The sequence below is a fragment of the Balearica regulorum genome, chromosome 9 (genome assembly GCF_011004875.1).
Source record: "Balearica regulorum gibbericeps isolate bBalReg1 chromosome 9, bBalReg1.pri, whole genome shotgun sequence".
NCBI classification, from domain to species: domain Eukaryota; kingdom Metazoa; phylum Chordata; class Aves; order Gruiformes; family Gruidae; genus Balearica; species Balearica regulorum.
In genome coordinates, this window is record NC_046192.1 from 20,857,466 (window position 1) to 21,145,823 (window position 288,358).

General features: G+C 44.3%; 1 protein-coding gene across 9 annotated transcripts; it reads right to left on the reverse strand.

Annotated features, from left to right (window-relative positions):
• Positions 1 to 25,132: 25,132 nt before the first annotated feature.
• Positions 25,133 to 179,345, reverse strand: LOC104641379 (calcium-activated potassium channel subunit beta-2). 9 transcript variants are annotated; one of them, XM_075761501.1, is made up of 6 exons: positions 179,158 to 179,345; positions 108,800 to 108,925; positions 43,025 to 43,135; positions 36,375 to 36,524; positions 33,713 to 33,908; positions 25,133 to 27,280 (listed from the first exon to the last, which is right to left on the reverse strand). In XM_075761501.1, the coding sequence occupies exons 1-6, from the start codon at positions 179,193 to 179,195 to the stop codon at positions 26,996 to 26,998; spliced, it is 906 nt and encodes a 301-aa protein (XP_075617616.1). In that variant the 5' UTR covers positions 179,196 to 179,345; the 3' UTR covers positions 25,133 to 26,995. The 9 variants fall into 9 exon arrangements, with proteins under 9 accessions (XP_075617616.1, XP_075617614.1, XP_075617623.1 ...); XM_075761499.1 differs by having other exon boundaries at positions 36,375 to 36,545; positions 179,158 to 179,344; XM_075761508.1 differs by lacking the exon at positions 108,800 to 108,925 and adding an exon at positions 78,058 to 78,932 and having other exon boundaries at positions 36,375 to 36,545; positions 179,158 to 179,334.
• Between the last annotated feature and the right edge of the window lie 109,013 nt (positions 179,346 to 288,358).

Consider the following 288,358-nt stretch of genomic DNA (forward strand, 5'->3'; position numbering starts at 1 on the left):
CATTGCTTCTGGAGAAGACTCTTAACTTATTAACCTCTTTGCTGCATGTTGAAGGACAAACCCCAGTCACCTCAGGACTGTCCAGTGTGGAAAACATCAGTAAATATTGATGGAACCAGGACTTTTCCTGCAGGACGGAGAACATCAGCTGGTACAAAATAGTAGCACGGTGTCCAGGCACTGCTTCACCTGGACATTTAGTCGAAGCAGAGATGGGAATTCGGGGGCAGGAAGGAGGAGCAAGGCCCCCTCCCATCTCCACCTCTCTGCCGTCTTCTTTATTCATTTACATCTCACAGCCAGGTTTAATTTATCTAGATGTGCCAGCTCATCGAAACTTCAGTTTCTTCTCTTAACTGCTGCGATAATCTCACCTCTGCTGCCTTTTGAAACTAGAAAAAGCCGTGCTGCTAAAAAGGACCATTTTGATGAGTATCTCCGTGCTTTTTCAGCTCTTTCTTTGCTTCACATCATACAAAACTTCAGAACTTCACCTCAGAACCTGAAGCGCTGATTTCAATTTACATTAATTTCAGACACCACAAAGTGATTCCCTAATAGCTGAGAGCATTGTTAATGCTTCTCTTCTTTTTTTTTTTTTTGTTTATTTATGTTTTTGAGATAAAGAATGAAGGAAAAGGTCTAAAAGAAATCCATATATTGTACATAATAACAATTCACAGCGAAGCAAATACCCTTAATGTCCCAATGAAAGTTCTTGCAATAAAATATATACGGTTCCCTCTTTGGCTGTTAATTCTTATTTCACACATTTTATCTGCTGAGCTTTTCAATTTTCTAAGCAAGATGAGAAAACCAAAATCTCGGTGCTCTGGAGCAGTTTCATCGAAGAGAAGAGAGTTTCCTCTCTAACCCTGTGTAATTCACCCGCCTTTCGCAGGTGAAGTGGGGGAGAGGGAAATCCCCTCCCTGAACAGGGTTTTCCAGTTACGTCGCAAGGTCTAGTGGAGACTCTCCAGAGGAGAACTTCAAAGAGTGGTCACTTAAAAACTAAAATTGTAATACATATTCTGGCAAAAAGGTCATAACTCTCTTTTTTAGCTTGGAAAACTGAAAAATGGCTTTGTTGAACAGCAATGTACTCATCCCCCCTTGGAATGTGAATGAAGATTAATCCCCAGTCACACATGGAAAGACTTAGCTTTGAAATGACTGTTACAGTGATTTTAAATTAACGTATACAGCATGCAGAGTGAATTCTTTTCCTCTGAGTGTGTCCACTCTGGGCACTTTTTACCACAATTTAATTGACTGCCAATTAATGTAAAGTAGTCACACATTTTTAGGGCTAGTGTAGACACTTTCCCACGTTAGTCTCTGAGTTGGCTGATAATTAATCTGAGATATCTATTCTCACCAACCCAGAGATAGTTTTAGCTATCAGACATGAGGCACTTGTTACTAAAAAACCAATTATATCTTCATTTAAAACAGCTTGACAGCAGTGTTCAATTAGAGTTACATGCTATATATTGTGGACAACTGACTTCCATATAGACAGGGACTTGAGTGGTCTGAGTTATCTGTTTAGCTTTGCTATCAGGTTTGCAGATCATCTCAGGAAATCATTTGCTCACTTGTGCTTCTTTTTTGACCTCCTCCCTAGCACCAACAAAAGAGAATGAAAAAAGTTATATCAAGGTTAAGTGGTATTTTTTTTCTTAAATACTGAGTTTGTGGTTTTTTTTTCTAGTAAAGGAAATCTCAAAAAATGAAGAAAAATATTCCTCTCCAAAGATTTATTCAAACTGAAGTTATTTGTGACTTTCTTTGAAAAAAAAAGAAAGCATTTTGAGAAGAGCCAGTCTTCTGCAAAGCATGCTGCTGTTCTTGCCTGCATCTGGTTCATGTGTTATCATTTGAAGCTGGATGAAGTGAATATACAGGTGCTTTTGCTTTTACATGACATTTTCCATTCACTCTGTACACACAGACACATGATAATGTCAGGCTCACTACAAGCAAAGACTCTGTTCAGTACTTTCACAATTTCTCCCCTTGTCTTGGAGAGATACCCTACCACCCACAGAAAAAGCATTGTCTCACGGTACAATTGTTCAGCATCTTCATATAGCAGAGCCCTTTACACGGAGCCATGCTCTGTATGGTGGTACATACAGGGGAACGAGCAGCTTCATATAAATGCCAGAAACACGCATTTCGTGTCTTATCTCATTTCTGAGTGAGCACAGCCACCTGCTCACAGCTGCCTAATGATGAAAACCATCCACTCTGCTAGCTAATAACTATGGTTGAGCCAAGCTAGTCCTTGAAAGAGATAAAAAGGAGCTGGCAGAGCCTTCTGCTGGTAACCACCCCACCTCCCAAAGCGCCAGTGACTCATGCTTAGATCTTGAACAACAGACGTGTTGCCCAGCGCTGTTGTGACAGATGCTGCGGAAACCATTGGGGCCTCTTTTCTTTGCCTAATCAAAGCAAAATATTTAAGCAAGACAGACCAAGTGGATTATTCTGCTCCCAGGACCCTTGTTGAATTCATTGCCTCAGGACTTGCACCAACACTTCAGTGACTAGGTCTGCTGGGCCCACAAAAGCCCTAAACCCTAGCAAATGTCTCAAAATCGGAGTGTTGCAGGCATGCTCAGCAGGCTCTGGCAACCACAGGCTGGACTGGGCTGGCCAATCTTCCCAGTTCAGCCACACCAATTATATATTGGCCATACCGGGGGGAGTACAGCTGGAGATGGTGCTGCAATACAGCTAACAAGGACATTCACAAACACACTCTCACACCCCCCCCCCAAATAACCCCAACGAAAGAGCTGTCACCCTTCACTTGCAAAGATGAGCTTCAGCTTTGTGACTTCCCTCCCCACCCCCTGCCAAAGTCCCTGCAGGTCTGTAGATCCCCCTGTGGCTTAAGGAACAGAAACTCCTGCCAGGCTGACTGAAGAAAAGCCCCTGTACAAACATTGAAAGTGTCTTAATCAAGGTCAGTAAGTGCCAGAGCAAAATGAATTGAACTTTAGGGGGAAAAATGGCTTTTCTTTTTAAGAAAGGTAGATACTTTCTATTGATTTATTTTTCTTTACTCAGTATTTTGCAGTGAATCTGTACAGCAACTTTCACTGCAATGTTCTTGGAAATAAATGGACCACATATTATGCACATTCATTTAAACCCAGCAGATCTATTTAAAAAGAATAGGAGCTGATTGAGTTAGCTTTCTGTAATTGAAAAGGAACTTGGCTGTACCAGTCTTTTTGCACAGTAATTTATCTGCTTGAAAGTTGGATCATCAGCTGTAGTTAAACCTCATTCTAAACCTCATTCTGCTTTCAAGTTGCTTGTTTTGTGTCTCCAGTCCAGGATTTTCCTAAACCATCCCGAGTTTAACTTTTAGCTTAAGCTTGCACAAACTTCAGTGAATTACATCAGAGCTAGGGATGAGCCCTGCTGCTAGTCCGGCCTAACCGCTGCATCAACCCCTGACCCATGGCAGTGCATGGGGGGGGGGTGTCACCAGGGCAGCTCCTGGAAAATTGGTCCTTGGTAAACAAGTGACACTAATGCAAAGTATAAACTAGAGGAATTCTGCTTTTTTTTAGTGAGGAGGCTGATTTAATATTCAATGATGTGAAGTCCTGGTATGCTTCTTGAACTTGCAGGCTCCCACATCCTATTGCCCTTTTTGTTTCCTGTCTAGGCAGCCGCAGAAACTATGCAAAGAGGTTGGTAAAACCACTCTCTCCTTTCTCCATCATATTCTTATAGACAGTACAGCACCCAAATCTTTCACTACCACTACTCACCTCTGTCTCCTTGCTGAGCTTTTTTCTTCACCACCACATGTCTTGGATATTAGCTATCCTACTGCGCCCTTGCTTCCCTTTGATATCCTCCCTCTCAGATAGAGGTTAATCCTGAGAAAAAACCTCCCAAAGGAGTCTCTTTCCTTTCTGCCTACTCACATGAATCAGCCCTGTGAGCGGGGCTGGGAAGAGCAGGTCAGTGCTCGGGGCACATCCCCAAGCCCCCATGCAATGGTGATGGGGGGAGCTGAGAGCTCAGCACGCAAGAGATGCTTTGATGTCAGGAGAGCATCAGCTTTTCATTTTCACATTAGCTTGGGCTGGCTCTGAGGGATGTGGCGCATTGCTCCCCTCTTGCATTAGCCAGATCTGACCCTTGGTGAGAGCAAAGCTCAGTGAGGGTCCCGGGCTGTAACACCAGAGGAAGATCGGGGTATCCCAGCAGTGTGCAGGCACAACTCATCCACAGTCACTCCAGCAGAGAGTAGATGTCACCTACCCAAGCAAGGAGCTGAGATGTGCATGCCCTCAAAAGCTTGAGCAGCAACATCATTTTGCAAGTGAGGAAGCAGCTGATATAACATCCTCAGCCCCAGTGACTCACAGCAGTCCTTCAACTTTGAGCGAAGTTGATGCAATCCATATCTATGGATCAGGACAAACAGAGCCAAAACGGCAGCTGCTTTGTTGGTTGTTCCCTTACCTGCAGAGAGGACTGCAAAGCCTGGGTGGAAGGCGCAGGAGAGCTGCCCAGCCCACAGCACCACACTGGGTGCACAGGCTCTCCCCAGAGCTGCCAGATCCTGGCTGAGGTCTGGAAGAGATGCTGATGACATGGGTGTGCTGCCAGACCATGACAGCATTTTTCCTGACTTGTAACCTTGAGGAGGGAAAACCGTTCAGAAATAAATGTTAGTGGGTTTTAAATAAAGTACTAACTTATCTCACCTTCAGTCATAGTGGATTTACTCCAGAATGATTCCTGCAAAATCTTACTGGTTTTTGATGCAAAGAAATATGTGGTGAGTGCAGCATTATGTATTCCACTTCCTGACCAGAAAAAAATTGAGGAAACAGTAACAATTCCCTCTTCCTCCCCAAATCTATGTAAAGACCTCCAGATTTACCTCACAGAGAGTTATTGGTGAATATAGAATCGTAGAATTGTTTAGCTTGGAAAAGACCTTTAAGATCATCAAGTCCAACTGCTAACCTAGCACTGCCAAGTCCGCCACCAAACCATGTCCCTAAGCACCACATCTGCATGTCTTTTAAATACCTCCAGGGATGATGACTCAACCACTTCCCTGAGCAGCCTGTTCCAATGCTCGATAATATTTTTGGTGAAGAAGTTTTTCCTAATATCCAATCTAAACCTCCCCTGGTGCAATTTGAGGCCATTTCTTCTTGTTCTGTCACTTGTTACTTGGTAGAAGAGACCAACACCCACCCGGCTACAACCTCCTTTCAGGTAGTTGTAAAGAGCAACAAGGTCTCCCCTCAGCCTCCTTTTCTCCAGGCTAAACAACCCCAGTTCCCTCAGCCACTCCTCACAGGACTTGCTCTCTAGAGCCGTCACCAGCTTTTTGTTGCCCTTCTTTGGACACACTCCAGCACCTTAATGTCCTTCTTGTAGCGAGGGTCTCAAACTGAACACGGTATTCAAGGTGCAGCCCCACCAGTGCTGAGTACGGGGGGATGATCACTTCCCTGGTCCTGCTGGCCACGCTATTTCTGATACAAGCCAGGATGCTGTTGGCCTTCTTGGCCACCTGGGCACACTGCTGGCTCATATTCAGCCAGCTGTTGACCAACACCCCCAGGTCAACAGGTCAAGTGGCATCTTTCCAGCCACTTTCCAGCCACAAGCGCAGGACCCACAACTGAGCCTTTTTGAATCTCATGCAGTTGGCCTTGGCCCATCCATCCAGCCTGTCCAGATCCCTCTGCAGAGCCTTCCCACGCTCCAGTAGATAAATAGTCCCGCACAACTTGGTGTTGCTTGTAAAGTTACTGAGGGTGCACCCCTCATCTAGATCATTGATGAAGACATGAAACAGAACTTGCCCCAGTAGTGAGCCCTGGGGAACACCACTTGTGACTGGCTGCAAACTGGATTTAACTCCATTCACCACAACTCTTTGGGCCTGGCCATCCAGACAGTTTTTTACCCAGTGAAGAGTACACCTGTCCAAGCCATGAGCAGCCAGTTTCTCCAGGAGAATGCTGTGGGAAAAGCTTTACTAAAGCCCAAGTACACAACATATGTAGCCTGTCCCTCATCCACTAAGTGCATCACCTTGTCATAGAAGGAAATCAGCTTGGTCAAGCAGGACCTGCCTTTCATAAAGCCATGCTGACTGGCCCTGATCAGCTGGTTGTCCTATATGTGCCATATGATGGCACTCAAGATGATCTGCTCCATACTCTTCCCCAGCACCAAGGTCAGACTGAGAGGCCTGTAGTTCCCCAGATCCTCCTTCCAGCCCTTCTTGTAGATGGGTGTCACATTTGCTAACAATATCATGATGTAACATTATTTGTGGAATAAACCCCTCTGCATTACTGCTGCACGTGGCATAGATACAGTGATGATATCATACATCAATTATGGTGAGTTTATAAATATACAAATAGAGAACAAACTGCAATTTGTTTTTCCTCTTGGCTGTTGGACCAGGTGTCAATAGCTTTAATCAATGTTCACTTACATATTAGTGTAATGCAAGCAAATATTTTTTTTTATACAAGGAGAAAAACACCTGTGATAGAAAAACAGCAATATAAATACTTCATCATTTCAGCCACAGCTGCTCCATGGCTCTTGTGCTGAATTCTAAGAGATAGTAAACCCCATAATCATTTCCCTCTTTTGCAGCTTGTAGCCAAAACATAATTATAGTGAACCACCAAGCTTTACAAAACAAAAGAGGTGATATCACAACCCCTAGCATCCCCATGGTGGGATGGGGACAGGGATGAGCTTGAGGATGGTACTGCACCCCACAGAGGTGAATGCCCCAGAAGAAACAGCACCTGGACCACAGGGGCAGTAATATTATGCTATAGAAGGTCCATGGTAAGACCATAAGAACCCACCCACCCACTCATTAGGACCAGAAACAAACACACACAGACCCAAGGACAGAGCTTAAATGGAGCAGCTGGGCCGATGGTCAGGGGTGTGTGGGTGGGAGCCCAGGTGAGGATGATTAGGGTGGTTAAGGCCCATTGGTGCACTCAGGGTCCCACACTTTAAAAGTAGCAGAGGTAGTAGCAGTCCTTCATTTGGAAGGTTTTAGTCTTTTCTGCAGTATGTGCTTTGGTTCCTGGGACTGCTCCTCAGGTATGTACCATGCTTTAGCAAGCTTAGAATCCTAAATGTACTTTATCTGATGTTTTTGATGCTGCTATGCTATGACTGTGGTCAGAGGGGGGGGGGCTGTTGATGGTGCTTTAAGAAAGGTATGAATTTCTTCACAGGTTGTTGTAGCTATAGGCTCTTGGTTTGACTTAATCAGCAATTGTTAAAGGCTCTAGGTAAGGATGGTGTATCTAGTCTGGCAAGTGGTTAGACAGTCCAGAAAGTCCTTGGAAGGCTGAATTTACTAATGCAGAAGACTGTGGATAGGTCACAACTTGTCTAGTGCCTTTTGTAGGGTGTGTTTGGCTGTATTCATCTGTTATGAGGAGGATATGGTCCTGCTAGAGTCATGGGGGTGGACTGGCAGCTCTAGGTGTGTAGGCAGTAGCTCTTGTCTCTGGATGACACTAGGGGTGTAGGTGAATGTTGTGAAGAATGGGGAGCTGTAGGTGCGTGGAGATGCTAACAGATGGCCAGCTTGTCCTAGTGACAGTGTCTGTAATGCTGGAGGTAGTGCCCCAGTGTTGGTCTTGCTCTCTCCATCTGCACATGGGTCTGGATGGTGTGAGGAATCACATTTGCACTTGGAGAACTATGAGTTCTTGCCAAAATCTGGCTGTGAAATGGGTCCTCTGGTCAGTACTGGGAGGCCAGGGCACTAACAAACATGCTGTGGCAAATACTGGGCTGTCTTGTGGGGCTGTGGGCAGCTTCTTGTGGGAAACCACTGGCCCCATCCCAGCTTGGCCTTGGCCAGATGCTCAGCCCTTGGACCTGCTGTCTTGCATTCCCCAACTTTTGTGAGGCAAATGGCTCCCACCAGCAAATGTCAGAAACTTTTGGTCATGAGCACAGTTATACCCCAGTGCTTTCTTCCTTAAAGAAACTTAAAAAGAGTCAAACTCCATATACTGATGTGCGCATTTTATCTAGTAATTAAAGGCTCTTATCGCACCAAGCTCTGGTTTAAAAATAGTTCACAGTTCCCCCTGGACTACAGAGGAAAAAAGTGATTTTTAAGCAACATAGGGTGGTGAAGCTTATGAATTCTCGATTCTTTCTGAAACCTGGGTGGAAAGCCCTTTTCTGAGGAGAGAATCTGGAGAGACAAAGTCAGTGGGAGCAAAGGGAGAGGAAGAGAATCACAGCAATGAAACATTCATCCCTTTCTAAAAAAAAAAAGTCTAAGCTCATTTATTATCCCAAGTGGCTGGGTGTAGAAAGATACCCCTGGTGAGGAGACACGTGGAAGGATAGAAGGAACAGGGGATGAAGCTTCACTCTGGCTTGAAGCAACTCCCTGTGAAGGGCAGAGGAAGGCTGGCAGTGCCACTAGGGCTTGTCCCTGTCCCTCTGGGCTTGGTGGTGGTGTTTCTGGAGCTCTTTGCTACATGGGCCACCAGCCTCCCTGGCTAACATTTTAAGCTTAAAAAAAAAAAGCTTGTGTGCTGAATGAGAAATTGAGGATGGCTTTTGCAACAAGAGAAACTTGCCTTTCACCTTACTGTCCATAGCCTGGAGCATCCTCTGAGGGCTCTCCCAATGGTCTCTTGCCCAGTATCTGAAAAATACCAGCATCTCTGTAGAGTATCCGTAATGCTCTGGTGAGAAGCCTGATCCAAGAAGATAATCAAAGAACAGAAATGAGCATTTATTTTTCTACTCTTCTATTAATTCAGCTTGACAATATAATAAGGGGAAAGTCACCCCATGTGCTGGTGGTGTCAGTGTGATGCATGGCTGGGGTGGACCACAAGCAAAGAGGGATTGCTCCTCCAGCTCCGGCATGAAGCCCCCTCCTCCCTGCTGTGCTGCAGGAGCCTGTGACACATGCCACACACATCACCCAAATTACATGCACAGCTGTTCCAGCACCAATTAGTCATGTGATATTTGAAACATCAAATATTCTTTCCCTGCTTATCAACACTGTAATTATGGCCTGTCAGGGTTTTATGCTCTTCTTAAAATAAACACCCAAATGTTCAAGTTAACCCTTCAGTTCTCTGCTGCTGCAGGCTTTCACAGCAGCTTGTGGGGTGAGCAGGGACTGCAGGGCTCCTGTTGTGAGCAAAACGGGGCAGAAAGGCAGTGACTTGCTCAAGGCGTGGGCTGCCAAGGCCAGGATTAGGACCTAAGCTCTCAACTGTCCACTTCAAGGCCATCCCTGTATGTCACCTGTCCGCCTTTCTCAGTGTGTGTGTGATGTTATGAATGTACTGAAGCTACTTTGGCTATAGAAAAGTTTTGGAGCATCCTTGGCAGAATTGATAATTTTTTTCATGCTGCCTTTTTTTCCCCTGTGAGACGTGTTTTTACTGTGTAATTGAAGTTTTACAGGAAAGAGCCACATTTTGAGGGAGGTTTTTTCATTTTGTTTATTAAAAGCCAGATTACTTCTGATCCATCAGCCAAATATGTTCTTGCTTTCAGTTTACAGAACAGAGATGAAAACCAAAAGTTTTGCTTTAAGTATCCTTTTGAGAAAAAGAATTTCTACAGTTTCATGTAGGAAAACAGAGGTTTGCTTTGTTTTCTGAGCTGCCTGAGCCTGCATTAGTGTCAGCTGATGTCGGGTATGCAGTGCTGGGCACACTGCAAAATCTTTTGCCTCGGCAGGGACTATGAAGGTTTTGCAGGCTTTGTTTTGGTGGCCAGACTGGTTCTGTGTGCTGGGCTGTGGAAACTTGCAGCTGCTGCCACCCTCCTTGAGCCGTCACCCTGCTGTGACAAGTGCTGTGAAGGCAAGGAAGGCTCATGGTGCTTTGGGATCGCAGTGGGGAGAGGTCAAGCTTTGCTGAAGTACGTGCACTAGCTTACCACTGCTGCAGGCTGAATTTTTCAGATACAAATGATTTGCGTCATCTCTCCCAGGCCACCTCTGCTTTTCTGTGGGATAAGCCTGGCAGCCTGTGCTCAAGAAATACCCCTGGCTATGCTGGGTCAGGAGCAAGGGGCACTGGCGCAGCCAGCCCTGGGAAACCTGCCCTGCTCCCACCTCTGGGTGTGCTGGGATCTCCGGCTGCTGTTTGGGCTTTGGATTCCCCAGCACTAAGTTCACCCCAAACCACTGAAGTAAATGAGCAGAGTGAGGCTGCAGGAGAGGTCGTGTACATGCATTGGCTCTGAGTGATGGACCCGGATCTGTTCTTGCCTTCTCGGTGACCTTACTCTCTCTGCTTTTCATGCCTCTGGCTTTGCTATGCAGCATTTTGTGTGGAAACTTGAAACTATACAGCGCACTGCAGTTAATAGTAATGACGTGCAAGCTTGGGTTTTTTTCATTATTCTCTATTGCTGCTTAATGACCTAAACATCTTGAACACTTTTGATAAGTTGGCTGAGGTGTATAGATTAAGTTCCTGGAGTTTCTGCTGTGAAGGGCTCTTAGTGATGAGCAATGACACAGCTAATCTGCAGCTCTCAGGGCATGGGATGCTCTGTAGCAATGTGGGGGGGACGGCAGCACACCTCATGTAGGAGTCCTGCTTTATGGGTGCAGCTCCAACATCTGTGTCTGCAGCAAATCTCAGTGTAAAGCAGAGAAAGGTGGTGGGATTGGCTTGGAGTAAGAGAAGCTCAGCTGTGGCCCAGCCTGATCTTTCTGGTTTCAGCTGAGAGGGTTAATTTTCTTCACAGTAGCTAGTATGGGGCTATGTTTTGGATTTGTGCTGGGAACAGCGTTTATAATATAGAGATGTCTTTGTTCTATGGACCTATTCTTGAGTAGTGCTTACACGGGGCCAAGGCCTTCTCTGCTTCTTGCACTGCCCTGCCAGCGGGATGGCTGGGGGTGCACAAGAAGTTGGGAGGAGACACAGACAGGACAGGTGACCCAAACTGACCAAAGGGATATTCCATGCCGTATGACATCATGCTCAGTTTATAAGGAGCTTCGGGGAAGAGAGGGGGGGCAGTGGTGGTGTTCGGAGTGATGGTGTTTGTCTTCCCAAGTAACTGTTATGTGTGACAGAGCCCTGCTTTCCTGGGGATGGCTGAACACCTGCCTGCCCATGGGAAGTGGGGAATGAATTCCTTGCTTTGCTTGTGTGCGCAGCTTTTGCTTTACCTATTAAACTGTCTTTATCTCAACCCATGAGTTTTCTCACTTTAACTTTTCCAATTCTCTCCCCTACCCTGATGGGGGTGGTGAGCAAGCAGCTGTGTGGGGTTCAGCTGCAAGCTGGGGTAAAACCATGACAGTGTCCCATAGGCCTTTCATTACCCAATTTTATCTCAGCCTTGTGGCTACTCATTTCTTGAAGGGCAGAGCTTGCTGCTGGTTTGCATCTTGAATGGCAGCACTAATCCAGTGCAGCATTGAACTGTGTAGGGACAGCTACCCAACTTGTGCTTTTACATTCATTCTTTAAAGGGGAAAAAAAAGCAGCAGTTTCCTTATTTATAAGGAAATTTTAAGAATTGATATTTTCAAACAACCCTTTTGCTGCTATCTATTATTTTGCTGTTAGAGGATGGTGTTTTGAAACCTTGCTTTTCCTCCGGGAGCTGTGTTGAGTGCTGTCTTTCACTGGCTGCTGATCAGATCTGGAAGATGAACTCTTGCATAGGTCTTGGTGCTGTGCTGACCGGGTCAGCCAGATGGAAACCTCTGCAGGTCCCTCACAGCCTGCCCTGCTCTGCTCAGTGGCTCCTCAGCAGCAATGTGGCAGATGCAAAACCAGCTGGAGTCCAGAAACTCTGTGTGTGTGTGTGGATGCTGCTAATGAGGAGTATCAGCCCAGAGTGGTGCCTCAGCGCAGGCTGGTGGGTGCAGCCCAGGTGACTCGGCTGTTTAGCAAATGTTTCTCTGCTTCCGAAGGGCTATCAGCCAGTCAGGGCCTGGATTAGCAAATGGCTCTAGTGCGGCCTCTGCAATGTGTTCCTGTTCTTCTGGGCTCTTTGAAAAAAAACTGAGTTTTGTATGTGGTATTTCAAAGGAGTTTCAGTGAGGTAGAATGGGTCTGTAGCTGCCCAGTTGCCTAAATCTGCACTGTAGTATAAGCTGGGCATGGCAGCCTGTACTTAGGAATATTCACAAAAGTCACATCTTCAAAAAGACATGGGCAAATTGTGACTCCAAGGACACAAACTCAGCATCTGGTTTTGAAAATATGCCTCTGAGAAATGCATATTACCTATTGACTGAGTGCGCCTCAGTTTCCCCTCTTGCATGGGCCAGCTCGGCTGTCTGCCATGCCCTGGGACAGGCCGTTCTGCCTCTGCAGAGGTTGTCCTGGATTTGTGATGGTGACAGAAGAGGAGCAACAGAGGTTGTGCTCACAGCACCCAGCTCTAGCCCTTGCCTGCTCCCTGGGACCCACGGGCAATTGAAACAACCCAATTCAGCTTCAGCTTTCAAACCCAAAACATAACCCAGCTTTCGAGCGCTTTCCCTGCTGAGCTGTTATTGCTGCAGGCTTTGCTCCATGCCAAAGCCAACTGCCCTTGACAAAGCTGAGTGCAAGTCCTTCAGGTCTCAAACTCTCCCAGACTGAACACAGTGGGCATTTCCCTGGGCTCTCCACCATGCCTTTGCTCTAATTCCCCCATCCCCAGAGGCTGCAACTTTCCAAATTCTTCTGTTGTGCCTGACAGCAGAGTTGTGTGTGCTGGGGTGTTCAGAGCATGAAATACCTGCTCTGAGTGTAGGCGGTAGAGCCTGGAATGTATTGCTTTGCACAACAGTCTGGTTTGTGGTGTCTCTCAATGTGACAGTTCAGGTTAGTGCAAACACCACAGTTGGGTGCTGTCTTGTTTTGATACTAAAATGACACTTGATTTGTTTATAACAAAATAAATGAAAGTAAGAAAAATGTTACTTTGGACTACAAACAGAAAATCCTTACCTCAACAGCTCAAATTCTCTTTTTTGTGTCTTTTAAAGTAAAATGTTATTGATACTGTCACAATCCCCTTTGGAAGTTTTGGGACAAGAAATACTATATCTGATAGAAAAATATTTTTCTATTATCCTGCTTCTGAGAATAAAATTTCAGATGCCTGTAGGAGGGGATGTTAAGGGGGAAGCCTTTCAGTGGTTGCATATGAGGACACTGCTGCTCCTGACCTGAGTGGTCCAGGCCAAGGTGAAGGGTGCAGTCCTGTGCAGGCAGCGTGTGGCACCTGGAGGAGGCAGGGGATGGCATCTCTGGGTTTCTTGCTGCCATGCTCTGGTGGTGGCTGCTGTCACCTTGCTCATTCTTCGGCCCTTTCTCTGGGCCCGAGCTTTTAGAACGCTGTGATTCAACACAGGAGAACTTTGCCTGCCAAATCCCTGCTCAGAGCACTAAATTTGGACAGTGATTTTTCTATAACTGTCCAAGAGCCATGTAAGTATAAATATGCAGAAGCTTGGCTTCACCTAGTATAAAGCACTTGACATCTTCGTGCTCAGTAGTGCTGTCCTTGCTGGTGCCCAGGGCAGAGGCACTGGTGTGGTTCAGATATGCACTGAGTTGCCTGACCTCACCTTCAGATCTTCTTGCTCACAGATTGCCAGGCCAGTGGCAGGACTGGAGCTATAGCTGCTGGCGTGTGCTTAGATACCCATGGACAGCGAGGATGCTGTTATCAGTGCTTGTCCCTTACAAGGCATGGGCAAACTTGCGCTGACTGCTGTTGGCAGGTACACAATTAACCTTGCTAATCAGCAGCTCTCTGAGGGAGGAGCTGTACTGCTTCTCCAGGGAATTCGTTTTTTACTTCAGGTTGATTGAGATTTGTGTACTTCAATATTTTAGCATTCCCCTGCTAAGAGTATCAGGTCTGGCTGGAGCAGGAGGGATTTTTGCTCTGCCAGAGCAAGGCAGAATATCTCTGTGGGAGCTGGTGTCTCCCTGCAAATCTGGGCTGGGAGCTGGTGGATGCTTAATACCACTTAAGGATGTAGAAGAAAAGGAAGAGAAGGGATCAAAATCTATGGGGGGGGGGTAGCATCAAGTGAACTAAAGTAGCAGAGGAAAAAAATAGGATTCAAAGTGGGATTTTTGTGGAATCCTGGAGGTGGGCTGTGTTGTACTGTCAGCTGGTCCCACAGGCCCCAGTCTAATGTGGGTCCTGCCAACTCACGTGGTAATTTAAAACTCAAAGATAAACTGAGCTGGAGAGTGTTAGGGTCTGTCTCAAATGCACAGAACATGCTTGGTTGGCAGAGCAGGCTGGAAAAGCCTGGACTTCAGTTGTTCACCACTAAAGATAGTGTGTGAAGTAGTGGCTGCTGCCTGGTGAGCCTCTTGGCTGGACCCAGTCCTGGGGTATATCCGCTGGCTGCAGGAGAGTGGTTGGACTTTGGTGAATGTTGTAGCAGGCTTTAAAAGCAAAATTTGGCCCAGAATGTGGATACATTGTACTTGAACTTCTCTATACTTGTTTTTCCAGAAAATGCCCTGCAGAAGAAACTTTATCTGCATCACGATTAGCAGCAAACCCCTTCTGCAAACGACCTGCATTTTGCTGCCTTGAGCCACCTTTCAGAACCAAAAGTGAGTCCCCAAACTTGTGCAGGAAGGACATTCTACCCATAAGCACAAGCGTGAGCATTTAGAGGCTATATTTATGCAAGGAAACACACTGCAATTTTTAAAGGCTGTCCTTGTGCCAGCCCATCTTAGAAAAGACCATCTGAACATGCAGATGTGGTCCTCTGTCTCTAGAGTGCTGGCTCAAAGCATCGCTGATGGCCCCCATTACTTTCACCAGCCTTAGCACTGCAGAAATGCAGTTGGAGAAGAGTGACTCTGTGTCCCTGCACTTGCTCCTTCAGATTGGCTGTAGCCTGAGACATCCTCTGTATTTAATAAATTCATTACTCTCTAAAGTATTTTTCCCTAGCTGAATTTATCAGTTTTAAACAGCTCAATTAAAAGGCCAGCAAAAAGTCCTTAAGGGCACTGTCTTTCATCACTGATGAGAAGATGAATGCTATACAAACAGGTTGCAGATATGACAAATAGCATTGAAAACAGATCCCAGAAATAAAAAGGAAAAGAAAAATTTCCCGAGGAAATACCTGCCTCTTCTCTACATGTTAGCCCAACCAAGCCTGGCACACCACCACAGCCCTGTGTACTGTGGATGTACCCTTGGTTGATGGGTTGAAATGCCTTCCTTCCTAAACCTAAAGAGGTTTCCTGGTTGTACCCTGTGCAATTCCCACCCTGCAGGGATTCAGCCCAGGGGAAAAGTGTTTAGAGACCCAACCAGCCCTGTGCTTCAGGCTGCAGAGAGGTATTTCACTAAAAAAAACAGGTTCTGGGGCTCATGCTTACTTTGGTAACTGTAAGGTAGCTCCAGCTCTGTATATCAAGGCTCAGCCATACTCAGCACTGTAAAAGCAGAGCAGAAGATGGCTTCATGGCCAAAGAGCTCGTGGTCTGCAATGGGAGATCCCAGATGGACATGGCTGGGCATGGGGAGCAAACAGCTGATATTGGTTAGCATGGGAGAGACTAAAACCTTACTGTAGGACAATTTTCTGTATCACCTGTTCTATGAAAGGGAACTCCTGGGCTCCCATCAAATTTTGCTGGTTTTAGTCTTTTCAGTGTCCTGCTTCCTTCTCTTTGCAACAGCCCCCTGAACCATGAAGCTAGCAGCAGGACTTGTACTTCTGAGTCACCCCGAGCCCAATTGCAATTACATGTGGAAGGTGAGGCTCAAGTACAGCTTGAAACCCATGGTCAGGAGGATGTATAGAAGTGTCTTGAACTGCCACACAGTCCCTGTCTTAGTGCGCTGCTAGACTGTCTCATCTTGTGTAGAACTGTGTAATATTGACAATGTAAATGTAATTCATTATTTTTTCAGTTCAAAAAGCTTAGTGTTTTGCAGCTTGAGTATGCTTATTTGCTTCTCAAGAAACAGGAGATGCCACACTGTGCAAATGTGTTATGTGTTGAGATTGCATTAATTCCTTATATTTTATATGCTGGAGGTACCCTAGAGTGACTGAGCAGGAACTCTGCCAGATTCAAACCAAATGTTGAGAGAGAGAAAAAAAAAAAAGGGTGGAGACACTGAAAACAAGGACTGGTGAGGAAAGTCTGTTACACTGTCTCCACTGTCTGTGAAGCAGTTAGTTGCCAGGGGAAAAAAGTTTTGAAACAATCCAGGTAGGTCAATTAGTTTTACTTCATTTCTTCCTGATTGTTGCTTTGCCTTATCACGTTTCACCACATTTTGCTAGAATATGGTGATGTGTGCCATGGCTGCTGCTGGCTGACACCCGACAGTAAATCCAGGTGGATGCTCATGGGTTATTGTGGGGATTTTCTGGGAAGAATCCTCTGTGAGGGGAATAGGACTCAGTCTACCTGGGGGGCTGATGGCTCCTTTTGACCAGTTCCACTTTAAGTGCACAAACACCCTGATCTTTGGCCTGACATATGGGTAAGGCCAGGATGAACTGGAGGAAGTTGATCTATGGTGGCTGTAAAGTCTGTGTCAATAGATTTTTATTTTATTTGGGGAATGGCCAGAGATAGGGGTTTCTGGGGAAAGTCTGTTTGCTGGTCTCATTCTTGTCTGTCTGCTCTGCCTTGAAACAAGCCTGCAGACCTCTCTGAGGAGAGGTGGTGGGGTTCCTGAGTGGGGCTGGTGGAGGGGACCGGCCCTTCGCTGGGGACCCCTTTGGCTGCGGGGTGTGCTGGGTGGTTTGGCAACACGCTGCCCAGCTGGCAGCAGGCATCCAGAGCCAAGGGGTAAATGCAGCCCTGGCGTGGGGAGCTGATGGGGGGCTTCTGTCCTGCAGCACTTCCCTAGGGCTTTAACTCTATGGAGCTAAAAACTACAGGTAAACTGGCCATGCTTACCAGGGTCAGAAATGTCTGAAAACAATGAATCTGGAGCTGTCAAAATGTTTCCTTCAGGTTGTTTGTGGCAGGGAGCTGACGTGCCTGGGCTGTGTCCCGCTGGGAGCAGAGCCCACCGTTTGCATTCCACCAGCCCTGTGGTTTCACTGGTGCTTGGTGGAGTTGAGCAGGTAAAGGATCTGCGGGATTCTGGGGAAAGGAAGGCTCTCCATCAGCCTCGAACTTAATCCTCACCACCCCGACAGGCATCACAGCAGTGTCGTCTGAAGGACATCAGATGTGTCTGTTTTCCATCCTTGCTCTGACTCGTAGCTAACTTTGCATGATGCACGGAAAGCCAGCTTAATCTGAGTGTGTGTGGGTGTCCATCTCTGAGCCAGGCTGCTTGGGGGCTGCGTGGCCATCCCTGACGGAGCTGCTTTGTGCCCTGGAGAAGGAGTCAAACGGTTCTGCTGGCAGTGCAGCATTTGGCGGGAGTGCAGCATTTGGCATTAAGGGCACACACTGAACAACGAGGGTTAAAAAAGATGTTGAAGAATGACTCATTAACTAAACATCATTTGTCTGGGGCAGGGCCGGGGTCCTGTGGAAAATGGTATATCGCTGTAGAGTTGGAGCCTGTATCGCAATGTGTATATGCAAGCGGCACTGCATGGAGGCTGTTCAGGCAGCTCTGTTCCTGGCACTTTGTAACTTTTTGAGTGCTTGCTTTTGTCACCCGAATAATGTTCTTTTAAGTGTAGAGTTTGGGTTTTTTAGGATGTAATTATAATCTTGTTCTACATAATTTAACAGCATTGGGACAGGAGATTTTTAACCAAGGCTCGAAGTAATTGTCAGGCTGTTAAACAGCTGAGGCGATGCAAGGGAAGGACAGAGGTATTTCCAGTCACATAATGGAAAGGACAAGCCCACCCATGGGTGTGCGTGCACAGCCTCTGCAGCGAGTGGGGTGACTGGTGAGCTCGGGGCAATGGTTATAGCATTGCCATGCTCTAGCCAGCTCCTGCAAACCATGGTAGGTAAGGGAACACCACCAAGATATCTGCACCCCAGATGCAGAAGAAATGAAGTGGCTATTTGGGACTTAGTGCTGTGTGCCTGATGGCATGCCCAGGGTGGACTGTCACCTCCTGTCCTGCTCTTGGCATGAGAGCTTTGAGGGTTACCTCAAGCGTGGGGCAGCAGGGTTTGGGGGCTGGGGATGTGGTTCAGTCCAGCAGAAGGGTGAGTGGCCAACGGCTGCATGACAGGGCCCTGGATGCTCCTTCCTCACACTCCCCTTTGGGGACACTTGAGTCATTTGTGATAAAGGGTCCATAGCAAGCTGATGGTAGTGATGACCAGCACCAAAATCAAAGGGCTGGTGACACCAAGGCCTCCTTGCCCAAATGTCTTAATTTGGGTCAGCACGGACCCAGTTTATGCGGCTCTGGGAAGTGGATGGTATTTTGGCTTTCCTTCTCCGGCTTTCCTGCATGTGCTGACCAGCATGGCCAAGTCATCACCTGGAGAGGGGCCAGAAGGGGTGGGAGGGGACTCTGAAAGGGTATGAGAGAACAACAAATTTCCTAGATCATTAATTTGCTATTTGTGAACAGAATGTTATTGGCTTGTGATGAAGGACTGCCAGAGACAGCAGCAGAAACCTGGGACTGCAGATGTTTTTCCTCCTTAAGGTGACTGCTCAGCAGCACAGAGCTAATGGCGGGACACCAGAACATCAGGAGCAGCGAGTGCCTCCCAAAGTCCTGCTAGCAGACCTGCAAGGGGCTCAGGAGCAGGGGCTTTCAGAGCTGCCCAAGCTTCCCTGTGCCCCTCTGGCTCCTGTCTCAGGATTAACCTGCTGGTCAGAGATACCATGTAAAGACCTGGTTTTGTCGGGAGAGGATCTGAATTCCCTCCAATGCTGGTTCTAATTTTGGTGCTCCTTATCACAGGGAAAGCCTCCTGGATATAGCTCTGCCTGGTGTCTTCCATATGATGCTTTAAGAGTGAAAAATGGAGTGTGGTGGAATATTAGCAGAAAATTAGGGGTTTTTTAGATGAGATTGAACAAATCCTTCACCCACAGCCAACTCATCACAGCTTCTTACTTGGTTCTCATTCATTAGACAAGACCTGTACTAAGGGCATTTACTTACCAGGTGCTGGGGTGTCCTTTCCCTGATGCCACCAGGTGCTGCTGTCCCCAGGGCCCAGTCCAGCATTTCTGCTGCCCTCTGCATGGGGTTTGCAGTCCCTCCTCGCCCAGCTGGTGGGACCTGGGTCTGACTGTTTGTCAAGGTGCCTCTGGTGATTGCCATGGGGATGTACTGTGAGAGGTCCTGAGCAGTTAAATATTCATCCCCAAAGCAGCTGAATATATCAGTGCTCAGTAATGTAGTGTGTCTCAAAGGTGGCTGATCCTGTGTGTCTGCTCTGTGCCATGGTGGAGGTCTGTCTTCAACTTCTCTTTGATAAACAGGAGTAAAAACCACCAGTGACTCTGCAGAAGGTGGATCTTTCAGGTCAGTAGAATCATGCTGGAAATGTTTCCATTGCAACTTTCTGCAATGTTTTTTGAGGTTTACCTGACACAAACCCCTTTGACATGGAGATTGCTGGTAAGTTAATGATGGTGTCCTAGCCTGGGTATGAGTGAATGTGAGTGAGCAGTTCCAGAGAGCACAAGTGTGGACAGGTTTGCTGCTGGAAAAAGTACTTGCTTTCTACATTGACTCACTCATTGGGCTGCTCTTGAATCCCGATTTGTTTGAAATCGGCTGAGGTTTGGCCGCTGATTTCAGCGGACCAAGGTCAAATGTCCAGACTGGAGGTTATCTTTCCTTGGAATTTTTTCTTTGTTTTTTGGGTTTGATACTGAATACTCTAAACTTTTAGCATCTGATGTGGTGGGACTAAGAGCAGCTACTCCCTGGGAAGCAGAGATTTGTGAAGGGCCATGCATTGTGCCCATGAAATGAAATCCTGGGCAAATGTCAAAGAGGGCATGCCACCTGCATGAGAGTTCTGTGGCCTCAGACCTGCCTTTGGGCATACCTCCAGGGACAGGTCTGTGGGCAGGAGAGGCAGTGATAGCTAGACCAGGGGTTGTCTGGTGTGTCCCAGCTCATCAGACTGCAACACCCAGTGCAGAGCGAGGCCCCCAAACAGCTTGTGCCCTGGGAAACCCCCATGTGGAAGCAGACAATCCTCGTTTCTCCTGAGCAAAGCAGAACATCTCGTTTATTCATGTCTGCTATTTTTTTCCCTGTCTACTGTCCCACTCTTTCCTGGAGGCTGTTTAACAGCAACATTGGGCTCATGGAACTTGCCTGTGATGGATCACATATGACAAAACAGCACCTCTAGGACAGACTGCCTGGCCCGTGTTTCACTGCTGGGTGGGAGGTAATGTTCAATACTTGGAGGCTGAGTCCCAGCAACTCCTCTGTGCAGGGACAGGAGCATGTGCTGGGGAGGGAAGAGAGCAGCCGGTGGTGGGAAGTGTGCTGCTGTGGGTACTGACTTGCTTTTCCACCTGTCTTTAAGCATATGGTAAAGTGGCACAGAGGAAGTGACAACTAATTACACCAGGACTTTGTGTTGGGTTTTGCAGCTTTCTGCAGTTTTAACAAATTCCTGTTTGTATTGTTCAGCTGTCTTGCTGTATTAATGGCTTTGAACTCTTGCTTGTAAGGGGAGTGACTAAGGTGTTGCTGCTTAGTCATCACACTTTGCTTCCTACTTAATCTGTGATGAATAGAACAGAGCTGATGTGCATGGTGATTAAAACCATAAGTGCCTTCCACATGGAAGGGTTTCAAGCTGCTCTTCCTTCTTGCCCACCTGATTTTGGGCCCGGAGCTGCCCGGCAGCCTTTGGCACAGGAGAACTTTTGCTTGTGATCTGGAGTTAAGTGTGTGGGTGACTGGGTATTAAAAAGTGCTTTTATAATTAAATATAGAATAGTAATTGCAGTTATGCAAAAAATAGCCAGATTGGAGACTTTAAGGAGAGAGACAGTGATGAAACCTCCCACCTTGCTCATATAGTTTATCACATGATATATTAGAAATTCTATCCTAGAAGAACTTTTGAACGTTTTAGCTTAAATTGTGTGGAAAGGATGTTTTCAGTTCCACAACATTTTAGCTGTGTTTTTTCTATCCTGTGTATGGGATGAAAAATAAGTCCTCAAAAATATTCTGCTAACTGAAAAACCTGAAAAAAACTCCAGTTGGGTCAATATGAAGAGCTCAGTGGTATAGTGGCAGATCACTCCATTTCAGGTATAAATTTTATTTGTGTATTTTTTCCAAACCAAATTAATCTAACAAAATGGTGTATTTAAAAATGAGGCTAGCTTGGGGTGAACTGAGTGGCAAAAAGAATGTTTCAGCAGTTTTCTAACTTTTTTCCCTATAATGCATTAGAAATGGAGGACACTGCTGAAAAAAAATAACCATAACACTTTTTTGCAACCTGTAGCAGGGGCTGATCTTGCTGTGCTGTACCAGAGGGGGTGAACATATCTGCTCCCCTAAATCTGACCTGCCTGACTCCTCCTGGAGATGCTTCTACTTCTCACCTTGAACTTCCAAAGTAAACAAACTTTTTGTGTGTTGGATGAGAAAGCCAATTCCCCATCTCTGCTTGTCTTTTTTTTGAGTAATTTGTTGCTCTTCTGCCTGGAGATGACCATCCGTTAGTATCGGTGGGCATGTGGAGTTTACAGAGCTTTTTAGATGAGCATCTCTTACCCTCTATATCACAATAAAATCATCAAGGCAATGAAATATGCTAAATTCTCACCTGAATAAAGGTAGTTCAGTTAAAATATTCACCTATCAGCTCCCTGTATGAAAATGGAGAACTATAAAAAGTAGACAGGCTTGTATGGAGGGTTCTGCTAATGTTAACATATTTTTCAGTGTTTGGAGAAATTTGATTTGTTTAAAGCCTGGTGTGAATTCACCTGGCAGCAATTCCAATATTTTTCAAATAATTTCTGAAGGACAAAAATGTTCTTTGTGTGAAATGAGATTTATTTTACAGGCCAGGGCCAAAAATGGGTTTGTCAGGGGACCAGCATGTGGCCAGAGGCATTGTGGCTTTGCTGGGCAGCGTGTGAGGCATCCACCCCTCCTGGTTAACTGTGATTTCTCAAAACAGAACACAGCTTGGGAAAGCCAACTCAAATGGGCCAAGTGCTGGGCTGGCTGTGCTCCTGGGGCTACCATGGCATGCAGAGTCCACCCACCCAGGTGTATGGGCCATGGACCCATTTGCAACAGCTTGGACAACTGAATTGCATGTCCTGACTGCTCCATTTTGTGTGTAAAAAAAAAAAAAAAGCTGGTTTGGTTTAAAGTGCACAGAGTAACTGCACACAAACTGCTCCCTGGAGCAGCAACATCTTCTACCTGTGGTAGAGGAGCTGATGTCTGGTGGCTGCTGCCCCACCCAGGTGATGATAATGAATAAATGCTCTGTTCTTCCTTCCCTGTGCCTCCTGACTTAGCAGCTGTTACACTCTGAGATGGGTGCTGTGCTTTATTTGGAGAACATCACTGATGGTAACCATGAGGTGATGATCACCCGAGCCCAGCTGGGGCTGCTGGTGGTTACATTAGTGTGCCTGATTCTGCACTTCACTGGTGGGTGAGAAAAATGGAACAAAGGAAATGTGGTGCTAGTCAGCCTCAAAAAAAAAAGTTCAAAATGTTTGGTGAACCAAACAATTGCTGATAGTTTTGTTTCACATCACAAGAACTATTACATTTATTTTTTCAGGCTTGTCCAATAAAAAATCTACCTCACCCCATGATTTTAAAAGGCAACATCAGTTCAAACAAAAATGGAAACATCTTGTTTTCAAAACCATGAAACAAAATAATTAATATTTATGTCTGCTTTTCACTTTTTCCTGCATAACAAAAACAATTTGGCAAAGTTTGTATTGAGTTGTGAGCTGTTTGGGTACACCACAAACTGTGTGGTTTCTTTCTGAAAAAATAGTGCTGGGAAGTGACAAGTGTTCAGTGGAGCAGAAAAGTGTGGCTTTTTCCCCAAATCTTTGATAGATGATGAGCAGTACAGCAGCTAATGGAGAGCTGATGCTACTGTGCTCAGATGTTGAGTCTATAGAAAAAAAAAAATTGTATTGCTGCAAAGATATTGGTTCAATCCACTTGAATGGCTGCAGCTATTTTAATAAGGGCATGACTGTATGAGAAGGGAAATCACCTAACCAATTTAAGGTGGTATTACCTTGAAATTGCCATTCCCTCTAGAGGTTGTACTAGTACAGTTGTATTGCTGTAAGGTCGCAGCTTTTGTAGTCACAGATGCAGGAGTCTGGACCAGGCTTGCACCAGCAGTTCTTTCTCAGCAGCTTCTTCTATTTAACTCTGGCTGGTGATGAGGGTGTGAAGCCAGCAGCATCCCCAGCCCTGCCTTTGGACTTCATTCCTTTTTTTGTCCCTCAGATTTGAAATCACTGCACTTGCATCTTCTAGAGAGGTGCAGGCTCCTGTGTTTCCTGAGCACTCTCTTCTTTCTGTACTCACCTCCAACTCATGCTGGAGTTGGGCACGCTTGCGCTCTGCAAGCATTTTGTGAGATAAGATGATGTCTCCTCAATTAGAAAAGCTAAACCAAAATAAGCTCTCTGTTGTCCTAGCTGGTGACATTTAGTAAGTCTGCAAGGTGCCAAGTTTCAGCGTATTACAGCAGGGATGTTCACATTTCAGATTCAGATGTTCCAGAATAGAAATAAGACCTGACATAAATAATCTCATTAAGAAAATGACAACTATTAAAAGGCCATGTGAATTTGGCACCTGGAATACTTGTGTGCTTTAAATCCCACAAGGGTGCCTCTCATAGGCTCGTAATGCCTGTGAATGCTGAGCTGCCATTTTCATCTTGCACCTTTCCATTCCAGGGTGGGTTTTTTTGCAGCACTGGTTGTTAGCTGCTGTCCTGAATGCCCAGCTGGGGCATCAAGAGAAATGTTTGTGCCAGGAAGAGTCAGGACTAGTCCCAATTTCACTACCATGTATTTTTCATTAATTTGTGCTGCCTACAGGAACATAAGTTCCTTTTGCAGGGGATAAGCATGATATTAAAATGGAAATAGAGAAAGAAATAGCACAGGGTAATATCCCTTCTGAAACATGACCTCTCTTTGGGGCAGCAGCCATTGTCAAAATTGTTTGCAATGCTAATGCTTCAGTAGGGGGTTAACTGTGCTGCTGATCAGATGGATAATTCCCTTTAAAATTATTGTTTTACCTCACTCCATAGAATTACTCAAGTTGTTTTGCTATCCTACAGATCTCTCTGTTAATGTCAACAGAATGATTATAGACTGCAACAGCGTCAAGATGTTTCACCCACAGGAGCGCTGGTGAAATGTTTATGGCGCAACATGTTGAAAGCAGCGTTTGATGTGTAAATGTCAGGAACAATCAGCTTTCCTGGCACCAGAAACAACATACAAATAACAGGCATCAAAACTGTCACATGCACAACCAAAGAGCTTCATCACAGGTCCTGTAAATTGACACTGATGTTGGCCATTTACATGACAGCAGCAGTGTGGAAAAGGCACCACAGCTCTCTGGTGATGCCATGCATGTGAATCAGTGGCGTGGTCCTTCCCTGGGCGTTGGTGGCCCAGTGGGGAAATGGATGGAGGACATCCATGAGGATGGCAACGTGGGACATGGACCAAACCTCTCTGCTTGAAGGGAAAACTTTGTAAAGGATGGAGATGTGCTGTGGGAGCTGTCTTTGGTTTTGTCATAATGATGAGCATCTGGAGGTGGGGTGGGGGGTTGTGGCGGGGGGCTGGGGGCAGACCAGAGGGTCCCCCATCTCTCTTCCCCATCCATGCTGGCACTGGGAGTGTCATGCTTTCTGCTGGTGGACAGGTGGTAGAATAAAGGTTGTTATCAGTCCACCAAAGATATTGCGACACCAGTTCCCACTGATGTTGAGGGTGCCCAGATCTGCTGCTGATGGTTTCTGCAAATCCCATGAAATGATCAAAACCACATTTTTGCAAACAAACCTTTATGAATTCCCTGTTGCATCAGCCCTGCTCATTTCTTGGTAATAGAAACCACAAAGAAAATTCTGATGAAACAAGCCAGACCTGAAGGCAGAAGATATTGAAATCTGGAAGATTTAATTTAATATTTTTATTACATATTTTTGGAGCCCTGATTATACCCCCACCCTCCAGGAATTTATTTACCTAAAGAAAATTATACTACTGATTACAAGATTGCAGGTTCATTTTCACAGCTGAGAACTCATTTTTTTACAGCTCACATTACACTTGCATGTCTTGTAAAGTTTTGTAACATCTCGAAATTTTTAACGCTACATTGCAGAAAGGTACTTGTATATAGATGAACTAGGCAGAATGCTTGCTTTGCAGTCTTTTTTTTTTGGGGGAAGTTAGTTTCTTGGTTTGAATAGGCCTGTAAATGGTTTGTTTGAGCTATTGGATCACTAGTGAGTTTGCAGGGTGCTCACAGGAGCTGCCTTGTGTTTGTCCTTCAGGCTGAGAAACTGAGAGGGGTGTCTTTGAAATATAAGAAGGAATGCTTTCTGTGGGGGAATAAAAACAAATTATGCAGAAATCGTGACTGTAGTGTGCATGAAATTATACTGGCAAGATCCCTGTGGTAAATATTTGACAGATAGGACAACATCTTAGTCAGAATCTCAGTTTTTCCAATAAATCATTGCACCTGGGCCTCTTAAATCATAATTCACATCAGCCAGCACTGAATACTGAGTTAAGGTCGGGAGAGATTTCCAGATGTATTATTATGATTATCTAACAATTCAGTTAATAGAGCCATAGAATCGGATGAGATTTTTGTCAATTCCGATGTCACAGTAACAGAGACCTTTGACTGAAACAACATCATGAATATTGGATAAGATCCTGCAGTGCTGCTCCTCTGTGTTATGATATTATCCAAGGATGAAGGTTATAAATACATGAGTTATACTGTTTACTTTCCAGTTGGTAAAAACAAAGAAAAAAACTCCCATAATCAAGTTCCAATACACAACTAGATATAATATAGCTTTTTCTTTATATATATATCTGTATATATATCAAGTAAAAAAATCTAAAATAGTTGGAAGTAAAAAATGAAAAAATAGCTGATTGTGTTATTTTTTTTCTTTACAGTGATATGGTAGCAAATACAAGACAAATGAGTAATAAATCTTTACATAAGGTGTTCTGGTCCCATCTCCATCAATAGGGCTCAGACTAGAATAGAAAAATGGAACAAGGTGATTTTTGTTTTTTTGGCTACAGCTTATGCAAGTGACAAAGATGATGCTGATAAGATAGAAGGAAATTATAGCGCTAAATAAAATAAAACTCCAATGTGTTTTCCAAAAGACCTTAAACACCAGAGTAAAATTTACTTCTGAACTGGGGGAGCAAACACAAAGCATCACCAACTCCTACTTAGGCTAAAAACACCGTATGCTTATCCTGGCCTCAAAATAATGTCCCTTTTGTGCCATCTTACCATAACAAAACCCCTATCAATGCTTTCGCCCCGACCCGTGCAGACAATAATAAAAAAGCAACACCCCAAATCCTTCGAATGGGGTGAGACCTCAGTGATGCGCAAGTGGTTGGCTTCCCTTTGTCTAGCAGTGAATTTTCCCCAGAATCCTTTACACTGAAAATGTCAATTGACTAAGCTTGGCAAATGGTCACACTGAGCCCTATCTTGGCTGTAGAAAAGAAAGACGTACTAGTCTCAGCAAAAACCAAGATCATATAGACGGTCAACACAAAACAGTATTTTTTTCAGTTGTCTGCATAATAATAACATCATGTTTGCATATAGAACAGCTTTTGCATTATTGCTCTACTTATAAGAATATAGTAAGGAACTTATAACAGACTTGCACATTACAAACTTAAGGTTCTTTGGTGAAGAATGAGAAAACAGTATTTTAGCTGTAATTAAATCTCAGAGAAGTTTTTGTATTTATCTGTTGATCCTTTGGATTCTCTCACAGAGGAGGGAAAGGTATTGAGTCAGCTTTACCATCGCGACAATGGCGACCCCGCCGATCATCATGCAGGTGGGCCAGAAGAGGGAGTGGAACAGCACGTTGGAGCTGTACAGTTTGGTTAGTATCACGTTCTTCTGAACACCTTCGGGGTCATAGAAGCAGGAGAAGCGTTGGTACTTTCTGAAGTTTTCCATCACAACGTTCACCAGCGACATGGATTCCTCGTAATTCTTGCCGCACTTGGGTATGTACGAACACTGGGAAGAAATTAGAGGGAGAAAAATGCGTCTCCAAACCAGATACAGTGTCTGTTTTCAGGTGGCGAGCAGGAAAATCTCAAGATGATTATGCTTTTCATAATAAGAGTGGAATACTATTAAGCTAATAATAAATTTATCACAGATAAAACTCAATATTTTGCACTTCTACAGAATTTCCCATTGGAGAATCTCCAAGTGCTGTACAAACATTAATGCTTTAATCTGCACAGCGGCCTCGTGAGATAGGTGAATATATTATTATTGCTAATTTACACATGCAAAAATGGAACTGATGAAGTATCTCTTCATCTTAAGTGGCATGCATATGCTCGCAGTTAGATGGGTAATTGACTCTCTGTAAATACAAATCTGGTAGTTCAGATCTCACTTGGATCGAATCAAAGTGATTATAGTGGGCACAGGAGTTCACCCACAGAGGAGAAGGCTGATGAGAGACCTTTATACAAATTTTCCCTTGGGGCTAATGCCTAAATAGATAGTCTAGGAGAAAACGCAGTTCCTACTGACAACCCCAGAAGACTTTCATTCAACCTCTAGCTGAAGATCAGCCTGGCCACCAGGATGGCTCTTAGTCTTGTTTTTGCTCTTGACCCCAACGTAAGTCCAACAGTTCCTTCTCTCTGAAGATGCTGCTTGAATTTCAGCTTCCGTCACATAAAAAAGAAGATTTGGGAGTGGCTCTAATGCAGTTTCAACCTAGCATTCCCAAAGAACACTAAAGGCAAGTGAATTAAAAAAATAGCTTATGGAGTCCATGCATTGAAGACATTCTATGGAAAATGCAGGACAGTGGCCCTGGGCTGTGTTGACCATTCCCTGCAAAGAGCTAGCGTGGGCTGGTGAGGTGGTGGGCACACGCACAAGGATTGAAGCTGCATCTGGATTTTGACCTAAAGCAGAAATGCCTGAATTTGCTGTTGCTGCTGCTGGCCTGGAAGAGGATTGATGGGAACAGCCCTGCTCTCTTCTAGACACTCACACCCCTCCGCACCTGAAGGATTTCTACACCTGCACAGGATTTGGATTAAATTCCCTACCCAGGCAAGAAAGGCTTCAGAGCAGGGGAAAATCTGTTGCTTAGCTTCTCATTGAACATGCATGGGGAAACCTAGCAGGTCATCGTTCCCTGGCAGTTATGGGGTGATCGTGGGTCCCTGCCATGCTCCCTGCGCTGCTGAACCTGCTTGTCTTGGGTGAGCATGTGAAGTAGTTACAGATAATTTAATGAGAGAAAGTGAGTTTTGCAAAGGAAAAAAGATGTTTTGATTAAAATAATGTGACCCGTGGCTTTTGATTATTACTGTTTTAATGTATATATTTTATAAATGTCCCTTGGTTCTTTTTCATGACTATGCTGTGACTTTTTGTAATGTATGTGACAAATCTCTAGTCCTAATAATGATCAAAGGATTAACCTCATAACAGGATTTGATTGATTCATTGGCAAGTTTATTAGCCAGAATATGATTTGAACTGCAGCAGAAAGATCCTCTGGTGTTAGCAGACCGGAGCGTTAAGGGTAGAGCGTGGCAGCACTGCCATTATGAATATTTCATAGAGCTCTAGAAATTAGAGATGGAAAATATCAGACGCTAATATCTCATCCATCTTCCTGCTGGTGCAGGTCTGCTCCCTCCAGGATATTTTCTTGCGCTCTGCCCAGCTTTGTCTTAAATATCCAGAGCTGCAAGCCCTCTTCCAGTGCCTATAACTCTTTAATAGGTCATAATCTAGTAAATAGGGAAAACTTCTCAGTGAAGCATACCTCATTGTCTTTTACTAAATTATGTGCTATCACTGTTGTAACAGCAGTATTTCCAGCTCAGATTTTTTTTTTCTTGTAAGTTTGGTGCTATACACTTTTGTCTCTCAAAGTCCCAGGTGTTACTATCCTGAGCAAGGAGACTAAATGAGGACTTCCCCACTCTTGCCAAAGTCCATTCCTCCCCCCTTGACAGAAAAGAGCAGGCACATAAAAGCCCAAATGGACTCAATGTTTGTGGAAATGTCCCAAGCGTGCAGCAGGAGGAGGTCTGACTTCCTCCAAGACTGAGCAAAGCAGGACCGAGCATTCTCAAAGGAAACCTGATGCTGAAGCAGAACCTGAGGTGTTGCCTCCTACACCTGGTGGCACAGAGCCACCAGCCATGTTGGGCTGGTTGGGCTGCCTGTGCCAAGAGGACCTGGGAGCGTGAAGCTGTGAAACGCAGTTGTGCAAGGGAGGTTGATTTACTTTGCCTCTCAGCCAGGCTCCTTGTACTGAAACTCTTTCTCCAGGCTATGGTCTCCCATGCACTCTCCAAGACATGGGTGCCTTTCACTCCATATGCCATCTGCCTTGTCCAGTTCTCCTGAGCTCCTGGAGGCATCTTGGCCTCAGCCTTGAGGAGCTCCTCAGCATAAGGAATCCCTGTGTGCATTAAGTTGTGTTTGTGGGGTGCTCCTGGTGTCCTCCCACTCCTTGGCTTTCCCAGTGATATCCCAAGGATAGCACAGGGCTGGCTCTGTCGTGCTGCTGTCTACCATGTTGCGCAGGTCACTGGCGAGCAAGTAGGTAGACATGGATAATGGGATGTTTTGAGTGTTTTCTTTGGTTTGATCTTCATCAAATTTCTAGTTTTCTCCAATGCCTGGCAGGGATTTTTATATCCACAATTGTTATGCTGTACCTGTGAAGGTAGACTGCTAAATCTATGCTGTCCTGTTACACCTCTGCATTGTCAAACACTTGGAAATCTGCAAATCTGAAAGCAAACAATGTCTGGCTCTCTACCTCAAGTTAGGATTCTGTGATACAATGTGAGAAAAGTGGTTCTTGTGTTGCTTGCAATCTGATTGCAAGAAGGACATACTAGACAGTTATGGAGAGAACTTGTTATTGCATTTCCAGCTCAGCTTTTCTAATTTAAAGGACTGGATAGATAGCCTGTATGAGCCACCTCTGGACACGTCCAGCCCAATGCCCTGCTCAGTGCGGAGTTGCTCAGGGACCTGTACAGTCAAGTTATGAATATCTCCAAGGATTGAGATCACACAACATCTCCGGGAAAGCTGGGGGCAATTTCATTTAATACAACGAAGTTACACCGACAACCCTATTGCCAGAGAGGGCCCCTCTTCAGGCTGGGCAGTGGAATACACAGCTCTCGTCATGTATCTGTGGTTGGGGTCTATGTCCCTGTCACGCTGAGCTTGGAAACTTTGATAAGATGTGCTGTGGCAATCTTTGTGAGACAGTGGTCAGGACGTCAATTTACACCTCTTTTGGAAAGTGCAACAGGTCTGAACTGAGGGCCGAAGGGGGAACTTTGTGTCTGTGTTGACCTGATATTGATTCCTGACTGAACGCTCCAGCAACAGCCCAGAAACGGGTCTGCTGGGAACTGCAGCCAAACATCGCTGCTCCCCCCGCACCAGGCAAACTCCTCCCCGGGTTATAAATACCTGAACCTTCAGCGGGGAACCATGAGATTCCCCCATCATTTCTGAGTCTCAGGCAGTTATAGCTGGCATAACGGTGATTCTGGTGATTAAAGCCTGCTTGTTATCTCACTTATGGAGCACGGGTATAAATCAGCAGCAGCTCCGATGACACAAAAAGAATCAAAATGATATAGTATGAGATTGAAACGGGGTGTCTAGAACTGCTTTAACTACAGCAGCCCTTCCTCAGGGTGACAGCCTGCCTCCGTGGTCCAGGCACAAGGGGACACCGGCCGATTACCTCTCCCAGAGGCTGTTACAGCTTCTGACGGCTGAGAAAGGAAAGTGTAGCTGTGAAAGCATTTAAGCCACTACGGTTGTACCATTGACGAGGGGCTGGGCTTGTCTTTAAGGCTAGAGATAAAGTATGCACGGTAGGAGCAATGAAAAGCAATAAAAAAATCTCATGCGCCTTTCTGGGAAAGACTCAAGCAGCTCGACTAGTATCCATTTACTTCCCACTGATTCCCACCGGAGACTGGCAGCAGCACGCTGTAGATCTCAATATAAATTGTACCTACTCCTTACTGCACCTTGTGGGATGACAGCTAGGTTAGACAGCAAGTCTCCTAGATTAATCATTATTTAAAATCAAAGTGCATTTTTATTTTTGCTCCATTTGTGCTAGCTAGTGGGGAGAGGAGAGAGGGGCTCCAGATGCTGCTCTGCGTGCGTGGCAGTGCTCAGCGAGGCAGAGAGGTTAGCGGGGGGATGCTGACCTTTTGAAGGTCACTGGTGTTGGCCTTGGGAGGGTAAGCACCGTGCTCTGCAATATCCCCAGTAATGTCAGGGCTCAGTGAGGGAGGGCTGGTTTTTGGTTTTTTTTTTTTTTTTTTATTTGGCAAAGAGAACGATAGGAAACGCAGACCTGAGTAGGTGGATGGAGAGAGACAGCTAGCACCCAGCTGGAGCATCACAAAACCAGCTGTGCTCAGGGCTGCTCATCTCGCTGCAGGGGGTTGCTCTCCAGCCGGGGGAGAGGGAGCACAGATCCAGGGACCTGGGGTGGGTTGTGCTGATCTGAGCTTGGAGTTTCTGCTGATCCCAGACAGGCCCAAGAAGCCAGGTATTTCATAGACATTGCAAACTTCCATTCAAAACTGCATTTGGATTCAGGTCACATAGCCAGCAGCATGTCAGAAAAACCTAGGAATCCTCCCGAGAGCAGAGCTTAACCTGTAAAACAACCTTGGGCTGGAGAAGTATTAACTGTGCCTACCTTAAATTAAGAGGAGGCGGCATCTGCGAGAATTTCAAAGTCCATTTCAGCAAGCAAAAATCATCAATAACAGAACGTGGAGATTTATGCTGAACCTCATGATTTATTTGAATCCAGTGGAGCACAGAGACCTATCTGATCTGTTTTAATCAAATTGCGGCACAAGCATCAATGGAATTTGCTTCTGCCCCAACAGAAAGTGGGGTCTGTCCTGCCGCAGGCTTCACGGATGGCGAGTGCCCCCTTTCTGCACTGATGCCGAAGCAGAGGGGAAGCTGGGGGCACTGTTCTGCATTTCGCACCTCAGATCCAGGGGACTTCATCTCTCAGCCACAGGAGCTAATTATCCAGCAGAATAACCGGCCCAGTGCAACCACACCGTGCTTTGACTAATTTTAATATCGCTTCATCTTAATATGCAGAAGTAATTTGGTCTACTGAACTGCTGCCATAAATAGAAACACAATAGGTTACGTTGTCAGCAGCCTGAACCGGGGCTCTGCTGTTACGGGCTGTGCTTTGCCAAGTACCCACAGTTTGGGGTTCAGTGACCTTGGATAACTAAGTAGTTAATGCAAATCTGGCATTTGTAAGTCTAATGACTTAGCCACATCCCGGCTCACTGCCGCTTGCAGTCTTAGGTACCCAGGTGCTGTAGGTACAAAGAAGGGAAGGGGGGCACAGGGACATTTCCTAGTCCAATTCTGCCTTGCTACGCGGAGGCAGCAAACAGCCACCTGCGAAGAGGCAGTCACTTGCCTGGGTGTGATGCACAGCACTGCGTCAGCCGCACAGCTGTGGCTGCGGGCCGGCGAGGAGATGCCTTCTGTGCATCCGCTGCGTTCGTTATAGCCTCCAGACAGGAGCTGTCTCCATCCCACCTGGATGGAGTTACGCTGGATTTTGTACTTGCTGAAGCAGAGAGGAATTCTTCTGCAGATTTGTTAAAAATAATTTTTTTGGTTCAACATCTGGAGTAAGGAAAGTTGTGCAAGAAAGATGGGCTGACTCCTTAGCTTACCTGTGTCCAAAAGCCAGGTTTTTTATTTTTATGCTGCTGCTTTTATCTTGGCAGTCCCTGCTTAGCAAACCTTCAGCATCTTTGCACCATCCGCAGGGGTAAGTGCTGTGCCTTGACCCCAGCAGCAGAGCTGACCTCAGTGGAGATGCTCAGGGCGCAGAGTTTCTCACCGGAGACCGAGATGGAGACATGTCTGCTGTTAGACACAGGGCTCTCGTCTGCCCCCATCGCCTTGCCTGGTCCTGCAGTAATAAGGCCATTCCTATTCTCACCGCTGCGGACACTCGTGCACATGGCTAGGGGTGTTTGCTCTCATGCAGAGCCATACCTGGGTGGGAAGTGGCTTGTCCACATCTCCACGAGAGTATCAATGTGACAAGGGCTCAGCGCTAGCCTGTGCCTGTGAAGCACTGCTCGAGCTGGTGAAGGACGAGGGAGGCTCCAGCCTCCAGGACCACTGCCCCACGTGGGACTGGCTGTGCTCCCTGCATGGGATGGCGGCGAAAAACTGCCCCCTTCAGAGATGTGAGCTCAGTTTGTGTGCTGATTTCTGCTTTCTGTGCTGTATTTACCAGGGAAGCAGGAGCTGGAAGCCTTATAGTGCTCTAATGCAAGGAATGAGTATAACAAGGTGAGCAGCTCTCCAGAAACCCATTTAGGAAGAAATTTTATTCCATGCTCCTACCTCAGAATTAATTTTCATTGTCTCCTCAGTGTGGTAGAGCAGAAGCTTCTGGCCAGAAGAGGTGAGATTAACGTACACCTGAAGGCAGGGGTACTGAGAGATTTTCCAGCAGTCTGGACCGCAGCTAAATGAGCAGTTGAAGGTTTCTGTGATGGATGCGTTGAGAAGCGAGCACTGAGCCTCTTCTGTCCAGACACTAAGCAGGAAAAGAAGAGACATTAGAGCATGGCAAAAATGGGCAATAAGCACTAAACACAGCTCAGGCTTTTCATCAGAGATATACCAGGGGGCATCTTGTAGGAGATGGTGCATATTGCAGGGCTTTGAGCAAAGGCTGGACTTTCTCACGTCACACATCACAGACAGTGTGCATTATTCTGTAGTACCCAAAGTTTGTCCTTTGGGCACAAAAATACCTAATTCACTTATGTCTATGTACGAGTGAAAAGGGAACTGGAACTTTTAGTCTAGAGAAGGTATATTTGAAATCAAAGGGAATTAGCAGAGAAATAGGAGAAGAAAACCGAGCAGCCTGCCCTGGGGAGAGCACAACACACGTGATGCTGCATGACGGGACACCCTGGACCAAGACGTGATGGTTAACCACAAAGTCCAATTCGGCTAAAGTGGAGGCAGGGAGGACAACTTTGCATTATCAGGGTATGGATGAAGAGACAGTCACACAGAAGTGGAACCGCATGCAGCTCCACCTATGGAAAGGCTTTTTCTAGTGGCAGCTTGCTCAGTTTCCCATAAGTTAAGTCAACTGATGTAATTGTTCTGGAGGATTTCAGCTTATCTCCAATTCACCTGAGGCTAAAACTGTAATGATGGGAACTGGGTGTGCACTGGCAATGTTCGCTTGGGATTCTTGCATGTATTTAAAAATCTACAGCTGTATTTTCCTTAGGGATGAGAGCAGCGGGAAGGGCACGCTGAGGGCTCTGTGAAAAGTCCTTCACGGGCTCGGGGAAAGGTTTCACCCCTTTAGCCCCGCTCAGCCCCTCAGCTCACACCCAGTGCGGCTGTCCTACCCCTCGCCGTGAATGGGCTGAGGGTCTGCTTGCCCCTTGCCAAACCTACACAAGGCTTTATACGGCAACTGATATCAAAGATTTCTGACTAATTCCTTTGGTATTTTACTTTGGCAGTAATTCTGCTTGTATATTCTGTTTTACATTTATATTAAATTATGCTACGATTTCTGTGGGGAAATCAAGTGAAAGAATTTTTTTTCCCCTCCCAGGCAGTACTGTGTTGGAGGGGTATTGCTGTCTGTAAAGGAGAAAAACCCCTAAGGAGATCTGGCTGTGCGAAGAGAAGTGACAGCAAAGACTCCTGAGTTGTCTTCTCCTCACTTTCACCTTTCTGGCTGCTGTTTTATTCATGCATGGGGGTAATAAAGTAACACCTACCTACAACAGACTGGTGAAGATGGAATATTTGATACTTCATAGGTGCTTTGATATCTTCTGGCAATTTTTCAGTTTCCACATGAGAAATTTTGACCTTAGCAGCCTCTGCAATTGACCCTGACATTGCTGAAAGGTCTGTGAGAGCAATTTGGAAAAGCAAATACACTTGGATACTTAACAGGTCTTGATCTCTGTTTTCAAAATCTAAACTTTGCCTGGATTTAAAAAGGGACAAATACCTTTACTGCACAAATAAGATGCTGCAAATCAGTACAGTTCATCCTCAGGCATTGTACTTTTTCCCTATCATTGCAGGGTCAAGAAGGAATATTTTCCTGCAGGTGCACCCATATAATTGAGGATGTTCATACCAGTTAATTGTAGGTACTTACTGGACATGCCGAAAGAAGCAGCCTGTGGTGGATAAGCCAAAAAGTGCCAAGTACTGGCCGCTGCCTCAGGCTGGTTTCGGGCATGACAGACCAATGTTTTGATCCCCGATTACACATTTTTTCATTCTCCTAACTCCTCTGATCAGGGCAGAAAAAACATTGCTGACAGTCTTATTACAGTCTGGGCTGGATTTTAAATAGGGCTGGTGCTTGAAAACTGATTTCAAATGCTGCTAATGAATCACAGGCCAAACTTTCTGCTCCGTGGCAGAGAAGGAAGCCAGAGAAGGCCTCAGAAAAATTAAGTGCGGTGCAATAATGATGAAAGATGATCTTTCGCTTTCAGCAAATTACTGTATTTCAGGTGCATTTCACTTGTTAAAATGAAAATAATAACCTACATGGAAAACTACATGCTACAAAGCAGCTTGATTTCCTTCCAAAATTAATTCTCCATTCTTCATTTGAAAGTGCGTTGTTTCTCGAGGTTGCTGAATATTTTTGCTGTTTTCTCCTGAGTTTGGGCTTTGCAGCAACAGCCCCTGAGAGGCTTACAGGGTTCAGCAGACTGCCGACCAGCTGGTATGGATATTATAAACTGTGGCAATTCTAAAGCCTATGGATCAAGATTTCGTCAAAGAGGGACCTAATTCTTCCCTCATTTATGCCAGTATTGCTCAACTTGCTTTCACTGCAGTTATGCCTAATTTATACTTGGGTAAGGAAGTGCAGAATCAGGCCTATGTTGACCAAAGGAAAAATTATAAAACTTTAATAAAAAGAGTCAAAAGAATGAGTCACATGAAATCAGCTGAAGCAGAGAGTGTGAGATCAGGGTAACCATCATGCAATTACCTTTGCATGTAAGACCGCAGCAGGGTGATTCCCAGGAGAAAGTACATCATGATAGAGCACACCATCATGGCCAGCCCGAGGAGTATGGCTCGGTCTTCTCCAGCTTTTAGGGCTGTGACTGTTTTCCTTTTGTCCAGTAGATCGTGATCCCTGATTTTTTGGTAAATATTTCTGAGGTTGAAAATAATACATTCTTATGTGAAGTTCATGTTTAATCAATGAAGCTTCTACAGGGTGGGTAGTTCCACCTCCATACCCATCTCGTGGGAGAGAAAGGCTTAAGGGTCCTCAGGTGTCCTTTTTCATCGGATTCACTCTGACCTGCTGGAAACTTACTCATCTCCAAAATAATTTACAGCCATTTCTAAAAAGGCAAAAAAATCTTATAGCAAATATAAAGATTAGACCCTTGTGCGAGCTTGGTAAATCCTTCTTTGGTACAGCTTCATTGGCTCAGTTGAATTATGCCACAGGTGAATTTGACCTGTCAATGCCAACTTAGGCCACTAGAAGGAGTTTAGGTACATGAGGTGTCTTTTCTTCAGTTGAATATGGTAACAGGTCTTATGTAGAAAACAGCCTGAAGAAAGTCATCACTAAAATTATCTGAAAGGACCACGTTCTTTTTTGATTCCCTACAGGCCTAGTGGTTTGGGGAATTTTCTGCCTTGAGTGTGACTCAAAGCTCATGAAACACTATGGGGATTTTGCAATTGATTTCTGTGGGTTTTTTGATTGGGAGCTTATGTACTTTATTTATAAAATAGCTTTCTAGAAGCCCAGTTACTCATTACAGTGAAAACCCTCGCAGAAAATTATCCACCAAAGCTATTTGTTCTGGGATTAAAAAAAAAAAAAAAAGATACAACAAACCATTCCCCCTTCAGCAGAGAGTCCTTTGCATTTTCTAACCGTAAGTCCTTCTTTCATCTCTGAGCCTTTGATGATTCAATGGGTCATGAGGACACAATGGTGAAGAAGGAAATATTTGAGTACATTTCAAACACACTCAAACTTTGTGGGTTTAAAATGTACTTACAGACCTGAGGCTGGTCAAAATCTCCTGTGTTTTCTGTTACGGTTCTTTTGAATCATCCAGGCAGCACCCGAAGCATGTGAACCGCACACCTCTGAGCCCTGGCACCACCATAACATGGACATAGTAGTACACGTGGAAGAAGTTCCTCTTCTACTGTCTGCAAAATGGCAGGTGAGCAACATCAACATCACTTTGGGCCCTAGCAAACCCACCACTCATTTCAACTGAAACCACCAAGCTTCACTCAACCTTGGAAAAAAAGCACTGTGTGTCAGACCAAACATATAACTTACATTTACCAATAGGGACAAAGAAATAGAGTTAAGACAGATGTAAAATCATACATAAACAGAGCAGAAACAGGAAAATAGATTTAAACATAAACTCCCTGAAAGTGAAATCGAATTTGTATTTAGATGATGAGTCATAGCCAGGAAAAATACATATGGTATGGGGTTTTATAGCAAAAATCTTGCTTAGATGATGCTGCAGTCAATAGTCTCCCATACTTAAGACCCTTTGAGGTTTCTTCATCCTACTGTAATTTACATCTTTGGATGTCCGTGGTTTCTCTTCAAAACCATCCTTGAAAGCTTGACAATGTTTTCCTAGCTGGAAATGAAATGGTAATTCAGTCTGTCAAATTTTTCTCTGGTGTTGGGGAGAAAAAATATATTGTGAACTGGCAGATGCAATTGCCTTCAAAGAAGTAATGTAGAGTAATAATCTAATGTTACTTTTCTATTATTATTTATCAAACTGTATTTAACTCTGAGAGCTGCTATTAGGATTTGCATTGGTCCCAAATGGAAGCAGGCAGGAAGGCAGAGATTGTCATGCAGTTCCAGCACATTAACCGATCACCCAGCATAACTTATGTCAGCGTGTAGACATAAAACAGACACAGTGCAATCGCTCACTACTGTCACCAGAGCAGCTAGGACATAAAAGGGATACAAATGGACAATTTAAAAACAAATAGCTAATTGAAAATGGTTACAAATACTTCCCATGTGGCCCTGAGCCAAGAAACGTGCAATGAGAGGTAAAAAAGGAAGGACTGAAGGATATGTTGTAAAAATGATCTATCTGGCAGGTGACTGGCAAAGGGCACGGTGTGCAGTGACCGCCTGCCAGGCGGATGTCCCGCACTCGCCCGCCATGGTAAATAAAGTTAAATAAAGCTCTGCCTTGGGCATCATGCTCGGAGCAGTTGTTGGGTTGTTCTTTTGCAAATATTTGTTATTTAAAGCCCTAAACAACAGAAAAGTGGTAGCCTGGTGCACCCACTGAGGGCTTTTTTCTCCTGAATCCCTGCCAGGAGTCAGTCTGGTAACACACGCCGAGGTGTGCGGTGACATGGCACGTGCCAGCGCGTGACGCACCGGTCCTGACGCAGCCCAGGAGACACACTGAGCAACCGTCCCTCCTCCTCCTCCCTGCCCATGTCTGTGCCGGGGAGGTGCCAATTTGCTCTGTATGATACTGGGAACACCTGCTATTGCCAGAATTCACGTTTTTGCCCCTGAGTGCCCTGGTTTCGGGAGACACAATACAGCACGCAGAGTATTTTGCCACTAATGAAGCAGCCTCGGCATCTCCTAAGCTGGAGCGGCAGCGGTGGCCTGCACACCTGCGTGTGCTGCTCCGTGGGGGGGATTTTGTGTACGTGTGAACTTTTGGCACAGCCCAGGGACCTCTTTCTGCTCAGTGAGCTGGAAGAGAGCCGTGCTTAGCTGGCTGATTTTGGATCCCAGGGCTCCACAGCCACAATTAGCTGACTGCTGCTGTGTATTTAAGTACAGATCACCGCATCCCAGACACTACTCATCTAGGTGACTCCATCTAACACTTATGATTATCTGTAATAACTCCCCAAATATGACACCGATGGGGGCTGTTTGTTTTTAAAGAAGTCCCAGCTGTCAAAACATGAGATCTCTCTGCCCTGTGCAAAGACACGTAATAGAAAGCAAGCCTCCAAGGACAAATGGTCTTTGCTCTCCTGATTGTTTCCAAACTGAAGTTCTCCCCTGCTAAATCTCTGCGTCCCTTTTGCGAAATTGCTCAGAGGATACAGGCTGGCTGCTCTACCTGGGCTCAGCTGCCAGAGAGGAAATCTCGGCTGTGACCGTGCCTGCTGAGGACAGAGCAGAGATTTCCCTCTCCGTATCTCTCTGCACAGCAGCGGTGTGGGGATCCCTCTGCAATGTGGTCAGCAGCTCCTTATGTGATCTCCAGAGGAAGGCTTAGGGAGGACCTGTGTTATGACATTAGGCAGCCCAGGTTACGTTAGTCAGCCTGAACACGAGACAGTTAAGGAGAATCAGAGTGCTGGTTTAAGCCTACTGGCCTTAATAAGAATTTCTACGTCTTCTGTAGAGTTGCTCCTATCTGCTGCAGCCAAGACCTTTCTTTGCCATTGTGAGGGACATGGCCTTTTAGCACTCGGTTATGTGAAGGACGAGGCTTGCCACATGCATCCTATGTGCTCTGTGCTCTGCAGGCACAGGACTGCTCCACAGCTGTAAGATGTAGAGCTCCAGCTGCTCATCCAAATAAACATTTTAGAGGGTTGGTATGTATTAGAATGGTCTGATATGCCAAAGTCTTGCAACTGGGCACTGCCACAAAGAGCAGGAGGGGCTAAAATAATGCTTTTTCTCACCTAGTACAATAGTTCTTGTTTTATTCCAAAATGGGTAGATGTAGGAGCGCTGCAAAGGGGGTCAAGTTTCCTCCCTGAAAATCTAGAACAACCAGGCACCTGCAATTACTTTTTTTTTTTTTCTTTAAATAAACACAAATTACCTATCCTCAAATCCCTTCCCTTGCCAATGGACCATGGTATGGCATTGAGGGAGATGCTGCCTCCTCCAGCACTGCGCGGTCACGGGGCTCGTCAGATGGGGATACCTGCCTGCCTGAATTATTCAGAGTGACTTTGAATTCACATTCATTTCTCTGATAGCACGGTTGTTATGCAGATGTCACTCAAATTACCTTATGTTGAGGTGTTTACTGATATCAGAAATCCTTGAATGCAGGGGTCAAAAACCCCTCCTGTAGAAACCCGCAGAATTCCCAACTCAGGAACTTTTCTGCTCACAAGCCAATTTCTTTACATTTTTCTTTACAGGGTATATTTAGCTGCAACAGTTTGTGTTATTAGAGCTATGGCAACAGGAAATCTCTCTGGAGCTCTCACAGAAGTCTCAGTGATGGTTGTAGAAGGATTCCTATTGATACGAGCAGATTTCATTCACTCCATTCCTTCCCTCTTCCCCACCAAACTGAACCAAACCAAACCAGTGCTTTAGTTTTCCAAGCTTACAATGTTGTGGAAAGCCTAACTGACAGCTGAGAAAGACCGAGGGCTTGGCTAGGTTTCTGAAGTATAAAAAGTGGCAGTTGGGGAACAGTAGATGTCTAAAACAGTAATGAAATACATACATTTTGGGCTTGATCCTGCAAAAAGACATGTCTGACAGATACCTTCCACCCAGGAGGAGGTGATTCCTCCACAGAAAGTGACCCACTGCTGCACAGGTTATTATTACGGTGCAGTCCCTCAAAGGCTGTGGTCATAGCATGTGTTAGGTGACAAGTTTGCTGCTCCATATGGCAATCTTCCTGCCTGAAGTTTAAAGAACAAAAATTCCTAGGAAAGGGTCATTTGGGGGAAGCCGTTTCTCTAAAATGCACTAGTGCTTGATATAGTGATGCTGCTGGTGACCTTACATGTGTTAAAATCACTGCCAGACACTGGTGGATGAGTTTCTCCCAGTAGCAACACGTGCTCTCTGTTCACACCTCTCTTCTGCAGTCCTGAGGCTGTGGTCAGCACTCTTCTATTTCCATTTTCTCTTCCTCCTTTTCCCTCCTGCATTTTATTAATCACTCACAGGTTATGAACAATTCCTTCTGTATGGCTCTATAGGACCACCTGGGAAATAAACCCACCCGAAGGCTTGAAAAGGCACCTGAAGTTATTATGGTGTGTAAGTACAAATTGCTCCCTACCTCCTTATTTCTGCAGGTGGACAGGGCAAGCTCTGCCCTGGATTTAAGTGGACCAGATGCTGGTGAGCCTGGTTTAGCACAGCGCTCAGCCCAAGTCAATAAGTCCCACTGAAAGGCATGGTGTGAGCTGAAGGCCATGCTAATCAGGAGCAGATGGCTTCCAGCCAGCCCAATGTGTGGGCAGATATCTCCTGCAAGTGTCTAACCTTGTGCCATCCTGTCCATGACAGTGTTTTAATGCAGAACATTAGCCTGGGGATAATTCAATTAAGGAGGGAGACTTACAAAAGTACACGAGGCAGCTAGATAACCAGCTCCAAATGAAAGTCCATGGAAATCTGCTGCCAAGATGGCCTTTGTGTCTTCAAAATATCTGCTTGGGATCAGATTATCAAAAGAGCTGAACACCTATGCAGCCTTTGCAGAAAAGTTCAGCAAATGGGCCAATTCTCCAAAGAAACTTGGCGTCCTGAGGGCAGCTCTCCTGCCTGAACTCATGGGTGCATTTTCCCAAGCAGATGCCAGCAGTAATGTCTCATTAGATAACTGAAGGGTGTGTTTTGCTAATTGGCACTGTAGATACATTGACCTCTGTTTTTGTTTCACTGGAGTATGATTTTTTGTGATTACATTTAATAGTGACTGCAAGGGGAACTGAAGGAGAGGAGGCAAGGGAGGGAAGGGGGAAAGAAAGGAAAGGGAAAGGAAAAGGTGTCTGGTTGTGACAAGACAAGTTGTTCAGCAAATCTCACTACAAAGGAGAGAGATTTAGGAAGGATGAGTCTGACCATTACTGACAATTTTTCTTTCATCAGTGATATTTAACTTCTTTCATTCCCATCTGAGTGCTACGGAGTTAAAACCTCTCCTTCCCTTTCCTTCTCTTGTGTGTAACTCCCTGCTCCCCTGGGACATCCAGTAACTCATTTCTTCCTCCATCTCCTTCAGCCTGTTCCCTCCAGCAACACCACTTAAGTGGGCTGGTGGGCTGCTTGTCATCCCCCAGACACTGTGCAATGCATTGCGCAAACGCTCATCCTCACACACGCGTGCATACAAACAGAAAACATCTCTGGCAGCTGGATGCATCATCCGGATGAGTTAAAGTTATACAGGGCAATGATCTGGCTGGGGGAGAGGAGGCACCATGTGTGCTGTCTGGAGGGGACTGCAGGAGACGTGAGGGCTGATGGCTGGAAGCAGGACACCTGCAAAAGGCATAAAGGCTTCACAGGCATTGGAGCTGGGGCTGCAAGCCTTTGGCTGGGGATTAGTGTGCTTTTAGATGTGCGATGTGTGTGTGCTGACCTCAGGGATGGTCATGGTGTGCTGCTGATGTCCTGGGAACAGGGAAGACTTTGGCCATGGCTCTGGCATTGTGCCTCCGCTCTGTTTTGTCTTGGCACGTTAACCCTGGCACTCATCGGCTAGTCTTGCTGGTGGAGCAGTAGCTGGTGGGATGAGAGGCAAGGGGGGGACACCCCTTGCATCCCTCCTCCCCCCTCAGTGCCACCACTGAAGGGAAGCTACAGGCCACACTCCTAAAGATTCAAACCCATAAGAGACAGTCAGCGTAGATGTCATTTACCTTTTCTCATCATGTCTGTAAGATGTGGAGCTCCGGCCACTGGTCCAAATAAACATTTTAGAGGGTTGCCCAGAGTTGGCTTTGCTCGCTGCAGTGGGACGATGGAAGGACCTAGGGGAAGAGGGATAATTTTTGTCACTGCCCATCCAGCGCGGCAGAACACATTATAGCCAGTGTGCCAAATCCCCTGTGGCCGTGCCCAGTGTGCTCTGAAGGTGGACCATTTGTTAACTCAAGGTGAGATGTAAAATAATGGGGATGACAGATCAGTGCGTGGGAATGAAGAATAAATTTCATTAGGCCCACTGGTAAAATGTGATCCTGGCTAATCAGGCTTAGCTATGCTCCACACTGCAAAGGATTTGCACCATGGACAAGAAATCATCGGTAGTTTAAGAAAAAGTAATAGCTGCAGCCAATGATCTTATGGCAGTATTTTGGGGGTAGAAAGCGGCTGTTGTTTAAGCACACACACGTTCATTACAGCTTATTGGTTGTACGGCAGCTCTCAGTGCGATGAGGCTCTCAAGGAAGGTGTCTGAATGAGACACAAGTATGAGACGTAAATGAGGCATTTTGTGGAAATGTAACTGATGTGACGAAAATGTCTTTTCCCACAGAGAAATTACTGTTCCAAGGCCATTTGGCCAGACCAGTTAGATTCCTGCCCAGGGGCTTCTTTGTTTCACAGCAGGGAATGAGACCTGCTGCCTTCTCTCAGGCTCTTAGGGTCTTCTGAACAGGGTAAAAGTGTGAGGGGTTTCATTTTAAGGACTGAATTTGAGCCCTATACTTCAATTACATCTCATAGAATCAGAAATAGAGAGTTGAAAGGATCTCAAGAAGTGTTGCTGCTCTCTTGCCCTAATTCAAGGCACATTGGCTGTATCTATGTTATTCCTACCACATCTTGGTTACCCTAGATCAACTAAATGTGAACAACCATCTTTCCAGATGGTAACTTCATTGCGAAGCTGGAAGCATATGCTGTAGTGGACCTGCTAGTGGGCCTACAAGTCTCCTAGTAGCTTCTCCTAATCTGCTCCTGGTTTTAGTGAGGCTCAGTTAAAATCTCGATCTCTTATAACTGGGCCCTTCTTGGTGAGGACTGTATTTTGCATTATTTCATGGCACAGCACTTTGTGCTTTTACTGCATTCAGAGAAAAGCTTAAGAAAAAAAGAAATATTCCAGATACCAAATACTTTAATGCTGAAGTTTTACATATGCTGGGGGCCATTCTTTAGCCCACTGAAAAATAAACCTGGCTGTTGATATTGTCAGCAGAGAAGGCACATGAATTCCTCAGTGCTCCTCACCTGAAAAAGTCTGTAATGTCACTATCTACATAATCATGCAAGGGGCTAATTTCAATATTTGCATAGTGGTGAACCTGAGAGAATACTTAAATCCTGTAGAGGTGGATGCAGGGGAAGACTGACAAGGATGGGAGCCAAAATCCATCTGTATGCAGACAGGCTGATGGGCGCCAAGGGACCGGGCTCTCCATCCGGAGTCAGCCCAGAGCCCCACCACAGGGTCCATGGCACAGACCCAGGCCAAACTCCAAACTGGGCAAACTGGCCAAATTGGTGACCCCGTCACCTCCTCCCTGCTGGGGTCCTGCTGCTCCCTGTCGCTGCAATGCTGAGAGACGCTGGCCCAGGACTGGGGCTTCCAGGCAGGGACCTTGCTTGAAATGGCAGACGGTAATATCCAACAAAGCTTTTGTGCTGCATTCATGCACAGCGAATTGGACAAGAAGGTGGCCCAAGAGAAGGGGGGCAGAAGGAGGGCAATCTCCCCCAGCCCTTTCCCTGACTCTGTGGTCATCGCTGCAGCTCTGAGAGCCAAAAAGTATTTTCTTTCCTTACAACCACTGTAGTTAAGATTGGGGATTATCAATAAGAAGTGGCACTTCCTCCCTGAAATAACTATAGTTTAGGATCTAATCAATATAGCCACCGACTAAGTAGTGTTTTTATAGTGATCGTGGCCAGAAATTTGGGTTGCAGGGCCTTGGGTGTAATCCTCGCTCTGATATGTAAGATTGTGCCGACACTACCCCAGAGAGCACAACAGCGACTCCAAGCCTGTGCCGAACGTGCTGGTGTTTCTGCATCGAGCAATGCAGGAGGGCTTGGAGTGATGATCTGAGGGCCTGGAGGCCACATTGGATATTGGACTGAGACCTGTCCCAGGCTGAGCCCCTTAATGCTGGAAAATAAAATTTTATATATATATATATATCCATATATCTGCCACCACACCCTTTAGGATGTCACAGGTGAGCTGCACAGCAAGAAAGCCTGGCTGGCTGCGCTGCCACAGCCTAAGCAGTCCCAGAGAAGTCAGGAGATGGTGGTGAATGCTATTAGAGAGTCTGTTCTTAATTAAGCAAAACTTGGGCATGCATTAGAGGTGATCAGCAGCTTCTGCTGCTTGTCTGAGTCAACAGGGACACCTGGCCAGGACTGCCTGGGCAGGGAGGCAGGTTCACAAGCTCCAGAGCAAATTGCAGGAGCACTGCTGGGGCAAGAGCTGGGAGAGAGGGGTCAGTCCCAGCAAGTGGGTGCCAGAAGAGGAAAAGGGGTGTCTTTCTTCCCCCCAGAGTCAGAGTGATTTCAGACTCCCTTATAGTGCCAGTGCCCTGGAGCAGTCCATATGTGACAGCATTAATGCTTCATTAGTTGGGCAATCCAAGCTAACCATCACTATTTAACACACAATTACACACCTAATTTTGTGTAAAATTGTTACACTGATGACATCACAGCAGAGGTCAGACATAAACAACTAAAGTTCATGTTCCCTTTAGGTGCAGGTTAGCTGTAAGGTAAGAGCCTTTTGTAGAACAGTAACAACACAAACTGCCCCAGACCCTCCTTTGGCGGCCTTTGGAGGACTTGTAACCTAGAAGGGTTACAACCTACATGACCACGTCCTGCTCCACCAGGTCAGTCAGTAAACTTCCATGCCTTTCTCCTCTCTGGAGTTAATCCAAAGGCAGGACTGAACCCTGTTCCTTCCCTGTCCCTTCCCTCTTTTCTGAGAAGACAAGAAGCACTAATTTTTTTTTGCCCATTGCCTTTCTGAGTCAGCTGCTGGCAATGTATTTTTATCATGCAACAAGTAATCAGCCTGCAAAACTCATTACTGTAGGATGTCCGCCTAGCATTTAGAGTAAAAGTGGAATGTGCTATTGCTTGAACAGATGGAGCACCTAAAGTCATGACAATACCTGTTAAAAACAGTTTAGTAGAGGTGCTTCAAGCTGCTTTTTGACTATCAGGAGTCTGTAGGGGATATTCCTGTAGGGCAGGTTACTAGCAAACTGCTGTTCTTGATGGGACTTTTGCTGGAGTCAGGATGCTGGGTTGGAATCTGCACTTTCTGCTTGACTTTGCCTGAACATCGCTGCCTCCTTCATTATTTACCCAGTGTGGCATCAACACACTGTTTCTCAGCATGGTTGCCACAGAGACAGGCAAGGAGGCCACGCTCTGGTTTTTACAAAACACACCTCATTCTTGGCGTTTGGGTCTATTCTGAATAAATGCAGAGTAAAAAGTGTACAATCTCCTACGAATACATGTATGCCTGTGCTCAGGGCACTTTGCTGCTCTGAGGGCCCATGATGCTGACATGGTGGGTCTGCCCAGGGCTGACACGCTCACCTCATCTTCCCCTGTTCTCAATCCTCCTCTTGAACATTACCTTCTGGTGAATTTTATGGGACGCACTAGAAAACCTGACAAGGTTTCCACTTTTTCAGCCATTGCAAGATGAAGACTTGAGATAGTTTTTATAAGATTTGAACTACTTTGCCCCACCCTAAAGAGCGTCAACATGTCCACCCAACAGCAACCACCTGAGAGAGGAGTGCAGTGTGAAGAAAACACAATGGGGCAGCATTTGCTTCAAATTGCCCCAAAAAGGATGTAATTCTGAGGGTGAATCTCAAAATCCTTAACTGGTACCTTGGTACCTATATTACATGATCTGTTGTCCTCACTTTTACCTTGGTCTGGCTGCTTTCCTTCCTCAGGCTTTGGTTTATGTCATGAATGATATGAGATGTCCCTTACCTCTAGGTCACCACATTTGTGAAAGAGGGATATTGCGGACCATGTTTTTAGATGGAAAGCTGGGTTTAATATGTGTGTTTATTTCTAATTGCTTCTGTCTATGTTTATGTTAATCATAGGGTTTCTGGGACCTTGGAGAACCATTTATGGCACCAAACTAATGAGCTCTGCTCCCCTTATGGCATTTCATTTCCTGGGCAATGTGGCCACTGTAAAAAGAGTAGCACTTGCATTAATTTTGTCTCGTAAAAGACACCCTGAGTCATCAAAAGCCAACAAAAACTAAACATTCACCTGAAGATACAATAACCCACGTCTTAAGCTTTGTCTGAATATACCCACATCCTGCACTGTCCACACTGCCAAGCACTCTGGATGATTCATCCCAGTATTTCCCAGCTAGAGGATTCATTTGAACCCCAAGGCAGTTCCCTGTGAGCCCTGGAGTTTTCCTGCCAGTCCACATTTTAACATCTCTCCCTGTCACAACACAGTGGTCAGTGCCAGTTCTTGGGCAGACAGGGTGGCTGCTGTAGAGTGATGGGACATATTTGGTCTCTCTCATGGCTGGAGTGGGTTTTTTTGGGGTGGTCCCACCCACCATCGCCCACGGGAGAAGGAAGAGACTGAAACCAGGCATCCAAGGCAGCCTGCAAGGGGATGGTGGTACACTTTGGGGTGAATTTACTGAATGTGGACAGTTAGGCTTTATGCCCCAAGAGGTCTTACCCATGCCTATGGTTGATGACAGTATGTTTTCCTATGGCTTTTCTGAACCAGAAAACAGGGAGAAATATTGTGTGATGAAGGATGGAAGAATAAATAAAATGGCCTGTGGAATTCCTGATGTAAAGTGCAGCCTGACTGCTGGGTAGTCTGGCATTCAGGTGCCTTAGTGCATGGAAGAGTTTTCCAGGCAGAGTGGCGGAGGTAACTACTAAATTAAGATGTTCCTGTTTGATTCAGGAGATGATCCAGGGGAGTTTTCTAGAGCTGGTATTGAAAGAATGGAAGAGCTGGAGCCAGGACTAAAACCAGTGCCTGAAATTTCTGACTCCTAGGTATGGTCCATGACAGCAAGAAGGGGTAGATGAAAATAGAGCTACACCAGGGAAAGGGTGAGGAGAAACCCAACTAGGTGGTAAAAACTGTGCAGGTGTCTGCCTGGGGTATCTGAGTGAGACCCACTGCGGCCATGGCCGTGGTGTGACATGAAAGCCCCAATACCCATGTACCAAGGGAGGTTTCACACACAAGCACTGACGATGCAAATCAGAAACCAAGTGAACACCTAGCTGGTAATTCCCCTGTTCTGACACAATTCACAGTGCACTATTTCTTGTGTAGTCAAAATATGTTTTCTCTGCAGATATCCATCTGAGCACAGTATCTGCTTGCCCTAATTCCACTTGTCTGCAGCCGTAACGGAAGACCAGCAAGCATGGACCAAGAAGAACAGCAATAAGCTAACTCAGAAAAGAAATGCATGTGCATTAGTAGAAGACAGTTACCACTTAGGGAACATTTAATGCTCTGGCAGCAGCAACGTTAAATTGTGAAGCAGCAACAGCAATATCAAATGGCGTATTTCTGCCTTGTGACCGGACTTTGCTGTACTGCATGAAAGCTAATGGGCATGGTGCAGGACAGAGTGACATAAATAACTGTTCTCGTTGGAGCGTCTCAGGAGCTCTGGCTGTACTAACTGACTAATCCAATTGGCAGATGACCTTGAATTTGGGGTTCCTCATGATGGCAAGGGAAAAATGGGCAATGGGCAGCTGGTGTTAATGTACTGACAAGAGTTTAGAAAGACTGATGGCTAATGAGGCTTCATTAATGAACTCACCTCTATTACTGGCCCTTCTCCTAAATCTCTCCAGAGCTCAGAGCTGAGCTCTCCATCTAGTTTTTGAGATGAATGAGGGAGACACCCTGGACCCAGAGCAGTCTTGCTGGGCTCCCATGATGCAGGCATGTCTAAGACATTCCATGTCCAAAGAGGAGGAGAAGGAGGCTGTCAGTGACAACTGAAGCCATCATATGGGGATACAGCTTAGCTGAGTGTGGAACAGAATGGCATTTAGTTTTGTTTTCAAAGGCAAAATTTCTTTTAACTTGAAGACATCTTTATGATAGTTAATCCCTCTCCCCAGTATGTACCGGAGTAAGAGATATATTCAGAAAGGCTGAAGTATCCATACCTCTTTGCTACATGACAACATGCAATATGTTCACACTTCGAAATGAAATATTCCAATGTAACCTCTAAATCTTCCAGGTTTTCATCTCATGATGTTTTTTTTTCCAGTGCTGGCTTTCTGTGTTTTGAAAAAAACTTTCAAGCTTTGCCATTTGATGATGCCTGTCACCCCTAGGCTTCCTCTTTCCCAAGAGGTACCTGCCTGGTACGAATCTAAGTAGCCCACACAGCACGGCTATAGACTTTATAGTCTTTATTCTTCCTGATCTTTTTAACTTTAACTTCCTTCTCCACTTTCCCTTTTCTTTTTTTTTCTCCCAATGCCTCTTCCTATACATTAGTATCCTCACGACAACTTATTTCCCTCACCATGGCTGCACTGTGTTAGTCTTAATTATTCTGTCTTAGCTGATTGAAATGGCAAGTTTTTAAAGAAATTCTTGTGTCCCCAGGTCAACTACAAAGGAGGGAGCGACTGTTTGTCATTGCAAGCAAGAGAGTCACAACTTCTCTTCTATGGTGACCTTCTGGTCACCTCGAAGCAGTCTGACACTATGGTATCAGCTTCCTCATCTGTGCAAGGGATGTGCTAGTCCCATCACTGTACCTGGCAGAGGACACTTTCAGGCCATCTCCAGGTAGCAGAGCATCTAGTGAAGAGCCAGCCCTTATTATCATCCTCATGTTTTGGTGCTGGTGAGTTTGCAATCCAAGCACGAGGCAATGTCTTTCTTGGCACGTTGCAGTTGCTGGGGATCAACATTTGTGAGGAACAGCTGAGGATAATTGTCCCCTTTGCCTGTCAGGACTCTGCAAACATTTTTAGCTTTCTGTGCTGAATTTGAATTTACGTAGCAAGTGACACACTGGACAAGCACTATATTCATCGTCTCAGCTGCTCTTTGGCTTTGGAGAAGGGCACAATCTGCCTGTGAAATGGGCTGGCTTTGGGAAGGGTTGCAGCAGTGGCAAGTGCTGTGTCACCCCCCCTACAACATGCCCCTAGTCGGTTGATACAAGAGGGTTTTATGGGGAGATCTGCTCTGCCAAAGACCAGGTAGCATTACACTGATGAGGAAGGATCTGGGGGTGAGAATGAAGGCAATGAAAGTGCTGCACTACTTCACTTGATGCTCTTTTAAATCTTAGCACAATTCTCTGTAATTGCAGCAGGATATATCACCTTGAGTGCTGCACTGCACCAGAAGAGCTATATGGCCATGGACCAGGCTCGCTGGCTACAAGCATGTGGGTGGCAGTGAAGATGCTCTGTATCTTGCCACCATGCCATGATAAACCCAGTGGGAAATGGAGAGAGGGTGAGGGAAAGGAGGTGAAGCGGAGGCTCACTGCTGCATTGCTCCTCCACTCCCAGGGCTGGGAGGTGTTTCCAGCTCTAGCTCCATGCTAAAGTCAGTCTCTTTAATGGTCATTAATAGGGAGTGACCTACTCCCTAGCTGAGATTTCATGGGCACCCACTTGACCAGATCTTAGAGAAGGCTCTTTTGGATACTAAAAAGACTATTTTTAAGAATAATTGGTTGCACAGTGGGAGCCGGACATCTCTGACTATGCTGAAGTGAAGTGGCTTCTGAGTCAACTCATCCGTCCACACACCACTGTCATCTCAGGGCCCTGGGATTTACACCCCAAACTGTAAAGCAACACGGTGTTGCCATTGCTATTTTACAAGTGATGAACAGGGACAGAGAGGCTGCTGAGACTTGACCAAAGTCTCCCAGGAAGTCTGTGGTGGATGTAGCAGAGAAAATAGCCTAAGAGATGGTGAACAACCACCTTCGACTCAGCAAGGAGGGAGGATAGCCAAGATACATGCAGATTCCCATGTCAGAGAGAAAAGGCGGAGCCTTGCTTTGGGGAAGCACCAAGTCCCATCCGCAGGGACATCCTCTCCAGCTCCAGCTTTGTGCAGCTGTGCCTCAGCTTTACACCCCTCCAGAGAAGACCCGATCTAGAAATACACAGTTTTTAAATATCCCTGAAGAGACTGTTTCATTTCAGGAAAGTAGTGCTAAAACCCTGACGGTGTGTTTGCAAGCAGAGCACAGGGAGGAGAAGGGTGATGCACTGCTGGGGACAGGGAGGGCACCAGCAGCCCTTAGGGAAGCCACGAAGGAGAAGCAGATCACACTAGCAATGCGGTGTGCTGGGGGGGAGAGGTGAGGACAGAGAAAGATAAACAAATGCAAAGCAGCACCCAGAGGAAAAGCACAAACAGGCAGGGCAGATATGGCAGGAGCGGTTTTTCTCCTCCCCTAATTCCTTGAGTGGGTCAATCATCTTTTATCTCCTTTGAGTCAGTCCCTGTGCCATCGAGAGCACCAGCCGGAACAAAGCAAAGGCAGAGGCGAGCTAAAACTACTGCCCAGCGGGAAGTGAATGCTCTGGCACTATTTATTTTTGAGTCCACATTTGGATTAGCTGTAAAGAGCTGTGTGGATAAGCAAGCAGGCAATTACAGCTGGGACGTGCTGCTCATGAATGGAAACAGCTCCAATCTGCTCAGGACATATTGAAATTCTAATTCAGTTAGATTCCTTTAGTTACAGCGCTCATCACAGACACTAAAAGAGATGGGATTAAAAAATAAATAGAACTTATGTTTCCTTTGGTCTGCCTTCTCTGCTCCCCTTTCCCTCCTCCCTTCCCCAAATTTAGCTGTTGTTTGACTTTATGTGGCAAAATACAGCAGTCTACATTTAGTCTGCTTGTTAATTTTTACGAGAATCTAGCAGACTGCAGCTGGACGAATGTTTGCACTGCTAACGGGTGGGCAGTCAGCATGAATACTAGACCACTGCTGAGGTTTCACATGTCACATCTTACTAAAGCCCATTACCCAGAGATGTCTGTTATTACTGCAAAAGTGCAGGTGTGACACTGGGGCACAGAGCAAGGAGGTGATTTGCACAAGCTTTTCAGTGGCTTCATCTGTGGTTCAGACCAGTGCTCAAGTCCACCAGACTGCACTGCTCTACCAGTATACAGGTTGGCTTCCTGCTTTGGGTGTTGGTGTGAAGCTACTTCGCCATTGCAGGCAACCGCTTTTGCACTGGGTTGTGCAGGTAAGTTAGGAAAAGATCTGATCCAAAACACTGGCCAGAAAAGATGACCAGGAGTGCTGGATCAGCCCTGCCAGTGTGACCTGGCAGTTCAAGCAAGTTGTTTAACTATGTGCTGGTTGAGTTGCCCTGGCTGTCAATGAAAGATGTCGTGTTAAACCTGCTGGTATATGCAAGGAACAGTTAGATGAAATCTAAATGTCTGAGATCGCCAGATGGGAGGAACGATAGGAGCATGAGCTTAGGTCTCCACCTGCCAAGTAGTCATGCTCCCTTCATGACCAGTCTCTTGGATCTGCTGGAGGACCTCCAAACACAGAAGGATGTCTACAGACAGGTTGTGAATAGTACCGACCATATCAGCTCAGAAACCTGGTTATGACAGGCACTGGGTAGAGATCAATTGCCTCCCTCAAAACTAAGAAATGGGCTTGATGGGGAAAGACAGATAGAATAGCTCCATTCTATTGATATGACTGAGGCATGGAGCTGTGAAATAAGCACCTCTGTGGTAAAAACAAACACCCAGCTCAGATCTCATGAGCATTTTTACTCTTTGTGTTATTACAAAAGAGGAAATTTTGCAGCATAAACACTCTGCAGTGGCTCCTCATCCTTTCGGGACGCACTTCACCATCTGTAGCCCTCTTAGTTGAATATGATCAATTGTCATGTCAAATTCATGAAACAGAATTTTGTACCCAAGTGCTGTAGAAAAGCACTGGAAATACTTTTTTCATGCATAAATTTCATGTAATTTTCACAGAACTGAATATTTTAAGTGTCCTTATTTTTTTTAAATGCAATTCTGTAAAGGCAGCCGCCTATTGGCTACTGAATCTAAAGTGTGTATAATGTGGCTACGTCCCTGTGGACCACTGATCTCATGCATGTGGTCTCTGGAGCTCCCTGTTTGCTTTGCTTATTGGTAAGGATTTCCAAGTCACATATTAGAGATAGAAATCTACTGCCTGATTGGAAAAACAACGCAAAATCCTAATTCCTACAGGGAAGGTGCATGCCCCAGAGAACAATTACCAGCATAAGAAGAAGGAAGCATTTCTAATGGATTCTTTCATAGTTAGGGGACAGATCAAATTCAACCTGATGAGCAGGACTAGGAGAAAGTTAGAAATGAAGTGGGTTACAATAAGGCAGAGTATTAGAAAGACAGGGAACACAACATAAAAGATAATAGTGACGTGCACACATGAGAGAGAAGAGGAATGTCTGCATATTGCAGAAAGTAGTAATGAAATCTACAGAAGTAGTGGTATGAAGTGGATGGGAAATCTGGTGGAGTCAATGAGTCAAATGACTACTGAGACGAGCCTGATGAGTTGGGCTTAGTACAGTGCTCCACCAGTCTATTAGGTCAAAAATCAGTGTAAACACTAAATCACCTGCTTTGTGGATGCGTTCAGTCGATGGTACAGATGCAGATTTAGCCTCCTTAGAAAACCAATAGCTTGAGAGCTTGTGAATGTCTTTATAGATGTGTTCTTGTAATATACTTTTTAGCATAAAACCAATTTTTCTTGAGAGTCAGGAAAAAAGATAATGAGAAAGAACAAAAGCAAAGTCTTTATAAGAGAGAACAGTGTACATATGCCCTCTACGCAGATTTGAACCAACAAAAGAGAACAAAATCTCTGCAGTCCTCTGAGGCCAGCAGAGCACTCTGAACAGTGAAGGGAGCATGTCCATGAAACAAAAACCCAATGTATTTTGGTCTCATAACTGGTCTCGAAATGAAAACAGTGGTAGGAGCAGGCACAGAAGCTTCCATTCCTCATATGGCAATAATCTATATTAATTACAGCAAGCGTCCAGCTTCGAACAATGTCACTGCAGTGTTATTACTGTTGAAGAGTATTGAGTTTCCAAGGAGGTGAATGTCTTTTTCTCTCCCTAATCATGATTACTTGGCTTAGTACTTGGGCTAAGCTTTCACTTAACCAAGATAAATGGATATTTCCAAAACCAGCGAGTTAACACTATGCATCACATTATTACTCTCTTCTCAGATTTCTTGCCTCGTGTGCTATTTTACTGGGCTGCTAAACACAAATAACAATAAGAATAGGAAGGAGGAGCTGTGCAGGATCCCATATGGATTAAAGATCAAAAAAATAAATAAATCTGGTTTTGACCCATTACTTCGTCTTATTCTGTGCTAGCATTTCCCCTCAATCCACATAACAACATTATTTTGTCCTATAATTTCCCTCTCTTGAAATATGAGTGCCTACACCACATTTTTGCAGACACCACCAGCCTATCTGACTAATATTTTGTTGTTTTCTATTTGGAATCCCTATTTATCATTTAAGCCAATACTGTAGGTTACCATTCAGATGAGCAGATGGGGAATTAGAGGCAAAACTTCTGTCAGTGATAACGGGACTTCCACGCTTCATTTCCCTCAGGGCACAATGAATGTTTTTCTTTTCAACAGTGCTGGGCAAAACTGCCTTAAGGAACCGGTGGCAGCAAAACTGCTCTGGCAACACACTGAAGTTGTCAGGATGCTCGAATAGATTTTTGGTTGCTGGGCCATTGGCGAGAAGTTATTTTGTAGTAGCTCCTGGAAAATACCCATCTCAGTACAGAATTTCAAGTGCAAAATAGCCAGTAAGAATTGCCTTTCTAGCAAAGTCAGTGAGAGGTCTGGTCCTGAACAGCTTCTCTGACACAGGTGGGTTCACCTGACCACACTGCTGCCCCACGCTCCGGCTCTAGATAACCAGGCAGGCTGCAGATCCAGGAGAGGTCCTAACTCACGTCCCTAAACTCTGCAAATCCCATTCTTTCAGCAGTCATCCTGCTCTCCACTCCTCTGCCCCACTGGAGTGGTGGGAGGTGGGAACTGCAAGACTGTGCATGGGCATATAGGGTGGGTGAGTGGCTTCCTACCCGCCTCCCACAACTCCTTACACAGTGGTGGTGTCCAGGACACGCCACGTGTCCACGTGTGTGGATGTGCAAGGTCCACACCTGTTGTACCCTTTGTCAGGGAAAAAGCTCTCACTTTTCTTGGGCAGCTCTGTGCACCATCCCCTTTCACACGCTCAAGGGGAGGTAGATGGTGCTTTGGGGACTGGCACTTGCAATGCAAAGGACTTCACAAAGCAGGAAGCTGTTCCTCTGCAGCAGGCACACATCGTCAAGGAGTGACAGTCAGCCGAACATCCCATCTCTGTCTTGGGGACACTCCCAAGCTGGAGAGTGGCACCTCACTGGGATCGATCATCTCCATACTCTGCAGCTTCGCTCTGGGCAGCAGGGCTGTGCTGCTGATGCCGACCAGCTGCCACCAGCAGTTGCTGTATGACAGGAACTATCAGGATCAGGACAAAATTCAGCATCCTAACACATCAAATGTCACATGGGCAATTAAAATCAGATTCTGACTGCTAAAATGTGCGTTGAAGAGATGCTAGAGGCCTGCCCAGAGAGGAAGAGTTTGCCCCTATCCTTCAGTGCCACGCAGATGGATTTGTTCAAATAATTACCACCAGATACAGCCTGCACCATCTTACCTGCTCTGGTCTTTTTCTATAAGGTATCCATCACTTGGCCAGTCTCTACCCACTTTCTTCCCAACAACAAAAGGCTTTTACTAAGCATTTGGTACTGCTGTTAACAAAATAAGGAAATAGATATTGAAAATCAGGACACGTGAGCTATGTCTGTATTCTCTACTTTTTAGGGCAGTTAAACAATTGCCTGTTAATTTTCACCCTTTTTGATGCTTTTATGAAAGCTCTCCCTGCCTCCGTCTCTCCAAAGAATCCCTGAGCCCCAGTAATCATGTGAATTACATTCAAATCAAAATGCAGAAAAGCTGTGTTTTCACATTGACCTTGAAATCTTGAAGGCCATTTCCACCTCCCACAGGATACAGCGCGTGTGTATCTCATTATAAAGGTGCTTTACAGCATAGCTTGTGGCTGAGAAGGCTGTAAAGGTTAGTTTAACAAAAAAACCCAAAAAACCCCCAAACATGTTTCTCTTATACAGATATTCTCAAGATCCTATCTTGCAACTAAAAGCTGGCATTTGAATTCTTCGATTTATTTAGATCAATTTAAACGAACATACCTGTGGGAAAACTTGTTAAGGTACCTGCTAACACCAGGCAGGTGACTTGAGCTGGCCCTGCTGTAACACTTGTGTGCCTCTTGCTGTAACACAGTGCAGTAAGTAAATAAAAGCTAGTAGTCTTCCTCCTAATGTGTTCAGAGGGCTTTTCTCCATATTAATGTGATAGTAGTAATTAAATTACAGAAAATGTTATCAGAGGCTGCTGTAATATGGACTGCATTTTTGCTTCAGAGGGTGTAAAATGTAACTTTCCCCCCACCTGCTCCTCTTCCTTGCACTGGAAAAGCTGTCGTGAGTTCTACAGCTCAGCTTTTTTTTTTTTTTTTTTTTTCATTCTTTTAAAGCTAATGTACAAGTTAATGAAGTCTACCATTTCAATGCTCTTTGATATGTACTTCAGAAGAGACCGGGTACTTGATTCTCTTCTTATTTACATCAGCGAGGTCAGGAGCTGAATGCAGAAGGAAGCGAAGGGGTAGAGCAATGCCACCGAACCTGTCTGCACCACAGCAAAGGCATTTCTGTGGTCCCTTGGGAAATCCTCACAGCTGGACTGATGTTGGAAGAAACACTGTCTGTAAACTGGCTGGAGGTTCAGTATCTAAATATAATCCCTGCTGAAAGAATGCTCAAAAACTGAGTTTTGACCTTTATGCAAGCTAAAAAAGAGATGTTTCAGTATCTGTAAAGATTTTTTAAAAAAATTATGTGGAACATTTTGTCCAATAGTAGCTTTTTTATTTCTTCATACTGTTTGTATTTATTTTTATCTTTTGCCACAATGAAAATTCAAGTCCAATATTCAATTGAAGTGAAGCATTTTATCACCTTTCCACTCAAATGCCTGAGTCAGATGCTTTAAATGTAACACCAGCAGCACTGCGAGCAGTGGATATATAAGTACATAGAAAATCAACTTTTTGCACTATAGCCCAGAGAAGTGCCCTTTTCTTTTTTATTTATCATGGTGGAGTCAATTGCTATAAGAACATGTTGCCATCAAAAGTGGTCTACAGCTATTGGAAAATGTCGCTGCCGGAGTATTTCAGTCGCCGGAGTGCTCCCCAGTCAGACCAGTTTGCCAGTGCAAAGTTCTGAGCTCGTGGTGGGAGCCCTGCTATCAAACACATTTGCCAACTGGGAATCGGCAATTCGTTTCCTCTCTCGGGTGCAGATAAAAGCAAAGTTTATTTAATCTGGAAAGTGGAAGGCTAGAGCAGAAGAAGAATTACTATCACTCTCCACCTTTCCAGTTTCCCTTTATGGCCCCAGGAATTTTACTTTTCTTTTACCACCGCCTCAAAAGCTCTTGGTTCCTTCACCACTGCTGGAGCAACAGTGCTTTCAGCAGCCAGCTGCTTCTGGGGCTTTCTAGTCCCAGGCTTGGCCTGATGTGAAGGTGACCGCAGGGTGACAGAAGTTGCTCATTCAACCCATTTGTACCGTCAATCCTACCACAGGATGCCCACACTGGCGTTAAGGTGGTGGGAGAGGAAGGACTGACCAGGGCACAGCACACTCAGTTCTTTCTGCAGGTTTTGATGCACAAAACAAATACCTGTGGGGTATGCAAGTATTGAGCTTTGGCCACTGAGCAAAGATATCCGCGTGCGGGTTCTTACTCCATGTACCTTGCAGTAAATACAAACCAGTCAGCTGAGCTGGAAAGTCAGGGTGGCTCCAGGAGTGCCCTGGCCTCCCCTTTCTGCTCGTCCCTGAATGGGCATTGCCCCAAGTGTTAGCTTGGCAGTACTTGGAAGAGAACCAGCAATTGCAATAAGTAACTGACAATATTTCCTAAGCATCTGTATTTTCACTTCTATGGAAAACACGGAGTTGGATCTAGGAATACTTAATTTGGGAGCTGTAACATAAGCGCAGTGGAAAGCAGCGCTGGAAGACCACCCGTGGATTTCAGCAGATCAGATCCCCCGTAGTTAAACTAAATGTCATCACACTGTACACGGCTGCTGATTTCAGGTTTGCTAATTTGTAAAACAATGTGAAGAAGATGCTGCAGTTGTGAGTGGAGCAGCTGAATTATAGGTACTTAGGCAGCACTGTAGGGATATGAATTCTGTTTATTGCACAAACCTGCCTCTATAATTAATAGAAATAGTAATGTTTCCTTGCTCTGTTTTCATTAATTCAAACTGATAGCTTTGGAAGATCAGAATGGATTAGAAAAGACATTTTCTGAAGAACAGGAGAGAACCAGAGGACTTTTTTGGCTCTTCAGCATCAGTCAAGATCTCCTTCTTCACTGTGCAAGGAGCAAAATTACTAGCAATGCTCTGTGAGTAACAGACCATCTGTCACCGTAATTGTAGCTTTGTTTTATTTTTCCCTGCTTCTGGGAGAATAGATCCAAACTTCCCTAGCTGCGTGCCTCAACTGAACATTATGGAATGTATTTTAAAACCTTGAGAAACAGCCGCAGTCGGTCCAAAGCCTGCTTAAACCCCAGCAGCTCTCTAACACCAACACACGCACCTCCCCATAGAAAGTGGCTCCAGGGTTTACCTAACAAGCTGCAAATGATCCGAACAACCACGTCTCCTTTAGCAGGAGTTTTATAGGCCTTTCCCCCTCTCTTAGGAGGCATAAACATATCAAGGTTTAAAATCGTGCTTTATTTATCTCAGTGGTACAGTATGATATTGTTTCCACAGCAGCACAGGTGATACTTTATCGTGGTGGAGAGGAGGGCACTGCACAAAGCAGAGCTGATGCATGCTTAGCCGTGGCTGGTGACAACCAAAATATGGCACAGGCTTCGGTCTTATTTTATTATTTTGGATACTTTGGGGACTGGAAGCAAGAGGTTTCCAGAAGTGAGCATGGGGCTCATTTTTTCTGTCATTTCCAGACAGCCGCGCGAGGGGTTTTTCCCCCCCCAGCACTGTTCCTCTCGGGGTCTGAGGCACAGAATAGGTATGTCAGAGGTGACTTATCTTCCCAATGATTCACTGAAAAAATATTAATCTTAATAGCTTTCTAACATGAAGTACGTACCGATCACTGAACCGCTCTAAGGAGGGACTTTTATTGATATGACTCCTTAGCCAAATGTAATGCAATTAAATGATTGGATTTCATTACGTATATTGACATGGTGTCAGTGACAATTTCCATTCTCCCTATTATTTCTATAAATAAAGGCATCTGCCATAATTAGAAAATATGAACGTGCTAAGACCTCCATTAATTCCTCCCTATATTAATCTAAGAGCTGGGCAGATGTTTATTAATACCTTGTTACACTGCGTTCATCAGCTGTTACCAAGAATAGAAAGGCTGAGACCTGATCTCGTGCTGAAGGTTAAATAAGAGCAGATCTGGCTAAATCTTGGCTTCTGCTTAACTTTTTGACAATATCTTGTTTTTTTTAATCAAAATTCTTTTTAAATCTTTAATGTCCCTCTTTCTTCACCCCAGTGTGCTTTGGACCATGTATGAAACTCAGCGGCGTTCCTCTCCCTCCAGCATTGAGTTCAGCAGTCCTTTAGCTGCATCCTGATGACCGTTTTTATTTCAGTGAGCTGAATTACATCAGCCCATGACCTGACCTTTGCTTCTCTCTCCTGGAAGGTATTTAAGGAGCAGCAGTGATGGGTGAGAGCCCAGGTACACCCCATTTGGTGCTGGGCACCTGCAGAGGGGTGTTTGGGATGGATGTGAGGACCTGCACCAAGCCACGATGTGGGCTGCAACCAGCCTGTGAGACCTCACGCTCCCTCCTGGGATCTTGTGGTTGTCAGGTTTCAGAGCTGGTCTAACCTCTGTCCCAAGCCATCTCCCATTGTCACCTTCACTGAGTCTTCTGCCAAGAAGCTCCACAATTTACTTATGTTTTCTAGGAAAGTGTTTTTTCCTGTTTCTTTTAAATCTTGTGCTCAATCACCTAAGGTTGCTTCCTGATCTTCTCTTTTCCTATTTGTCTGGCATTTTCTGTCTCTTCCCACTCTCTGTTCTTTCTCACCATCACCTGGATCTTTTCTCTCGGCACTTACTGCCCGGGTTCGGTGCCCATCAGGGCACCTCTGCTGACTTAGCAGTGCTGCATTGACTTGTACCAGCAAAGCAACTGTCCTGTGACCTCTGCAGTCACAGCAGATGCTTGGCTTTGTCTGTGTCTATCTGGCTGTACCAAGGAGCTCTGAGGGTCAGGCTGGTGTCAAACTCCTGCTCGCTCATGTTCCTGGTGTGCTCAGGCTGCCTACGGGGAGAGGAGACGCTTGATTTCTGGGATGAGTCAACTGAAGTACAAACAGTGCTGATTCACATCAGATGTTCACCAAAACAGTGCGTAAGATGTATGTCTGTTTTACTGCATTGGGACTGCAATGGAGCCTATTTCCTTATTTTAGGAAAAGTTTAAATCTTGCTGGCAAAACTTAAACTTCTCATGAAGCACTCAGCCTTCCAGGCTAAACTGATTTTTTTATCATAATATTTTACAAGCTCTTAATATTTTCATGTACACTGAAGTGGATGAGATGAAATCGTACGTCTTGTGACCTTTTCTCCCCAGAATACTGGGCTGTTGCCATTCCTCATTTAAAGCCAAGCAAAACATGGCTGTTCACAACTGGGATTTACTTTGTAGGGTAAGATGTAATGCACTGAAGTGGGCGAGGCAGCACTTGGTCTGAACTTGCCTTTATGTTTTTGGCTGGGACACACCTAGAACGAAACTAGAGCATGTCGCGAGTTGTCCAGGGCTGGACCTGTATCCAGCACTGAGCAGCTGGGCCTCCTGGACTTCATCAGGCCTTGAAGAAGAATTTAAATAATATTTTCAAGATAGGCTGTCCACACTACAGTGTAGGATAGGCATGACCCAAAGCCTACCATATGGTCATCAGCCTAAATCCTGAACTGATGAACTGGTTGATCTGTGCTTTGAAAGACTGGTGGTGACAGCTAGCCCAGCCTCATCCCACCCCATCCCGTGACACCTTCAGAAGCCACCAAGGTAGATGAAAAATGGCTCGGCAAATCCAACAAACAGGATTCATGTCAAAACTTCTCTTAACCTCAGAAAAAGAAGGTGGGTGCAAAATTAGACATGGCATGGAAATTTCCAGGCATGGAAAACACGTGTATTGGGATACCCATGCTGCTCTGGTACTCTCCCCCAGGTTGATTTCAATAACAGTGCTCAGACCTGAGCTGGTTGCTTCCACCACTTTCTAGCCCTTGCTCATCTTTGAGATGGATGCTGCTTGTCTGTCCTCTTGTCTGCCATCTCTGAAATTATCCACTTACCTTTGCACTCTCTTTCCCTTTCTCGGAACTGCCTTTGCAGAAATGCACATAAGCAGCTATTCTTTGGGTCAGCATTTCAATTAGTTTTGAATTGTACACTTCTATTTCCTGGGTATTTACTTATTTATCATTATTTATATTGAATCTTTTTTCTGAGGGTTTGCATTGATTCTGATAACTCTGTTGGGTGCTTTTCTGTATAAATAGATCAATAGCTTTTGGACTGTGCTTTCTGAAGCGATAGACTGAGAGGCTTGCTTCGAACTTGAAAGCTTCTGTAATGAATTTGTTAATACAGCAAATTATTACAAATGTATGATCCATAAAATTACTTCATTCCCACAGTAAAGTAACTGGATTTTGTACCTTTTTTTCTGGGCCAGTTGTATTTAAGGAGTTGCCAGTCTTACACCTCATTTTCCATTACAGACATCCTCAGTTCATCAGGGGAAAGGACACTATTGATGTCATGGTGACACTTTCCAGGGTTGACAGGTTTGGGTTAATTACCGGTCCCAGCAGAGAAGGGGTGTGTGGATCATCCTGGGCTCCTCCAAGGGACTAATGTAAAGGGAGGATCTAAGAGGAATCAATCTCCCATCTCAAATGAGAGATGTTCCCTGCTCTTAAAGTGCAGTAAAGCAAACCTTCCTCTAAACCTATCTGAGTTAAAATCAGGCACAAAATTAGACTGTCATTTCTATTTCTAGCTTGGTCAAGGAAAGACCTTTTTGCACTCTCTTCCTCCAAGCCAATTTTGGACTAAGTGAAAAACACTGTTCCACAAAAATCTCTGTGTGAAGCCACCAGGAACACAGCAAGATAATAGTGTAGCAAGATAAGGGGGATTAAGATTACTTCTAGGCTTTTTAAGAAATAAGGGGTGAAAAAGTTAATGGAACGCTCAACTAGCAGACATTGCTGGGACCTGCAAAAAGTGATAGACCGACATAGCTGGGTGCACAGCAGTTGTGTTGCACGAAATACCATTGCATGGCCAGCCTTTTCCATGTACATTGAAGCCTGCTGAATTCCACAAGGATTATGACATGGAGCCTTTAGGAGCTATGGGTAATGAAGCTGATCATTTCCTCTGATGTGTGCAATAAAGAAGTAGCTGAAGTACAATGAACTGGCCATTAGCGAAATGGGAAATACAACGGCTGGCAACGCAATGGCAGAGTCAGTGCAAGACGGGTGGCGTATCTCTTGTTGACAATTCATGGATGAGCCTAAGATTCTTGTGTGGGGTCTGCCTATTGATCACACCTCATTTAACAAGGTCTGACATTTGCCTCTCACCCACTTGTGATTTTTCGAGGCCAGTTTGGTTCTTGTTTAATGCGGGAAACGGCTCTGGGTAGACAGCGGTGCCTGCTGCGCTCCATGTTCAAAAGCAGCGCATATTGAGAATTTGCTTATATTGTTGTGGAAATTAGATGTTACTTTAATCACCATGGCAAGTTTGAGTGGACTATTCTGTAGAGACAATAACAGCCAACAATTCAAATCCAGTGGAGGCCTGATCCAGCTTGTATTGAAGCTGATGAAGTATTTCTATTGTACTTAATGGACAGTGGCCTCAGCCTCAAAAGAGTGCACTTCAGATTGAACTTCTCTGCTTTTGCAGAGATCTTATTAGATTTGCAGAGCTGGTATTAGATTTGCTCAGTGGTATGAGAACATTACTATACTGTTAAATTACTTTTTCAGTTAATAATATATTCTTTTCTACAAGGATTTTTCCTTCTTAAGTCCTTTTTACCTGTTTGCCTTCAGACCGTTAGGGAACTCATTCTCGCTTTCTGCCTTGAACTAGCACATACCATTATCTTGCAGGATTAAACAGCTCTTGTCCACTTCTCAGATGACTGCTCTGTATGCTAAACTTTATTTTTGTTCCTTGGGCAGGGTGCCCCATTTTACTGGTGGAATCAAAACAACAAGAGCCTCGTGAATTACGAGGAAACCTAAATCAAAATAGGTTCTTGACCCAAAGCTCTTCTAGGGCAAGGCTCAGCACTAACTTCTGGGGAAGTTCTCCTTATTCCTGAGCCTTTTCTACCACGACAGACAGACACACTTCGTGAGCCCATTCCTAATGAAACAGATCTCTGAGATCCAAACTGCATTATATTATTTGTAGTATTTACACCTGTAATACCAGTGGCACGCTAAGTGCTTTGAAGAGATGTTAGAAGACAAAGTCCCTGCCTAAAAAGCTTAATATTAATATTTCATTCAAAATAAAACATATCCATACTTTGAGTCTGTAAGATACCAGATTAAAAAGGCTTTTCTCCTTAAATTAGCTCACAGAAATATAACCCCCTGAAGGGAGAGGAGGAGACAGCTGTGGAGGGAAGGGAGCCAGCACTACCGAGTACAAAGCGACTTTCAGCCACCTCATCCGGAGATGCACTTTCAGCCCCAGCCTGGGGTCCTTACAGACACTTTTATCCCTGGGAGCCCAGCTGGGATCAGAGAGGGTCGGATCCGCCGTGGTCCCCTGCACAGCATTCCCTGTGCAGAAGTGAGACCCGGCCCCGCTCCATCCAGGATGGGGGAACCAGGGGCGGTGAGATGGGGATGTTGCCTTCTTATCTGCCTGTTCAAATGGCAGCCCTCGCTATCAGAGCAAAATCAGATAGCTCTTTTGTCGGAAGTAAAGCGTGTATAACACACAGTTTCTCAGTTCCGATTGCTGTGCACAGATAGCACTGTTCCCAATATTTTGTCACAGTACAATCATTTCCTATTTCTATGCGCAGCTCATCACATTCTTTATAAAAATATATTAAATTATTTAAAACCAAAGGAAAACTAAATAACAGCATATGAAGAAATCTTTGGGAAAAGGTTATATTTCTGCATCAGGTATACTTGAAGTTTAGCGGAAGTAGGGTACTTTTGCCATAACGGACAGCGGCGAGAGTGAAATGGAGCACGGTGCTCAGGGAGGGAACAGTGAACGCGACTCGTATGTTTTTGAGGAGAGGAAGCAGACCCACCATTACATGTTGACGGTTGAGAAGCAAAGCTGACAAGAGTTTTGAAGCCGTAAGTTCCAGCTTGTTGCAGAAGTTTAATGTGTTTCCACATGAGTGATATTCGGTTAGATATTGTAAGCACAGTACTGCAAATTAGGATTAGCAAATGAGTAAATTAAACTGAAAATTGGACAAAGAGATTTGAAAGTAGACATAAGTGCTTCAGTCATGATAGGCTTTGCCCTCCAAGGAATTTTTTTTTTTTTTTAAATAGCCTATAAATTCTTACAGGATTTGAAATTGTTTCCATTACAGACGCTAGAGATTTTGCAAGAAAATCTGCTAGGGTTATAGAAGAACAGAAACAGAACAACAACAGAAGAAATGTAGGTTGAAAGTGATTCAGTTTTGACTTAACGATCTCTCTTTTGTGAAGTGCTTGTCACAGATAAAATTTCTGGGCTTTGTTCCTGGCCACAACACAACGACAAAAACACTTAACACAAACCTCACTGAGCCACTCCTGGTTCTTAAGAACCACGGCCAAAGTCTTTACAGGGTTAATTATTTCTGAAACCCAAGTGAGACACAGAGAAAACTGCACAGATAGACGCAGGATATAAATAACTCTGGCTATTAGCTGCACAGTGGGGAAATCACCCCCAGGCAGCGGTCCCCAAGCACCTGGACCGGAGCACCCCGCCAATGCACTAAGCTAAATCCACTTCCGAACAATGGCACTTTGATTAACGCAGGAGTCGGGATGCTGTGCAAACCAGCCTTGTGCTGACACTGAAATGAAGCAGACAGCTCAAATGTGAGAAAGGGAAAAAGCAATAAGCATTAGTAAAAAAACCCCAGCAGGTTGTATGTAGCCCCAGTGACTTTGTCAGTATATTGTCTTTTCCACAAAGATCTGGAAGATCTGACATTTTTGTATTGGTTCTCAAGGAACATTGCAAGAATATTAGAGGAACAGAGATTCAGAGCAGTCCAATAACTTACCATGATAGTACCTACCGAATCAAAATTACATCCAACGCTTCCCTCTCCAATTTGTAAGGTTAGATCATGCTGATTTTATCAGCAAGGTCATTTTAGCACCCATGCTTAATCCAAAATCTAGTCTGATATTTGTTTAGGAGATTTGAGTAATCTCCTTAAGAGAATTAACAAGTGCCGAAGTCCTAAGGAACAATCCTCTCTCAGCCCTGTCTGGAGCAGAAGGATTTGAGGTCAAAGCTAGGTGAAGGGTTTTTTAAGGCAGTGTGGAAACAAATGAAATTCTCTTTAGAGCCAGCTGGGTTATGGTGAACAGAGGCACAAAGACTGCAAATAATTTTAGGTTGGTTTTTGGGTTTAGTTGTCTGGCTGCCCTGGAGGCGATCCATGATGAGCTGCATGATACTACAGTATCGATAATGCGATATGCCGAGGGGCTTACTCCAACAGGTTACTCCTCTGAGCCACGTACACCTGCAGTCAGTGGCCAAACAACATGTGAACATTTTGCTGCCTTTTCCAACATCACCATACGCTGCTTCTTGGTCCTTCATGATACAGCCCTGGCCCTGGAGCTGTGTGACGGGAGCTAACTTCTAGTTAAGGGAGCGGATGGGAAAACTCAGGGAAACAGAGTCACTGATGCTCGAATGCCAAGCTGTTAAATCTTCAGTAAGTCTTAGTTCAGAAATCAGCTATCTTTTTTTACAAATAATTAGAAAGCTAATCAGTGGATATGAAGTCAAATGTTCACTTGAGGCTCTTGGGTTAAATTTTGGGAAGGGCTTTGAGGAATTGGCTTTGAACCCTTGGATCCAAAGCTACTCTGTGTGTTCAGGTTGTTGGATGGATCTAAAATCAACCACTTCTACATGTTCTTGTCTGAGAATACATGGCTGACACCACATAAGATCAGCCCTTCTCTTGCAGATAGGCCCAAGAAAATAACGAAAATCCCACAAAAACAGTGTTTCTACAAGACTCCTATCATGTCAGAAAGAACAGTCACCTAGCAGCCTGTGACATTGTTGTAGTATTAACCCTTACACCCTTTTCCTTCCCAAAAGGCTGATGAATTTTTATCTAGATCCAGAAACAAAGAACAACATCCTGTCCCACAGGGGTGGATGCTGGGGATGCTTATCGCAGGCACCCCGCTGTTTTACAGCTGGCAGCAACAGATAAATTTATCAGTTGTCTGAGCCAAGGTTCACCAGATGGAATCACATCCCATTTAGAGGTAGTGTTGGACTATTGCAGCCTCAAGAGTAGAGCTAGGTTTGGGTATTAACTCATCTCAGCTTCCAAGTTTTGGACTAAAAGAAAACTTGGAACACAACTGGGAATCCTGAGGCTAAATGCCCCAAACTAAAGAGCACACAATGCAGCAGCTACACCTAGAAGGGGTACTACAACTCACCAACCAGTGCAGTTTGCTATACAAGCCATAAGAAGGTTTTTACCTTTGTGTGGCTGATAAATTGCAACAGCAATGATTTTACTGTAAAAACAACCTGACCTCCAATTAGACAGTGAGAAGCAATATTAAATCTCATTCTCCTACATTTGAGAGATATTTATATAGAGGCCTATGGATATTTTGATATTTGGAGAAATGGCATCTTATACGAGCAAATGGAAGCACCTAACGTAGCATATAGGCAATCTCCTCGGCAAGGCCTATAAAATCAAAAGTAAAAGACATATGGTGGGTGTTGGCTAAAGTAACAATATTTGCACAAAAGACAATAGGGGAGATGGGAAGAGGACACCATGAGACTGCCCGGCCTTGGGGCCCAGAAGGTGCTAAAAGCCCGACTATAATGCAGGTCCTGACATGTCTCCTTTAAGATGAATGATGAGGACTTGCTGCAAGGCAGCCTGCATGAAGGAAACAGTCAGACATATATCAAAAAGCCCATGAAAGCGTGGTCCACCAAACCACTTTTTAAAGTCACTCAAAGATATGGCGAGCTGCCAAGCTGACCCGTTGGGGTAGGTGCTCTGGTGCGAGCGGTGGGGCTTCCACAGATGGTCTGATGGGGCGCCCGTGCTGGTGCAAGCCCTCAAGGGTTAAATACTTATCTCGGCACTTGAAAACTTCCATAATAAGAAAGCTTTAAAAGAAAGAAGCCATCTGCTTCCGGAAAGGCATCATGCAACAATCAGCCTGCCTTGCTTACCGAAGCAGCGAGACGGGGAATCAAACAAGATGGGACCAGGCAGCCAAAATCCTGACTGTTTTCAAGCTCCGTGGCAGGAACTCAGCCCTTCCCATGCTTTCACAGTGATTTAAAATCACAGAAGAAAACCTGCCAGGCATCCTTATGAGGGTCCTCCAAATCTCCCAACAGGAGGCTGGAGCCCGAGTTCACAGCACTGAAAATGCTCACGCGTCGGGTCCCTGGCTGGGGGCTCCGGCAGGCACCGACCAGCAGCTCCCTCCACTTGGATGACTGCCGGCGGTGCCTCAGACTTTTTCTGACATTTACAAAAAAGTCTGACAGCAAAGTGGAGAAATGGGCAGTCCAGCCCCTCCTGCGTGGGAAAACGAAATGAGCCCCCAGCAGGGTAATAGGGGAGGAAAGAGGCATGTGGCATTTCCAGCTTTCTCGGTGCTGTGTGGTAGCAGACATGAGAAATGACCCCCATTGCTTAAGCCCTTAACCCTTAGATAGTTTCTTCTATTAACACCAGATGGAAAATCTTAAAGTCTGAAAGTGTAGTGGAAATACATTACAGGAAGGCATGCAGAGTTAATGTCATTGAATGCTCATTTCTTCAGTTCAGTACATCGTGATGTACCATTCACTTCAGCAGAAGTGCTACCAGCTCCCTGGGATCCATTCCGGATTTAGCCCGGAGCAACGCTGAACAGGTATTGCCCAAACTAAGGGACCTGTGAGGTTGCCAAAGAAAAACACTGGGGTAAGAAATACCGTCTGCCACTGGCCAGCTCAAAGGTTTGGCCTGAATTTCAAGAAGGAGTAGAATTGGGCCCGATTCAGACTCCTGGTCTGAAGATATGGTCACCATATCTTCCTGTGATCAGTCAGAAGAGCTCCAGGCCATGCTGGAGACCTGTGAGGCTCTGCAAGCTCACATAAGGTTTTGGATTATTAACCAAATACAAATGTATAATGTCTGTCAGTGTTAATGAAAACTTTGTAATGGGCCTCTCTGTAATATTCACACTTTATGATAGCCTAAACTCACCTAGTCCTACATCGACCTCATCACTATTTACAGAAGCAGAAACAAAATCAAAACCTAAAAACCCTAAAATAAACAGAAAGAAATGAAAGAAAAGCTACTTCTTTGGTGGCTTCTCACAGACAAGGTACACAAAGGTGTAGAGGGACCACATAATTTACAGGTGGAGAGTATATGTAACTATCATATGGGTATTGCATTCATATACCAGCACCTTTTGGTATGTGAGCACACTTAACTGGTTTGGTAAAAGTTAATAACCATGCTTTTCTTCTTTTTCAACCACCACATCTGCAAATTAAAGCTTACTGTTACCACTAGGACAATGCACTACACACATAAACACCTGTTTCTGGTGATAGTTTCAGAAATGACTGGGTGGTTTAGTAACTCAGGCTTTGGTTGTATCATGTGAGGAGAACTAGAAAGCACTGATATTCAGAGTGTATCATCATCAAGATGTTTTTGGCATGACATATCCTAATGTTAAACTCTAACATTGCCAGGAGGTGTAGCAGTGCATGGAAAAAAATAGCATTTTTCTTTTTCCTGTGTCTATTTGAAGGGTTAGACATAATTGTTAATACACAGCATGTGACTACTAGCAAGAGTATGAATATAGATCTCCTACTGCTACTGTTTGTTGTTATTAACTACTAACATATACTTTCACACGTGAGCGGAAGTACGCGGTAAAGGCTTTCCTTAGCAAGTTTGTGCAGTTTATTCTCCAGCCATAACTCACCCCTTACTCTGAGCAGCAAAGCCCAAGTGACCCAGCTGTGGTGAGTGCACAGCCATCACGGAGGCAGTTTCCGTAGCAACACGAGCCACACAAAAACATCCAAAACATCTCCTGCTCGCTGTCCCTTGAAGCTGTTGCTAAACAAGTGGATACTAAAGCTTTTACCTGAATTTCAGAGGTACAATCAATGTATCATGAAGCAAGCCCTTTTGCTTGTGAGCAGGTTAACTTTTGCTACTGCCCTGCCTTCAGGCGTAATAGGAAAAATAACTTTTTTTTTTTTTTTTTTTTTTTTCCCTAGTGTGTTTTCTCCAAACACTGCCTGGCCTCATAAACAAATAAAGGAAGCAGCTCCTAGGTCCTCAGCTAATACCAATTATCGTTAGGGATCTGTTAAAACTATGGCAATTTAGAGCAATCAGCCCAGGATCTGCTGGGTGTTTGCTGGTTCCAGGTGCTCACCATCACAGCTAGATTAAGAGCAGATAAATAGTTCACCCAGCAACAGCCCTGGCTGGTTTGTTGGGGACAGTTCTGTGGAGTTTTGGGTTTGGTTTTTTTTTTTTTTTTTTTGCTGAGACATGTTGAAGAAAACATCTTCTTGGAGGTGCTGGACCAGAGAATTGCAAGCTGCTTGAAATGGGGAAAGATGTTTTCAAGGAAGAGCAAGAGTGCTATTGGTACATCCAAGGTATTTTGTCCAGTAGTCTGAAGTATTTCCTTTTTATTTGTGTGATGTTTCTTAAAGTCTCTTTACTCCTTGTATTGCAGCCTTCTGGGGTAAAGTATGTATATTGTACTGCATGAAGATACTACCTTTTTGTGCTTATCGTAATCCAAACTACAGTTTGGTAAGGCTGAATGTACGGCTTTCCTCCTTATGTAGGCATGCAGCCATGGAAGCACTGTGCAGAAATGAGTATTGATTTACACCTCTCACTGCTTGACAAGAGCAGAAGGGGGTCTCGGAGTTTTAGTTTAGCTGATGGACCGTGCTAAACACAGCCTGGTTCTGCTGCTGTTATGTGTGAGTTATCCTTGATGCAGCCAAGTCATTTCTGAAGTATTGTAGAAGGTGAAACAGAGCCAGCTTTATAGGCAATAATAACAGAATGATATTATTTAGGCTAAAATGAGTCAATATTTGGAAAATTCCACTCTTAGTAATAAGACCTTGCCTGAGGGAGGCTGGTTGGTGCTGCCTGTAAGGAGACAGCCTGTACCAGATGGGAGAGTGAGTGAGCAGCAGGAGACAGAGCCTGAGTGCTCCTGTGGCCACCAAGAGGCAATGCTGGGGGTGCAGCTTGGGGGGAACACAAGCGTGCAGCCAGGAGAAGAGGAATGTGGCCACCAAGTCATCTGAAATTGGAAAAATAAGATATGGGAAATAGAGCTTTCATCGCAATGTTGCACAGGGGATGAGTGCTGGTTATAACCTGCTTGGTGGTGGGAGGGGATGCAAACCTGATTGTCGAGGCACAGGGTGAGCATGTCCTAGCCACAGGCTGCAGTTAAAGGTGGAGGAAGAAAAGGCAAATTTGGATAAGGTGTAAAATGGTAGAGGCTTGTCCCTGGTGGCCCTTGATGGTGATCCTGTCCCCAGCTGGAGCCTAGCACAAGGCTGTCTGACCTGCTTTTCCAGGGCTGCTGGCTCCTGCTGGCATCAGAAGCACGGGGCCCTGGCTGTGTTATGCTGACACTTGTCCTATAAAACTGACAGCAATAACGAATGGTACTCCATATTTCTGTAATATCTTCTTCCTTGGAAAACCTAACAACATGCCACTGACAACATTTTTGAGGGCTGGACTGCAGCCAGTTTCTTGAATAGTTTGGCCATGGCCCTACAACAGGGAGCTTGAGTCTGTAATACTTATGATCAGAGGTGAAGGACTTGCTTTCCCTTCTCCCAGATAAACATCCTGTCCTTACATATACATCTAGGACTGTCTATACAAGTACTATACATCCAGGACTGTCTAGAGGGGCTGTAAGGGTGTTAACTGCTCAACCTGAGCAGCTGGTTGGTCTCAGCTGGATGCTCAAACTCTGAAGCCACCTCCCTTAGTTGAACAAGTGTATGTGCTCTAACTGGTGTTATTGGATGGGAGCAGCTGTCTGTAGTACCGGACAGCAGATCTATTGATATATCGCTGGAGGAGTTCTGGGCTAGACTATAGCAATAACTTATTAAATACAACTCTGAGGGAGTCAATTTTGCTAGTTTTGGGGAGATTATAAACAATTGACAAATGAATCTTCTTTCTATCCTTGGTATGTTGCACATGTCAGGACTTCTAGTTGTTTGTTGGCTGAATCTGTTATTGACCATTGTATTCCTTGGCATGAACTGAAATTTCAGTCTCCAGGTTCATGGCCATTAACCATGGTGAAAATGTGACGCATTTGTCTTGCATGATGAGTTTGCCTGTGGAAGTTGATGGACTTATGACTCTGGCTGGGTACTTGGATCAGGTGCCTACAAAGATGTCCAGTCTGGAAAGGCTGTTTGCTTGTGTGACATGATGGTCCCTCCTGCAGATGCTGGGTGCTTGGCTAGGAGCAGTGCTCCAAAGCAGCCCTGGCTTTCTGGTGCCCTGATGGAATTTGCTGCTTCTGGGTTGAGAATGTGGTTGTAAGGATAAAAAGGGGATGGATTAAACTCTCCTGATGCTTTATGGTGGATTCTAGTAGAGCTTTTCTGCTCAAAGTTTTTGCCTTGCTTTCTCTGACCCCTCTGACATTAGTCACTTGAAGATTCTTTTGATTCAACTGCATCAAATTAAACAGTCATGATTTGGACTACAGGAGTAAGGATGGGAGCTGCAGCTTTCAAGCACCTTGTGTGTATGCAAAGGAGACTGTTGCACTTGAGGCGGTGACTATGCTAAAGACTACTCGAAATGCTTGAGTGTGGACCCGAGCGTGGTTTCAACAAGCTGTGTGCTTATGCAATTAAGGCGAAGTTGTGCTGCTGCTTGAGCACTTACAGCATGTGGTAGGGATACAGACAGGTCAGCCAACTGCTATGTGGTCATCTATTTAATCCCCAAATGGAGGGAAATCGGCACCTGTGCTGCCTGGAGGAGGCAGTGGGTTTCTGCCTCAGGCTGTGTAACTGCAGGCTCAGATCCTGAGGAGAGATTGTCATTTCGGCAGCACTTGTGCTCCTGTTTGCTGGTAGTGTTGCTTATTTTTATGGATCAGGAGGCTGCAATCAATTGCAAAAATACCAAGAGTACAGTTTGAACCCATGAGATCAGGAGTGGATGTGTACTTTGAAGAAAGCACTGAAGAAAAAACATTTTGAAGTATCAGTTTTATAATCACTGTAAAGGATTGACACAAGAAGGGACTGTTTTTTCACTGAGTGAAACAGAAAACACGGAATCTAAATTTCCAGATTCTGTTTTTAGCTTTTCCATCAACTTGTATTTGGAGGCAAACAAGCACCTTCCTTCCCTGCTTTTGCCACCTGTAGACAAGGCAGAGCTGTCACTGGGAACGGAGCTGTCCTGTGGCTTTAAGATTGTACACTGATGGAAAGCTTTGGTGAATGGTCCCATGGAGATACAAAATGATTAATCTGCAGGCGTCTAAGAACACTTGTGACATAGCTTTTGGTCTTGTATCTGTTATTTCACTTATGGAGCTGTTAATATCTCGCGATGCACATCAAGCCATATCTTAATGATTAAAAAGGGTCTGTTTTATCTGTAGCTAGTGAGAAATGCAATTATTTCAAGTAGTGCAAGTTCTGTACCAGTCAGAAGTGGTATTTAAATGGTTTTAATAACTTGGCTGGAGGCTTGTTTTGAGGTGCTGAAAGCACACCATCCCTCCGATTAGCACATTGCTACAGCTCCGGATTTGGTGTGGGGGCACTGCAGAGGGGCAGGAGCGCGGGAAGCCACGAGATGGAGAGCTGGGGCAGTAAGGCAGTTTGCAGTGTCAGTGTAGTGTCTCAGCCTGAGGACAGCTGAGGAGGTAGAATAAGACCTGGGTGGGAGATCTAATAAGGATGACGGAGCTGGGAGACACTGAAGGATGAACGTATGCGGAGTGGGAGAGGGGGCTGGAGACAGGGTGAGGGGGAAGGAAAGGTCTTTTCCTTCCACACCAAGACCTTGTGTTGACAGCAAATCCCATCCAGGAGCAACCTTTGCCTCCTAATGCTGACCTGGCAGTTGCTGGGAGGCAGCCTGCAGTGCTGAGCCCTGACAGGTCTGCCGGCAGCAGTGGGATGCTTTCCATCATGCTCCCCTGCCTCTGAAACTTCCAGTGCTTCTCAAAACCACGCAGCTTCACTCAGAGCTAATGAACTGTGTGTTGGGGAGACAGACTTCAGTTTTAAGCAGAATAAACCTGACTGTGAGCATGTGGGTAGGACATGGATCGACTTAAGCTATTTCTGGGATTTTTCATTTGTTCTTCCCTCATATGAGACACTTAGTCTCCCCACCAGCACATCAGCAGCAGAGTGAAGAATTAGAAGCAGAGTAAAAAAATGAACAGTTTTCCAAGCCTGTCACATCTCTAGCATGGAGGGCTAATGTTCAATTCAAATAAGCCCAGTACAGAAGCTAATTGCTGAGAAACAGTGGGATATTTCAAAGCTCTAATTAAAGGCAATTTAAAATCTCCACTGATAATAGCAAGAGCAAAAAAACCCCTGCTGCTGGACACATACCAGTTAGCAAGACCAGCTTACAACTGAGGGGTGCAGCTGACCTGTTTTAGGAATGGGCATGGCTCTGCTGAGCAAATAGGGAGTTAAACTAATGACACTGCACAGAAATTTGGCCTGTTATCGCTCCTGCACACCCCTGGCAGTGCAGCTGGGAAATGATATTTCTGAGCACTAAGTGGCAGGTGTGTGTCTGTGCTGAAGGGCGAGCATGGTGCAAGTGGAGTCAACTCGATTGGGACCCAGCCCAGCAAAGGATCTTGCTGTGTGCCTGAAGCACGAGGGCTGCAAGTGTCTGTGGGGCTGCATCAGGGGTGCAGATTTTCAATTCTGTACTGAAGTAAAAGCTTTACCAAAATGACAATTAAGTCACTATCTGACTAACTCCATGCTTTCCATCTTGCTTCATTTCTGGTGAAACATCTATTGAAATCACACTGCCTCATACTTCTGTAAACAACCAAATATTCCACCCAGCAGCATTTACCTGGACGTGGGCACACAGAAATGAGTCCCCGGCCATGTGGGAGCCGGAGGGAGTTTTGCCACTGAGTTCAACTGATACTAAAACTATTCCTGTAAAAGTGCATTTTTACAGTTGCACTGCGATCTCTGCTGTAGACCTCTAGTTAAATGCATGTTAAAGTTGAGGGTCAAGCCACCTGGTAGTAAATTAATGGTCTGTAGTGTAGCTACTGCTGTGATGCCTCTCTTCCATTACAAGAGGCAACACTGCTGCAAGTGGCTTGTATGACCAGAATAATGGTGCTTGTGGCTTGCATCTGCATAGGGGAGGATGCTTGTTGCATTTAAAGAAGATTGTGAGCCCGAAGGCATTGCTCAGCCCACGAGGCACTGCAGAGCTGCAGTGTCCCAAAGGGAGACTCATGGGAGTGGGGACTTCAGGCATGTCCCCCCATGCATCATTTTGGGGTGTTCACATGGACCCCTTCCCTGATTGGGTTTTGCTGCATCTGCCCTTCACCTGGAGGGGTCTTATGAGCATCAATACTTCTGTGTTTGTAGCCTCTGAACAAGCATGCAAAAACCAGGAGGCTCCTCTGCTACCACTGTCCCTCTGCTGACACAACATGCAGCACCTGGTTACCGGTGCGCTTATCTACCAAATGATCCTTAAACTGAAAGGTGAGAAATGTTGGGTCACTCTGGACACATGCAATACTCCAGTCTGCTAGGTTGCCTCTGGGTTTTTGAATAGTTTGCCTGTAAGGCGAGGTTCAGTCAACAGCATCAGGGTCCCTCCAACACCCTGCCGCTTGGCATGCAAAGTGGCACAGAGAGGGGGTGACTTCTCTGGCTTGTTTAAAAGAAAGGAGTAGAAAGCAAAATAAGAGACATTTACCAGCTTTGAAGGTGGGAAGGGTGCTGAGGCCTTCTGCTTTCCTTTCCCATTGCGATGCTCCTTGTCTCTCTTGGGCCCCATGTTGCAAATCCTATGCTCCCATCTGAAGAGCACTGGCTGCGGGCTCCCTCCAGAGCCCGTTGACGCAATCTGGGTCATTTGGAGAAGCTCATCAGGAAGGATCCTGCGCCTCCCTGCTGTGCTGGCGCTGAGCTTTGCCTTCCAGGGTGTGCGAGGGCACAGGCTGGTCCTCAGTCCTGCTCCCAAACCTGGCTCGCTCGACCCACTGTAGCCTTGGGACTCCCTGTGTGCCCCTGGGGTGACTGGCTGAGGTAATGCAATGTGCGGACAGGGGAGAAATGCCCCGTGGGATCCATCTGACCACTTTTCTGGGTGGGGAGAAGTCAATGGCTGAAGCTAGCACAGAGTATCCCCGAGAGCCAAACCCCACCTGCCCTCCCAAGGGGCTGCTGGTGAATAAGGGGATTTCTAGCAAGGCAACAGAGCCCTCCCGGGGAGAGATGGGATTTCTTAAAGTGGGTCTGAGTGGATTACGACAGAGATAATCTGGATGGCTGTTTCATAAGTTTCCCCAGTGCCTGGACTCCCTGCTCAGCAACAGACGCTATGTGTGCCGAGAATAACTGATTTCTCAGAAACACCATGTAAGAATATAAGCATGCAGATGTCTGGAGCAAACTGTTTCTCTGTATCTTAGCTTTATCTGTAACAAAATCTCTTCCCCATTCCAACACCAGTTTAGTACCAAGGGACCAGACATGCTGTCAAGCACCACAGCTTGGTGGAGGCCACCTTTCCCTGGCAGCTCATATTCCTCATGAATCCCCACCTTTTTCCTTGATCTTATTCCAGATATTTACACAGACAAATGCTAGCGGCAACGAACCTGACTCCAAAGCCAGTGTTTAGACCATTCTCAACATCCTACTCATTTACAGCAGTCAATTCAGAAGCAAAGGCAGCATGCAGGTACTCCTCCAGCCCAGGGACCGCACCATACTGGGGCTATGCTACTGTTAGACCCATCTTCAGAGCAGCTTTGCTGCACAGCGCAAGTCACATGAGCAATGAATTTCCAAGGCTTTGCAGACTAATAGTTACTGCAGAGCAGTGGAAGTGAAGACTTAAGTTTCTATCTGGAAACTCAGTTCAGCTGCAAGTTTTTATCTAAATTATTTAAATGCTCACTGCCTCAGTTTCTCCATTTGTAAATCCCTAACCTGTCTGTTTGCTATTCTTGGATTAAAAGCACTGTGTAAGATATGTTCTAGCAGCTGCTGCTTGTACACATTTGGAAAAACAAATTCTGAATGCTTTCTGGGGAATACGGATATCCCAAATCAGTGCAAGGCTGGAATAACGGCACTGTTGTGACATAGCATGATGTTCCTAAGCTGGGGAGTGCCTGGAAGTTTGTGCTCTGCCTGTGGGAAGCTTGTGTGCAGTTACTGCTTCCTCAGCCCTTCTGTTTCAAATGTGAATATGATAAATTATTTCAACTTCACCTGAACGTGGCTAAAGATCATAAATATGAAGTCAAATAAGACCCAAGTGCATGAAAGCTGGCAGCCTGTTTTAATGTGCTGCTGCTACACCTTTAATTTGCCCGGCACAGCTGGGCAGCGCAGCAAGCGAAGGCTGTGCGAGCCCCTGCGCGTGGAGTTGGAGGGGGATGCAGACAGCGAGTTACCCACTGGCTGTGAGCTGAGCTTGGAATTTCCTGACAATTTTTTTGCAGTGCTGAAAGCAGCTTGCTGTCAGGAAATGTCTCTGGTGCTCCCTCCCTACCCCGTTTCAGTCTCTATTGCAGCATTCCGGAATGTTTTGCTTTCCAAACACAGGCCCATAGTCTATTCAAGTTAGGTGTCCCCCCTGTAACAACATTACAATATGCATTGCTAAAACATTACTGCAAGCCTCCAGCTTCAGCCCACAAGTGCTACCAACAGCTAATTCATTCCTTAGATTAGCAAGTGTAATTTATATCATAAAACAGCACTTGAAACTGTCTGCCTGTGAAATGTCCTTCACTGGAATCCTCAGTCAAAGCCTGGCTCGTGCCAGCCTCTTGTCAGGCGTAACTGCTCTAGGAAATACTTCTCCAGGGTGCGCTTAGCAGAAAAGCCTGAATTTGCTCTAACGCATGCTTTAATCTTCGCTCCCCAATGCTTCATGACAGCCCGTCTAAGCTCTCAGCACCGTCCCTGTCCCGAACGCCTCGGCGCATCCTGCAGCTTCCCCCGGTAAGGATCAGGTTTACCTTAGCAGCAGCGGAGCAGCAGTGCCCAAAATGGAGATTTCAATGGGATCTGACAGGGAGATTTTTCCCTCTCATCTACATACTTCTGTAGTTTCCACCTTTGGGAAAACAGCCTATCTACAAGCAGGAGGTTTCTGTATAGCTTGTCTCTCGATGTCTCCAAATATTTCTCACTGTTCTCACAGTTCCCAGGCAGTTTTAATTACTCTGTTTTTAAACAGAGATGAAGCACAAGTGTTCAGTAATTATTCAGAAACAAGTCACCAGAAGGAAATGGGTGCAAAGACCCTCTGAATAAACTCAGCCCCAAAAAGTTGAACTTTCTTTCTCCAAACTTTATTTTGTGATGCTCCTTGTTATCCCCACCTTTATAAAAACTCCTCTTCCCATCCGTTCTGCCTGGGCTCCTCCGGGGCATGATGGCCATCCCCGCAAGGGCAGGATGCTTGCCACGGGGCCGGTGCCTTTGCTGTCACTTGGCAAAATTCATCCTTCTCGCCTGCTCTTCAGAAGAAAGCTGCAGGACTCAGGCAGGAAAGCGGGCTCGGGGTTGGGGCAGTCCCGCTATTGTGCCGAGCCCGCAGCCGGCATACGGCTAGGCAGCACCCGGCCGTGCAACCGTTACTTTCCGAAATGCCAGCGCTGTGGGGAAGCAGGCGTGCAGCTCTTTCTCCAGTGCTTGCTCGACCCTGTGTATCCTTGCTTGTGCTGGTGTGAAATCGGGGGCTTCCCAGCCTTTCCCTCAGTCACCTCCATCAGACTGCTCTGTCCTTGGGTGCTATTTGCTTTTCTGAGTCAGGAGCGTGTCGGAGAGACGCTCCCGTTCGTCTCGGGCTGCTCACTGATTTCCCACGCTGTGTGCTTGCTATTTGCTCCTATGGCAAAAATAAAAGCTGCTTTCACTGGCGTGGTCCACAGTTGGTTGTGATAGGATCTTCCCCCCCCCCGCCCTGTTTAAAATGTAAGGTCTCATGAATTAAGAAGCTACAGCCTGTCTAGATCTTGTACCAGGCAGTCTCTGATTCATCAGAGAATCTCCTTGGTAACTAGCTGTTCTTCTCTGATGATTTGTTACAAAAAAGCTCTCCCAGTTTAAAGATAAAATACAGTGAAAGCAGAAAGAGGAGCTATACCACATAGATACCTTATACAGGGATATATGCCTTGTGTGCATGCAGCTATACTGGATATTTTATGATGCGTGTGGGAAGCAGCTTCTGGGATACAGCGTGGTATCACCACATGGGTGGGAACCGTGTCCTGGCTGCCCCATTTCTGCTAAAAATCCTTTTTGCTGCTCTGGGCCAGTAACCCCACCTGCAGGGCAAACAATCCCACAGGAGATGATGTTGGCCTCTAACGAGGGGCTCAGCTGTTCCTGCTTTAATAAGCCAGGTTCCTGGCCTTGTGTGGGACTGATGGCCAATTACAAAGATTCAGAGAGGATGACTTCTGTGGGAGGTGTGCCTGCTGCCTTTGATGCTGCCTTGTAGCCCTCCTGTTCTGGAAATGAGCCCCCGCTGCCTGACCCCCTCAGCGTGCAGCAAAGCCCTGCCTGTGCTCCGGTGGCCGCTCAAGTCGGAGGGAAGGTGCTCGCTGAAGATTTGTGGTTGTGTTTTTGTTTTTTCTTAGAACCAGCATTGCTGGAGAAGTCGGTCCAAGGTGAGGCTAAGAATGCTTTGTGTTTGAAATAGCTGGTAACTGTGTTCAAAAAGTCGGTGTAAGTAAAGAGTTTCACCTGTGAATGCCCAAGGCTGGGAAGCCCCGAGAGCTGCTCGGAATCAGAGGGATGAGGCAACGGTACGGGGCTGGGAACAAGTGTTCACATTGCATATGTCATCATCCCCTCCGTATGTTCTCACTTGCCTTATGCCCTTTCTGTCCCACGGCACTAATTCCTCTGAATCGATACAACAAACAGCAACAGGTCTATGAGGGGTCTTTTATCTCTGCAAGAGGCTTTTGAGCTCAGCGCGGAAGCTTGCCTGGCAGCCGGAGGAAGGCTCCCGCAGGCGGCTCTGGCAGTTGGGCTATAGCGTGCTGCAGGTGTCGGCGTTTGGGGACAAAATCTGTGTTCCCACAAGGTGCTGTGGTATCTCTCATGTCTGGGCAGGAGAGACCCAGGATCGTGTGCTCTGCGTGGGGAGGCCTGATCCAGCCCTACTCAGATTCAGACCTGTGGTTTCAGGGTGTTTAAATCTTTGCAGGCAAAGATTTGTAGGCTGCCCCTTTGCTGCTGCACACCAGCAAAGCCTAAAGTGCTCAAACGTCTATTTAGCAATTAATATGGGCAATGATGAACTGGCTCTGATAAATGAGGGTTAAGATAATCAAGCTCATTTTTGATGCAATTTACCCATGTCAGGAACATGACCTCATTCTGGATAAGGGATGGGGTTTTAGATAATCAAAGTTGTGATAAGCAAGGCCTGACTGTCCCCCCCTCAGTCGGGGGAGAGAGGTGCTTGTCCTTCCCCCGTCCCGCTCTCCCTTTGTGGGTGCCGAGCCATGGGAGGGCAGGTGAGCCCCTGCCGTGGCCCCGACGTGCCACGTGGCTGGGGGCTGCTGTTTCAGGCCCCAAGGGAAATACAAGGGGAAGCCTCTCCTCCGCCTCTTTCCTGCCTTTTAGTTTTCTTTCTAAAGCTTGAAAGGAAGAGCAAAGCCTTTGCAGCTATCAGATCTCTGTGCCTCTTGGTGGGAGGGAAGTGGAGGAGCAGACGGAGGCCCTGAGGGGAGGGATGTCCGCGGGGCACGTCCTGCGTGGCTTTGTGGCTTTGTCTCCAGGCTCCCTCGATGGAGAGAAGGATGGAGGGAGGTCAGGTCCAGCAATGCTGGTGCCTGGTGTTGGGATCTCTGAGATCCGGTGCCGTTCTGTGACTGCACTGTGGCTGAAGCCACCAGGCTGGGAAAAGCAGGCTCTTTTTTGTTTTGCCCAGGGGTAGCAGGAGCTGCATCTCCCCCAAGAAGAGTGTCAGGGCAAGGCCTGGGTGCCATGTCCCACCGCATGACTCTCCTGGAGCAGGGGATGCTCCCTCAGAGCCTGTCCTGCCCTGTGGAGGTGACAGGCAGACCTGAAGACTGTTTACTCTTCCTGAAGCTCTGGAGCTGCCAGAGGGGCAGAGCTCAATTTTTATGTTATACATTTTAATCATGCTATTTTAAGTTGGAGCTTGGCATGGAGAAAAGTGGAAAAGTATCAAAACTTGCTTGTTCCTCACCCCCCACCTGGTGCCTGCAGCTTTCCGTCGGTTCCTCCGCAGGTGCCTGCAGACAGCATCTCCTCAGCTGCATTATTGCCTCTCGGCTGGTTTTGGTTACAAATTCATATTTATTAAAAAAAAAGCTTATGTACAGTGTTTTGCTGTTTCTATCTCCTTCGCAATGCGTTGCTATTTTGGGAAGTGGAGCAAAGGTTGCTGCAGCTATTTTTATAGCAGGGGAAGGTGCGTGGATCCAGGCGCCCGCAGCCTGGGGTGGGCATGGGGCTGCCTGCCGATGGGTGGCAAGAGTGTGCCCTGCAAGCAGATGTGGGTGTTGTGGGTTGGGGGTTTTTTGGCTTTTTTGTGGCTCTTCCATTTTATTTCAATCGCTGGCTTAATCCTGAATCAGATTTGAACTTAAAGGAATGTCAGTGGCAGTAAAAAAAAAAAAGAAGCCTTGGTGGGTATTTTTTATGAATTGGATCTCTTCAGATGAAAGCTTCATTACTGTGAAACAATGAGCCTGCTACACTCTCAGCAGTACAAATGGGTTTCATTTGTATTAGGAAGATACGAGCTTATTATTTTTAGTCTGTTCCTGTAGCACCAGGAATGTTTAATGTGATAATCAATGTAATTGAGGAACTGAAAGTACAGAAAATTGCAACACTCTCGGGGGTGATAATGACTACAACTGGAGCACTGCTGAAAGGGCCGGGGGACGGGTACAGGTGTAGGAAAAATAGACTCGCATCCCGAGTGTGGATGATCCCATATCACGTGGGGGTCCGTGAGAGCAGCTCCCGGGAGGGTGCTGGGCAGCTCCAGCGCAGCCCTTGCACCAGGGGCCAGACCCTCCCCGGTGCCAGCGGGACAGACCTGGCCCTGAGCACCCAGCAAGAGGCTCAGGGCGTGGGATGCACCCAGGAACGGCCCTGCTGGAAGGACATGGGGAGAAGGAGCTGCTGCCTTCTTCCCCGAAGCCCGAGGGCTTGGGAGGAGCAGTGTCCCCTCCTGGGGTCTGGTGGGAAGAGGGACATCCAGGAGAAAAGCTGGCTGCAGAGTTTGGCAGCTACGTTTGTTTAAGCAGGTCTTTACCGAGTGTTTGCAAACGTTGATAGGTTCAAAATTTGGCTGGTTCGGCTGCTTCCCCCCTGCCCCCCACCCCGAAATAGCAAAAGGCATATTTTTGACACCAAAACCCTCCTGCCAAATTCCCTGCTCCTCCTCCTAAGTACAGGGTTGCTAAAGCTTTTCAATTAAATGCTTCGGAGCATTGAACATGGACAAAACACAGCATTTCCTCTCCAGCCCGGTGCTTGGAAACTGTGATGTTGTTTCATGAAGCCTTCCCTCTCTACACCTCAGCCTGCGGCAGGCACCCGCCATGAACGTTTTCAGCCTGAATTCTATGGAAAGTGTAAGCAGCAAGCTCACTGGAGGACCTGCCAGCTATAGGTGGGTCACCTATAGTACTCTGGCTGCCACTCGCACGAGCCTGGCCACATGTGGCTCCTGCTCTGGGTTTGGGGAGCTGCTGGTCGCCATGTACCAAATTCACTGGTGTACCTCCAGGCAATTTCACTGCTAATTTTAGTCCCTCCATGACACAGTGTTTCGGGTTTTTTTTCTGTTTGCTGGTGATTTACTGTGTGCATTAGTTCGTAGAGGCGGCGGGAGGGAGGAAGGCGGCTCGTTGGCTCAGCCCTGGCCGCTGCTCCCGGCGCAGAAGAGGAGCCTGGGGCAGAGCGGCAGGACAGGGTGGGTGGTCATGGGTGAGAAGAAATGTCTGCAACCCAGGGGAGATTGAATATATTTTAGATGTAGACTCCAAAACTACTAAATTCAGAGTAAGCCTGAAAGAAACGACAGCCTGCAAGGGTGCAGTCAGGTTTGTTTTCAGCCCTCTCTGTTTTAATTTGTTTCACTTAGAGGAGGGAGATTTTCTCTCTTAGAAAAGTTGCCTTGTTCTAGTGGTTCTTCTAATAAATCCTGGTTTTAGACACCAAAAGCTGTTTGGTGCCCTTCCTTTTGGGGAGCACTGCTGGAGCTCCCCTCCCACGCGAGGACGGGCTCCCGGCTGGCAGCGTGAGAAAACAGGAGCCAGGAAAGCCAGATCTGATCGTTAAATGAACTCAGTTTAGCATATGCAATCAGTTGTGCCATGAGTTACATTTAAGCCTACTGCAATCAGAGGGTACTTTGCTGAGGGAAATGACTGAAGCCAGAGCTGAAGGTATGGCTTTGGTGATGCATTGGCTGCGGCGTTCACGCTCATAATGCAATTGCTTACACTACAAAGCAATTATCAGGGTTTAAAATTCCAATAGCGTTTTGAAGGTGTATAAGCCCTGAGGGTTTTCCATTTGCAGAGATGTTTCTTTTATTGTACCTACTTGCCTAATAACTTTACTGTTTTAAACGGATCGAGGTGTTTTAGAAAGCTATTTGTGATCTTTGTTGAAAAACAAAGGCAAACCCGCCAGCTCCTTGCAGAATACTTGCTCCATCGCAAGCTGCTCCTAAGGCCCCATTTAGGTTTTGTGCAGGTTTAATGAGGTAAAGCCCCTGTGCAGTGTTTCCTGCTCCCTTTCTTAATTTTTGGCAGCACATCCTTAAGCTGGGGCAGAGCACTTTGGTGCTCGCTCTCTCACTGTGAAACCATCAGCTTTCCCCTATCCGTCCAACCCCTCCGGGAGCAGCAGTCATGCTTGCAGTAAATTTTCCCCCCAAATAACACATACATCATTCTCGCAGCCGGTTCCTGGTGCTCTGCAGACAGGCAGGCTGAGGGGGTGGGAAGGGTGAACTTTCTCCATCAGCTGCTAAAGAGGAAATTTGCTGCTGGTGTTTTGGGGAGGTGCAGTGTTGGAGTGCGGGGTGCTGGGGCAGGGCTCTGGGCAGCTCCAGTCCAGCCCAGAAGGGCCAGGAACTGAACTGGGACCTGCTGGAGGAGATAATTCAGACAACCCTTGTCGCTTAGCAAGGGAGAGACTTTCTGCAGAGAGGGGATGTCCAGACCTGACAATTCCACACCTCCCAGGAGTGCTACAGTTCCCTTAAACAATATAATCAGACTCATTATCACACAACCGTTTATCACATGCAAAATGCATATGAAACAGCATGAGTAATTTCCATAGTAACCATAATCATAACCTCCCTATGTAGGGATTCAAATGCCGGATTGACGCATACTTGACAGTACCACGTACATACGTGTCCTTGCACATAGGCTTCTGGCAGCCAGTGTTTTTTTTCCGGGCTTCCACTGCTTGGCTTATAAGTGCTTACAAAACCTTGATTACTCATGTGTAATACTTTTGCACTAGACGCGTGCTTCTGTAATGTCTTTAAGGTTTTATGGTATTCTGTTGGCAACCCCTTTTATAAATAGTAATACAAAACACTTGCTGGTAAATCTGGCTTTCAGCAAGCAAATGCCAGGAAACAAAATGATTATTACTATTATTTGCACCATTCCAAAATCCATTAATTTGCTTATTGTGGTGCTAGGTAATGAACATTCCTGCAGCAAGGTCACAATTCCGTTTTACATCAAATAACTATCTTTTCTCATGTATGATACATGAAGCATATTTCTTGCTTAGGGCATAATGTTTTATTAAAATTATTTTCCTTTGTTCTTTCTTACAGATTGTCTGTTATGACTCTAAAGATTGCCTGCATGACATCTCTTTTTAAATTCAATGCATAATTTTATAAAACAGAAATTAATCTGATGCTACATTAATAAACCTCTCATGATTTTCTTTGAACAGGGGGACACGCTGCTATTATTTACCAGACAATGTGGATTTAGCTAAGCTTCGTGGAATTTCACAGTTGCTGACACACGTATCAGATGCAATGATGGAAATAATGTCAAGACAAACTGTTCAGTTCAACCCAAAAAGACTAATGGAAGTAGTAAAAATAGTAAAGATGTGAAAGCAAGAAGTACTGAAACAAATATCTGAGATGGAACTTTGTGGGAAAGGTTCACTGCAGCTGCAGACATGCCTAGCTGAGTGTCAGCCTGGGTTAATTTGCAAGGTGGCAGATGTCTTGGGAACAGGCAAATGCTGAAGAAAAGAGCTGGTGTCCCTGGGCCAGGTCTGCTCATGGAGCTGAGCTGCTCTCAGGTGTCTTTGGAGCATCACTGATTTACTGCAGCTCTGAGCTCTGGTGCTTGTGTTTAAGGATGATTATGCAATCTTACACCTTTTTTTTTTTTAAAACTTTGGTAATGCAAATAGCCTCAACCTCCTCCTAGCAGCACAAATACAATTTTGATTGGTGGGACCCTATATGGCTTGAACTGCTTCATCCACTTCAGCTGGTCTTGTCTCACCTCTGGCTCTTCCTTTGAGCCCAATGTTCCCTGGATTGGCTGAAACCACCTCTTGCTGGGCTTCTCAGCACTCCTGCTGGCCACCATGCCCAGGTGTCTCTGGTTGCCCCTTGGCTCCTAAATACCCACCCATGCTGCCCTGAGAGGTGCTTTCACTGCATCCTTGCTGTGGCCAGAGGAGTCTCAAGGATGTCCATAACCTTTGTAGTATCCACAGCGCAAGGACAGAGCAGCAAAGTGGTCCCCGCATCCCAAACTTGACTCTGAATTTGCTGGAGGTAAGTGCTGCTGTTCCTGTGTTGTAGATAGAAGACCTGCTGGGTGGCAGATGTTAAGCGTTTGGCTCAAGGTCACAGCACATATCTTTGAAATCACTTGGTAAACACTTCATTCTCAGCAAAGGATGTGCTTTGGGCTGTGATCTTATCCTGTAACAAAAGCTGAGATATGTTCCTCCTTTTTCATTCTAGTCCAGTGGTATATTTTGCTCACATTTAATAAGTGGAAAATCATTAACTTTGCCTTCTGATATATGTTTTTAATTTCTTTATTCATAACGAGTTCATTGCTGTAGCGGCAGGAGTAAAATATGTGCAAATGCAATTCAGCATTAATTAATGTCCACTTCTTACACAGTGTTAACAATAACGTGCCTAATCTTTCAGAGGCTGTTGTGGGAAACTCTTTGTTCTTTTCTAGCCAGCAAGAAGTGAGAGTTGCATTTTAGCCTTTTGCTTAAAGCTGCCTCTTAAGGGTTTTGAAGTGTTGTAAGCGAATTGAACGTAGCACCCTTGTTGTCTGACCCTGCGCCACGTAATTGGGATTCCAGTCAATCTACTTGCCTTGTCTCTTCGTGTTTGCCAGTCGGTGCGGGGAAGGACACCCCATTTCCACGGAGACCATGATAAACTTTTTGTTAGAACAACAGGTCTGTCAGCTGTTATTTCTCTTTTAACAGCAGAGTTTTAGTTAAATGCACTGTGTCACTTGCTACCATCGAGACTCTTTGCCTCCCCTCGTGTGGGATGGATTCCCAGGTCTGTGAGGTGCTGTTCCTCACCTGTCCACTGCAATAACAATGTACTGCAAGTTTTGTTGGTCTTGGGCTCTCTGAAGGATTAGACATGCAGTTTAGCAAAACTGGCCATCCACAGGTAAAAATATGACACTAAAATCAAGTTGCTATTTTTCTATATTGTGAGACTTGCCTTAATGCCGTCTCTGGGTTATGCCCATTTCTTCACTGGTCAAAGGGGATGGATTTACTGGTCTGAAACGCTGATTTTTGGCCCACCTCACTGCTGCTTTGGGTGTGCACTGTGCATGCACGCACCCTCAGCCCTGCCTGGGGGAAAGGAGGGGCTGGGGTTGGGAAATCCCTGCTTGTGGCTCTACAGGCTGATGGTTCATGGCTTATAAATGTTGTACAGCCCTCTGCATTTAATAATTTCTCCAGGTCAGCAGCAGGATTTAGGTAGACTTTAGGGCTTCAGCACTGTACTGAATGCCTCTGTTGTGAGGATTAAAGGAGTAACTTGCTGCCAGAAGTCAAAGGCTGTTGCACTCTCTCTTCTGACCCTTTAAAGCATGATGTAGTGTGTCCTTCAATATAGATGGAGAGCTGAGAACTTCATTACTGCACTGAGATGCACAGATTTAAATGAGAGATGCTGCTTGCTTCTCTGTGAGCCCTGTAAGGCTGTGTGGGAGTGGGATGATGTTGCATGGGAAACTTGGGAATTTCTGTGTGACCTTGCTGCTAAAAGCTCCGTCTTGCTGCACCAGGGGATACCACTGAACTTGTGCGTGAACTCTTAATTTTTGCTGTTCTTAGGCTGCTGAACGAGCAGCTGTGGAAACTAATGGGTTTGAGTGCAGTGATTCACTCTTAGGTGCAATTTGCTACTGGGTTGTTATGAAGGTAGGAAATTTGGTGATCTGTGCAGGGATCTATGTGGGGACTAGATCCTCCTCTCCAAGGCCATGTGGGAGTTGGAAACCCACCTTTTCTGGGGTCTGTGTGCTGCCTGAGTGCTTCCCCTGTCTGGCTGGGGCTGCCTGGGCTCTGTGCACTGCGGGCAGCGCCTGGCTGCCTGGGCAGCGTGAATTGCCCGGGTGGCTCTGACCCCTCTCCAAAAGGGGCAGCTGGATATTGCTGCCAGCTGGAACACACTGGCACACGCATTGCAGGGGGTTGAACTAGTTTCATGTAATAAGTCCCTTCTGTCCTAAAAACACCCCTCTAGCTAAACCATTTCCCATCGCTGGCGAAAGGGCATGATTTAGCAGGAGAGCACTGAGGGAGCTTAGGGGCTTCACCAGCTCCCTCTCCTGCTGGCACCACGCTGTCCTCCCTTAGCAGCTCAGTGGCTCCTTGGACCCTACTTAAAGAACAGGAGAAAGCTGTGTCGCTGTGCTGAGACTACGAACGGTGCCAGCGTTAGGGCAGATTGTAGGAGGCAGGGGATTTGTGGGAGAGTCCAAAGCTATCCCTGGCTGGAGTCTGCTCCTGCCTGAGACTCATGATTTTGTACGCCGCAAAGGGAGCGCTCTCAGACATCCCTGGATCAGGCAATGGGAGAGAATCAGGTGCCTACCAGCCTGCGTGAAGGCAGCGTGGGTTGCTTGGTCACTGCACAGTGCTTCATGTCACAGCTTACGCTCTGCATGCTTAGGATGGCATTCCTAAAGGCTCCTGCCATGGCCCAGGTCAGAAATGACCTCTGCCCAGAGACAGCTGGGGGATGACCAGCAAGCTGTGCCCTGGGAAAGGGACAGCCTCGTGGCTTGGAGGCTGTGCTGAAGGGGACCTGCTTCTCACCCTGTCCCTTGGCCATCCCCGATGCCTCACTGCATGCGTCATGTGTCTGGGCTCAAGCAGCGGCTTTGCTGGCTGCGATAGATGCAGCTGGGGAATCCCTCAGCCCAGCAAGAGCCATCTCTTTGCTGCTTTTCAGCCTTCCAGCCCTGCTTTGCTCCAGGTTGGAGCTTGCCCAGTGCTTGTGCAAAGCAGCAGTTGCAAAGCCAAAGTCTGGGGAAGTTGCAGGTTGGGAGCGTGGAGGCACTTCGAGGTTTTGTGTGCTAGGGATCTCCGAGAGGTGCTGCAGCTCACCGCTCTGCCCTGGGAGAGCAGCCGGGGCAAACTGCTCCGTTCATACCTCTGCACCGTCACATCGGGAAGAAAATTGGAAGTGATGGTTATTGCTGTTTCCCATCCTTGCTCGGCAGGGGGACGGTGCTCGTTGTTACAGCCAAGCCTGCCACCTCCTGACCCAGCAGCTTGGGTGGGAAAACTTGGAGGGAGGGATGTTGGATCCTGCTCCATCCTGCCTTGCTAACTTTCCATTAGTAAAGTTTCTTGCTTTTGTTTTTGTGTCTAATTTGGGATGTGTGTAGATTTTGGTCAAGAAAAATGAACAGTGGAGGACACTAATTACTGCACCCTGAGGGCGATGGCATCAGCCTCCCCATACTGCATCTAATTTATTGGGACTATGGGGGGCTAAATACAAACTCCAGTGGTAACACAAGCACTTCAGTAGTATACCAACTCACATAGAAATGTGCTTTGCAGAAAAATCCCTACTTTAAACCTTCCCCTTTGCTACACCCCCAGACAAATGTAGCCCTGTTTTAGTAAGATGATGTTTTCCCAAAGCTCCCATTGCATCTGTCTGTGCTGAATTCATATACAGAAGTTTACAGGAAGAAATGAATTGCTAAAATTCCTATCGAATTTGGTTATCGGAGAGGCCTTTCTAATAAAGGCAGCAGAGCTGGCAGGGTTTTTACTGGGGCAATTTTTCATTGAGTCCAGAGTAGATGTTCTTTGATAAATCTTGTCAGTGCTGTCACCTTTGGTCTTAATGGCATGAATAGCCGTTTAGCTTGCAAAACAGCACAGCCATTCAGTGGCTCGTGGGTTTTGGCATCACGCTCAAGTATTCTCCAGTCTTTTCTGTCTTTTGCTAATCTCTCTATGACTAATTCACTAACTTTTTTATAATGCAAGAGAGGCTCCTGCAATGCATCTTTTAACCTCTGCTGTTCAGACTCTTGTGATGGATGCTGCCTACTTTCACTGGAGGACGTGATCAACGCTGCGGTTTACCTGGCTGCATTATCAGAGAAGTGTAGATGGAGTTACCATTTTGTTCTTAGAGCAACTGTACAGTTTGGTTTTTATCTTTCCCTTTCAAAAGCTTTTGAATCAGACTTCCTCTCTAGCTTTTACAGCCAGTTGTAGCTCTGGACCAAACTGAAGTCTTGGAGATAAACCACGCTCTGTATTTTTTGCGCGTAGTCTCATAAGGCAAGTTCATTCATTACTGGGGATGTTGCTGTTTGCTGAGCCACCGCCAGCTAGTTGTGTATCTCTGGAGCATCACAGTCTGTCTCATCAAGACACCCACAGCCTGAGGCTGCGAGTCCACAGCTGCAACGTTTGCTTGCTGTCACGATAACAATGACCTTGTTTCCCTGGCTGGGCCTGAAGTCACCACTGTGTAATGCAGGGTGCATGCCCTGCAAACGGGGACAAGCAGGGAATTTGGAAACAGCTGTCCTGTGCCTGGTACCCGGGACTAGTGCTCAGGTTCCTTCCTTGCTGTGTGCTGCGCAGGACCAGTGGATCTTAGTCTCACTGTGTCAGTCTCACGGCAGGAAGTGGTGGGAGATTTTTTTCCTTTATTTCTTCTTTTAAAGTGTCTCTTGCTGATCTTATCTCTGCTGTAGACCCTGGAATTTGTTGACATATGATATCTTAATGAGTTGGTTAGCATCTGTGGGGATCTCAGCAGAAACAGAAAAATGAGTAAATGCCATACAGTTTAGTGAGACCTGTGTATCAGCTTTATCTAATACTGACCTTGCAAGAAGTCCTTGGATGATGTGAACTGGCTCTTATTGCTAGCAGAGAAAATAAAGTTGAAGCAGTTTATACCAGCTGAGCACCTGGTCATTACATCTAATGTTGTAAAAGCTGCTGTGGAAGCATGGGCTAAAATGGCTATTCATCTTTGATCCCTCAGCAATATGAGAGCCCCTAGTAATCTCTAAGATTAGGGTTATAGAGCGCTCAAATTTTATCTACAGCCTGCTAAACCCTGTTTACAAAATGTTTTAGTTCAAAGAGGAAAGCACTACATGTGCAGCGTTGCGTGGGTCTCCCCTCCTTCACTGTGCCTCTTTTGGGCTTTGAAATGCATGTACGTGGTACCTTGAAAGTCTGACTTTGCAAGGCTCTGGGTGCTCTGAGCTGAAGGTCAGCGCTGCTGGCCCCAGCACCTGGTATTGCCAGGGGAGACAGCAGAGCTGGGGACGGGGTACGGCACATTTATGGAATTGCCATCCTTGGGGAGCAGAGACAGAGCCAGACTGGGTTTGAGGGATGTAAGACTGAGTTAGAGGAATATATTGTCCTGCAAGACTGGGGTTAGTGGCTTTGCTGTCAGCTGGCTGGGTGGTGAAAGGCACTTCACGTTTCCAGGTGGCTTTAATTATTCCTCCTCTGCAGGGGAGGCTGTGAAATACAACTGCACACACAACCAATGCAATCCAGCTGGTAGGAGGCACAGTTGCAGGCTCTTAGCTTCCTAACCAACATATGCCCCAGCCATTGTTTCTAGGTTCCCTGTGTATAAATACATGTCTTATAAAAAGCAATTAATGAGCAGACTTTCAAATGCCAAAGCAGAAAGCCACCGAGGGCAGGAGCCAGCTTGTCTTTGGCTGTCTTGGGCCAAGCCTGGGATTGCTCCCCAGGCTTCGGTGGAGTGACAGTGGGTTTGCTCTGGGAGAACAACAGTGTGCCTGACCATCCAGAGAAAATATAGTTCAGACTGCAAAGCAGAAGAGGATGAATTTTGTGGTTTGCTTGCAAAAGCCTTGTTCTTTGAGAGTCTACTCTGGTCTCGCATAGGATAATGGAATAGGATGGATATGGTAAAGGTTGGGGTGCTTCAGTGATGGATGGAAAACTGTTTTCTTCTCTCTCAACTTGTAGTAGTAACACCATGTAGCTATTCAGGAGTTTCTTAGGAAACTATTTGCATCCCTCCTGCAATACTCTGTACCCTGGGTATCTCGGAGACTGCAGGAAATGTTTACCCTGTCTTGTTTGCCCTTTTCCCAACAATGTATGCACATAAAAGATAATTTGGAAACGATGTGCCTTTTGGTTGAAAACAGAATTTTTTGCTTTGAGTTTTGGCAAATGGTTCATGGTCCCCAGAATGTTTTTCAGTTGACTCTCTTTTCATTTGCATGACTGAACAGTGGTTCTGCATCGCTTCATTACAAAAGATTTGTAGAGCTCCAAATAAGTTTCATTGCTAGAAAAAAAAATCCAGTAGTAAATCAAACTTCTGTGTATGGTTAAATTGTTTTAATATAAAAATCTCGATAGCAACAATTTCTTTTGTCCCTTCAAATGTAGTCTTAGGCAATGTGACATTGAGGCTTCAAACTCCAGAAGAATCTGGGTGTGGATAGTGGAAATAATGAGATGCCTTCATTTAAGAAATAATCCTAGTTACTGTCAGTGCAATAATGTGAAACACTGATGATTCACTGCTAGAACTTGCTACCATATCAAATGTCTTGCCATGAATTATTTAGCAAATCTAATTGAATTTTAATTTTGCTAGTGGAGATAAGTAGCCATTGAGCTTAGTCTGAAAAAATCAATTTATAGATGTCATAGTTCTGATATCCCTTAGAACTTGTTTGGAATCACCCACAGTGCTGCCTCCTTTATGCTGTGGTTTTATGCTCTTCTCTTGGTATTAGTTTGGCCTGGGATGTCCAACAGCTCTGAGTTCTCTGAAATTTTATGTGCAGGACGATGTAAATCTCCTTTGATATCCAGGGTGGGGGACATCTCTAATGCTTCTTTGTCCTTTCTGGAGCATTTACAACATTTTTGGGTGGTATGACAGAAAGACCTGATTGACCTGAGTGGTGCAGGAGGGCTTGGGTTTGCTCCCTGCTGCTGGCAGGACTTGCAGTGGAGATGATGTGGATCTGCTGAGCCACAGTGGAAGTGAGCCAGGATGTAACAGAGCTGGAAAGTAGCTCTGCAATGGAATCTAGGAAACAGTGTAAAGAGGTTGTGTAGGCTAAGAAACCTAGATTTGGTCTATCGAGGTCAACATCATCTACTGGGGATTTGGTAGGATCAAGTAATTAATGAAAAGGATAATTTATACCAGTTTTCTAATCCCTGCAGACAGAGTAGGTGACACACTTCTGCTGTCGACTCTTCTACATATGGGTTTTTTTGTGAAGAAGTACAGGGAGGGAATGGATGGGCAACTGGCTGCAGAAGTTGTCATTAACGCTTCCTCAGTGCTCTTCTGTCAGTCCAGCAGCCCCTCTTCCTCTCGGCAGATACTTGCTATGCTGAACTCAATGCCCATCCTGGCAGCCACACTATGAGGCTATGCCAACTCCCTCTGAGTCCCCTAAAACATCAGGTAGTGCAACCTGTGCCTGCTCCAGCGCACCGCTGCTATGCCATGGGGAGGATGGCGATGCTGCCGAGCCAACTCATTGCTGAAATTATTCCTGGAGATGACAATGTGATACAAGCCTCCATTGCTGTAGTTCATTAATTTGGAAGTAGCAGAAAAAGCAGCATCCTTGGGGATGCCCAAGCTCTGGTCTTAACGATGTGGTTTGGCCTAATTGTCTCTGTGGCTCACACAGCTGAAGTATTTGCATGGGCACTGGTGTGTGACACGGCTGGAGCTGCGGGCTGGTGGGTCATGCTGCTCTGCAGGAAGGGCTGAATTCTTAATAAGCTGATATCCCTGTTCCTAGTTTTTCTTGGCGGTTATAACTAGGAACATGGGGAGAGGTATCTTTCTCTTAGGATATACATCTGAATGACAAAAAATACAGTTGCAGTCAAAGGTAAATTGACTGACCAAGGATTATTTACTGCAAAATTATCCACTTGGTCCATAAACAAATGGATTTGCTACCTTCTGAAAGCTGCCTCACATCAGGTGGATGTGTGCAGGTCTTGGCAAACTACAGCTCCATTTGACATCTCCAGCAGCAGGGTTGAATGAGCTTGGAGGAATTTTTCTGCTTCAAAGTACTTAAACTTTTCACAAAAACAGCCTAAATCAGAGGGATAGTTTTGGCTGTGGATAGGAGGGGGATGACTTCTGAAATGGTCACTCTTTGTTTCAAAGCTCATAAAATGCTGTTTCAGTACTTTCCAAAGGAAACTTTTGGAGTCTGTTTCAAAATAGCTTTCTAGTTTAAAAATGTCCCTTGATTTTTAAAAAGTTAGATTTTAAAATATTTAAAGTTGGCTTGAAATGAAATGTGGGTTTTATTATTTAAATGAAAAAGTCTTGTTGAGATCAACAGATCAATTGATGGACCTGGTTTGTCCATCAAACTGGAAACTCCATTATTTGCCCACCTCTACAAGAGATAGTAGACACTCAGCAAGTGGAAACACTGATCTCCTAAAACAGGTGCTTCTTCTGCCAGTGTCTAACCTGGACCATGAGATGGGAGAGCACACACCTGGGTTGGCCACAGGAAGAGTTTGCACTGGGGAATGCCCTGCTGAGTTTTGGGGTACGCAGGTGTGATGTTTCAGTACATAACTGCATTGCTCCTCCTGACATAGCAGCTTTGATGCCAAATAAGTAGAGCCCGAGTGCTCTGATGCTTGCAGTTTCAATATGGATACCAAAGGTTGTTTCCCAGAATGTTCTCACTTTTATTGCTGAAACATGACACTCCAAATTACTCGACTGCGGCGTCTGGAGCCGTTCAGCTGTGTGCGAGAGCGTGTTCCTGGGCGTTTGTTGCAGGGCTGTGCCCGCTGCCACTCTCCTGGTCCCCTGCTGCAAGGGTGTCCATCTGCCCTCTCTGGCTCTCTGTTGTGGGGAACCTTAATGCTAAATTAAAGGTGATGTAGTTGTAGAATCAGTCATTCTTCTGGTGCCAGTTTTCCTGCTTTGGCTGGTGTCTGCCAACGCAGGAACAGGCAGAGAGCAGGAGCTGGGCTGCAGCCGCTGTGCCAGAGCTGCACGGCTCAGGAGGGAGTGGGGTGCTGCCACCAACAGCTATGGGGATGCAGGGGGCAGCCGGTGCCAAAAGCCATTTAAACTGCTCCAGCCTTCAAGGAGAGGTGGTCAGATTTGGAGGCAGCTTTGGTCCTGCCAGGAGAGGTTTTGGTATGCTTTCCTTCCTGCTCCCATACTCGTTTTGTACCACACAAGGCACGTGCTATCTCCCCTGCTGTATGTGTATTGTCTCTTTTGAAACTTTTCTGGAAGTTTGAATTTTGCTTTGCCTCTGACATCAGAGAAATGGTGCACTTGCACCCTTTGAAAGCAGTGTCTGAAATACAAAAGCAGCATATTTGATTACACTGGATTTGGCCTCTGCTGCAGCAACTTGCTCAGAAATAATGTTATCAGATTAGCATAACCAGAGTGCGAAGGGCTTCTAAAACACTGGTAGAGATAAAGCAGCATAATCAGATGCAACATGTATGTCTTTTGTGGCACATGAAGAGAGATGTGATAGATGGTCACCCTGGCAAAGGAAGATAAGAAACGCCTTGAGGTAGAGGGAAGAAAATAGGAACCTCTTTCCCACTGCCTGTTTGTAATAGTTTGCAGAGCACCACAAATTAAACTCTATTATTTTTAGCCTGCATTATAGTCAGCCTATAGCATTTGGGAGCATTTATGACTCAGAACAGGTTTTATGTGCACCCTTTTTTGTCTTTTATGTCACTTCACAGCTATGTAACACACCACTGAGGCTGCATCCAGGTGAGGAAGCTGCCAACAGGGCTGTGGTGGAGTATGGAAAACACAATGGGATCTTTTCCTTCAAAGGTGGATTTCCATTTCAAATGTTTCTCCAGCAAGACTAAGTCCTTTCCTCCACTGTCCTCTTCACCTTATCCACCTCAGAGTAGAGTGAGCCTGAGTCCTGGGGAGCCTCATGTTCCCAGCAAGACCTTTGCATCATTATGACCCTGGTCCTCTGAAGCCTTGTGCATGTATTTTGTGCCATATACCAAGAGCAGTCCCACCCCTATAGCACTAACAATGTACATGAAGGGGTATGAGGGATGGTGTGCAGGGCGTTTCCCAAGGAGGGAGGAAGTTTTGCTCCCTGCTTGTGGGTTGTGCTCCCTGTGAGCATCGTGCACAGCCTGGGCTGGGGGGCTGCTGCTGCGCTTGTAGGCTTGAGCGCAGGCAGAGAACAGAGCCCAACAAGCACCACCATAGCCCAGCAGCGGCTGTTTCACTGCATGGCTGTCTTCCTAATTGGCAATTTGTCCTGCCCTCCTCTCCATTTGGAGAAGATGTTAATTTTGTTGTAGGAATAACCCCAAGAGACACTTTGATCCCAGCGTTTAAAGTCAGTGAATTGGTGCAGTGCCTTACGGGCTGTTACAGCACTCTGTTGTATAGGACCTTCTTTACAGATGAACAGGGCAGTCAGGGGCAAGTTCACTTTGCTCTTGCTACATTTTGTATGGTCAAGTACTGACTTGGAGAGGATGGTGGTAAAGCTAATGTCAAAGTGAGAAGAGTAGACCTAGAGAGTGTAAAACATGAACAGGTCAAAAGCTGTGGGAGTTGCAAGAGAGCATCCAAAAGCAGAATAAAATGCAGAGGTTTTGCCAGCTGAAGTGGCACCTGTTAAATTTGCAAAGACCTGTTAGGAGAAAGGCCAAATTCAGTGGCATGCTGTCAATGGCTGGTGCCTGGGTCCCCGTGCTGTAAGCCAGCAGCCACGCTGTTTTCTGTGGTCCTTGGGATGGGCCACTTCCCTCATCCCCACCTGGGAGGAGGGTGATGGTATGAAGTGTCTCTGCTCCAGGAGGCTTTGCAGGCAGGAATCCTGCCCCAGTGAGGCTACACTGTGCTGTGGCCACCCAGGGCTTCACTGCCAGCTGCAGGTGAAACTGAAGTCACTTAAAAATCACCACCATCATCCCCAAAACATGCATTTAAAGCTGCTTTATTTCTCTTTATTGTTGCGTTCTCTGGGCTGTAGTTTCCCCCCATAGCACTGGATATTGGAGGTAAACTTTACGTGTAAGTAAATGTGATGGTTATTGAGCTGCAGACTGAGTGTCTTTGCACCCATTAATGGCACAATCAGTGTAAGGCGGCTTGGCTGCCCTGCAGTTAGAACTGATTGAGCAAGGCAATGATGTTTTGACTGGCAAAAGGGCCCTTTTGGGATGTGATTTAAAAGGTTATCAGTGAAAGAAGGAGGGATGGATCCCATAAAAGTGAGGGCACAGTTGGATTGAGTTTTTTCCACCACCCATTTGCATGGTATGATACAGCAGAAATGCTAAAATGAGCAAGTAGGCTGTGTCTGCCTCACAGCTGGGTGGGGAAAGGGGATTTTTTTTTGTGCATCTGGAATTCACTGAGCCTCCCCTGGCAGCTGTTTTGGCCCTTGGGAAGGCTGTCCTGGGCTTGCCTGGAGGGGGAGTGGGCAAGCACCCAGAGTCTGGGGGGAATAGAAAGGAGAATAATTAGAGAAGGAGGGGCAAGAAACTGTAATAGCCCCATTCCCTGGTTTCATAGATCCATGGTGGATTAGGATTGTTCTGAAGAGCTAATGTGGAGTTGGAGCTCCAGGAAATCAATCCACAGGAGTTTGTGCATTGATCTGTTTGGAAGCATTAACCTGAGGAATTTCTCCATCTACACTTGTTTTCATTTGGGTGCATGTTCATAGGGATTGATTTTCTTAAGATCTGGGCATTGAATTAGATGTTTTTCTGGATGCACTGGTTCAACCTCAGCTTTTGTAAGGAGGCACCAGCTGGGATTTCACCTAATTTGACTTTGTTATTGAGATTCACTGACAGTAAGCAGTAGGTTTGTGACTGCTTTTGCCTCAGCAGCCCTTGAAAGGGTAGAGAATGCTTTTATCTTTAAGGCTTAACTGTGTTTTCACCCAAGTGCTGCAGGAAAGGGAGGCAAAACCCAGTTATCACTGTGCAACAGGGTCGTGAGGCTGAATTCCTACACCTACAAAATATGATGGCCTCTTGACAGGTAAAGAGGACACTGAAGTGTCATCTTTTCTTAGGAAAAGTAATGTGTATAGATACATATGATGTGCATGTAAATATATGTGTGTGTGTATATACTTTCTTCCCAAATTTCTTTGTTGTCCTTTGGCCATAGAAGAATGAGAGTGGAGCCTTAAGTAAAATGAAATCCAGCTGGCCCTAGGCTGTGGAATTCTGGTGAAAAACATTTTTGGGGAGTGAAGAAAGTCTCAGAATATACCACAGTGCTACAGGAGAGGCACCCCCATTACATCTGCTTGGTGATGGTACTGCCCATCTTCTAGCTGATCTCAATTGGGGTAACCATGCCTGCCCCATGCTGGGGGCAAGTGCCAAGCCATTTTAATGAAAGGAGTGGATATCTGTGCCCAAATTGCTGAAACAGGCATTCATACAGTCTTGCTTCCCCTGTCTTCACCTCCCCCAAGGACTCCCTGCATACTCCTGCCCACCGCTTGTCGCTTAGCCCTTGGTGGTCCCAGGACAGACTGCCCTGAATCACAGGGAGACTGGTCCAAAACCAGCTGAAAATGGAGCCACTGAGTATTTACAGAAATTAGAGTGACTTTGTCCTCTGTAGGCTTAGCACCTCTTTACCTTGAACCCGTGGAGAGCTCAACATGCAGGGGTCAAGCCGGAGTGAGATAAAGTACAGTTCATTTCCGTGGTGTTTTGTATGCAGGGTCTGAGCTCAGGCGCACTGTGTTACCGAAAGCTGATAACAAATAGATACAAAACACACCTTTGAAATGTTAACTCATCCTGAAAAGCCCACTTCTTGACTACTTCTAAGCAACACAAAGCTTCTTCCTAGACAATCTGCTCCCTTCTCTCTATTTTAATAAGCACGAAGCATAGCATATGGCTGGAAAGGATGAGACAAATATTTTCACATTCACACAGCTCAGGAAAGAATGGATGCTGTAAAACTTCAAGAAATTCCATTTTCAAAGTACAGAGATGAACAGACAGAAGAGAAAGCCGGGAGCAGCGAGGTCTCAGGCAGGAGCGTGCCTCTCCCTCGCAGCGGTGCTGCCCCATCTTTTCCCTATGGGCCCTGTAAGTGGCTGCGTAGGCTGTGCCCTTCCAGGGGATGTTTTAGTTTTTGACCTGCATTGCAAGAGCAGCCAGAAGACCAGGCTTCTATCGTGCCAGATTCTGTTTAATGCAATACGTGCCCACTCTCCCTATCTGCATTTTCCCTGTGCTCCTTCTGAAGTCGGGTTTGCTGCTGAACTCCTTGTGTGGGTACACTGTGACCCATTTCAGTTCAAATGAACTAGGTTAGCTAAAGCACAGTAAAATGTAGGTCTCTTGCTATTTTGCCTTGCTTTGAGTGAAAACCATTGGATGCAGAAGACCGGTCCCTCGGCTGATGTAAATCAATGTAACTCCTTTGACTTTGATGGTGGCTCGCCTCTTCTTTCCAGCTGCAGAACTCGCCTGGCATCTGGTACAATCTACCCTGTCTGGTGTTTATTTCAATAGCCTGATAAAAGTACTGTTCTCAAAGGGAGATAGCGGCTCATAGCTGTGTGTTTAGCAAAATCTGCACCCATACAGATTCCATAAGTATTTGCTTCAAAGATGTAAACATCACATTACCCAATTAAAGGAGTGTCCTTAATAATTTATCAGGCAATTAAAGTATTCATTGCCCTTTATCCCAGAGAGCTCCACCAGTGATATATAATCTGAACCTAAGTTAAAATGCTATAATAAATGAACAGTGATGCAATGTTTCAAACATAATGAGAACATTAAGGCAATGAAGGGTGGTTTGTCAAGAATGGAGGGTATAACACAGTTAGTGGAGCTAACTTAATTTCTGGAAATACCACTGCTCTTGAAGTGGGGCATGGAGGAGGGATGTCTGGGGAAGAAATCTCAGTACTACGTTTCAGGGAAAACTTACCCATTACAAAGTTAGAGATGGAAAAGATCTGTCTCCCCAGTTGTTATTAATAAGCCTCTTGAGAATGTCATGAGAAAGGGAAATGAGCAACTGTGAAAGAGAGGGATTATAGCAGAAGCGGCATTTCAGCTTGGCTCTGACTGCTTGCCATAGCACAACATTGCTTTATACACGTGTAATGAAAAATGGAAAAGCAAAGTGTATGTGTGGGGGGAGGGCAAATGCTTTTGTTACTGATTCTGGCTTGGATGTTTAAAAAATGACCCAAGAGCTTAGCAGTCTGATTCACACTGAATTGTAATCAGATTTGGACAGTTCATTTCCCTTTTTAAAATCTCAGTCACTACTGTAAAAATGCCAGAGCCTCGGTGGTACCAAGTCTTCTGTCCGTGTGTTACCTCTGCTGCTGGGAGCTGCTTCTGGTAGTATTCTGTGGTGTAAGCGTGTACCCAAAGATGTGTGCATAATGTAAACATACAGCTCGGATGTGTTGACCTACGGCTGAAAGAGGAATGATGATTTCATCTTCCCTTTTTTACATAGTATCTTGAAGTGCAGGGACAATTAAAGGCCATTATTACTGCTTTTGATGAACTGTTCTTGAGCCATTCAATTCCAGATATGAAAAAGGGTGGGATGGAAGTGAATGGAGATACAAAAATAATGGTCCCACAGTTCTCCTTTCCAAGCTCTGAGGCTCAAATGTGTTGGCAAGTGATTTGCTTTAATGGAAAAAAACCCAAATGAGACTTGTTCTCTGACCAGAGTTTGAGATGAGCTTCACAAATATTCGCAGCTACTTTGAGCGTGGGCATGAAGGTGGCATGCTTTGAAAACAGCCTCCTGCAAGAGTCCTTTAGAGGGTAAATCCATGATCGTTTTATGGTGACGCCCGTTATCTGCAAAGTTAGGAAAGAACTTCCCTGTTCAAGGCACTATTATTTGTCAGCTTGTATAGACCTGTATGATGCCTACGGAAACTGTGGTCATTAATACCAGAGTCTTAGCAGAGCATCTTACATCAAAAGAAGCTGACTGACCAAAAGCCATGCTTTGGAGTCCACTGCATGCAGCAAGGACAAGAAGGACTTGGTCTCCATTCCTGCCTCAGTTACTGACTTCTTTCCTAACCTTGGACGCTTTGTGCTATTATTATTTTTCCTTTGCTTATTTGTTCTGTTGTGAAGTCTTTGGAGAGTGAACAGCTGCTTGCTGCAGGATTGCGTGGTGCTTAGTGCTGTTACTATATGGCAACTCGTAACAATAGCAGGGAGGGCTATTGGATAGTGAGCTTTATATTAACTAATTTGGAGGGGATTATATGGGCTAGAACAGTGTAATTGAATGCAGGGCTCATCTTTTCCCCACCACTTGCATTATACATTAACACCATTTATTTATACTGCTATGCATTCTCATTCATGTGATGCAAAGGAGAGTCAGCCTCCTATTACAAACTCCCCAAAAACTTTTGGGGCTAGGGTCTGCTCTTTACTACATATTGGAAAGCTTTTGTAGTTGTTGCTCGTCTCTGGAAGAAGCTACTTTCCAGACGTACATGCAGCTCTGCCATCCTAGCCTGTACAGCAGCGTCCGTGCTGCTGCACTGCGCTACCTGCCCTCCCTGGAGTAATAGGCTGGGGAGCTGGACACTTCTTAGCAATCCCCTGTCCTAGTTTAAAGAATAACCACATCTACAGGGATAAAATATTTTGGTTTGTCAGGTCACTTCAGAATCAACTTTTTCACTGGACAAAATACATTTACGTAAAAGCATGAGCCACAAAAGCAATAGCAAAATATGCTTTTAATGTGATACTTAATACAAACAACTTTTGGTTTAAACCAGCCAGCTTTTAGTTCTTTGTTGTAGGTTAAAGCAGGCATCTCCCTCTCTTAGTTTCAGAAAGGCACAGAGAAAAAGCAGTATCCCTGTTTTTGCAGTTAGGAGCCTGCACGTCCTTGTCTTTCCCTCTTGCGTTTTGCACTTGGTTCCCTTCTTTTTGCAAATGAGCACTTGGAAGCCGTTCAGCCCGATGGGAGACTACAGCTGTTCTTTCCCTCCTCATCATTCTGGTCATTTGGCTGACATTTCTACTGTGTACCTAAACTTTCCCATTCCTGGATTCAGTCTGGTTTTCTTTGCACCCTTTTGAAGGCAGAGCAGTAAGACCTTTTGTATTCTTATGAGATTAAAAAAAAATACCTAGGCTTTTTAGGACAGTCATAACTATTTTCACTTAAGATGCTTAAATGAGATAGGGTTTGTGTGGTTTACTGATGATCCACCTCACTGTAGGGTTATAGGGACTGCTGAAGGTCTCTCTGCAGCTAGATGCTGCCGTTATTTCCTTTGTATAACAGCTATTGCTTGGCATGAAACTTAGAAGATGACCTGAAACAAAGCCAAAGATTCAATATCCCATCCTCAGAAAATCAGGAAAGTCTCAGCTCTAAATTTGCTGTGAAAATATTTGACTTGTGATGAATTTCTAGGGAAAAAAAATAATAAAAATTGCCGCCTTGCAGAAACCACAAGAATTTCAGTAGCTTACGAGAGAAGTGTTCTTTTTGATGACTGCCTGAATGTTCCTCGTGTCATATAATTTATGTTAATTAAATGCTGATGGAATCTGAATAAGCATATTGATGGAAGATGTATTTGAGATACTGTTATTAATTCATCATTCAGTAGCTAGTGCGTGAAATAATACATTCCTAGGCTCTGATTTAGGATATTTCATTTTCAACATTACCAAGATGTCTCTTTCCTACAGAAATAACCCTTTAATCTGCTATTAAAAAAACAAAAAATACAACACCACAAAACAAACAGGAAAACCTCACCTAAAACTCACTGGAGGCAGCCTGGTTGAACAGCTCTGAAGTAGTAACTATTTAAGCGCTTTCAGAGCTACAGCACATACTGAACACAATTCTCCAGGCAAATGGACAACAAAGCATTAATTCAAAAAATAGTTATAGCCTTTAAGTATGAAGGAGAACCTCGAAACTCAGCAGCACGTCCTCTATTGCATCCCAAGCTTACATTTTGGCAAGTGTAAGGACATGGCAGCCTTCCTGGAACTATGCTTTGTGCCTAAATCCTCACTGGTAGTGAGCTGAGGCCAGAACTCAGCATCCTCCATCCAGCCTGGTGGGACCTGAGGCTGGCCGCAAACTTGACCTTATGATAAGGTGATGTTGGGACACTGGTGGTGTCCGCTCGATGTGGATGGCCTGGTACTGTTCCAGCAGGCAGCCGGTGGCCTCGGGGATGGTCTCTGCCCCTGCTGAGCCTCTGCTTCTGCCAAGGTTTCCACTAGCACCAGTGCTTGGGGGTTAGCATTAGCTGACCCTGACCTGCCACCAAAGGGACTTCAGCTGCTGAAAGCATGGAAAAGGGGCAACCTTGCCTCAGCTGTTGGCTCATTGTCTCTCTTGCACAATGATGTAATTATAGGCAGTTAGGCCAGGTGGGTCTGTAGAGCATCCCAGACAGTGCATCGCTGCTGTGACTGCTGCAGGTGTCTGACAAAGCCGAGCAAAGTGAAGATGCTCTGGATACCCCAGACCCTCAGCTAGAGCTGAACTAGCAAGCAAACTCTACAAAACAGTCGAGTGGGACATTTTGGAGTACAAAAGGCTTAGGAACAGTGGTAATGGTACTCTAATACAAACCTGAAAGTTTGCCTTCACTTAAGGGGGACCGTTTCTATTGGCTTCTCTGTGTTTTGGATGTGGTCCCTGGTGACCAGGGTGCTTATAAATGTTCCTGAATAGTTGGAGGGAGGGGATAAAAGCATGAGAGCCAGTTCATGATGTTTGCTGGTACTGGAGTTGGTTTCATAGGTCATCTGTAAATGTTCAATGAGTATTTCATAAGCTCATTTAGGGAATCAACGGTGCCCAGAAACATAACTGCTTCCATTATCCTGATCGTTACTGAAGAAGGGAGACTTCTTAGCTAATGGTTGGCTCCATAACCTGCACCACGTGTTATTCTTAGTGTCACCGAGAGGAAGGACTGACACATGCTGAGATTCCCTCAGCTGAGGGACAGGGGAGGTCTAACCCCAAATCCAAGAAGAGGCTGGTGGGAGGCTGTGACATGTAACTCCCACTGCCTCTACAGTGTCTCTCAAAGGGCTTTGCTGCTTTTGTGTGACCGTGTGAAACTGGGTCCTGATTTGTCTGCAAAGGTTTTAATGTGTTCACCCAAGGCTTACAGCTTTCTCCCCTCTATGAAAGCATCATTGCTTCAGGAGGTGGGGAAGCATTGATGCTGACAAGTGTTGCGTTAATACATGAGGATGTTCACGCTTTCCCCATCACTGCATTGAGCCCTGGGGATGAGTTCAGAAACGATGAGGAAACCTAATGATAGCTTCTCTGAGACAATTACAAATGTAATAGGGAAAGGAATGAAGTAAGCCATGAAAATCAAGGTGAAATTTCCTGACTGACTGAAGCTGAACTAAGTGCGAGCACTACTGGAGGAAGCTGTCCCATCCTCTGCTCCTAGGGGTGCAGGTTTTGCTACTGTCTTCACCCAATACCATCACTGAGTGGCAAGCTGAGTTGTCTTTAGAGCTATGGGGTTAGTTTTCAGGTGGATCACTGAGCTTAAGGCAGTGGGAGATTTCAGCTCTTGCTTCAGATGGAGTAAAGTTGCAGTATTGCCAAACTGTGCTGTACAATTGAAAGTATAATGTAGTAATTGGTAATGCTGTAGGTTGGATAGATGGGTATAGGTGACAACTATGCTCTTTCTCTGCGGTGGGGAAATGTTGGCTTTGCAGTGCTCATGAGTAACTGGAAGTATTTAATATTAGGTTTTAGCCTCCAGGGACACTTATATTGCACTATCGAGGGAGATATTAAGATCTGGGAAGAGGTTTCTTTGAGCATCTGCATGGAAAAGACAGAGGTGCTCCAGATTGCAAACAGCCACTTTAGCCTTCTGCTCTCCGAGACAACGTCACCAGCGTCATTCTGCGTTTTGCTCACAACTGTTCAGACTGGTGAATTATTTTATTTAAATGTAGTTCCTGCAGCTTCTCAAATGGTAGCTGGAAACCTTTCCTTGTGTATTGGGTTTGCATGGCCAGGTTTTGGTACTGGGGCGGGGGGGGGGTGGCTTCTGCGAGAAGCTGCTGGAAGCTTCCCCCATGTCCGACAGCGCCAATGCCAGCTGGCTCCAAGATGGACCCGCCGCTGGCCATGGCCAAGCCCATCAGTGACAGCGGTAGCACCTCTGGATTAATGTGTGTAAGAAGGAGGGGAAAAAAACCACCAGGAGTAATTGCAGCCAGAGGGAGAAGTGAGAATAGATGAGAGGAACAGCCCTCCAGACACCAAGGTCAGTGAAGAAGGAGGGGGAGGAGGTGCTCCAGGCGCCGGAGCAGAGATCCCCCTGCAGCCCGTGGTGAAGACCATGGTGAAGCAGGCTGTCCCCCTGCAGCCCATGGAGGGAGGATGAGGGGGTGTAGCGATTCCACCTGCACCCTGTGGAGGACCCCACGCTGGAGCAGGTGGAGGCACCTGAAGGAGGCTGTGACCTTGTGGGAAGCCTGTGCTGGAGCAAGCTCCTGGCAGGACCTGTGAAGAGAGGAGCCCACGCCAGAGCAGGTTTGCTGACAGGACTTGTGACCCCGTGGGGGACCCACGCTGGAGCAGTCTGCTCCTGAAGGTCTGCACCCCGTGGGAGAAGTATGGTAGCCTGTGGGAAGGACTCATGTTGGAGAAGTTGGTGGAGGACTGTCTCCTGTGGGAGGGACCCCATGCTGGAGCAGGGGAATGATGAGAGGAGTCCTCCCCCTGAGCAGGATGGAGCAGCAGAGACACCATGTGAGGAACTGACCACAACCCCCATTCCCCGTCCCCCTGTGCCGCTGGGGGGGGAGGAGGGAGAGAAATGGGCAGTGAAGTTGGGCCTGGGAAGATGGGAGGGGTGGGGGGGAGGTGGTTTAAGATTTGGTTTTATTTCTCATTACTCGACTCTGATTTGATTGGTAATAAATTAAAATAATTTCCCCAAGTTGAGTCTGTTTTTCCTGTGACAATAATTGGTGAGTGATCTCTCCCTGTCCTTATCTCGACCCATGAGCCTTTCGTTATACTTTCTCTCCCCTGCCCAGCTGAGGAGGGCAGTGACAGAGCAGCTTTGGTGGGACCCAGCCTGGGTCACCTTCTGACTCCACCAGGTTCCTCAGGAAAAAGCACTTTTAGCCCATTGTGTTTTGCTCAGGAGAAAGTGTTATTCAGGCAAGTATGAGAGGGGTTTGAAAACTGTGCACTTGTATAGAGCAGGAGAGGAGGCTGCTCACTTTAATTCCCAGTTAAAGCTGTGCTGGGGGAAGGCTCTGACTATCCCAAAGATCAAAGGTGTCTGTGTGTGTGTGTATATATATATAACCTGCTTCTTGGCTGCTTTCTGCTAATGATTGTGTCTGGCCCAGCTCTTAGCAGCTGTAATACGTGGACAGGTCTGTGTAAGAGGCGCAAAGCTGGAAATACTCAGGAATTGTTCTCTGTGCCTCAAACCATTTGAATTGCTGGAGGATTGACTGGAAATAGGCTCTCAGAGGACACATGGCCAGAGGCCACCTGCATGTCATGCTGGTTGCATTCATGGATTGGGCCATCTCTATAGCCTGCAAACCTGTGTTCTTCCTCCCTGGCTATCATTCTTTAGTGTTAGGATGTTTTCATGATCGTAAGGCTTGTCAATATGGCTTGCTGGGGCTGGTATTTGCCTTCAGTTTTTGTTTCTTCACATCCTAGAGTTGGGGCATGGTGCACGATCTGCTGTGCAGTCTGTACAGCAAAGCACAAGAACTTTTTAGCTTCTGCATCACATTCACATCCTTTGTTTTTGCATTGCTGTGGTTTTATGTACATCCACTTGCCTGGGGACTTGTCATCTTATTTGTAATCTATTGTTTTAATTATTTTCTGTGAAGGTGCCCAAAGACCTTGGGGTATTGAGACACAAATACATTATTTATTCATTAATTATTCATTATTGCTAACTACTTGCTACAATATAGTTGTCTGCAGTTACGTGTCTCGGTGAACCATCTCCCATGGATAAGAGGGTAGCTACTTTATTTGCCAACTATTCCTTGGTCGGGGTAATATTGCTAAAAGAACTGGGGGGAAAATAGCTACCTCTGGCCAATAACTTTTTCTGATGTGAATCTCTAAGATTTGATCTAAAAACCATCAGATGGAACAATGGCTCCCTAATCAACATCTGGGGGTCATAACCTATCGCTGATTTGTCCCAGAATTACCAGGAGAGGGATTTACCAGGTAGGCAAAAGGGCTTTAATTGCCCTGGTTATCACTGACTTTTCCCACTTAAGAAATGTCACCTCCTTCCTCTGCAGCTTCACCTAGGTCTGAAACTACTCCAGCTACCTCTGTAATTCAGTGCACACGTAGTTGCCTTCCCTGCATTTCGTTTGAAATGCAGAAATAAACACAGAAATGTTAAAAATAAAAATAACCCTGAGCTGAAATAATTTCCCCCTCCTGGCTGACTGCCTCATGCACCAGACTTCAGTCACATTTCAGCTGAGATTGTTGAGGCTGGAGCTACCAAGTGCTAATCTTGGCAATGGTTTTCTCAGAGAGATACTTGGTTCCCGTTCTTCATGGGCTTTTACTCATTTCTTGTCCCTCTGTGATCTGATTTCCATGATCTCCCTGCACCGATTGCTACAAAAGAGGGGCCTGCAGCAAACCTCCAGATGCCATCCTGCCTGATTTCCCCAGCAGGAGATGCATGTTCTTGGCCAAAACGCGATGACTTCAGCCTGCCTTCCTCCCTAACGCTGCAGTTCATCGCACCCCTTGGTACCGGGGAGTAATTGTGTGGTTTAAAACTCAGGTAGAGGTCCCGCCGCACGTGCAGCTGTGGTTCAAGTGGAAGGACACCTGGTGCAGCTGCTGCTGGAGGACGTGATGCTTTGGAGCTGCTTAGATAGAACTCTGTTGAGCGACAGCTTTAAACAAGGTCCTTTGCAACCTCAGGGAACTTCTAACAGATTGTAGGAGATCTGTTCTGGTGTTTTGTTTAAAATAACCAATAATTGCTGAAGTTTTGATTTTTAGCTTGAGGGGGAAACCTCTTAATTAGTTAATTTATTGGTAATGGGTCAGAGGGGTTGAAATACATCAGGTGGATTGATGAGACCAGAATTTCTGGGGATGGGAAGACAGACTGGAGGGGTCAGAGGTGGAGGAGAGTGGTCTGTAATATCTAGTGACAGCTTTTTGTCCTCCCAAGAGCGTCTCTTCAGGGACTGTTGCAGCAACCTGCATTTGTGTGTGCACTTCTGGAAATAAAGCTCCCCCATGCAGGAAAATCAATGCAGGCTGCTGGGCACTGTTGTGACTAGCAGGTCCAGTGAGACTGTCGGGAGAATTTTTTAGTGTCTTGAGATCATTTCTGGGAGCTCTGAAACTGAGAGGAAAACCTCTTTGGCTTCATAGTCTCATCAAAAATCCCCCTGGGACACTGTGGTTACCATCACTGTCTGCTTAAGAAGTTTTTGCATCTGCTTGATTAGTGTGTTGGATTGCTACAATTATCAAGGAAATTAAGTCGTTAACGATATGGACAGATTTTCTGACAGTCCTGGAGAGGGCACAGAGGAAGTTTGGATAAAAAAAATCCTGGCACTGGAAGGGTAAATCGAGCACCCAGCATTGCCATCAGCTGTTTAATGGAAGACAGCTCAATCACTGGCAGGATCAATCCCTATAGATTGAGCCCATGGCTATTATCAACTTTTCCTATGTCCTTGTGGCTTGTAAATTTAACTCTACCTCTCAACAATTTTAAATGAAAGGCACAGCAGTGCTGCAGAGAAAGGAAACAAAATGCTTCCCTACAACATTGCTTTTAGAGTACACCACTTCTCTGTATGAAACTCAGTTTCTGCCTGTTGTCCTTGCAGGTTTTTAGCTTGAATTTGTACCTCTCTTCGCTCTCTGCTGTGCTTGAGTGCAGTCACAGTGCGATACAGCTGGGATGTACCTGCCTCTGCCCCTCCATAGTTACGAAATCCACTTTGTAAACACTTTAAAGAAAATGTTCTTGGGAGAGCACAGCCCATTACACACAGTTGTGAGTCTCTAGCAGAATTGCATATATTAAATGGTTAGCATCTTACATGTTTTGCAGGGTAATTCTCCCTCTGTTGCTCTCTCCAGTGGTCCTAGTGCTCCTACCTTCTTGCGGTTGTGTGAAAGTGGGACTTGAGTGTTTTTCAGTCTCCTGCTGATCTACCTGGAGAGGTCTAGAAAGCAAGGTGGGAAAACGCTGGAAAAGTGACTATCAGCACTCTTGCTTGCGCTTGCCAAAAGCTTTGGAGCCGTGCTGCTTGGCTGCCACCTCCATTTGAGGTGCTGCTGAGTGCTGCTGGCTCTGCTGCTGGAAGGAGATGGCCTGGAGCTGGGTTGAGGAACGACAGAAAAAGCCTGTCTAATGCAAGCTCCAAATTTGGCTGTAGGCGCACAGCGAGTATTTTTAGCTTTCACGCTCTCCCCGACACTTAGGTGTTAATTTTATAGCACCCTGATCTGTTTGCTTACAACTGTCTGTCTCGCACAGCCCTGCTGTCCGCTTCGCGTCAAACCCAGGCACCAAGCCAATGACTGGAGGCATTGGATATGGCAGCAACAGGAGCATCTGATGCCAAAACCACCTCCTAGGCCTGGGTTAATGGAATACTGCTCAAATGCTTGCTCAGTTTAACCAAAAAAAAAAAAAAAAAAAAAAATCAAAACTCCGAGAGTGTCTCAGCAGTTATGGGAACAAATACACCATACGTTATCATCGGACATTATCATATAAATTGTCACTTTTTCTGAACCTCTCAACTGTACTATAATCTTTCATAGTGTTGCTCCTCACCATGCAAGAAGCATTGAGGACCCCGGTGCTTCAAGCCACTCTTCATACAATAAAAGTGCAACATTATTCTGACAGCCGTTCTGTTTGGTGCCCGGGTGCCTGGAGCACATCCAAAGCCATCTACCCTGCACCTGAGAGACAGGCAGTGCTAATCTGATGCTGCATCTGCCTACCCCGTCCGATGCCCCTCGTAAATAAAGAAACAGTTCAGACCGACATCTGTAGAAACTGGATTTTACGAGCCTCGCTGCCACATATATTTCAGTCTTTGCTCAAGGAGAGAGAGAAACAGAAGTCTGAAAGCATCCTACCTTTGACGCATGGTTGCCATAGTAAAACCAAACTTCTTCCATGCAAAGGGTGTGAAAAGGTAGAAGTTTGTACTTAACGCAAGTAGGTTCATTACAGGAAAAAAAAAATAATAGAGGGAAGAACCACAGGGAAGGAAAACACTTCTTCAGAAATTTCATCATGGATCACGTGAGACAAAGGAGCCATTGAAAAAGGCTTTAACACATTTCAATTATGTTGCTTTCAACAGGTCTTGCCAAAGTCTAAAACCATAAGCTTTCAGGCAGAATGTGATAATGATGGAGATGGAGCTCAGAAATGCAAATGAAGGAGACTGGATCTGCTGCAGGGGGTTTGCTTGAGGTTGTTTTGAAAAACAGCGTTTCTCTCCAAATCCTACCTGTCTTAGTCTGTCAAGAAGATATATACACGTATATAGGATGTGCTCAACACCAGAAGTAGGAGCAGAAAGATGTATCACTGATGAATAAAGAACTTTGTAGATGGATACCTGCAGGTTTAACACATAAACCCTCTTTGCTGTAGCACGTTGCTGCCCGTTGCAATCTAGTGAGCAAAAATATGGTACGGAAAGTTAACAGCTTTTTGCCAGCAGGTTGTCTTCAAATGCATAATTGGTACCAAGTTGTGACACTACAAAAGCTAGCAAATATTGTAACTGATGATCAGAAAGTAGCATTAGCTGGAGAGAGAGCATTTTCTCCCTGGTTTTATAGACCCTGTTAAGTTAATTTTGCTGATCATGTAGGGTAAACAAGTGCTGCAGCAGCTTACAGCTCTCCTGCTAAGTGCATACAGCTGCTCTCCACATTCCCTTCCTGTCCACTCCTCGTGGCTATTTTGACCCCAGGCATATTTTGCAAGCACCTGAGAAGGTCTGCAAAGTGGCATTACCCCATCTCCAGCCAGGAGGGCTGTTTGCCTTCTCTGCTCTGCATGGGAGCACAGGATGCCCACTGTCTGGAGAGGTTTGGGCATCCTTCTATTAGAAAAGCAAAATGGGACCTACCCTCAAGCCTTTTCCCTGTATGAAGGCAGTTTTTATTCAGTCTTTCTACTTGTCATAATATGCATACAAAGCCGCCCTCCCTTGACCTGTGATGATGGGTCTGTGAAGATCATGTGCCGCTCGCCGTGATCACAAGGTTGCTTTATCCAGCATGGGGCAGATCCTGGGGCTTTTACTCTGATTTTTTCTCAGCCATTATTTCAAGCCAAAGATCTCCTTTACGCAAACTATCTGTAATTATAGCTGAGCTAATGTTTACACCATCCCCTCGGCAACCATCTCATTTCCAGGTCCTCCGCTTTGGCCTTGCAGAGCGCGCCTGGCTGGAGACCTCGTTGTGCCTTGGAGGAGGCCAAGGTGAGATGCTGTGATTTGACCTGACGCTAGCTGAAGTCAATGCGACTTTTCTTCCTCTCATTCCTGTTCATCTAATATGCATCAGGGCAGGGTTTTCCAGATGGTGATGAAGTTTACAGTAGTGCTATCACACAGTAAATAAACATCTAAGCCCACTGCGCCTATTGAAAATAAATTTGCCCCAGTGAGCTCATCGTGCGGGGCAAAGGTAGCTGTAGTATGTTGAAAAAAAGACACTGAACCTGAGGACCTGAAAGTAAGAATAATAATTAAGAAACTCAGCTCCACATGTGCATAGGAAGTTTCTGATCAAAAGCAACACATTTTTTTAGATTATGGAAATTATTTATGAAACGTATGCGGGGATTTTTAACTAACTGGTACAAATGAAAGGAGCTCATCTTCCTCTCCCTGCAATTTGTCAGTCTCCAACTTCTTACCTCCTGGTTGCACAACTCAAAACTGGACTTTTATCTGAGGAAATGAAACTTAGTCAAAAGTATTTTTATAAAAGTGATCTGATCCCTGAGACTGGGGGGAAAACATTACAGCTGCAGTATTTAATATAATTTAAAAGCTGATTACCCTGCATGTGGAATAAGTACTCTTCATAAGGCTTTCTACTATGTATGGTATGCACCCTAATTCGTATTAACGGCTCCTAAGGAACCATCATAGTTTATCAAGAAAGTAATATGCATTTTAAAAGCACTCAAATAGAGATTTACACGATAAACCTTAATGACTCCAGAATGCATTATTAGCTATCGTACACTCCCAGAAGCAGTCGCTCACTTCTGGCAAATTAGATAATTCAAGAAACCATGAAAAACTTCAGCTCAGAATTCAGCTGTTGTTCAGCCACTCTCTAGGATTTATTTCACGCATTAAGGGGCACTTTCCACTCAGCCTTTGTATGGCAAGTGGCTATTTTGTGCATAGGAACATCACTATGATCCCTTCTAAAGAAAACAACCTGTTAAGCTTTAAAGCTCATTATTTATCTTATAATGGCCTTATATCTCTGGCAATATTTTGCTGCAATTGTCCTGTCAGCCAGATGCTAAGTAAGATATCAGTATAAACCGGTTTCACAATATCTGTGAAATATGGCTGGAAGATAACAATGTTACCGAGATGATGTTTTTAAATCATGACAAAAGCCAGCCAGTAAATTGATAGCTTCCGTAAAGCCAAGGGAAAAATGAATGTTGTGGAGAAGTGGGGCTAGCAACTGCATTTCCCCCCGCAAGATTAGATCAAAGCGACTGTGAAAATGAAAATTCAGTAATTCTTAATTGTGCTGAAGATTAAGACCCCCATGATATAAAGACTCGCATGGAACAAGAAAAAATACATCCTAGGGAATAACTATGTGCTCCAGGTAAAAGGATTAACTGACCTTTCTCTGCCCTAGTCCAGATAATTTTACTTTAAACGTACTTCTTAGTGAGACTTAGTCATGTCCTTAAAGATGACTGATTTACACTTTTTTTTTTCCACCTGAATTCTGAACTGACATTTTCATGCTGTCAGCTCTCCATTTTCTGGCTATTCTGTATTTGCAATTATTCTTACGTGGACAGCCTCAGCACTAGGGACTGGCTTTGTGCTGTGGCCGCTGCTGCTAGCGGTCAGCCTCACGGTGCTGTCTGGGCATGAAAGGTTGCCTGTCCAAAAAAAGGGAGGAAAGATTTAATGGCCCAGACCCATCGTCCGCATCAGCATGCAGCCAGTGTGCTGCCACAGCACTGCCTAGAAGAAATTCTTTTTTTTTCTTTTTTTTTTTTTTTCCCTTGCATCCTTAGACTTGCTTCCCCTATGGGCTGCTTGTGCTGTCTGGTTTTACACCTTCTCTGTAACTTTGGAGAAAAGCTCTCTGGAGCATGGCTTTGGGGGGCTACAAACATTTGCATATTCCACTGCTGTCTCGAGAGAATTAATGAGAGCAGAAGATCAGGTTTTAAATGCACTATACTTTTTAGATACTTAAATACCAGAGGGTCTTAGTCAGCTGGAGCAAACTCAGGTATCTAACAGCTGGTGAGGCAAATTGTTTTGAAAGATTAAAAGCCTTAACTTGAGCGGCACTATAAATGTCTACCTGCCTTTGCGAGGCATGTGCTGCAAAAGATCAGCTGCTCGCTGTGGTCAAGGGAAGGATGTAACGAGGGAAAATGGGATTGAAGAGGAGAAGGATAATTTTACCTAAGTGATCTGCTCTTTACCCATGTCTCTGCATGACAGGACGGTGCAGAAAAGCGCTTGCAAAGGTGAATTATAGCTGAGCGGGGCGACGCGGGAGCTGGCAGAAGACTGGGCTGGCTGTGTCAGGGCGATGACCAGCAAGTGCCCAGCAGTAGGTGTATGGCTTGCGTTACCCAAAAGTCGTTATCTGCTGGACTGCAGAGCAATTACTATGGCAAAAAATTGCATAGAGCTGGTTAGTGCAGAAGCAATTAGTGTAGTGCACTGATTGCTCCTCACCTGGGCTCAATCACAAACGGACCAGCCCGAGTGTGAGCGGTGGCCAGCCCAGCGCTGCGGGCACCGGCTCCGTGGTGGGCGAAAGCTCAGCCAGCCGTCGCTGGCAGCAGGAGCGTCCTGCCCGGATGCCCAACAGTGAAAGAGAAGCTGGAAAAGGCTGTCCGTGGCTTTTCTGGGGATTTGCTTGAATGGTTTGTTGTTTTTAAAGGGCTGCATAGCAGGGGCTGACGGCACAGGGTCAGGCTGCTGCCTGTGAAGAAGGGGATTGTGCCATCTTTGTTCTTTCAAAGAAAAAAAGCAACTTCTGGGGAGTTCTGTGTATCTTGTAGGGCAGTGATAACTGAATTACTGTCTTCGTAGCCCCTCTGCCTGGGCTGCTTTCAGGCCACACATGAGTTCATTGCAGTGGGAGCTTTGCTGCTGGGGAGGAAGGAGCCCCAGCTTATCCCCAGCTGACCTAAACTCATTACCTGTTTATAAAAAAGCTACATCTCCATGAATGCAAGTGCAAATCTGAAAAACTGGGCTGCCTCCAATCGAGCTGCAGCTGCCATTTGGGTAAATGACACACAGCTCTGTCTCACACTGGGAAGTGGAAAAGAGGAGGTTTGGGAGGTGCCGCGCTCTCTGAGGTCTGTGCAACCTGGCTGGGAGCAGCGCTCGCCTTGCCTTGGACTGGGTGGCCCTGAAACACCACGGTCCTGCCTCAGTCCTGGCTTTATCACCCCTTTCATCAGTTCGTCAGAAGCAGACAGGGTCAAAGGCCACTTTTAATTTACATCTGGTCCCTTCAAGGTATGTGTCTAATGAGGTACTTAAAAGAAAGCATGTTCATCATCTCAGCTGAACCTGTCTCCTTTCTCGTCCGGTGAGCACTGTGGCAGCCTGGGCTTGGGGTGGAGGAAGCCTTCTCCTAGGGAGACCATGGGAGGCAGCAGAGAGGGCAAAGGATGATCTGGGATATTTGGAGGTAGCTGGAGAGGGAGGGGTAGAGACAGGTAAGGGCTGAGTGCAAACGAGGTGGATGACTCGCACCCTGGAGTACACACATGAGAGAGGGAGGGGATGCAAGTCCCCCACTGACACTTCTCTGTTGAGTAGCTGCTCAAGAAAGTGAAAAACAGAGAATCTGGACTCATCTTCCTGTCCCTTCCCCTGAGTGTCTCACTAATAGCTGCCTGGGATGGATTCCCAGCTGTGTTAATTACCTCTAATTGGCTGTAGCTTTCTGGCCAGCCTCACCTGTCCCCAGGAGGTGATGGCCTTGTTGGGGGAACAGGGGTGACCTGATCTGAGGCCAGGAGTGGTCCTGCTGCTTGTGCCCAGAGACCCCCTGCACACATCTGCCCCCAGTGCTCAGCACTGAGCCTCTTTGGGCATCTTAGCATCTTTAGGTACTCAAGAGAAAAGAAATGTTTTAGCTCCTGTTAGTTTGATAATAACTTTAGAAATATGCATATAAAAAGAATGGTTTTTCCACGTGGGTTTCTTGTCACAGATTTCCTTCAGTTGCCTGATTCTGCTGATCTCAGCTGGAGCATTGTATGAGTTTCTGGGAGCTGTAAGGGGAAAATGAACCTTGAAAAGGAAGTTTAAAGTGTTCTTATAAAGACACAATGAAGTTTTCCTGCCCTTCTACCCCAAAGCTAGACTTTGCTTTGTGTGCTTGAAAAAAAAACCACCACAAACATGGTTAAGAGTTTTAGGTGCGTTTGGTATCTGTTTATGCAAAATCTAGGGCTTAGCTGTGATGAGATAAAAGTAAATCTGTCTTTATTGTTTCTCTTTCTCATTTCAGTGATCACAGAAAGAGCAGCCGTAGCCCTAATGCTCAGATATACTCCTTTCATGTTTGGTTTTTGCTTGTATTAGCGTAAGTCAGACTTTGAAATGAATTTTCTGCAAATTTGTTCGTATGAAGTTTGGCACAGAGTGAATTTGAAACTTGGCACGGCAACAGTGAAGGGGAAACCATTCAGAAATCCAGAGAAACAAGTCTGGCAGTGTTTCAGTGTTATTTACCTTGATCTAAAGTCTCACTTGTGAATACTAGAACTAGTAAAAAATATGCCATGCTCCTCTCTCCTCTCCTCCTTCATTAACGTGGTAGTACTCATTAACCGACAGGCCAGTGGGTCTCGTATTATCCCCTAATGTCTGTCACAAAAAAATTGTGCTAATTAAATAGGTAACTGAACGGTTCAGTGTGGGAGTGCGATTCCTGAGATGGAGTGGACACGTCTATGGGTAGTGTGAGTGCTTTGAGTCACAATATTTAGCACTAATAAATTAGATTTTGGAACGGCCATAAAAATTCATACTTCAAGGCTTAAAGTTAATCTCTGTCAGGATAAGACCTTCATTGGCATAGATTATCCTGCATTTACCAATTAAGGAATTTCTTGTAGCTTCCTCAGCAGACTGTTGCTGGCTGGCTTTGACGACAGGATTGTGTCTCGGCAGAGCATTTGTCTTACTGAGGTGGCAGCTCTCACACCAGGGGTGCTGACTGGGGGGGATAAGGCAAAAATGGGTGCAATTCCATGAATGTAGGAGTAGGAGACATTAACTGGGATTTAGTCATTGTGCTGGGATTTGGGAGACTGCTAACTTTATTTTAGGCTTCCTTTGGACAACATACATTAAGTTTTCTGCGCCTTTGCTCATCTGCTTTAAAAGAAGAAAATTCCATCCCTCTTCCCACACCTTTTAGTTGAAACATTAACCCTTTCCTGAGTAGGGATCAGTTCTTGCTATGGGCTGGTGCAGTAAGTACCTGGCACCGTACAGTCATGGAACATTGATTGAATTTGCGGATTTTCATTTCGAGCTGTGATGCTGTTTCCACCCTTGATGATAAGGATGACAGCTGCAGCTTCGCATTTTCTGAAGTTTATTGGTTTTAGCATTTGTTTTTATGTTTCATTTTCTTGTGTTAAAAACTACTTTTCAGGCATAATAGCCTGTTTGTTCGATTTTTCAGTTGTGAGGATGGATAGTAAAGACAATCAGGAGTTAGCAGAAGGTGAAGTAATTTGACAATATCACTAGAATCTGAATGAAGAAATCAGGGTTAATTTATGATAAAACACTTCTTTCACATCACGTGTTCTGTCCTATTCACATGGATTTAGCAAGGAAGATAGCATGGAGCAAGACACATCTGAAACCTCAGGAGCTGGGGAGATGCTGTCAGATATAATTTGTAACTGTTTTTTCATGTCTGGAAATAAAATAAGTAATAGATGAAAAAGATAAGTTAGAGAGGAAAAGAAACTCTGTTTAGATAAGCAATGTTTCCTATTCATGTGCGTGTGAAATCTAGAAATATAACATATAAAATAACACATAAGGAGGAATGGAAAAAAAATACTATCCTCAGAAATGCGCGTCTGAGAATCTGAAAGGCAGATACTGCTTCAGAGAGGGGAAGATTTGTTTCTGTAGTTACTATGAAACCTCATGAATGAAAACATCGTTCTTCTGGATTTATGATATTACACAGCACAATTTAATGGCAGGCAAGAAGCTCTTTGAAAGAAGACCTGATGGTCCGGTTCCTGTGATACTGTAAATATACACACACACCCCCACACCCAGAAAAGAAATAGTCAGAGAGAAATAGCTAGAAAACAGCACGATCTCTACCTTTCACTTCCCCAGCCAGACCACTACTGCTCTGCTTCTCTCCTCCCCAGGATATTGGTTATCGTGCAAGCAGCCTCAGCTAGCTGTAAAAGAATTGTTCAGTACCTGCGATACGGCAATTCATTTGCAGCCGCTACTGTCCCAATCCTTCATCCCTCTCTGCTGCTCACACCAAACGGTTTAGAAATATGAATAAGGCTCTCCAGGAAAGCGAAGCAGCCGGAGAGAACTTGTGTGTGTGTGTGTTTAGTTGCTGGGGTCTGTGCAACCTTCCCTGTGCAGGACGCAATGCCGGCGGCTTTGCTCTTGGGCTACACCCGGCGCTGGGTCAACGCGCTTGGCTCTGCAGGACGGCCAACAGCCTGCAAGAGCAAAGGTGGCCGGAGGTTACGGCTATCGTGACAGCGTACAGTATGTCATCTGGAGCTGCTGTGGTTTCGCTCGCTGCACATGGCCGGTTTGGCACAGGAGGTATCTCCGTGTTTAAGGAACACAGAGTGGCCAGCAGGATAATGCCAGTGGTATGACAAACATGGCCAGATAATTGCTGCCCTGCCCCTCTGAGACACTGCAAAAACACGTGTCTAGGTGCAAAACCTTCACAGCAAATATGCATACACTTGGGGTTTAATTTCTTCTGTAAAAGAAATACTCAGACCTGCCAGACTGCAGTTGATTTGCAGTCTTGCTTGGGGGGCAAGAAATGGAGCAAGAAGGACCTGGGTGAGGCTGCGGGGGGGCTCTGGCTGCAGCGAGGGCTTCAGTCCTGCCGAAATCGAGCCTGTGACTTGCTGAGGGTTACCGTGTCGTGTCACGTTCGTGGGCTCCATCCCTGCCGAGCTCGTTTTCCCAGCAGGTTCCCCTCCGTGCAGGACCCTCCCCAGTACCACTCTGATACACCTCTCCAAAGCCCACTGGTGCATTCACAGGGGTGAGAGAAATGGGGTGCTGCCTCTCCTCCCACCGCTGGAGCAACCCCCCGGGGTTGTCCAATGCCTTTCACAAGTGTTGCATTCACATGCAACATCTAAATACATTTAATTGCTCTTTATGGCTACATGTTTGTCTTCCACCTGGCATAACCTGAGGCTTTAATCGGCTACCATGTCACACACATCAATAATAAATATGCCAATTAGATAAAATTATGCTTATTAGTTCAGTAACTACTTTGTGTTATGTATCATGCATGAAGGTACACAAACATTGCTGTACGCTAGCTGTGCAGTCTCACGAACCAAATGCAGAGATATGCATTCAGATCTCATGCCAGGGACTTGCGCCCGTGTGTCCGCTTGAAGCAGCTAACAACGTGAGTGCTTCATCGCAAAAAAAAGAGGCTTTCGATATTAGGTGACACTGTTATAAACCAGGTTTATGTGACCATTTGTGACCTTGAAATCGGTTAACATAAAATCACTTGCCCACATCACGCCTGTTTTCTAACCCGTAGGAAAGGTGTGATGTCTGCTGGTTGGTTTGTAGGGGCAGGCTGAAAATGAAAGACCAATGCCCCTGCTCTCAGTTCTCAGTTTTCCAGGGAAGTTGGAAGGCACTCTTGATGCCAAGCTGCTTTAAAAATCTAGCCCTTAATTTTGGCAACTCTTTGAAGATAAAGTTGTTATTGTTCGTGTTTCCAGCTTTCGGCACATCCCGAATTTGTGATATTGTATTTCTGTCTCCCACCAGCCAAAATGAGGGAGTGCGCAGCCACCTGGTAATCAACAGAAGAAAGGCAAGTGGCTTTGTCACACCTCTGATGAAATACTTGTATTGGATTTCGTATCAACTTTGAGACAAGAATCAGCCTGGGTTTTGTTCAAAACAGTTTGTCCATCTTTAGCTGACAAACAGGACTAAAAAAAGGTCTTTATAGTCAGTCTCTGGCTATCATTGGCGCCGTGCTGTATAATCTCTTCTGTTGTGTTATCAAACACTGTCATAAAAACGGTCGGGGGTTTTTCTCCTCCATTGCTGAGGGATACCTTTCACATTCTAATCTCTTTGGGGTAAGGCGATTTGACACCTGATATAGTTTTCAAGGCAGAATATATCATGAAGGCAAAATTAAGCAATAACATTTATTCTCTGATTGCCTTTATAAACTCCTAATGCATCTTGGCACACTTAGCTTTTTTTATATCTCTGACATATGCATAAAAGATGAAAGTTATCAGTGTAAAGAAATGCAAAAATCGTTAAGGATGCTGTCACAGGTGACTGATATTTATTCATGCACATCTGGGGGGCTTCCAAGGCTTATAGTGTGGTTCAATAGAAATTACAGGGTTGGGGGTTTTTTGGTATTAACAGTCGTTAAATGTGTCAAAGCTAGTGAAGTCAGAGGAGCTTTACAAAGACAAATGTATGAACAGCATGACAGCTGGTGAAACTCATTGATGAATTTTAGTAAGATTGATTGGAAAGAATCACACCAACTTATCGTGTGTTGGTGGATTTTAAATTAATTATATTTTAACTGCTTTGGAGACAGACCGGAGAATAAATTTCTGGAGCCCAATGTAAGTGGCTGTTCAATAAATGAGAGAGGAATAGAAAAGTAATCAACATTTTAGCTGTGTACAGAATGAAAAAGAAATCAAACACTGAAAATATTATTACAATGCCATTAACATAAATCAATTGCATGCTCTATCGTCAGAATCTTTTTTCGTTTCTGGTCATCCTATCTCATAAAGTCTTTAATGGATATAAAAAGAGTGCAGAGATTGACAGTGAAAATGATTAGAGACGTGCAGAGATTTTTGTAAGAGGGGAAGCAATGAACTGGTACTGCTTAGAAAAAAGCTTTAGCTCCAGTAAGAGACTTCAACACCTCAGCTGGACGAAGGCAGGTTCTAGGTGCAAAATGTAGTCCCTTGACCACCTAACTCCCCTCCTCCCTAGCCTTTGGGCTCCCTAAACTCCAGAAGCATGTTGGGGTTTTAATTCGAGGCCCCAGAGGGTCATGGTCGTGCGTCCGAGCGGCAGCGCTGCTCCTGCTGTGGCTGCGGCACTGAGGTACGGGGCAGGCGGGAGCAGCTCCCTGCTTACGGGACTGGCGTGACTGACCATAGCCCAGCCTGCGGCTCTTCCCGAGACCTGCAGTTGTAGAAACAGCTGAAACGGCCCAAAACACTGTTTAAAAAGACACAGTTCTCTGAAAGTCTGATCGAAGGTCTCTCGGCCCTGAGAGCTGGTTCTGTGGGACATACTCCTTGGTGGAGGTGGGATTTTGGTGCCTCGTCCAGGTACCTTGGTTTGGGGAGCATCCAGCACAGCACACCGGCTGACTCGGGGGATTTTAACTCCCTGCCCCCTCCAGAGCCAATTGCTAAAATGAAGCTGCTGGTACTTCTTTACCATGCTGAAATATTTGCCACAAGATACACACCAATTGCTTAATAGGATTTAAAAAAAAAAAAAAATCTGGAAATTTATGTAGGTAAAGAGAGCGTATCTCCATTTTACTGAGCAAGCTAAGTATTTTGAAGGGTATGTTGTCTCATGCTTTAAGGTATATATTGAACATGCAGCCACAGCAGGTTTGGGCAATGGTTCCCTTCCTGGCAGATTCCTCTGCAGTTTTGTGCCGCCCATGAGGACGCGCGCAGGCTGGTGGGATCCCCAGGCGTGATGCAAACTGGGGTTCCCACGGGCAGGCTTCTCGAGGCGTTTCAGCAAAGGGGAAGGAGACTCGTGTTCCCTGCCATTGCATTTGGTGCACACAGGTGTTCCCAACACCTCATCCTTTCTACCTTTCTCTTTGGCAAATGGAAGAGAGGAAAGAAACTATTTCGGGGTGAGATGTAAATAATGTTTAACAAGTGGGCCTTGGGGTTGTAAAGGAACTCATGCTCTTATGCTTAAATCATTTTGATGGTTGATTTAGAGCCAAATCCTGCTGGCCTTACTTGAGACAATTAGCCTGATTATCGCCAGAGGGATGCTCACATAATTAAGGTGGGCAGTGTTTGTTCTAGCAGCTGACACGGTGTAGTGGTGCTGAGGCAGTGCGGTGACGGGCACTGAGAGAAACATTCAAACCCAGATGAAAACCTGGTGTCTTTCAAAGAAGAGGTATGGATAGATGGACCATCGGCCTGGCACCGCTCTGAGTGGAAAGCTAAAACCCGACAGCGAGAGACGCGTCCTCCCGTGTTTGCTCTGTGGGACTGCAACTGTCCTCCCGTGTTTGCTCTGTGGGACTGCAACTGTCCTCCCGTGTTTGCTCTGTGGGACCGCAACTGTTGCTTCCCCAGCCTTTCCAAAGGAGGAAACTGCCTAATTAGATCTACAATTGCCATTTATCAAAAAGAGCATCTGAAGTCTTCCAGTGCTGTTTTTCCCTCTCTCCCTGCTATTTCTAAGGCACCTATCAATGTGGTACATAAGTACCATCTGGATATCTGGCTAGTGACCAGCAGGCTGTGATATGTGAGGCTTTTAAATAGAGACAAGTGAGTGGAAAGAGTAGACAAACAGCCTGTTTTAACGGAGGCTGAAGAGGGTATAAGCGAACTTAGAAACAAACAGGGCCAGAGAAATCCTTTTGTCCAAGATTTCCTGCTCAAAGAAGAGGTGGAGTACATGAAATCTTCTAGGAACCTCCCTAGGTATACTTAAATTGCCTGGGAAACGTGCTTGCACACTAGCAGGGCTGCTGCATTGACTCTGTAGATGAACGCTCACCACAGAGCAGGAACGGTTCTGCAGAGGAAACTTTGCTCTGCCAGGAGAACCTCTGTACCCTGCGCTGGATGCCAGCACGTATTTGCATTCACAGACAGGTGTGCTGGAGTTTTATTAACACACGGCTTTGAGATCAAGAGTCCTGACATCCTTCTCCCTCATGCTGAATTCAAGGAAATTTAGAGTTTTTATTTGGTTCATAAGAAATCAAAGAAGCTTTACAAAATGGGAATTTGCCTTTTTGATTGACCTAAGGAGTTTATGAATAGCCTAGTCCAAGGTTTTAGTGTGAAGACACTCGTGCCTTCTTGCTGATGATAAATTCACTCGTGTCAATAGCGTTTACTGTTTGTGTTAGTACTGTCCCCCATGCGGGTGCCTGTGTGTGCAGAAAATAATGTCTCAGTCTGGAGTCTGGCAGAATATCATTGCTAAGAAAACTTCTGTTGTCAATTACTGGGAATTTTCCCTGAACTCTGATGATTCTGGAGCAGAGTTAGAGCTTCTGGTGCTGTGACAGAATTTTGCAAGTTCTTTGATGGCTTTTGACAGTCCAGGTCCCAGCAGGGAAAGACTCCTCACTTGAAATCAATCAACTTCTTCATCACTCAGGAAAAAAGAAAAAAGAAGCCCGCCTAGAAACTCAAACCTAGTTTAAAAGGGGATCCTGTCTGACTGGGCTGAATTACTGCAGACGTCTCTACACGACAAGCATGTTCATGTAGGGAACCATCTAAAGGCGGGCGCACCTAACAAAGACATCCTGTTCATGCTTAATGCACCAGATAAATTGTTTTAAAATGCAGAGTTATTTTGTAAGCTCTTAGTGAATAAGCGCATCCACATATGCATCTCTGAAGAGATTTTTAATTAATTGCTTTCAGTCATTTTCTTTTTGTAAAATTAGAACAATGATGGAATAGACTGGCTGTGGAGTTTGGCTGAGGAAAGATTACACTAATCCACTTGAAATATAGCTAAAACAGAAAGTAAGAAGAGATAAAAGCAATTTTTTTTCAAAGCTTGTTTACCTGTGACAAAATCCTTCCAAATCAGCTGCACACAAATTACTGGATCATCTTAATTAAACTCTACCAAAAAAGATTTTGCTGTGGACTTCTTGGGATATTTCACACCCAGACAGTATGTCCTGTGATGCTTTTTGTAAGATGGGGGAATACACATTTCATGCAATTAATAATTAGGAGAGTAGCAGATCTTTCAAAGAGTAGTGTGGCAGCAAGATCGATGTGTTATATGGAAGCAAATGAAGAGGGGGAAATTGTCAGAAGCTTATGGTATACCCTGACGCATCATTAACATGGGTTTTCAAAAGTCAGGGGACTTTGCATTTGCAGGTCCTCCACAAAATGCTATGGTTACAAATGAACTTCCTTTGTTCGCTGCTTGGATTATTGTTCCCCTGCCTTGAAGTATATCCACTTTGTTGAAGAAGTTGAAAGATGTCCTAGTTGCATTGATGTTTTCCACTCAGGCTTTCTTTTTGAAATTCTTATTTCCTGGATCAGTAAACTTTGCCAAATCACAACAGTCCTCCTTACACCTGCTCTGCAAGGACTGTTTTTCACAGCCGAATCAATTCCTTCCCTATCAACACAACAGCAGCTCTGGAATTCTACATATAAGCTTAAAAACTGCTCATCAATAGCTAGATGGGCCCTGACGATCGAAGACCAAAGAGTGCGTACAAGCTGTTGTCCTGTTTTGCCCTTCAGTTCTTTTACAGCTCTTGGGATCTGCAGCATGTTGCTGTGGTCAAGATGTGGTTATCTGAAGCCTGTTTCTGCAGTAGTCTCACGGGGTCATTAGGACACAGGAATTTAGGGGTGTTTAGCTGTGCCAGGACTGCGACTGCTCCTTGCTCCCCATACCTCAGCCCTGGCTATGCTCTTCTGCTTTCTTGCACCAGCTTTGGTACCCGTTGGCTCCCTGCTGGGCTCCCTCAGCTGGCCAAAACAAAAGCACGGTGTCCTGGAGGTTTTGTGAGCTGAACTGGCTGCCCAGAGGGCCAGGAAAGCCTGGGAAGGTGCAGGAGGGGGTGGTTGGATGGGAATGGGAAAGCAACGGGAGGACAAGGGGCAATGCTAGCCCTGGGGCAATGCAAGCTGCCAGGGCAGCCTGGCTGCTGGGTCCCCTGGGCTGTCCCCCCAAAAGAACATACACTCCTAACTGAGGTCAGAGAGCCGGTCTATTTGGCCAGTTGCACTGAGGAGCACACCCGTTCTTGTGGATGGAGAGGGACACAAGTCTCCAGAAAGATTTAATATTCCTTTGTTTCCTCTGACTTTGATTTAACCATGGGCTGTTATGCTTTAAGTACCAGATATTAATTAGAAGTGGTAGGGAATGTGTCCCAAAGGGACCATACTCCTGGTCTTCTCACCATTCCTAGTTTGACTTATTTCAAGTTATTGCTCTGAAACATTATTTATTCACTCAGGAGCCTGACGTTTATAAGGCCTATCTAAATTTGCAAATAACTAATGGTTGTCAGTAAGGAGTACCACTCTGCTGAGGTGGAAAATAGCTTGGCCGCAATTAAAATACAGCCAAGTATACTGAATGTTTTCTGCAACAATCCTTTAAGGCAGGCAATGTTATCTTGTCCCTTCTTTGGTGCCGTGCCTCAGCAGGCACGCAAGGACAGTGTCGTACAGAGGGCTGCTGCCAGGATGGTGACCTTGGGCAGATGAACCACTTTGGGCTTCAGCAGAAACTTCAGTCCCACTCTGATCTCTGATCCACTGAAAGGGAAGTGGGAAAATGGGACAAACGCGCTTTTGTCTCTTCTGGTGTTCAAAACTTTTCTGGCGGTGGTTCATTTAGGACAGTGCAGTGGCACACAGTGCAAGAGGAACACTGAATTCAGACAAAATTGCTGGGTACCTGGGGATGGCTGGGGTACAGGTCCTGGCTGCTTACGCCCATCATGTCGGCAGTCTGGACACACACCCCCTTTCAGTGTTTCGGAGACACTTAACATCTACAGATAGTTTGACACGTTTCTCCTTTCCTCTGAAGGACACCTTCCCTGTTGCTTTTGGATCTACCAGATCCCTGTTATGGGGAGTAGATCAGTGCCAAGGGTTCAGCAGGCAAGATGGGCTGGTGCCGGCTTTGATGAGGTTTTGTCCAGTTGTATGATGTAAAGGGTTACCTAAAGAGCTTGTGCATTTACTGGAGTAGTTTTGAAAGACTGTTGAGGACCTCAGAGCTGCCAGGTCACTCCTCCTGTGGAGTTATAGAAGTAGATGATAAATAAACAGTAGGGATGCCCATGTGCACTTGTGATGGTATTGCTGCCTCCAACCTTTGAAGGATCTTAGAAGAAGATGCTACAGCTCTGGGATGTTGCTGTGCATCCCTGCAGGGCTTATCAGTGGGAGCTCTCTGGTCTCAACCAAGCATCAGCAGCACCAAAGCACGGACCAGAGGGGCAACCAGCAATGCGGGCAGAGCAAGCTGGCATTTGACTTCTTCTGTTGTCCCTTTAAAAATTAACTACTTATTTAAAAGTGGTCCATGCAAAATTATCCCACTTGGCACAAGCAGAGATGTGGGTTAATTATGGTCTGTAGGACAGCTTTATATTAAGAAAGAAAGAGTATTTGAAGACCTAATAGGAGGTTTAGTAGTATCCTGTGGGAGGTTCAAGTTGGGATTTCATTCCAGACTACACTGAGTCAATTTTTGTCCTAGCAAAGATCCTCTGTGTTTGCTTTGATTTTAGTTCCTCTAATTCTTCTTGTTCTCTCATTCTCCCCAAGCAGTATTAATCTGCGTTACACGTGCCCTGACAGAATGTGAATGCACCTGTATTGCCCATAGCGACTCTCGCTGCGTGGCTCACACACAGTGCTTGCTGCGTGTGATTTAGGCACATTTCTACTTCTAGAATAAATAAGGATATCTAGGGTCATTGGACTTTAAAATCATTGAAAAGGTAAAAAAAGGCCATCTAGTGGGGGTGTAACACTTCTGGTTGGCTCTGTGCAGTCGCAGCAACCCTGTTGATTCAGCACACACCTGACTTGTTCTACATACGCTGGGAAGTAGTTGGACAGTACAGCTCACTCAGGAGGAGACCTGAGGTTTCCTCATATACGACATAAGTACAGTGCAAAAATAATCCAAAAGGTAAATATATTAATGCTTTATAAACTTTTCCTCCTCGTTTGTTTCTGAGTCAAAAGAGCTTGGTGTTTTGACAGCTGAATATTTTTTTGTCTCTGAGAAAAAAGAGTTGACAGAAATTCTTTGCTCAGCTGATTTTCACTGCTTTCAAACCATGCACCAGATGTTTGTTAGTTAGTTAGTTTTCTTCTTGTCTATTATTTTCACAACTCTTCCATACCTCCATGGCATGTCATCAGAACCCTGCCTGAAAAAGCTAGACCACGTCACCTCCTTGCTTGACTGCACCCATGGCGAGCCCTCACGTAGCGCCTGCACTGGGAAGGACTGGGAGGCAGCGGCTCCAGGGCTTGCCATGGACTGGGTCAGGTAAGACCATAAACTTGGAGGTTAATGACCCAAATTCACCAGATTAATTGTTAAAAATTGTACTGGTGTATTTATGTGTTCATGCTGTGTGAATCCCTATTTCCCAACGTACACGCTGTGTGTGGCTGATCCCCCCCTCTGCCAGTGGTTGCCCTTATTTTTCCCCTCTTTCAATGTTTTCTCTCCTGCACTCACTGTATCGTCGCTGATGCTCTCTTGCTGTCCTCTCTTCATGCCATGCCATGTGCAAGAGGGGCACAACAGGAGAGGCTACAATATGGAAAATTTAGACATTTCCATGATAGTGTTTCTTCCCTTTATTTTGGCTGTACAAACAGTTTCCACAGGCATCGTGGACTTCTACGGAAGAGTTAGGGAGAACGTGGGGACTTGGAAAACACTGAAAGAATGGCCCATGCAGTGAATGAGGCTCAGTATTCATTTTAACAGAGCTGCAAGAATTCAAACACTTTTCATGAATATTCATGTGAAACTGAAAGCTGTTTAACCCGTCTCTCACATCTGTCTGGTGGGAGCACTTCAGTGCTTATGTGTTGCTCGTATGACTACTTGCAAGACATGAATTTTAAACCTGACTGCTCAGATAGTGATGGAAATCCAATATGAAACAGTACACTTGGTTGTGAAATTTGCAATTCACTTTCAGCGAGTTAGCTATACAAATCATCTAATCAAGAAACACCACATGACTGAACTAAGCAACACAGTATGAATTTGCAAACATTTGCCATTCCCAAAAGATCTGTAAGCCAAGTGTTATTCACTGAAGAAATTCCCAAATAATATCAAATAAATAAATTAGAGAACTGCATGAGGTCCACAGACATTTCATAAGCAGAAGGGCAAGTGAGATTCATGGCAAAAAAGTACTGATTGAGCTGCTGAAGAAAACAGGGAAGTTGATTCTCAGCACAGTAAATCAATCTGATGCAGTTTGCTTCATTATCTGCTGTACATTGATGGAGCAAAGGGAATGCTGATAGATTTTGGAGTCGCTTCTGATAGGCTCTCAGATGAATGGATATTTGCTGCTGGCAGAAGTTTTTATAAGTGGTAAATTTGTCTGGAATAGTTTTGAAAGCAGATTTAGTTTTGGATCATGGGATTTGCAATATGTCTTATTTTACAGCTGAAAATGCCTGAAATATTAACCTGCTCCTGCTACAAAATTTTGCTTTGCCTTTGGCCTTATCCAGAGCTCTACGTTCAGCCTCATTTGCTGAGCACCACCGTCTGTATTTCCATCGCATCATTAGTGCCCTGTCCTCACCCTCATTTGCCAGGCAGGGCTGTTACCCTGCCCCTTTTGCCGGGGGACTTGCCCAAGTCCCCGAGAAGTCTGTGGCTGGGTGGAGGTCGGACGCAGTTTCCCACCTCCTTGTGGTTTTGCCCCTTCAGCCCCTTCCCTTGGAAAGGCGCTGAAGTAAAACAAAGTAAAATTGTCTAAGCCTCTGGACAAAAGTGAGATGGGGAAGAAAAACTAGGTACTTGATTTCCACAAGCATTCCTGACACAGATTTAGGATCTCTGTGTAATATCTCTTTGATCCATACTGTAAACCGCTAGACACAATTTCTTTGGAAGAAAGTTTTCACCATTATCATTATATACCAAGTAGTGTATATAACACAGGTTGAAATGATTTTTCCTCAATTTGTAATGCAAAGTAATGCACTTGACCGAAAAGTTGTTGTTTTGATCAAATGGAGAATATTGATGCTATGTTTCTTAAAAGGAATTCTCACTATTCCTGGTCCAATATTGTTTCTCTTTGGCACAATCTGTATTTACTTTGAATGCATTTAGCACTTTTGTTGTTAAATTGTCATCAGTGTTTTGTTATTAAATTAATTATATCACGACCTATTTGCAACATAGTATAATACACTGAAATTGTCCTTAAAGGGAACATTAGTTAGAGTGAGTAAATTCAAATTACTTGGTAAGCCCCTGCTACATAGGAATTCTTTTTCTAATGAAGATTTAATGAAAACAGTCTAACAGAATTCTCTAGGTTGTGAGCTTTTGACAACTGACAACTGTATTGTAAAGTATGTTTCATGACAGCCACATTAAAATAGATTTAAAATGGCATCATAACCTTAATTTTAAAATTAGGCAGAGCAAGTGATACCATACCTCTTACTGCAAGATATAACTCTCAGCTCCTTTAAGTGCATTTTTAATAGCTCCTGGGAGAAGCATTTCCGCAAGCAGAACATTTTATTGTTACTAAATACCATTCACTCTGAAGTCTCTCTGTTGTTTGGAAATGAAACTTTAATGCACAAGTGGAAACGATTAATCAACATGGGAAACGTCACACTCAGATCCAACACACCAAATGATACGGATTCTGCATATGCATGGACATAAGACTTTCATTAAGTTCCCGCAACTTATCTTGGTGAGGGTCATATGCAATGACAAAGACGCAAACTTGCAGCCCAGCTGTGACCAGGACTCCGCGCAAACCTCCCTGCCCTGTTTTGCCAGGCAGACCTGACTCTTTGATGTTCGGACATTTTCTTGTCTAGTAACGCTAAACAGGCGCGTCATAAAAAAAGTACATGAGGCTTCTAACTTTGCATATCACCGCCTGGACTTCTGGCTGGGGAGGAATGAGCTTTTTCAAGGGGAAGCTTTCCTGTTACACTACGGAGCGCTCATTCCCCCCTCAGCCCTGGCTCCCAACCCTTTCAGCATCCAACTAAATGTCGTTTACATCCTTCCCCACACTGTTCTTTCTCAGAGGGAGGGAGGGTGGCAGGGGGCTGGCGGTAGCACGGGAGAAAATTGTACCTTTTTCTGTCTGAAACTACAATTCTTGTCCAGCAAAATAATGCCAACAGTGCAGAGGAAGCTTCGATTATGCAAAATGGATGGACACATCATGCCTTTTTTTGCTATAGGTTATAACCTAAGGAGTTCCTCACCCGGAAAATCCCTCCTGCCCCCCACCCTGGCTCTGTTTTCCCCTTTTCAAATGACATCGGTGGCACTCCAGACACATTTTACATGTTAATAGCACATCTCCCTCATCTTACAGGCTCCATAGCTTTCCCCTTCCCCTTTTAATTTAGGGCAGCTTCCCCTCTCCCTTCTCCCACCTCAGAAACAGCGCGGCTGGCTCAGTAGAAAGGGAGTAAAGTGTTTTCTGCATGACCTCTATGTATTTTGCTCCGTGGGAAGAGCAACGTGGAATACACACTCAGCAGGCGGCGAGATTTGAGCCAGTTTGTCCTCGAGGTATTTCTGCCATAAAACGCAGGACTATCAACAGTATTTCCACCCTTGGCTCTCCCCCCCCTCCCCGTCCCATCACCCCCTCCCCACCGCTGCCTCGCCGCTGCCGACTGCACCTGGCTGCACTGGGAAAGCCAGGGAGCGAAGCACAAACAATGGGCACCGAACAGCAACAGCTCCCTTTGTTTCCCATGCAAATCCTACCTCCGATAGTTGTCACATCTTCCTCCGAGGCGAAGCCTAATTATTAATAAACAGAGATCCAGCGGAATCCTCCAAACTGCCACCAGTTGTTAAGTGCTGTCATCGTTCCCTCCTGGTGCTTAAACCTTTTTGGACCATTAATGTCACAACCCCTGCTAAGTCATAGCTTAGTACTCCCTGCTCAAAATGTCTGAAATAGTTTGGAAGGACAATAGGAATGACAGGCACACTAGACAGCCATGCTTGAAATTAGTTATCTCAAGCTGACTTAAGGCTGTTTCATAGTGCTTTTAAGGCATGCACTCAGTAGGGTTTATTAACCTAGGCTAGACATGCCGTTCTTGCTTTTATTCAGTGCTGTAATAGCATGGCTGCTAGAAATGCAGCGATAGGTCTAGCCCCATTCATCCCTCCGTAGCTTTTAAACCTCCCCGGGAGAGGAAATAGCTTCAGTCATCCTTAAACTTACTGAGGCTACTGTTTCTGCAGAGCAGGGTTTCACACATTGTTTTGAAACTAAGGAGAAAATCACTCCCGGGAACGGAAGGTGCCGTAGCTCTCACGACTGATGTGAACGGTAAAATGAACGCGACAGCATCCGCCCCCACCGCAAGCTGAGGCTGTCGCAGGAGTTAGTGAAAGTAGCGATTGGAAGCTGAAAGTTCGTAAAACTCTATAAGGCAGATGTGACACAAAGCGAATGAGGGGGATGTACGGACTGTACTGTGGTTCGTATTTACAGAGTCACAGATGTACGCTACGCTTCCCCAAAGGGAAAATACAGTTTGCAGATAGCAGGGTCTTGCAAACTAAATTTGCAAGTTGACAGCACCCAGGATAATGATGAGCAGAAGAAACGTGAGTGATGCACGGCATTCGCAGTGCCTGTGATGTGTGGAAGAGGGGTGGTGAGAGGATGCTGTTGGAGACTGCTGTTTTCAGTAAAACCACGCACATCTTTAGATCCTGGGTCAGAAATAGTAGTGTTCTGCCGAGATCTTGGAGCCTTTTTCTTCTTGGTTGTCAGTTAATAACCAGCCCGGTTCGAGATGGATCAAAGCTTGTTAACACCTGCTGTCAGTTCAGTGTTGCTGATCTCAGTGTGGTCCCTAGTGGACAACTGTAAAAGCCACCAGCACAGATGTGTCTGCCAGCGGCAATGGCACATGGGCTGAAGGACCGGAGAGGCAGCCTGGTGCCAAGGCAGGCTGGGAGAGAGCAAGTGGGGAGTTAGGACTTTTGCTGTTTGCTCAGCACCTGCCTGACTTTTTGTTTACCAGCCAGTTCACAGCCCCTGGCTTAAAATGAAAATACCACACGTGGAGATGTCCCAGAAATGAATGGCCTTTAGAGAGATTAAGGAGGAAAGCAGATCATGGTGAAAACCCAGCTGTGGCTGCCTCACAACATGGGAATGAAGGGGTTAAGAGACCACTAATGGCAAATATGCATTAAGTTTTTAAATGATTGGGACGTGAGGGGTGGTTAAGGTGTGAGCTTTCTATTTTGAGAAGCTCTGGTTTGGATTTGTGTCGGTTCTTTGCACTGGTGACTGTTACAGACTATTTGGAACTTGTAGGAGAGGAGGCTGCTGGTCTGTGCTGAACCAGCTGGTAAATTCTGCCTTGTTCCCAGGGGGAAAGCGGCCAATGTAAACCTCTCTTTTTCCACATAATTTCCTGCCATCACCATGCCAGATGCCCACGCTGCCAAGGGCTTTACCAAACAGCACGTCAGCACGTGCGCTCAGCATGGGCCACAGTCTCTCCTCCTTCTGAATTGGCCTTCATGGGAACTATTGAGTGACGGCAAGCTTGCTGCTGGTGCAGGCAAGCCATAGATGCTGATGGGGTATCTGGGGCTACCACAAGCAGGACATTTGTCCCCGAATCAACATTGCTCCTAACAGGGCTGCCTTCGCACTCTGTGCTTCCCCGTGCCTGTACTTGCTGTCACTCTCGGACATCCTCCCTTTCCCTTTTCACTCTCTGCACGTTACACAGTCAGTGTATTGGAGGGGAGGCCTCAGGGCTCCAGTTTTGTTTCTCAATTTACGGTGAGGGGTAATTAGCACCTCAAGCTGCTCCCAAAATTGGTAGGAGCAAAGGGGACTTTGAATTTTGTAGTCATAAATCTCAGGGTGGACTATTACATGCCGACTGCTAGCATGGCTGCCAGAACAATACCTGCTTTGTGAATAATTTAAATAATTTTTTGACTGTCACTTATCTAGTATTTTTCATAAGTACTACATTCACCTTAAGGCAGAAAGGAACTAAAAAATAAAAGGGGAAAAAAGAAAAGTTCTTGTCCTGAGCAATATATTTCTGTCTCACTAAGGGGCTCACTGTGCAATTGATTTGGAAGTGGGATGACACAGCAGTTCAAGAGACGTTATACAGATTTTTATTGGAGATACACAGGTCTGGGGGTGCTGACTTTGTTGATGATCTTTTGAGAGATTTCAATACCGAACTGGACACAAGAGTGTTCAGTGACAGGTTAAAGCAGGTGATTGTTGCCACCCATGTCCACAGTTCACCAATTATGTATGCTGAGTACAAGGTGGCTCATAAAAAATGGATGACTATCCCAGCTCCAGTTTATTCACAGTTTATGCAGTGAATAAACTATCCATGGACCTCCCTGCCATGGTGATCCCAAAGGCTTCAATCCTTTGCAGTAGGTTAAAGTCATTCAGACTTGGTGGTCAACAGGTGATAACTATCTGTGAGAGCTGCGTAACCCACAGGACTAAGGAGGTGTATTTGCATTGGGTGGTAAATGAAAGGGGGGTAAACTGTTCAAGGTGTAAGGTGTAGGGCAATGGAGGATGATCAGAAAGGTCTTATAGGGGCTGATTAGTTCAAGATGGTTCAGTCTTTGGGAGATATCCCAAGATACTCCCCTTTTCCTCAGACTTTTTCTAATCACTGAGCAGCAACAGCAGCTGCCATCAGTGATGGGACGCATGCATAGTCCTGATCCTTACCACGACTCTGCTGCTATTGCATTTTTCTGACACGCCAATCTGCTCCTTGCTGGAAAGAAGATACAGAGAGCGATGGAGCACTGATCTGATCAGGTATGGCAATTTTCTGACTTCCTGGACTGTATGAATATTGCAAAGAAGGATTGCCCTGGGAAACAGAGGGCTCACATGTGCTCTCACTTTGCCTTCCATCAGCAAAATCCTATTGACTTCTGCAGGAGCTGAGATTGCTGCTCAGCTCTGCAGCAGTAGACCCTCTTTGAGAAAACCCAGTGCTTGCAAAGGAGTTGCAACAGTTTAAAATGGCTCTATCTGTTTCTGACCAGTATTTGCTTAGGAAACAGCCAAGGAAGATGAAGGAGAGGAAGAATTCAGATTTGTAGTTTGCATGCTGACTGTAAGTCAAACAATATAATGAATGGAGCAAATAATGCATAATTTCATTATGAGTCCTCCTAATTATAATGAGAATTTGATACATAACTAGAAAGTGTAACTATCTGTTACAAATACACATTTCTAATTGCACAGGGAAGTACACAATATAATTAAAGCTGCAGGTTACACATACAATAACCTTTTCTTCCCCCGTGGTGACAAATTCTCTAGGAACAGTATGAATTTGTTTTGAAGTTGCATACCTATCAGACAGCATTCTTTCTACCTACTTGCTGAGTCTTTTTCAAACAGCAGTGGGGAGTCTCGCTAATCCATAGACACTTGGTGTGAATTGTGTATTAAAGGAATTGCAGGAATGATCTGTTGATGGTCCTGCCATGTTGGGTCTCTCTGTAGAGCGTCAGTGGTCAATGCAGTATTGGCCTGGCAGAGCTACACATGTGACGTATTAAGGATGTATAATTACAGTGTGAACAAAAATTGGTCTTAACAAGAAGAAGGATCCTTCAGAAGAGGCCAAATTCTGTCATACCCATCTAGATAGTCCTGGGCTTTGTGGAGACTGAACTCAGAACTGAGTTTTGCAGATGACACCTATTTCCTACAAAGGGTGAGTCCAACATGGGGAAAGGTAAATTCCTAATGGTGATCTTGGCCATGCGCATTAATCCCACTTCTGTCTTTTAAATGACAGAATTATCAAGAAAGCTAGCTGAAATCAGTCCCTACATTTACAGCTCTGGCTGGTCTCCCTTCTTTTTCCTGTGGTAAAACAGGCGGCACCTGCATCTTCTACAACTTCAGAGTGCAATAGCTGTCCTGGGTGACTAGTCATAAACTATCATCTTTAGCATAAAGTCAGAAATCACTTGTTTACTGATGGCGAAATGAACCCTGTGTTTGGCCATAGTCTTGCAGTCTCTCTCGTACTGAGAATCACAGGACACCCAAGTGTCTTGGAAATTTGTTCGTTTAACTGAGTTATACCACACCGACTAGCTAATCACTTCCACATGCTGCTTGATTATCCCCCTGTATATGCTGAATCTGTCTTTTTCTTGCATAGCTTTTTTTGAGCCACTCGCCTAGGAGAAAATAACTACATCTGGAGTGTTGTTAAATGACCCAGAAGTTGCTGCTTTGCAGGCTGACAGTATTTGATGCAAATAGATGGCTTCTTGCTGTGAAAATCTCCTTGGTTGACAATCCATTGGGTACTTTTGATGATAGTTGTCTGAGGAGTTAAAACACAGGCTCCTCTTTGCATATTCACACTATCATTCTTACAGAACTGCCAGTATTAAATTCTTCCCGCACAGTTTCAGCGGAGGCCTTTCTACTCCCCATTTGTTCAACAGCTGCTGGTGCGCGTTGCTCCTTCTCTTTGCCTTCAGCTTTTGCCATCTGCCATCATTAAGTTGCCCAGGTGTCGGAAATCTTCTTGCTCTTCCCTTGTAAACATTATTCTGCCTTCTTCTTCACTAACTCAACCTTCATTTATGTAGAGGCTGATAGATCAGGCTAGCTGTTCTCAAAACATCTGCTACATTTCATACTTTATGGGGGCGGATGGGGAACAGAGTATGTATACTTGCTGACAAAAATAAAGACTGGTTAACCCTTCCTTTGCTTTCATTTCCATCTTCAAGAGCTTACTGTTTTCCTGCACTTCTAGATGTTCCAGTTTAATTAATACTTGCCAGTTGGGATGTTACCTAGAGCAAATATATCATAAAGCACAGCTAATTGTCAGAGACATCAAAGCTTCCAAATACTGCCACAGTGTCTAGTCCTCAGTGGTATTGAGGAGCAGCAGAGATGGGACATACCTAAGACAATAATCAGCAAAGACATCAGAATAAACCTTTTTCCCTCTCTAGACTGCTTCTGCTGCTGCAAACAGGGGCCACTCCACTGACTTCGGTATGTTTTCTGCTCAGATACAGGTCAGGCATCCTTTTTATGATTACCTGGAAGGAAAATCCAGACTCAAAGAGCATCTTTCACAATAATGGGTAAACTATTGAATTCTTTTGGCAGAGATGATGAAATTAAATGATTTCTGGTGTGCCCAATCCTCCTCAGTAAATCACTGAAGATTGACTGTAAGTTTGAACAGCAACAAAACAGAATCCAACAAAAGGGGCTGCTTACACAATGCCGCTTTCTGCGCCCAGTGAACGTTTACTGCTTAAAGGTTAGTAAAATATGTATCTGAGGATGCACACCCAGTTGCTGGGGCTGGTCTCCAGCACAAGTGTTGAGTAATTCCAACAGGATTTCACGCTCCAGTGATTTTACTCTCCTCAGTTTGGGTATCGGTTCCAGTGCTTTCAAAGCCTGATTTTTGTGTGCAACTCTTGGGCAGAGATGGTTTCCTGCTCTCAACAGTTCTGCTGAGCAGCAATTGCTGCCTGCTGCTTTCCCATTTGTTAAGCAATGGATTACTGTTCAAACATTTGCAGCCCATGTTGGTCTAAGCTCTGTGTGCAATTCTCCAAATTTACTCCTCTCCTGGAATGCCATGATCAGAGGTTGTTTCTTGCTTGTTCAATAATTTCCTGAAGCACTGCTCCAATCAACATGGCTGTGATTTCCTTGCTTTGTGATGGGTAATGCATTGTGCTAGTCACCTTTCACAGAAAAACCAAATTGGCCACTTAGATGCTCTCTGATTTTACATACAGTGCTTAACTCTTTACCACCAACTCTCGATGGCTTTTTTTTGTCCCCACTTTCCTATTTCTATGTTAATATTACTTCTCCAGCAACTTTAGCAAGATATTGCTAGATAATTCTTTCCTCGCCTGTTTCCACCCCCCTGCAAATCATTTGCTATGCAGAGCTCTCCTTTCTTCAGGATTCAAGTATCTCCTTTAATCTGTTCTTCCTTTTATTCTTTACTCAGCTGCTGCTTTGCTTTGGTGTAATAGTCACTTCTCTGATGAAGCTCATGCTTCTATTTCTGTTCTCTCTCTTTTTGAAAGGTCTTTTGCATCAGTGAAATGCCTGTTTGGGTTTCTTTTGATGATTTGGTGCTGTACGCTAAGCTCTGCACTCCAGATGTGAAAGATCAAGTTGTGGGAGAGTGTACAAAGGGGAGCACGCTCCGCAGTGCCCCAGTGAGGGGAGTTTTCAATAAAGCAGTAACAGAAGCGGATAGATAAATAGTCTGGGAGTCAGGATCTGCACTGTGGAGAGGCCATTTTGTAGCACTGTGCCTCAGTTTCCCTATTTGTAAGCCAAGAATAATCCTCTGCCTTTATAAAGCGCTTTACGAGCGTTGCTTGAGAATTGAACGAAGACAACTGAAATTCAGTCTTGTTAAGCTTATGTTAAGTGTTGTTGATAAACTTTAAATTCAGAATAGTAAGAGCCTAAAACTGCCTCAGTAGCCTCCGTACTGTGCAGCGTGTTTCACGCTGTGTATTGCTGCTCACGTGCATCTGCTCCTGAATGCACAACCTCCCTGGCAGCGTCCTCACAGCCACCTCGCCGCCATTTCACTTTTCTTCTTTGGACTAAAGGGCACCCAGAAGGAAAGGCTGCTTTTCCTACATGTCCAGGATGTCAGAGCCATCAAGGTCCAGCAGAGCTGTCACAACTTCACTGACTCCACAGACCTCTCTTGGTTTTCTTACCCTGAGGAGTCTCGCGATACTCACTCTGGCGTTTAGCAGCTGTCTTTTAGCTGCGGAGGTGTGCAGGGGCATGCCTGTGCAGGAAGGGCAGAATAACAGGCTCACCCGTGATGGGCCCTCATCTCCTCTCAGGCTGTGGAGACATGGTTGCCTTCATGCTAATGCCAGGATGCAGGACTGTGCACGGAGCCAGGGGTTTGTATCCTCTGGGATGGTTCAGGGTTGTGCTGGGCCTAGGAATGGGGTGGCAGGAAAGACTCGGGAATTTTTCTTCCGTTTTCTCCCAGCCCTGTCTTGATGTCCCCTGTGTTGATGTCCCTGGCTCTTGGGTCCATGATTGCCATGGATGCTTATGTGGGATGCTGCGGGTGGTGCAGCCCTGCATGGCGGGCGAAGAAGGATTTTGGTGGCAGCTTCACAGCCTCTGAGGAGCGGGAGGGACACTGCCTGGGCTGAGTTCAAAGCCCAGCCCGTTTGGAGAAATCACGTGCTGGCAGGGACAGGAGAAACCTCTCACAAGATGCGGCTTTTTAATTTTATTGACCTATAGTCTGTACTCAGAGGGGCTTAACCTGCACCAGGGCACGCCGCTGCAGGGTGTGTGGCCACTGCCAAAACTACTGGCAGAGGATTTATGGTTGTGAATATCAAAAATTCACCAAGGTTCAAAATCTTTTCTCAGTTTTCCTGTGTAAATCTGGAGTGACTAGAGGGATTTGACTGTATTTACTGAAGTAGAGTTGTTTGGGATTTATACCATTGAGGGCAGCATTTGGTCTTAAACATACATTTCCAAAGATATATAGGTTTCGTACAAAGTTATTCCTGCCCCCATGAAAAACTTACAGCCCCTGTACAAAACTGCCACCTCTTCCCCATCATCACAGCAGCTGAAGATGCAGGATGTGCTTATGGATAAATGATTTGGGGGAAAAAAAAAGATATTTAGAAACCAAGCAGATGCTTTCCAAGAGGGAAAAGGCAGAACAATAAAGCTTTGCCTTTAACACAGGCTACAGGGATACTCCTTTGGCATAAACACACATTTTTTCATTGATAAAAGAAATCTCTTTTTTCCATCCTCTCTGATACATTTTTCAATTCTGCATATGCAAAAATTTTAATGTATCATCAAAGGCTGAAGTTAAGAGGACTCCAGAGGAATTTAGCCAGTGAGTTATCTCTGTTTTTAATTACCTAACACTATTTGTTTACATCTGTTTGAAATGATTTTATACTCATTATGCCTACTGAAGTAATGTTTCATTATTTCTCCACTTTAGGTAATTTTAAAAACAGAAAAAAGAAAAAGGAACAGCTTGTCCATAAATACACCTGTAATCTGACCTTTTCTCTGCTCTGAGAAGTTTTAAGTAGATTGTCTAGATTTTTGTGTCTACTTGCTCTATTTTGGGACTCTTAGAAATAACCTTGACTCTAAGAGAGGCACAGAAGATGCACCGCAAGCTGTGGAGTTCATCCCTACTGGGATGAGGGGCCATATCCTTAGCAAAAAGCACTGTGTGAGGATTTGTCCATCAGTACACAAATCCTACCCTGCTATTGCAGGGGCTCCCAGCTGGAGCTTTAGGCCACAGAAACCAGCTATGTTTTAATGGTGAGTGAATGGAAAAAGAAAAAAATCGGGAAAAAGAGTCCCAGAAAGTCTTTACTTCTGCAAATAATGCCCCAGCTCCAGTGTGCCCAGCTGGATGTTGCAGGACCAGGCTCTGGGGACACATTTTGGCCTCAGCTGCCTGTGCTTAAAGATAAAAGCACCCTGATGTGTCTCACATACACACGCAGACACAGACAGACACACATGCCGCATCTCTAACCCTTGGCTCGCTCCTCTGATCCCCTCTCCTCCCACTCACAGCCACCACAGGAAGGATGTATTCTTTACTTAGTTTTCATGCCTATATTTCAAATACTTCTTGGCGCGGTAAACTAGTAAAAAACCCCAATCCCTGGAAATGCCATACCCCTTGGAGGAAGCATGACGGATCTGGTAGTGCAGGACCGAATATCCCCAGGGCCCCGTTTATCTTGCACAGCACGTCTATTTACCTCTTTTTCCATACCCCCAGAGTTGCTATTATTTTTGCACAGAAGACTAAACCAACTCTCTCCCTTCTTTTCCCACTGGCTCCTGCTTCACTCTCCTCGCCGGTGCGCTCAGCTGGCTCACTAACCCCTGCCCGGCTGGGGGGCTTCAGCCATGCTCAGCCTCCAGCAGCAAGCTCCAACGTAATCCCCCAGCAAAGCAAAGGCGACTCCTTGGAGCACCTGCCTGGCTCCCCAGGCACACGGTGCTGTCTGCAGGGTGGAGGTAAAGAACTGCAATAGAATCACACGCCTTCGCTTGTCTCGTTAATGCCAGCAGGAGCAACAAGCAAAGCATCTCTGTCTCTCTTGGCCCAATGCAAAACCTCTGCTCAGGTCGGGTTTAATTGCTGGCCGCTACAGAAAGGTCGGGAAGCCCACGTGAGCTCGGGGGGCACCTGCCAAGCGTGAAAGCTGCTATCTGGTACCAAAGCACAGTTCGCTCTCTCCCTGTGGGTGTGCATGGGACATTGTACAGGGTAGCTGTCGCAGAGGAGCTCCGGGAGGACGTTGGGGATGGCCCTGGAGCGTGAAGCAGCCTGTGACAGGGCTTTGCTTTCCCAGGCTTCCCGCCTGAGCCTGGCATGGCCTTTCCCAGCGAAGAGCACATCGAAACCTCCCTCAGACCACAAGGCACGAGAGCCTCGATGCCCTGCATCGGGGATGGGCATCTTCCTTGCCTGCGGGGTTTAAATTGTCTGCGTGGAAAGCAGTTCCAAAAAAGAGGTGGGAGGCAGAGCTTGGCAGCGGTGCAGGTGCGTGCCGACGCAGGGCCGGGCAGCCAGCAGCACCTGCGGTGGCGTTGCCCCTGCCCCCTCTTCTCTCTGTAAGAAAACTCAGGGGGAAGCCGAGGCAGGGGCTGTGTTCATATATGAGGTCAGTAATGACACACTTCAGCATATTTGTCAAGATTGGATTTCACATGAGGGGAAATTCAAATTATGCATTTCCAAGGGGTGAAGAAATGGAGACCCAATTCAGCTCTCAGCTCCACCTGTTCAAATACAGAGCAGCTCCCCGGCAGTCGATGGAGTCACCCCTGCCTGTGCTGGTGGAAACGGGCAGAACCGGGCCGTGCCAAAACCGGGATAACATGAAGGATCGTTGTCCTGGAGCCAGTTAGGAACCCAGCGTTACCAGACTGGTAGCAAATGACGTCTGTCCCACACACCGCGATGAGGAGCACGGGTCTGAGTCCAAAAGCTGAAGATCAGCTCCTTCCTTCCTCTCTTTTGCAAAGAAATCAATCATGTGCATTAATTATTTTGGACGTCTCGGCCCTTTCAGGGTTCCCTTTCAGGCACTGCTCCATTGTGTCAAGAGCTGTACAACCACTGAACAAAAAGACACTGCCTGCCCAAAGTTATTCATGTGTTTTATTTCAGTAGCCTCTTGATATTTCAGCTACTAGAACATTCCTTGGCCCATATGAAATATTTGAGATACTGTGAAGAAATTACATTCCATTAATTTTTAATATAACCATTTTTAATGAAATAGAGGATCAAGAGTCTACATTTATATATTTGATTTGATATATATGAGACATATTTTCTACTGCATAATTACTACTATCTGCTATAATTCCTGACTCTAGATGTACGAACGCATTTTACTCTTAAAAACTTAAATCCAGAAGTGGGATTTTGCTCTGGGGATCTTTTGTCCATTTAATAATAACACTCAATAATGTTTCAGTATGATGGGACAACCACCTAAATGTAAGTATGAGCCCAGTCACTGTCAAGAAATATAGGTTTACAAAGGAAGTCTTACACTTTCCTGAAGCCGTTCTGATTTCAGTGGGTTGACAGGAATATAAATGAGAAGGAAATTTCCCTCTTTGCTGGCATCTGATTTCTGAATTGGATTAATTATGACAAGAGCTTTTTACCCTGCATAATCATATTTCCTAAAATTTCTCTGCTAGGTTCATAAAGCTGTTTTGTGCAACAGAGAAAATTAAGTGGGGTTTTCTTTGCCACTAAGTTCAAGTTTGTCTGAACTTTCAACTGGACTCTGGTATCCTATTAGTGTCTGTCTTTGATCATAATCATGTTTCAGTTTCATTACTTTCTCTTCTAATTCCAGTCACTGACCATTCATTTTTTATAGTAAGAGTAGGAGATTAATTGTCCATACAAGCCTGTTTGAGACTGTCCTAAAACAGCTCGAGAGAAATGCCGTCATTTTTCTTAGTTTTCATTAACTCAACTTTATTGTTTGTATGTAGTATGACCAGTAAAATGCCATATTGCAGTCCTGTACGGTATGGCTTGGAGCTCTGTCTCAGTAGCCATCGAAACGGCCTTCGTGCTCCTACATCTTGGCAGGGATGCTAAAAATGAGGAGGGAGGTGAGACGCAGAGCCCCGGCCAAGGGCCGTGCTGAACAAAGGGGTAGTAAGGAGCAGGCTCAAGAGAGAATCGTCACGATGGACAGTCAGCCACGAGAAAGCAAAAACGAAGCATAAAGATGCGATGTGACCTGCACGAGGCACAGAATTTCTGGGACTGAAACCCCTTCAGCTCCTGGCCTTCCACCCTCCTCTGCCCCATCTGCCTCCCTCAGACAAACTGCACCTCTCGTGGGCTAAGGATGCACTTAGGGCTTACTCATGGACTAGATCTAGGAAAAGCCGGCGCTGTTTATTATCTGTCAGGATACAATCACATCTGGCCATCCTAAAATAAGGAGAGGCACATCACATCACCAAAATAAGGAGAGGCACCAAAGGGTTGAGGGGGCGAAGTCAAAAAGCTGCACTGGCTGAGCAAAGGAAAAGGAATTCTTGGTGGGCAGGATCAAGGCAGGAAGGACAACAAGGGAGAGAAAAGATGTTAATTTGAATAACTTGCTAACATAAATTTTGCACACAGGAGCCTATCGGGTCCCCAAATCCAGGTCCTTTTCCATGAGTGATTAAAGGATACAGAGATGCTTAAGAATTAGATCCCCAGCCAGAAGTCTGTGAACATCTAGTAGCCTGTTAGCTGCACCATCCAGAAGCTTTTGGATCAAACCTAAGCAAAACACATATAATATTCTCAATTTTATTTTCACTTCTAATCACCTGCTTCTGTGCACTTTGCAATTCTCCGGCCTGTTTTAGGGAACAGATTCCCTCATTGCCATGGGAAAAGATACAGCATTTTATTTCTGCTTGTCTTAGGGGATTACATGTCTTATATTACTTTTCTAGAACTTGGTCTGTTTGATTCCTAAACCCCTGATTCTGTACTTTGACACTGTAAAAACCTGATTTCAAACTACTTTTGAAGTAAAGAACGTAGAAAACTCCAAACATTAAAAAAAGTAGGAAAAAAAGAAAAAAAAAAAAAGGAAAAGCAAGTAATAGAGGTTAGCTGCTATTCTGCTGTTGCTTTGCTCAAGCCAACACGTAGGGAATCTGCCTCCAGACGGGGCACTGTCCCCGTCACCCTCTGAATAGTACTTGCTTAGTATATTTTAAGAGAAAAATATGATCGATGTGACTAAAGGCTGGTTTGTCTGACCTCAATGTTAACGGAGCTTTATGAAGGAGAAGGACTTCTTTTTGAAGGAAAGAATGCAATACAGCTTTACCAAAGGTATATTGTGTCAGATGAATTTGATGATTTTATTTGATAAGATAATTGATTTTCTTGACAAAAGCAGTGCAGTAGATTTAATCTCTCTGGACTTCTACAAACTATTTGACATAGTGGAAAGATTAGTCAAACTGGAGAAAAAGGGGATTAGTGGAATTGTGCAGGAAATGTCTGGAGAGTTAGGGACCGTCTATAATGTATTTGGGAAAGTTTGGGGTGCAGTGGCTGCCCTGGAATCCCTTTAGGGTTGGAGGGGGAGGTTGATTGCATTTATAATTCTAATGTTTCTGGCACAAAAGGAGAAGCTTTAACATTTGTGGCTGAAATTAGAGTGGATTAGCACAATAGTGGAGGTCCAAAAAACTGTATTAAAACAAAGGGATGGTCTTGAGGGCTGCAGCAGGAGAGATGGAAGTGTGACGACGGATGTAATCATACAAAAAGCAAGGCTGGGCACTGAGGGAATCATGCCATGCGTTACTTCTGTGAAATGAGGCCCATCTTTTGGAAACGATAAAGGAGAATAAAGTGAAGTTATCTGTTCTGGGGTGCACCAAGGGACCCTGGAGAAGGAACCTGTGAATCTATGATGCATCAGAGATCCAATGTGAAGATCACTGATCCAGGGCCTGATGAGACCCTACCTGGAGCACCAGGTAGTCAGTCCTGGCACACAAGCTCAGAAAAGGTCTGTTAAAATAGGGACAGCTGCAGATAAATGCAGCAAATGCAGTCTTTATTTGGCTTTGAGAGATGTGATTGCTGTCTATAATGCAGGGGGGAGGAGGGTTAACATTGGAGAGTGAGAAGAGCTATTTAAACTCAAGAACAGCATTGGCACAAGAACAAATAGGTATAAATGGGTCATGGATAAACTTAGGCTGGAAATTCTGAGGTTTCCAGCCATCAGAAGAATGAGGCACTAAATTAGTCCTCTCAACAAAGAGGTGGAGGTAAAGACAAACTAGTTTTAACATACAGCTTCACTGCTGGGTGAAAGGGATCTTATGATACAGTGGCTTGTGATTGCAGCGGATTGGGCTCAGTGACGCAGAACCCCCTCCCAGCCCTCTGTTTTTCTGCTCCTGTCGGGAGATCTTTAGTTGTGCAGCGCTTCTGTGAAATTCTACCCCCTGCAAGGCAGTGGCTGAAGAGGGCTCAGAGAAGAGACTCCGCACAAGTCAGGAGTATAGAAAATATCTACTGAAGGCCAGCTCTGTGAGCCCATGCGTGAATATCCCTGGTGTGCACGTTCGTGGGTGTCAGCATCTTTATGGCCTCTGGATGAAAGAATCAGCTTGCTCTGAGCTGGGCACTCCAGCCAGGCAACATTGAGCTTGGCAGGCACAGCAGAGCGGCTGCTCTCTTGTTCCTGCACCGCAGAAAAAAAGAGTCAGGCTTTTTTGCAACTGAAAGATTCATGACCTGTGACGGAAACTTTTATCTATATCCTGAAAATAGAGCTGGTCTGATCCTCAACTCCCAGGAAACAGCAGCAGCAGAAGGTGGAGCAGGCAGGCATCGCTCAGCAATGGCAGTTCTTTTCCCTCCTCGGTCTCTCTTGTTAAGTGACCTCCACCTGCTCCTGCTTGTGCCACCTTCGTTTGGGGAGCAGCGCTGAACCGAGCGGTGTCCCTTCCGAGGGCTGTGGCATCCACAGCGAAGCACGGGCTGCTGCAGACAGAGCTGCTGCTCTGCTGCAGTACTGCTCACAGGCCAGCGCTCTCAGGATTTGTAGTCACTCTCCTGCAGAGAGTTAGTAGCTTGTTTAACTCCAGTCTAATTGCACCAAAACCTGCACGGCTGTGGTTAGCCCAGTTCTGGCCTCCTGCTAGTTGAACCACCAAGAGCCTGATGCACTGCACGTCTGGAGGTTGGCTTGGCGCTTTCACCGGGCTTGCTCATGTCTGCTGGAAAATCCCATAGCTCTGTGCCACAATGATGCATCTCCGCAGGCAGTGGGATTAGAGCAGGATGATACAATTCTTATGGAGCACAGTGAAATACTCTCCTTCTACTGGCATAAAGTAGATGTCTCCTTAGCTCATGTAAGAAAGGTGAGCTGAGGAACAGTCGTTACCCATGAAAGTACCTCTTGACACATTTTCTTAGGAGTGACAGAAGCAGCGAGGATGTCAGTCAAGGTATTGTTCTTATCTAGCAAGCATCTCCTTAACTCATCCAGCAACTGATCCTACCTTTTGAGCATGAAGGTGCTTGCAAAGTCCATAAATTTACTATCATAATCAAGTCAGGAGGCAAAGGGGACTCTCTGTTCCTGCAAGTGTTCATACATTTCCTCTAGAAAGTTCAGGATACTGCACAGTATCCAGATGGTATTGTCTGAAATGGAAATAGAAGTTTGTAAATGAGTGTCTAGATTCTATATGCATCTGAGAAGTACCTTGTACTCGGGAGAGAAGAATGAACATTTGCTTTTGGGAAGCTTCTTTGTGTCACAGGGTTAAAGATGGGAAAATAAGCCTAGATTTGTAATCATTGCAGGGGAGACAGTTTTGCAGAGGTAAAGAGCTCAGACCAAACCTCCTTTCCTTTTGGTGCTGTGTGACATCTACTAGAGCTTCTCCAGCAGAGAGATCTTCACTGAATCACTCCTGTAGTCCTTTGTAACTGGCACTGATATTTCTACAGCTTCTCTTTTTTTCAGAGGAATTGAAAAGACTGTGTCAAATAAAAAGCACAAATCTTGTCTTTGACAAAAATAGCAGATAGAAGAATTAAAAAAACCCAGAGGACGGAAAATTAGTATTTAAAAGACAGAAAGACACAGGTCCATTTTTCAGTTTGACTGAGTTTTGGCTCATATTTTCTTGTACTGTCTGTATGAATGCCAGGAGCTCTTGGAGTTAGAGGTGCACTGTTGGGTCTGCTACCACCATCCTGAATGCGGACACCTTGGGGCAGCTCCAGGGCTACAGAAGGAAGAGACTTGCCCTCCTGAAACTACCTAAGATTTTCTTCCAAGGATGACTTCTCTAGAGAAGGGAAACACTCTTCAAAAATTGCTCATTAAGGAAATTATTAAGGATCTTGTGAATACCATTTGGGATTACTCTGGCGATGAAGGATTCGTTGCCATCTTTTGTCACTGAGCAATATGTGTGAATGTGGATGCTGACACTTTTCCCTGGCTTACTCCCAAGGAGAATGCAGCTAAAAAGAGGGACTGGCAGTTGTAGTCTCTGTGGTTGCTGAATGTGCTGTTGACTTCTTGGGCAAGACTTTATTTCCTTGTGTTTCTGTTTGCTCATTTGTAAAGCAAATATTTTTTCTGTTGCTGAAGGTATTTGTAAAACCAGGTGGTGTCCATGGAGTGCTCCAAGACCCCTGACTCTCCAGAATTGCCTGATTCCATTGGAGTGGATAGAGTGCTGCTACTCAAACCCAAGGTCATGCTGACCTTGATCGCTGGACATGACTGAGCTGCCTTTTTTTTGTTGCTCTTAAAATAGATACACTGAAAACAGTTCACTCACTTTTGCCATTTCGGCAGATTCCGTTTTACTCTGAGAGCTTGCTTCAAGTCAAATGGTCAAATTGTAAAAGGTTTCCGTCCATCCGGTAGATGCCTCAGAATGAGAGGAAGCCAGCAAAGATGACACCATAGCAGACATAAGCTGCCCGAACTCAGCTATTACAGAAGACTTTTCCCTATCACCTCATCTGAGTACTAAATAGCTGAGAAGTAATTAAGTCTAATGTTTCCTGATGTCTTCCTTGTTTGCACACGGTAGGTTATTCTGTTTCTGAAACACTCGCCTCATGTTCATGGCATTTGGCCTGCAGCAGTGAGGTTGAGTCCAGCCCCGGAATGTCTAAAACATTTTCTTCTAATAGATGGCTCACCGTAAGCTGGAAATGCGTCACACACCAGCCAGTTATTTCCACATCATAAACTCCTAATGCTTCTTTAGACTGATGGGGTTTTGTATTTGCTAAGACCTGGAAATATGCCAAATATTCTTCCATGCATGACGCTTCTTTTATTTTAGCCACTGTTGAGTTAATCGCTGGGTATTACTGGGGTTTGAAAGCCCCCCAATTTGCTCCTGAGTATTAGCTTAAAGGACCAAGCCACTCCGCAGCTAGGAGCACCCCGTATAGCAGGGACATGAAACACTTGTGCTGAGATGTGACCTCCCACCCTGGCCCTGGGGTTTGCACTACAGGCATTCTCAGGACTTCAGGGAATTCCTGGGGCTGGGAGCTGAGCTGTCCTCACGTCCAGGTTCCCACTTGAGGTACTCCGAAACATTTTTTTTTTAAGCTCTGCATGCCACTGATCTTCTTCCCCCACTTCTCTTCCTTTTTTCCTCCTCCACCCACCTTCCTCACTAAAATCCCAATTGATGCAATTGACTGTTGATCCCCAGAACCAAAAGGCAATTCCGCTTCATTAATCACTTTGCTAGCTGGTTTCTAATGGTCTTATCATACGCTTTGCCATCTGTAAACTGTCCCATCTTCAAAATGCTCAGCCTGCTCACCTCTCCCTTTAATTTGTTCCTTTTATAGCAAGACTCTGGTAACTGCAGAATTTCCTCTTTTCCCCACTGACTCCAAGTCTGATGTGCTTTCCAGATTCTCCAGCTGCTCAACACTAGTTAAGATTGTGCCAACTTGTCAGTGATAAACCCTTCTTTATTTTTTTTTCCCAGAGGCTTGTGTGTACAAAGCTTCAAGCATAAAAATCTGCTTCAGTCCTGAAGCTTGGCAGACAGTATCTCAGGCCAGGAGAAAATATATTTGCTGGGTTAAAACCAATGGTAATACATTTGGCCATTTTTTAGTACTGAGAGTGTAAAAATAATAGTTTGTGTGATGGAGGAGTTTATGAGCTTATTTAACTAAAATGAGTTTGATTTAGCACAAGGATTTTGCAAGGGATTCATCCTCAATACAGCCTTATTGCAGTGCTTTAAATCCCTCCTCTTTCCTCATTTAAGGTTAATGCAGTTGCGTTCACACAAAGATGAGCATGTATTCTGCAACTTTCTACTTTTTTCTCCAAATGCATCTAGGAACCTCGGAGTTAATTATATCCACAAACCTACTTGCATATGCACATGTATGCAAATATACACAGGCGCATGCATGCATGGATTGTTTTCTCTTTGCCCTTTCTATAAGCTCTGACCTTGTACCAACTCTTCTCTTGTAGCTACAGGAACTGCTCCTTCCAGAGCTCTGCAGAGCTGTTCTCCACAAACAAAAGCGCTACCTCCTCAATGCACAGCACAAAGTATCCCTGAGCCACCGTTCATGAATCCTGGCTTCCCAGGCTGACAGCAGACCTCACCACATGCAGTGAATCCGTCAAATGTCAGCTCCCCTAGGGACTACATTTCAAAGGACAGCAATAATAGTAATGCTTTTCACTTCTGCCACACTTCGCATCACAGGATAGCAAAGCATTTGATCAGCACTAGGTGCTGACTACAGGCTTGGAATAACTTTGCAAAAGAGGGGCGTGCTGGTATCCTCTAGCCTAGAAGCAAAAAAAATTCTTGAGTGCAAACCTCACCAGAACTGCCTGCTATGACCATGGCCTGCTTGCGCTGAGCCAGCTGTAGGACTAGAGGTCTGGCCGTGACCGGCCACGCAGGCAGGATGTCGTGCCAGCAAGGAAGGAAGGAAGAAGGGACAAGGCAGTTAGAGCAATGAGATCCTGCTTCTACTGTGAATTCAACTGATTCAGCCCAAAGTGTTTTCAAGTCACAGCAAACTGCCATAAATCATAGTAAACATAAACACCTGCAAGATCACCTCCACATTATCAGCGTACCTCCTTATATATAATCTTAGAGCCATCCCTACTTACGCGAATGTGTAAAGGTGGACAAAATCTCACACTTTAAGATATATGAAACCTCTAAACATTTAATGATGCCTAGAAAATAGTTTAGACAATGCAGTAAGTTTACTATGAGTCATAATGCACAACAATTAATAACAAGAGCACAGCTCCTGCCCAAATTCCTACAAGCGCAAAACAAAAGCCTGCCTGTTATAAACACAGAATCACACTAGATTGCTTAATTCCACCCCAAACCACTTCAGATCCCCAGTCCCACTGGAGAGCTTTATAGTTATCAAAAATCCAATAGATGAAACAAAAAAGGCATGGCAGAACCCAGACTGTCCAAATTAAAGCCTCTGAGATTCTCTGTAAATCCATCACAGAACATAAAAATCATTAATTTATCTCCTGGCTTCACATCCTCCTGACAACTTAGTATCCAAATGCATTATCAGTGGCCATTCCTTTGCAGTCGGTAACAGCCGAAAGAAAATCGGGAGGGAAAGGGTTTGTGGTTACCAGCAGAGACCTGGGCATCACAGGAGCTGCACTTTGCCACAGGCTTGCTGTATCCTCTCGGTCAAGTCACTTAACCTTTTTATGCCCCATCTCCCTCTCCATCCTGGATAACAACTGCTGATTTACTTCACAAGGCTGTTGTGAAGCTCCGTTTGTCAATGCCTGTGATGTATTATTTATTATCAAAGACATAAACAATCGCATCCTGAAGATGCTGAGCACATCACCTGCATTTTGATTTCTGCCAAAACCTCTCTTCCACTTAGGGCAAACCCTTTCTTTCTCCTTCACTAGCGTAATAGTCTTTTATTCAATGATGATTAAATTTAACAAGCCAATATGCATGTTGGGGCCATGAAGTCAACTCCCAATTAACGAGTTTCTGAACGGGGGAGGCTCAAGGGAAAGCCACTGGGTTTGTGATGCAGTGGTAGCAAAAAGCATCGCTAGTATTGAGGACTCTTTGCAATTGGTGGTCCTGTCAGCATCTTCGGCAAGGTGTTACTCATGTCTGAAGGACAGCTTTTAGGGTACTAATATGTCCTGCATAGACACTTAAAGAGCAGCAGGATAAGCATATGCGAAGAAAAAGCTGAGCAGAGCCCAGATACAGCACATCTATCTCTGTTAATGCTACACAGGGTAAATGTATCTGAGAAAAGGCACATAATAAAAAGAAGTACATTTTCTATAAATCTTGGTGAAAATACTGGTTTGTTTTTAATATTTTTTCTTCTGGAGACTCTGGTCTATCAGGCTCCCTTGTTCCTGCTATAAAACCTGATGACAAACTAGGCAGTGGCTAGATTTAACATCCTGACTGACCTTATCTAACTGACCTTGCACCAAAACAGCACAGTGTGCTGCCAAATTTTCCAATTCTCTTCAGTATCTGAAGTCCCAGGAGCTCCATTGCCTAAATATTTTTGTATTGGCTGATCTTATCGCATTGCCCAGAAACAAAACTGCCAGGCATTCGGTAGGGGCATTTAAGCACAGTCACAAAAGGGGGAGCTCTGGGTGCAAAGCTCTTCTCTGAAAATGCAAAAGCGCTGGGCTTGCCTGGGTGATGGGGCTGTTGTAAATTACTGAGAAGAAAGTCTCTGTTGCTAAAATAAATTTGGCTTCCAAATTCAACCGCGAATGAGTATTTGACCAAAATCCTGCCACACTTTGGAAGGCTGAAGACGGTTTGAATGATACGAAGTGTTGCATTTCTAAAGATGCATGGTTTCAGTTTAGGGAGAACTCTTCTCAACACAGAAATAAACAAGAGAAAGTTTGAAATGTATCTTGTGACTCTCCAGAAGAGTTTTATGTTACGTCACTTGTTATGCAAGCCAGAAATGGGTTTAACAGAAAATGGCACTGGCTTTTCAATCATTAATGGCACAATCAGCTAAAATACATAATCTGGTGCAGTGAACACAGTGTTTGTAAACACATGCAATTAAAATGGAATAAGATTCAATTATAATGGGTTATGTGTGCATAATAATGCAGATCATGCATTTCTTATTAGTTGGGCTGTACCCTGTGCTTGGTTCAGGAGGAAATGATATTGAAATGTGCTATAATGAAGAGGAAATTTTAATGAGAAGACAAGGTTGAAAAAATATTATTCAAAGCAAGAGGAATGAAGGTGTCCGGAGGCAGAATACAAATGACAGTAATACAAAGTCATTTGACTATATCTCTGGCTTTATGCAAAGATTAGAAATTCATGCTTGGCAGCTGCCAGGAACCAGGTATGCAGAATTCGCCCCACTCGTTGCCACCGTCCGGAGAGCAGTCTGCGCTCTCTCTCCAGACAAGCCATCTACAAGCTTTGCTCATTTTAGGAGTTTCACATGGTGCAAGTGACAGAAAAACTTAGCTCTCAGTGCTACGAGAGTGTCCAGCTTCTCCTGGGCTGCTACTTTTTGGGTGGGGGCAAACAGTACTCTGGAACATGCTTAGTTTAATTTATTTCCACTTTTTTCCTCTGATAGTATAGGCTTATGTCCAAGGTAGATATTATGCACCTGATCTTTCCCTTTGTTTAATCACTCATGGAAACTGATTTACTTCACATGAATTGCTTTAATTAAACATCACTAGGAGTGGGGGAAGGCCGAACTACATTTTCTAATACACAGAAAATTACTAGTAAACAGAGCCTAGGTGATACTGAACACGTAAGAGCTGATCTCAGCTAAAACATGCAGACCTTGTCTAATTCTGGAAACGGATAGCTCACAAACTACTTCACAAAGCCCAGTTATAATTGGTACATGTGTATAACAATGCAAACTGTGCTGCACTGGTTAGTACGAGGCTTTGACTTGACTTAATCAATATTTGAGAGGTGAAAGCAATACAGCGTACGAAGTAAAAGAAAATAAATGAGAAATCCAAGATGCTGTGTTGCATTAGGTACACAATCCTTAGGAGGCTGAAATCCTGAAGAATAACTTGTATTGGCTTGGACAAGGCATTAAGGATATCTGCCCTGAGCTTGTTGCTGTTGGCACAGAGCAGCTCTGCTTAAGAACATAAAGGTGCATTTCTGTAGAGTGGTAACAAGTGACTGTAAGTATGGGAGATTAAATTTGAAATTTTACATGGAGGAGGAAACCTCTGTGTGTGTCTGGTCTCACAATACCATCAAGCATAAAAATTCTCAGATGATCGAGGAAAATAATGTCCAGAGACCAGATTCTGAATTCTTCATTCTGAACAAATGGTCACTGGAGGAAATTTGAAATTATATGAAGGAAATTAGACGGTCACCACAGCTCACAGTGAACAATAGTCTCATACATCTTCATACGTTCATTGTGCTAGGGATCTGTGCCATTCCTACAGAAAGCTGTAAGGAGCACAGTGATCTTCTGGCTCTCCTGGGGGACTGGGTGATCATCTCCCATTGCACATCATCTGGCTTTTTTGTCACTCTAACTTCGAGTGTTGCAATCTATAATGTTTCACTTGTCAGGAATTTTTTCTGGATATTTAGTCCATGTTTCCTTTTCTTGCTTCCGACTCCTCATAATTTCTTTTACACCCTACCATGCTACTTAATTCTTCCGTGTCTTTGGTGTTTACACTGCTCAGCACTAGATTGTAATGTCCCTCTGTAGCCATTTTTCTCTGAGTGACAGTATATTACAAATTCAGTTCTTCCAGTACTGATTTAGCTCCTTTAATCTTTCTTTATAAATGAATCTCTCCATCCCCTTGATAATTTTTGTTGCTCTTCTCTGAACTCACTACAATTTTTCAATATCTCCTTGCTAATGAGTTTTCCAGAACTGAACAGAGTGTTCCAGGTGCAGAAAGAGCAAAGCAGCATAAAGGTGGTCTGAACCTGTGCTGCCCCGAACGGCACCGCCCTTTTGCTGCTGTATCTCATTTCTAACTTGGGTCTAACTTGTGCCCACAAAGTTTGAGGGAGAAGATGGAATTTCCCCTACTGCTCTGTTTCAGATATTTAGCAGGCAGATTCTGAAATGCTAAATGTGAAATTTTTTTTAGCAAGTAATTTTGGGTGTGCATATCTGTGCTGAAGACTGCAGTTTGAAGTCTAAGCAGCGTCAGCCATGTGGAAGTCAAACCCCTGCCTTATGTCACTAACTTAGAAAATACCCAAACTGAACGTGTAATTCAAAATCTCCCATTTAGGAAGGATGCTGGGGTACGAGTGGGTTTTCGTAAGTCTTCAGGCTAGCAAGGTTCACATCTGCAGAAGCAGACACGCAAACCCCCTTTCCTCCTGCCAATGAATATTGATTGATCTGGTTTGTTCCTGTTAACAGGAAAACTGGTCAAATTCTCCCGTTCTGTAACCAACTCTGAATTCATTTTGCAGCATCCTGACCCAGCTGCTTCTCTCTCTGGATCTGTTTGCACCTTTTATGGATGATTTTGGTTCCTCCTAAATTCATCTCATCTGCATATCTTATTAAAATGTTGCTTCCTCCTCCATTTCTAGATGAACAGTGAGGATATTCAATAGAACTTATTTAAGAATAAGCTTTGTGGTTCTTCCATGGTCTCCTCATCTTCAACTCCATGCTTTGCCACTCACTGTTAACTTCTCTTTATAGCCTTCCAGCCTGTTTTCCATCAAGAAGACAGCGTTCATCTCCAAGCTGATTTAAATTAATTTTTCTAGAAAGATTTCATGAGGCACAGTATCAAATGTACTACTCAGATGCAAATATATTACAGCTCCAGCATTCCCTTCATCCGTTAATTTTCTGTTTCTATCAAAAAAGCAATCAACTTTGTCTGGTGAGATTTATTCTTGCTAGACCGACGCTGTCTGAGGGTTCGTGCTGCCGGAGCCAGCTCTCAGGCAAGCCAGACACCCACGACCAGAATTACTCCAAGGTAACTGGGTATGTCAATGCCTCTAAAAATGGGTGTTTGGGGGGCACTATTATGTTAATCCTGCACTGTGGGCTGAGCTAATTGGCAGTTCTGTCATTATGGTATCAGTGCAAGCCCAGGCAGGACTGTGATTTCTGTCCAAAAAATGGTTGGGATCCCCCACACTGACCTGGGGTGCAATTTCCCTGGAGGGCTGCAGCCAGGAGTTGTGGTCCCACCACCTGCTGAAAGCGACTGCTCTTGTGTTGTGGCAAGGTCACATAAAATACCTCAGAAAGCTGTGGACTGGCGCATCTTGCTCAGCACCATCTGCAAAGCATCCTGTTCCCTGCCAGGCATCACTCCCAGGACTCTCTGTGGTGGCACGATGCCTGGCCAGGATGGGGACCTCCTGCCTGGTGTCTCATGACAGATTTAGGAGCAACGAGCTGCTGGGCAGCAGTGGCCTTTGCCACAAGGGACTGCAGCCACCCAGGGACCACTGCGGGCACCTTTTGATGGACCGGGTTGCACCAGTTGCCTTCATATTCCTCACCTTCACTGCGTTCCGAAGCAATGCTGATTATTTTAGAAAGGGTAAAAGGTAGGTTTTCAGAAACCAATGTTTTGGGATCAATTATTTCTCCTTTTAAGTATCTGTATACACTGTTCTTTAGTCACTTCTTAGTCTTCTGTTCGCAAATTAAGAGAAATAATCACGTGTAGTATGGCATTTTCATCACTCCCCCCAATAACCAAGGCTCATCTGCATCAGCTGATTTATGTATAGGCTCATTGTCACTCTGGTATTTTCTCACATGTTACTAAGAAAAGATATTTTGTTGGCTTTTCCTCATTTCTGAATTGTTCAGATTTCTTTTATCTGTCTCATTAAAGATAGATTCTAGTCATCATTAGTTTCATACCCACCCTAGTTTACTAATTAGTGGACATACTTTCTCTCTAGGATTTTTGCTTGTCCTCCCCCATAATAAGTGTCTTTCATATTCCCTTTAAATCCTTTGGCAGCATTAATTCACTCTGAGATTATTTTTTTCTATCCTTATCCATTCCCTACTGAGCTTTAAATGAATCTGTATTCTTGTGTGATTTCCTTCCCACCATTTCCTATTGCAGTACAGGTTTTTTAACCTCACATCTTTGAGCAGTCCCTTGTGAAGCGACTGTAACCATAGCATATAACAAACTTTTCATGCACAGTTATTAGTCATGCAGATTTGTGCCTACCTGACTGTCATAGAGATTGGAAGGGGCAAATCTGGAAATGGCCCCTTGCGAATTATGGGTGCAGGGTCTGGGTCAGGACAGGGACCACCGTCGGGTCCTCCTAAGCTGAGCATCCTCTCACGAGCCAGGCAAGATGAAGGTGGGTTCTGACCCCAAAACACCAGCCATTAATCCCCCAAAGCAAGCAGCAGCCCCAGCAAGTTCAACAGGGCCCTTCAAAGGATCCCTGGCATACACCCAATGCATGTGCTTGCAAAAGCAAGAAACATCTTTCTGTCAATAATTAGTTCCTTAAATAATTAGTTAATATTTGTATAGTACTTTGATGATGTTAAGTGCTCTATAAGTGCAGACATTATTTTTGGCATTTAGGGGTCCTTTCAGTCTCTGCTGGCAGCACCTTGTTCTCAGCATTAACAAGTTATGTGACACTGCTTAGGGGTAGATGCATTTAGCAGAAAGGATTAGTTGCTATCTCTCCCCACACTCTTTTAAAAAAAAAAAAAAAAAAAAGAAGAATTTGCTGTTTGCTGGGAAAGAGAATATCTAGCTTCACTGCCCCCTTAGGGCAGCAGAAAGTCTCATCTTGGGCCCCTTGTCCAGCTGAAAATCTTTTGTCCTGGGGGTGGGGAATATAGCTAAACTAGCCTGACCCTTTCTGAGGCTGTGCCTAACAAGGTCCAGCTGCAAATCCTTCCTACCCTCAGTTGTGGCTTGGTGGGGGAAGGTGAAAAGGCAAATTCTCCTTTTCCAGGCCAGGTAAGCCACTAGATTTTTTGCTGTCAAATCTAAAGTGATATTTTTTAAAATGAAAATTTTTTTTCCTTTTGAGAGTCACTAGGATTTCAGCAAGGACACTGGTGAAGTTCTTCTTAATGCTGGGCTATCAGCATATTAAGTTGCCTCTTGATGTGATCTGTCTAAAGTAAATAGAAGTAGTGTCCGTGTTGGTATTGTTTATATTGTTCTTACAAACTTACTTACAGCTCCTAGCTAATTTATTATTCTGGGAGTCTAATGCAAGGCAGCAGGTACTTAAAGTTCCCCTACAGAGTCTATTTTCAATATTAATTATCTTGCTGTGCGTTAAGTAGTTTTTGTTTTTGTGTTAAAAGGTTTATGAAGATTAGATGATTAAAATGATAAAAACTAATTTTCTCAAGCATAGCCACTCTGCAGCAGTCAACTAGAAAAAGAAAAATATGTGCACTTAGTTATCTTGGAAAAATGGCACTATAACTAAATTATCGTATGGGGGGAAAGGAACAGTGGGAAAGGCTGTTTTATCAGAAATGTTTTTGCTGTCCTGCTGGCCATGCACATGTGCTTTTGTTGATGTGTCTGCTGCTCATTTTCATTCCCAGTAAAGCAGATTTTTTTTTATGAGAAATTAATTTCAATATATGACAGAAATGGCTATCACTTGCAAACATACCACATCTGCTGCAAAGCTAAGCTCAACATGGCAGCAGAGTATATTTTGACTGCTCTTTGAGGAGGAGAGGTGCTGATGAAACATCTCTGTGGCTGGGTCTGGTTTCATGGCGTTAAGCTGGGCTGCAGTACAAGTGCCTCTCACAGGGGCAGCTGTTACTAGAGGATGATCTTATGATTAAAGGAATCTCTTTTACAAACACTGTTACTGTGCCTTGGTTCCCTAGCTGCAAAATGAGGAGGAAATGGTGAAGGAGAAGGATAAGTCACAGCCCTACCTTCTGTGAGACATTGTTATTAGTCTGCTAATGCTGACAGATACCTGGTTTCACTCCTTTGCTCTTTATCCCCAGTGACATCCAGAGGGACCCTGCAGAGCTGTTATTCCTTATTACAATATATTGCTAAATTTGGGGCTGTTGGACCTCTGCAGATTTGTTGGTTCTAATTTTGGCCTAAGAGTGAACTCTGACGTGAGGATCAGTTGGTTAAGAAAGATGTATCTATCCCTTTCTCTTTGAAACCAGTGGACTTGAAGCGCAGTCTGAGCAGCGGAGCAGCAGAGATGGGTGCAGCTGTCGGAGCCCTGTCCTGCGGGGCTGCCACCCTCGAAGAGCCGCTGCTGCAGCTTGCTGTCCTACCACCACTGTCACGTCTAACCGGCTGCCCGCTCTCACCTCTGCCGCTTCCATCGCAGGACGCGTGCGTTGGGTGAGAGAGGGCAAGCCAGCAGCACTGCCATCCCCATAGGCAGCGCTTCAGATAGTCTGTGCCAGAGACGATCTTTTTCCTTTCCCCCCCTCGTTATAAATATGGTGACTTATAAGCAGCCTAAAAATGTTTTGTTATGACAAAGCTTCCTGCCTGTCGGGTAGAGGAATCTGCACGGTTATTTGCTAATGCTAAAGCCATGGGAATTAAAGTCACTCTTATCATTAGCAGTAGTCACCTCCATTGCACACGTGAGGAGGAAACTGAAAGAGCAAAAGGTGCTTTATGAGATACAGTGTAAGCCAAGAAGCTGAGGATAAGCAGAGGAATTGCTCTGGTTATTTTTCATGTTGGATATATCCATTTTACAGTGGTGGTTTCTGGGTTTTGGGACACTTTCCTTCAGTGACTAGCACTCCAAATATCATTTTTTCTATGAGGCTGTTGTCGTTAGTGTTATGAACTGTTATTTGTTGATATCATGCAGTCTTTTTAATGTCCTAGAATTTATTATGGGTATTAGAGATGCCATTGTTTATCCATTTTACACCTTCATTATCTGATCTAGCGCCATCATCACTACAGATACAGACAACGGTATTATCACTGTTGTCTTGTTTCATTATAATTCTCATTTATTTAGTGCTTTATTTCTAAGAAATAATTTATTAGAAAACATGCTGAAGTATAATCAACCCCTATATTACGTTTGTCTGAATCTCAGGCATTTGACAGAAAATGTCTGTGACTCAGAGGTGGCATGGTGTCTGGTTTAGGCCAGTGTGAGTAGACCAGGCTAATGAGCACACTTAATGCTGGATGCTGAACAGCCTCTGAGAGCCTAAAATCTCTGTAGCGGATACCTCCATCTCCTACATGTTCACAGTAAAGGTTCCTCCCAGTGCTAAATATAATCTCTCTCCTCAGAAAATGAGGAGTTTGTCTTGTTAATATATGTCCCACCTACAGTAATAATGACTGATGTGTATTTGATCTTTTTCTTCTACTTCCCCTGAACTGAACCTGTATGCTGTGTGAGGCTACGTAGTCAGTTGTAGAGAGGGGAAAGGAGAGAAGGGGTGGGGGGAGGAAAGCAGAATGCAACTGCCTCAAAGATGGACATAGATGTCACCCTGTTGTGGTGGCAACTGTTAGATTTTTTACGTTAAGAAGGATTTTAAGGATCAACCAAATAGAAAGTAAAGCCGAGATGAGAATGCAGAGAGGAAAGGGGCCAGAAAGACAGCTGTGACACATCTGACGTGAGGCAACTCGGTTAAGGAAGCAGCCTGTCCACACTGGGCAGAGAAAGTGCACTCAGAACCTGGGACAACTCGCTGCATATCCTGCCTGAGAGAAAGCATTGTAGAAGCTGACCTGAATCCATTTTTAGCAGTGACTGTTCTTCTAACCAGAAGTGTTTTCCAGCTACGGTGAAGCTGCATTCAGCTACGCACAGGTTCTGCTTTGCTAGACGCTCGCGATGTCTGTTCTCAGCCATCAGCGTAAAGCGGTGGGATGTCACTGACACTTGAAGACAGCCTTGGCTTGCTGAACACCCTTACCTCTGATAGCATGATGTAGGTCATGGCAATCTTTGGCCACAAGTAACACAGAGTTACAGGAGGTCTTGCAAGAGCATCTGCTGCAATAAAAGCAAGTAATTATGTCTGTATTTTAGGGAAGCTTACAGTGAGTCTGAGCTAGTAATCCCAAACATAGCACTTCATCCATGTTAAAGGCTGGAAGGGAAAAGCCCCAGTTTCTTAGTTTTCAAGGTGTCATTAATAAATCAACCCATAGAGAAAATACCAGAAACAGTGTTTTGGAACAAATGACATGATTAAAAAAGTATATTTCATCCAGCAAGTAATTATCACACCCGCTGATATTTCTTAAGATACAATTCGGTGAAAAATAAAATATGTGTTTCTGCTATGAATTCTGGCTTGATTCCCACAGATACCAATCCTCAATCTTTAGCCAAAATTTGCTGAGGCATTGTCTGACACAGAAAATGGACTCTGAGCTCTAACATAAGATCTAATTACAGGAGGTACTGCAAGACGGGGCAAGAGATGATGCCTGTAGTGCTGAAGAAGACAGCACCGTGTCTGTCTTCTTCCAGCAGAAAAAATACCAGATATCAGTAACACTGCATTAAATGCAGAACATGCACAGACATATGCATTCTCCAGTATTGAAAAGCATAAACTGCCTTCTCTCCTCTTCACTAAAAACTCAAATGCCTGCAGCAATATCAACAAATACAATAAAAATTAGAAATAATGTTCCAATTATCAATGCAAGAAAGATGTGGCACATGCATGTGCACAGGGGGAAGCGTGAGGATTTGGTTAATAGGTAAGAAGTCAAAACTGATTCTATACAAAATCATCTTTTGAAAGCCCGTCCGTCTATTCCTCAGGACCTGCCTTGTGTCCGGGCAGTGATGGTAGCTGGGTCAGTCACTGCAGCAATGCCCATCTAGGGACAGCAGGATATTATGGGGGGCTTATGTCTCTGCAGGCATTAAGACCTCTGGCATCAGGATTGGGATTCCCCAGATGCCTTTCCCTGCTTAGCACTCTGGAAGCTGCACTTTGCTGACAGTTTTGCCTGGAGGCTGTGTATTCACACAAATGGGAAGTTTGCCATAGGCCGTATGAAACGGCCTAGGAATGAAGGGGGCTGGCAAAGGCAGGCTAACAGCATGGCTCTGAAATAGGCTGGAGGGAAAGTGCTGCAAAATGCACTTTTGTGTGGGAACCCCTCAAAGTTGAAGGCTCAGCCCACTGTGGCAGTAGTGCGCAGGTAGTAGGAAAAGTCAGTGGCTGCGTTCAGCAAAGCTCCTGAACAGTGTCCAAGCACGGACCACAGGCTGCATGGAGAGTGAACACAGGTACCTGCTCTGTGTTTAGCTTTTGTCACAACTACAGAAGTGACATGGAGCAAACAGTAACACACGTTAGAGAGAAATGAGAAACGGGGCATCTCCGTTCTCTAGCAGGTGCAGGGAATTTGCCTACAGCTCTGTCAGGTATATGTACAGGCTGTGGTATAGGCTGTACAGTACCTCTGTTCCCTGCTGGTTCTCAAGCCCTATTTCTCATTTGGGACACAGTGTGACATTGCAGAGCAGTGGGTAGGACCCATTCCTTTGTGGGTTTGTCTCCCTGTGGTGCTGTTGTCTCTATCTGCCCAAGACCTCCTATCCACAGTTCAGTATTCCCGCTGCTTTTGTTGGTTGGATTGCCCGGATACTGCTGCAGCTGAGAAGTGTCAGTGTGGTTCCTGCCAGGGACTATCTTCTATATGTGGCAACTAAACGCACCAAGGTTAACAAGGCTTTTCCTTCCCTGAGGTATATGCCTCCTATGTCTCCTAGGATCACCTGGGTTAGACTGTGTGGCAGAAGAGCACCTTCCATTTGCTCCTATCGCCGCGCCCTACCATCACACTCTGCCACCCAGCTAATCCTCACTGCATGTCTGAGACCACCTCATTCTAGGAGCAGCGTCACATAATCTCACGCATCAGTATGCAACAGCCATCAGAGATCACATATAGGCATTAAATGCATTTGCTGAGAGCAGGTTTCCAGCTGGAAAAATTAAAGAGCCATTCTCCAAGGTGTGTGCCTGATCATGCACCATCCCTCCACTAAGCTGGGATTAAAATTTCAAAGGAAATAGTCTCCTGCGACCACTTCCAGACAGGCCCTATGAACCAGCTGAACCAGGGTAAACTTGTAGGTTATAAATTCTTCTTGCTTCTTTCTGCTGTATGTATAGTAATAAAGCCCTTGTATATATGCAGAGCTGTTAGCTTCAGCTGAAGTAAACACGTGCTGTTAGGGATGCAACATGAACTTTATTAGCTCTTATTGCCCAAGGATAGACAGATCTGTTATTTGCTCTCAGTGCTTGCAGCAAATTTGTGGGATGGTCTTAAGGGTTGATCTGGCCACAAAGAATTCACGCTGTATCCTGCACAGCATGGATACAAGAGGACACTGTTAATACAGCATCTCTCTACTGGTGATGAGAGAAAATAACCTTTCTTGGTTGTCCCAGCTGGCATGGGATCAGCTGGGTAATGAGCACCCTAAATCTGCATTCCCTGAGTGATCAGGAAAGGAGGAACAACAACTTACCTAAATGTAGGGTGAAAATCATGGTATGGCAGTGAAGGTGAAAACTGAGGTTGGCCTCAGGAAACAAGGGAATATTTGTCACTCATTTAAGAAACGGCAGGATGAGACTCACAGATTTGCTAAATGTCTGAGTAAAGTTCCTAGAGAAGAAACAACTAATGTGTTTTCTGGTACATGTTCTAATTTCCCATCAGTGGTTAGTCCATTATGGTGGTCATGACATGCTTTGTGGTAGTGATCAATATCTAATTAGGCAAAATGTTAATTTGTTAATGCCTGAAGCTTTAAGCCTCACCTTCAAGCATCAGCCCCATGTGCCTTACTGCTCTCTGTAACAAATCACTTCTGTCCTTGTTCTTGACCTAGCAGGGTTAACTTCTATCATGACAATGCCATTAGCTCAGTTTCACCTCTTCCTTTTTCTGTGTGTGAAAAGCTGAACTACAGCTGTGGTGTAGTCAAAGTGTGATGCAGAATGTGCTGCTCAGGCTTATTCCCTCTGCTGCAATCCCTGCAGGAAACAGCTGGCTATGGACAGATAGATAGCCTTGCCCTGTGTGTTGGTTTACACAAGAACGAACAAGATGCTTTAAACCCCCCCCCCCCCCCCCCCCCCCCCCCACTTTCTGGTGATCCAGAACTGCTGCAGTTTCCTTCTGCAACATGAGGAAGTTACTGCCATCCCTTTCCCTTTCCTCCTGCCGGGAATTCCATTGCTGGTAGTATAGCAGCACCTAGAGGCCCTGGGCCAGAGATGGCAGGAGGCGGCAGGCTGTGGGGGACAGCCCCTGCCCCGAGGAGCCTGCAGCTGGGGGCACAGGGGGGCAGGAGACAGGTGCTGTCAGGGTCCCAGTGAGTGCCACAAAACTCGGGGGCTCAGGGACAGAGTGCCATTTTCCTATTGTGTCAGAGGATTTGGGGATGAAAGCAGAACGGACCCAATCTTCCTGCATCTCAGGAGCATTCATCCCCCCCCATATTGAGACCTGCCAGCTCTGTGAGACCTAACGGATTTACCAGAGCCGATTTCTGGGGGGAACCTTCTGATCGCTCGCCTTCCCAGCAGGTAGGAGGAGGGGAAAGCTCAGCCAGTTTGTACATAGAGATATGCCTCCTTATCTTGTTAAACCAGAGGCTCCCTGTGGGCAATACCTGCTCCTCCAGCCTGCCTGTACCCCTCTCCCTGCCTGCTTCCCCCAGAGCCTCTGCTGCATCCCCAGCTCCTCTGCCTGCTCTGTTCTCCCGTGTGCCTCTGACATTGCTCCGAGGCAGCGCCAGGATCTTCAGGGGCAAGTTACCCTAGAAAAAACCTGTAAACAGCTCTGCCCCATGGAAGGGATCTCTGCATGGAAGAGATTACCGCCTTATCACGGAATAATCCCTCTTACTATAGGGTACGCATTTTTCCAAGTAAAGCTGTTTTTTGGTGTGTCTATAGATCTTGATATAATACAGTTAGAACTTCTGTGGGGGTTGGGCTTGTCATCTGATCCTGACTTGGTCCAGGAATGGAGAATCTGCCATCGATGCTGACATGGGTAGTTGTTAGAAGCAGCTCCCCTCACTGCTCACTGGAACTTAGCTGGCTGCTTCTTCCAGCTGTTTTTCCAGACACCTTTTTCTGAAAGATTAAATAGTTCTTTCTCTATTTTCCTCTTCCTACTTTTGTGTTCAAATTAAGTCACTTCTCTGTCTGACTTCAGCAGTTATATAAGCTAAGAAACAAATTTGTCCTCTACAGCCTTTTGCCATTGCTGTGAATCTGAACTGGCTTTGGTATTTAAGCATTCATGAGAAATTATGGATGCTAGAAATAGTGTAGCGTTTTAGTATAATGCTATATATGGAGGTAACAACACTTCCTCCAATTAGTCTTAATTTTCTTATTAATATAGCTGTGAAGCTCAGAATGTCTTTGGTGTCTGCCTTGGAGAGATGCTTGTTTTCACGCTGGGTTAAGGAGGGGAAGCTCTGAACAAAGGGGTGGAATTAGGGGAGGATAAGGAGATCTGAGGAGAGTCAGGTCATTCCAACCCTTCACAAGGGGCTGGGGCATACGGCTGAGGTTTAAGATCGTAGTTAGTTTCTGGCCAAGGAAGGAGGTCTCAAACATTTGAACAAGGGGATGAAAAGGCTGTTTGCCACCTGCTCTCCAAATAGAGCAGTGCTACTTCTCTGCTGGGGGAAATGAGAGAGGGGATAAGAGCAAAAGAGAGAAACTTGGTTCATTTTCTGGGAGGGCTGATGACTACATGGAGACCTCGCCTTGCCTCCGCCTATCACTGCTCAGGCCAGTGGTGGGTTGATGCTCTAATCCTGTGTGCCAAGCCATTTCTGAGTTGCATGGCTTCTGCGGTGAGGGCTATGGCAAAGCTGAGCTGATGGAAGGGCTCTGCATGGGACAGATGGGTAATGTATCTGTAAACTGATAAAGTCAGAGCAGACCAGATTTTTGTATAGAGACATGCTTTTCCAACCCTTTCTATTGATCTTATTTTAAGATAGGCTTAATTCTAACATAGACAGAACAACACTAAGGACAGAAACATCCCTTAAGAGAGGGCCTCAGTTCTGTGCCACGTTCTACTGCCTTTCCTTTTCATCCAGGGTTTTCCCTCTGCAGCTGGTGGCAAGTGTCATCAATGCTGTTACACTGGTGTCTGTGTAGGTGCAGGTGCAGCTTATGTTCATATTCGCTTTGGATAGGACCTTTGACAAATGTATGAGTACGTATTAGAAGACAGTCCTGGGATAAAATGGGCAAACAGACAATAGAGACATAACCAGAGAGAAAGGAGAATGAAAGTAATTTTCACAAGTGAGATGAGTCCCTCACCACTGCCCTGCCACAGAGACACCATGCTTTTTGTGCTTTCCTTACAACCAGATGCTTTCTTTCACCCTGTTTTTCTTTCCTTCATCTCCCATTACCTTCCAGCGACACAAGCTGTGGTTATGCTTTGTACAAAAGCTTTTATGCAACACAGGTATTGCGGAAAGTGTTTTCGCTGTGCCCTGCCACCATCAAGCTAGCAAAATAATTCATCACAGCTTTCCCCGTGCCTGGCAAGCTGAAAGGTAGTGCCTTTAGATGCCAGTGCTCGTAATGGTGATTGTATTTTCACTTGCTGGTTCATAATGTGCTGGTCACCCACCCTAAATAAGCAGGGAACATTTCTCACTCCTGGAGCCATTGCTGAATTATTAGCCAATCTCCCTGGGTGATTTTGGCAGCTTCTCACCGCCTCCGTAAAGGGCATTTGGCTGCAGAGGGCCTGGGGCAGGCTGAACGCAATGGGTCACTCCCAAGCGTTGAGGTGTGAGTACTGAAGGAGAGGGTGCAATTCGCCTCGCTCTTGTGTGATGAGCAGCAGCATATGTATATCTGCGGATCTATGAACTCCTCGTTCCTTAATCAAAACCTGATATTCCAGCAGGAAGTGGCATGTGGAGCCGAGCAGGATAGCAGGCCTAGCATAGTAATTAAAGCATGTCAGCAAACAAATTTATTGTTAATACTCATGAATAAGGCTCTGTGCAGGTGGAACACTTTGGAAAGAACACGAATATACATGCAGGCCTGAGACTGTTGCTTGCTCTCCTACTTGAGCAGCACCGTTGGGAGCCCTCTTTCTTGCTCTTGCGAGTAGCATAACGCAGGGAACGATTTACCTCTGTTCTCAATTTAGAAAAGATAAAACTGGTAGAATGAGGCTTTGATTCCCATGCCCTGATTAGCCCCATTGCCTAGAAAAACTGATCTCTGTGACTGATTGTCTCTTTCTGGAAGAAGAGAGATGGCTCAATCCCATCTTCTTGTCCAACAAGCTCCCCCAAGGCACATTCTGGATTAACCAAGTTTTTCTTAACACTGTACCTACAGTGCCAGCACCTAGCTGGTATCCTTAAGTGAGCATCTCTGCTACTGCAGCGATTCTTAACCTATCAGGGAAAAAAACCTCCTTCTGTAATCTAAAATATTGGTCTAGAGCAGGAAGATATTCTCAGCAGATGAAGTTGTGTAATTGCAAAAAAAAAAGCACGTCCTGTAGGCACTGGTCTACAGAGAGGCCAGGTCTGGGAGTAATTTTACTGATGCTAATAAATCAATATGAGTGCGTATGAGATCATGACCTATTAAAATTGATAAGGGCAACTAGCCAGCTGGTGTGTGTCAGTGTAACTCCACAGAATTTGATTTACCCTAGTTGGTCAGCTACTGACCATAAGGCCAGCAGCGTATTTGTGCCACATGGTGTGAGCTGCTGCAAAGTAGGGGCCCTACAGAGCTCCGCTCACCAGATGCTTTATGGAGTCCATTAATTGCCTAAAGAGCAGATGACCTGTTTGAGCGTTTCCTCAGGAAACATGGAAAGGAGCAGAGCATTTGGAGTGGAGTTTCACAAGCTTGTCAGAGCAGCCATGGAGGAGCAGCTGCTGGGCAGGGCAATGGGAAGCAGCAGAACAGACTCTGCCTGCACACACCACGTGACGTGAATTATACTTGTTGGACTTCTGCATGCTCCTTCAAAACTTCTGTGGGAGATCAGGCACTATTTTCACTCTTTGAACTGTGGCAGTGATGCTTGTCTGGAAAGTATGCTAACAGGAAAATGCACAAAGCATGGCAGTTTGTTTTCCAGACTGTAGACAATCTTGTTCGATTTTTTTTTTTTTTTTTTTACTAGGTATTGGGTCTGACGGTGCTCTCCTTATTTTCAGTGAAAGTGGCAGAAGTAATAGCTGTCTTGCTCAATGTCATGAATGACTACTGAAGTCAGTGAAGTCAGCATTGGCTGATAGAGCCATTTCCCTTGTTACATTAATTCTGGTGTGCAAGATTTCATTAAATACAAGAAAACAGATGTTGACTGAGTGTTGCAAAGCCTCTCCTAACTGCAGTTACTCCTTCATGTCCTTTATTTATAAATGGAATCCATACTAGAACTGTACATGTAGCAATTCACTTAAAAAGTGTCAGTAACCGATATCTTTGCAAACCCACAAATAAGAATGATTTAGCCTCCAGAGAGGGAAAGGTTGCATTCACCATTCTAAAGGTGGAGGTTTGAAGCCCAAACCTTCCCTAGAGTCTCTCCTGTTATCTCTGTAAGAGCCAGGAACAGAAGTTAGATCTCCTGTACTCCAGCCCAATGCTGTATCTATGGGACTATTCTCTAGTCTCTTATTCCTGCAAGCCATTACTCTATAAACATGATAAATAGACTGGTAGAAGTGTTTAGCATTGAGTATTTCTAGAGTACAATCATTCCAGCCTCCCTTGGCAGCAGAAACATTACTCTTATGTCAAAGATGGCAAAACTGGGACACAGTGCTTTTCCCAAGCTTGTGGGACTGTTAGGATCAGAGTCCTATGGCTCTGGACTACGGCCCCAGGTCAGTCCTATGAACTACGTTGCCTGTCAGTGCTAGCTACCGCTCAGTGAATTAAATAATAGCTTAGTAGAAGAGGAAAATTAAGCAGTACTGACAAGGGAGACAAGATATGCTTCTCAATGAGATTTGAAATTGAGACAGAAAGTTGATTAGGTTTGTATCACTGTGCGATCTAGAGATGCTAAACAACCATCTCTCCGCAGCCACGCTGGTGGGAATATCGACCAGATGGAGTTGCTCCTCTTGAAATGCAGTAACTTGTACTGCAGTGCTGCTTGGAAGGGGTTATTTTGTCATGGGAGGAAAGAAACAAACCACTCTTTTTCTGACCCCCAAAGTCTTAGGGAAACCTGTGTGCAACAACAAGGTACGTAAAATTTCCTTGACTATTTTGCAGAGTGTCAGAGAAGCACCTGGGGATGCAGTGGAGGAGAGAAGGTTTATAGGTAACAACCCTACTATTATCAGTACAATGAACACATCTACACTGTGAGGCCACATCTATGTTGTGGTGGAAAGATAACGTTTGAGTGTGCTGAGCCCTAGAGCATGACTGCTCCTGTCCCTGGCACATGCTGTACTTTGGCTGTGGTTCAGATGTTCTGGCTGGAGGAGAGACCAGGAGGCAAAGCAAGTGGTCAGCGCTGCCTCTTCAGGTCCTGTGGCTGAGCGATGCTGGGGCAGATCAACCGCACTCAAGAGGTCCCCTTCCAGGCAACTCTAGGGAACGTCAGATGACAACAGGGGAGAGTGATCTTGACAGTAGGCTGACAACTGCAATGAGCTGAAAAATGGTGCAGGCATGGTGAGAGACAGACAAGGGTGTGCTAACTCCCACACACCAAACTTGCAAGACACAAGACAGAGGATTATGGATGCTGAAACCTTTTGGAATACTAGTTTTCCAAGAACGTCTGTCTTTGCTATGATGCTCCCTCTGCAATTACATTACTAATGCTTTGTTACATGAAATCTAGTTCCAGCTGACTGACTTACTGTATCAAACAAGGCACATCAGGAATTGGTGTGTCAGCCTGGCAAAAAAAAAATAAAACTCCCATTTCTGAAAACTGTCTTTAAGAAATAAATTAAACCCTACACAAACAAAAATACCAAGCAAGCTGCCTCTAAGTCATTGCTTAAAACAGTTACCGAAAGGGGAGGGTATGCTGCTGTGACAAGGTGGTGAGGGTCTGGGCGAGGTGGAGAGGCTGATTTTATTCCCTGTCCTGCTGAAGTCCCGAGGACAATGAAAGGCAGCAGTGGCAGCTGCTGCTCTGTACTCACGTGTGTCTGCCTGCCAGTTCTGCCTGACTTAATGGGGTACCTGGAGTCCAGGAGGATCACCTCAGGGTGAATCCTCTGCAGTTCGCATTAGGAACTATCCTCTGCAGCTCTGTTCCTTTCTACAGACTGTGCTGTCGCTCAGTAATGGCCTTGGGTGGTGGTAAGCGAGCTGAATAGAGCTGCATTGCTAGCGGAGGTTTGCCTGCTCTTTTCCAAAATGAAAAAGCACATGTTGTTGGAATGGGAGAGATTAGGGACTACTTACAAGCATCCTAGCTTCCCAGGTTTTGGAAAACCCTTCAAAAAGTTTCTTTGTTTGCAGAAGGGTCTCTCCCAAAGCACCCAGCCTTTCTGGTGACCTGTTCTGCCTTTAGTGCTGCCGTAATACTGTTTCCCCCATGATGGTTAATCTGCAGAGAGCAGAAGGGCTCCTTACTCTGCTCGCCTGCTGCCAGAGGTGCTCCTGCTGACCAGGGGAGAAGCGTGGGCTCTGGGAGCCCTGGCAATGGCTCTGCTCGGAGGACCTTGGGTGGCGGAGGGGAACATACCCTGACTGCTTCCAATTCCACATGCTACCAAAGGCTTTCTGGAAAGTGAGCAGTATTTCTGGATGGCTGGGCACAGTGGTGAATTTGTAGGGCTCTTCTGCCTCAAAAAGGAGCAGCAGAGAAGCGGGGGTGGGGGGGGTGAGGAGGGAAGGATCAGCATTGATTAGGCTGACAGTTCTGCTAAAGTCACTGTGGACACAGCCACTTTCCTTTTCTTTGCCAGCAGCAACTTAAATAATAAGATGCAGAGGGAGAAGGAGGGAGTGTCAGCGCTGGGCTACTCACAGTGCTGTTGGCAGTATTTAGATGAGAAACTGGGGGTGTGATGGATGGCCATGATGCAAAGATACATGGTGATCAGCGCTCTGGAAACGCAGGCAGATTAAGTAGGACTGTGCCTGACTAGTCTGAAGGTGACTCTACCAAGAGCCAGTTCTAGATGCTAATCGCTTTTTGTCCCTCACAAATAATATTTGTACTGAACTCAGCTGTGGATGCAACAACTCCTGCAAATATGTTGGCAGACGCTGCTTTTTCATTTTGGCCCAGATCTGCAGACTGTGCTGCTTGCCGGGCTCTAGGGTTTACAGGCAGAGAAAAGCTTGTTTGGTCCTAATCAGAGCGTCGCAGAGCGTCACGCAAAGTCGCACTTCAAGCCTTGGCAGAGCTGAGTGGTCCAGCTGTCCTGTCTGCGTGCCCCTGGTCCTGCACCCAGGTGTCCCCGCTGATTAGTCAGGCTGCCTGGATGGCACTCTTGTCACACCATGGTTTGAAGATAAACCCAATTCTCAAACTCTATAGGAGTCTTTTCCCAAATTTTACTTTCCTTTTGGCAAAGCTGCTCTATGCAGCTCTAAGCACCTCTAGCTTCATGACCCAGTGTAAGGCAGCGCATGACTGGCTGGCCTTCAAGCTGTTGTGAGATGGGATAGTCTTCATCATCTTCACAGACACCAGTGAGGCCTGGAATGAATAGGGATAATCCCTAGGTAAGGAACGTACACCATGCCCTGTACCTGTAGCAGGCTTGATGACTGAAACTAAATCTTTTACATCCACTGCTTTAACCCTAAAGGAGAGAAGGAGGAGAGGGATGTAGAAATAGCGTCTAGACTGGCTGCTCTATTGTATGTGTTACCATCAGCATGTGGGTCTGTATGCTAAGAGTTCATAAGTGTTTTTAACTGTAGTTAAGGATAGTGTCCACCTAATCTTGTATTTCACGCAGTAGCTCTGAAGTCCTATGTGAGACTGCTGGGCTTGGATTTAGGCCTTGTTCCATCCATTTTCATGGACAGATTCGGCATGAGTGAAGTGTGCTTCTGGTTTTATAAGCTTGATGTGTACTGTATATAGTTAGTTGTGACGAGCACCTCTGAGAAGAATCATTTGTGTAAATACCCAGATATCATTACTTGGATCCGTATCTCCCTGGTCATTATGAAGAGGTAATCTTTTGACATCTTTCAAAACACCACATCAAGCTATTTCCAAGGAGGTTTCTGCTTGGAAATAAACATTAAGCTTTACTTTTAATTTTGTAGGAGTTAAATTGAATGTTAATAACATCTCCAACACTAGACTTCACATATAGAACATCATGGATATCTATCTAGTGTTTCCAGTTAACCAGGGGCACTGTCTCTGCTGCCTGTTTCATCCAAGGACAAAAGTAATTTGTTAGGATAGCAAATTGCCTCCCACTCTTGCAAATTAGCATTAGAGCATCACTATAGAAATAATCCATGCTATCTGGATTATGGCAATGAAATTGCTATAAATGAAAGCTGTTTTCTGAACTAATATTTAGACATGTGAGAGAGATATATACATGAGGGGCATTACTAAATAGATTTCAGTATTTATTTTTTTGGAAGAGGTTCTTTTTCTCCTGAAAGGGTAATGCACATCTATCTTGCAAGGAGTTTCCTTAGAGGGTTTAAATGAAGAGTGAAGCTTTAAGAACAAAGTGAAAATGGAAGAGGAAATATACTGCCATGGGAAGCTCAAAAAATGAGGCACTTGAGGTTTCAGGGAGTTATCATCAATCCTCTCCTGCCCTGAGGACATTCCTGTGTGACCATCAAAATGACACACGTGCAGCTGCCTGGCAGTTTGCCACGTCTCCAGGTTTGATGGACTTTGCTCTGGGTATGGCTAAACCTCCAGCTGTTCAGAATGGTAGTTTGTTTTCCTTGACAAACGTGCTCAGATGTTAATCTGACCTATCTGAATCCACAAAAGTAGATTATAAATTGTTTCAAATATTTTTTTCAATGCCTTTTCCTTACCAGAACCTGGAAACACAAGAAGCCATCAAAACCTGAAAACTTGTCCTGCCTGAGCACTACTTTACTGTTAGATTAGGATCGATAGTTGTACAAGGGGCCTGCTAATATTGTACTTGTGGCTTAACAAAACATGTAATAAGGTGCACCTTATTCATTCACAGGGAGGAAAACCAGGGCATGTATCTGTCTGGCCTGGTGATAAGACTGCAAAGATCACATATGCCACCAGCACAGCACGAAGCAGTCACTACCTGGTTCCCTGGGGCAATACAGCTCATGCAGTTATGTGGCGCAAGCGTGTACTTCGAATGGGTAAAAGGAGGCAAACAGTGATTCAGAAATATACTCCAGGAGGCAAAGTGAACTCCTCAAAGGGCGCAGGAGCTCAGCGATAGAGCTGAGGGTGTGGTGGAGGGGCATCAGCCAGGGGCTGGGGCTGGCGAGCGAGGGCTCCTGGGAGGGCGGTGTGTTTCTGCACTCACAGCTGAGCCAGGCCATCAGCGCCTGAAGAGGTTTGGTTCTGATCACCTCATCAGCTTGGGAAATCTCTAAATCAAGTGGTCTGGAGCATTGAAAAACAGTTTAATAATAACTGACAAGATATTAGCATTGATTTTGAAAACGCTGCACAGGTATGTTAAAAAAGCAGGTATGTGATGGATGACAGGGAACCACTTGTTTGGCTTTTTTCGGTGTTGAGTAAAAGAGGAGAGAGAGCGCGCAAAGGATCTGCTAATAGTACTATGAATTTTAATGATGCAAGACAAACTCAGACCACATAATAAAATTCAGAGCCTCCCTTCCCATCCTATGCAGCAGCACACTGATACAGGAATGGTTACTGAGACAGTATCTGATGCTTGCAGACAAAATGTTATTTGCTTTTATAAAAAATGGAGCTGGAAGAACATCTCATGAGTGCAAACAGGGAGAGAAAACATATTTCCAAAGCTACTGCCAATCCCCTTACATGGACATGATTTGACTACTCCACGTACTTGAGAGGGACCCATGACTCAGCACGTGAGTCTGAACTGAATTGCATTCGCAGGGTTAGATTCATTAGGACTCCTAAGTTGCAAAAATAAGAGCCTTTCAAGAAATTTATCTTTAAAGGAGACCAGGGGGTGATTTTAAAAAAACAACAGTAAACAAACCCCTCTGAAATAATGAAAGCAGCTCTACATATTTCTTAGCAGTGAAGGAACTAAGATACAGGTATTTTCTGACACTGATAAATCTTAAGTTTCCTGGGTGTACAATTGAGACTGTAAATTAGGAGAAAGACTGCTGCGGGAAGATGAAAGTGCTCTTGCTAGATGAGGACTTGGCTCTTCTTGCTCAAGTACACACATGTTTTCAAGACTATTTGTTTTGTGATAGACAGCTTTAAATCCAGGTCTTTCAATCCCTTAACAAAACTCCTGAACATATTAAATGCATGTGTAATAGTCACGATTCAGGGAAACTGAATATCTGCCAAAAAGAACAGCACATCTGCAAAAAGGAATACCAAAGTGGGATGTCTGATGTACTCAGGGCAGGAACACAATGATTTCAGAGTACCTGGAGTAGGTGCAGCATGACCTGTACTTGCAGAACTGGGCCTGGAGCCATGGCCAATCTGTCCCCACATTGTTTGGCTATTCAGTTAGCGCACAGGAAAATATTAAACATTTTGGCTCTTCAGTTGTTTAGCTGACAAATGTATGTGGGTTTGAGGCTAGGTATTGCAGCAGCAAGAAGTTCAGTCAGTAAGTTGGGCAAAAGATGAAGCTGTGGTAAGATGGGAAGATGCTGATGCCCTCCTGAGCTACCTGGTTCGAAGGTGATGCCTCTGTGATGTAGCTGCACCCCAGGATAGACTGAAAGGATATGGTTACTCCTCTGTAGCAGGATGGAGCTCAGCTTTGCCTTTATGGGGTTTTTGTGGCATTCACTTGGCCCTCACTCAAGCAGGGCACTGAAGGGCTAGTTTTGCAAGATGTAATTTACTCAGAGGTTGGTTTCAAACTTGGTTTTGAATTTCTGTCTCATTCAGATTGTAAAAGCAAATACCAAAAATGCAAAGCAAACCTTTTGTATTTCAGGTGGAACAAAACATAGACATAGAAGAAAATACTTGTATTGGGTCTGCCTGAGATGTAGTCAATTCTCCCCACAGCAGCCCTCATGGTGCTGTGCTGTGTATTGGTAGCTAGCAAAGTGTTGATAACACACCCGTGTTTTGGCTACTACTGAGCAGTGCCAGCACACATCAAGGCTGTCTCTCCAACATTTCTTTCCCCCCCCCCCAGCACCAGGCTGGGGGTGGGCAAGATCTTGCAAGGGGACACAGCGAGGACAGCTGACCTAAACTGACCAAAGGGATATTCCATACCATACGACATCTGCTCAGCAATAAGAAACTGAGAGACAGGGGGAGGAACAGGGCGGGTGCATTCGTTGGTTTTTTTTTTTTTTTGTTTGTTTGGTTTTTTTTACAGTGTTTGTCTTCCGGAGTAAGGAGTATGCATACTGAAGCCCTACTTCCCAGGAAATGGCCAGATATCACCTGCTGATGGGAAGCAGAGAATAATCTTTTGCTTTTTGCTTTGCTTCCATGTGCGGCTTTTTGCTTTAGCTACATTAAACTGTCTTTATCTTGACCCATGAGTTTGGGGTTCTTTTTCCATCTTACTTTCTCCCCTCCCTGCCTTGCTGAGGAGGGGAGTGATAGAGCGGCTTGGTGGATGCTTGGCATCCAGCCGAGGGTAAACCACCACAATACTAAAAAAAAAATAGCCCCAACAACCAAACCATCAGTTTGAGTTCATCTGAAATTTTCTCCCGAGTCTGCAGAGCTGGCAGCCAAACTGAAATCAGGCGGTAGCAGTGTTCCAACTTGAAGCAAGGCTTTGGAGGAGGAGAGGGTGCACAGGCTGCTGCCTGCATGCCCCTGGGACAGAGCAGGGAAAATAGGGTGCTAAGCGTGCATCAGGGGTCTAGGGAAAGCAACCAGCCTTGGACAAACTAAATCCCTGCCTTATGGCTTAATCTTTCTGCTGAGGGACAGCTTTTGAAAGAAGCCCTTCCACTCCCATTGAAGTCAGTGGGATCTGCTCCTGTGACTGATGCCACCCAGTGCAGGTGAGAGCAAAATCGAGTACAGTGGAGGAATACATGTCACTTAAACGGTATCACAAACTAATGTAGGCAACTGGGTATTTTCTAAAAAGCTGTAAAATGGTTGGTGTTTTTATGCACAACCTTTCTTTTGCTAGGAAAGATGTCTGAAAACACAGACAAAGACTGGCTGTGCATGTAGCCTACTAGCTCTCCTCCAGAGCTGGATGACTGCTCATGAAATGAAAGCAAACACTCCAAACTAGCCTCATCTAAGCCATCTTGCATCGCTTCTGTTCTTTATTGAATAATACAGGGCCAACTGTCTAGATAGTGAAACAGAAGCATCAAATTAAGAGAAATCACAGAAAATGGAGACTAGGAGGCCACTTTGAGATTACCTGGTCCATCTGCTGCCCTGTGGCAAGTTCAGCTTTACCTGCACCACCTCTCTCTGGTTTGTCTAACCTGTTTTTCAAAACCATCAGTAATGGAGATTCCAGAACTACCCACAACTAGATAAAAAGTTGTGCTTCATGAAAAATAAAACTGTTTAGCTAATAGCTTATCTCTATGAGGTTATTCTAATGTATAACACATTCACTGCTGAAGTATCTGTGTGGTTTACTAATGCTTAAGGAAATGCATGCTGATCCTTTGGGGACACACAGATCTCAGCACTGGAAAATGGGAGATACATGCTAACTTTTGTCTGTAAATTGTTATTGGTAACAAATTTTGGCTAGTTGGGATTTTTGGTATAATGTACTTATGTGGTTGCCTTTAAGACCTTAATTGTAACGAACGTGATTAGCCTACAATTCTCCAAGAGAGGCTGCGCTGTGACAGGGATGGGAGTGCTCACTTCCAACCTACACAGGCCAGACAGCGGTGGGGTTGGGAGGGACCTCTGGAGATCATCTAGTCCAACTCCCCCGCTAAAGCAGGATCACCTCGAGCAGGTTGCACAGGATCACGTCCAGGCAGGTTGTGAATATCTCCAGAGAAGGAGACTCCACATCCCAGCAGAGGATGCTGCTGTCCCACTGGCTGCTTGCATCCTCATAGTGTTCAAACTAGACAGTGCTAGAGTAACACAAATAGGTAAGCATACCATTGTGGATTTATTTTTTTTTAACATCAGATGTCCACATCTTAATCCCAGTCAAAATAGCTGAACTCCTAAACTCTCTTGTAGGGACTGTAAGTGGGTGGAAAATAAGAATTTTTGTAAATGGATGAGATAAAACAGCTGGAAGACATTTTCACAGAAGAGGCAATTCAGAGCTAATCCCAGGCTCCGCTGCATGGCAGTGTCTCTGAATGCCCTCTCGTTTACTGATTAAGAGCAGTCGACTCTTGGACTTTACCATTTATGCAGTTCTGAATTGTACTATTTATAATATGTTTTAAACATTTTTTCCAAATCTGCATACTTCACAGGAGGATGAGGGACAAACTGGCAATGGAAAGGAGCAATTGGAAACAAGTTAATAGGCCTGTTATATTCAGCCTGTATGTGTAAAGCTGTTTTAAAGTAGCTTTAAGGAAAATAAGAATCAAGCCTCTTGAACTTATGTTGTCTTATACAGTCAGAGAAGCTAGCATAAAGCTTGTATTCCCTTCTTCAGTTCATGGAATATAAATCAGAGAATATTAATTTTTTTTTAGAAAAATCCTGAATCTGCTCTGCTTAACACTGGGAAAATCCATGATTCCAGTGATAGAGAGTAACAGTATAAATGAAACTCGTTTCCTCATATCATGTACTGCAGGTTTTACCATCAATTCCCGACTTAACCAGCAGCTCTCTACGTCAGTTGGACTTTCTTCATATTCCAGTATTTTCCCAGCCTGAAGCTTCCTAATGTGCAAGATATAGACTGATGTTGACCATACAAAACAATCTCTTCTCTGGCTGATCAAAACTCCCTGTGCCCAGCATAGCAGACACATATATATTACTTTCTTCCTTAACCTAGGACTACTAGAGTTTGTTTTATGGTGTCACTTTTTGGCCTCACTTAAGAAGCTTTAAAGTTAGAGAAGGATGCAAGTCAAAAGATTTGTGGCTCTGAGGAGCTGCACTGAAATCTGGGTGTTTGTTGTTTGTTTGGGTTTTGCTGAATTTTTTTTTCTTTTTTTTTTTTTTTTTAACCTTATCCAAAGTACTTGAATGTGGTAGAATTAAAGACAATGCCGAATTGCTGGTCTACCACTTGTAATCTTTCTTTCCCTATGACTTCTCCTCTTGTTTGGTAATTGCTCTTGTTTGAGTAGATTTGGTTGAGTGCAGCTTTTGTCTGAGTATTTTAAATCCCTCTCAGAATGAGGCCCCAAAGAGAGAGTTAAAGAAGAATAAATTAAGAGGAGAAATTCCTGTGGGCAGAGAAATTGAGCTAAAATCCTACTATCACACTCAGAACTTTCACAGATGATTTTTAATGTCTGCACATGTATCCAGAAGAACAAAATATCTATCAGAGGGTTACCTTTGCCAGTATTTCTCAATAAATCACCAGAAGCTTTGGATATGCCAGAAATGCTGGACGTTTTTTCCACTTTTTTAAACATCACAGTATAAGCAGAAATTAATACATTACTGTCGGTTTCAACATAGCTTCATACGGTCCAGGAAATAAGGTGGCAGAAAAAGCTTTTAGGTAAAAGCAGAAACGTCAGTAAGAAACAACAACTGAAACACTTTCTTTGTGTTCAGATAACATATAATTTGCAGTTCAAAGACACTTGCCTTTCAAAAGCTCTGAGCTGTGCTTTGATTCCTGTCAGAGGCAATGATACATAACATGACACTCATCAGCTAACTCTCAACATAAAAAGATGTGATTATTTTTCTCTAATTGAAGGGATGGGAAAGCAAACTTTTTTTTTTTTAAATTAGCCTGAGAAACAATTTTAAATGGCTGTCAAATATCCAGCAGTGGTTAGTAGACAACTGGATGGAAGATTTTCAAATTCAGTTTTTGTCTGTTCCCATTGTTTTTCTTTTGAAAGTATTTTACTTTCTGACATTTCAAATGTTACTTATAGAAATATTTTTCCCTGGTTTTAAGATATCTCCTGTTCAAATTTGCCTGCTGACTTCAATATGCCAGTCTGACAGCTTGCTTTGGGACCAGTCAGCTCTTCTGCAGTGTATTCCAATTGAGAGGTTTCAAAGTAGTTTTATTTTAGTTTTGATCTTCCTGTGACTACCAAGTATTATGCTGGGCTTTTTTTTTCTAGTTGGCTGCTCTAGTGTTTCTTTTTCTTTATTCTCCACTGACTCCCAGCACATTTTTATTTTACAGGTGGGTATTGTTCTGCATACTCTTCTTTGCATATTATTTTTCTTAGCCTGTGCTTCTACAATTAGCATGATTCTGCCTTTTTATTTTACAAATTGTTAGAATAACTCAGGGCACAATCTGTGGAGCAGAGGGACTTGTGAGTATGAACTGCTCACAGCCTGTGTTCTAGCTGAGAGCTCAGGAGAGAAGGGGTGACTGATGCTACTTCACCCCAAGCACCTCGATGTGGCTGTGATGACTGCAGCAGGTTATTTTCATGCATCCAAAACTTGCCGCTTCAGATTTTACATAGGCTGTGGGCAGCATTTCAAGCTATGCAGAAAGAGAAACTAAAAAGCCAGTAGAAACATTCACTGATACAAGTGAGTTTCAAATCAGGCTGTGAAAATAACTGTAGAGGTTAATAATGATCCTACCTCCCTGTTTCTTTGTCTGTATCAGTGGTTTTAGGTGATAAACATAATCCAGGCCTGTCTTCTGGGTTTGTTCCTGACACAGGACATTCTCTCTTCCCTTGTTACCAGTCTGATAGCTTGGAAGTATGACTGCCTCTGTTTCTGTCTCAGTGCAGTCTATGAAAAGCAAACATCTATAGCAAGAAGCATGCTGGAGGCCTTGGTGTAAGAGGAAGAACATATTTTGGAAAAGCATAGGTTCAAAGGAGCCATAGCTGCTGCTTTGAGCAGAGTGACTCAGCTCTCTGGGCACCGATTGCCAACATAACTGCAGTTTAACTCAGTGTTTCCATGAAACCAATGAACTGTCAGTCATACTTTGAGGTCTGCTAGTGCCATGTAAAAACTTCCATCAACTTTAGTGAACTTTTTGCTATGGAAAGGGATGAATAAAGCCAGCACATTTGATTTATTATCTGTCTTATGCTACTATGTAAGTAAGAGCAAGACACTTGCAAGCACTGTATGAACACCCAGCCAGGGAAGGACCCTGCCCCATGCAGCTTTGGATCTATGTGGGAGAGGAAGTCGGGCAGGAGGAGAATGAGAGAAGCCAGAGGTAATGTGACCAGCAGAAGGATAACTCATACGTTCCCAGTTCAAGGTTGTCACTAACACCCTTGCAGAGCTAACATACTCTCATAAGTTACAAATCTTCACACACCAAAATGCAACTCTGCTTTCTGGTACCTCACAACATGAGGGAGTATAGTGTCAGTCACTTGCGTCAGTCAGTTGGAGACCAAAAACATACCATCGGTGTGCATGCAGAACTAATGTGACTTAAGGTTTCATATTAGAAGGATTCACTGAACAGTACAGAAACAACCTCCATCTCAGTAAATTTCAAGATACTTAAAGATAATTTAGAAAACAGAAGGAAGAGGCGTCAAGAATATTTAGTCTCTTATTGCCTGCTCTTGATGCACATATGGAATCTTGTTTGGACACGCAAGCCTTTCTTTTCTAAACTGAAATATTCTCCGCCTTTGTACAACACAACAAACAAGACTATTTTCATCTGCCTAACTGCCAGATATGACATCCTATGACTAAAAGATCTGCATGTCATCAAATCCTGTGCTGAGTGGTTTTCCTTTAAAGACACCATTTTCAATTTGTCTCAAAGTCCGGCTTAGCTCTGAGTATCTCTTTTATGCTGGTACCACCAAATTGTATCAACATTATAGGATTATGAAGTGGGATCACTTACCCTGTCAACTCTGGCTTTGCATTGATACTTCCAGCAGAGCAGGTGCTCTGTTTTATTAGTTACGGAGATTCATTGTGCATCCAGAAACTGCCCTCTGCACCCTGCTTTTATAATAGGATTCAATACAGCTGAGTAAATACAACCTCTGTAATATATATGAAATACAGGAAGATAATAGCAGCGGGATAAACCCTCTGATTAGGTATAGTGTGCACAGTGAATTAGAAATACAGAGATGCTTTGCAAGATGGGGAAAAAGGAGGAGGGAAAATGTGTTCCAAGGTCTGCCACGAAGGCCCGGGAAACCCTGCTTAAAGGATTTAAGTTCTAACCAACTCTGTAATCCCTACCAAAGGCCTGAACGCAATTACAACTTCAGTACATTTCCATGCTGGACTTTAGTTAAACTCTTAACGTTGCAGTCAAATAGGGGAAAAAACCCAAAATAAATCAAATGTACTAGTTGTTAGTGACCTTCAATAACGAACGGACAGCAATTCCCCAGCCCAAACAGCGTAATCCATTTGTTTCTGCTTACCTCCATTTGTCTCTTGGATATTTAAAGCAAAGGCTCATTTTGTGCTGCAGATTCTGTGCTGCTGCTCAGTATTATCTTGCCTGAGCATAAAAAGGCTCCTGACCAAAAGGAAGCGGAAAGCAGGACGTAAAACAAACACAGAGGCCCAAGAGGAAAGCTACACCCTAAAGACCAGCACTAATAGCAACTGTGAGACAGGGGAAGAGAGAACACTCCCAGTTACTAACTTTTTCCATAGATGCATCTGTTACAAAACAATTTTGCTGCGAACTTCTCTTCCTTCTTGCAAGCAATGTTTTGCTGTATGTGTAGACCTCAGATAAATTACATGAGGAGTAATGGGTTTGTGGGTTGGGGTTTTTTTTGGACCAAGTAAGCAAATTAGTGAAATATAAACTAGAACCTCAGCTGACTGCTTTAAAAGTATTAGAGCTAGGCAGCAATTATCACAAGGTGCATTTGTCCATATTTCAGATGTTTTTTAATTCACAAGTCTTCAATAGAAGCAGAGTCATATTTGAAATAACCACCTATGGGACTTTCTGGCCAGAAAGCCTTAGTGCAGCAGAGGTGAATGTTTAGATGATTAATAACTTAATTTTTTAAGAGCTTGATGGGCAGGCAGGGGAAATATACTAAACTGTCCTTGCCTCAGAGGGATTTTTAGTGCCAAAAAAGAACTGCATTGAGAAGGAGAGCTCATGATTTTACCTCTAAAGACTTTAAGACTAGAGGGACGTGCAGAGGGGCAAAATGGGATTTACTGCAGCAGCAGAAGCTGCTGGGCCCAGCTGTGTTTTCACACCCTTGCCTCGGTGGATTTAAGCTTCTCCAAGCTCCAGGGCTATTCCTCAGTGTAGGTCATTGGGTAGCTATGCATGTTTGCCCACAAAGGCTGTATAGAAACTTTTGTCCCTGACATTTAATATGTGGCTTGGAACAAATAACAAACAATTCTGTTTGAACTAAAAGTTTTGACAGTTACATTTTGCCAAATGTTAGTCAGAAAGGAAAACTGATGGATGTGTCATGTTTGAAAATTCCCAGAGTGTAGTAAACTCATTTGTTTTCAAAAAGTTAGGATCAGATTTTCCCTTAGCCTCAGAATAAATCTGGAACTACTTCAGGGAGGCTGACAGAAATTAAGGTTATTCCATTCACCAGGGTAAATAAAATCTGCCTTGAGCCCACAGCCAGAAAATGCTGTATCCAGTAGCAGAGGTGTGAAAGAACTGCTGCAGGCAGTAAGGCTGAGAGTGGTCCTATTAAAAATGATACTATTCTCCCCCACCTTAACTCTCCCTGCGACATCTTGCTATTGCAGTTTTCCATCTCTGCATGCTGAGGTGATATGCTGATGGGCTTTTTAAAAGTTATGTAAGGAGACACAAAGATCATGTATAAAGGTGATAATTCTGCTCATGGGAGAAAGGAGTCTTCCAGTTCCCAGCTGCAATATTCAAAGAGACCTGAAGGCATTTGGTTCCCCTTGGACCCAACGGAGCAGGCGTGCCAGTATCCTCGGTGCTCCTTGAAAATTGCAGTCAGCATCTCCTCCAAGTCTTGTTTTCTGAAGGAGTTTTCCCATGTGTGCTCCTCTCAGCTAGTAGTGAACCAGAAAGCCTTTACATCCAGACTGCCAAACAACGGTCATTCAGTAAGTGATGGCCTCGGGACGCAAGCCCAGGAGAGGCAGAAGTGTCCCCAGCTCTGAATTACCCATTTCCTTTAAGCTGAGAACTGCCCACTGCGCAGGAGTAACCTCCCCAGCCAAAAGGCAAAGTTAGATGCGTATCTCCCCTTCAGTGCAGCGGGGCCCAACGCAAGGCCAGAGCAGAATCTGGCCAAGGATTTAAGACTGAGGTGTTAAAACACTGCACAAAGGGTGAGAACTGGTTTCAGAGGGACAGGACAATTGAGTGACACCACTGAAGTCCTTGTGTATAACACCACACCTTTACAAAAAGCAAGCCCTTTTTTTGAAACAGTCTTTTTGGATTATTCCTTTATGAGTGCTCCTTTTGCTCTGGCACACCATGGAGTTACATGGCAGCATGCTTTTTTTTTGCCCCCTTTATAATTTTGTCTTAGAAAAAGCATCCGGCAATGCTGCCTTTGTGGGTGGTTAAAAGCTTGACACACCAGCTCGGAATAACTGAGCCAGGTTAATGGTAGAACATCATTTACATGCCTCCCAATTACTTTTAATGAGCCTGGTTGGTACAGGTGTTTGGAGTAATTGCCAGCTATGAATTTGTTTGGTTTTGTACTTTCTCTCTGTTCATGGAGCTGGTCACCTTACGAAGGAAAATCAGTGAAGTAATTCCAGCACAATTATATTTAAGCTACTGGTTTGCAAAGGGTCTTTATGCAGCTCAGAGCAGAATATTTTCTTCCTTATTATTAATGCAGCATTGCCAACAGAATAGGTAACTTTATTGGGATTACCAAACCCTGCTATACATGCAAGTAAGGACATGGTTTATAGGCAATCCAGAGGCTACTTACTACCAAAACCAGCAAAATTGTCCTGTTCTCCCCTCCCTGTATCATTCTGTATGTTAATTTTATTAATACTTTAGCATAATATATATTTAACTGTTTTAATTAATTATAATTAATTATATGATTGCATCTTATTCTGTACATACCCTCTTTTGCATTGTTGCTTGCCTGCACAAGTGGTGAGCTGGGTCAGGGAGTTAAATGGGCAGTAAAGTAACTCCACAGGTACAGAGCGAACTGTTTTCTGCCCATTTTACTCCCCGAGCCAGGTCTCTAAGAAGGAAGATAGCAGCAGTGCTGGCACAAGGCAGGCGGTAGGCATGGGTGGCTCAGGATGTTGTGTATGGGGGAAGGAGGTGTGAGGAGCCAGATTGTCTCATGTGATTGTAAGATTGTCTAACTGTGTAGAATGGTTTAACCTGGAAGGTTTTGGGAGGAACAAGTGCCACACCATCTCAGACAAATCCTCGGAATAAAGAGATAGACCCTGCAGACAGCTGATTGTCAGGGCCAGGGATTTGCCCTCCTGGAAATTCCCTGACAGTGGGAGATGTGAGACTTGACCACTTAAGAGAGCGGTACAGTGACTGCAGGTGGATGGGGACATTGCCATCAAGCCAGAAGAGCACTGGTTACTCCATTGTTGCATGAAGGTGACATCATTGCAGTTTAACACCAAGGTGAACTAGAAGGATTTCAGCTGGAGACTGACTCAGTAGGGTAGTTGTAGGGCACCCAACCACTGCTCCGGCTGGCTGTTCCACGCTGTGCCTAAACAGCAGGAGCCATGGGGGAAAGCCGGGCACAGCTGGGAGGGTGCTCAGAAGGATAAGGGCACTGGAAGTCCCTACTCTCCAGCCTGTACACGCTGCTAACGTACCAGCAACATGGGTGTATTTTTATGGTTGTTGGCCTTACCGCAGGGCAGCTCAGTGGAGCCAAGGACAGCTCTAGGCCAGCAGTGCTCCAGTCAGGGTTTAATTCTTCAAGATAAGGTCATTACTGATTTGCTGCGCTTGCCTCACTGACATGTTTTGCTGATCAACTTACTCACTGAGTGTGGCCCTCTGCACACCAGGGACCTGTTACAGTGGGAAACAGATTTCTCTGTGAAGCTTTAAATAAGATTTGTTTTCTCTTTTTTTTTCATTTGGAAGAAGCTCCGTGCTGACATGTCAACTTGTTTTTCTTCCATCTGTATGTGTTTATCCTTGAATCAGAGCATCTCAGAAGCTGGAGAAGGGGAAAATCATTTTAGTCCATCTAATCTATCCAGGAGGTCAAATACAAGATGGGCCACTGTTATATATTTTCCAGAGTTAATGTGTCTCTTCTAATATTTTGAATATAGAAGAATTTTTTAGCTCTATAGATATCTTTCTCTTCAAAGAAGGTTTGCGATGGCCTTTGTCTCACTGATAACTATCATGCCATTGTGCCACCCCCATTCATCTGTGCAGTATTGACACTTTGCCTTTCAAAATCAGCTTTAAATGTATGTTGACCAAGACCAGTCAAATTCTTTTTTCTACTGTTGTTCATGCTTCCTACTGACAGACCCTCTAATTTCATCTTTTTCTTTGCCTTTTAATTGAAACACAGCTTTGCAGCTGAAAACGTTACATGCTTGGCTGTTTAATATGGCTCTGATCCCCATCCTTGCCTCCGTGGAGCATCAGTGGCTTGCAGATCGCAGAGTGATGGTTATCTCAGTTCCCATGCCCTGCTTCTGCCAGGCGGAAAGCATTAATTTAAGTACTTTCCCCTTTGAATGAGCATTGGAAGGCATTCCCACAATGGTGGCGTTTCATGGCTAAGTCTCATTATCGCTGCTCCTTGCGGTGCCAGGAGATGTGTAGATATGGAGGCAGAACTTCCAGTTCTTAGCCCAAGGCAATTCACCCTTAACGGACAGATATTCAAAAGAGCCCAACAGGGTGGAGCTGAGGATTTGCAGAGCTTTAGCCTTAAGTAATTTGCTCAGAGTCATCAGTCAATAAGTCCGTGACTGTCAGATCAAACCTGCTAACTTGAAGAGAGAGTAGATGCCTCACGCAGCGTTACACACTACAGTACTGTGGTCCAACATTAGAGACTACAGTGTTACAAACTCGGGTTTCTCCACAGTTAAGGCTACAGGTTATGCGACAGCTGAGGAGGCATTTTCCAAGTCTAATTTCTGGATTAATGCCCTCAAACTTTGCCTGTTAGTCTTTCAGCTCTGAAAGCACCCTATGGGCTTGGGCCACAGGCAGACTATACGTTAATATACGCTGTTTTGTATAGCATAAATACATGTGAAGTGAGGTGATGTCTGTTGCAATGAAGTATTAATGAACTCCATAGAAGAGCGGAGCTCACTGATTGTACTCAGCTTCATTTGGGAACAGAGATCAATGTAAATTAAATTTGTTCTCACAATAGCAGCGGGATCCCTGGGAAAGCAGAGAGGAACTGGAAAAGGGCATCTTAGAAAAGACGTTACAAAGTGATTTATAGAAGACTAAAGGATGACGTAAAATACTAGCAACCATGAAAAGCCTGGAGGCTACTCTAATATTTTGAAGCAGGAAAATTTACTCTTGGGAAGCAAAAGAGGAAAATAGAAACAGAGGAATCAATTTGTACTTAGAGGCGGCTGGATTGTAAATTCATTGCAATCAACAGTAATTTTTCCACAGTGGGTCAAGCCTATATAGCTGTGTTGTAACTGTTGCACAGGAATCTTAATAGTGCAGAAAACGGTGGAGGGCATTTGTGCAGTTCCTTTTACAAAGGCAGAATGATGGGAATGATGGATCCCATCTGTCCTTTGGGACTGCCAGGTAGCTACAGGGCTCAGGTCAGCAGGCAATAGTAAAGTTAATTAAGTACAATAATGCGATGAGAGTGAAAAGTGAGTCAGTGAAGGGAGGGGTTGACATTTTCACTCCTATTCAGTAAAATATTAAAGTCTTTTTACATTGTTTTCCTCTCTGGTCTTTCCCCCCCCCCCCCCTTCTTTTCTCATTTTTTTGGTAATCCTTTTTTAAAAGAGACACCCACAACACCCTGCACTCCACAATTTCTTCAAGAAAATCCCATGCACACTATAGTTTTGTGATGTTTCATGATACTATTGATCTTCCTGAGATAATGTTTGAAAAATTCATCTCGCAGGGACCATGTTGTCCAGTGCAACCATTTCACAGCCTTCTCGGGGCAGCTGTTTAGAGCAGCACAGGGAGTCACGGGAGCGAGATGCAATCTTGGAGGAGCAAGTGGGGATTCCTCAGATGGACACATGAGAACGTGTTTCTCCTCCCAAGAGTCCGAGGTTTGTTTATACTTGACCAAAGCTGCCACCATACGGGGTGATTTTGGCATCCTCGGCATGGTGCACTCGCTTCCCCCCATGTACCTCGTGGAGCTTCTCCACAGCTTGGGCTCCACACACAGAAGGGTGTGACAGGGTCACTGCCCAGAGGGGCTCAACATGCACACCCCCGCCAAACAGTGCTCCCCAAAATGGCCCTGTAAGCCCAGAAAAAAAAAATAAAATTTCCTCAGTGAGCATTGTTTCCTTCGAGAAATTTGGAGCTTCCCAGACCCTCCTTTCGGGCCTGCTCCCGTCCTCTCTCCGTTCACGGCGCTCCAACTCGGGCAAAGGCCGGCTCCAGGGGCCGCTGCGGCGGGAACAGGGCGGCAGTTCCCCCCCCGCCAGCCGAGCGGCCGCCGCGAGATGGCGCCGTCCCCATTGCAATGAGCGGCCTCCGCCGCCTTTCCCCAGCCTGGGCTGGCCGAGCGTCGCGAAAGGGAATTTCTTTGGTTTAGTGCCACTTCTCGACACCGTGACCCTGTCTGACCATCCCGGGGTGCGGCTGACAGTGGTTCCCCTTACTCGCGACCACGGGATGATGGCCGGCCCCTGTCACCCTAAACACGGCCGCTGCTGCCAGGCCGGCCGTGCCGTGTGGTGGGACAGGCCTGGCCGCCCAGGGATTGCCATCATGGACACTTGGCTCCTTCAACAGCAATAAACGAGCACAAACTGGCTTTGGGTCATTGTCCGTAATGGTTTAGCAAAGTACAAGTCCAATTCTGTGTGTATTGCAACGCCCTCCTGACGTTACTCAGGAGAATTCGCCCGAAGGCAACTGTATTGGTGCTGAAGGGTTTTGTGGACTTTCTAGTTTTCAAATACACTTTGAAAACAAACAAAAAAAAAGTGTTATTAGTGTGGCTAGCAATGTGGAAAGGATTATACAAAAAAAGGCTTTGAAAGAAGAATGTGGGGAAAAAATAGATTTCCCACTTTATTATCTTTTAGCTAACAGACTGGCCCTATGAAGGGAAAGCTAATATAAACTTGAAAACAACTGAATGGTAGGCATAACTGCACTTTTGAAGAAAAATCGATACTTTTGTGGAGTTGACAGAAAATCCCAAGTTAGATGTGTAGGGACATACAGATCACCCTTATAAATGCAGCGTCAAATTAATTTTCTTGCTTCCAACAAAAGATTGTACTTGTGTGAGGTGCTTTCAGAGGATAGTACATATTTCTTGATAGAAGGTGGGGTTTTCGGCACTTACAGATTTCTTGAAGGTTATTGTCCCTCCTGCATTTTATTCACATTTAAAAGTATCTGGATATTCTTATTGATAGAAACAGCGGAGTGTTTTTTTAGAGTCCTGCTATTTTGGTCTCATAGTAATTCATGGCAAATGCGTCACAAATTAATTACATGTTCTAGGAAACAAGATTTCCTATCATCCTTTCTACTGGTTGTTGCCATTTAATTTCATTGGTGCACCTCTTGGTGATTTAGTGTGAGACACAGTTAATCTTTACAGTTTCTTTTCCATTTATTTTTCATAAACATCTGTTAATGTCAGTTCTAATTCACTTCCTCCTTCCACTAAATTTTATTTGATCTGTATCCTCATGAATGTCTTTTGCATGTTAATAACTGTTCTTGCCTTTCCTTGAAGCTTCTCCATTCCTGTTTCACGATTGAAAAGGGGAGTCTGGTTGAGATGGCAGGATTAAGAACATGGAGGTGGAAAGTTGAGTCCTACTGACAGTAGCTCCAAAGGCACATTGAAAATTTGGGAATGACCTGAACACCCTGGAAAACCTTACCTGCAGGGATAACTTACAGGGCAGCTTTACGAATTTAAGGAAGATTTGATCAGAGTCTTAAGCACCCTACAGAAAGAATATGAATTTGATAATAAAGCAATCTTCAATCTACTGAAATGAATGTAAACAGATAGCTTAGGGTAGTCAAATGTAGCTTTACAATAAATTTCAAAATCCTAACAGGATAATTCGCTGTCAAATCAATTCTCTAGAGGCTTTGGTGGGCATCCATCCTTGGGAGTTTAAATGTGATCTGCCTAAAAATCCTGTAATTTAACATGGTTCTGCTACATTTGCTAAGTGTCTCTGGTAACAAAAAGAACCAGAACTAGAACTCTAAAAATACAGTTTGTTTCTATAAGACCAACAAAGACAGCCAAGCAAACACTTCCAGATAATAGGTGCAAAAGTAGGAACAATCTGTCTCATGGAAATAATATTTAGAAAGGCTGAGATTAAAGAAGTGACCCTGGCCCAGAGGCTGTTCCAAGATATTGGATGATTCCTCATGCAGCCAAATTCCCTGACAGGTTGTGAGCAATGTTTAGTGGGCATAAGATGCAATTTCATTTCCTCTGGATAAAAAACACACTTAAGCTCTCACACTGTCGGATTACAGGTGTGCATACTGGAAATGAAAGACGAAGGCGTATTTCCAAACCCAGGCGGAACTTTGCTAAAATTCCCTGTGATAATACAAATTCACCCTGGGATTTTATGCCCAAATGTGGATAACTGAACTAGAGTCATTGCTGATTCCCTTCCAACCCTATTCATCTATTCATCTTACCTAACTTGGCTTGAGGCAAAATGTCTCAGCCTTTCTCATGGGCAATGCCTGGGACTGCCAACTCCTTTGGCAATCCTGGGAATTTATGCTGTGCTCTCATCTGTTGATGGTGTTTTCATTCTATTTGGTAACATGGGAGGGAAACACTGGCAGTGTAAGAGCGTGAGGGAAGCAATATTGTATGATGCCTGTTATCCCAAATTACAGCAACGCCAAAACAGAGTGTGAGCTGGTGTGGGTGGCGTTCCTGAGGTGAAAAGAAAACCCAGTCACCTCTTTTATGCAATACTGGCTTGGATAATGCCTACCCAGGTAACTTCTACACCTTGTCTTGCCAGCTTTTTATCAGCATTGCTATGCAAAGGTCTCTCCTTGCAATTTCCACTCTAGAAGGGCTGCATTTTAATTGGGAGGAAACTGAATCCTGTAACCTAAGCTGTGTGTGATGCGAATGAGTAAGCTATGGGAAAACATGGGACACAGCACCAGCACCAATATGAGAACAAACAAACAAACTTGATATTTACCTGCCCAGTCAAATAGATCAGGGTCTAAGATTCTTTTCTTGCTACTAGCATAGAAAAACCTGACTAGACCTGACCTAAATCCCTTTGAAATGACTGTATATTATTGCCCAATTCCTTTAGTTTTCTCAGCATAGATGCAACTGGATAGGTGGCTGCTGCCAGTGTAACAGTTTGGAAAGGAAATAAAAGACCCATTAATCCCTTGAAAAATCCACGTGTGTTTCGCCTTGGGGCTCTACACTCAGCATGACCTCAGTTTGCGTCTTTTATTCACACAGAAATGTTCTTGTCTTTAGCCCTGTTGCCAGGAGTTCATTTCTCTACTGGGTGCTGCTGTCAGCCTCCTGGTAGCCCTTGCCAAGGGCACTTTCATTGAATGTGCCTTCTGTTGGCACCCTGTCTTGGGAACTGAAGATCTGCAGCATATCAAGGGCTAGTCACATGTGCTGCAATGGATTTTTTTTGGGACCTTCTTCCCATTTTTTCCTGTTATCTGTCTCCTAGCTTCTTATTATCTCAAAGATGATTGCTTCTAACCTCCACCCCCCCGACCTTGAATCTGACACTCCCTTTGTGTTTTTCAACCATGCAGTATTGCTATTCTGAATGTTTAAATATTTGTGGTTCTGCTTTCAATTTCACTTTGTTGTCTCATTGCATCTTCCATCCTCTGGTATTTAACTTTGAGGTATAGTTTCCTGTGAACCTGGTGCCTCTAAGCCTTGTTCCCACTGATTCTGCTTGTTTGCTCCAGGGAAGTGCTTTCCACGTAAAGCCTCCATCAGTGGACTAGAATATCTGTGCAATGCAGACATGTGAGGTGGGGCATGGAGGGCAGCCAGAGGGCTAATGAGAATAGGGCACATTTATACAGTTTGTACTCTGAGTTTCTGCAGTCTTGGTCACTGGGGAATGGCAGTTTCAATGGCTTATGTTGGATAACTTCCAGAATTGTCCTCTCGTGGGACTGAAAATGGCACTGAGAGGTTTCCGCATAGCTCATGCAAATGCCATAAACATTTTAATACAACTGATGCATTGAGAAAACATAGCTACCGTATGGTACATCCGAGATGTGGGCACTTATCCAAAACAGTAATTCTCTCTGCACTTATTTCTTTGGGGTGATGGTGATGAGGGATTTTCTTTAACATCTATAGCAGACACCTAGGCCTGCAATGTTCTTTTTAGAAAGGTTATTTCAACAACAGATAGATATTTTCTTGTCATTATACACAGTACAGTATCTGTTTCCAGAGTCATTGCTTTAGTAGAGAGCCATTTTATTGAAGTATTATTCATTGATAATGGTCATATTCTTGCCATGTATTGCCAAATAAATATGACAATAAATGAGAAAATATTACTGCATGTGCACATGTCTGAGAACCTATAGTCACTGAAGGTTATCAGTGCAGACAAACTGCAAAATACCCAGACAAGGACTTAATCCTACAAAGTGCTTCACTTGCTGCAAGGGGTCTGTGTCCGTGGGGATCCCAGCAGATGTATTTGTCAGTGAAGGGCTGCCAGCCTCTTTCACAGACACAGAGCTCAGACCCAGCAGGAAGCAGGACCAAAGACGGACAGCACGGATAATATGTGCCACATAGAAGCAGCCACCTCTTTGATTTTCAGTCGTATGGTCATTAATGGCCACCCCCCCTACAGCCATCTGAAGCCTCTCCTGTGCCTTTCTCTTCTTCCAGGTGTGTGTACAACCTATTCCTGTAGCATCTAACATTCTGTTATGTTGATGTCACATTGTTAATATTTCCATTGGAAACGCACCAGAAAAAAACTTGGTTCGCCTCTCTTTATATATTTGTCTATAATATGTAGATCTGGTGGCTTTGTACTTGGATAAAATCACATAAACCACTACTTAGGATCAGGGTTTCTCTCAAGAGGCTGTTTCACATTGTGGCCAGTGGAGCCCGGGCTCAGCTCTGTGTTGCTGCTTGTCAAGTGTAAAAACCCCTTGGGATCGCTGGCTGTATGAGTTTAGGGTCTCCAGGCCCTTGCTGTGTTATGAGTTACATAGGCTCCAGGCCACTGGGTCTTCCCCCCTCCCTTAGGTGCTCTAAATATATTTTGCTCCAAGTCACGGTGCTGTCTGCAAGAGTTGCAGGCGCGTTCTGTAAATTGCTGCCCTTGCAGTTAGGAGATGTGTAAAATACAACGTTTGTTTGTGTGTCAGAGCAGCCCTGAACATTGTTATAGGCAGTTATAATTTCCAATCTGTTGAACTCACATTGTACTGTAAAGCACTTCACCAAAAAGGTAGCACTTCTTTGGTTTGTCTTCTGTGAACGGGCCATTTAGGATGAAATGCTGCATGAACCCTTGCGTGGCAATGCTGTAAATTGCTAACAAAGTATATTCCCCAGAGTACCCTACGATACCTGAGATAGATGCATACCTCAGTAGATTGATGTGGTCTTTCTGCTCTTACTGCCACATGAAGATCTGGTGTGTGGAGTTACAGTTACTACCAGGCAAGAGATTCCCCATCATATGGAGGTGAACCAGCCCTGCGGAAATTTCACTTGCTTTAATGTCCTTGGTCAGTAACTAGATGAGCAAACTTTATATTCACAAAACATTGCTCCTAACTTCAGAGCTTTTCTGACAGTTTTCTGCCTCCCTTGTTTGGTGATAAACTGGGCAAAGGCTCACTTGGCATGCTGGAGAACATTTTCTCCATTGGAGGCAGGAGGAGCTTGCATGTTAATTCTTAAGGCAAAAGAAAGATACGTGCCCCACTCAGCTGCCCCAGCCTGGCTGGTACCTAACAATGCAGTGCACAAATCCTGAGGTACGAAGGAATTTGTACCTAAAAGAGAGAACAGAGGGCTTTGGTTGCTCACTGGTGTCCATATGAGTGTGAAGCCTCGCTTAGCCTCTCAGTGAGCCTTTCATTTGCCATGGCAGTTAGAAAACCTTCGTGTTGGATCAATACACTTCCACCTAAGTGCACCTGTTTAGTCAGCTATCTTAGCTCCATGGTCGCAGGGAGCCTTCCCTATATTAACACAATAATGATTTGCAATTAGATTCAAACGTTGTGCTTTGAAACAAGTCTGACTCTATTCCCTAAGTTAAGGTTCTCCCCTACCCAGTCCTGCCTTGGATTTGAGCTGTGTTTAAGCAAGGTCATCAGACTCTTGGAGGTGGGTGTGTTTTGCTGCCCTTGCCAAGGTTGGTTGCTGGCATTATTGATACGGAGGTTGAAGCAGGTTCTGGAGGGTTCTGCTGAGTCCAGTCCTGGGGCTCTCCAGATCAATCGTGAAAGACAGATCCTGCCCAAAGAAGGCAGGTTCACACATGGGCATTGATCAGATTATGGATCTTGTAGACTTGAAATTATTGATGGATTGAAAAGCTTATACTTCTTGAATAGTATTTTCTCTCCTCTTTCATAATGTCTCCCAAGTGAAGAGAAACATATCATTAACTCTGAAAAAGGGAAAAGTGGAAAGATCAAAGTCTTTCAAATGGCACCACTTTTTTTTTCCCTTCTAAGAAACTAGTAAAACCAACAAAAGTAGATTTTAGAAAATGTTATTAGGCTTCCACCTTAGGAAAAAAATGTAATTATTTTGGCAATTACTTATTTCCGAAGAATTAGAAGGTAAGAAAAAATAGTCAGTTTCATTTTGTAATTTAAAGCAATTAGAAAGGCCCAATTTTGCACAATTCTGAATTCTGGTAAAGAACTTTGGTATCGAGGGTACCTCTGGGATTTACACATTCTTCCTAGTTTCATTTGCAAATTTGCAGGTTTTGTATTCATAGCTTACCTCTTCTACTACTACTCTCTGAAAATCTGCTGTGCTGGTGATTTTGAGGTGTTCCCATTGACTTTCCAGATGTTGGCCCAGACCCTCATGAGGAGTCAGTGAGCTACACTGACTTGAGCTCTTCTTCCTTGCCCAGCTTTCTGCTGACTGAAGAGGAGGAAGGAGAAACAAGAGCCTTATAACAGTTCCCTATCACGTCTGTGTAATCCCAATTCAAGCCTTTGGTGGCTCTAGGAAAGTGGCAGGAGCTCTGCTTGGCACCATTAACCTTGACCGTCAGGGTGAGCCTGCAGGAAGAAGAGGCTCTCCAACTTATTGCTTTGACCCCATAACATGCCAGGTTAGTACTAGTTTAATTCCAGTAAATTCAATGTGGTTACACCAGGGATCAATTTGTTCTGAAGTTTCTTTGGTGCTTTCATACATAGAAGTGTCAGGTATTATTAGCAATAAAAGTTTATCTTGTGAGATAGTATTAAGAACCTGATAGAAGTGTGATTTTGTTTCATACTGGCAGAGAATATAGGAAATGCTGTTTGACTCCCTTCACAGCATGGATTAGCAAAATTAGACTTGTCTCCTTTGCTCTAACAAGCCCCAGAACAGAATGTGAGCCATTAAATACAGGAAACTCCTTTCAGACACACACACATACAAAGTTGTGGGAAAATAAATCACCTAGGCTTCCAGGAGGATAGATTATTACAGAGTTCATATCTGTAGGGCATCTACTCTGCAGGATTTTTTGTGCACAATGACAAGACTTTATGGTTTTATTTACATTTTCTGAAGAGTTCACATGGCTTGTTGCTATGGGGAATGCTGCAGTTGTCTGGGATACCCTTTTATATTTACATCACACACACACACACAATTCTGCTTATATATTGACTTGATGCTGCTTGACAAATAACCAAGTAACTATGATGGGCCTATTAATTTAACAGTTTGAGTCAGGTTTTAATCTAGTATGAATGTTGTTGGAACTTTATTTTATTTTACCATTTGTTTATTTTTCCTTTCTTTGAATTTTTCATGAGTAATGCCTTTGAAACCCAGACAAATCTGGAATCTGGTAAATCCTGTTCTCTGAGGCTGCACGTAACACTGCTTGCCCTGGGCAAGATTTGCGAGAAGCTCAATTATATTTGGGCACCCAAAGAAGTGACTAGAATGTAACTTGACCTTCAGGGATGGTCAGAGCCTGGGTGCCAGTTGTCCCCTAATCGGGATCTTGAGCGTTTCTGGTAACATAGCCCTGGATAGGCATAGTGAACACTTGAAATTTTCCCTGAAATCTTTTGAAAATCTGCCCTCAAGGCTAAACGCTGAAGCTGATGCAGTGGAACAGAGAGACTTCATTCATTTTCATCTGGTGGGCCTTAAATTTGGCCCCAACTAGTTTCACTTGCAAATAAATCTCAACTTTGAGTAGAAGCTACGTGAGGACAATAAGCATGAGTTAAAATAAATAGATACTCTGAAGTCTGCAGTTTCAAAGCATGTCTCTGTGGAAGTCAGGTTGACAGACTCACTGTTTATACAGTGAGGAGTAAACAGTAATGTTTCAAAGTATTCCTGGAAATTTCCTCCCACGGCTGTCACCTTAAGCACATACCATCCTCTGGTTGGTTTTACAGAAGATTGTGCTAGGAAAGTCTTGGATTCAGAGCTCGTACCTCAGGCAGCAAGGCCTCAGGGTGTAATGAGAAAATTGCCATTTTTTTCCTCAATAGGTTCTTCTGAGCTGGAAAGAAGTGTCCCTTCCATGACATTTCCTCTCTTCACTGCCTCCTTTCTTTTTTCCCCTCCCTTTAAACTTTTCAAGATACCTGACTTCCAGATGTCAGAAATGAGCCTGACACTACAAAGCTTTAGAGCTTCATAAAATCCTCAGAGAACTGGTTGAATGCCACAAAAACATTGCTCATGTCCAAATGACGTTATTTCAGTTCTGAATGACTGCGCATTTTGACCACATTCATGCTCCTCATTATTAACTCAGATGTTCACACTAGTCTACTTTTGCTCGCATGCGTGTTTAACGAATGACTGCCAGTGGAATTGAATAGTTGGACGTTTGTTCTCGGAAAGAGTATTAACTGCATGTCATGTATTATCCATTATTTCATTAATTACTTATCATTTGTAATCCTCATTTAGGAAGTTCTAGTTATCCAGTCATCCAAGAATGGTATCATGCAACTTGTGCATACTTTCGTAATCATACACAGTCATGAAAAGCTGTCACTACTTCTGGATGATGGTGCTGCTGCCTGCTCATTCTTGTACCTCATCCTACACAGTCCCTTCTTCCAGCACAAGAATTCACTTGCTCTTTCAGAGTAGGAGGCCAAGAAACTGATCTAGGTTAAAACTAACACTACAAAGGAAAATCTTGGTCAGACAAATGCTTGTGTTGGTGCACAAAGGAGCTGGCGGCACAGGGAGTTTGCATGAGGTTCTGGAAGAGAGCTTGGCTTTGTGTTCTGGTGGCCTGAGTAAACTGGCTTAAACTGAGAAATGACCTAAAATGACTATTATCCATTCCTCAGGAGGAACTGGTGTGTAGCAAAAGCAACAAGTTTGTGAATGCTCTAGATGGCAAACATGTTTTAACTTCTAGATGTGGATGCTTTCTCTTGCAAGGGTGAAGGGTCCTCCCTAGGTGCCCTTGGCAGGTCTATGGCACCAGCAGTCCCCATTGTATGCCAAATTTTCAGGTGAGATTGAGAATGTGGCTTCATGTAAAGACACTGACCAGTGGTTCTCTTTCTCCACTGGAAAAGTTTAATTTTATCAACAGAAAAAAAGATTTAAATTAATCAAATAGTTACTTTGTGTTATGTTAAGCTTCCTATCCAGTCCAAGTCGGGACATTCCTGCCCACAACATGGCTTTCTCCTCCCTCACCCCTACGTCCCCAGTGCTGTCACCTGCTGCATTTCCTCATACATTCATAACCTGCTCTAATCACACAGGCTGGCAGCCCAGTGTGTGCCGCTGCAGACAGAGGAACACCACTGGTTTTTAAATGCAAGTTATTGGATAAAGAGCAGCGTGGCAGAGCATAGTTACAAGCCCAGCACGCTTTGAGGCTCTTACAAACTATAATAAAGCCAATGCATCACCCTTTCTACCTATATTTATAAAGGTTTGCTGGCAGTTTCCCCCAGCTTGGCCCACAGGACTTCACTTAGTGCCCTCTGCTCCTCACTCAAGAGCCAAGCACTTAATAAACAAGAAAGAGAGTAGATAATGAATAACAACAACAGGGTTAATTCTTTTAATTTCTGGGTCAGGAATAGGCTGAAGAACAATCAGAGATATAAAAATAAATTAGAAACAGCATGGTGGTTGGAGGGAAAACAAAGAAAGCCCAGCATAGTGCGAAAGAGCCCAAAGAGGAAGAACTTTGGTGGCAATGACTGCTGATCAGCCAAGGTGCTCCTGAAACAGATAGCTGCATCCCTGCATTTCACATGACATTAAGGATGAAGATTAACCCTTGACCTGTGTATTTGCCTCATGCAGAGTGTTTCCTTCAGCTCCTAATGAAACAGGGCCCCAGCCTGGCCTGTTTTGCATGCACAGCTCAGCTGCTAGAAGAGCTGGGCTTCCCTTCTTGCCATGCCTCACCCTCTCATTCTCCCTTTTGCTTTTCTTATTGTCCTATGGATTGTTGACTTTTGGTTACCTATCTACTTCTCTCCCTCCTAATCCTGCCCTGGAGAACGCACACAATGCATCTGCTCTTTTATTTCTCTTAACTCTGGGATTAAGAAACAAAGCAGCACATCTCAACGATGCACGTTGTTTTTTGACCTTCAGCAGTTTGTGAGTGTGATTTTGCTGTCTCCTCCTCCAGTGGCTCCAGTAACCTCAAGTCTCTTGAGCCCCTTTCATCTCCTCTCCAAGGTCTCTTCCTACTTTGTGTTCCCAGAACTGCTTGTCATGCAGGTAAATGGAAGCATCAGTTTACTAGAAAGGGGATTATACATTTAAACATCACCAGTCTGACACATATTGATTTTTATTTTAGGAGGTAACATGTAAAACATATAAATAAAATGCAAACTTTGGGGGCTTTATGCTAGGTCAGGCTGCAGCCACTCCTTCACTGATACCTGATCACAGCAACGTTCACAGATTGTGCAACCCACCTCCCCATGCTGACCCAGCTGCAGACATTCTCTGGAGATTTAATTCCTACTGGGTGATTTACATCATAGCCCTGTGTATGCGTGCATTTTTAACTCCAAAGTGGTACAATGATACACCTCCAGCCCTCTATACTGCTTTGTGTCTGAATCAGACCCTTTCCTTCTATGGTATCTTCTACCTTGAATGGCTTTACAGGCAACATACCATGTCACTGCTTAAGTCCTCTTTGAATCCACATGCTGATGGTGACTCTGCTCCAGGCATAGAGCTAGTTGTCCTGTACCATGGCCACTCATCAGCCTGAATGCATGCTATGGCTTGGGGATGGGAAATCCCAGCACCCAAGCATGGAAACACCCTGGGACTGCTGGGAGCCTCACACAGTGCTGTAGAGCAAGACCAAAAGTGGATTCAAAGAAGAGCTGTATGTCCTACTTCAGACACATGGCCCTCTTAAAAAATAAGATACAGTTTAAGACCCATCAGCTGGAGGTTCCTCACAGCTGCAGGGCTGAAGACCCATTGGCTTCCCCTGTAAAGTCTTTAAGATTAACCCAGAGCACCTGCAGCCCCACTGCAGTGCCTTAGAGAGAGTTTTGCATTGTTTTTTAGCTCAGTTTCCCGCTGTAGCACAAGGGTACTGTTATCGTTAGTTGCCCAGTGATATCTGCGAGGGGATGATGATTTATAGCTCGGAACATGGTCTTCATGGGCATGTGGTGGGTGCTAAGGAGGATGTGTTAGTCAGGGGGATTGTCCTTGTGGGATCAGATTCCTCTTGCTGACCTTCTGCTTCTGGGGACAGTTGAATTGCCAGCAGTGCTGCAGAGGGGTAAGTCCTTGTGCATTTGCCTCTGTTGTGAGAGACTGCAGTTTGTGCTCGGTGGGTGCTGTGTTTGTCTAGTTCCCCAGTGCAGCATGGCCTCAACTTGAGCTAGGTCAGCCCTTTCCTGACTTCTGCTTGCTGGCTGCCATGTACTTGGTGTATAAACTACTGTGGAAAAAAATAGCTCCTTTCTGCAGAAACCTGTTGTATCCTTTATTGCTCTAACTGTGCACCCTGCGTTTTAATACCGAGTTGGTTGTGGCTCCTGCCATTTCTCTTGCTGTTTGTGCTCAGCTCCTGACTGTTTGAAGAACCTTAATGCTGACCTGTATTTATTGACAATTGAGCTTTTCATGGTTTTGTGAAAAAGTATGTGCTGCTTTTGATTGTGAAGGGAATTAATGCAGAAAATCAGCACAAGTTGTCTACCTTTTGAAATCTTAAGCGTGAGGATTTCTTTTCATTTAATGCCTTATTGGAGGTTGCTATTTTTAAAAATCACAGAAAAGCTTTTTGTAGTGCAACATACATCTTGGAAGGGCTTTTTAAATATCAATGTAATTCTTAGAGGACCTATTTTTTTAACAGAAAAACTTTTAGCAATGCTGTTCTTAAATTTACTGTGAGCCATGCTAAAGTAATACAGAAGATCAAAGGAAGTGACTTATTGCCTTCCAGTCAGCAGAAGTTCACAGGTCTTGCCTGTGACCATACCTGTTTGTTACAGGTTGGTCTGACTTCATACGAGGGAAAGTGTGAACAGAAATAGCTGGAAAAAAAAGAAAAAAACCTTGTTGTTGGATATGAGGAGCTACCATATGTTGCTAAAGGCAATCACTGTGCAAACGAAACCATCACCCCCAAATGTCTCTAACTGATTGCAAGACAGCTCAAAAGTCCAGAGAACTTTTTACTTAGGGTGTAAAATGAAATTTTTAGGCACTCAGCTGACAGTGTAACTTAGCTAGCTAATTCTGTGGATAGTTCTTGAAACAGTAGGGCTTGTTCATATTGCTCTTGTAGGCTGTCTGGGGCCTGAACGGGGGCAATTTGTCTCTTAATGGAATCTCTTGCCCTTAGTAACGTGTTCTTATGTATTTTTATTTCTTGACTATACCTAAGAGGCAACCAGTTGACATGGTGTAAAGCAGTTGTTTTCTGCTCCCGTTCTGAGTTTGAGCTTGTATTTTAGGAAGTCATCAGCAAGAGGTCATAGGGGTTTCCTGGTGAAATCTAGGCGATGACAAATAAAGCCTACTTTCAAGCTGAGTCATTTTGGGATGTGCTTTTTTGGAGTGCTTTGAAAAACCTTGAAAAGTTTTTCTAAAAAAAAAAAAATCACACTCATACTATAGAAGTATTTTAATCAATATTTAAGTGCTCAGACAAAGGAAAAGAAAAAACAAAGGAAATGGGTATCATTAAAGAAAACTATGAACATATTGCTATGTGAAAGCTTTCAGCAGAGGATATAAGGTTCAGAACGTGTTCAGATCTTAAAATACTATTACTTTGAAAAGTGAAGATAAGAGAAAATCTCTGGTGCTGCGCAAAGTGTTGCCGATCTATATAAGCCTGAAGTTTACTAGTCCTCAGGACGTGAATCAAAATGTAAGATGCTGCACGGGGTTGTTGTGGGACTCTTAGGACAACTCCCGAAGGCTATGGCATGGCTAGATCCTTATTCCAAGTTATCAGCTGACCCAGATGTGTCTCAGCCTTGAGGGCGCCTTGCTCCTGGGACTTTTCCTGAGAGTCGGCAGCTCCTGGTAGTCCTCCTCTTACTTTCTGCTTCTCTCTTAGTTATCCAGCTGATTTATCAGGTGTGCAGCACTTCTTACTCTAGAGGTCAGTATAATGTTAAGAATGGATGGAAATGGTGCATATCCAATTCTTTTTCCCTGATGAGATGTTCCAGGGTGAACTCTAAATTATACTCCTTCCCATATAAGATGGAAGAGAAATTTCATGCTGGGGAAATGTACTTGTAAAAGCACAACAGCCAATATGGGAAGCTCAGAGGGCGTTAAAGAAAACAATCATTGAGGCTCTTTGTTGAATGGAAGTTATGAATGCACTAGTAGTAATTTTCTGAAGCCATAGACAATAACATAATGTGAGTGGGTGATGGAAGAAATTACATAGGGTGAAATTTAGAGAGCTGACAGCAGCCTATGCATCATTTAAGACCTATTTCTGAGGGCTTAATTGTGGCTTAAATAGCACACAGACCTTGTGCTCATCTGCGTAGAAACAAATTCTGTCTGGAATGAGCACCATGAGCAGAACATGGAAAATGTAATCTGATCAGCTGTAAAACTCCTGCTTTGGGGAAGGGGTGTTCTGTACTGAGAACAGATGTGGGCAATGTAGATTTATGTTGTAGCACGCACGCTATAAAGGTCTAATGCTGTGTTTCACCATAGGATGCACTGATATTGGTCCAAAGAGATGCCATGAGAATATCAATCTTTAAACAAATGGGAAAACTGAGTAATGAGCACACCCCAGGCACTGTGGTAATCTACTCCATTTGTGTGTGAGCTGTGTGGCTGATAACACTAAAAGCAATCCCACTTACAAGTGCTTCGGAGGCATTTATTTTACTTTTGGGCTTGCTTTCCACAAATATTCAGACTTAGTGGTACAAATGCTTACAAAAGTAAATTTTCGGCTTTGTTGTGTGACTATAAAAGAGAAATCAGAAGTGGACAGTGACATGTGTCTTTGCAAACACTTGCATGCTGGTTCAGTAAGAGAAGTGAAAGCACTCTGTACAGCCTCTCGGAGAGAGATCAAGCTAGCAAGCCACTCTGCATAGCGAATATCAAACAGTTTTTCAGTCACTTCTCAGAATGTTTCAGAAAAGTATAGTGGGCAGAATAAAACCTGAACCTGTTGAACTCTTCCTTATCTTTTACATGCTTGGATTTCTTGTAATATTTAACTTTTTCTTTGCATTTCCTGGACTTAGAATTCTTAGTTCTGAGATAATCGATATTCCCTTGTAATGTATTTTGACATACGTTCTTGATAAGCATTTTCATCTTGAAGTCCTAACAAATGTTATTTTTGTCAGAACAGAAAAGGTAAATTGAAGTAGTCCCCCGATAGCCACTTTGAAAGCAGAAATAGAGATGAAATATTAGGACTACCCTAATGGTACTTGTCACAACACAAACCTTGATGGATTTAACTGTTTTCTTTTTAATTGAGAAGCAACCTACAAATCATTGCTGTTCTCTGGAAATAGAACTGTTATTCAGATGTCTGCTAAATGGTTTGCATGAATTCTATTCCAGTTCTGGGTTTGTTCACAAACCATTCACAAATTGTCTACTTTTATTATTCACAGTGTGTGATTGGGCATGTGGTATATTTTCTGCTCTCTGGTTTAATGACTGCAACATTTTGACAGGGAATAGCAAATGGTGAATGACAACTAGTAAACAACATGCAACTTGGGGCATTTGCAAACACTTTGAAGAATATTAACAATCAGAAGAACATTGCTGAAGCCTGGGTAGTCTGACCTCTGTGAATGATAATGATTCGCATCTCAGCCATTTAGTTACAGATGTATTTAAGTCAGTTTGCCATTTGTCCAGCTCCGTTAAGTTCGCAAGCAAAATCATTGCCTATGAACGATGCATCTTTCAGTCAATTCAAGCCTTGAATTATTTGTAAATAAAGTCTAATTCTGAAACTTGGTCACAGGGGAACAAATTCTCTGATTTTTCATATCCGAATGAACTGAAATAACATTTTTCTGTCCTCTACGACTGTTGACATAGAGACAGGTACCGTATTCTTGTTCAGAGAGTTATAAACGTGGTGCTAAAGTCAGTTTGCCTGTACATGAGCATTAGAAATGCAGCAACTTTGAGACATAAAACTAAGTTAGGGTCATTTAAAGACATCCTGATACTTTTAGTCGAGTATAAGAATTAGTCTAATTTTATTTGATAAACCTCGAGCTCTGTTTCCATGCAAAACCCATTGAGTTTCTTCACTTCTTCAGCTTGGCGGTTGAAGACAGTCCTGTTCCAGTCCAGAAGGTTTTGAAATGGTGGATGGTGTGATTCTCAGAATATGTGCAACTTTTTTTTTTTTTTTTCGCTGGAGCCTGGGGTTCTTGAGCTGTATGAATGATTAAGATTTTGTAACACTGCAGGCAAAATTGTTTCCCTTGATCCGTGCTGTAGATATCTTTTGCATTTTCTGCACACGTGGTACTTTCATTTCCATCAATGGGAATTCCACATGCTGAATAAGGGAGAAAGATTTGCATTCTGGATAAGTGCCTTATTTGGGCACTTATTAATACTTACTCACTCCAGCAAAACTCCTGCTGACTTTGATCTTGTTGGCGAGCTGCCCACTGGGTTTGAATCCCTGGTTTGAAGAGTTGGTAAGTGGCATTTTAATGGCAAGGGTCAGCAATGATTGCCATACAATTTTTCTTGCTTTCCCCACCACAAAGCTATCATCTGAAGTAAGGCATTGCAGTTCTTTTTGGAAGATTAATAGTTCTCTGCTAGTAACAGATTTTCCACTAGCCAGAAAGCAGTACACCCACTGATGAGTTTATCATTTGAACTTTGAATCCAGTCAGGAAGTTGAGACATAAACTCTTCCATGATGGTGATTTGTGGTATATTTCCAGTTTTCAGGGTCAGGTTATTAACCAGCGTAACAGTGATATAAGCACATGTCGTAGAGAACATGAATCAGAGGAAGCATCTGACAAAGACCTCACTGTGCAGGCAGCTTTCCTAGGAGGCTGTGAAAAGCTGATGTGTGTCACGAAGCTCCAGGTGTCAGGTTTGAAAATACCACAAGTATTAACAACCTGCGTATGTGTCTATAAAACTTTTCTTGGCAGCATTTTTGGGTACTTGGAAGATTTTATGCTGTGGCCTCTCTAAGGAATAATTTTCTTTTTGCTCTAAGATACACAGTTCCTAGAGTTTGTCTTTGCTTTTCCCTGTCAGTTTGAGGGAGAAGAATAGTGACAAGAAACTAACCCAACCACTTGTATTGGGTAGCTTGTCACTTTTTACATAGGAGGAATGTTTCTCACTTTGTGTTTGGTAATAATGCTCTGGGTTCCTGTTAAAATTAAGATATTGAAAGAGCATAATTGTCTGCAAGTTTCTAATGGCTGTCCTGTCATCCTGAAAGCACTCAAATGTAAAACATTCTGGGAGAAGACCTGTGGTGTAAATGATAAATATTATTTGAGCTGTAGTAACATTGGAAATCATTACCCATAGAAAATTCTGATGTTCTGACAAGTTTCTGTCCCTAACTGGAATAAATATTGAAAATCTTCATGAACAGGGAATTCTGAAGAGCAATATAATGTAGAAATATTTAATGTTTTGTTTAAACCAGTATAACGTTATATGCCTTGGGAACATGTTATTATGGAAATTGTAGTTCAGGTGTCTCTTGCCTCAGTTCAACTGCAGGGGTCAGATAGTTTTGCAGTGTGGTGTATCCCATGCTGCGCTCTGTTTTATGGCTTCCACAAAATACTAAACATGGAGAGGACACGAGAAAGTACTTCCTGTGGCAAATTACAATCTGGCAAAATCTGCTTTTGTCATCTGGGTTTTTTTCCCCCATTGCAAATCACTTTGAGGAAAAAAATTCCAATCACATCTAATAATAATAAGGAATTAAACCTTTCATTTAATAGTTGTACTCAGAGTTATGGTATAGCGAGTTCTCTTTCTATCTATGCTGTAACGATCTGTTCAGATTTACGGTGTTAGGGAGAAAAAGTCTGTCCTTTAACTGTGTTCAGAGTAATGCTGCAGCCCAATTCTGTAGTGACTCCTAGTCACGTTGATGTAGACTGCAGATTCAAGGGTGATTCATATGCAGTGCAGTCACACAAGTTTTGTGGACTAGGTAAATAGCATGTGAGACTTAGTAGTAGTTGGGCTGGATTTGAAAGAAGAACCATTTCTCTTCTGTTCTGGTGGCTTAAGCCATGCCCAGGGGTCAGGAGGTGAAGCCTTTGACCTGCCTCTCTCTGCTTCTGCGTGGTGGCTCCTCCGCTGTCCACCTGGGAAGAGAAGGTAGTCCCCACTGAGAAGCTATTCTCATATACTTACATATTCAAGCACTAGTTCTCTAAATAAAATACGCACAATAAAATTTCTGCATGTTGCATGCAGTTAATTCTGTGCATTGTAAATGTGGGAGTCTGAAGCCCTGGGAGAAGCAGCCCATTCCCACAAGTGTCCTTGCTCCTCTGAAGACTTTTCTGTAGCCACTAGGTGATGCAGCAGCTTCTCTGAGTCATGGGAAGTCGTGGAGGGAAAAGCTTGGAGAGTCTGGCATATAAATTAAGAATGAGTAATTGGAGAAGATCCCCACTCCTCTAGAAGCAATACACAGACGAGATAATAGGCCTTGGAAAACTAACGAGATGATGGGGTTTCCAACGTTACGTTTTCTAATTGCTTCAAATGAAACCCCATTAGAAACAGCTGGTCTGATTCTCAACTGATATAAATTGTCATATATTTTTAGATTTAAATAGCGCTTGGCTGGTCTACCCCAGATGTAAACTCTGGCCTAGATTATGTGATAGCTATCAGCTTGGAATGGAAACTTCAGTGCTACTTTTACAGGCAAATTTATTTTAATGTATTATCAGGAAAATCCAGCATATTTCCAGGTATTGTGTATCTGAAAAAATAATCACCAATACAGGACTGCTAAGAAGACAGAGTTAAAGTAATGCATGTATCCACATCATCACAGCTTGGGGCAGCTAGAGGAAACTTGAGTCCAAGCCACGTGCTGGTAACAGGTAATCTAGGGCCGGATACTCTGAGCCAAGGGCGTCTTCAGCTTCCTGAATCCAAAGAAAGAGAAAGGTATCATATCTTTCAGTGGCTGCTGAGACCCACACGGAACTGGAAATACATTGAGTAAGATGACTTAAAACAGTTTTTTAGTAAGAGCAAAGTAAATCTGATTTAAACAGGCTTATCCTGTGAGGTATTGTGATTCTTACTGGAAAAAAGGAAGAAAAAAAAAAAAATTGTTGTTCATTCTAGGCCAGATTCTTATCCATCTTAAATTCAGAAGAAATCACAAATCTGGCCCTTAATATTTCCCCTTAATTGGAGTTTGGATGACTGTTGAACAGTCCATTGCTATAGCCTTTTCTAACAGGATTGTTTTTATAGATTTGTAACCTGTGTTGAAAGAATTGTCTTACTCCTGGATCTAAGACCTGAGGGAATTGGGTCACAGTATCTGAAGTCTGCAGCGATGCAAAATTATGGGGGTGGGGAAGTTGACTTGTCTCTTGTTTCTACTTTTCCATGATGTGTTTATTTTCTAAACTAGGAGGAAAAAAACCAAACAGAGCAGGATTAAAGTGGGAGGGAGAAATATTTTGCAATAACCATGAGCTAACCACTGATCTACGGAAGATAAGATTTTTATAGGCAATAGGTCTATTTCTGACCTAATTTAAACTAATTTCAGAGCAGTCGATGCCAATATACATTGCTTTAAAAGAAGGACTTCAAATGAGCTCACTCAGGGAATGAAACAACACTGAAGTTCTTAGATATTTGAAGCTGTGGGACTCATTTTTGGGGAATAAATTGTCTGAAGGAATTGGATTCCAGATTACTTTCCAAATTAATGGCAACTTTCCTTCATGTTTGTAGTTTTACAGAATTATATAATCAAGCAATATAGAGCCACATGAGTAATTAAGGGTTATAAACCTGAAGCCCTGTAGTATAGACATCAATATAAATATACTCAGCAATAAAGGATTCTTATGTAAATTGGTATATATTGATCAGTTAAAAATTATTAAAAAGACTTTATTAAAACCCACATGGTTTATAATGGGACATTAGTTGATTAAAATTCTCACATCACATATGACAAATCCTTTCTTTGATATCAAAACATTAAGTTAGCAAAGCTAGGAAAACTCTAAAAATACAATGGACTTGTCTTAGTGCCTACGTTTCTCTCCATGCAGCCCATGTAAATCGCTGTTCATGTTATTGCTATTTACATATTACTATTTCCTATCATCTGTTGCGTGTTAGCCTTGCCACAGTTCAGCGTTTGAATCGCAGCCATGGCTGGAGACTGTTATGCCACAATTGTTTCCATTGCAGTTAAAGCATATGAGGTAGTATTAAAATTAATCTTGTTTTTTTTAAATGAGTTCTATCAAAATTTCAGTTTGGGGATGCATTTTATGTGGCTGTGCCATGATGGAAGTAGTGAAAGCAGTGTACTGGGAATCAAGACTGGGCAGAAAAATACGAAACAGGAGACTGGCTTGAAGGCTATGTAAATGAAAAGCCCTCAGTGAAGTTGTGCTCTATTTCAGTATCTCAGAGGTCATGTTCTAACGCTCTCGTGTCCAACCTTAATGACTAAAATTTACTTTCTTCAAATATGAAGGCCAACAATTTCACATAATATGCTTCCAAGAGGAGTTTCAAGTCATAAATACTGTAAAACCAGTTGTAAAATTGGGAGGGTGGCCAAGTGGTGGGATAACATACTTGCATACATGGGTTAGATCCCATTCCAGGAATGTAATCCAAAATTGACATCACCTGGCCATCTGTCCCAGTACATTTCAGGTTAAATGAATCTTTCTGGACATATTTAGTGAGACTTACTTTTTCACCTGCAGCTTATGTTAATCTATTGATAAGCATGTTTCTGAAACCAGCTGAATTGAATGTGGATGCACTTAAAAAATCACAAATATTTGGTCTCATTTGCTCCTCCTCCTCTTTTTTTTTTTTTTACGCTGATGCACATTGAAGCTTGTATTTACATTCATTCAATTAAGACACTTCAGCTGATAGAAACTGGCCCTCACTGTGCTGAAAGCAAAGGACTTCTGCTGATATGTGCCAGGGTTTGTGGAGCTGGAGGTCTTCTACATACGCATATCATCACTTCTATGTGAAAGCAGGGAACAAGGAGAGGAAGGAAAAGCAAACACACTACAAAGCATCATTCCCCACTTTGTATTTTTGTTTCTTTGTACCATTCTCAATAAATTATCTTCTCTGTCATAGATGAGAATGACAAGTACTGTTCACGACAAAATCTGGCCATAAATCTCCTGCTTGCTTATACAGCTGCTTCTAGCTTTTTTTCTGGATATGTTTTCAGATTAGTTGCCAATGCCACTTATCAGTGAGTAAGGTCTCAGGAGTGAGAATTTGAATGAGATGCCTGCCTGGAGGCAAACCTGGAGCCTTCTAAATCACAAGCCTTGTACTGGTCTTTATTTTAGGACCCAAAGTGGAACGTGCATCTTCCAGTATTTACTGGCTTTCCATTAGAGGAAAGGCTGTCTGCAGTTGCTGACAGCTTTAACTCTTCTAAATCATACCAGTTTTTAATCATTTGGGCTGAAATTAGAAGATGTGCTCAGGATCTCAAACAGCAAAGATCTTAATGCTGGTCACTTGGGTGCTATCACCAGTAAGGGAGGGACTGGATTTGCTCTGTTCGTTGCATGAATAATTCATGTGATGGAATGTGAAGACACCACAACTTGACCCGCTTTCCCCATCAGCGGAGGGGCTGCCCACTTTGAGAACACCAAATCTCTTTCATACATGTCCTTCAAGGTGCATGAAGTCCATGAGGGTACCTTCTGGAGATGTCTTCCCAGTCTGCCCAGCATCCAAACTGAGAATGTGCCAGGACCTCCTGTGTGCATTTAAGCTGTGGGGAGGCTGGTCCCTCGTGCTCCTGGTGTTCAGCCTCGCCTCTCTGCTGCTAAGGCACCTTCACTGATACGTGGGAGGTTTCAGCAAGACTCAGGCTGCTGAGGTCAAAGGCTGTTAAGATGCTGAGCATTCAGCATCCGCACCAAAAGGCTCAGTTTTCAAGGCTCTGTCACAATTTCATATGTGTGGAAAGTAATTATCCAAAAAATGTGAAGGAACAAAGGGATTTTTTTTTCCCTTTTAATCCCCTTGCATCTCAGTTTTGCATCTGTAAAATGAGAACAATATACTGCTGCTCATAAAAGTGAAGATGTGTGTTGTATTCCTCATGAATCATGCAAATGCTGTGTGATGTCCCATATTCTAGTAAAGCGTACAAGGAAACAAGCCATGCTATTGTCAGAGCTCAGCCTCGACAGAGGCGGGAGGGAAAATGCGGAGAGGTTTTTCTGAGTGAGGGTATCAACTACTGAGTAGTTGCTCTTTCTGCAAATGATTTCCACACTTTTCACTGAATAAGCAGGGGATCTTGAAGAAAGATGATGTATCAGAGAAGGACAAAATTTATATTCCTGTGCATAGCAGGATGGAATTAAAGTAGTGATATCTTTGGTGTTTCTGGACTTTCTGAGTACTAATTAAAATGAGGTCTACAGGCATCTTTCCTGCTGACCTCAAGCTTCAGGTTTGGCCTGGATGAAATGGTACTGTGAAATAGGTATTAGTGGTGATTTGCTAATAGAGGTGACCATCATCATCAATTCCCCTTTTGTAACAGCCTGCTTGTGGCTATGTACCCACTTGTGTCCAAGTCTGTTTGCAGACCGTGTGTGCTACTGGGGCCCCGGTCCCAGCTGCTGACCGCGCTGGCAGCAGAAGCTGAACTGCCCTTCTCTGTTGGCATTCACAGGCGTCGGAGAGTTGCCCAGCTGAGGTGGGAGCACCAGGGGAGGGGTGGGATGTGGGGTAGCACTCCAGCAACGTGACATTTCAGCCTCCCAGTGAGCCCTGTGATGGGTTTGTAGGGTAGGAAGGGCTCCTCGTATTTGGCAGCCTTGGTCCTGTGCTCTCCCCAGCTCCCGCATCGTGTAATCCATTTTATAAATGCAGCGATTGAGGATGCTTAGGAGGTGGTTTCCCAGATACGTTGCCTGTCTGATGCTGAAATATTTTTATTTGCTTTCCCTCTCAAATGTTCTACTTGCACAATGGAAAGTTGTGACAGCGTAGGTATCCTTGAGTCTGCTCAAGTGAGGATGTTCCCATTGTGCTGATATGAAGGCCACAGATGAGAAGAGATGGTATGACTCAGTCTTATTAGAAGGTATTAAACCACTTCATCTTTTATCCCTACAAGCGTAACCTGAGGAAGGCTGTGGGTGGCTCTAATGTCACTGTCTCATCTTTGTATTTCTGTTGCTCAATAAACATTAATGCACTGTAGGAGAGTTAGAGATTTTATTTAGCTGGAGCTGTAAAAGTGCTTGTTCCCCTCAAATTTCATCTTTTTTCTTTTGTTCCACTGATGACTGGCATCATCTGTTCGTCTCCTGGAGGGTTTTGAACTCAATTATTGTGATTGTCTCTTGCTACCCTTGTTTTCTGTGCACAATTTCTATATTCCCTTTGTCTTAGATTAAATTAGCTCAAATCCAATCCCTAGCCTTAGCAAATTTAAGCCTCAATACAGGGAAGAGCATTCCTAACTTTTAATATGGGAATTGTCTTCCTGGCCTCGAAACTTTTTGAGCTTTTTAAAAGCGGTGATCCTGTTTATTGTAGGACCTCAGCGGATGTTCTTGCACTCTCTGCTTTTCTCCTCATGTTCTCATCTGCCCAAGACACACAGTTCATGGTTTAGCTCCTTGGTTTCACAGGTCATAAAAATTGACCTAGCCTTGCAGATTTCACTCAAGCAGATTTTTTTTTTTTCCCCTTTCCACCCACCTAAATTAGGATCAATTCCTAAAACATTGGGGTATTATAACTGTGTAACAGAGCAACTGCCTTTTTCATTGTAGATGACTCTTTTCCCCAAAAACCTCTGAAACTGATTTTGTATGAAATTAAACTTTGGCCCAAAATGCAGGGAGGGAAGAGTTCTGCTTATGGAGATCTTCTGTTGGAATATCTTCTTATGCCAAATGCAAAAGAAATAATTTAATAATTTTGAAACAAAACAGAAAGATGAGACTTGTTATTTCAAACTACCAGATTAAAATATGCAAAGATTTTTTTCTTTAAGCTTGTTTTCCCTTCTTTTATTAAACCTCTGAGGCAATTCAGTGAATTTGATCTGCATTTGCAAATTATTTCAGTTGAGAAATAAGTCCTTTTTGTGAATAAAATATTTGCCTGAAAAAGATTTGCTTGGCTCTAGCAACGCGGCATATGGGCCTGTGTAATTCCTCTCCATGGGATGCGTTTAACCCCGGGTGACAAGCATACTGTCAGTGCTTAATAATTCTGAGTGGCGAATGCGTCAGGAAAAACGTGGTTCTTTGGATCTCAGCTTATTTTATACTTACCTGTAACGGACCCATACCCGAGGAAGATGAGTTGCCTCGTGGGCAGGTTCCCAGGCACAGATTTCTCCTGTAGCTGAAAGTTCCTTTTCATGCTCTCCACCTGCCAGCCCACGAAACACACCTGCCAAGGAGCGCTGTACAGCAGGAATGCTCTTCAAACCTCAGGCTGCCATAAACTGAGCAGTAAGCATGCTCTCTGTTGCTGAACCAGGCTGCTTTTAAAATTCCTTACTGCCTCCTTGTTGATTATTACCCTCCCATAGAGAGGAAGGGGGAAAAATGGTATAACGTTTGGTAGTAAACTGGAGAAATGATGATCACAGGGTTCTGTATCCCTTAAGAATGTTGGAAGGCATTTAAACTATAGGTCCAGCCCTACTTCAGAGTATGCTAATAGAGTAATATTTAATGACTGAAGAAATGAAGTATACTTGGACAGCTGAAGTTCTAATACAATATGTAAGACTGAATGAAAAATAAATTAATTTTAAATGGTTTGCAGACATACAAAAGGTTCATTCGCTGCATATAACATGCTCAGTAAAATAATATCCTTTAATGTGCTGCACTCTTCATGCTGTTCATGAAGCTGCATCTAATTGTACTACTCAGAGTTGTCTAATTCTGCCACTGACTTCCTTTGAGAAAAATAGCATTTCAAGACATGACTAACAGTCTTAAGTAGTCATTAATTCTTAATTAATTCAGAATAAAAATTAAACTTTTGTACTGTATATATCAACCTGAATACCATCCTGAATGCATACAGTCAGGTCAATTATTTTGAAATGAATATTAGTTAATATTACGTGATTTTAAAAAAAAAACAAACAACAAACCAACAACAAGCCAAACCAACACCAATCACAACCCTTAAAATATTAGCAAAAGCGAAACCATTTACTAATATAAATATTGGGTTTATTGCCATATTAACATATTATAAGAAGGCTTTGTTTATATTTATACTGCATAATGAAGCTCAGCTTCCAGGAACACTTTAGATTTTGAACATTAAGCTTATGACCATATCAGTGTGAATGATCCACTACTATTTTTATTTATGTTCAGAATATTTAATCTAACATTCTTCATTGCTTTCAGTTTTCATTCTTCATTGTTTTCCTTAATTAAAGGAAATGGGGTTGTCTGCCTATCATTCTCCAAGTAGACATTTCCCTCAACAGTTCCTAGAGAGCTGAATTAAAGCTTTCTGGGATGAAACTCGCCTTTTCTTCATGATGCAAGAAATCTTGATTCTAGAGATAACCCTTCAGATGTGGTTCCACAGTCATCTTTTGTTCCAGTTGTGGTTATGAAAGAGGTCATCATAACCTGTGTTACCAGAGACATATAATTACGGTGGGTCAACTTGATATTGTACCCTCTTGTGCTGACACAGCTGGATCCAGATGAGGACTTCAGTGCTCAGGGACATGGTGGATGAAAGTATCAAGGGGTTTTCCTTTATGTAAATGACTCATGTTTCTATTTGTGACCCCTTGGCTCTCTTGCCTGGTGAAAGTATTTGGCCAGATTTAGGCTTGTGCAACATTTTGGCAGTACTTGGCCATCTATGGTCACTAAGAGACACTTAAACGCTGTGGGAGTACACTGGTACCTCCCTCCAGTGAATTTGATTTGAAATTGTATCTTTTTTTTTTCATTCAGAATAATGGCTATAAAAAGCAGAAATACAAAGTGAACACTAATAAATATATATATACACACAGACCTGAATATGAATATACATATATACCTGCATGTCTGTGCCAGAACCATCAATGGGATATCTTGATGTCTACTTCTGAGGAAAATTCAGCTTTCAGTCCTGTATGCCTTTGATCTTTGCATCAGAAGTGATAAATAATGAATTCTGGAAGAGGCTCTGTGGGCATTTTACATACAGCAGAATATGAAAAGAAATAGTGTCTTTGAAGGAAGTCATGATTTTAGTAAAAATTCTTTGTGAACTTAAGAAGGGGGTAAATTAGTTTAATCCACTTGCAATGTAATACAGTGAGAAATTACGTGAAAACCAAATGAAAATGACTGTGACAAACTCTCCAGATTGATGGAGGGGACAGTGCCAGAGGAGACGGTGCGTGGGATGTTCAGCAAGGGGGCTAGCCTCTCTGGAAGGTGAGAATAAAGAAGTCATTTAGGGAGCAGGCTAATAAGAAGTTCTAAGACCCTGCAAAGACATGACTGAAAATGTTCCTTTTGAAGATCTGGAAATGAACCCAAAGCCTATTTGAACATTTTAGCACGTGGCAGGTTGCGGTCATTTTAAAATCCATCCTTTTGCAGCCTCTGAGCATCAGACTGAGCAGCTGTTTCTCTCTTTTCGTCCTTTCTCTTTTTGCCAGGACCTGGCATTATTTATCTCTAGGGCAGCAGTCACTGGGAATACGTTTCCTGATCCCTTGTGATAACTGGAGGACAGCGGTATCCTGAAATGTAAACCTTCTAATGAAGAGCTTAGGAGGGGAATCTAGTGTGTTCAAAGGCCTTTCCACCTATTTATTAGACACAGTGCTACACAGAAATCAGCAGCTGTCAGGCTGCCAGCCACAAGACAATACAATTCTTTCTGAGCCCCTGACCAATTTTTGTTCATCTCTGGAATTGGTTGTTCCTCGCACATTCAGTCTCTTAGAATAAAGACAGCTGAATTTAAAACTATAATTTCAATGCAGCTCTAGCTTCTGCGCTGGTAATCAGGACACAATGTACTGCTGAGGATGCACGCTGTATTATGCAACTCATTCAGCCTGTAATTATCCCCAATTCCCCTCCTGTTGGAGCAGAACAGCTACAGACACTTACGTGACCGTTCCAGGCTGCGCGGGCTCCCACTGTTTGTTAACTGCTGAGATAACAAACTATGCTGGTGGTGGTGAGCTGGCCTTTAGGGATACAAAGGCTTTTAAAATTCAAGTTAATTTATTTTTAAGGCTCTTGTGAATATGTCAAATATCCAATGTTTACAGCTCAGAAGCAGGATTTGTACTGTCAGGATCTTATAATACTCCCTGGTGCTAAGTGCTGAAATGTTTTTAAACCTTCTCCTTCCTCTTGGTTCTTTAGCAGAAGTAGGTCTAGGTGGTTGTGTTGTTTGAAACATTAAATGGTTCCAATACCTTTTCAATTTGGGGTTGTTCAGAGGTCAAATGAGTGATGGATTAAAGGAGGGGAAAAAAAAAAAAAAGTGTTGTATTGACTGAAACTATTTACTAGCAGTAGGGAAAAGCAAGTGCAGCAGTAGGTATGGCCAGAAGACTTGATTGACTTCCAGGAGCAGATCCCCTCTACAGACAGCTCAGAGATGTGCTTCCACTTCAACCTGGTATGAGGCCCTACCCCCTGGAAAGCCCAAGGGCCAAACCCAGCTGCCCTCCCCTGCACAGGAGGGCAGGGAATAGGAGGGCAAGCAGGCATCTGCAGGGGCTTGCTCCAGCAGCAGTACCCACCACCGGTGCTTCTGCGGCCGGTGGCACAGCCAGCTGGGGACAAACGACCAGAGACACCATACCATGACTGCCTTCGTCCTCCTGCCTCCACCCTGGTAGACTTATCCTATCCTTTGCTGTCCTACTGGATTTCATGCTATAAACATGTCAAGTTCATCAGCCTGTTTCTTTGGAAAAAAACGGCTTCCTTTCAACCTCATCCAAAGGTGCTGATGTCAGTGGAAGCCTTACTTTCCTTGAGGGGCTTTGGATCAGGTCATCAGTGTGGGGTGTCGTACGTAGGGCTTCCTGTAACTTGTTAAATAGGTGAATTGGTGCAGCCTGTTTTGGGGGGGCAGGGGGAGTACTAACAGAAATAAACACACCCTTGTCTAATTTAGGCACCATGAAATTTGGAAAAATTTTTTTCAGGATTGTGAAATATATTTTCATTTTCTCCTGCTGGATTTCCAAATTGTAAAATAGGAGCCATTCTGTTACTTCAGCCAGTGGCTCACCCTGGATTTCCCACGGTACAATGTTTCTGCTCCTCGGGGAGCGTGGTTCCCTGGGCAGGAGGACCCTCTCCGGGAGCCAGGAAGGCATCGCTTTGTGCGCTTTTTGCCCGCTGGCACCAGATGACGTTTTTTCTTCAGCACACACATGCCTCCCTACAGCAGAGCAACAGGGAGCTGAGCTGCTGTGTAAGACATCCACAAGCAGTGGCTTTCTGATATTGCCCGTTGAAAATTTTGGGGATGGGTTTTAAGCCCTGATGGTGTGGATATGTCTAGGCTTTTTTGCACTGACTAAACAAAATATAAGACAACCCTGATACTTGAATGAAGATGTCTCCTCACAGGTCATGAGACCCCCATAACCTTGGGTTAGATTCTGCTTTCATTTACACTTGTTTAAATTTTGTGTAATGACACTGCAGCTACCAGCTAATTCTCTGCTGGATATAATTGAAGTTAGTACACGAGCCAAGCTCAATGAGCCTTTTACCATTTTTTTTTTTTTAAATACTTAAACAATTTCACATTGTGATCATCAAGAACATTGGCCAGCACTGTGGTGTTATAAGTAAATGAAACATGGAATAATTCTTACCTTAATTTGTGGTGTTGAAAAATAACTGAAGCACAGTGCTGTTAGACAATTAAGCTTAGTGAGAGACTTAAAACATAGTTTTTGAAATTTTGTACTTTTACTCTGCTTTTCATAACTAAAATATGTCAAGGCTATAAGGGAGAAAAGCCATGTAACAGGAATTTTCAGTGAAGCTTCTTTGAAACAGAAGTGGTATTACAGTCGTTCTTAAACAGAACATACCTGCTTCAGTGGAGAAATAATTATTTTCAGGTAACAACATATTAAGCAAATGATTGTACCATTAAATCATGATAAACACCAATAAAATGCCACTTTAAAATTGTTAAGTGACAGGAGGAAACGGAAAGAATTACAACCTACTGAAAGACGTATACTTTTTTTTTAAGAAGTAATTAAGTGCTGGGATTAGGATTTGGGCAGAATTACTGGTCATAGAAGATGAAGAGAAACGATTTACCTGCTTTTGTATCTCAGATACAACCCATGTCTTTGGCACCATTTGGCTTAACTCAGCACAAATGCAACCTTATCCAAAAATTCAGGAGTTCAGTGAAAAAGAATTTTATTGATTTCCTACAACTTCTTGACCTGAATTTCATTCAAATATAGCTGCTGAATTGTAACCAGTGGTACTTGACTGCTAATACGAAAAGTGAGTTTCTCCCTTCACCATCCCGGACTTGAGTCTCAGTAAGGTTACTATCTAAGTATCATTAGGATTTCTCTAAATGAGACAGGAGATGACAACCTATACTTGAATGTATTGCTTTGAATATTTACAAGGGGGAAAAGGCAATGGAAGTCTGAATGCCTGAATATTTGCTGCATTGCTTTAAAAAAACAAAGCCATATAGAAATCAAACCTGTCAAGAGTGTGTACCTATGAACCCAGCAAGGACTCCCCTCCACTCGCTCCTCCTGCGGGTATAATTATGGTATTTGACTTTTAAATCTCTACATGTTCCAGCACAACGATGACTGGAATAATAATAATTGAAAAATCTGATGTTACCTAGCAATGATGCAGTTTATGCCCTACCAGTGTGTTCTAATGTTATGCCTAATAAAAGATGACAAGACTTGCTTTAAGTCTTAATCCATCAGCAACACTATAATCTACTCAGGTGAGCTGTATTTTCCTTCTTGCACAGATAAATAGCATAAAAATTGGATCGTTCAGAGAAACTTTGAAGCAATGTTCTGGGAACAGTTGATGTACGCGGGTTTCCTTTTGTCCTCTGTACCTGGCCCAGCTTCAAAAAGTGCCTCTTCACTGAGGAATTTCACATTATCATAATTGGGGCTGATTTTTCTTTGAAGAGAGAGGTCACCTTTTCCCCTCTGTGTTGAGAAGGAGATGCACATCAAGGACTACGAGACTAGCTGTGGCTTCCATAGACGTGTTTGACCTCTGTGTGGACCCATGGCCAAGGGTGAGGTGCAGGATATTTATGCTTTTCATCCCCGTTCCTTGCTATTCAGTCGGTCAACCCTTCTGGGCAAGGACTGTCCCATCCCATGTGCGTGTAGTAATGCAAAATGAAAGTGTAGCAGCAGCCAGAGCTTTGTCAATGATGGTCACTTGTTTATGGTCCATGGTGAGAAGATACTGAATGGAGAGGAAAATGTTTGCTACCCTGAAAAGCTTAGTGCCTTCACACAGAGGTAGCTCCACAGCAGAGCCAACACCACTGAATGTTGCCTGAAAGCAGATGGGGGAGAATGGTGGGGAAGAGGCACAGCGTGCCAAGGAAGGGACACACGTGGTGCCTTTGCTCTTCCTCCAGCATAAACAGTGGGTTCAGGCGGGTTCAGACTTTTCCTTACTGGTGCAGCAGAGGTATGAAACTTGATTTCCTGCACAGAGGTATAGACCAACAGCTGGAAATTCCACTGCACGACACAGCACCTTCCTTCCTTTCCTCCAAAAGCCGTTGCACTGGTTGGAAAACACGAGCGACTGTGGGGAAACCGCAGACCCTGTTACGTCTGCTTAACTGTTGATGGCATCATTCCTTATATTAAAGCTATGGACAGTAACTTCACATGTCACCGATGTGATCTAGTCACTGTAGAGCTCCAGCTCCTTTTATGGGGTCCCAGAACTAAAGACATAATTTGAGAGAAGCATATAAAAGGTCATTTAATTTTCCCAAACCTTAATCTTGAAATATCTATGTTTATTTGATCTTCCAATTCAGTCAGAATTGGCGTGAGTTCAACCTCCTGCTAAATGAATGCCGTGTATTGATTTCATGCAGACTTATACCTGTTCAGATATATTTTAAAAGCATTCCTTCAGCTTTCTGAGGCTTATAAATTGAAGTATTGTAAGGCTGCCAGGTGTGAGTTACCTGGACAAGGTGTCACAAATGAAAGTCCTTTGTGTGGATGTTTCTTAACAAATAATATTTTTCCTGTGGTAAGGTTGGATCCTGGGTTAATGGTCTAATGTCTGTGGTGGTCTGGGCCATCAGTTGATATCTTTGTTTCAATTTTCGTTTCTGTTAGAGCAGAACCGGTCAAAATAGTCTGGCTAATACCTAAATGTTGAAAAGTTTCAAAACAGCTTCAGTCTCCTGGTAGGTGGGAAAAAATATCATTTTTTTTCTATTTAAAAAATATAAATGAGGATTTTCTTCTTGAGTTTTTGTTATGGAAAAGATGTTGGTTTTCTGGCATGCTCCTTTGAGCACAGGGTTTTTCTGTTGCATTGTCACGCTTCCCAGGAAGTAGCTGTGTTTCAATGGCAAAACTATATACAAAGCGTTTAGGATGCTCCGTGTTGTACCTGTCCTTGTATACGGTGAGTGGAGCTGACTGGTTAGAGTGAAATGAATGGTGTTAAGGCCAGGATACAGTAACCGAGAACATGATGCAACAGCCCTGGAACACATAATCTCTCTCTTCTTTTTTTTTTTTTCCCCTTTAATTTTTTAAATTTATTTTTCTTTTAAGTGTTGAATTCAGTGAGGTTTCTAACTGTGATATTATAACAGCAGTTACGTACTTAGCCTATTTAATCTTCTCGTATTTTTGGTATAATTCTCCCTTCTTGAACACAACTATAAAAATCTGCTTATTCTCTCTCTCCATTTCAATATGTGGCTTTAACTTCTAATCTTTTCTCCAATGACTCACTTCTAAATCGGAACAAGACATTATTGTGTGCATTTATTTCATTCTTTTGGTGAATTTTGAAGCTTTGGTAAGAATTACATTTGGTGCTTCTAATAATTATAGACTATTTTCCTCTTGTTTTTAATTTGTCATACTGTGGCTTGGTCAGTCATTCTTTACATCTGCTACTCCAACCCTTCTTCATCAGTTTGTCCTGAATACAAGGTGGCTTACTCAATTATCCTTCTTCCAGTTCAAGTTTTCTCATCCACGTAATGAAGACAAGCAGACCAGCAGATGGGAAATAGTTACCTTCATGACTTCCCTTTGTCCCTTCAGACCCTGCAAGGCTATATCTAAAGGAGTGTGAAATCCTCCAAAAATTGCCCTGTCTTTACTGATAGGAGCTTTCTTTCATGTTTGTCACTTACAGGTATTTGTGTTTTCCTATGGCAGCACAGATCTGCTGGTAATGAAACACCTACAAATGACATCCTGAAACTTCCTAGCCCTTAAAATGGCTATAAACTGCAGAACCAGACAACTTTCAGCACCATTTTCTGGACTGTTCAAGTAGGTCTGCTTGACTCTCTTTCCCTTTCCCCTCTCTTTCTCTTTAGCTTCTGAGGTTTTTTTAATCACTTCTGCTTTTTTTCATATGTTATAATAAAATACATGCTCACCCTTAGAATTACATATCTCAAAGAAAGACTTAAATTAAATTTAACAAGTCATTTATTGAACAGTATGTTTGCCAAATGCTACAAGATTATTAAGCAAAGCTTAATGATGTTTGTTGGCCAAGTAATTTGTACATTATGCTGTAGGAGCTCAGTGAAGTTTTCATCAATGTTATTTAATATATGGTAACCAACCGTAGTTTTAGTTGTATCGAACTGCCGGGTTTTCTACAGCTTAGAGGCCAGCAAGGGCTGTGAGACTAGAAACGTGGCATTCAGTGTTTAGTGCTTTAATGAAATATTGGAAATGTTCAGAGATGTCACTGAACACCTATCTGCAATGTAGGAGCAGGCTGGTCAGCTTGGAGAGGTGTGAGTTGGCTCCAGAGTAGGACTTCACCATGCAAAAGATCCTGTGAAAATTGTCCTTTTAATTTTTGTTGAATAGCACCACTGTGAAGAAGGAGACTCTGGTCTTTATGTTCTTGAAAGAGCCACGTAATAGCAAGGATCTGCTGGGAGCTACATGTCAGCTGTCTCATTTTGGAAGAAACATGATTTTAGGAAATGAGCAAAAGATTAGATCACCTAATTAAACACCACACAGGTAGTGGTAGATCTGCTTTGCTTTGTTATGAGCAGTAGGATCTTGTAAGCTTTGAAAGTTACATCTGAACGTTACGTAGAATATGTTTAAATTTGAAGTGTGGCCTGGCAGAATGAACAGGAGGGTGTGATTGGTGCGGGCATGGTATGGTATCGTGTCTGGGCACAAAGCGGTATTCTCCAAAGCACTAAAGGAACTCAGGAGCCTTAGTCTCACTGGAAAGGATGATTTAAGCAAGTGAACTCTTAATTATGTTGACTTCTAAATGAAACCTGACTTCTAACTGCTTGAAGGCCAGAACTGCAAAGCAATTCAGATGTTTATTATAATTTTCAAGAATGGATAACTAGCCAGGATGCCTACTTCTGTTGATTTCAAATTATTTCCTTCTAAACTGTTCTTGCTGTTCTCCTTGGATTTTTATGCTACATACTAAACTCTTTTACTATTTTGACTAAATTTCTTCCCAGTGTAAGGGCACTTATTTACTTAACACACTTGTTCATCGGCAAGACTTTGCATTTTGCTCTCCATTTCCAGAACAGAAAATACTAAACAACCCTTAGATTGTCTCTTTGGAGTTCCTTACCTTTTTAATCTGTGCCTTTTAAGATTCACAGAGAGTATAAGATATTTAAAAGTCCTCATTATTCTGAGTTTGTCAGCTTTGAACTGTCTTTGCCATTAGCTTCTAAATGATCTAAGTCTTTCTATAACTGACTGGAGTGTTCTTCATTTACTGTTTCCCAGGCTTTAACACCATCAATTTTTAAGCACTTCTTAATTTGCATCCTGTTCTAATGCTTTTTGTATTCTGGGCCAGTTTTATCCCTCTGTTCTGCCACTTGTAGTATTGCAGGTATTTATTATTGACCTTGAATTAGTGTTCTAGTTAAAAACAACAAACAAATCTGCTAATTTTTGATTAAAAGAACCTGTACAGTCTTCATTATATCATTGTGCAATGAAGTATATGACTGTTTCAGACATGAATCTTTCTGCTATCTTCTGCTTCTAAATTTCTCCAAGTTCCTGGGTCTTCTGCTGGCCTTGTCAGCAATACAGCTGTGAATGCAGGAATGCTGTTGAAGGTCACTTCTTTACCAAAACCTAGCCTAACATCCCTTTTACCAAGCTGCCAAGCAGCTACTGTTGCCCCTGGACTAGGCTCATCTCCTGCTGGAAATGATGCTATCAGGTCAATCAATGCGGGCAGGGAGAAAGCAGTGGTGTTAAGCAAGTGGAATTTGCTTGCTTTATGTTACCTGGCCAACTTCTCCCTGCCTTTCTGCATCCCTTCTTGTGTCTTCACAAGAGTTCATGCTCTCTTCCGGGAAAGAAAGCTGCTCTTAGATTGACAAATTTATACTAAACCAAGATGAACAATATTTTTCTTCCATCCCTGACTGGATTCTGTTGCTGAAAGATAAGATCTTGCCCACACTAGAAAGATAAAGGCAAAATTCAGGAAGCACCTCAGTGAAGGATCAGTGGTTTTTATGCACCGTAAAAACGGGCTATCAGTGAACACCACAGATTGCAGGCTGTTGAGCTTGATACAGGGGTCTCTAGGTTAAAGAGAGGAAAGGATGTTGTGCAGTAGGACCACTGCTTTTCTGGAGTGTGGATATGAGCCTACTGGGCTAAAGCTAGCCTTTGACTGCTGGGTGACACAGTGATCTCTTCTAATTCAAACTCTTAAATCTCAGTAGACTGTGAAGATGATGGTGAATGTTTACTTTGTCACCAAGCTGGGCAGCATCTGAGGTTTTGCGTTGCTATGGTGTTACTGTTAATTGCGTGCATTAGGAATAAGAGATGTTACAGGAGCTAAACAAAGAGGCAAGTTCTTGCTCCGCAGAGCTCGTGATGTAAATCAAGGGCTTAAAGTAACAAGGGATCATGGCAGGAGAGAGGGTGGGAACTGCTATGCATGGTGAAGCCAAAAGGCAAACCTGACAGCTCTTCAGCTGCTTAACTGATAGGGTGGCAGTGATTTGTATCTATTACAGCAGGTATCTCAGTAGTTTTTCCCTATTTCAGTTAGTATAACTTTTTTTAACAGCTAACCATGAGTCTCCCAACACTGAGGAAAAATGCATGATAATTAGGAGTAATGCTACAGTACATATTATTTTTGTACCAGTTTAAGGTTTTTACTTCTTGCAAAAATACATAGCAATGAAAAAATTCCAATCAACTCTTTTCCAAAATAAAGTAAAAAATTAAATACAGTGAATTTTTTGTTTTGTTTAATGTCCTGCCCCTAGAACAATTTATCTGTAGGAAAGATTATATAGTATACAAAACTATAAGTAGTGGCACTGTCCACTAATTCTTAAGTGAGCACAGGTTGTTGACAACCTTCTGATTAAACTTTCCTCCTTCCTCCCTTTCAGCCCAATTTAAATCAAAATATCGACAGAAACAATTTCTGTGAGGAAAATGGAAAAGTTCATAGGGAAGTTGAAGTTGCATAGCCTTTCCCATTAATGTGCTTGGGTGTTTGTTCCATTTATGTATTATTTATCTTGCCCCTGAGGTGTAACATGAATAACACTTGTAAGGCATTCCTGCTAGACTTCTTGCGTATTGTGAAGAAGTAATATTCCAAATAGGACCAAGTTTCACACAGCAGTTTACCATGACCAGTTCATAATTATAGTTGTACACAAATAAAATAGGCATGTCTTCTACTTATGGGGAAAGCTGCTCGGAGGATCAGCAGAGCTCTGCAGAGGGACTCATGAGAGCTGGGTTTCCAGCTCTGGCAAAGAGCTTTTGTTTGACCTTGGGCCGATCACTTCACCTCTCTTTGCCTTCGTTTTTACTCCCACCTATCTCTGCTTTGATATTTTGGCTAAACAGGTTGGTGCTGGGACGACCTGCCTGTGCTTACACCCACGGTGTGATCCTACTCCCTGCAGCCATTGCTGTGACCTCTTGGCACGGTGCTAATGGAAACAGAGAAAAGTCACACCTTCCCTTTCAGTGGGGCTGCAGGACTGCTAATAAGCTGCATCCATCGATGTGTCAGCATCCCTGTGAGATACAAGCCAGCATCCCTGAGGTGTGAGGTGGTGTGCCCCCACTGCTGTTATCACCTCCAGGCCAGGGTGTGTAAAACAGAAACAGTGTAAAACGGAGGGAATTAAACCTCACGCCTTTCAAAGAGGAGTCTGTCCTCTCTGGGACCACAGACCAGCTCCTGAGAGACAGAGCAAGCACTGTTTTACCTTCTTGAAAGCATCATATTTATTTTTAAATGTTAAAATACATATATATATATATATATATATATATGAAAAAGGCAGTAGAATAGATACAGCTATAACTGGTAAGAGCAAACCCACTGGTAGCTGAGTGTTTGCTAGCTGAAGCAGATGTTTGTTCAGCCTGCAGCTGCCCTTTGTAGCCGGTGCTGCAAACTCCCTGCTGGAGAATGACCATTAAGGGACATGCCCTCACGCTGCGCTTGAAGCCAGCTGATGGGAGCAAGGCTGCATTGGATGAAGTGCAACCCAACAATGCCAGGAGCAAGAGAAACAAAGATTTCTGCTGATTTTGGTGGTCCTGCTTCCTTCTCTCTGACCAGTGACCCATGTAGGAGCAGGTTTCTTCTTTGCTGGCCCATCGTTTGGGAGAGCAAAAAATGCTCCTCGTGAGCCAGCGCCAGTATTGCACACCACTGCCATCATGGGTGGAGAAGAGAAAATACTTGTTTTGGAAAATAAGCCAAGGATTTTGAAGAGAAAGGACGAGGACATGTAGCAAGCTAAGCAGCTGTGTTTCTCCTTGCTGGTAACTGCAGGTGTGACACAATCCCTAGGCCCAGTAGCACTCCCAATAACGCACACGTATCTCCACCAGAAGCAACAAGGTTACTCCAGATTTATGTCAGCCTTCCCAGAAGATTACTATGTTTTTCAATCATCTTTAAGAACAATCACTGTAATGCCATTAAGCTCATAAAAAGGATAAAATATAAATATTATTGAAGCCTAACACAGCACAGACATCAGTGTGATATTAGAGTTTTTTATCAGTAGCCTCTCCAAAGATTTATACCCGTTTATCAATGCCTTTGCTAAATTAAATACATAAAATCTTTACATGAGACATAACAAAAAGTCATGAACAATATCGGTATTCAGACAGTATTGGTGACATTCAGCATGACGAACTGCGTAGGAAGCTGGTTGTCAAAGCCCGGTGATAGTGAAAATGGCTCCGTTCACAGCACGAAGATATTACTTATCTCTCTTAAAGTCTGAAAGGCTGCTAAAAAAAATCCCTTATATATTTTGTACTTACATTAGAGGCATCAGCATACCATTAAAGCGCTCGATGTTTGTTTCTATTGCTCTGCCGACGATATGTGGGAGCAGTCCAGCCTCTCCCCGTCACCCCAAGAAACAAAAAAAACTCAAACCTGAGCAACTGCAACTGTTCTGGTTTGTTTTGGGGTTTTTTTCTTGTTTTGTCTTTTTAACACAGTTCTAAACACAAAGCAGTGCTCAGTGTTTTTGAAGAGAAATCTGAAGACACTGATAATAAATTCAGAATCTATCTAAGAATTACTACAAATGGCTTATTTCCACACATGGAAGCATATTCTACCCAGGAGTCCAGACCTGAATCTGCATGTCTTCTGAATTAGCTGTAAAAAGGGAAATTCTGAGCATTTTGAGATGATGTATAATAGAAGCAGCAGACCCATAAAGGTTTATCTTTTGTTTATTTTAGTATGCTTAGAGATTAGAAAGCTCCCAAAACCCCAGGAACCAATATAGCACATTAGGGAAGGGATCTAGGTATTAAAGTTCTGTAGGTTTTAATGGGAGATGAATACCGTAACATCTCTGTTCATCGGGACTAAGGTGCTATGAGATGTGCACCTTCCCAAAAAATTGCAGCAGATGCACAGGGCGGGTATGTAACTGATCCAAGGTGTTGACGTGGTACCTAGAGAGGTGAGGGGACATGGCTAGCAGCTTTGAGCACATCTGTGGTAGGACCTGCGCTGGGTCTGGGCTTGATACCTGAGGTGAGTTAGAGTTAAGCCTAAGCATAGTGTGCTGAGGGCCTGGTTTCCATATGAACGTGAAGGTTATCTCCGTGCAAGAGTTAGCGCAGGAGAAGCTGTAAATACAGCTGTTACGCTGAACTGTGATTCAGGGAGCATTACCTGAAGTTGCGGTGTGAAAGATGCTTGGAACCAGATTTGTCCTGCAGTCCCTCTGAGTTGTTAGCAGCATTGTGGCTATTTTTTCATATTTATCCAGTGTTGCTTCTCGAGGTCTGTGGAACATGCCCATTGAATCAGAAAGATAGAGACAGAACAGAATAACAGGGGAAACAGCACTGTGTACTCTGCCAACCTGCAGCTGTGACCTTCCTGTTTACTATATTTATTTTTTTTTAACATTTGTTAAAGGAATGAAGCAGCAAATCACCAACAATAACAGAAAAATCAATACCCGCCTCTGCTTCTTTTGTGAGATCTGGAACGTGGCCTCAATCTGTCAGACTGAATTACAGAGACTGTGGGTGTCAGCAAGGGCTCAAACAAATAGACCTGCCACGCTGCTCATTGATAAAAGGCTTAGGTCTGTACCAGTGTCACCACCACTGCTGCCTCCGAAAGGCGTGGAGGGAACACCAACCTTTCAGATGAAAGGCGAGTTATGGAGCAATGAACGTGTTCGCTTGCACTTTGCATGTAAGATTGTGCTAATCTCTGGAATAAAAAGGGTAAACAAACAGTTTGACAAATACCAGGCTCTGAGGCATTACCTTGCTAATGGATGTTAAATCAAATGGATGTATTTGAATGGAAGGTGATATATCAACACAGGAATGTCATCCTAAAATAGGCCATTGATCCACTAGCTGAGAATCCAGTCTTTGACAAAGGTCAATGCATCAGAGAGAGGAACAACCTCTTCCAAACTCATCATTTTCCCAAGCAGCAGTAAAAGGCTGTATCAGTATAAAGAGGAAAGCTTCCTCCTGACTCCAGATGGTAATTAGTTTATACCCTGGAGCATGAAGATTAACATCCCTTATCACTTTTAATTTTGCCAGTGGATCTTAAGCTACTGCAATGAGCTTTTGAGTCTTTGAGTAATATAGCATGTGATTTTCATCTCACAAAAAGGAGTTGGTGGGGAAGTCCAGCACAGTCTTTGTATTGTCCCATTTCTGCAAACAGACCAGGCAGGATAGCCGGTCCTGCCGGTGGGGGAGGAGGACTGTGACCAGCAGTGCTGCCAGGAGTAGCTACACAGAAATCAAAAGTTAGCATCAGTGATTTCTAGGCACAGAAACAAGCTTACAAGAGGAGCCGAACATAACTTCACATTTACTATGAGAGAGGATTAGACCACCTTCAATTTTCTTATTTAAAAATGCTTCACACCATGAAACGTAGCACAGTGCAGTTTCCTGAGTAATAATGGCTGTGCTGATGAGTTTGTATGGCAAACTGCAACCCACAGAGCAGTGAGGAATTTAGAAGCAGGGCAGCTGTTTGCACAGCCCAAAGTCACCTGGCTTTTGTGTCCTGGCAGGCAGGGGCTGAGCACCCAGCTTCCCTGCCCGTCTCGCCCCGGGCTGGGGCAGGCAGTGCCAGCCCAGTGCCCCTGTGCCTGTTGTTCCCAGTTCAGCAAGGCATGGCTCGTGCCCCAAACTTCGTTCCTGCTGTGTGATAGGTGGAACTGCCCGTCCTACTCCAGAAGTCCGCCCAGACTTCTGAAAGTCTTAGCTTGTTGACTGTGCATCTCACCCTTCCTTCCTTCCTTGGCCTTTCCCTTTTCTTCATTAGCTTTCTTGTCCCCATCTGCTTTCCAAGCGTCTTATTCTAAGCCTCCTTCTTTTAAGAGCGTTGTAAAGGCTAATCCAGCCAGACAACAACCAACAGCTCCCACAAGGGCCTTGTGCAGACCAATACCTCTTGTTTCATCTTTTATTTTAACTAAGATGTTCCTTTCTTACTTTATTTCAAAATGTGCTTTGAGGATATGAGTATCGCTAGATCCCACATAAAAAAAGGACACAGAAAATATGATCTTGTTCTTCCCCAGCTCTGAGTAGGCAGCAGTTAATTTCACAGGCTGGTTATAAACTATGTTCAAAGAGGAAAAGTCTTTCCTTTAATCCATAACAGCCTTTGTAACCTTTCTAATTTCATGAAATGTCTCCTTATTCTTGTCCTGTACTATAGGTAGAATAGGAAAATCCAAGGGGCTTTCATTGCGTTGTTCATTATTTCATGTGCCTTTGTCACTCTACATCTATCTATGCAGCGATGAAATATTGTTAATAAGGGAGCAGAAGCCTTTTGTTGAGGAGAGAAGCTGATCGCAATAGCCACGTAACTAATAATATATGTGTTTAAGATTGTAATTTGGACCAAGGCTAGCACCTGAGAAAGCAGTGAGAAGCATACTGTTTCTCCAGATGAAAAGAGCCAAGGCTATAAAGGAAGCGAAATAAAGATGCACATCCAGAAAGGAAAAAAAAAAAAAAAAAACCACCAACCCACAGCCACTTTTTGAGATTGTATTCACTTCTATACCAAATACCACTTTTTCGCCTTTCTTGTTTCAATTCTCAGTATAGCGGCAGCACCGTGTGAAGGCTTAGTCTTGCAGCATCCTAATTTTCAAGACTCTTATGTTAGCATTCGCTTTTGCAAAGTGCAAAAGTCTTGGTGATTTCAGATATTCAACAGATCTAGACAAGTCTCTGAACTTCTGTGTCACAGAATCAAATCTGAATTTGCAGCTTTCGTTACTGACCTGATTCAGCTTCCCATGAAGTCAGCTGGAGTCTTTCCATTTAAGTCAGTATGACTGCTTAGAGGCTAATAGGCTTGTATAGGTTTGTACTAACTTGCTTTTTGGGTAGCATCATTAGAAATGTTTCTATACAGACCCAAAAGAGGAAATCACAAGCAAAAGATATTGAAAGTAATATGTGACAAAAGATCATGCAGTCTGAGAGGGCTTGGATTTTCACAGAAGGCTATGGTTAAAAGTCAAGCACCATATTGAAGGAAATTTGAATGTATAGTTTCTACCCCATGATCCCCAAATCCTGGCCTGGCTGGAGCTGAAGTGAAAGTCAGTCCCTGAAACCCAACCTGGTACACCTTTAGTCAGGTGTCAACTTTATTTTCTGTGAAGATATAGATATCTAAAGCAAATGAGGATCTGGCTGGAAGCTGAAATTCCTGTTTAGCGTATAGAAAAGAAGTCAGACTGCTGTGAAGTGTTGGGGAAACTCCTCTGCATAACCAGAGACCAGGCAGTGCTCACTACCTGGGAGCTACAGCCTGATTTGCAAACAAATGAGAGAAAACAGGATTTTGAAATGTAGGGCTCCCAGATTGGTAGGCAGTCAGCCTGGCAGGTGGGTTGCTGGCATCTAGCAGACAAGATGCTCGCTGTGTTTCTGCTGTGCACTTTTCTGGTTTGCCTTGTTACCATAATGAACATCTTTCTGCAAAGCGGTTTTGTTTCAGCGAACCAGTATTCTCTGTTGGTACGATGGTCTCCTCAGCTCTGTTTCTGAGGTTGCTGCAGTTCTGCTTTCAGGCGGTGAAGTTTCCTGCTAGGGTTACGTGAGATGCAACTGGAGGTCTGTTTCAGGTGCAGCTAAGGAGACAAAAGCTGCTTTGCTTGATCATTCCCTGCTCCTCATTTGCCAAAGTCTTATCAGCCATTATATTGTCAGCAGAAAGCCAGGCGTGTACTCAGCCTGTCATCTCAGAGATTCACTAAGGATCGGCTTTGGAAAAGGATTATGCTGAATTTTCTTTTCATCTGTATTTATGAATTTTTTGGCTTGGTTTTGCACTGTGCCAATCTTGTGCTTTCCCTGGGGAAATATGAACCGCGGCATTCTTCTTGCCAGCTATTTCCTGAATACCTGTGGTAACAGTTTCCAAGGGGCTGTGTGACTTATTTGTTCATCTAAATGGAAAAGTATTGCAGCAGCAGTGTTCACAGCAAACTGGAGGGAATTGAAGGAGAGCGAAGTTGCTACAAATTGAAGAGCTAGGAAAATATGACTTACCCTTGCCTGGAAAATAAGCCACAACACATAGCAGGCCCTTTTAAATGAAGCACACAAATATGCAAATGACAGTGTGGCTGCATGTCTTATGGAATTGTTTTGTGAGCACAGTTTCCATTGGCAAAGACATCCACATTACATGAGCCACAATCAGTCAGTTTTGGAAGAGCGTACAGTTTCGCAGAGTGATGGCAAGGCATAGTTATCCACTAGGCGTGTGTCCATAGCTTTTTCCTACACAGCATTCATGTAGGATCTGAGTAGCTCAAGAATAGCAAACAAAATTCATATCCACCACGTACAGCACTCTGAATAATTCACAACCCAAACTATTTGTCCTGCACTTCAGGTGAGGCAATATGCAGGAAAGGCAGCCAAGTGACAGGATGCATCAAGGATGTGTGAGATTATACCGGGATTATCTTGCATAGCAAAAGGGAGCTAGAAAGAGTTGCTGCTCTCATTCACCCACATAAGCTTTTGAAGTCATGCAGCTTCTTAGTGCTGTGGTCTGTGGCTCCAAGAATAAATCTGTGGCACAGAGCTTGGGAGAGTTGTGGTTTTACTTGTGCCTCTGCTTGATTTTAAAGAGGTCGCTTCATCTGCTTCCTTTTCCACCTTTTGTAGTTTAAGTAGAAAACCTCCACAGATGGGACATTGTCCTTCTGATCATTAGTGCCATTAAGTGGCTCCTCAGGAGACTGGTACAGTACAATTTAGGCGAACCCCTCCACCTCAGGCTTGACGGACAAGCAACGGTCGATCCCCGAGTGCCAGAGCTGGGTGCTGGGCCCTGGGCAGGAGTCAGGGTGCCTGGCTGCGGTACCCAGTGGAGGTGCCAAGCAGCCAGCAGAGAAGATGCACCAGGTGTCTTCAGAGAAAGCCGAGAGGGAAGTGGGGCAATGGGAATATTTCACACTGAGTGACACAGGCTGAGTACTGTCCTCTCTGCAGCTGTTTGCCGTGTGGAGCTGTAAAAGAGCAAGAGTCACTTGTGTTGGGTAAGTTTAGGACAGCAGTGTATTTTCAGTAGTGTAGAAGTGAATGATTTGCAATATCAACCTGATGTGAAAATTTGTAGTTCATGGAGCTATAGAACCTTATGTCCCCTTTGGTCCCCGGAAAAATAAAACCACACGTGCACAAGTAATGACTTTTTTCTGGCTGGCAATTGATTGGTGTGTGGCTTTTCATGTGTTTTTGTCCTACCTTCAGCTGCTTTGCCTTTGGTGGCACCCAGCCAGCAATTAGGTTCCTGCAGAATAATTGTATCCAGAAATGTTTTGGGCTTTTTTTTCTTGTCCTTCTAGTTGTTATTTTAAAAGCAACAAGTGGTTTTGCTCTCGGTGCAGCTTAACAAAATCCCAGTCACCCAGGAACCCACCATTTGGCAGATGAAGCCCTGGGCACAACAGAAGTGCAGGGAGAAATCCTCCAAGCAATCACGGAAGTTTTGCTTTTCTCAGGGTCAGCAGAGACTGGAGAGAGCTGGTGGCTGATGGGCGAGGGGTCTGCTGCCCAGCATGTGGGAACGGGGTCCAGGCAATGCCCTCCAGCGCCAGCTGTGCCCTGACACTTGCTGCAGCATTTTTCTGGTAGTGGATAGCTGGAGTAAATATATAAGCCAAATGGGGAGAAAATGCATGCATCAAAACCTCAGGAAGATATTTTAGCAGTTAGTTTGTTCTTTCTGGGAGAAGATTTGCTCAGAGGCTCGGTACAGCTGAGAGTGGTTTGAGGTGGTGTAGAGACACAACCACTTCCTCGCGCTGACTCAGGCCTCCCCACCCAGCATGTTAGTTCTCCTTTAATATTCTTTGGAAAAGGCTTCTTTTCATTTTGGTGAGGTGTTGTTTTTTTTTCTTTTTCCTGAGGCTCTGCAGGCACAAGCGTGTTTCACAGCTGGTTTAGCAAGGATGCATCTGATTTAGAGGACGTTGAGGGTTCCCACAAACCGTAGTGACACTGATCGCGTGTGCAAAGCGAAGCACTCGGGAGGGTCTCTCCTGAAACGGCTGCCCAGCCCAGGGATGCCAAAACCAAGAGGGAGGTGTAAAGCGCTGAGTAACCTCAGAGCAGCTCCCGCAGTGGCAGCTCAGACACGGGACGCGGTGGATGCTCTGCTCCCCAGTTGAATACACTTTCCTCTGCCTCTCATACTGAGCTTTCCACCCTTAATTTTTCTTCAAAGCCATTCCACGCCCTTGTAACTTTAGCGCTGGCTATTCACTTCTTCCTCATTTCCCACTCCTCCTGGTGCCCAGGACAACGGTGGGCAACGGCACAGCATGTCAGACACCAGCCTGTTGGTTTCCTGCTTTGCGTGGTCTTGACATTGACCAGGCTAATTTGTTGTGGGGGAAGGGACATCTGAAGCTCACCTTGGGAAATGTAGCCTGTGGTGAGTGTCTAGTGTGCTATCAGAGCTTGGAAGAATTGGTCTTAGCTGTTAGGCTATGAAGTGTAAATGGTGAAAAGATCACTGATGTACGCGTTCAACAAATACAAACAAAGCACCAAGTATATAAGTTGCTTTGAGAGGAGCCGGTGGCAGGGCTGTATGCAATGTCTCTGAGCACAGGCCTGGCTCGAGCAGCCCAGGCTCTGTCCCTACGTTGGTAAATTCCCAAATCCTCCAAACAGAAATAGCTGTTGGATAGATATAAGAGGTACACAGTAATACTGTTTAAATTTTTCTTTTCTGTTTTGCAAGAAGGATGTGGTTTCTTGTGCCAGTTCTGGTAGTGCACAGTTGGTGCCTTGGGGAGATCAGGAGGAGTTAAGGACTTCCCATCCAGTTAAACTCTCATTTGTGGTGCTTGCTTTGTTTTTGTCTTTAAATTTAGAGAATTGAAGTGTAGTATGTCTCTCATCTGGTTTTTGTGTTTAACCAAGACTTCCAGATAGATCTGTTTTTTCTCCTGACTGATGATATCCCAGCTGTGATGGCAGGACAGCCTCACAGGTCTTCCTATTGCCATGTGAGAGGATGTCTGGTGGTTCAAAGCAGATGACGAACATGTGATATCAAAAGGCCTTTGTAGCACAGTCGCACTACAATGGCTCTGTGCTCAACAACAGGTTGTGGTTTGAAGAAATATTGCTTCTGTCAGCCTTGCATAATGGAAACAGTAATCAGCATCCATTAGGTCAGAATGTATTGTCAATCCACAGCGAAGCAGAAAGGACTACATCTCGGAAAACCTTTTCATTAAGCAAAGAAAATTGATACCAGTGCTTGGCTCAGCCTAACACTTTGTTCATGGAGCTGAGTGTGGATAATGGCTGGGTTTGTTTTCTTTTCTTTCGTTTCTCTATGCACAGTTATTTTGATTAGGAAACATCCACCTTTCATTCTAGAGGAACAATTCTAAAAACTTTCTCCCAACATTTATTATCTTGTGTACACAATCAATGCTTGTGTAAAGAACAATGTTAGAGCATAGTTCAGAAAAAAGTATTTTGGCTTAAATGATTGAAGTCATGCAATCTCATTTTAGTTGAAAAATATTTTTTATCTGCATAGTAACTACAATCTCTTTTTTTTTTTTCCTTCCTTTCTAGATTTTGTCAAAATAGATATAGGCCATGTTCATGAGTTATACTGTGCCTATGAGTAGCTCATTGTATGTGTGCATTAACGATGTAGTACTGGCTACACTGGGGTCTGTCTAGTTGCCTAGCCAGCGTATGAAAGGACTAAGGGTTGAAGGGAGTTGTCTGTGATTTGACAGAAAGAATATTAAAGTATCTTTGTAGTGGCATTCTGTGAGGATAACAGAAAGTAATTAATGTGAAGTCTGATTCGTTAACCAGAAATCATTACTGTATATCAGCCTTGCAAATACCACTATGTCATTACCATAATGGACCGATGACGATGAAAAGAAGTTGATGGATGGATGGACTCTTGCATACCATCGTCAGATCTAATACATGCAGAATGAGCGGTGAATCACTGCTACTCCTGTTGCTATAGGATTTTCTCTCTCAATGCTTTTCCTATTATTATTAAGCTTCTCTTAGCAGAGAGAAGGATCTTTCCCAAACCTTCTTTCTAGCCCTTCTAATTCCATGTGTTTTTCCTGCTTGCCCCAAACTTTCTGTGTTTATAGGAATGTGATTAGGAGTAGCTCTTTCTCTCGTGCTTATACCATCAATAAATCTTTTCAGTTAAAAAAATTACTCATTTCAGGAGACAGAGAAGAGAAAACATTTTGCGTGTACTCTGTTGCAGGTGGCTTTGGGAAGCCTTGATATTGTGGGTAATGAAACATAAAACAAGAGGTTAAGGGCTGGGAATAGCAACGTTGCATGTTTGGTGCAAGATCACTTCTTTCTCTTCCCTTGTATAATTCATGAACGATTGTGGAGAAGAGAGTTTGTTGTTGTGCTCTCCCCTGGGATCTGTGCACTCTTCTCACACGTGGGCTGCCAAGGGGCCCAGGCTCAGCCAGGGGGGCTACAGACAGGTGGCAGAACTGGCCAGCTGTGGCTTGGGGGTACCTCCTCTCCTGTGGTCAGTGCATCTTGACTCCTTGATGGCATTTACTCGGCTGCAGTGTGGAGTCCACAACAGGTCCACCGGTTCTCCCACTTCTGCTGAACTGTCTTGTTCTCTGCAGTTGGACTGGGGATGAAGTGTTGTGTGGTCCGATGTTGTCGATATCCTTTGATTTGGTGTATAGATAACCACAGTCCTGTATTACTGTCAAAGTTGCTGTCCCCTGGATCAGGTTTGATCCAATCCGTATGAGGACTGAGTATGAACATAACAAATATGCACAGGAAGGATTGGTACTGATATCATGTATAATGTGATACGCCATCACCCCAAAGTAAGTGTTCTTTGTAGTTAGAGAAAGTAATCCCAAACTTCTCAGTGAATAAACCCTCCAGGATCCTGATTTTTGGCTTTTTTCTTGCGCTGTGTTTCCCCATTGTTTGCTACTTTTACTGCTTGTCTGTCTCTAGATATAAATGGCTCTTTTCACCGCAGTAACTGAACATCATGAATAAAATGAGAATGTAAATGCCCGTAGGGTACATCTAGCCTACATCCAAGTACTATATAAATAATGATCCATCTAGAAGGAAGGTGCTAGAGAAATATGAAGCTGTTATCATGGTTACTTCCATAGTATGCATACCCGATATTGGGTGTAACTGCCACAAAACTGCTTAACAAGTCCCTTATCACAGAGCTCTAGAACAATTCCTCCCCAGACTAGCTTTCTTCTCTCCTTGTGCATTTATCTCCTAGTCTTTTGGACCACAATCATACATTATGCTGTCAGCTTTATGGGTTTTTTCTACTATCACTCATAAGAAGTGTTATGCTTAGTCATAAAATTGCAACTAAGAAAAAAATTAGTGCATCTAGCATTATTAGGAAGCCTTCATGTCATCATCTATCTGTTCAGCATTTCCTTTGATTCCTCATTTGTGACCTATCACAAATCTAGGTTGCTGAGGAAAGATTTTTATTTTTTTTTTTTGGGCAAAGATTTTCATCCTTATCTGATGTATTCGTTTCAGGGAAGAAGTCTATTCTCCATGTCATTTCCTTTTTTTTTTTTTTTTTTTTTTTTTTTAATTTGGTCTTTTCTTTAAAACTTGCAGGTTTTAATGACATTGAGTCCCTACTCATGTTCCCAGAACAATTTCTCCATGAATATTGTAAGTTTTTCTTACTAAAATTATTTTTGAACTAGATAAAAACTTTTTTGGTTCAACTTTGATTAAAATGTTAGATAGGAGAAAAATATCAAAAAAACCCCCCTTAATAAGATCATTAATCTGTTTCACTATTTTAGTTGTGGGTTTTTTTTTAATCTGAAAGTCATAATTTCAAAAGTTTATTTCAATTATTATTTAAGAAAAAAATGAAAGTAAATGTTAAAAAATATTGAAGTTTGATTCCACTGCTAATTGAATTTATGTTTTCCATTTTGGAATTAAAATCAACTCCCAAATTTATCAAGTTTTCAGCAAATGAGAGAATTCTACCACTTCTTCAGACATTCTCCCACAGGAAATGTACTCTTAGACTGGACAACCTCGCTGATGAAGTTGGTACAAAACCAATATCCAATTATGGTCAAAGACTGGTAAGGTCTTAAAGAGTCTACATTAAACTCCCCAAAAAAGTGTGACCCTGAAGGAGGGTCCAGATCCCCTCCAGCAAGGTGTGGCCTAAAACATGAGACCTTGCTTTGTTTCTGTGGACTTTTCCCATCCCCAATATCTTACTCTTTCATCTCGTCTTGAAGCTATCTGTGCTGAAGGAGGTGACATGGTCCATCCAACTCTCCTTACCGAGGAGAAAAGGGAGAGACTGGCCATAGGGCAAAAAATTTAGTTTTCCTTCTTGGATCCAAGAAAAGCAGCTTTCATGGCTGATGTCCCAGCTCTGAAACTGTGCTGGAGACAAAGCAGTTTTTTCTAATACTGACTCAAAAAAAAAAAAAAAAAAAAAAGGGGTGGGGTGGTAGAATGGGGGGAAAAAAAAAAGATGTAAAACAATGTAGAAAATGTAGTATTTTCTGACTACCTCGTGCTTGGAGAACGCTACTTTCCTTTTGTGTTTTGGCCATTATATCATCAAAACCTGGCATGTTTTCCACCTCCTGTGGGGGGGTTACCAACACAACAAGTCTGTACCTGGAGCCCTGAACCTTGCCTTAAGTATTTAATGTTGTGCAATGATTAGACCACGTCTCTGGGCCCATTTACTCCATCAGATTAACACATCAGGCAAGAACACATACTTAGAGAGAAGTATACCCTGACAGATATAATCAAACACTGTTTAAATCAAGGGAGACGACTGTGACATTAATCTACCCGGGTATAACAGCCCATTTAAATGAGTAGGAGGAGGAAGGTGGTACAAGTGAGGATAGATGGTGTGTTTAAGTAGAGAAATGAAATCTGTAGAATGACTTCAGTGGAGATAGTTTTGATTGAAGTCAAGTTGTAAAATGAACAAGTGAGAGAGATAAATTTCTTTAAGTTGGAGACACTTCAGGTTAAAAAATGTGTGTGCATACCAGGGATCTGTAACCTGCTCAGACCCACAGAGATCTGTGGTCTTGATACAGATAAATTAACAAACTGGAACAAAACGGCTCGTATTCCTTGTGGAAGCCTAAAAATTGTTTTCTGCCTTTTATAAATCATTCTGTATGAGCTTGAGTTAGTAGATTAAGGCCAACCAGATTATAAATAAGAGGATTTTTTGAGGCTGGAGACCAGTTTAGGTTGCCAGCTGTGAAGAGAAAAAGGGTAAGGCAGGTTCATAGACAAGAGCAACTTGCTGAGGGTCCACGCAGGAGAGACTGAAAGAGAGTGCTGTCACTAATTAGCTGGAGCAGCAATGCAAATAAATGCAATCAGGCAATGCAGACGTGCAGTGGCATTGGTACCTTTGTGCAGTCTGTTGTAGTTGAAAAAGGCAACAGATTCTAGCTAGTGAAAGGGAATTTCTGGGGTGTTAAAGTCACGGCTTAGCGTACGCGTTGTGAAGGCACTGCTCGAGGCTGCAGGGAGCACGGCGTCTCTCTGAGAGGAGGCTGTCAGAGAACTGATGCAGAGCACTCTTACTTGTAGGTCTATCTGTGAGTGTATTGCCTTAGCCTGGATTTCTGCAGAGTATCTATCATTTCACTCCTATTCTTGGCATGCAAGTAGTTACTTAATACATATAAAAAGTGGTTTTGGCTCACTTAAGTGGGAGAACAACCTGTAAGCAGAGAGAACAGATGAGCTGTGTTTCTGCCCTTTCCCCAGAGCCGAGGACCACTGATGTTCCTGAAATGATGCTACTTCATTTTTTACATCTGACATACAGCTCTGAGTTACTATGCTTTTTCAGGAGGCTTGACGTGGTGTGCGCCCTCCTCCTGACAGGACTCCGCAGCTCAGAACCCAGGTAAATCAGGCTTTTAAGAGAGAAATGCCACGTGGAGCATGAATAGCTCTTCAAAGCTGCATAGAAAGCTGGGAGAGCTCTGTTCCAACTAAATGCCACTACAGGTTACTTAAAAAGAGATTAAGATTGAAAAGTACTTGCTGTGTTGTTCTGGAATGGCTAATTAGCTGGTGCAAATCCCGTCCAAAGTACTGTTAAGGAAATCAGACCTAGGAGGTAGGTATGAGTATTGCGTAAGTCTCACCAGGAAGAACACTAAGACTAGACTGAGCTTGCTAGACAGAAATGCTAATATTTTTTTTTATCATAGAGAGACATGCAACTTTTTAATTAAGCAAATTTATAAAAATTTATTTTCTTTTCAAACTCAGAAATATATCCTGAAGATACTACTACAAACCACTATTACACCTCAAAAATAATTTCTTGGATCAGACAGAAATCAGACAAGGAAAAGCTTTTTTAATAAAGCACCTTACAAATACAGATTTTTTTTAAAATTTTTTTTGGTCCAACACTTTTTTCGTTTTAGCTACTATCTTCCTTTGACCTCAAGGAAGTTGGGGCATGAAGTTTATAGAGATGAGGGCAGAGCATTCACAAGCAGCAGATGAACCACATGTCCCGTCACATACCTCCAACCACGTTCAACAGGATTCCTTAAAACTGAGCTCGGATGGGTCTTTCCTTTCTATATGGCTTTTCTGTTTCTCTTGTCTCTATTTTAGAGCAGGGCCACTGTGTTAGGAGAAAAACATATCTCAGTAGGTCCCCTCTCTTTATTAGGAGTTTCTTTCACTTACATACATGCTACTTTTTCCCAACACAATGACTGTTTTGTCATGCTGAATAAGTTTTCCTACTCTTCATCTTCCATTTGGGAATGTGGGCTAAACCTCAGAACAAAGGAGATGATAAAAGACAGGCATAGCACTTTCATTAGGAGGACAGGGAGCTTTTGAAGTACACTCCTGAAGTCAGCAAACAAAAACTAGGCAGCAAAGAGGGCTGCCTGTTCCAATGTGCTGCAGAGATGAGACTAAACCCAAATGAAATACTATGCTTTTAGTCACTGGTCCTGCTCCTGAGTGATGAAAGGGATCTGATGACTTTCTCCTGAGTCAGAGCTTTCACTGCCCCTGAGAAAGGGATGCACTGGTTATATAAATGGCAATTAATTGAAGTACCTCAGAGCCTGGGAAACTCCAGAGCAGAGAAACACAAGCCTTTGTAGGTGGCACACAGAAACTATCAATCAGGAAAAGTATAACTTATTTTCTTCTAAGAGGCAATTGTTCCTGCTAATATATTTATTTCTGAAATCCTACATCCAGCCCCCTGAGGCTCAAAGATGATGTGCAATATCATTACAAAACCAAACTCTCACATTTGAAATGCACAGAACATAATGAGGAAACCCTCAGCTAACTAGAGCAACCACTCTTGCTATTTTGCCTGAAACTGTCTCTATATCCCAGATGAGAGCTCTTCCCCACGCTCATCTTCTAAAGATGTAAGACCTACTTTAGAGAATGACATTTCCTAGCATGGAGGGCAGAGCTATGAGAAGCCCTCGGGATATTGGAGTGGCTTCAGATTCCTCTCTCTACCGAGTTTATTCAACCGTGCTCTATCTACAGTCTATACGATTAATTAATGTGTGATAGATTAGTAACTCTCAAATAGGAAATCATGTTTTCGCCACAGGCTGTAGCAGAAGTGCACAGGGTCTTATTCTGACATTGCTTGCGCTGATAAATCCCGAGTGCAACTCTCCTGAGTCTATTGGGCTGGCAAAGTCAACGCGAGGAAGATCTGATAGGGCACAACAGCTAGCAAAGCCACCCATCACCCTCGTGTCCGAGTCAGCCACTGCAAATGTACAGGCACACATGCGTATGCTATCCTTTTGTCTCAATCCTTTTCTTTAACGTGATGGAAAAATAATAAGTATCCAGGGAAAAGCATAGCTAAAGTGAAGCAGTCTGTCTAGTGATATTCTGTAGCCATTGCTGCTTTAGCTTCATTTTTCTTCATCCTTGCAGAAGTCTCTCTTTTGAGCACATCTTTTGTCTCTTTGGTGGCATTGGTGCCAGCCTCTGCCGTACGAAGGTGTCTCAGGCTGATGCATCTCCGTATCTCCGTGCCGTGCAGCACCAGGGCTGCCGGCGGGCTGTGGGGCAGGAGCAGCCCTCGCTCTTACCCTGCGTTACCGCAGCACCAACGACACTTGCGGCAGTGGGAAACAGCCGCCGCTTCTCTGCGGAACTGCACGTAAGGACTTTCACACCAGCCCTTCCTTGTTGTTAAAAGTGGAAAAGCTGTTACTTTGCAAAAGCAGTTTACAAATTACTAAAAAACCAAAACAAACAAAACCCAAAACCAAACTAATGATGGTTACCTCTTAAAGTTCTTCTGTCTAGGTTGTTAAAATGGGACAAGTTATACTAAGGATGGGAGAAGCTCAGCTGCTTTATGAAAGCAGAATTACCATACCAAAAGAAGGAGCTGTGCTTGTTGCATATAAATATTAGTGTTTTGTATAAAATCTTGGGAAAATGCAACCCTAATTGCAAATCCACCCACTATTAGTATCCCCTAAGCATAAAAGAATTGTGGATGTGCAATCCTTTGAGATACATCTCTAAGTGCTATGCTTAACCCACTTGCTCCTAACAAAATAGAATCATAGAATGGTTTGGGTTGGAAAGGACCTCAAAGCCCATCTAGTTCCAACCCCCTGCCATGGGCAGGGACACCCTCCACTAGACCAGGTTGCCCAAAGCCCCATCCAACCTGGCCTTGAACACTGCCAGGGAAGGGGCATCCACATCTTCTCTGGGCAATCTGTAAATAGATTTATTTGTACTATATCTGAAGGTTGGACTCAAGAACAGTGCGTTTTTTTTCTGGTGAGTGTTTTGATAAAAGGTCAAACTACGTCAGTGCTATAGCTGTGGTCTGCAGCACGATCAGCCTGTAATTTTGTCTTCCTCAGTAAAATCTCAGTACGTTTGGATTTCGACACACACAATTGTGAAACTGTATCTCTGCCAGAGGGTGGAAACCTATCGATTTCAGTAAGGTACCAACAGTGGATGTGTGGTTTTGTTATATTTGTCTTTATATTAGCGTTTGACCCTCAGAATTTATAGGAATTCTTTATCAGCAAAGGCCCCACACATTTGTATGTCATTTTCCCCCTCTGTCTAGATCTCACCTCATTAATCTCTGCATTGCAATGATTTTAGCTGGCTGCAGTAACAGTGTTGAATTAAGTGACTTGAGTTGATATTTTGCTAACGGACCACCCAGCTATACTTGGGTATTGTCTTCCATACGTAAGCTGCAGTTTGTGCTTAGGTATCTGACATGACTGCGTTTCACTTTGCTTGGATCTTAGGTTTTTCCCTGTTTACTTTTGTCACTTTTTCTTACTTATGATTTTCTGAAGTCAGCTGCATAGAATCTCTTTCTATCCACCTGCTTAACATGAAAGGGCTCTTACCTGAATAGCAGTTATTTAAGGGTCACTTTCCATAAACGTTCCTCAGGATTCTTTGGCAACCTGTGCAGTTGAAAAACAATTATGCCAACAAACCTGTTCTGAGAATAGCTGTAGAAATTTGCATTCTGTCCCAGATTCTGATACATACTTCCCTTCTAAGGGTGGAAAATTGCTCAGTTCTTATCTGTCTCAATTCTTCAACTCCAAGGCGGGAATAATAACATTTCCTTGTCCCAGTGCTTTCTCTGTGTATTTCGATTAGAAGCACAAAAGGGAAAATGGCTGCTTGATTATGTTCTAGGGTAGCTGCTAACACACAAAATTGCTTATCTTGGTTATTATTAATATACATAAAAATAATGCTTTCAAATACAGAGTAGTTTAAAATTTGAACCACTATTGATTGTCAGTATTTTCAAAGTCTAATTAGTAACAAACGAGGGGAGTTCTTCCTTCGTGGTGTTTGCGTCGTCGTGCTCCTTTGCTGTGTCAAGTTAATCCTGGTGCTAAGTCACTGGGTATGTCATGCATGTCCTCAAAGAGTTTTTTCCTAGGCTGCTGCTGATATAGTGCGGTGCTGTGTAGCCCTCAAGCCTGCAAATGAACATGACCTTTCATCTCTTAAATCTTCTTTTATGGATATTTAGAGTTGTGCTGTAACTTACAGCTATGGTTGCAGACTAGGCCACTAGTCTATTGTTCCTTGAGACTATTTCCATCCTGCTCATGTTTCTGGTTTGCTGTGATATTTATGCACTCCAACTAGTGAGAGCAGCCTGTTAGGAGGCTATATTTCCTCCTGATGGGGAGGGGGAGGAGAAGGTGAACTCTTGTTTTAAAAAACAATCTTCACCAGCATGTTCTCTGGAAAGTTTTCCGATTTTTTTATATTCCAATTTATATTGGTCATCTGAAACGGAATGTTTTCCAATTTAAACAGCCTTTTTTTTTTTTTTTTTTGGAAATGTCCACTTTGCTAAAAAAGTAATTTTCCTTCAGAAAGACAATATGATCATTTCTGTAACAGTTAAAACATCACACATCTATGATTGTTTTTGTCACGTGTCCGTGGCGCTGTTAGTACAGATGGGGCTCTGGGTCACTTGGAATCGCTCTGCTGCCAAATATTGTACACGGAGCGCAGGGCAGTATGAACATCTATTTCTCAGGTAGTTATTGATACTTTTTCATCTCAAGCAATATGTGAGGTGTTGGTAATTTTAAAAGTGGCCAGCAAGCCCATTAGCCCAAGATTCATACTTCTAGTTTCTGTATTACTGGGAGGAGAGCGTTTTGTGTCTGAAGCAGTTCAGATGAGTACTAAATTCTCCTCTGGTTTTGAAAGCGTGACTAGTGGCCACTTAATCTCCTTTATTCCTGTTAACTGTCTGCAGTATATCTAATTTGCTGGGTTTCTAAGATACTTGCTTTGTTTTAACAAGCTTTGAGGTATAGCTTAACCTATGTCTTTATAGAGTATCTGACTACAATCTGCTGAGCTAAAATTTGTGGCTTAGCTGTCTCTTTTTTCTTCATATCATAAGCAATTCACCATTTTTATGATTTTACCCCTACCCTGACCCTGGGGAAAAAAGAAAGTCTGTAGATCACCTTGCAGTCTGAGCCTTGTGCCTGGCAAGGTACTTTTCCTGCTAATTACCAGAGCTGTTAATTCTGTTGTCAGGTTTGACAGTTGAGAGATAGCGGCCATAAACATCCGTTTCCTACCAGTGGAGTGAAGAGTCAAGAGCAGGATTGTAAAAGGATGAAAGGTAGTTCTGAACGCATTTCTGCTTTTCTCACTGTAAGAGTGCAAGATTTCAGCAATGTTCTGTTTCCAAAGGAGGGATCAGCTCCTATTTACCCAGTACCCCTGCAGGCATGGCGACCTGCGTGGTGAGGGGCTTGCTGCAGTTTTGACAGGTTATTTACTGAGATATTACTTCAGAAACACTGCACAGTAACTTACAATGGATGTACGGTAACAACCCAGCAGGTCCTTGCAAACAGGAGTAACTGCGTGGTTATCTTGTGGTAATACTACTACTTGATCTCATGGTAACATGACAGATAATTTTAGCCAGAACCGCAAGTGGTGAATTTAATCCGGGGCTACCTTCATGCTAGACATTAACTTCTAGGTTTGACTGAAACACCTTTGTCCCTGCAGATTGTTTAGCAGAAATGTGAACGTCCATCTCGGTATCCAGATACACAATGGTATTTTGTGCTAGGAATCAGCGGTATGAACAAGGTCGTCTTCTGTTTCTATGGTCTCTGTTGTCATACACTAAGCCCCTCGCCTTTTCATGGTTTTCAAATCTAGTATCAATATCGTACTCTACATCTCATGCACCTGAAGAGGTAATGGGACAGCAGGATCAAGGAATAAGTAGAACTGCTCATCTGTGTGTCATAAGCATTGATCGGTTAAAGAAAAAGGAAATGCTCTTAGCTCAATGCACTGGGGTTTTGGAAGAGGTAAAGTTGTTTGTAAGCACAGTTTGCCCAGGGATGGTGCTGAAACTCTTGCCACTGGATGATCTTAGGAATACTTGGTAGCATCTCTGCTCTTTTATAAGAAAATAGGAAAGCGTTAACATAAATACATGTACGTTCTCTACAAGTGGTCTGTGTTGGGAAGCTGTGGACTTCTGACCTGCCAAGATCTGGCACAGCTTTGGATGTGCTTTGCGAAGTCCAAGGATATCCACTGGTTTCCCAGTTCTGCAAGAAGTTGGCTACTCCTTTCTGTCCTAAATGTGTTATAACTTACAGATGTGGCTGCTGTGATCCAGCTCCCACGTCAACACAGGTATGCATCAAAATCTTTCTGATTGTGTTTAGATTTTTTTTTAAACAAATTACTTCTTTCGCTGCCCCTCAAGCACATCAATCTTTGAAGTTAAAAGTCTTCTCAAGCACAGTTAGTGAGCTTGCTTCAAGCACAGCGCTGATCTGGCTCTTGATCATCAACAAGCTTCTGAAAAGCTTAATTTAGCCTTCCTAAAGAATCTGGACATCTTCAAATACTTTAAAGTATATGAAGTATTTATTTGTTTTTTGCATACAGAAAAAGTGGAGATGATATGTATTTTAGTGAAGCCCATGGATTTTAGTACTTATCTGGGAGGTTTAAAACATTTCACTAGGGTCTGGGTCCACTTCTCTGGGGAAGGTGTTCTCTCCGTAGGTATTTTTTACTGATACCTTGTTATTTTCTGAGTATACTTGCCTTAGCTTTCAGCAGGCAGAACGCTTTTAATAGAGCAGAGGGATGCAAACAAGAAAATCTTGAAAACCTTGTCAGTAGGGCTGGGCCCTGATTCTTCAGCTTTCTGCAAGCAACTGCGGCTTCCTGTCCACATGGGACGAGTGTTTAGGGGGAAAATATTCTCACTCTGGTTTGATTATTTTTGTTTGTATAAGACTGGATGGGACTATCATGGAAAAACATAGGCTTGAACTTCAGAATGGGAATTTAGCATGAAAATGTTTATTCTTCCTCGTGAAAATGCTTTAAGAAACTTTTCTTTTTTTTTTTTTTTTTTTTTTTTTCATTTTTTCAGTTTCCTTTTGCATCCTTAGCTAGCCCCTGCCCTGATGGGTCTGTATGACAATTGCCAACCGTGACAGCTCTCTGCTTCGGTTTCTTCCTCACTTTCAGTATCTTGCCTAACTCTAGGAGTTACCTCTCTGGGGAGAGGAATGTCTCTTGTCTTCAAAACAGAGTCTCCTCTGAGACTTGAAGGAGCTACTATAACTGAAAATAGCACTATTGTGTGGATGTCCTCAAACCTGCGAGGGTTCTTTGCATTTTTCCAGGAAAAGATGGTGAAAAGATTGATATTTTCCCCCCAGTGACATTCCACTTTGAAGATGTATTTATCTGAATATTGATTGAAAAGCAGAGCACAAGATCTCAAAATCAAGCTACTCTGAACAGCGAAGCTCCTGTGAAGCACTTGGAGCTAAACCCACGGTGTTTTTCTTAACCTTGCCGCAGAGGATGAGGAGAGCTGGGAAGCCTGTTGAACTCCTCCTGCTTCCTCTGGGCATGGCCGTGTCTTGCCTTTGCTGGCAGCTTATCGTTGTGAAACAGAGATACTGTTGATTTTTTTTCTTTTTTTCTTTTTTCTTTTTTTTTAAATGAGGTTGTTTATTTATTTAAGTCTTTTATCTCCCTACTGATAACTGGGATAACAAAGCCTACTGATGTTGTGTCTCTGAGTATATACTTTAATACATTTGACCCGCTTGTCATATTCTTGGCATCACAGCCTGTGTGTTTTAACAAGACTGCGTTGGAAATGAGCTAATGACACGTACGGGGGATTTGTGTGGATACTGTGGACTTACCCAAATGCGTGGCATGAGAGCTTTAGGAACAGGGAGAGTAGCTCTGTGCTCTATTGCTTGAAACGTACATCGCAGCAGGGCTGGACCTATTTAAAAAAATCACCAGAGGTCTTGCTAGTTAACTTCCCTTTCATGTAACAGGAAAAAAAAAGGTTGAATGAGTCATGTGAAGCCAGCCATGAGATTAATATAGACAAAGATGTCATATCCTCGTGCATGCAGCTGTGAATGGCATATCTACTTTGCCATCTGCAGATTAAATGGACATAGTGTCTCAGTGGCCGCTGCAGGGCTTGGTATAACTCAGTTATCATCAGGCAGATTTCCTGTTGCCTAATACCCAAACACAATAGTTGTTTAGCGTCAGACTTTGGTTTCTGGAGTAGTTTCAAAACCCGCCAGCCACAGTATGTAGTTTTATAACACCACCACCGTTAACTAATTGCACTCACTCGCAGAATTATGAAACCCGAGAGGATAATTTGGCGCATCATGAGTATATCTTTGTGAATTTTTCATAGGCAGTTTATATTTTAGCTGATACTTAAAATGGGAATATTTTCCTGCAGATCTGTTTGCTCTAATTTTTTTCCTCCTGGTAATTTGGGGCTTTCTTTTCTAACAATTAGAAAAACACCATTCTGTTTAATTACAATATTTACAGAAACAGATCTTTCTCATATTGCAAATTGTAATGAGTTTTATGTCCATTAATCTCTACATTTGCAAAGACACATCTGTATTGACCTTTAAGTATCATTCACTCCATTTGCAAATTGGACAGTTCAATGTGAGTGCTTGATTTATAAAAATCATTTAAGGACATATTATGTTAAGCACGCAATTAATCTCGATAGGAAAATACTCTGACTCCCTAGAATCATTCTGGTATTCTGGTCATGGCTGATATCACTGAGCAAGTTTATCTCTATCTGGATTCTTCATCAAAACTTATTCGTGAGTTCATTCCAAAAGGCCAAAGCTGGGAGAAAATCTGTGCTCTTCACACTGAAATCTTTGATGCAGTCACGTAATTCCCATTTACTTCAGTGAGTCACCCATGTGCACAGTGATGAGAATTCTCCCCTGTTCAGGCTTTAAAGATTTCCATGGGAGTTTGCCTCCCTGAATATTTTATTTTCAGCTTTGTTATGGTAAGATGATTTTTCTGACATTTCGCTGATCACAAAGCAGCTGGTCCCATAAAAAATAAAGCACACACACAAAGAAACAAATGACTGGGTGTCTGGGGGAAAATGTGAGTTCTGTGTCTGAGCTGCAACAGATTGTCATCATTAAAACAAAGCATCAGTAAATGCTGGGATGATGGGCATTAAAGAGTGGAAGCATTTTCTCAGGTTGTGAGGCAAAAGAAAGGTGGTACTTTAATTAAGCCATTGTTCATTTTGGATGTATCACCTATCTCTGATCATTTTTAAAGTTCTAAAATAATGGTGTTAAATACAAAGAAGATAACAAGTAGCAACGTTTTAACATGCACTTGATTTAACTGTAAAAATCACACCATCCCTTATTTCAGGTCTAAATGTACCACTGCACAGTTCTGCCAAGCTTGGAGCACCATAAAAATCCAAAAATACAGCTGTTTGTCCATGTTGGGGACTTTCTGACAGAGAAGAGTTGAAATCCAAATTTAAAACCATGATAGAACCATCCCCAGACATAGCCATTTTCTAGTATGATCTCTCTTCCATCTCTGTAGTATATTTTTAGCAGAAGATGGTCCTTCTGCATTCCCACGGCACCCCTTCGCCAGTTCCTACCAGGGTCTTTGCTTCTAAGAGACCAGGTGGTGAGTGATGGAGGGGTCTGCAGTTAGGTGCTGGAAGGAGACTTGGACCTGGGACATGTCTGGGAAAAGTTGGGCGCTGGAAGGAGATGTGGGAAGGACCTGGCCTCCTTGTTGTGCCAGCTTCGTCACTGGAGGAAGAGAGGGAGCTCTACCAACTTCCGAAGGCTTTTTCTGTCATAGGAAGAGACATAGGCAAAAGAAATGGCCCGTGAAGGGCAAAATACGCAGCCAATGGTATTAGATGGGGAACCAGATTTTATTAAATGCTTTCTCTTCTGAGTTTTCCATTTGCTTTCTATTTCTGTTTAATTTCTTGATTTATTTGTTTCTACTTATCTATATTGCATGAGTCATCATGCTGTTAAAGACCCTTATTAAGGAAAGTGAATAATCTCCTTGAAGTAACTTATATGTGTCTCTGTTCCCTTCACTTGTGGCTGTTTTCTCCCTGGTTATTGGAAATTAAAGGCCAGAAAATGGGTTTGGCATGGAATTTTCATAGGAATTTTTTTTGAGGTTTTTCCTTAAAAGCTTTTTAATCAAAAGCTGGAACTAAACCCCAAATTACTTCTACGTTTTCAAAAGGAATAGGTCAGCACTCTGGGTTTATATCAAATGTTACATTTTCAGAAACAAAGAATTGTAACCTCAAGTTGAATAAAAATGTTCTTAGGCAGACAGCATCCTGGCCGCTGGCCCAGGCAGCTGCGTTGTTTCCCCCAGGGCTGGGTTTCTGGGCAGTCAGGAGTGATGCAGAATCTGGAAACCAAGACTTCAGAGCAGAACAATGATGGAACTGAACGCGTTGTCATGCGAGGATGATTCCCTTGGTCCTTTTTCAGCAGCTTTCCTGTACTTGCTTTCATTTCGCTCCCCTCCTTCCCATTCACTTTTCTTTCCTTATTCTTCCCTTTTCCCTTGTGTCTCACCACTCACTTCCCTGTCCCCTCCTCGCCTTGTTGCCTTCACTGTTCTCATGTCTTTGTTCTTGCAGTGATGCACTAACATGACCCAATACTGGCAAAACTTTTCAGGGACACGTTTCCCACAGAAAGTCAAGGTGGGTTTCAAGGCAGGCTCAACGTGTTATTTCTTCTGCACAACCAAAAGAACTGGGTCCGTCCCTCAAAACACGCTTCCTTGTTCATCATGTGGTTGCTTAACTGGTCCCTCACAAAGCCAATATGAATTTTAATTCGTAGTGGTTCACTGAGAGGGACCTTTCAGGTCTTGGAGTGGTCTCGTGGCCTTTCAGAGCTTGCACCTTTCTCTACAGCCAGCTATCAGAGAGCGGTCTTTGTCTTTCTTTTGAGTTCTTGTTGACTACTGTCTGTTTGTTGTATCAGCCAAGGAGAAGAAATGTGAAGATGTATGGTTCTGATGAAATATTTAGGCTTTTAATACTAGCAGCTCACAAGATACATAAACCGTAATTTATTTCTGTTTACAGCACTTCTGCTGGAAGTATCCTGCTAGTCTACCTAATATATGTAAGAAAATGCAGACATACTAAGATTTTTTTTATTATTATCACTGTTAATTTTCACTACAATATTATGAAGCAATAAGGAATGGACTTTTCCAGGAACTAGACGTCCTACTTATTAAAGACATTGCTTCATGTTTTCTGTCAGAGCCCTGTATGCAGCACTGGGTGACCTTTTTTGAAGAAATTCAACTGGGTGACGCAGTTTTCCTGCAGGTTTTAGGTTGTAAGATCTTGTCACTTTTCCAGATGAGGTTGCATTAGATCCTATACACATGCATCATTGCATGAGACATCCTGATGTCTTGGCCCCTACAGGGCCAAGCACAGCTGGACAAAGAGAGTTGCCTGGGGCCAGTGGAGGAGAAATATTCACAAAACGGTCCTTCCCTGAGGCCTGAGCTCGCGGGAGCATGTCTCACAGATGAGCCTGGGAACTAAATTTCCAAATTTCCAGGGGGGGCAAAAATCAGGGTGACTTAAGTCTTTTGGCTTCATGACAGCCAACTCCCACAACCCACCTGTGACCAGGTCCTCAAGGCAAAAATGACCTTTCCCATCACCTTTGTTCCATGGACAGCAAACCTAGAGCAATTGCTTTGTAACCATATTTAGCTTTCAGTTTGCTTCCACTCCAGCCCTGAACAAAGGATTTATAACCCTGAAGTGGATCAGTGGGTTTTTTCCATTTGCAACTCTTGGGGGGTTTTTTGTTTGTTTGGGGGTTTTTTTTGTTTGTTTTTGTTTGTTTTTTTAAAGTATCTTCTACCTAGGAACATTACCTTTTTCTCTGGAGGTTTCTTCCTGCTTGTTATCTCTAGGTGGATGTGGTTTAGCCCTGTCTCTTCCTGTAATGCTCTTGCGTGCGTTATTACAGTGGCATTAGCAAGGTGTGGTTTTTGTGCTCAGACACTGTTAGTGGACGTGGGTCTTGCAGAATAAAACTTTAGAAAATGAGATCTAGCTTTTCGCCCCCTTTCATCTGAAATGGGAACTGGTTAACTGATGCCCTGGTTAGTTCTTGAGGCACGAACTCTGGCAAGACAGACCAAGGGAGCAGGAGGAGTTTAACCCCCAAAGCTGGCAGGGTCTGCACCCCACACCTTCTCACTGACAGTTCTCCCAGCTTTCACAGCCAGGATACAAATAGGTGTGCAGCTAAAAATGGAAATATAAATGGACCCCCCCCAAAAAAGGAGAGGGGCAATAACAATGTGCTTGACTGGCTGAAGTCTGCTGCACGTTTTTAAGATGACTTGATGCTGTGCGCTTGGCTTCAGTATATAAGATCAAAAAATAAATCCTATTAATACTTTTATTTAAACTAGTCATTCAAATTTGAGTGGGCTGAGAAGCTGTAAGCACCCAGGTTTGCCCAGGATTACCCCTGGCATAAATTATGTACACATATCAGAGGTATGAGCATATCAAGTGAGTTCATTTAAATTAATGTTATTAAAACAAATGGCAAATTGATTTCTGGTAATACAGGGCTTGATTTACCCTAGCTTAACTCCATTGACTTTGGTGGATTTGCTCCTGCTTCACTTTGGTATAAATCAGGGGAATACCAAGTCCAGGGAGTGTAAACGTTAAGACCAAGTGAAATATTTACAGTCTTATGTCTTGTCACATTCAAAGTAGTAGAAAATGTGTTTCTTCTGATTTATTCTGCTGTAATGCAGACAGTGGCCAGGAATAGCAGAAGTAATGAGTAGCTGTTTATTACAGTGTTTGGCCTTAATACCATGCTAACACAAACTTAATGATAGATTCAAACTGAGCTTGTATTTAAGATATTCTTAAAGCAACAAGCAGAGCTTGGGTATTGACGATTCACAGACAGAAATGGGTTCCAACCTCTGGGCTCAGCAGTGTGCTAAGGGCTGAAGTCACTCGTGTACCCGAGCGGAGTCCTTCCTCCCTCTTCTTTAAAGTGCCTTCTTACTGCTCCACGAGTGAAAAATTAATGGACCTTCTTTCGTTTGCTTTTGTGACCAGAAGGAAGCACTTCCATTAATGACGCTAAGAATAGGATTTACTGTAACTTGGCCTTAGATGGTATTTGTGGTTCCCACACATCCTGTAACAATATGCTTTCTAAACTTAAATGGATATTGCCACACTGACTGTTACAGAAAAGCAGAAGGAAGATGATGAAGCAGCTCCTCCAAGCTATTTTTTTTTTTTCTGAGGCAAATTTATTGGCCTTGTGTTCAACACCTCGACAAGGAGGAAAAAAAAAAAAAAAGCCACGACGTGAAAGTGAGACAGGTTGTGAGTTACTGGTGTGTCTGCAGCAGGGTGATTTCCTGCAATTAATTACTGATGTGAGGGGTAAAGTAGAAAAACAGATTTTTACAGCTGTTTTTTCACTCTTGCATGGTAGTATTATCTGACATGGGCACAAATACCATATTCAGCTCCACCTTTTTAGCAATTCCCCCAACAGCTGCATCCTCTAGCAACCTTTTACTGCTTGCTTTGCGCCCCCCCCCCCCCCCCAGTCAGTGCTCCTCTGGAGCAGCTCCATCACCAATTGATGAATCGGTAGTGTTTGGCTCCAGCTGGCAGTCAGCTGCCTCTGCTCCTTGACCTCTTGCCCAAGGCTGCCTGGAGACCTGTCAATCATGGAAATATTTTTTTGTGAAGTCAATTCTTTAAGCAATTAAGGATCTATATGTAGGCAGCCAGAGCATCTTGCATGGTGCTTGGGCCAGCTAAAACTTCTCTTACCCATTACCAGCCTCTGAGTAAGCCAGTCCTGCACAGAATAGATAAATACCATCCATCCATCATCCCCCGTATGGCTTAGGAGTGTAATTTCATGAGCTGCCTGTGTGGGAGACAAGTGTGAGAAGATGCTGCGTCAGTGTGTGGGCTGCAAAAGGGACAAAGAGGTGACTTAAAATTTATACTGGAAATAGAGAGTGAGTAATAATGTGCCCACCATGGACCTTTCTTCAGAAGAAATATGCAAATGAAAAATGATTTGAATGATGGATTTAACTACCAACCGAAATTGAAGCTGGGAAGCTGAGGTGTGAACCAGCTCTCTGGCCAAGATATGGTTGCAAACAGGCACAAACCACAAAGTGCAATAACACTCTGTGTGTGCACACGTACGGTTGAGTGTGTGTGTGAAGTTGTGTGACTTGGAGCTTGGAAAGAGAAAGTTTCTGTGTACCTGCTAGTTTTTATTCTTTCTTTCCTTTGTGATGCTTTCCCATCATTAACAGAACCACCGGGAGACTAAAGTGGCATGATGCTACAGACCTGAAATCTGAGTCCCAGGGGATTTCTTAGATGAATCCAGACCAGGATACTGTATCCACAGGGCTGTGGGAAAGGGACTGGAGTTTGTGCCTTGGACCGTAGAGACAGATGGACATGAACCAGACCACTAGATCAGGCCCTTCAGAGTTTGGAGGCATTGTAAATAGGGCTCGTATCCAAACATTACCACATTATATTTGCTGTAGCAAAAAAAGGCTTAATGTGCATGACTGAAACAGAAAATAAAATTCTGGGAAAACACAGAGACTATATTTGAGCTGCTGGAATGATCTATCCTGATGTGATATTTGTCAGCTGTGGTCTCCTGAATTCACCTATGCAATTCTCCAGCATTCATCAGTCAAGCTGAAACAGGTTTTTAGCAATAGAGAGAAGATTTTCTTCAAAGAAAGTGTCTCTTCATGCACGTGATCTGGAGAGAGCATTCCTTTATTTTTCCTGTTGCCGTTTGGGGTGAATAAGATACAATCTTTTCTCTTCTGTCCTTTCTTATGCACCTTCCTGCTTGAGATCCTTACAACTGCAAAGTCAGTTCAGTGAAAAACATCTCTCCCCCATTCTCTTCCTTCATTTCCTAAGAAAATAGATGCTTTGAAAGGCATGAAATATAATGCCAATTGCTGCCTTCCTAAAGAATGTCTAAAATTCCTGTGAGACAGTGCATTGTTTCAAAACAAAGCTATTTCAGGCAATTCTATCCTTGTATGTACAAAGCTATTCATCTGAGAGACTTTTTTTTCAGCGCAAATATTCTTGCTGTGGGGTTTTATCTTTTAGAAAGAAAAAAGAAAGTGTTTTGGAAGATCAGTTTCATATTGTTACAATTTAAAATAAAACAAACAAAAACAGATTCTGCAGAAGTTCAAACCAACTGCCATCCTTGCTGTCCCTGTCTAGGCAAAGCCAGCACGATCCCTCCGGAACATCTTTTACAAACACTATTTATTTGACAGTTAGCCTCTGGTGGGTTTTTTTGTCAAATGTTACCAAGAATCCTGTGCCATGCTTAACTCTTAAAGGAAGCGTGAAGTGGGTTTGGTTTTACACACTTTAGGGTCTCACATGAATCTCGGTGTGGTGGGAACTACCCCCAAAACTGCTGAATGTCTCCGTGCCCCTGTCTCCGTGCCAGCTTTCCCAGGGTATCGGCACCGTGTCGATTGCCGTTTGGCACGGCCAGCAGGAGAGAGAACCTGGCGCAAGCTGTCCTTTACCAGCGAGGATGTGGCCTATAGATTTTTATGAACTTTGATTCATGAAATCACAGAGCGGGAAGGTTATGAGCTCTGTAGAAGCGTTGTTGTTTCCAGAGGAAATCTTTTATGGAAGGCAGGTAGGTTTTGGCCAACTAGAGAACCTCAGCTGCTGTTTCATGTACTCTCCCCATGCATGAATTAATTGTGGGCTTGAACCAGGAAAACCTGGCTAATGCTGCCACAGTAAAAGACAGAATGAGCTCAGGAGTATGGATAGAGCAATTTCTTTCACTTATTTTGCAGAAAACAGAGGCTCAGATCATTAGCACTACCTCCTTTCTCAGCACCAAGCCTGCTCCCTGAAATTAGAGATACAAAACTATCTCACTGGCCCTTGTGTTCTGACTCGACTCCAAGTCCTTGGGTTTCGTTATTGCAGTAAGCGATAAATACTCACAGAGCAAAAGCAGGACGCTATTGCACTAAAATGCGTAACATGCTTTCTGGGAAGTAAATTGTAGGTGCCCTACTAGATAAAGTTGTAAAGATGCCCCTTTTCATTTCAGTGCTGATGGTAACATAGAGGAAACTCATTTTAGCAGCCGTTGGTAATTAGCCAGTTTGTAGTGTTATCAGAAATATGTGCTGTTTTGCAAAAACAAAAACCCCCAGAAACATCCTTTCTTTAGAAATATCTGTTAAACAAAACCAAAAAGTGGAAAAAGAAAATTAGCAGCTGCTATTGCACTAAACTTTAACATACAGATACTGCTTTCTAAGAGCTATCATTAGAGCCAAATTAAAATATAGCCGAGATTTTTCTAAATAAAACTGTCAATGAAGATAAAAAGTTTTTATGTTGACAGTAAAGCAAATGATTTTTTCCACTCTGTTGAGGTTTTGTAATGGTGCAGTATATCTGGTTGACTTATGGCATGCTAATGACAGATTAACAGCCGCAGGAGAGACGATTACTCTGAGAATCGCTCTCGAGCGAGCGGAGCTGAAGGCCTATGGGCAGGGGCCGGATTGGGAGGCAAAAACGGGTGGAGGATTTACGCAAGGCTGCACATCGGTGACACAGAGAGCAGACTAAGAAAAGCACTTATGGATGTGAGAAGTGGTTCCTAGGGTGGGGGAAGCCCCACGCTGGCGGTTACGTCTTGGCACTGCAGGAACTGAAATGCCGCAGCGAACTTACTGAGTTCGGGTGTTTTCTGTAGGTGAGGGAAGGTGTGCACCAGCAGCAGTAATGACAATTGCCGGGGATACTAAGCGGGTTAAACGAGAAGTAATGATCTAAATCTGGATAAAGTCTTCCTTTATGCTTACTGACCACAGCTATCATATTGGCTATTTTCATTCTTTAAACTTTGCCTAAGGAATTCATTTGCCTTTTTGTCTTATTTTTTAAGCAAGTGGTGAGGAGGAAAAGTTAAGTCTCTTTGGTGGCCAACTCTGCTGCCACAGCAGACCTGTGGCAAGGTGGAGTCTGCTACATCATCATCCCGTGCTGGGGGTGAATAAAGGAGGATCGGACCCCAGCGTGTGCCCTGAACGGGGGCTTTTCCTGTCGCTGTGTGAGGGGACGATGCTAACGGCAGCCTGCTTCCCAGGTGTTGTTGCAGTGCTCTGTAGTGGTGTACATAGGAACAGGGGTTGTAAAAGCACTCTGGGACAGGAGAAGGCCCAGGGAACGGGAAAGCAATCCCACCTTGATTTTGGCTGGTCTCCTCTTTGCAAAGAGTAGTGTTGCTCCACAGCTGGGATGGGGCTTCAGTTGTAGATCAGGGCAGTGTGGATGGGCACGTGGTCAGCTTTTCCACCGCCCTGTGTGGAGAACTGGCCAGGCACAGGCTGGAGCCTGGGCTTACCCAGGCGGACCATCTCATTATCTAACCTTGGGACTTGCTTTAATAAATGCTGTCCCTGATAGCGCCTAGAGATGTGGCCTCAGGCAGTGAGCATCAGGGTCCTGGAGAGCCCTGAGCTGTCAAGGGAACCTGAATGGTGTGCAGCAGAAAGAAGAGCAGCCCCATGGTGCAGCTGGCCATCAGCTCCCCAGGCACAGTCAGAGCAAGCTATTGGTGAGGCAGTATTTGCCTACTCATATCCACAGGCTGCAGTGTTTCAATGCATTGCTAGCATGTTCAGCCAGCACACGTGCCCAGAACCAGCCTGAAATAGCTATTTCCTTGGGTGTTTCCATGAAAAATTCACATGGGGAGAAAAGGTCAGGCTAGAGGAATTTTTCCTCTTTTCACCACCCAAACCCGGAGACCCGGTTCCTGCTTTGGGGTGGAGAAGGCTCAGAGCTCAGCTATCCCCATGGTCTGGCAGGAGGAGCAGTCCTGCCATGGTGGGTAAATGCTGGCCTTGTCCTGCTGCACTCAGGTTTGCCACATTTCCTGCCAGGGAGATGTGAAATGAAGAGAAGGCTTTGGAAAGTTGCCTTCTTGGTGGAAACACCCACTGGATTAAAAATTCACTCTAAAGAGCTTGCTAATATACTATTATTTTATCCATCTGAAATAGCACTTGGTAGTTTGTATTTGGAATTTGTGTTACTTGTTGCAAATGAGGCAACAGAATGGTTTGAATATCATGGTTGGAAGTGGAGCAAGCATCCCTCTCCGCTCGGTACCTTCATTTTATCTGATGCTCTTTGTTGTAAACAAATAGACAAAGAAGGGCTGGAGTGGTGCGGCAGGAGAAGCGGCTCATTGCCTCTCTGTCCTTGGTGCTCACAGCAAATGGAGAGAAAAGGGACTGTGAATCCTTGGGCCATAATTCATTCCGAAGTCTCCAAAATGTGCTGGAGCTGCTCCCTTCATTGTACAGTGCCCAGTTAGAACCTTGTCCAAGGATAGGGGCTATTGGCAGCTGTACCAGGTCCTTTGTCCCTTAGTTCCTGAATTTCATCACTTTTAGCAAAGAACGTGCATTTAGCTCTTCAAAATGGCCATAACTTGGAGATCCTAGGATGCTTCCAAAACCGCTGTCTGTGATAATCTGAATTCACTTGGAGATATCTTCAACATTTAATTAGACTAGTTATTTTGGCAGGGAGGAGGAAGGGAAAAAAGCAGAACGCTTAGAAAAGAACAGCTTTTCCTTGGATTGTGACATCTGAATAATTTAAAGAGGTTTTGAGAACTATGCTTTATTTTAATTAGTTTCTGAATCAGTTTCTGCTTTGCCTATTCTTCCTCCACCCTCTTTGTACTGTTTATTTTTGATGACATCTGCAATCCTGAAAAAAAAGAAAAAGGAAGCAAATTAACTTGGTTCAAGCCACATCAGCACATCCCTTGGAAGATCACAGCAGTCAGCTGTAAAAAATGGGCTTATGCTGAAAGAAAATGAGGAGCTCAGAGGGCTGAAAATGTACTTACCTATTTATTAACTACATCTATCTTTATTATTTTTGTATGACACCAAAAAGTGTTCTTGGCACTTCACAGATGTGCACAAAGGATGTGAGGTGGACTGCTGTGGCACTGTTTTATTAAGGCCACTCTGCATTTACATCTGCCAAACCCAGAACACAGTCCGTCCTTCGACAAACTCTCAGTCCAGGAGAGCAATAGGGGAAGAAATGAGCCGTGTGGCTGTGATTAACACTGTGATTAAGGAACGTTGCGTTAGTTCCAGAAAACTTTTTGCTCCTTGCAGACCCCTGCCCTGTGATGTGCTCTCTGTGTTTTGCCAACAATCCTTCTTCTTGTTGTCTCTATTCCCACCGAGGGTAACCTTTGCAGAGCCAGTCTGCCCGTTTAACCCAGCTGTGGGACTAAGGAGAGTGAAGGGGGTCAGGCTGAAGGAGATGGTGCTCATCAGAGATCTTAAGCAGAGACATGAGAAGGAAGAGATCCAGCAACCCAAAGCTGAAGGAAAGAGACTTGATCAACTGATTGCTCTTGACCATGGCATCACTTAGCTACAGCTACGTGCCTTTTCAGGCAGGATGAATTGTCCCCTTTTGGACGTGGGCAATGCTATTTGCAAACTCAAGTTGCCCGTACCAAGAGGAAAGGAGCTATGACTCCCTTCTCATAAACCTGGGGGGCTACTGAAGTTGATAGAAAGATACACGCATCTTTGGCCTATCACTGCCAGTCCACCTTCAACACTGATAATCCTGTGTGCTTCCTGGAAAGACAGGATGTCTATGGAGTAAAAGAACATGAAATACAGTTGTAATTTATAGATCGTTTTGGATGAAAAATGAAAAATTGCCTTAACCGATATATTTTGCAAATTAATATGTCTCAGCTAATATTTCCGTAAGAAAGAAAAGCACCAAGCAACCTGTCACAAAAAAAAAAAAAAAAGACAGAATGACTGAAATGTTTTATTTCAATATTTTTCAAACAATAAGTTTTGAATTTTTTATTTGAAGTTAACATTTTGGGTTGTGAAATGTATGCCCGCCCTCCCCCTTTTTTCAGAAAGCTCAAAGTGAATCATACATTTTTTCGTTCCCAAACAATTTTTATTTTCAACCTTTTCTAGATGCTGGGCAGGCCAGGAAAAAAAAAAAAGTTATTTGTGCAACTGTGTGAGAGATGTGGTTTCTGAACAGACTGTGTTGTGATGAGATCCTGAACACTGACTCACTATTTCTGATCTGAGTTCAACAAAGGGTACGCGTAAGGTGGGTGATGGAGGTAATTCTGTTATCGCGTCATTCTGTCCTGCCAATCCTCTCCTAAGTATTACCAACTAATGTGTGACAGTTATAAAGTGGATTATAGGCCGGTCTGTCTGATGTGGCTAAGTGAATCCATCAAACGTATATCACTCAGAATCTCAAATTGGACTTGAACCTCGGTTTGTGAAGTTGCAAGCAAGTAATTTGTCACGTTTTGCTAACACCTTTCCTCTGCTTGGTGTGTCTCTTGTGGTCCCATATTGCAATTCAGCATGCTCATTTTAGCTGTGTTTTCAGGATGTAATATGAAAATTACTAGGCATTATGAAAAGGTCAGCTCTGTTAGACTCACAGAGTAGTAGGAGGAAAGGAGTTGCTCTTAAGATATTCATCATCTGTCATTATGTCTTATTAATCATCCCAAACAAATCTTGGACAGCAGTTCATTAGGCAGTGCATGTCCTACAACTGTCTGTGATAGCTGCCATTTTTAATGTAGCTTCTCTTTTTCATGGTGTCACTAATTGCGATTCTTATTGTGGCATTTTGAGTATTGCGAGTATAAAATATGTGCAAACGTGTTACCTCTATTAGGAAAAAGCAGAACAGAGAAAAGCTGTGTTGCAGAGTGAGAGTTAGCCTTGGTGAGCAGCAGGGCTGTCCGGATGGGGAAGTACCTACGTGCAAACGTCATTGCTGAAACCAAATTCAATGGTTTGACAAGATTCAAGAAATCCAAAGCATTGTCAGTATGAGAGAAATACATCATGTCAAAAATGTTTGATGCGCTTGGTCTAAAGGAGGCGTTAGACAGCATAGTAACAGAAATATTTAACTCCCTAGTACAGCCCAGTCTGCTGTTTACAGCAGAGATGCAGCTTTTGTAAGAGTGTCTCCGAAAGAACTGTGATGTCAAAATGGGCTTCTGCACAGACAGACTGGGTGTGGTGAGTCCTTCAGAGGATTGGACTGAAGTCTGTTCCTTGTTTCTGGGCTTTGCAAACAAGTCCCAAATAACAATGTGGAGGGGGAAGGAGTATATGCAACTGATTAAACTTACTAAACTTACTCCTATGGAGCTGAGGAGCCAACGTGCCCTTCAACACTTGGGAACATCCCTTCAGAAGGAGGCAGGTCCTGTCGCTTCAGAAGGGTTGAAGATTTAAATGGGCCAGGTGGAAGCGCACTGGAAAACAGCCAGTGTTCAGAAGTTATCCTCTTACTAACTTGGAGGTTAGAAAAAATGCTTAGTGCCTTCTTAATATTTGTCTTCACACCTCAGATGTGAAAGTTTAAGAGTTTCTTTTTGTTCTATGTCTTTTGATGAGGTAAAGAGAGGGGAGTAGAGGTGCAAGCATTACTGGGAATGCACGTTTCTTTTACTGACCCTTTAAATGGGAGTAATGGTCCAGGTTCTTCACCGGTGGAAGTGTGCTACTGAATTTAATAAAGCTACTGTTAGCACTAGGTGACCCAAGGAAAGTGAGATCTAGAGCCGTGTGTTACATTTCTTCCGTTGCAGAAATTGCAGGTTTTGCAGAGAACACATTAACCTGGTTTCTGACAGGTTTTTTACCTGACCTCTCAGAATGATGAGAATAAAGCAATAATGTTTTCAGAAGCAGATGCTGATTACTTTTTTTTTTAAAACCATAGGACCAGACTCCCCTCTTGTGTAAACAGGCACTGATATGTGTGAGATAACTGGAGTTAGGCAATTCTGCTCAACTCCAAAGGCTGCCCTAACTGTTTGCATGGCTGTCTTCTCTAGCAGAGTAAAGCTTGTGATGCAACATGAGGAAAGACAAGGAGACAGACAGGTTGGCCTCTGACCAGTATTTCAGCTCAGCTTGCATAATGCAATGGCCACCTTATGCAAACCGCTCTGGTAGCACCAGCACTGCTTCCTCATGCTTCCCTCACGCCTCTGTGCTAAGTTGCTTTTCAGTACTCCTCCCACACGAGGGGTTTCCGCGAGACAAAGCCAAGTGGTGCAAAGAGAATGACTCTGTTGTCACCCAGCTTCTGGCTTCTTTCCCCCACCCAGGTCTATATGGTCACAGGCAAGGAGGAAACATGTCCCCGCTCATGGTGGCACTGCTTACAGGGGTTGTAAGCATTATTATGGAAAGTACTTCATTCCATAACACAGGTACCGACAGAGAAAAAGCTTTTGTGGGAGCTTTGCTTCTTGGTAAGTTGGATCCTGGTGATGCAGGCTTTGCAGATCCAGGCCATGGACCAACACCACTTCACAGGTTGGCACCAGAAGGATTGGCCTGTGGGGGCAGAAGCCAGGGGCTCTGCTGAGTCTGTCCACTTGGCCTGGTGGTTTCCTTGGAGGCAGAGGGGTTTGTTGCATTAGAACTAAAAGATGCCAAAGAATGGGAGCATCTTTGGGTTTGTCTAGGTTCTTCGTTTATATCAAGTGCAAGTGACAGGAGAAATATATTTGGAAGATACAAATAGAGGTAGTCGCATGGCAGGCAGGAGGGCTGTGCTTCACAGTCTGGCTCGTGACATCTTTTCCTTCTGTGTTCGTAGAGCTCCTAGCAGAATAGAGTGCTTTCAGAAACTACCACAGTACAAGTAAGAAATGTGTAATACCGTATTTTGCTTCCTCCTTCTCCTGCAGAGTTTGGTCTGGTTTTATAGTTACGTGTAAGATGAGACACATAGATAGCTTTTCAGCTCTCTGTTTGTCACACTGCTGGTACGTTGATATGTAGGAAGAAGTTCATAACTTGGCTTTTTTTTCCCCCCATATCCAGTATTTGTTTGAATCTGTCGTTCCAGATTAACAGGCAACCACCACATGATTTTGATTACCATGGGAGTTCAGCTGTTGTGGGGGTAAAAGGAGAGTATGCACTATGGCGTTTGTTCACAGATAACCCTTTAAATGAACGAGTAGTTGTAAGAGCAGATTTGTTTCACAGGAGTTTCAAGAACAGCATATTTCAAGTCTCTCAGGTATTTGTTGTGTGGAGTCTGGAAGGCAGATCTTTGTGTACGATGCCCTGCAGTGACGTGGGTGGGAGGACCAGGAGACCGAACCTGGCATCCTTGGCTGTAAATGAGCAGGTCCTGCCCTTGGGAGCTGCAAGGCCTCCCTTTCAGCAGCGAGACTTGTAGGGAGCAGTCAGACAGCTGGGCTGCATCAATCCTTTTATTGCCTGGCCACCTCTAGAGGGTGACAAATGGCCACACTGGAAGTTGTTGCCATAACTTTGTCATGCGACACTCTGTCATAAGATTTTGTCATAAAGCTTTGTGGTAACTTTGTCATAAGACTATCTCTTACCAGTGCTCTTGTGGCACTCCTCTGTTACTCCGGTAGTGGGGAAGCTGTGGAGCAGTATGAAGAAGGTGGGCAGCAAATAATCATTTACTGTTTCCCCTAATGCAGGGACTGGAGACCATCAAATGCAATCGATGCTTTCCATGCAGTTGAAACGTGGCAGTCCTTGTACAGGGCTTTTTTGATGCTAACACTTCACATACGACCTCTAGAAAGTCCTTGTATTGCAGATGTTTGGAAGGGAGGACGATCTGTTGAGGCAAACAAGCTTTCCCTGTAATTTTGGTCTCTCCTGGGCTGCAGTAAGGCACTGGGTTTGAGCTAGAACGACCTTTGGTCTGACTTCCTATGATAATTCTTGTGTTGGGATGCATTGTAATGGAACAAACCATAATATTTTGGAAGAATCAAACAGTTTTGTTCAGTATGACACAGACTTGGAAATCACATGAAGGCTTTGCAGCAGCATGGCCATATGCGATGCAGTTCTCCAAGTCAGAAAAAAGAGATGATGTCTACCACCAGGTGAGGAAATGCAGCACGAAACCAACTCCACCACTTAGATCATCAGTGGACCTTTCAAATAAGCAGAGGGTAAAATGTGGCTGCTTATTCTCCCCAGAATGATGACAAAACTTTAAGCAAAATACCCTCTTTTATATGTAGAATTAATAGTTGTAGAAAAAGCTTTACATTTCTGGAAATCAGAAGAGGGTTTCTATCCAGCAGCAAGTGAACTCTAGGAACGCTAATGGGACAAAATGATGAGTTGTGCAGGGGGAATGATGTGATGTGGAGACTTGTCAGTGCAGAGGAGGGGACTTGCATTCAGGCATCAGCCATGAGTAACCTGAGAATCCACTCCCAACATAAAGATATTCAAAAGCATATTTTCAGGATTAGTATATTAGATAACCAGAATTGAAAGAGAAACTCTTTACATATAGAAAAGTGAAGGTAGGATTTGGAATCTGATGTCAGGAATTGTTAAGTAAAATGCCACCCAGACGCAGCCACTTTGTAAGCAACGTTTACACATCTATTTTTCTTTTGCAAGGGACTGCAGAGATGCTTATGATACGATTATGTATTATGCTGCTATTGTTGCATACAGAATGTGAGAGGGGAGAATGTTTGGAAGGAGGCATAGAAATGAAAAAAAAAATAAAAAAAATTAAAACCATCAGGACAGCCAAGCTGAATAATACCAGCTGAGGACCTGACTCATTTTGTGATGTCTGTGGCACAGCAGATGCATGCACATGTATTGTGCTTACTGCCCTGTGGGAGTAGCTGAAAGAAAGAAAGAAGACATTTCTAGAACAATACTGGCATAAGGCACATATTATAATACTAACCCCCTGATGTGTTATGGTTTTAGAGTAATTGTGTGGGTGTTTGGTGTTTGAAGGAGAAAGGAGAGATACTGTAATGAATCACCTCTTCTTCCCCTCCTGGCTTTTGCACCATGGGCAAGGGTGGTGGTACTTCAAAGCCTTTCCTCGCTGTACCACAAAGATGTGCGTTGACCTTTTAATGTCTTTTAAGGTCACATGGGACCATTTTGCTTCACTTGATATAATCCAGTCCAGCAAATGCTGCCCCGTTATGGGTTGTCCTGACTGCCCAGGGTGCACCAGTCGTCCCTCAGCTCCCTGGCTCTGCTCTCCCCTCCGGCACAAGCAGCCCATTGATTCTGATGTTCTTTTCCTTTGGTCTTCTGGGGTTTCTGTCCTCTGCAAAGGATAAAAGAGCAGCCCACTTTAGTCACGACTATGCAAGAATTAAGCCTGCACTCTCTGAATTTCTTTGTTGGGTAGTGGGATCCAGGTGCATGGGTTTTTTTCCCCCCAGTGGTATCTCTTTCCTTGGAGGTGTGCTCTGGAGCTGAAATCTTGGCCACAAGGAAGCCAAGGGAAGGTTTCCATTAAGTCTAATGAGGATAAAGCCTTAGCTGATGAGACAAACACGTAAGTGATGTATTCCATTTCTACTCTACATGATTAATACAGGGAACCAAATGTCTGTATCAAATTCATTGCCTGTTGTAGTTATGCCAAGTTTCAGGGCTCAGACAGCTGGCAACCAGTAAGGAATTTTTTTTGGAAATACAAACCATTCGCAAATGGCCCTAATTCTTTTACTACCTTTTTCCTTTTCTTAGCTATTTTTACTTCTCCTTTTATTCATTCCTATTCTGTTTGCAAGGGATTTTTCACAATCATTTTCAGACATGTTGTTTTGTACCACAGAGAAGATAAAGCCCTGTTTGGCTGAGCTGTCCGGCCCTGCCGAGGAGCTGCTGGGGATCCCGCTGCACCTTGCTGCCTGGCTCTTCAAAGGGAAGCTCTGATGCAACATTTCTGTGGCCAGAGAGCAAAACGAGTCCCATGGGAACAGCTTCATTCTCTTTGATGTTTGGTGGATTTGGCAGTTCAGCATCACTTGATTCACCAGCCTGGCAGAGAGCCGGGATTCCTGCAAAGCAGGTCAAGGCTGTCATAATTTCACTGTGGAACAAACCCATTTTCGGACGCTGTTTCGTAACAGCAGCTGAGCGTTTCCCTTGCCCTGCAGAGAGGCTGGTCCCAGCGGCGTGCGGTGTGGTGGGGGTGAAACCCTGGCTCAGCACTTTCTGGTCCCCAGCCCCGTCGCGGCTCCCGGCTGTGCTCACACACGCACTGCGGCCAAGCCAGCCTCCTTGCTGCGGCTGCAGAAGTGGGAAAAACACCCACAAGAGAAATAAGCTGAAATTCTCTGCTGCAGAGAGGACAGCTGTGTAGCGCAGGGAAATTTGCAGCTTGGTGCCTGGTGCTGCTGTTTCTGGGTCAGGCCCTGTGCAGGAGCACCGGCTTGGATGGTCAGGGAGAAGCGGGCTCTGGGGTGCACCCTGAGCCTTGGAGGAGAGTTTTCCAGAGGTTTGCAGCTGTTTTCTGCTCTCTTGAGGGCAGAGGCGGCGGCTGTGGGAGCTCGATGCAGCCCCCTCTCATGCCAGTGCCGCAGCCCGTGGAGCTGCCATGAGCCCAAACCCGGCTGCCAGCTCTGCAAAGCTGGAGCCTTCCCCAAGGCTGCTGGAAGAACTTATTTTTGCTGTGCAGGTACACTGCGCATGGTATATGTGTATGTGTATATATGCATATAGATATGTATGTGTATATATATGTGTGTACATGCAGATTATATCTTCTTTTGGAAGCCTGAATAGTAGTTCTGTATGGAAAATCTCTGAACCTATATTACACTTTTATACCTTCTAAACCCTCTTGATATTTCCTAAATCTGCATTGACTGTCTGCTCCCAGCTCTCTGAACTATACTCGTGATGAAGAAAGAGATCAAATTCAGAGATACAGGTTCTGCTGAGCTTAGGTGGAAAGCAGTTATGCTTGCGTTATTCCCCAGAACTGATCATTGCCATAGGGCTTATTTTGGGTTAAAGTAACCTAAATAGGCAACGTCGATTATCGGGAGCAGGTATTTTAGGGTTCAAATGAATGTTGGATCAACAGTTGGATTGAATATGACGGTGCCTGAGTCTGTAGGAGGTTGGTCAGCTGCTGCCTGCAGGAGGACGCTGTGTTGGTGCCGCTTCTGCGCACGTCGAAGGGGCAGCATTGGTCCCCCGGTTTAGCTCACGTGTCCCCGTGCGATGGGCTGCCCGAGTATAATGCTGTAATGATAGCTTTTCTTTCCTGCTTCCCTCCCTTCCCGCGTGGTTAATTGGCCTGAATTAGAAGCCTCAAGATATGAGGATGTAAGAGCAAAATGCAAGTGTGCTGTACATTGGAACTAATAATAAAAAGGGTTAATTATCTTTACTACTGGGAGCTGTTGGAGCTGAATGAAATGAGATAGCAGCTTAGAGTGTGTTTGCCCGTGTGTGTGGGAGGAAGGTGTGGAGGCTGTTTATTTACAATTATTCCCTTTCCGGAGAGCTGGTGCAAATCAGTACTCCCTCACCCTGTTCAAAAATCAATGAAAATCCTCCTTGGCTTTGATTTTGTTGCTGTTTCACTTAACCTTTAAACTTTACCTGTTGGGCAAGCTAGGACTCAGCAAATGAAAACAGTTTGGACGTGTCTGAATGAAAGCCAAAGCCCTGAACCTCAGCTTTGAGATATGTATATACTGGACTGGAGCACCGGCTGGTTTTGGTGCTCAGAGGTTTGCAGAACAAGATTAGTGCTCAGTGTTCCTGCTGAGACGGCAGGTTGCCGCAGGATCCCAGGGCAGCCCCCACTGATGATTTGCACTGACGAGCATTTTTTTTTTTTGCCAAGTCATCTCTGGTTTTCTTATGTTCTCCTCAGGATGGAGAAATAAGCTGTGATTTTGCTGTTTTTTTCCCTTTCACCTGAAAGGGTTAGGGGTCCTGAAAGAGAAGCAAATGGTGTCCAGTCACCTTCCATGCACACCGCGGGACTTCCACCACAGGGACTGTTTTCGCCTTGGTGGCCCTCCCCACTGTGTTGCAACCCCTGAAAAGCAACTTTGCGGTTGCAGCCTCTGGCCCAACCCTGCCCAGGGTGGTTTGCCTGGGGATCCACCATGGCCTCCCGGTGTTTTACTCCAGAACCATCATGTGAATCCTCCTTGAACAACATGCTTTAATTTTTGGTCAGCCCTCAATTGGTCAGGCAGTTGTAGGCTACAGAAACACCTAAACAAAGGAGAAATCCTACATATATAATTAGGTGCAGGGCCTGTGACTCTGCACAGCACCTTTAACTCTTTAGAGCTGCCTATGAGCAGGTTTTAAGCCCTTGGAAATAGGCTTGGCATAGTAATGCTGGACTTAAAGATTTTCTGGGTAGAGGGAGTTAAGCAAGCTGTAACTTCTGTGGCTTCAGGCTTTTTCGGAGACAGGTAATTCCCTTCAAATAAAGTTTTGGTGCTGGATTGCTATTTCTAAGAGCTGGGATTGTTCCAAATTCCTCTGAGCATCTGTGTTCTTGGTGTGTACAGTGGAAGACAATTCATGTCAGGCTTCCCCTGCAGTGGGGCTCCCTGGATGGCGCATGCCAGGAGGGACACGGCGTTGGGATAGGGTCACTGTACCTCGGAGTAAGCAAGTGTCAGGCAGGCTGCAAGTTTTTGCTAAGAAAAATACAGTAGAAATATTTGTAGATATTTAACCATTATGCTGTGCTACGTTTTTGCTGGTCTGGGCACTACACACCTCATCTCAAGAGAACAGGCTGAGGATGAGCAGAAAGGAGCGAGGCAGCTGCTGGAAAGTGATGGGAAGGAATGTAATTCAGCTTGGAGCTGTAGCAAAGAGCTATGGCCATGACAGTAATGGAAACAGAGTTCCCCAGGTACGTTTGGTGCCCACAGCTGCAAGTGGGAAAGTGTTCTGTTACATTTGTGCCCTTTTTCCTAGTAACATCCAATTTTCACCTCCTCTTAAACTGTCAGCTTTACGGTACACATTTTTGGGGGTAAGCACTGTGCTCACAGCTTCTGTGCTGTGAAACTCTGAAAACTTGGTTTCAACTTTAAAACTGTTATTGTGCAAGAAAAGAAAAGAAAAATAAAAAAGGCATCAGCATCATCTATATCTGTGGAATTAAGTGTTTAAAACTAAGACCAGCCCATGTTAGCTCACTCAGGATGAAGCCAAATCAAGAGTGTTATTGGTTTTAATAACTTGCTGAGATTATGTAGCAGAGTTGTGGGTGTCATCGTTTCTTTGCAGAGAACACATTAAAAATGGGTATTTTGGCTTGCACCACAATGCTGCATAATGACAGTGTTATGCTGTGTGCCAGCAATTCAACGGGATGCTCCTTTCTTTGGATCTCGTGTCTGTTATCGCTCCAGACAATGAGTATCTGATACAAAATAAAAGTGATGGATGCCAAGTGAACCAGTGAGTGGGGAGAAGATACTGTGGTTCATTGACTAACCAAATTACTTTGGGGGTATTTAAATGCATCTCTAGCTTTTTATTCTGCATGGGCTATTATAGATGAATTCTGTGATGATTCAGCCTTGGAAAAATTAACCTGTTCTGTCCCGTGTGGGACACTGGTGATGGCAGGGGTATGATGATGTGGTAAGGGATTATAAGGATAAAAAGGTGCTGGGTCTGGACACTGACAGAAAATATTTCAACATTTATCATTTAATTTTAGTAGAGCAGTGTAGCTGTTCGTCCTTCCAAACTGAGCTAAAACGGAATGTTGATTGGAAATACAGGCTGGACTGTGTGGCTTTAGGCAGCAAACAGTGTGTGCTACATTAATGCATTCACTTGACTTTATCCCCCATTTCACTGCTGGGTTTGCTATTCCACCGAACAGAAACTGAGGTGGATTGATGAGTTTGCCACAGAAAAAGCAAAGCAGCTGTTAACTGAAGCAGGGAAAATCCCTCAACAAGTTATCTGTAAATAAATAAATAAAACCCTGGTTTGGCTTTGCTGGTGTTTGCACCCATCTTGTATTTTGTTCTGAGGAGATTGTAACAGAACAGTTTGTTTGCAAAGACTTTTGGATAAGCAGGGAATTAGAGCTTGGTGGAAAAGAATGTGCGTAAAAAGACATTTTGAAATTTTAAATATAAATATGCACGCCAGAAACTTTTTCAGTAAGAGTGGCCAAAATAAGACGCCACCGTCTATATATCTTGTCCAAATTAACGAACGAGGTCCATGCTTCCAGTATCAGATACCTTATGAACAGCTCCAACTGTCATGAAAAATATTCAGAGTGATGGTAAGTCAGCTTGGAAAAATCTGATGCTGCTTTTGGACAGTTCATACCTAGAAGACGTCTTATTCCGTCTGATTAATCAGCTCAACTTTTAACACAAGCTTATAGAAAATAGAAACCCTCCAGCTATCAGGAAAACTGTTACTCACTATTATGTGACAATTCATGAACAAAACATTATTTTAAAATAAATTTTTATGTTGGCATGCAAGATGCACAGAACAGGGCAGTACAGGGGCACTTTTGGGGCACTCTGGGATTTTTCTGGTAAGTGTTTTCAGTTGGATTTTGCTGCAGATGGGTTGTTGTTGCGCAGAGACTCTGACCTGGTGCGCTTGCTGTTGCCTCAAATGGGTTCATGGTCGACCGTGAATGCATTACGATGTTTGCCTAAAACCCATCAACTAGTTAACCTGGAAGTTGCTGCATCTTCCTCTGCAGCTGTTGAATTAAGATGATGGCAAAATAAAGTTGGACTTAAAGATATCTGGGAGGCTGAGGAGCTGAAAACCATAAACATGAATTATTTTTGCAGATAAGCATGTGTAAGCTGACAAGTAAAGCCTTTAAATTGAATACGTGCTGTCAGTGAGGTGTAGTCAAATAATTATTGAAATCCAGGGAGTGGAAGAATATATCAGAAACCAGGAATATTCGTTACTGGGAGGCCAGCCAGGGGCAATCGGAGCCTTCCCTGCCCGCAGCTGTAACCTGCCTCCAGCCCCAGCCATTGCCGTCAGCCCAAATCGTTGTCTGTTGGGCTGTAAATTGTGTTACACATTCCATTTCATTAACACCTTAGACTTGATCTTGATGGTCTGGTTGCTCCTGGAGAAAATGAAGTAAATCCACAACTTGTATTAACAAAGAGTGTTTGCAAGGGGTGGGAAACCAGCAAAAATTGCCCTAGAAATGTAAAAATGCTTCACTGGCGTGAGGGGCAGAGCCAAGGGAGGACTGCGTGCTCACTGTGCAGAGCAGCTGGCTGGTGGTTCTGCCCTGGTTTTGGTGAGGTCCAGCTTGGGTGGGTGATGGTCTGACGGTGTACCTGCAGACCTGCCTGTCTCTGGAGCCTTGCTCCAGGCGCTGGTTGATGTAGCACCAACCTGAGCTTCCTTCTGCTGCGGGGAACGCCTCTCTCCAAACCCAAAAGCATGAGGAATGACACCATATCATTGAGCATCGATGATTAATCAACAAACTAATTATCATTCCCAGAGCAGGCTCTCAGTATCATTTCTGTCAGGAAGAGTGAAGGCTGAGAAATGAGATTTAGCATGCAGTGAATACGAGCTGTTTCCTGCACTACCTACCACCAGTTACACTGGAGAAGGTTTTAATGTTCCAGGAGTAGAGGGACTTCTTCTGTCTTTAATTGTGGTTTGGTGACCAATGTGAGGCAAAAGCCTTTCAAAAAAGATGAATTTTAATTTAAAAAAAAGAATGGAATAGATTTTCTGTGGACTGTCATGCATATCCACTACTGGAGGCCCTTAAAAACATGTGGGGACATTTGACGAGAAGAATGTACGTAGGGTTGGGTCTGCTTTGGGCAGAAGGAAGGACTAAGTAATTCCTTGAAGTTCTCTCCAGCTCTATTTCTGATGATTACTATTGTTTTTGCCAAAGACACCCAGGAAAAGCAAAACTCCAGATTATTTATATATAAACATGTTATTCCCACTTCTTTTATAGGGAAATGATAATTTCTTAAGTCGTTCAACATGCAGAACGTATTGCATGTGGACACATCCTGGCTTGAGGAGCAGGGAGTCGCAGGGGCTGCGTTGCTGTCTCCCTGGGTGCCGCTCTGCGGGCAGCATTGCGTGCTCCCCACCATACCTGGGACGTGAAATCCCTCCTGCCCTCCAGCAGCCGTGACATAAACCAGCGATATCCTGCTCACGTCTCGACTTGGATTCCTGCTCGTCTTTCATGACAGGTAGTATCTCTTTGTTGTTTGGCAAGATGCCTGCCCTGCTTGCGTTTCTCGCCTTACTGAATTTGCTAGGTGCCCACTGAGGTGCTCGGTGCGTACCGTAACCCACAGCATTGGCTCTGGCTGCTTTTTTTTGGGGTGGTTTTATTTTTGAGGGAAAGATTTATTTTTTTTTCATTCTCACGCTACGTGTCAGTTTAAAATCAGGATGCAGCCACCCTGCAAGGAGTGAGCAGAGAGTGCTCGGTGCTGCAGCGAGAGCACCCCGCAGGTAAAGCCTGCGGTGGCGGTGGGGAAGATACACCCTTGTCCGCACCGTGGAAATGGTCACTCAAAATACACGAGCCCTGCCCAGTTATGATTCATGCCCCCGAGTGCACCGGAGAGGTTAGCTCCCCCGGGTGCACGCTGCTAGCACGCAGCCCGTGCACCCTTTGGTCTGGAAGGGGACTCCGCTTCGTGTTTAACATATCAGCCGAGTCACCCTTGCCGCTCGCATCACGTGCAGCCCTCGGCAGAAAATCCTTGGCGTAACCATGGGAACACAGTTTTGCTTAAGCAGCGCTTGCGAGGATGCAGTTTGTAATGGGCCAGGGGTGATCGGGGCGGGTGCGTGGGGGAGAGAGAGCGCATTCGTCTTTGCTTTCTTCTACCCCCCTGCTAATCAAATGCAAGAAAATTGTGTAAATGAGGGACTGTAATTTCCCTTCACCTCCACAGCTTTTCTCAGGCGGTCTGTCGCTGGATATCACTCCTGCATTTAAATGCAACACCACCAGACTCATTTTAGAAATCAGAATTTTCTGGTGGATAGATCCGTGAGATGCCCTGTGTCCTGGGAGCCTGGGGCAGCTCCGGCGATGCCGTGGGAGCCGGGCTCAGGGGGTTCCAGCTTCCCTGGAGCCCAGGGGTAGAGCACCACGAGAAAGGTGCTCAATGCAGACGTTGGGTAGCACCTGATGGCCACCTCCACGGCTCTTAAAGTAATGTTTTAGGGGGTTTGCTGCTGGTAAACTGTGGTCCCTAAATGGCAATTTTGGTGCCTGGCTTCTTCTATCCTGTGTTTTATGTTATGATGACCACAGAGTTGGTGTCAGAAGTACAGGCACCCAGTGGCAGTAAATTTATTACCACAAATTGGTACATAATTCCTCAAGTCTCCGGAGTGACGTAGGTGATACCAACACTGGCTTCCCCAACAGACGTCGGTGGGAGCTGGCTGCAGCAGGTCACAGCTGTGGTCTCTGTGTGCTCTGCTGCTCTGAGAGGATCAAAGGCACTTTATCTCCGTTGCTGTTCAGCTTTTCTCCCAGGTTTTCCCATGATAAGAAGTCACCATAAGATGGAGTTCAGCTGCACATGGACTTTACTGAGATTTTCACTCCCCCTCCTCACACCCCAGACAAATGTAGGATCCAAACTGCTTTAAGAATTTTGTCCCTAATTAATGGACATATTTAAGAATGTGCTCAATTACAAGTGAACAAACATGCTTCGTTGCTGCCCCGAGGAGAGGCTTCCCTAAACCAGGTCCTGCTGCCCCAGCTTTGGTGGGACCTGCAGGAGAAATGAGGGTGGTTGTTTGTTTTTTTTTCCCCCAGAAATGTTCATTAAGAAACATTCCTCCTCCTCACCCCTTTTGCACCCTTTCTTTTGTGTGAATATTCTTTTTTCCCCCTGCAAATTTCCAGTCATCTACATGCAATGATAAAAGGCTGAACCAAAGCCAGTCGTGTTGGTAGATCCATTCCCACAGACTCCCACGAGCTTTGGGTTATCACCCGGTGCACCGGGGTGTCAGAGCTGTGCTGAGAGGTCTCGGAGTACTCAGAGGTGACCATTTTGGGTATCAAATGGCAGAGCATATTGGATCAAAGGCTGGCTTTCACACCCCCACAGAATGACTGCTATTTTTCCCTATTTTCACCATTTCATTTTTTTGTTTGTTCTGTATTATTGTTTTCTGCAAATAGTGAAGAAAAAAAAAATCCATCTAAAGCAAAGAGTATGCACCAGCTATCGCCTGCCCCCTCAGGAGAAACCATTTGGGAACACTGTAATATATATATGTATATATATAAATTGCTACAGCTATTAAGCAGTGAAGTGAGACAAAACTGAACTTGCATCCTTGTTTAGCTGCTCAACACAACAGTGTGATAATTGCAAAAATAAACTTCTTGGAGTTGAGAAAATGGTAGAGATTTAGGAAGCAGGATCGATTATTTTTCAGATATTGGATTACTCTGTTATGATATTCTGCCAGGTTGCCGTGGGCAGGGGGAGGTAGCTCACTTTCACGTGAGGGTGCACAAGTCAGACGCAAATCTGTAGAAAATCTCTGAGAGACGTACATAGCCACCTCCAAACTTCATATCTCTGCCGTTGTGTTGAGTGGTGGAGTGAAAAGATTGATCCGATAAACCAGTCTGCTAATTCTTTCACTAAGACTGAGTCTGGGCAGGATTCCCAGTCATTAAACTTCATCACCTAATCTATCACTTGCAAGTTGCTCAGGCAGAATAGAAATTCTCCCCAGCTTTTCACTCACATGACCCTGCCCTCCATATGTAACATTTATGGAGAAAGCCTAATCATGCTTACTTTAGGGAACGTTGTTTTGCTTGTTTTGCTTTCACAGCTACACCCAGTATGGGACTGCAACCATAACCTCAGCGTCGCAGACTTTCCATCCTTCAGGACGGTTGAACATGCATCTGTCTATTGGAGCTCAGGCTTCCCACCCGTTCTCCAACCTTGTCTCAGCATACGGGCGGTCTGGAGCAGGGCAGCCTGGGGAAGTGTGGGTGTTTGAGCATACCACCTCTTTGCCTTTTTGTGGACACATGTTTTAGGCGCAGAGTGCTGTCTGGTATTCTCCTTTGCAGCACTGGGGCTGGATCCAAGCAGAGCATCTGGAAGGCAAGGAAGGGCTTGGAAGGACCTGGGGCAGAGCTCAGTTGGGGCTTCAGGGTTTGGGGCACTGACCTCAGGGGAGCTGGTGGCATTCAGGTGCCGTGTGCTTCAGCTCCGTAAGGAAATAACGGGAAGGTAATAATGACGATGGTAACAATACTTTTTTTCAGCCGAGGATCTCAAGGATAGTACGTTGAGGCCAGCCTGTTATTTTTACTCTAATTTTATTTTTTGACTCTTAGTGACAGCAGCAGAAAGTGCAGTTCAGCTCGATTTCCCTGCTCCTCCATCAGCGGCAGTCTCTGTTTGCACAAGCCCTTGACTAGAAATGAAAATATTAGCAAATTGAGCTGAGCATGAAAGGAGGCTTCCAAGAGACGGTTTTGTTGTTTAACCACCTCTTGGCTAATAACAGTAGTTTCCATGCAGGACAACGAGCTGGACACCTTCAGCGTATGTCTGCACCTCTGGGGGCAATTCACTCGCTAAGACCATTCTGAGAAGGGGGAGAGGGGAAGGAAAGAAGAGTATGCAACTTCACGTCCCCTGGCAAGGGGGAACTCTCTCCTCTGCTCCTTCCTTCCCACCCACTGGACAGATGAGGGAAGAGGTGGAGAATGGTTTGGGTTGCTTTTAAAGTGGCTGTCACTCTCTAGGATGGTGTTTTCCCCTGTTTGGGAAAAGGCCTGAGACTGTTTGACATCTCTGTTGCACAGAGCATCCTGTGCCCTGCTGCTCGCGTCATTGTGGCACATGCTGGACTTTGTACATAAAAAGAAAATTATGGCATATATCCTCAGGAGGTGTCACTAGCTCAGTTGCCCTGAAGGCAATGGGAAGAACTGCTAGCTGTAGAGCTGGCCCTTGTTCTAGCTGCAGAAGAGTACGTGCTGCATGAATTATGTGATCTGAATCTTAATCAAATCTTGTTTGCATCACTGAATGATTCTGGCTCAGCTTCTGGGCTGGATTTTCCTTTTGTTTCCAGGGCTGAAATCAGGAGGTATGCTGTTTTCGGGTGGGCTCAGACAACAGGCAGATTCTCTCCATCTGACCCAAGCTGGAGAAAGCAAAGGGTGGCTTGGAGCGAGGGCTCTCACCTGGCAGACCTGGGTTTGGGACCCACTCCCTCCACGGCGGTGCAGGCAGGGTGCTTGTGCGGGCTGCCTCTGCTCCAGCCACAGCGTCGGGTTTGCTGTCATGTTGGCTGTTTTATCAGCAAGTCAGGGTCTGAGTGCATGGAAATCTCACTTTCCTTTTAAAAGCAGGGAATGTCAAAGTCCATTCAAGGAGGAACTTTTATTTTCCCACCTTTCAAGAGAGGCACGTAAAGATGTCCAGGCTGCATGTCTGAGGCTGTGCTAGGGAACAGGGCAGGCTTGAGCTGGAGTTTTCCCTGGGGTATCCCCTTAGGTACCGTGTTTGTAAGCTGGGGCTGTTGTAGCCCATGTCACTCACAAGAGGGAGGCAGGTGGTGGCCTGGTATCTGCAGCAAAGGGACATCCCAAATGGCACACCATGTGGAAAATGGGGCTGGCTTGCTCGTGCTTTCCAAGAAGGAGCTTTTTCCTTCTGCTAAGGACATAAGGCAATCGTATCGATGCTTGTGAAATGTGCCGTGCTCTTGTGAAGTTCACTGATGTGGCAATGGAGTGCCCTTGTAACCACAAATCCTGCGGGGAAGGCAGTGAAGCTGAATAGCCGATGGCAAGCTTGTGATGAACAAAGGTTGCTGACATCCTTTTCCTCTGAAAATAATCTGCTGTGTTTTGACCTCCCTCTTGTTATTCGCCTCTGAGATTAAATTTTTCACCAGAACTTTGAAGGGTCATCATGGTTTATACGGTTTATGGTCTCTTGGTCTTAGTTAAAAGCATCTTGCTCAGCTGCCAACTGTGAATTCCCCGAGAAGTGGAGGGAGGCTGGGACAGGGCTCGTACCAGCTCTTTCCTAAGCCCATTTCTATCGCACTGCACAGAGCAACGGGGCAGAAAACTCTGTATGTCAAGATGCTGATGTGTCTTCTTTCTAACGTCATGAAGATGCTGGCTGACTTTTTCACCCTCTGGTTTTTAACGGAGTAGGAGTTTACCTTATAAAAACAAAAAAAAGTGCAGCCTGTTAGTGAGCTGGTGGTGGTGTTGGTTCAAGGTGGATGCAGAGGATTCAGAGAGCTGGATTGTGTCATTTTTTTTTCTGACATGTTAAGTGATTTTGGTCAAGTCTCTCACCCTTCTGCGTCATCGTATTTTTGCTTGTAAAATGGAGACAAAAGTTCAGCTGAAAGGACTCTTTTTCTCTTTTTTTTTTTTTTTTTTTTTTTTATTGAAAGAGCTTTGTAATACACAGAGTAAAGGGCTGTGGAAGGGCAGATAAGTGTCAAGCGGATAAGTTATACAGCAAAGCAAAGTAAAAGATGCAAGCCTTTGTAACCATATGCAAGAATTATTTGGAGTCACCAGATGGCAGGATTCTAGACCAAATTTGTTTTTATTCTGCAAATCAAAACAAAGCATCTTTTACAAATGTCTGTCAAGTGAGACAGGGATCTTCTTAAATGGCAGGAGTGTTCGAGTATCACCACAAAGGATCCAGGTGCAGAGAGTCTGGGAGACATGATGAATAATCAGCAGGGCAGTGACGAGCTGCATGTTTCCAGGATTGCCAGCAAGGTGGGGTGTTTTTCTGGAAGAGATGCTGCAGCCCAGGCAGGACCCAGTGCTCAGAAGTGCTGAGGCTGTGAGATGAGGCTGTCATGGCAGCTAATTGCCATGGGCTCTGCCTCCTTTCCTATTGCAAACCCGGACCGTGTCAGCCGCAGACCTTAAGAGTCATTATACTAGGTAGCAATAAAACAATATGCATTTTCCAATTAATGGTGCAGGTAGCATTATTTCATTTTTCATTGCCTGCATGATGTAACAGTGCTCAGGTCATGGTGGTCTTTCTAAAGAGGCAGGAAGAAATGGATAGGACTTCTGTGGGATGTCTTTGCCAGCAGCTTTCCTTCTCTTTAATAGAAGATATCAAAAGAGATCGTAGAGAGCATGCAGTAGAGACTAAATGTGTAGCACCAGGATAAATAAGGCACACAGTCTCTTGGATTTAGAGGGCATCCCTTCATTTTTGCTCAGTATAGTCCAGTCTCTCCTTTTTCAGTTTTCATGACAGATCTGACAAAGACAATCTTCTCTTTTAATGCTGAGCTGTGAGTACTGCCAGACGCTCAGTTCTGTAAGAGCATGCAGTTTTGATCAAACCAAACCAATTATCCTACCAAAAAGTGATAGTTTACCATGCGGAGTGTGTCCATCTTAGAAGACACTGCTGGAGTATTTTAATTTTTTTTTAAATGTACATATGTATTTTTTAGACCTACACCGTTATTTGATTAGATTACTACTCTGCTAGGGAGCAAATGACACACTGCCATGGAGGTAAGCTGCCTTCAGCTAAATAAAGACTTAATTGTGGCACGAGTAATTCAACACACATAATAGAAGACAAGTACATTCAGTCTGGAAGATCGATGATGTTGACAGCTTTTGAAAATTGTAAAATGTAACTGTTATTAGAGCAAGGTGGTGGGTGAGAAACAGCGTGGCCCAAAGTAGATCTTGTCAGCAATGCTAATATATGTCCCTTCAATGGCTTGAAAGTTGCTGAGGAGAAAATATAGTTGGTTTGAGTCTGCTGATCAGGTGTGAGATGCTTGGGAGCTGGTCACAGAACAACTTTTGGAAATGTAAAACGCAGGGCCAGGCTGTAAAAATGACAGTGAAATCAGGAGAGCGCTCAGCAATATTACAATGCTAGTGCTGCAGGGCTCTAAGCGATGCCTCTGAGCATCATTTGTTTTCTCTTTGATTACCTGGAGAAGTGGTCGAGCCGGTGGAAGTTTACTCCCATGTAGTCCAGGGCAGAGGCTGCACAGAGAGGGCTTTCGGAGGGACCGGTCTCTGCGGACCCTGTGAGCGGGGTCCCATCGCCTCATGCAGCAAGACCTGAGAGGGAGGACTTTCAGCTCCGGAAAGGAGGGAGAAGGACATTGCAGTAAAAATAATCTAGGTTGCTTTGAAAGTCATTTAAAAGCTTGAAAAGAGTTGCTTATTTTTTTTTTAGAGCCCATTGGAAAGTGTTCATCAATGGATTTTTTTTTTTTTTAAAAGGTCGCATATTTCCTGAAAGGAAATTACTCCTCATTCTGAGAGTCTCAAGTTCACTGTCACTCCATCACTCTCCTAATGTGTGGTGCTCTTAAATGCACTTGGTTCTAACTTTTCAGCTCTTCTGAGCGGCATCACCCTCTTTTCTCACAGCGCTTTTGTGGGTTTTCTTCCAGCCCTCTCCAATTCTTACACCGTTGTTGGCCTCCTTCACAATGAGCTGCCTCTCTGACTCTTCTCCCGGGGCTCCTGTGTGAACTCTCTCATGCTTTTATACCCAGCGTCTGCTGATGATTCCTTCAAGACATTTTAAAAAATGTCTTTTGTGCTTCTTGCAAGCTCTTTGCTCTAAGCCCCTCTCCGCTGCCACCCTCTGCCTTCCCAGCTGGAACCCAAAGCACACTCCCTCTCGAGTCTTTCCCATTCAAGCTGCAAAATATGGTATGTTAAAGTGGTATGTTACAATTGAACCGACGAGGGTTCGAATAAGACTGACGGTTTTTTAAATGCCCATCTCAAAATATTATTTTGCCTTGTTACGTGGTCTTTTGCTTTGTTGTGGTTTTTCTTAATTAGTTTTTGACTTGCTGCTGTAAAAATTCAGAAGTAAGGATTCTCTGATCTCTGAATTGATTTCCACACATGCTATAGAAAGCACGGTGGAAATTACACTGGAAATTGAACATCATATGGTGTGATAAATAGTAATTTGGAGGTATATTAACTTGCTTCCTTTAGGTAAAGAAATGTCTTATGCAATAACTGTCCTCATTCAGGAGCTGACATTTCCTCCTGATGAGGCATTTATCTTATGACTTGATTATCTTTCCATGAAAACACTTCAACTCTGACCTTTCCAGATACTACAGTGGGCTGTGCTTCCACACTGACTGGCAGCTTGCGGTTGCTTGAGGGCAGCTGGGAATACGAGGCCAACTGGGAATATGAGGTTTTCTGCCTACCCTAAATCACTGAGATGGTGACAACTTGTTGAAAAGCTTCTCGATGAAACCTCATTCTCTTCCTTTCACTGAAAAGATAACTTATCTAGCAAAGTAAAACGGGTTGACGTAACAGAAGATCACATGGAAGTGTGGAGCAGGTTGTGTGCCGGGGAGAGGGGTTGCACTGCCCCCCAGTACCACCGGCGATGGTGATGCCTCCTGGGGAGCTGACAGCTCAGGGAGATGACAACCTGTTTTCAGCTTCAGTGTTACGAGACAGATTCTGGTACATAGCAAAACAGTGCTGAAACAAAGCCAGGTGCTCTTATTGTTGTCTGCTGATTCGGGAAGTCAGACCTCCTCTGGTCTTCCCTTGGCTGACCCTGACCCGGGATAAGTGCAGACACTGGCTTATTTCTCTAGGAAATGTGGAAGGCCATGGGAATAAGAGGCACCATTTTAAGACCATGATTATTTACTGCTACCTGCAGCCAGGAAAGGGGTAAAGCAGGACTAGGGTAAAGCAGGGGTAAAGGACTAGCAGGACTAAAGCACTTCCAAGGGCAAGCTATGCACACACAGCCCTTTCTCAGCCTGCTCACTTGAGCTCTGTCTGTAGCACAACTCCCACTGACGTTGCTGTGAGATCTGCTAAAGTCGGTATACCAGCATCGTGCCCTAATTTCTTTTGCAGTCGCTGCCTGACTGGGCATAACATAAAGGCTGTCCTTGAAGTATCTGCTTACAAGAAAACATATGAAATGTATCTGTGCTCTTGGGAGTACCTTAGATCTAACCAGTGAATCCTTCTAAAAAACCTGCAAAAAATGAAAACATCCACAGAAGCTGCATCTCAGTTTTGGTGCCATCTGACAGAGTCAAAAGCCACTGGTTCATGCCCTGCGTCACCAGCACGGCTGCAGGGAGTTTAGGGCAGCATCCCTGGGGGCAAAGGCTGTCTGTACAGATGGACTGTGCATGCCTCTGCGTGCACCCCATTAACAGGCACCACGAAGTCTCTGTCCCTCACATTTGTATCTGACCCTCCCAGAGAGATGTCACGGACCTTGTTAGCTTTTGTAGTTGGCTTGCATTTTCCTTCATCGTATGCTGCAACCCATTTTCTTACGTTCTCATCCCCTCTGAAGAGCCCAGGACTCTGCACACTGTTATCTCCCCGCTGGAGAGAGACTCTGGCTTCTGCAAGAGGGAAATCAGAGGATCAGGAGACATGCGGCCTTACAAAGCTTTCTCTGTAAGGAGAGAGGTAGGCAGTGGTGAACTGTTGGGCCTCATTAAAAGGAGCCCAGACAAAGCCACAGGAATGACTGAGACAGCTGAATTCCCTCAGATTATTGTCCCCTTGAGTTTTTGCTGTGAAATGATTTTCCCTGTGGGCTGCCCAGCTCCTCTCGGCAGTGACTGCTCCCACCGTGTGCCTGCCTGCACCTCGGTCCTCCTGTCACCGCTTTCAGGGGAGAAAGTGCTCAGTAACGCCTTGTTTTTGGAAGAGTTTTAGGAATATATGTGTATACTTGTTTACTTTAGCAATAGCTGATTCAGGAAGAGGAGCCTTGTGCTGGAAGTGTCACGCTGCTTGTTTCTTCCAGTTGTCTGTCCCCCCACCTCCAGCTGCCTCTAACAGAAAATTTGGTGTTGCAGAGACAAACCCACTGCTCAGGGAGAGCTGCACCGTGCCAAAGCAGCAATGACGTGAGAAACACCTTGTACCTGGGAGATTTAAATGTCCATATCCTAGGGTCAGGCTATTGAGATGAGAGCGGAGATCTTGAGTATGACTCCAAAGTTTGTGGAAGGCTGGTGAAGTGACAGGTGGTCAGATGTGATGTGTCTGCAGTAGCCTGTGCTGCTGAAGACACCCACTGCAGTTTCTTGTGGTTGTTTCTGTGCGTACGAGGAAGCTCATTACTCAAACCAGAGCACTGAGCCCTTTTCAGTGAAAGCAAACTAGCAGCACTGCTGATGCCCTCGTGACCTGGCAGCTCATTACAGCGTAGGTATGGCAGAGCTGAATGCATCCATCACGCTGAGATTGGGTCCCACGTCCTCACTGTGTCCCCTTATGTCACGCAGAGTTGTTTAGGTTCAGACTTGCTATTTTCACCCAACAAGCAGCAGCCTCTAATGAGAAGAGGTCCCTTCCCTCCTCCAGCTTCCTGCTGCTTGGTCGCTTCCAAGTTATAGTCCAAGGAGCAACAAGATTTAATCCAAAAAAAGGGCTCTCTAAACTATGCAAAAGCAGCTGCCACATCCTAATTTCACAGAAGATGCCTTGGAGGTCCCACGTTCGAACACTGGTTACTGTGGTGTGGTCTTTTTGGGTGGAGGAGACTATTGTGGATACACTAGTGCTGGGGGTAACGGGATCCCCATCGCACCCTTATTGCTTAAGCGAGGCATGGAAAGCCACGGCAGAGAAATGCCAATGTGATGACTGCCAAAGGCGTGTCAAAGCCGGGTACTGAGCGAACAACCTAATTATAGCTGGCAGAACAGACTAGTAAGCAGAGGATTGTTGTTTAAAAAGGCACTGTGTTGGTGGTGCTGAGTGGAAACGTGTATGCGGGGCGATCTGCGCTTGGGGCCTGGAGGATCCCCCACCAGTGACAGTGTTTTGCAAGCAGAACCAGAATTAATGTACTGGGTAAATAAACCCCAGACATGCTCAGCTATGGATTGAAGAGGACTGCAAGGGATGAGAATCCTCCAGACTTGAAAATGGAGGCAAAAGTCTGAGCTTGGGTTTACTTATGCTAGCATGAATCAAGAATAAATCCAGAGAAGCTGGTGGAGTGATGCTTATGTGAGAGGTGTAAATGAGAGGAGTCAGTCCCCACAGTCTGTCAGAGGAAAGTGTGACGTTATCAAGAGCTGTCCTTTATGTGCTTTCTATTGCTTATCTACAAACGTTCATTGCAAAAAATAAAGCTCCTGTGCATCTCGCATGTTGAAGTGGGAAGGAAAGACTGGGAATGTAATTAATTGGTGGTGCCCTGGGAGAGGTGTCCATGCATGCGAACAGTGAGCTTTATAAATTTCCCCTAAGGAAGGGGTAGGGCAGGAGAAAACATGTCCTGTTTGTGGAGGTGGCTCTGGGCTCTCCTGGAAGGCTCTCAGGTGCTGCTGAGACCAGGAGGAGGAAGGAGCAGATGTGTTGGGTACAGCACTGAGGTGGGTGAGCCCAGGAGCAGGGCTACGGCACAACGCAGTTATCAGCAGTGGAGTGGCTCCTCCGAGCTCCGAGGGTGAACCTGGCCTGTTTCAGCAGAGGCTGCTCTCACCTCCCGCGCTGGTGACTCATTCTGTGCTGTGGCCATGGAGGGTTGAGTAACGCTTGGTGAACTGAGGGATGCAGCAACTTGTCAGAAGAGCTAGCGAGAAACTCCCTGCCACGTTGGAAAACTCTGTTTACAAAATGCAACATTTTTTGAGGGGAAAAAAAATTTTGCTAATTTTTTCCTTTTTTTTTTTCTTTGTTTGTAACAAAGCATCTCCTTACTCTCTGCACTTTCAGCACTCAGTAATCAGCATGAAAGCTGATGGTGACACCTGAGAGTCCAAGTTCCTTGACAGGCACAAGGCTCCTTGGTCCTCAGTCTGCCAGGCAGGCTGCCTGGCTCCCCCTTTTTTCCCCAGACCATCCCTGAGCTGCTCCAGGGCTCTCTGGACTAAGTTGAGTTCTGAGGCTGCTCAGGCAGGCAGCTGCCAGGAGCCCCTCCTTGCATGTTGTGTTTCAAAATCGGCCAAAGATCCTTCAGCATCCATGTTCGGGTATTGCTGAGAAATTAAACATTGCAGAAATCCAGCTGTGTGAAAAAACATCAGGCTGTGGGTGTTCTGCCCCAAACCAGCACGTGGCGCTTACCGCCCTATGCATTTTGTGAAGCTGAAATGTCCCTTTCCCCACCAGCCCAATATGTGGCATACATCAAACACTGTCAGCGAGACTGACTGGTTTTTGCCAGCATTTTGCTTTCCCTCCTGAGGCACCACTGAGGTGAGTGGGAATTGTAATCCCTTTCTCCCCATTCCTTCCAATTAGTGGTCCCTCCTTTGTGCATCCTAAAATTGGCCCCTCGTGACATTTGCATGTCTACACGGCATTAACGTTTCCGAACTGGCACGGAGCAACGCTGTAGCTCAGCAACGCAACCACCTGATTGTGCTCGTTTTAGCTAAAAGGAGGGTACACGCATGTGTGCTGGGGGGTTCAGAGGGGAATGGCTGAGATGACTAATTGCTTGGGGATTTTAACCCAGTTAAGTCCAGTTAATGGACTTATGATGTGGATCATTTGTAAACATCACCAAAAGTTGGAACTGTTTAATGGAAAAGAATTTTGAAGTTCCCGAGGTCTGAGATGACACAAGCTCCCGTGGTGCCGCCCAGCCCAGCACCCGCAGCTGCGAGGCGTCTGGGGGGGAAATCGGATTTTGTATAATCATCCTTTTCCTGTACCTGATGACCGAGCACATTTTGTTAGGGCTTTCCTCATCCTTTGGAGCAGACGTGAAGCCGAGGTCCTGACCGCGTGTGGTCATTAGAGATCCCGTGGCGTTTCTAGCAGCGGTGCTCTGGCCAGATTCCAAATTGGGTAATTACATTACATTTCCCCAAATTCCCCCTGTAGTTTCTACTGGATACAATTTTCTTTTTCACATCCTGTCTGAATCCATACTGTAGCCCTGTAACTAATTAATTTAAGAGCTTTGAAAGTATAAAATGCTGCGTAAGTGCTGCAAGTACTATTATTACCAGTGTCCCGGTGTGATGCTGAACAGCTGTCGTGGGCCAGCCCCAGAGGTGGCTGTATCAGAGAAGGGGGATCCTTCAGAAGAGCTTTGAGGCTCATTGCAAGGATGCCCTATAAACCTGCAACAAAAAAATATCCCTGGAAAAAGGAACAAGCAAGTAGATTGCATTTATTGAACTTTAATACCAGTATAATCATCTTCTCTTAATCTCCTTGAATGAAACAGTTTAACTAATATATTCTTGTGATGTTGGTTTACTCTCATTTATATTACAGTTACCCACACAGAGATTAGCATCTCCTTGCACTAAGAACTGTAGAAACTGCAGTAAGGGTTGGAGTTTATAATCCAAATAGATCAGATGGGCAAGGAGATGAAAATAGAAGAACTGGTCATCCCACACTAGAAGCTATGGTTGCATGGACTGACATTTTTAATTTCCCTCTGTAATCCAGGCTTCAGGGTAGCCAACCTGCAAAATACGCACAGGCAGCTTTTCATGGTTGGGACTTCTTGAAGAACAGGAGTGGCATGCTGACTGAGCTAAATATTCCTGGGGAGCTGCTCCTGGAGAGGCAGTGGATAGGGGCTGATGCTCAGAACCTTGAGAGTCCTTTGGTGGGACTGTTGGGAAGACCAAGAGTTCTCCACCCAGCTGCATGCGGCTGGCCAAGCACCAGACTCAGCCGGGGCAGCAGTGGCTGTGCCATGTAGACGTGCCACTTCCTTGGCACTAGCTCAGGAGCTTGACATCTGCAAACACACCCAAAATGGCCTGAATTTTCAGAGGTGCTGAACTCTTACAGTCAGCACCTAAACTACACCATCAGTTGAGATGACCAAATACGGCTTTGTTGGTCTCTGTTCAGGCACCCATGCTTGGAGCTGGTTTTTCCAGTGGGAGTAAATGCCTCTGCTCCGTAAGGGGGCTATGTCCTACACTGCTGGGGTGCCAAGGTCACAGCAGAGGCACACTCAGTGTCCTCTGTCTTTCTTCCAAGCACACACAGAAAGTGGGGGTGGCAGAGGCCCACACCCGTACTGCAGGACCCCAATTATTTTTTCATTTTTTTCTTTTTTCTTTTTTTCTTTTTTTTTTTTTTTTTTTTTTTTTCTTTTTTAAAGTCTGGACAGAGGAGATGGACTGCGGTTTAGTTTTCCCTTGCAGCAAAGGCCCAGACCCAAAGGCACCCATGCTGCTGCTTCTCACTTTTTTCCTCATTTTAATTTGTTCTACTTCCTACGTGACTAACGGTGCCTTGCTGTTGTGAAGGACAGGTTCAGATTTTGAAACGTGATGGGAGTGAAGCACAGGGGCCATGCTAGCAGATAACAGAAACTGTGTGCTACAAGCCTCTGAGTTGCCCTGGAACAGCTGTGACCGTTGTCCGCAGGCTGTGGTGCAAATGGGTGAGATGGCACGTGTGCCGGTGGTGACACGTCACTGAGACATTTGGGTCAGTGCTACTTTCTATGAATCTCGTGCTGAAATATTTGGTCTCTTCACCTCTATGTGATAAGGAGTTGCCATGGGGAGTTGATTAGCTTCAGACAAACACTGCTCCAGTGAGTCTAAACACAGGCACTTAAATTTTAGTCTAGTTCTCAGTATACCTCCCACCTTACATCCCTTACAGCTCGATCGAGGGAGAGGGAGTGTATAGCTCTCCGTGGGATGGTAGGCTGTGGCTCATGGTCTGGCATTAGCCACAGAGTCATCTTTGGCATCAGTTTAGGCTAAACGCTGGACTATGAGGGGACTGGCACATCACTTTTCTGCGTGACGAGGAAGAGGCAGCTGGGGACAGTAAGCTGGAAAAGCTCTGCAGCTGGAGCTTGCCCCTCAGAGCTGGTACTTTGAAGGCCAACCTGCAAGGCTGAGACCCTTCATGCTCTGTTAACAAACCGACACTATACATGCTAGCAAAAAACCTGCAAACCTCTCTCCTGCTCCTGCATTTATTTATCTTGTTCATTCAATCACTGAGTGAATTGTTATGTAGTCTCTGTAATTATTATATTTCATGTTTTAATATAAAGGAACATGCTTACTTCAAGGAGAGCTATTATTTTAAAGGGATGAAACTCAAGCCTGAGGAGATTGCAGAGATGCAGTGTACCATCTGTTTAGCTTCTTTGGTTATGGTAGGCTTTATGAAACCAATTTTGCTCAGGAGGATGAACTGGATGTGAATGGTTGACAATGACATTTAGAAGAGACAGTCTGGCAAATCAGAAAGCACGAGTATCTCCTGTGGACTGTTAAATACTGAATAAAATATGAATAGTGCTGTGTTATTACTAAAATGAGCTATTTTTAATCGTTCTACTTGTAACCTGCCAGCCCTCTGACGTCACAGTTAGCAACAGCACTCAAAAACCATGAATAATAGAGAAAGCAGTTTAAAAGTTGGCCTATATATTAACATATATTCTGACATGGATCTCAGGTGTCTCTAATGAAGAAAGATGATTGCACAAAGAGCTAACAAGAAAATCATGGATTTCTCCTTCCCATCTGAAAGTTATTGATTTAATTTAGTGTAATGATGCAGAGAGAAACCAAACAAGTTTGATTAAAATTTTCTGTGTTGTTTTTGAACAGAAACAGGGAGCTGTACTCATACTAGATGAGGAAAAGGAAATATTTTTCAGTTTAATAGCCGCTGAAGAAAATGCTCAACAAGATTTAGTAGAGTTACATTGTTTTGATCCAGGATAATTTGGACCCAGGAACTTTAAAAGTCTGGATGAGATGAGTGTCTCTCGTTAACAGATATTAATTTTTAATAAATCTTGGATTACCAATAAGGAGTAATAGACCACAACAAATATGGGAATACAATGTTCTAATTGAGATAGAGCGCTGAACGGGGAGGAGGCCTTTTTGCCCCAAATCTTAGCTGTAGTAGGTTCATATCTGAGCAGGGTGCTCCGACAGTTTTCCAGCTTGGAGGATCTCACACCTCCTTGCCAGGCTTTGCCAAAGGCAGAGGGTTAGATCAGCTCAGTGGTTTGGGCATTTTCAAGGTAGCTGCCACCACCTCTGCTATCTGGGTAAGATCCAGGGTGGCATCAAGGACCCAGGGCTGGCTGGCTTCTCCCCTGCACAGTGTGGAGTGGAGATCTAGGCAACATCCCCGGCTTGGAGTGAGCCACAGGAGGTACCTAGGACAGGACTGTGCCTTAAATATTGTCTTGCTGTGCAGGCATCTGCATCAGGGCTGCAAGTGGAGACCTCTGTCCATTTAGGATCAGGATCCTGGCTTGCTCACCTAGATTGTGAGCAGCTGATGTTTTCTTTCAAAACAAAACAACAAAAAAAGGAAACGGAGCAAGCTGTGATGATCAGACCAGGTCGCTTGCTATCATTGCTTGGTGGCAGGGCTTTAAAAAGTTGACTGGGGCCAGGAAGCATTTGGGGATGCAGTAGCATTCTGGAGCATCCTGAAGGGCAGGAGAGCCAGAGGCAGCGGTGGGGTTACCCACCTTTCTCCCAAAAAGAGCGGCCCAACCTCAAAGCTGTGGCTGCAGTGCCATCTGCATCTCCTGTTAGAGCCGTGTCGCTGGGCCGGGCGGACAGGAAGATCTGTGGCAAGCCAGAGCACGTGAGACTGCATTGCGTGGTGGTTCGGGGTTGTTTGATGTGAGTGGGGAAAGCTAGAGGTCTTGCTTCTGCTCTTGAAAAGGGCAGTGTTGGGTCCCAGTTCTGCTCTTAGGGCTTTTTATGTCTTTTATATTCGAAGCTCAGAGGAGAAAATACAGAAATTGTGCTGGAAGCGAGGATCAGGACCCGGGAGTGGGCTCCGGTGTGCTGCAGAAATTGTAAAATGCAATGTTTGAGGCCCAGAACGTACGTTGGTCCCTTACTGACACAACTGCTTCTTTCCCCTTTGATGGTTGTACCTCTCCTCTGCCGCAACGTTGTGGCAGAATGCTCCACTGGCAAATGCCACTGTCCCCCTCGGGGCGAGGAGGATGCCGGGTTAGCAGGTCCCCAAGCCCTCAACCAGCAAAGCAAAGGTTAACTGGGCCGGGAAGCAGCTTGGGGATGAGTTAGTGCTTGGGAGCATCCTTAAGGAAGGGGAAATCAGCAGCCAGGGACAGATAAAGAGCCACACTGACACGAAGCAGGAGGATTAGCACTCTGATAGAGATGCTCTCTCTTGCTTTGAAAAAATTATTCCTTGCCACTGGAAAAAGTGCCCTTTTGGTCTCTTTCCTGTCCTCAAATCCTTCTGTATTTGAGAGAGAAGATGCCTCCCTATGGGCCTGGCAGGGAACCTGGGAGCACTGTGGGAAAGGTATGATTTAGGAGAGCATCTGAAGTGCTTGCCTGTATGCTGGGCTGTCCAAGCCCCTGCTTCCGTGGCTCTGAAGGTATGTGGGGAGCTGGGGCTCCAGAGGTGCAATGTGACCTTTGCGGCTCCTTGGTCCCCCATGCGTACCTCTCTTTGTGCACCGTTTCAGTCCCCGTGGCTCAGGTAAGAGAACCATGTCTGGAGGTGAAATTACAGAAACGGGCCAAATCAGCCCCGACCCCAGGCCAGGTCAGCTCTCTGGTGAGCTGCGGTTGTTACAGTTCCTTGTGGAAGTGTGGCTTCTTCCACCAGTCATAACCGGTGAACCAGTGATTTATGCACATACTTGTATTTTTCCTTTGACCAAGACCTTGTCTCCATCCAGAAAAATTAAGGTGGATGATTTCCAAACCAGCCGTTCATGAGTATAATCCTTATTTATGTGAGAACTTCCACAAGCCTAAGCTCTTTACTGCCATTGCACTGGTAGCGCCTTTAATGGCTGTAGGTGCATAACGGGTAGACCTTCAGAAAAATGGCACCATCAGTCAAGTTCAGTAATCCTTTTCCAAGCAGATGTTGAAGGATTTAGCAGGACCTCATGATACGTACACCTGGAAGCCTCTGAATTTGATTTAAAGGTGCTCACAGAGTAGTAATTAACTCAGAACCGCCAAGCACAAATACAGTTCAAGGAAATAATATTTCAACTTTTCAGCGCTTAAATGGAAAAATGAATTAATCATTGGCAATTACTGAGTTAAAGGACTTAACTCATAACTTGAAATACTCCCACACAATCTTGTTTCGAAAGCTTTCATTAACTGAGCTAATAATTACTACTACAATTAGAGATGTGAGGCATCAAAAAGTCCAAGATAATAAAAAAATATATAGTTATTTAAAAAATGTACCAGTCGGTTTTGAAGTGTTTAAGAAATTCACCTTGTCTCCTGTTTGGAAATGTTCCATTTTTACACAAATACTTGCCTTTATGGACAGTAAAATTGTCTCGTGCTGGCACAAACCATCCCGGGACAGCCCCAAAACAACGCTTTGCTCTGGATCCTTGTGTTTACCTGGGAAGTCTGTGGTCGCCATCAGGGGTCTACATTTGTGGAAAGGTTATTTTTTCTGGAGGATATGGAACGAAGCTGGTATGTCTGATGGTTTCTGACTGGGTCTTGTATCAGCATAGATGGGATTTTTTTATTCGTTTCCCTGTTTTTGTCCTGTTTAGTACAAAGGCGATTCAGTGTCAGTAATTGAAGGAATGACGTCAAATGCTAAACTAGGCCAATACTGAAATCTCAAACAATTGTGTCTTTATGGCCACCCCCCACACACACAAGGGTCGGGTTCTCAGCTGAAAGGAAAGCTTGGAAAAAAGAAGAGGTGGGTGGGAATGGAGGTCACGGAGATGCAAAGGGCAGCTGGCAGTGAACTGTTTGGGAGTTTGGCTGGTGGAGAAGAAGGGAAGACAAGTGGTGAAAAATAGGCCCCTTTTTTAATTTTCAGAATGGTTTTGTCATGTACAGAGTAGCCCAGCTTTGGTCAAGAGAAGGGTTAACAAACACACAAATGGACTGTTTAGTCAGATCTTAAACAGATACTTTTTTCTTTTTGGCTTGTTAGCTTAATTATTTCTTGCCAAGAAAACATGGAAAAATGCTGCTTTGCATCAATGTAAAGTGATTTTTTATTTATTTATTTTTCTCCTAACTTCTGGGTTAGCCACTGAACAGAAAACACAGTTATTTGCAGAGCTGTGGCGTGTCTCGGGCATTCGCCAGCGCCAGCCACCCGGGGACGCATGTGCTCACCCCGCAGGGTTTGCACAGCGAGGGACCCTGGTGCAAGGCCAGTGGGAACTGGGATAAAGCCTTTCGGAGCAGCGAGGGCTTGCTCTGTGTTCCTGTAGTACCATCTATGTTTGTGTAGTGTTCCTGGGTGAATAACTTAAGGCTGTTGACACGGTGTACAGTCCCTTTTAGGAACAAAATTCTAAAGCACTGATCTTGATTTTGTTTAGCAGAGTACAGATGGTGGAGAACCAGAAATGAGTCCTGGAGAACATAATGAATGACATGAGTTATTTGGAAGTTGTTCTGCAGCTTTTTTGCTTGTTTGTTTTTTCCTTTGTATGATGTGTATATGTATGCACATCAGTGCGTGTATAATTCAGCGGTTGCTGACAAAGGGAACCAAGAAGTTCAAAAAGCTGTAGCAAAAGGCAAGAAGTTAGGAGGGGAGGCAAATGCATCCTGAGGTCCTCCCTTCCTCTCTGTCCGTGTGCTGTTGGACAATCTGGGGTACAGCTTTGCTTTGCAGTGGTGACGGACTTCACACAAAATCTTACCCTTTTGGCTTGTCTTACCTTGCTGGCTTGCTGGTGATGGGCTGAAAGCGTGCGCACATCAGAAATTCTCAGTGACCTGGTCCTCCAGCTGCAAGAAGCCCCAGCTATCTATTGGCAGTTGATTAGTATAAAGTTTCAAGGCTTTTGAAAACAATGGGAGAGAGAGATGGGCTTAAACCAAAATTAGAACATGGATAGGCACTGAAATCCTCTGGCGTTGTTTTTGTTGGACACTGCAGTATGTCTTTGTGGTATCAGTCATTTGCAATAATTTATTTGATGCATTTTGTCCATTTTTACTCTTGCTAATTATACTAAAGCAGTGTTTGATGTCTCTGGGTTTTTTTTGATATTCAAATCAGATCCGAAACATTATGCCAGCGTAGTCCTGCCTGTTGGGGCTATGGATAAACTATTCACTCTGACTGTTTACCATTTAATAGTCATTCTTCCAACTCCATGACTGAGCAACCATGTGATCTAATACTAATTTTGGTACTTGGCTGGCGCTCTGAAAAGCCTACAGAGAGGAAAAGAGATTTCCAGCTTCTCCTACTAGCCTAACTCAGTAGGAGTTTTTCCATGAACTTGCTTTTCCAGTCTCAACAATTCTCTGATCTATGATATCTCTAGAAAACTTTTCAACCAACATTTTTATGAACATAGATCTCTTATAAATATTTGAGTAAAACCAATAAAAAGGGCCACAAACTGAAGCAGATTCATGGGCTTTGCTCACATCACTGAACATTGGTATATGTTTTCCAAGCTGTGATGTTGATGGCTTTTCATCTGATTCATCTGATTTCCATATAATAAGAAAAAGAATTGTTTTTCCCTAACTGTAGGCAATTGGATGAGCCATAAGTCAGAATTAAAATATGATTATCTGTTACGAAGATCACAGATTCCTTTCAAAGTTTCATTATTTACAATCCTTTTCTTGGTGACATTTCAATTCTCAGGAAATTATGCTCTAAATTGTACCTAACATGCTCACCACCCACACGTAACACATGCAATAAGCTTATGAGATAGGAAGGGTGAATGTTTCCATTTTAATTTTGTTTTTTAATGAGATTTTCGAGTGGAGGGTGAGTATTTTGCTAAAATATACGGCAGAGATTGCACAGCAAAAGAGTCTAACAGGGCTTTCAGTGGCAGTTATCTGCAATGTTATTTTCCTGCCATCTGGGTAAAATCCATCCCGTTCTCTCCAAAGCAATGTAAAGGTTCTTTGTGTAGGAGAAGTGCACGGGGTCAATAAAGCAGGAGCCTCATCTCAAATCAGTCTCATCTCAAATGCTGCTGTGGTTGGTGCAAGGGGAAGGAGAGATCCCCAAATGCGACAGCCCCCTGCAATGCAGATTGCCCACTTGTGCTGAGCATCGCACGGGAAGCTCTGGGCTTTCCCTGCTTGGGCTTAGTTAGTTTAGTAATACAAAAATAAGCTATG

Excerpts from the sequence above, each read along its gene's own strand:
- LOC104641379 (XM_075761499.1), bottom strand. The coding sequence starts at position 179,195 with ATGAGCCTTTGCTTTAAATATCCAAGAGACAAATGGAG. Across the intron at positions 108,926-179,157 it reads TATCCAAGAGACAAATGGAG|ACCTCTCCAGGTAGATCAGC; the intron begins GTAAGCAGAAAC and ends CTTGCTTTCTAG. Across the intron at positions 43,136-108,799 it reads AGAATTACCCTGCAAAACAT|GTCCTTCCATCGTCCCACTG; the intron begins GTAAGATGCTAA and ends CTCTTCCCCTAG.